Below are 236,784 nucleotides of genomic sequence, written 5' to 3'. Positions count from 1 at the left end.
CACTTCCCAGGGTGCTACAGGGCCGCGTGGGCCCAGCTGGCGTCAGGAGGAAACACCAGGGAGGGCTGGGGGGCGGACGGGCGTGAACGGGGGCCGCCCTCGAGGCCCCCGGCTCCACCTGCCATGTTCACCGGCCTGAACACAATAGCTCGCCTTGCATTTGGTGATTCAGAGACTGTCTATCAAGAACAAGCTCCCCCAGTCTCCAAAAGCCAAGGGTATTCCCAGAAGGGGCATAGCCCCTGAGCCCCCTCCCCCTCCGTCAGCAGGGACCAGCTCCCGTGGCGGTGCGCTGTGCAGCTCTGCATCCGGCCCGCAGGGCAGATCCCGGGACCTCCGCTCTGAGGGAAGGAAGCAGCCCGGGCAGAGGGTCCTGTGGGCAATGAGCCTCGGCAGACCCCACGGGGAGCTCTGGGCCACCAGGCCCCGTTGGGGTCACCGAGTCTTAGCCAGGCCCCAAGCCCTGCGTCCTGCACTGACCGGTCCTTGGATACAGGCAGCATGCCTCCCCGGAAACATCCACTGGGCGGGTGGCGGTTCTTGGGGCTGCAGTTCGGGCCGGGGGTCAGCTGCTGCGGGCTCTGGCACCCAGCCCATGGCACCCTTTGGCCTGAGCAGCTCCTGGGGCTTGGCTCGGCTGGCACATGGGACGCACCTTCCGTCCCCAGACCTGGGCTGGGCTGGGCCCTTCCCGGAGGGAGGGTGTGCAGGGCCAGCTGAGTGCTCAGGACCCTCGGGTGGCCCTGGGCCAGGGAAGGGAGGCCAAGGAACGAAGGGATGGTCTCCAAGGCCACAGCAAGGACCACCGGGGGCTGGTGAGCTCTTGCAGGAGCCCACATGGAGGGCCGGGGGTCCTGGAGCCCCCCCTCCCCGGGGGTCCAGACAGACTGTATCCCAACAGTCTGGATACAGGGGATCCAGACAGCCCCCCTGTATCCAAAGTGCTGCTGTGGGAGAGGTTGCTTTCTGGAAACTTCCAGAGAAAGTGACACTCCTGGCAGAAAAATCGGAAGCCTCAGAATTATTATCGATGCCTTTTTTGTAAACAATGAAGGATGACCCCCGCCACCCCTGGCCCACACCCCCCTCTGCAGGCTGCACGCGGACGCTGCGAACAAGCTCGCTCGCTCGGACTGAGTCATAAAAATGTTAACTGGCAGATCCTTAACAATGGCCCTTTCAAATCATCATCACAAGGGATAAATCTAAAAAAAGATTTCCTTTGCCTTTGACTCATCTTGGCCTAAATATCGTGGGAAATTTCCATGACTCCTTATGTCCGACATACCAAGTGTCCAAAGACTCTCACCCCGCCGTGTATCAGAGACGGCCACCTTCCCCAGGCGAGTCCAGGGCGGTGCGGCCCGGCGTCTGTGGCAGGTCCCTCGGGGGAAGGTCAGGCTGGTGAGGACTCGGGGTTGCGCAGACAACCTCCCCACGCACCGACACCCAGACTGGGTCCTGGTCTGGGGTCCCGCCCTCGCCCGTGCCTGCCCTTAGAAACGTCTGCTGAGAAAATTCTTTTTGTTGGGACACTACCTTTAAAACAAAAAGAAAACCAGCTTTCTTGGGATATAACACACATCCTACACACTTCACCTCTTTGAAGCATACAATTCGATGATTTTGGTGTGTTCACAGATAGTCATCTCCACAGTCCTTTTGAGAACATTTTTGTTACCCAAAAAAGAAATCCGTATCCTTAGTAATCACCCTGCCCTAAGCAACCACTGATCTGCTTTCTGTGCCTCCGTGTCCCCTGCTCTGCACGTCTCCTGGGACGGGAGACATTCTGTGACTTCATCTCTGACCACGGCCAGCCCCCTGCACCCAGAGGACAGACACTGGGTGAGTCCTTGTTTGAGTTCCAAGAACTCAAACCCTGTGAGCTCCGGGGTTCAGGCGTGGGTCCCACTCTGGCCCCGGTGTGTGGGGGGGTCACACGTGGCCCGGAGTGGAGTCTTGGTCCCAAGGAGGCAGGGGACCAGGGGGTACGTGGCCAGGCCTGCCGGGGGCATCCGGACAGCTTCTCCACTCCCGCGGAGGGACCGAGCCTCCCTCGTGTGGGGGTCTGGGGCGGCTTCAGCCGTCTAGCGACCAGAGTGCTGAGGGTGACCGTGTGGAAAGCAGAGCTGACCCGGGGCCTGGACCCATCGCCCAGCTCACTCTATGCACCGGGCTGCCCCACCCCCATTCCGGCCCAGCGGGGCAACTCAGTGTCCTTACCCGAGTCGCCAGCCTGCAGTCATCTGTCCTGGGGGGCGACAGGCCCCAGACGGGGTGTGGCCTCGGGCAGGGCTGGAGGACCCAGCGCCTTTGTCCCGGCCTCAGATCCGCTCAGCTTCCCTGGGCTCTGGGGCTTAGGTCCTCCCAAATGCCCTGAGAAGCCAGGCCAGCCTGACGGGACCAGCTCCAGATATGCCCTCCCACCCTCTCTGCAGGGCGTGTGCCCGCTACAGACTGTCCCCAGTGCAGGGCGTGTCCCCACTGCAGGCCCGTCATGGTGCAACTCCAGGAGGGACAGGCGGGGGGCCTGGCTGCTGGTGCCGAGCTCGCAGGGCTCGTGGGTTCCGCTCAAGCCTCTGGCGGTGGCGGGGTCCCTGGGCTGGGGCTTTGGCACAGCGGCTTCTCTGGGCCCATGTGGCACTCTCGCGCGGCTGTGGCTGAATTTGGGCTTCGCTGCTTTTTCTATTTGGTTCAAAGCAGAGGACGTTTCCGGGCTGAACCACCTTTGGCCCAGCTGGAGGTGTTCATTTTAGGTCTAAAGCTCATCTCAGCGTCCCTGTTCTTTCCTGTGAACTTATCCCAGAATTTCTATGAAGAAGGTTTAAAACCGTGACCCAGTTCCCGTCCGAGAGGGGAGCAGGCACCCCTTGCCCGGCGCCCGGTCTGCTCCCTGTGTTTCTGAACCTCGTGGTCACCACGCGGCTCTCACTGCGGGGCCTGGGAAACGTGGTCCCGGCGCGGTTCTTGTGCGGCTTCCACCCTGACTACTTTGGTTCCAGGGACGTTTTTGGGGCTTTGCTCCTGGAACGGCCACGTGGCGTGAACTCACACGCCGGGGCGTGTAGGAGAGACTGAGAGGCAAAGGCGCTGGCCTCCCGGTCACCTCCACGCAAGTGTCCGAGCTGCTGGCCCTCCACGGGCCCCTGGACGGGAGGCCCTGGGCGGAAGCAAGGGGCGCAGCCCCTGCTGTCCCACCCCTACCGCCCGCCTGCGCAGTGCGTGGTTCGGCAGATGAGGAGGGGCTAGAACGGGGTGGGGGGGTGGGCCGGGCAGACGCGCCCCTGCCCCCGGGGGCTCGCCCTCCAGAGCACAGAGACAGGAACACAGTGAGGAATCGAAGAGGCGACAAAGGTGAGACAGTGAGAGTGCTGGATGCTCAGGAGGGGATGTGACCTGCGTGGGGGTCTGCGTGGCCTTTCTGAAGAAGCAACACTTGAGGGGTGACCTGAAACGTGACACTTCAACGCGGCCTGGGCCGGCCCCCCTCCCTGGGTCTCCAGGCCCACGAATCCCCAGGAGTGGGGTCCCTTAGCACCTCCCTTTGAGATCAAATCAGCACCTTATTCACGTTGCCCTGGAAACGCATCAGCAGGCTGTCACCTGCACGGGGGGTTCACTAGACACATACGAGGTGCCAGGCGTGGGGCTCAGAGGGCGTGTGCATGCGTGTCTGTGTAATCGCGTGTGCCTGCACCCGGAGTTAAGCAGGCCCATGTCACTTGGACGAAGTGTAAACTTTGGTCCCAGCTGGATGGCAAATTTGAACATCCACACGTGATTCTGTGTGAGTGTCTAGCGACCAGGGTCCTGGAACCTTCTAGTAGACTAACCTCCAGGTGGCCCTGACCGGCCCCAGGCTGTGGGGCTGGGCCGGGTGTGCAGCCCGAGAGCGACCCCTCTGTCAGCCCCGAGCAAGGGCTCCAGACTCCCACGTGCCACGTCTCCACTCGGGGTGGGCCTCCTCCGTGGACAGTGAGACATCCTCCGTCCCTAGGGAGGCGAGGTCCCCCGAGGTGCAGCTGTGACGCCCACGAGGCCCCCGGGGGAGAAGGCAGGCGGCCCTGGGTGCCCCGGAGGCCAGGGGAGGCCCCACCCGGCCCACAAGGTGGCCCACGGCAAGTCGCATCCTGAGACCCGGCGTGACCTGTGCCCGATGGCACCACCAGCACCGTTGGAGACGGGAGGGTCTGGTGCTGTCGGGACCTGGGGCTCAGAGAGGTCAAGAATCTGCCTAAAGTCAACCAGCTGGTGAGTATGAGAGCTGGCTCCTCACCCAAGCTGACTCATCCTCGAAGTTCGTGCTTTCTCAGCAAACCCAAATGCTGCCTCAGCTCAGGGGTGAATGGTAGTGGTGGCCAAATTAGAGATGGAGGACGGACGTCTGGTCCACTTCGGGGAGGACGCGAGGCAGACTGGAGGGCGGGGGCGGGACTTGCTTGGAGGGTGTGTCTTGCCTCCCTCCTGGCAGTGGGGGCCCCCCAGGCCTCGCCGACCCTGCCGCCCTCCCGCTAGCCCGCCGGCATCGGCCCAGGGGGAGGCACCCGAAACAGACCGGGTCCGTCAGCCCTCCTGGAGGTGTGCCCAGCGGGGCTGGGAGACCAGGGTCTCCCTCCTTCCCTGGGGGCTCAGGGGACCTGGGACGGTGTCGGCTGGAGCTGCTCGTGTCCACGTTCCCTGGATTCACGGAGGAGGCTCCCTGCGAGGGAGCCACAAGGCCATGGGCAGAGTGAGGGGGAGCCGAGGGTGGGGTGTCCCGAGGACAGCACCTGAGCCAGGTGGCCCAGCGTGTCCACAGCCATCCTTCCTGGAACGAGCTTCTCGTGGATACGGGACGGCCCCTTCCCTTGTGGCTTAAAGTTTGTTTGCATCTCTTTCACTTGGATCCAGGAAAGTCCCTGCAGCTCCGAGGCTAGCCCATGACTCAACACTGAGATCTCGTCAGGAGGGGTGGTGGCCGTGACAACACATGGCTCAGACCTACACTCCGGGAGCATAACTGATGGCCCAGGTGCTGTGACTCTGGGTCCACCTCCTCGTCCACCCAAGGCCACTCTTCCCACGGACAGTTCCCTGTCGGTAACAAGCAGGACATGGGAGGTGGGGAACACCTCCAGTGGGGACTTCAGCTGGAGGACCCCCCACTGGCCTGGCTGTGCCTGTCTTGGACTTGTGCTTCCTCTGAAGGTTAATTGTATGTGTCAGCTTGAGCAGGCTCAGGGGTTCCCAGGCATTGGTCTAATTTATGCTGGGTGTCGCTGTGAGGGTGTTTTTGGATGAGATTAACGTTTTTTGAGAAAAGCAGATTGCACTCCCTCGTGTGGGTGGGCCTCTTCCAATCACTTGAAGTCCCGAATGGAACAAAAAGGATCACCCTCCCGCAAGGAAGGGAGAATTCTTTCTGCTCAACTGGCTTTGAACTGGGGCGTCTGATCTTCCTGGGTCTCAAGCCTGTTGGCCTTCAGATGAGAACCACACCATCGGCTCTCCTGGTCCTCAGGCCTTCGGACAGGGACTGGAACAAAATATCAGTGCTCCTGGGTTTCTGGCCTGCCGGCTCTGCCATAAGTCTTGGGACTTGCTCACCTCTATAATTGTGTGAAACAGCTCCTTATAACAAATCTCTCTCTCTGTCTTTATCTATATGTACATCTGTCTACATATATGTACACACATACACGCACACACACACAAAACCTCTTGGTTCTGCTTCTCTGCAGAACCCTGACTAATGCCCTTCCCAGTCTGCTTCATTCCCCTCTCCCACCGGTGTCAGACCTGCTCTGTGGGCTGACCTCTCTCCCGGTTTTATCCAGCTTTCTTTCCTTCATCCTTCACGGTATTTCCCTCAATGAAACCTCCTGCATGTCTAATTCCATCTTGGCATCTGCTTCTACAAGGAGCAGAGCTAACACAGAGGGTAAATGAGGAAGCAGATGAAACGACTGTCTCCCACCTGAGGGCCCAAGCAGGAGGAAGGAAACTGAAAGGGCCCCGGGGGCTGAAGGGACGTAGGAAGCACGGAGGTGGTGGTGGCCCAGCGTTGGACTCTCTCCAAATTCCCACCAGAGACAGGCAGAGCCATCAGAAAGCACAACCCACGGACACATATGCCACAAATTAGGGGAAAACGATCCCTGTGAGCCTGAAAATACCAGCCCAGGAGGAAGGGTAGGACAGAGCATGCTGGGAGTTACTCCCAATCCCGTGACGACCCCTTACTGAGCTCAGAGGACACCACTTGCCCCTGTTCCCTCCAGGTCCAGGGGTGGAAACATCATCCCTATTTCTGGCACCTGTGAGCCCCCATCCTTGGTCCTTCCCTCATCCCTGCCACCAAAATACCAGCCACGAGAATGCAGGCATCATGTAAGCACGCAGAGAGGGAAGCAATGGGGCAGCTGACACACCTGTGAGCAGGAGAACCCCAAACAGCCCACAGGTCCGCCCTGGAGAACACAGAGCCCCTGGGAAGGGTAGCTGGAGGTGAGAGGAGGTTTGCCAGTTCCAGTAGCAGGTGTGGGCAGGGTGTTGGGACAAGAGAGTCAGGAGCTGCCATGGCCCAGCCGCTGTAACCCTCAGAACTGCCAGGGCTCCCTTCCAGGACAGGGTCACACACTGAGGGGACCTCTGGGGGTGAAAACAACACATTGAGCATCATAGGGACCACGGAGATGAAGGATGAGAAGGTCCAGGTGCAAGCGGGGAAGGAGAACCCCTGTCTGCACGCGACACAGAAGCAAGAGCAGAGAGCTTCGTGAAGTTTAACAAGTTTAAAAACCACTGTTTTCTGAGTCCGTGCAAATCAACTTAACATAAAAGCAAACACTAAAAATTATCAAGGCAATATCCAATATAATGCTATTTTGAGAAGAAATTAAATAAAGAGCACAATGACATTCTTACAGAAAATGAAAGGATACTAGAAAGATATGTCCACAGTACAGATAACATTGAAAACTTCTATTTCAAACAAGTTAAAAGATGTTAAGAAAATTATACATACACGACAGGAAAGAATAACATAAATCAGAATTAGAAAAACTCAGAAGTGAGGTGTCAGAACTCAGGACAGAATTAGAAATAAAAGTAAAGAATTCATGTCAGGAGTGAAGACTAAATGAAAAGGAACATGAGAGTGAATTAGCACAGATAATACCTTAAGAGGAGTAGAAGGTGAAAGAGAGGGGAAAATAAAATGAAAAAGAACAAAAGAAAGGGGTTAAAATTCTTGGGAAGAATCAGACAAAGATTGAAGATGGGCAGAGAAGATCGATAGGAGTTCCTGAAGAAGAAAACCAAAACAAAGCAGCAGAATAAGCATTTACATTCAAAATTTTTTTTCTGGAATAAAAAGAGCACACCATGCGCCCGAGAATATTGCCCCAAATGCCAAAGCCAAGACATGGTCCAGTAAAGCAACTGGAGTTTAAAGGAAAAGAAAGGTCCCTCAGCCATCTCGTCCAAAAGAGCCAGTGACTTATAAGGCAAAGACAATCAGGTTATCATCAGACTTTCCGTAAAACACGATATTTCTTGCCAGGAGAAAATTAGGTAACGTACTTGAGATACTCAAAGGAAGAAAATGTGAGACAAGGGTTTTCATACCCAGCAAAACTGACTTTCAAGTGTTAAACTCTACAAGGAAACTGTTGTCAACATACAAGAACTCAGGAACTACTTCCCCATGAGCCCTTACCAAGCTCCAGATGATCAAAATAACCAGAACAGCACTGGTGATACAAAGACCAATGGTGGGCATTACGAATATCATTACACGGAACTAAGATTAAGAGGGGGTGAAGTAGGAGAGGGCTCAGTATTAATGGTGAGGTCATGCAATTAGAAAACAGGGAACAGCATAGCAAACATTTACAAAAACTCTTCTCAGTAATTATAAGGTGATTGTGGTATTAGGTTTGCTATTGGGTTACTGTTGTATGTACAACTTGGAATAAAGTCAGTTAGTAATTATGGGATATTTCAATACTGTTGAACGTATCATCTTCCGTTTCCTTGAGAACAAAGATCTTCAGTGTGGAAGGAAGGAAGTACAGACCTAATACAGAACTGAAACGACAAAAAATAAACAAAAACCCCAACCTTGTGGTCCTGAGATCCGGCATCTGAAGAGGTTTAGAAACAGTGATCCGCGTGGTAACAAGGAAGCCAGGGGTTCTGGGAGAAACGGCAGATTCCCAAGGTGGGAGAGGAAATACGAAGAAGGGCCTGGGACGTCCAGTCACAGCAGAGTGAGGGTGCCGCTGAGCCCACGAGCATCACGTCAGAAGGACTCGGGGGTCACCTGACTGGGCTCCCGCTGACCAAAGGTGGATCAACCTGACGTTCAAAAGATGTAATCCTTGCAATTGACACACCCCTTCAAATACATTAGTTGATAATGTTTACATGAAACAGAATGATCTGAAACCTGGTTGGTCATCTTGGGAAGATGACATGAACCAATTCATTATCTTGAGAGCTGGTAGATAAAAGGAAAGTATCCAGCATTTCTCCTGTCTTTCCTCTGTGAACTGGACCACGAGGCAACCAAATGGTAGGTGAGGGGAAGTGACTTTTTATAAAAGTGTGTCGACTCAAGACTGAAGGGCAAAGACAGAATCCAAACGTCACCATTTTGCAACCCCCGTGGGTGAGTGGATCTGGGCGTCAGGCCCCACGGCTGTTCATGTCAGGGAAAGGGCGACAGCAGACCTACACGCCTCTGGAGGGACGGTCACCCCCCTCGAGACGTGCCAGAGGGACCGGACCTGCGTCTGACGGAGCCCCTGGATGGGCAAGACTGAACTACGGCATATGCACACTTGGGGCCAAAGCTCCAGAGAAACACGGGGCAGTTGACTGTCAATGTCGGGGAAACCAGTGGCTACTCTGGGGGCTGGGGTTCTGTGTTGGGGGCAGGGCACTTACAGGGGCTTTGGGGGTGGCTGGCCGAGTTCTCCTTCGGCTAGGGCGATGGTTATAAGGATGCTCAGTTTATTCTCACTCAACTTCGTGTCTTCGTGGTGTGGTTTTCTGCATCTGAGCTTTATTTTACCACAGAAAGGTGGACAGAGTAGATGCCGAGTGGGCAGGCATCCCCCCTCTGCGCCCAGGCTTCTGCCTGGTGCAGGCCCAGCCCCCAGACCAAGGCAGGTTTCCTGGGGTGCGAAAGCCTCAGTCTCCGCAGAGACGCCAAGCACCCACCTGCTCACAGATTGACACGCTTGTGTGGGAGACTCTTGACAACTGCAGGGGGAGATCAGAGGCTCGATCATTGTCAAGAACGTCAAGTCGCCCTGCAGAGAAGCAGCGCCAAGCCTGCCCACAGCCAGCCCAGGCCCGGGAGAAGTTTCAGCTGATGGGCCTGGACCAGATGGAGCCACGGGCCTGGCAGGTGCTGGGGGGCTGGGGGGGTGACCAAGGGGAAGCGACTGTCACAGTCCGGAGCGATGGGATCACCAGCGCCACGCCAGTGGGATGGACACGGGGAGGGGGACCCGTGACAAGGGGGCGCAGGCTCTACGGCCCCCCTCACCTCACGAGGGCGGTCTGGGTGGATGGTCAGCCCTAGCTGAATGCGGGACTTAGGGGACTATGGAAAAAGAGTGTAAAACAGGAAAAGGAGCATCATTCTGAAGACGTAGAAGAACCACCACATCTGAAGATGATCTTCTGGAGGAAGAAGAAAACTCTTTGACATTTACTCTAGGTTGGGGGAGGCCCTGCCCCACGCAAAGTGTGGGTGCGTTCCAGACGTGACAAGAGGGGCCGGGGCTCGCGGAGCCGTGCGCGTCAGGGGATGAAGACCCGCAGGCGGCAGAATCGGGGCAGGAGGCTTCACGGGAAAAACCCTTGGTGCACAGGCAGAGAGAAGCACAGAGGGCCAGCGGGGCAGTGGCCGGAGAGCCCGGGACCAGCAGACTCACCCGGGAAGACACTGCGAGTGAATAACAGAAGCCTCAGCAGGCCTTCCACGGGGCGGCAGTCAGTTCAGGGGCAGGACCAGGACAAACTGCACAGCGTCCGCAGCGCAACAGGGGCCGGCGGCCCAGGGGCTCTGCCGGCAGGACGGCCACCTGTCAAGTCCCCTCGGGGAGACGCTGGGCAGCACTGCTGGAACAGGACCCCAGACCCAGTTTGCCTCAAAATGCTGCAAATACCGAGCCACTGCCCGTCAAATATGCAAACACAGCTATTACATTATCCCCAAGGTAGAAAGTAATAATAACGCTTATTACTGATAAAACCAAAGGCATTTATTACATATCCATATACAAAGGACGGAGATAATGATTATGATAAGGTACATAACACTGTCAAGCGTCCTTGAAGACGCGCTTTAGCCAACTGAGAAATGAAGCAGCATGAACCCCATGCCCCCGGATGAGGGTCTGTAGCCGTGTCTGGTGCAGACTCTGCAACCAGAGCAAGGCTGCCCAGTGCCCAGCTGCCAGCCCCTAGCCTGGGCCCAGCTCTGGGAGGTGCGTTTCTGCATATCTTCCCCCCCACCCCGTCCTCACCCCCGGAGTTCAGACCTGTCCCTGCCTGTTGGACAAACCATGTGGCTCAGTGCCAGCACCCCCGTCCCGGCAACAGTGGAACTTTTCATGTGGTTGAGACCCTGGTGGCAGAAGCCCAAACGAGCAGACCGCCCCCTCCTCAAAAGCATGTGTGCGTCAAGAGTGGTGTCCTGCCCTTGCCAAAGGCTGTGAAGGACGCCTTCCTGCGTCATGAAACCTCTCGTGGAAGCATGTATTTATTTTTATTCATAGAGAACAAAAGGCCACAAGTGTTGGTTACCTGACAACGAGCTCCTCCTCATTTTTCCTCCACCTGGGATGACGGATACTTTTATGCTGATCTGGCTTGTGGGATGATCTCAAGGCAGAGCCCCTAAGAAGACCCCAGAGAAGCGCGTGTGGTTGCAGGCACCGAGCAGGGGCTCCAGGGCGCGGCACCTTTCCGAGGCATCCAGTCTTCTGTAATGTGCGTGTATCACCTTTACGACCAGAGAAGAACCTGTTAAACAGTGAATTGTGCCGTCTGTGTACTGTGTCCACTCTTGGGTGACAACACACATCAGCATGAAATACTGCCAGGGCGCTTGGGAGTGTGGGCTGGGCAGTGGGGCCACGGGAGCGTGTTTTCTTCCTTCTGTTTTATGCATGTACCAGACTTTTATAATAAACTCGTATTACTTTTAAAGCAAATCATTTCAATTAAAATATTTAAAACAAGTAGAGGCAAGAGAGACGGCCCCGTTGAAGGAAGCAGTGGCCGGACAGCCATCAGGGGAAATGGCTTCGGCCTCCTCAAACGGAAGGCAGTGCAGCCCTGCACTGGGGGCGTCAGCCTGGCCAGTGGACCCGAGGGGGAGCCTCTGCAACAGGGGTTGAGGCTCAAGCCCTACAGCAGAGCAAGGCCCCCAGCTGTGGCTCTGGCACCTGAGGCTGTGGCACCCAAGGCTGTGGCACCTGAGGCTGAGGCGCCTGAGGCTGTGGCACCTGAGGCTGTGGTAACTGAGGCTGTGGCACCTGAGGCACCTGAGGCTGAGGCACCTGAGGCTGTGGCACCTGAGGCACCTGAGGCTGTGGCACCTGAGGCTGAGGCGCCTGAGGCTGTGGCACCTGAGGCTGTGGTACCTGAGGCTGTGGCACCTGAGGCACCTGAGGCTGTGGCACATGAGGCTGTGGTACCTAAGGCTGTGGCATCTGAGGCTGTGGCACCTGAGGCTGAGGCGCCTGAGGCTGTGGCACCTGAGGCACCTGAGGCTGAGGCGCCTGAGGCTGTGGCACCTGAGGCTGTGGCACCTGAGGCTGAGGCTCCTGAGGCTGTGGCTCCTGAGTCTGTGGCATCTGAGGCTGTGGCATCTGAGGCACCCGAGGCTGTGGCACCTGAGGCTGTGGCACCTGAGGCTGAGGCACCCGAGGCTGTGGCACCTGAGGCTGAGGCACCCGAGGCTGTGGCACCTGAGGCTGCGGCATCTGAGGCACCTGAGGCTGAGGCACCTGAGGCTGTGGCACCTGAGGCTGTGGCACCTGAGGCTGAGGCGCATGAGGCTGTGGCACCTGAGGCTGAGGCACCTGAGGCTGTGGCACCTGAGGCTGAGGCACCTGAGGCTTTGGCATCTGAGGCTGTGGCACCTGAGGCACCTGAGGCTGTGGCACCTGAGGCTGAGGCACCTGAGGCTTTGGCATCTGAGGCTGTGGCACCTGAGGCACCTGAGGCTGTGGCACCTGAGGCTGTGGTATCTGAGGCTGTGGCACCTGAGGCGCCTGAGGCTGTGGCACCTGAGGCTGTGGCGCCTGAGGCTGAGGCGCCTGAGGTTGTGGCACCCGAGGCTGTGGCACCCGAGGCCAGGCCAGCCGTGGTGCCCGCGGCCAGGGTCAGCGGCTAGGCGGCCAGCACAGGCAGGGACAGGCCTCAGGGACACCGGCGGGATGAGTGGGCGGCCTGCGGAGCCAGATGTGGGGACACAGCAGGCAGCAGTGGCGCCTGGGCCTGCGGGGTCGTGTCCTCCCCCAGGCTCAGGGTGGACACGGGCAGGGGAGCAAGGCAGTCTTGAGGGGGGCCCTCCAGGCCTCCCCTTCACAGCAGGCTCAGCCCAACGAGAAGGAGGCCGACGGCGAGGGGCCCCAGGCCCAAGCAAGGCTGGGGGCCAGAGGACGCCAGGCCCGCTGGGACGGGCCGTGCGCCAGCGTGGGTGAGTGGGAGGGGCCGGGTAGCACCAGGCAGGCCTTGTCATCGAGGTTCAGGGGCCAGGACGAGATGGGGCAAGGAGCAGTGCTGGAGCGGCCTGTGTGCCCGCCCGCACAAGGGTGAGCCTGTGGCCGCCCTCCCCAGGTGGGAAGCCCCGCGGGACAGCCGCCTGCAGCTCCCACAGACCTTGGGGGCTGAGCCCTCTCACCCCCAGGCCTCTGCAAGTGGCAGCCACCGTCGGGGTCTCACCACTGGGACCCGGGGTCTCTGGCTGGACGAGGAGAGCTTGGTGCCCTTTCCACGGAGGAGGGCGGGCCCAAGCTGACCACGCCCCTCGAGGGACAGTCCGGGGTGCCCAGGTCCTCGTCTCTGCAGGCCCCAAGGTGCTGAGGGGTGAGCCCTGAGGGGAGGGTTTCACTCGCTTTACAGGGGTGAGCCCAAGGTGCAGCCGTCCTCCCCGGGGCTGCACTGGATGCCCGCCGGTGGCCCCGGGACAGGAAGTAGTGCCACTGCCCCTCCTGAGCGCTGAGGGGCCCTACACGCCTTGTGCCCCCCGCACCCCACCCAGGGCTGCGCCCTCAGCAGAGGCGCCGGAGGACGCGCGAGAGTGGACTGCCGGGAGCCCAGGGCAGCAGGTTAAGGGCGAGGACCCCGTCCTCACATCCTCCTGGGACCCCGTGCAGCACAGCGACACCAAAGCCCCCCGCTAGCACCCTGTGAGCACCAGGGAGCCCCAGACGGCACGCTGGTGGGGTGCCTGGCGGGGTACCTGGGGGGGCCAAGTATCAGGGGAGACATGGGGGGGACGTGGGCACAGGTCACTGCGGGAGACTCTCAACAGGGCAGCAGCAGAGAAGGTGGACCTAAGACCTCTCCTGGACGGAAGCAAGCGTGTCTCAGGGTCCCCGCAGCCAGGACTGGTGAGGAAGGCATAACCCTACACATCACTCAATTGCCCAGCCTGGGCCTGGCCGGAGCTGCGATGCGCCAGGTCTCCTGCCAGGAAGGCGAGGGTCCCTGGGAAGAGAGTTCCCAGGCGGAGCCCAGGTGCCCCGGCCTCGCCTGTCTCCTCCCCGCACCGTGCTGCCCTCTTCTCAGGAGGTGACCTTCCTCCAAGGAAGGGGGGGCGGGGAGACCCCAAGCCTCTCACCACATGATGCTGAGCTCGCTCTTTCCTCCTCCCAGCCCCCTCCCCTGCCCAGCACCTGGAGGCCGGGCGCGAGGGCTGTGAGCTGGTGGAGGTGCTTCCCCAGGGACCGAGCCCCAGCCCCTCCATCCCCCCGTCTGCACGTCCCCTTTGTCCTCTGGCTCCACTGGAGCCTGGGGACCTGGGGAGTTACAAGCTGCCGGGTTCTAACAGGGCAGGAGAGCAGGCTTCTGCCCTCTGTTCCAAGTGAGACTCATCCAGTGGGACCTGCTGGTCACATGCCTGCACCTGGAAGGGACGCCCCATAGGCTTAAGGCCGCCAGGACCCAGCCCTGGCGCGGAGGTGGGCATGTGCTGGGTGGGCCCGGATAAGCTTCCGCAGGCCCCCTGGGACCCGCAGGGGCATCTGTTCTGCCCCCGCTGGGCCCACCTTTGCCGGGCCCTGCTATCGCCACCCTGGGGGTAGAGGGACAACCAGTGGAGGTGGGGGGCACTGAGCAGGGGCGGGGGGCGACACACACACAAGGCCCGGATCTTGGAGGAAATCCAGGACTGTGGCTTCTGCCCACCCTGGGAGCCCTGGGGATGGAGGGCAGGGCCTGGAGCCTCGGACAGAGGAGACCCCAGCCCAGCCCACCCAGCCCCTCCCACTCACAGAGCCGGCACAGGGGTTCGGGGGGCAGAGGAGGGTCCGCTCCACACGGAGGGGGTGGAGGCTGCTGGCTGAGAAAAGCATTGCACAACGTGAGAGCTGCGAGGTCCGTTTTACTTGGGGTGAAAAGAGGCCTACAGCCCAGGAGACAGCCTCTCAGAGAGCTCCGAGAAACTGCTCCCAAGAGGTGGGGGGAGGTCAGTACAGATGTGATTTTGGTGAAGGGGGGGTACATGCAGTGAAGCACCTTTTTTTTGCAGAGGTTTCTGCTAGTCACAAGGAGCAGACATCACCATGGATTTTAGTGCTTTTCTGGATAAAAGAAGATGCTAGAATTGGGCTCATAAAATCTCCTCCTGAAAATATCTAACTCTCTGAAGGCCTGTTCTGCCAGTTTTCCCCAGAGCCCAGAGGGCCTCCTTCCCAATCTCCACCCTGAGCTCCTTTTAGGGGGTGTTGAAAGTCAGCAGCTGCAGCGAGCCACTCATGATTTGATCCTTGTGGAGGCGGATGGAAGGGCCAGTTTGTCGGTGACAAGGCCAAGTGGGTCTGGGCTCCTGCAGCTCCCAGCTCTCCAGCCTCCTCTTCCAGGAAGGCCCACGGAGCGACCCTCACTTGAGGACGCAAGGAGACCCTCTTGGGGTGTGCTCCCACCTCAGGGCCGACCAGACAGGGGGGTCCCAGGGAGCCCGAAGAGGGTGGTGTGAGAAGAACTGGACATCACTGGCCTGGGCTCAGCGTCTCCCCTTAGGGAAAAGCACGTTCTGACCAGGAGTGGGTCGTGCCCTCTGGACGGGCTGGGGGTGCACAGGGCACACCTCCCCGCGACGCTCTCAGCGTTAATCTTGCTGGCTCCGGGCTCCAGGCCTCTGATACAATTCTCTCCGCTGCAAATCCGAGCTTTGCTGAGCTAAATGGGCTTCTTGATTTGATTCTGGAGTCGTCTGCTGACCTCCCAGGCCCCTGGTAACATATTTCGCCATTTCTTGACCAAGTCCAGCCTTTCTGAGGCTGGCGGCTCCATTGTCAGGAGCTCTCACTTCTCCAGAGAGAGAGGAACACGGCCGAGCGTCACCCGGGTCCTGCCGGAGGGACGGGAACCCAAGAGCTCGGGGTGAGGCCCCTCGAGGGCCGCCGTCCACTCCCCTCGGCCAAGGCAGGGAGCCGCCCTCACTGGGGTGAGGCTACCGCGACGGGGTCTCCCCAGGGGTGCCCTCGCTGTCTGGGGCCCTGGGCAGCAGGGCCTTAGCGACTGAATTAGGTGGTCCCAGAGCTGGGGCCTGAGGGGGTAGGGGGAGCAGGTGGATGGCGGCGCCCAGTCTGGAGGAGAGGAAAGCCGTGTGGCCCGGGACCTCGGCACGCCGGGACCCGGGGACACCGGGACAGGTGGGAGGGTCTGGGCGCTGTGCGAGGCAGGGCAGCCCCCCTCTCTGTCCCATGGTCTGCTCTCCCCGAGCCCCCCTCTCAGCAGGTTTCCCTGACACCGTAGGACCACCTCCCCCGTTCCCCCTTGGCTTCCTTCTCCCCTGAGCACTTCATTTCCTGGCCTCCTGGACGGTTGGCTTCCCTCTGAGTCCTTCCCGAGAGGTACGGCTAGGCCCCCATGACACGAGGCCCCTCACGCACCTCCTCCCGTCCCGGCGGGGCCGGCTCTGCGCCAGTCGAGTCCAGCACTGAGCACCGTCCCTAAGCATCTGGAGAGGAACGCTGCCCCCGGCCCTGCGCCCGTGGTCTCTGACACTCCAAGGAAGCCGAGCATCACCTGGGAGCTCGTTAGGAACGCAGAACCTCAGGCCCCTCCAGGACCCCGAATAAGGATCACATTTCAACAAGATCCCATGGGACCCCTGTGCCCGTCGCAGTCCCAGAGGTGCCCGCTTCACCCCTGCCCACGGAGAGCCGTGTCCCACCTCTAGAACGCATGCCTGCGCCACAACCCCAAGCTCACCTCCAGGGCCTGTGTGGGTCCCTCCCCTGGGTCTGTCTCCAGGGGGTGCCCTATGCCTGAGTGGCACCCCAGGCCCCTGGCTGTTTGCAGGAGATGTGGACACGGGGGCTGGGAAGTCCCCACACCGGAGAGTGATGAACAACTCCTAAGGCTTGGACATGTGGTGTGTGAGGTGTGGCCTCAACTGCCCCTTTCCCCGGGCCCCGAAATATTATGGGTGTGCCTGCCGTAGGTGGCCAATAGGCCAGGCCAGGGCCCTGCGTTACGTCTTCATTGCCCCGTCCCCTCATTCATTCCTGTATTCACCAAATACGTCCTGGGTGTCCAGCCCGTGCCGGGCACTGCCCTGGGCTCAGAGTACAGCAGAGAGCGTGGCAGACACACCCAACCCCACAGAGCCACCCTCCTGGAGGAGATGGCAGACAAAGGAAATACACAGGAGGCCCTGGTGTGCTGGACGGTGACACGGCTCTGGAGAAAACGAAGACAGGTGGGGTGGGACGGGAGGTGCCAGGGAACCTTGCTGAGAAGGGGCCGCGCGGAAAGGCCCGAGGGAGGTGACGGAGGCGGCCCCGGCGTCCAGGGAGCAGCGTGTGTCCAGAAGTCAGTTTGCCGGCTCAAAGCTTTATGAATATTCAACTTTACAGGAGATGCCGAGATGCTTCCCAAACAGGCTGTGCCAATGTACGCTCCCATCGATGCTCTGGAAGAGTTCCTTTTGGAACATAGCATTCCAGCACTGGATCTGGTCAGACGTCCTGACTTTTGCTAGCTTGCGTTTCCCGTAGGACGATGAGAAAGGCCCTTCCTCGGCGTGGTCCGGGGTCACTGTGTTTCCCTCTCTGCTCCTTCTCAGCTGTTCATGCCCTTCGCCCATTTTTACGTTGGGCCGTTTGGTTTTTCTTATACATACCTAAGTGTGTGTGTGTATATATATATTGACCATCACTTTTTAAAAATAAACAGTTTACAGGGCGCAGTGTGCTAATGCTAATAATTTGTTTAGGAGTTTTACATCCTTACTTAACAGTGAGACTGGACTAAAATACGCTTCTTGTGCTATTCTCGTATGGTTTTGTTTTAAAAGTTATGCTGGCCTCAGAATAATTGGGGGAGATTTCCCCCTTTGTCTACCCTGAGGAAGTTTGCGTAAGACTGGAAAAGTCATTCCTTGGAAGTTTAGTAGAACGCACCTGTATAATCCCATCAGTGAGTTTTCTTGTAGCAATATTTTCCACTAATGGTTAAATGTCCTTAAACGTCATAGAAATATTTTGTCTTCTCTTTCTTCCTGAATCAATTTTTTAAAGTCATAATTTTCTGGAAATTTGTTCATTTTGAATACGATTTCAAATTGAGTGGTTCACGATATTTTTATCTTTTAAAACTTCTGTGTATGTTAGATGCTTTCCCCTTTTCATTCCTAATGTTGATTTGGCTGTCTGTCTGTCTGTCTCTCTCTCTCTCTTTCTCTCTCGCTTTTGTCTTTCCAGTCACCAACCAGCTTTCATCTTTGATTCTCCCCACTGTGCCTTTCATTTTCCATTTTATTAATTTCTGCTCATATCCGTGCCTTTTCCTCCTCCTTTTATCGGTTTTAGCCTCTTACTCTTTTTCTGATTTACGTTGCATACTTGCCTCTTTTATTTTTTTTTCTTTTCTTCTTTTAAGGCTACACAGCTTCCCCCTGCCCCGCTTTGCAATATGCCACATACAGGTGGTCCCACACACGACATGCACGACACAGAGTATCTTCACCATTATCCAGTTCCAAGTGTTCCTAGTTTCCATTATGCTTTATGCTTTTACCTAGGCATCGTTTGGAAGGGTGTATTTTATTTTCCAAATAAATGTAGATTTTTAAAGATTATTTTTACTGTCTTAAATCATTAAGATTATTTTTTAAATATTGTTTTCAATTCTAACTAATTGTGTTATGGTCAGGAGACACGGGTTATATGGTATCATTTCATGGAAATTGGTTGGTATATTTCGTGTTGTAACGTGCAGTCACTTTTCCTGAGTGTTCCATGTACATTTGAGACAGGAGGATCGCTCTGGGCTCCACGGCTGCCAGACAGCTGGAAGGGTGTCCACGCTCAGTGGTTAATGTAGCTACAAGAATCGTAGATAAAACGCAGCTTGGCAGGCAGGGCTCAGAGCTTTGGAGGGGCACCACCTCCCGTCGCTGCCCGGGGCCCTGGGGGCTCGTCTTGGCTCTGGTCTGGTCTGGACTCCTTCCAGCCCTGCCCAGCCCTCGGGCTCCCCGCAAGCGATCCCAGGGCAGGCATTTCCGTGGGGAGGTTCTCCTTGTTCTCTGCCCCTGCTTGCTCAGGGTGGGGCCCTCATCCTGATTTGGGCAACTGCCTGCCACTGCAGCCCCAGCCCCCCCCACAAGGCTCCACCACTGCCCCTCCCCAGCCCGGGGAGGCCTCTGACCCACTGGCAGGAACCAGCTCCCTGCAGGTGCCGGGGCAGGGCTCTCGCTTCTCAGGGTTGCACGGATGGGGACCGTCTGCGGGGTGAGGCTCTGTGCTCAGGAGGCCCTGGGGCCGCTCTCCCCGGCAGCTTGTCCTGCTTGGATTTTAGCTGGAGGAGTAACTGCTGGTCGAGGCCGAGGGGCCCCCTGCCCTCTGTCTCACCCTGTGCTCCTCTCTCCTCGCGGCCCGCGGGGTGGGGCCCGCCTAGCCTGCATGCGGGCGTGTTGTGAGGTCAGGGCTCTGCACACGCCCGCTTGGCGGCTCTGGTTTCTGACTCCGCTCTCTGGCACCAGGCCCCGGGCCCCTGGGGGAGGGCTGGGGGGGTCAGGGGACAGGCACTGGGGTCAGGCAGTGCTGGGCTCAGGCTCTGACCCAGCCCAGGCCCCAGGGTGGGGGGATCCCACAGCCAACAGGCGGGGGCCTTGGGCTGGGGCTCCCGGAGGCCTGCGTGGACCGGCCGTGGCCTGTGGCTGCGACTGGTGGAGTCTGGGTGGTGGGACCCTCCTGGATCTGTTTCATCGGGCAGCCGGTCAAGGGGTCTGCGGCCGTGTCCGGGTGCCGTTCCAACACCCGAGGCTGGGCCTGTCTCTGGCGCCACACCTGCCGCTGCTGGCCTCCAGGAGGACGTTTCTCAGACCCGTGACGTGACGCACACTCTCCTTCCGTGCCTCCGAGGAGCCCGAGAAATCGCTCAGCGACCCGGGACCAGGTGGCCCTGCCAGGCTCAGAGCCACGCGGCCGGCCTTGCTCCATGGGGCAGGACGCTCGGCAGCGGCGGGGGGAGGCCTGGAGCTGGACCCGCCCTTGCTCCTTCCTCCGGTCTCACCTGCCCGGGCCCAGGACACGGTGGACGCGTGGAGTGGACACAAGTGACGTGGGACTCAGCTTCCCGGGTCCTCCTGGCGGGCAGCACCCCCGTCACTCAGCGCCCCTGGGGCCGGCCCGCTGGAGCCTTCCCAGGAGCCTCTCCTGCTTGGCCTCCCGGTGACGTGGGGACTCAGGAAGGGGCTCTGCTTTGCGTCCAGGCTCCTTGGCTGGGCCCCTTCCCTGCCCGGCCTCAGCTTGTCCCCAGCTCCGCGGCTGTGGATCTGTGGCTCCCGGACCCACCCTTGGGACCCCGGAGGCCAAGGGAGCCCTGAGCAGGTGCGTCTCCACCTGCTAAGGAAGCAGGGACGTCCCCAGGCCCCGGCGGCCACTCCAGTGGGAGGCGTCCTCCGCCCCGGCACACACTCCAGACCTAAAAATAGCCGAGGCCATCTGGACAGCTCGCTGTGCCCGGTGATGGGGGCATCTGGTGGCTTTGCAGGGATTACCAGGCTGGTCGTCAGGGACCTCCGCCCCAGGCTGCCTCTGAGCAAGAGGCAGGTGGATTGGGGTGACCAGGGCCCGCACATTAGTGAACCAGCGCGCCCTGGACATGGACGTGGCCCCTGGCCACACAGCCATCCTGGACAGCCCTGCCCGTCCCTCCAGCATCCTGGGTGTCCACGGGGTTCCCACACCCTCAGGGTGGATCCACCCAGAGGCTTCCAGGAAGCGGGTGGTTCCAACTCCTTTCGGCGCTCAGGGGCTTCTCTTGACCCCTCAGAGGCCTCAGGCTCTGGAAGGGGCAGGGGTCTCCCAGGTCATCTCGGAGGGAGCAGGTCAGCCCACGCTAGCAGGGTGGTGACAGGACACAGGGCACCCTCACCACAGCGCCACCGACAGGCCCCTGCTGTGCGCCAGGCTGAGGGGGTGAGGCCTGAGACCCCCTTCGCCAGGAGGAGAGGGCTCCGGGGGGGCGGGGAGGGGCAGGAGGTGGAGCCCCCGGGCTGGCGGGGCAGAGCAGCCCGCTGCTGGGAGCTTGGATTCTCCCGAAGGCCTCAGAGGGCCCGGCACCAGGTGTTATCAGGAGGGAGGTGGCGGGGTGAGGGTGGGGTGGGGCGCCTGTTAGAGACGGGAGGCTTGGCTGCCAGCGTGAGGGTGGGCGTCCAGGAGGGTCCCCTGTTCCCAGGCGCCTGGGTCACGGCAGGAATCAACCGCAGCCCCCAGCTCCTCCCAGTCGGGGAGGACCCCCACGGCCGTGACCACGTCAGGCAGGCCAGGCTTCTGGAACACGTGGGCGGCCGGCCGGCCAGGCGGTGACAGACGCAAAGGTCGCTGCCGATGAATGCTCTTCCGCCAAAATGCCACGGGGCCGGCAGCCGACCTCTCCCATTTCCACGGCTGTGAACGGCTTATCGATAGCAGTGGGCTCTCACACACCCTGGAGGGCACAGAGCAACTGCAGGACACGCACTCTCTCCGGACACAGGCAGCAGCTGGGCTCCCAGGTCCCAGCCCAGGCACCCACCTGCCTGCGTCCTCTCTGGGACTGGGGTTCCCAGGACACAGCCCACTGGAGGCCGGCTTGGGGGCGCTTCCCCTCCACCCCTGGTCTGTGATGGGTGCAGCCGACCCTGGGGCCGTGGCGCTCAGGACCTCACTGCCAGGGGTCACCAGGATCGGGTTCTCAAGGGGGAGGATGGCCGATGGCTTCCACGTGGGGTGAAGGGCCAGCAGATGGCAGGGCGGCCAGGGGCTGGATGCACCACGCACCCCAGCTTCTACACACGGATGTCTACCTTCACCAGGGCACGGGGCCTCTGGCCTCTCCAGGGTGACAGACAAGAAACACACTCAGGCTGTACACACACACACACTCACACTCACATATGCAAACATACACAAATACACGGGCACACGGACATGCATACCCACAACCACACATACACACGTGCACAAGTGCATTCATATTCACATACACACATGTGTGTTCACACTTGTGCACACATGCATGCCCATGTACAACCCACACGTGTGTGCACACTTATATACACAGGCACCCATGTGCATACACCCAAAACACCCACTTGGGTCCTGTAAAAAAAATCCTCCATCCTGAGAGATAGAGAACATAGCAACCAAGACGAAAATGGAAAACACATTTTACAAAATATTTTCTAATAGAGAAGAGTATATATTTGAAAGTGTCTGCTTTGTACTTTCATTAAAAATCAAGAATAAACGTACTGAGGAAACAAGAGGACAAATGAGAGGTCTCAGTGGAATAAGATACGATTTTTAAAAAGAGAGCAGCTGCCTGAATATCAGGTAGAACGAAAAGTGTTGCTGGACCGAAAGAAAGCAGAAGCGAGATCACAGAGGAATGAAAGCAAACTGGAGAAGTGGAACTCTGCGAAGGAGCTGGCAGAGGAGGTCCTTCCTCCCGCCCAAGGAGACGAAGGGCACAGGGATGGGGACGTCCTGAAACTGGAACGCTCTGTAGTGAGTTTTGAAATCAATCACACATGGAATTAGCCTAAATAATTGTGTTTGGTTGCAAAACAGAATTAAATGTCAAAACAATTCTTAAAAAATAACACAGTAGCGTAAAAATAATAAGTGAAATCATGCACAAAACTATTACAATGTTGGTACACCTCGAAGAAAAGGACAATTTTCTAGGAAAATATGCTTTTCCAAAATTGTCTCACTAGGAAACTTGAAAACTTTAATAGATGAATAACCACGGACTAAACTGAAAGGGTTGCCAAAGAGTTATTCACCTAAGTGGTGCCAGACCAATACAATTTTATGGGTGAATTATTTCATAATTTTAAGGAACAGATATTTTCAATGCCATATATATATATATATACACATGCATATATATGTTATCAACTGATAATTAATGAAATATTAATTTTATACCTCTAATTTAACCTTGATACTAAGACTTAGCAAAGATAGCATTACAAGAAAACCCTTATGATACAATGTCAATTATGAACACAAATATAAGAATTCCGAATAAATTCTTAACAAATTAGATTCAGTCACTATCTTAAATTAACAATACATTGAGTGCATTAATTTTATCCGTTGTAGGCAAGGATGAGTTAAAATCATACAATCTAAATTGTATTAATAATTTAATCATATCAATAGATTAAATTAGAAATATGATAATCTGATTATCAATAGACACCACAAAAGGCATTTGATAATAATTAATATTCATTAACCTTAATTTTTTTAATTTATTTTTTTGGAGTATAGTTGATTTACAATGTTGTGTTAATTTCTGCTGTACAGCAAAGTGATTCAGTTATACATATATATACACGTTATTTTTCATCTTCTTTTCCATTATGGTTTATCATAATTGAATATTGAATATAGTTCAATACAGGATACTGAATATAGCTCCCTGTGCTACACAGTAAGACCTTGTTGTTTATCCATTCTCTATATACTAGTTTGCATCTGCTAATCCCAACCTCCCATTCCACCCCTCCCCCACCCTTTCTCCACCTTGGCAACCACAAGTCTGTTCTCTACATCTGTGGGTCTGTTTCTGTTTCATAGATAAATTCATTCGTGTCATATTTTAGATTCCACATATAAGCGATATCATATACTTGTCTTTCTCTGTCTGACTTACTTCACTTAGTATGATCATCTCTAGTCCATCCATGTTGCTGCAGATGGCATTATTTCCTTCCTTTTTATGGGTGAGTAGTATTCCACCGTATGTATGTAGCACATCATCTTTTTCCATTCCTCTGTCGATGGACATTCATCATCAATCTTAAACGTCAAGCCTGTCTGGGGTTATATAATGCATAACCCTCTCCTCTCCCTGCTCCCCAGGGGTCACTGCCTTCAGCTCTTTTTAGAGATCCCCCCAGGTATTTACCAATCCACTTCTAAACAACATACTTACCTACCGTGGCTTGATTTTTCAGTTTTAGGTGTTCTCTATCAGCTCCCTGGTTTGGAAGATGAAGGTAAATTCTCCCATTGCCTCTGCCCCTACACAGACCCATGAACTTCTCTTCCCCCACTTTTATGGGATTTACCACAATTTTTTATTAAATCAAAATGGATGGTTGTGTTATTAGATTAGGTCAATGCCATTCAGACTCGAGCTATGAAATGTCATTTGATTGTATTCCCTTTGTTATGCAACTTAACATTTTCCTGGAGTTAATCATTTCTTTATTTTTCAGTAGCTTGATTTTTCTGCTTGGGGTTTGCAGGGCCTCTTGAATTCATGGGTTGATGTCTTTCATCAGTTCTGGAAAACTCTAGGTCATTATCTCTTTGCACTTTGCTTCTGCCCCATTCTCTCTCCTCTCTTTCTGGAACTCCAAGTACGTTAGAACTTTTGAGCATGTTCCATGTTTCTCTGTTTTTATTCTCTGTGCTTCAGTTTGGGTATTTTCCATTAACCTGCCCTCCGGTTCACCAATCCTGTGTTCTGCTGTTAAAGCCATTGGTTGACTATTGTAGTTATTAAATGTCCATTGATGTTTTTTTATAATTTAAATCATATTTTAAGACTTCAATTCTCTGGTGAAATTTTCCATTTTTCATCCGCTTATTTATTCATCTTTTCCTCAGTTTTCTGTAATACACTCATCACAGTTATTTTAAAGTCCTTGTCTGCTAGCTCTAGCATCCATCTTCGGGTCCACTTTTATTGTTTACTTTTTCCTCCTAATTGTGGATCCTATTTTCTTGCCCCTTCCATGTTTGGTAATGGTTGGTTACAAGCTTAACACTGTGCATGAAAGAACCGGTGAGATCCAGGTGACATCCCTTCCACTAGACATTACCTTCTAGACAGAGGAGTGAGGGCTGCACTAGTCCGTCCAGGGGAGGATGGAGCTGGGCGGGGCTGACAGCAGTTTGAGTTAGACCCGGTCTGCTCCTTATCTGCCTGCCTAGCAGGTCGGCCCCCTTGGCCCCAGGGCTTCGAGAGGAGAGGTGGCAATCTGGTGACCGCCCTGGGGGAGGGGCTGAGGAGATGCCCCCTGAGGGATGGGACTGCAGAGGTTTCCCTCCGCCTTTGAGAACTCCTCCACCTGCCAGGTGGGGACGTGGGAGGAGAGAGAGGTCAGGGAATTCTTTCCTGACGGGCTCAGCCAGCTTGCTCTGGACTGGCTGTGTCTCTTACCCAGGGGCAGGACCTTGCAGGGTCTCTCTGCAAACTGCTCCCCTGTGGGGCCCTGTGACACTCTCTGTGTAGCTTCAGGCCCAGGATCCCCAGCTCCACGCTCCTGGGCAAGGCGCAGTCCCTCTCTATTGCCGTAAACCCTGCCCACGTCTCTGAGTCACCCCGTTTATTAAGTCTTAGTCAAAGTACCAGACCAAGCACGAGAACTCTGCTACATAGTGAATATTCAACAAACACTGACAGGATAATTGGTTAATTATCTGGAGAGAAAAATAAACTTATATCCCTAGCCAAGTATCCACATAAATTAAATTCCAAGTGGATTAGAGAAGCAAATAAAAAATAAAATCATGATATAAATTAAAAAGGCATATGGAGGTACTGCACCAATTTTAAATTTGATAAGAGCTTTCTAAGTATTAACCCAAAGAAGAATCATGAAAGGAAAATATGGATAAATTTGAGTGCATACAATTCTAACATTTTTATATATACAAATATCTTTGAAAAATTAAATGCCAAGTGACAAATAGGAAAAAATATTTGTAACAGACGAAGATTTCCAAAACTAATAAAAAAGACAAATATCCCAATGGAAAATGGGGAAACACTAGGATAAAACAATTTACATAAAATAATTCAAATGTCTAAAGTGAAAGTACTTAACCTCTCCAGCCATCAGAGAAATTAAATGAAAACTAGGTCCGATTTACCCCTTACCTCGTGGTCCAGCCTTCTCCCTCTCCCTCTTGGGTTAGGGTTAGGGTTAGGGGTTAGGGTTAGGGTTGGGGTGGGGGGGGGGGGGGGCATCACCTAATAGCTTTACTTCCAGAGTGCCTCCTTCTTGCCGGGGGCGGGGGGTGGGGGGCACTTTGACTCTGTTTTGATTCCGGTCCAAACTAAGCCCTGGAATTTTCCTTTTAGAAACGAAAGGTCCGTTAACATATCTGCCTAAACAAATAAGCAGTTTCCCCTGGAGACAAACTTGGCAGCCCCCCCAGTGCAGGAAGGGCTGCTGAAAGTTAAACCACAGAACGCCTTTGCACCCTGCTGCCGACACCCTCTCCATGCCGGGCCCCTGCACATCCCCACCCCCCCCCCCACCTCCCCCACCTGCCTGCCCCAAATGCCCACCCCCTGTCTGGGCCTCTGGGGCCTGCAGGGATCCCAGCCTCCCCAGGCTTGCCCGACTCAAGGGCTTCACTCACTGGCCCTGTCTGCTCCTGCCATGAACCATCTCCTGCCCCAGGGCCTTTGCACTTGCTTTGCCCTCTGCCCAGAACACTCTCCCCAGGTATTCCCACTGCTGCCTCCTTTGTACAATCAGGTCTTTCTAAATGTCCCATCCTCAGCTGGGCCCCCGCCTGTAGCCAGCCCAGCTGGACGGCGGCCCCTGCACTCTCGGCCACACCCGGTTCATCCCTGTTGGTGCCTGGTCTCTCGCAGGTTTGCACGTTGGTTTCCCTGCCAGGGCACGAGCATCATGGTGACAGGGACCGTGTCTACCGCTAAGGCAGGCACAGAACTGGCAATGAGGAGTCCTGGGGACAGGCTAGAAAGACGTGGCTAATGTGGTCACCACGGTCCCTTCGTCTATGGATGTATGAGTGACGTCTGTCTTTGCAGATGTTCCACCGTACTGACAAATCAGCTCCATCACTGGAAGAGGCAGCACATGTTGTTCTTAAGGGAAAGCCAATGCCAGGAGAACCCACTGAGTTTTCATCTTGTGGACACTTAGCAAAAGGAAGGGGCTGGAGGGGGCGGGGAGGAGGGCCCGGTGCTGGGCCTGGGCCACAGAACAGGACCTGGCCGGGCTCCTCTTGGTCAAGGGGCCATAAACACCTCCTGCCCCGGAAGCGTCCTGTTGCCCGGGGCAGGCGGCCAGCGCCAGCTCTGCCAGAGCCTCCCAGCTGTGACGTGGGCCGGTGACAGCCCCACCTGCGCCGGCCACTCCCAGCCGTTGCCCCGGAGGCAGGAGGGGGCCCGGGGCAGGGGCAGCGGAGGGTCCACCGGTCCAGAGAGCCCTGCCCCAGGCTGGTGCCGCTGCTCCTGCCGTGGCCCCTCCTGGTGGCCGGTGGCCAGCGAGTCCGCGTGCGGCCCTCCTGGCCGCCATCCTCCCGCTCCCTCCTCCCTCTCATTTCGGATCCTGTGGGGTTCGGATTTGTTACAATGTTGGCCACAAAGAACCTCAGAGCCTCAACTTGTCTGCGTGGGGTGGGAGGTGGACTTGGGGACCCTGCGGGCTGGCCAGCTCTCAGCCTTGTTCCAGCGGGGGCTCTGATCCCCGGGGCTGCCCCCGTGCCTGAGCCGCCACCAGCCTCTCCGGGCACCTCCCAGGGGGCTGTCACCCCTCTCCCCGCCCTGGGAATCCAGCCCGCAGCCGGGCTGCGCCTCCCAGCCTGGAGCCCACCTTCGGGCAATGCTGCTCTGCTCAGCACGACTGTCTCCCTCAAGAGTCGGCCTGGAAACGGGCGGCCACCCGTCGGGTCACCTTGTGCCGCATGCACTGTGTCTGTTAGCCAGACCGGGGAAGGGGCTGTGTCCTCCCACATGAAGCCCTGAGGGACCTGCAAGCTCCCCGGGGCAGAGGGCAGCCAGGCCCTGGAGCCACACCACCTCCCTTCCCTCCTCCTGCCTTCCAGCCAGGAGGGCGCCCGGGTTGGACCCACACTTCCTGGAGCCCATCCTCGTCCCGCCCGGGCGGCTACGACCAGGACCTGAGCACGGCTGGGGCGGCACGTGTGTCTTCTGGGCCACCGGGAGCCACGGGGATGAGGGTTGTGTAACCACCGCCTGGCTCTCCAGGCAGCGCTTGGGCCTTTTGATTTAATTGCAAGTGTATTTCCAGAAGCAGGATCTGGGGCACTGGGATGAGGGCGGCCGAGGGGAGGGCTGGGATGTGGGGAGGGGGCAGGGCCAGAGTCTCTCCCCACAGTTGCCAATATGCTTCTCCAACCCCGGCCCCCCAGGCCGGCAAGAATGGCCGGAGCAGAGGTCAGCTCGGGCCAGGTGCTCTCGGGGTGCGGTGGTGGCGTGGGTGCGTGGCCTGGCCGGGTGACCCCCCCCATCATCAAAAGCCCCCCTTTCACAGAGCATGCCCTGGGCCCAAAGACAGGAGGCCTGAGCCGCAGACCCCCTCCCCTCTGGGCCAGCCTTTTTTCTTCCAGATTGTTCCTTATTTAGGCAAATGGCCATGAACTAGGGTGCCTTGGTGACCGTGTGCTCTACATGGCCCCAGGGCCTGGATCTCCAGGCCTCATCGAGTTGTCACTCAGGGTGTCACCTGCCATGTGCCCTGCCCTGTCCCTGCCTGCAAGGAGCTGCCAGCTCAGTGGCTGATTCCACACGACCTCAGCCAGCGATGGCCAGATGGGGAGGGTCTTTCTTTCCACCCACACCCTGGGCCGTCACGGCAGTCTTGCGTCCTCAGGCAGGACTGACCCCTCCGGGCCACAGTGTCCCCAAGTGCAAGAGAGTCTGATCAGATGAGACCAGGCGCTGCCCCGGGCCCTGCCCCCACCTGTCCAGGTGTGCTCGGAGGACCAGGGGCCAGCCAGCCCCATGGGACACACAGCAGAGCTTGTGGTCTATCTCCAGGACCACCTGGTGTGGGGTGACACGTGGCCTTGACCCGAGAGTGACGGGTCCGTCAGGAATCGAGCGTTACTCCTGCGTGCCCAGCAGTCTTCCCTCCCTCCCGCGAGAGGGACCCTCTTTCCCGGGGGACCCCCTCCAAGCGGCCCGGACCCCCTCAGCTTTCCCCGTTATGGAGTGGGCCGGTAGCCAGGCCTGGCTCGGGGTGGGGTGGGCCTGGCACTGGGGGAAGCTAGGACAGGCTGCCTCACCGCCCTGGGGCAGATCCCGCCCCGGAGCCCGTGGGCCTGGAGCGGCAGGGGCTTCCCAGAGAGGAGCCTGGTGCGGCCTGTCCTTCGGCTCACAGCCACGGCTTCCCCCCGGGGTTCAGGCGGGCGCTCGGGCTTGCCCATCGGCACACCTTGGGCACCAGCGGGGCGGACCTCCGGCCACTGCTTCTGGAAGGATTTGATATCGGTCATTTCCAGAATGCATCCACGTGGTCTGTACAGGAACTTTGACCTCCTTCACGTGTTTCACACCACGTGGGATGACATGCGGGGCCCCCTAACCCTTTAGCGCCGGGTCCTGGAGGCCTTGGCTAGATCCCTGTGTGACTCCAAGAGGGACTTGGAGACGAGGCCCAGGCGGCACCAGCGAGGGTTCTAGCCCGGCTCACGGCTCACGAAACAGAAAGTGGCCGCTCCGAGCCCGGCGGGAGGCGGCAGCCAGGGAGCCACGAGGGCCGTACCACCTCTGACCTGGCCGGTGGTCCCCGGGCCAGGCCACTGCCCCCCCCATCCCGTGATTGATCTGGAGGCACCAGGCTGTGGGCACCACCTCGCAGGTGAAGGACTGAGGCTCTGAGAGGTCAGTACGGAGCCCGAGCCCCAGCCCGCGAGCAGCTGAGTCCCCGGCCTGCATCTCGGCTCCCTCCTCCCGCCTGGCTTGGGTGTGGCTGCTCGGCCTGCAGGGCATCCTGGAGGCTTCCCAGTCATGGCAGGCACCGCCGTGGATTCCAGCCAGAGAAGAAAACCAGCTGCGCTTGCTGGGAGCCAGGCCTGGCGCTGCCTTTCCCAGCCTCGGGCCAGCACTGAGCGCTGCTCCCAGAGAAGAACGAGCTGCCTCCAAGAGGTCTGGTGCCCTGGGGGAGGGGTACCCTCGCCCACCACAAACCACTCCCTGTCCCATCCCAGCCCTCCTGCTCTCTGGGGGAGGCGGCCCCATGAACCCCAGGCCCCAGGACCCGCCATAGGCTTGTCTGAAGCAGTGAGGCGCACAGATCTGAGACCCAGGGGCCAGCCTGACCACCAGGGGAGGTGACCACCCCTGAGGCCTCAGTTTCCCTTCATCCCAGCCCAGACCCACACCTGCCCTGGGGTCAGCTTTCACCAAGAGCCGCATCTGCTGGGCCAGCCGGGCCTGCACACCTGCGGGCAGGGCAGGCGGGCAGCACGGAGGCTCAGGAATGCTGGAGAGAACGGGCCTTCCCCGAGCCAAGTGTGAGACTCGGGCTGGCTCGGCCCCCTTCTGGAAGCCTGGGCCGGGTCCAGGCTTGGACAGAACAAGCTGGTTTTCATCGAAGCCAGAAAACATGAGGCTCTGGCCCAGTGCGCCGGGCAGCCCTTCCAGGGAGGGTGGGCGGGGCCGGGCGGCCTCCACCGCAGGCTCCCCTCGTCCAGCCGGGGGCTGCCAGGCCTGTCCTGTCCGGGTGCTGGCCCTGGGGGCCAGGTGCGCATCCAGCTGGGTGTCTGCTGGCCTGGCCTCCAGCCCACAAGCCTCCGGGGCCTGTGATGGGAGCGTAGGGGCGCTCTGGCTGCTGGCCCCGGAGGGGGGTGTGGTGTGGGTTCAGGCAGCCTCGGGGTCAAGGCCCCAGACTGCCTGGTTTGAACCCCGAGACGCTGTCTGGGGCTGGGTGGCCTCAGCGAGTGACTCCGCCCTCAGCCCCACTGTCCCATCTGTGATATGGGCCCCAGAGATGCAGGGAGACTGAATTGTGAGGAGGTCAGTGGGGCGGGAAGCTCAGCAGAGGGGGCCCTGCCTCCCTCCTGGGGACAGAGGTGGGCTGGTGACCCTCTGTCGGGACAGCTTCCTCTCCTCTGTGTCAGTCAGGTTTGCAGACAGGGCGAGAGCTCACTTTCTGTCCCGGCTGTACTGGGGGCCGAGGAGGACCCTGCCCTCAGGGATCGCAGAGTCCAGCAGAGGAGAGAGAGCCCCAGGACACAAGTCGGGGGAGTGGGGAGGGGTCTCTGTCGGGGGCACAGGGAAGGGAGCGCCTGAGCAGAGTCGGCCTGGGTCTTTGCACTGGCTCTCACCAGCCCCTTGGTGCACAGGCTGAAGGGGTCCACGGGCTGGTTTACAGGAGAGGAAACAGAGGCCGGAGAGGCAAGTCCTCCGCAAGTCGCTGAACGGCGAGCTGGGCCTGGACCCCAGGCCCCAGGGTGCAGGCGTCCCGGGCTCTGTGTCTGGCAGGCCGGTGGAGGTTCCCCGACGCTGGCACAGCCACGAGGAGCTGAGGGAGTGGCCACCATCAGCACCAACGTCTGAGGAGACGGGATCAGAGGCCCCAGACCCACCACCACAGTGCCGGGAGCTCTGCCCCTGCAGCTGGAGCCCAAACAGACCCCCACCCCACATCTCGGGCTTAGTCCCAGCCCCCCCCAGACTCAAGCCTCCACCATGTGCGCTGGGCACCTGAGCGCCTACGTCAGATCTGAGGTGCCCTGCCAGCCCTGGCCCTGCCTGGCCATCAGGCCCACCAGCCTCCCGGCCCTGCCCTGGTCCTGGCTGGCCCCTCTGCCCAACCTGGCCTGTCCACTGCAGCTGTGCCTGCCCCTCCCACCCCTGCCCTTCAAGAGTAGGCCTGGAGCAGCCCCGAGCCACGGAATAGAGGCGCTGTCCCCCTGGGTCCCAGCTGGGGCACTCAGGGCCCAGCCCTGGACCAGCCTGATGCCCCCTAGCCCACTGTCCTTTCCCACAGCCCCCTGCAGGCAGGCTCTTCTCTCCCAGCCATTTCTGGAAGCTGCTCAGGTCTGTGGAGAGAATGGGGAGGGGCAGGGGAAGGGAGAGAAGGAAGGAAGCAGGAGACAAGGCAGCTGGGCCAGAGCAGAAGCTACAGGCCTCCCCGCTGGGGCTGGGAAGGTGGCTCCGTGGGTTCCCAGAGCCCGTGAAGTCCCACCATCCCTCTGACTAATTTAGAAACGATTAATGAGCCAGCTCCCCCTGGAGAAGGGCTGCCATCTGTCCTGGTTTCAAAGGCTGCCTCCTTATTCCTCGAGGAAAAGCTGTGGGTAACCTGATTTACCCTCGGAAGAAGGCAGCGAGCTCGGTAGGGCAGGCAGGAGCTGGTGGCAGGGCAGGCTGCTGCAGCGGGGTGCTCGCCGGCGGCCCCCCAGCTGCAGACCCCGTCCCAGGGGAGCCCAGCAACGCCGTGAGGAGGACAGCTTGCACTCCAGATCTGGAAGGTGCAGACTCACGTCACCGCGGCCAACGCTCCTGGGTGGACCCCAAGTCTCTGCTCCCGGAACCCCCCACGTGGTTCCCTTCCACAGCGGGAGACAGCGACTCTAAGAGGTCTGAACCGAAAGGCCCACCCCAGCCTGGAGACCTGGCACCATCAGCCCGGCAGCCGGCACCCCACTCCCTGACCCAGTGCCCCCAGAGCATTGTCCTCCCTGAGTCCCGGGGGCCCATATGCAATGCCAGGGCAGGGCCGTCAGCCAGTCAGGGCCTGCTCAGGTGAGCAATGCCCACGCGCCCCACTGATTCACTCATCAGCCTAGTGTCTCGGGCACACGCACGTGAGCAGCCAGGCTGGTGCTGGGGACCCGGAGGAGAGCAGTTCACGCCCCGGGAGGGGCGGGGGCCTGGGAGGAGGAGGGGCCCTGGGGCAGTGGGGAGAGAGAGGCCTGGGGCGCCTTGCGGGGAAAGGGTGGGAGAGGGCTCCAGGGAGGAGGTGAGGCCTGAGCTGGGGAGCACTGGGGTGGGGGGGCATAGGAGACGCAGGAGGGGAAGGGCAGGGGCTTGGCTGGTGCTGGTGAGTGAGGCCCAGAGTCCAGTCCTGGGTGGCCCCCCCAGGTTCCAAGGGCGTGGACAGGCCCAGCCCTCTAGGACTGAACAGACCTGCATGCAGGCTGGACAGGTGCCCAGACAGGTTACCTGTGTGGCAGTCACCTGATGCCCACCTGCCTCCAGCTGCCCCAGGTCGGGGGCTCAGGGCACCCCAGGCATCGCTGTGCTCGCTCTGTCCACCTCTCTGCTCGCCAGCATGGCTGGGACAGGCCCGGAGAGACCCCGCCCCCAACTTGGGCCCTGCTGCAGGCCCACCCTGGCTGCTGTCACCCTGCCCCACGGCCCCCCCTCCTCCTCCCAGGCCGCTGGGTGGCTGCGGCAGTGTCCTGGGGCAGCTCCACTTTGGGGCGACCCTGAATCCTGATGGCTTTCCTGACCCGCAGAGCAAACAGGAGTCCCTCATTATCGCTCAAGAGGCATCTGCTGAAGCCTTTGAACTGGCGCCAGACATACACTGGGGCCCAAACCACTGAGCTGCGGCCTCTGTGACGTGGCGCCTTGTCCCTCTCGTCCTGTGCAGCCCTCCCTCCCCAGGAAACGCCCTGCCCCTGTGCGGTGGAGGGGGTGGAGGGGCCCTGGAAGGGGAGGGGGCCCGGGGGGAGGAGGGGTCTGGGGAGTGGAAGGGGCCTGGGAGGGGAGGGGGCCTGGGAGGGGAGGGGCCCTGGGAGGGGAGGGGCCCTGGGAGGAGGAGGGTCCTGGGAGGAGGAGGAGGCCTGGGAGGAGGAGGATCCTGGGAGGAGGCGGGGCCTGGGAGGAAGAGGGGCCCTGGGAGAGGAGGGGGCCTGGGAGGGGAGGGGGCCCCGAGGATGCCGGAACTCCAGGGTGGGCAGCCCATGCTGATGCCTTGGAAGGAGAGGCAGCAGCGGCAGCTGAGTGGGGTTAGGGTTAGGCTGCAGCCCCTGGAAGGCCCAGCTCACCTGACAAGCAGGTTTAGCCCCAAGCCTGTGCTCCCAGCACCTGGTCCCCCCACGGCCAGTCACCCCGGGGGTGCTGGTCACCCCAGTGATGGCCTGAGTGCGGCACAGGTTGTCCACTCCGAGCCTCAACTGCAGGCACAGGGCCTGGGGCCCGGAAGAGAGACCCTGCGTGGTGGGAAGATAAGGGACCCGGGGCCTGGGTCTTTGTCGCCCACATGGCAGAAGGGAGTCAAGGTTGTAGCTGGAATGAAGGTTGACAGTTGGCCGATTTCAAGATGGGGAGATTGTCCTGCACTGTCCAGGTGGGCCCAGCGTAATCTCAAGGGTCCTCACGGGGGAGGAGGGAGGCAGGAGGGCCAGAGGGTCAGAGAAGGCGACTGGCGGCCTGAAGGTGGAGGAGGGGCCGTGAGCTGAGGGATGCAGGCACCTCTAGAAGCTGGAAAAGGAGGGGAAATGGATTCTCCCCGGATCCACTGGAGGGGAGCAGCCCAGCCCTCACCTGGATTTAGCCCAGGGATACCCACGTCAGACTCTGACCTCCAAGACTGTAAGACCATAAGGTTGCATCTTCTAAGCCACTGAACTCTGGCCTTTTGTTATAGCAGCCACAGAAACTCATACACCCTCCTTGGAACGGAGAGTCCTGCCCAAGAACAGAATGTGGCTTGTGCACACGCACGCACATATACAAATACACACTCACATGCACACATACACACACACACACACAAACGCGGGAAGACCAGGCCCAGCACCGCCCGTGGTCACCACACGTTTGTGGTCAGCCCCAGGTCGTCATCTGGACGGTAAGTCCGTGTGTGGTTCCAGCTCCAGTGAGCAAGGACCGCGGGGTGAGATGCAGTGCCCCCCTCGCCCTGGGCACTCCAGCCCCTGCTCCCTGCCATCCTGGCCTTCAAGCTGGTCACGAACAGCGGACGGTCATCCTGGGAGACACTTGGAGCCCCCGTGGCTTTACAGGAGGGGCCTGTCTGGGGTCACCGTTGCTTGGGGAGCACTGCGGGGGGCAGAGGTAACAGGGTGACCGTCCCCACAGCCCCTCCTGCACTGCCCACCCTGCGGTCAAGCCCTCCAAGGTCAGAGCTGGGAGCCCAGTCACGTGAGGTCAGCGAGGACGAGCCCCACGCCGTCTGACACGGACCGCAGCCCTCAGACCCGCAGCTGAGGGTCCAGACTCGACGTGGGGGCGGGCAGGGAGCGGCATGGCGATGGCAGAGACAAGACGATGGCGGCTCACGCACCCGCCAGCGCGCTGTCACCGCAGCGTCCTCGCCCTCGTGGAGAGAGCTGGCGGGCGCCTCTGCGCTCAGCGACAGGGCGAGTGACACAGGGTACAACTTGAGTGACGTGGGGAAACAAGCAGGAAATCTGCCCTCTTAGGACAGCGTCTGGGAGGAGAGACCCTCTGGGTCGGACACTCATTTTCCTCTTTAAGCTGCCACGTGTCCTGCAGCAGGCCCTGCCGCATTGTAGCCAGAGGGTCTTTGGAGCAAAGATTGAGCTGTGAGCATTGTGAGGAGGGTGGGGTCACGATGGGGCTCATGAGGTCGCAGTGGGGCGCGGGGTGCGGTATGCAGGGCGCCTGCATGCGCGTGGGGGGGCGCCCTCTGCTGGCGGTGGCGGGTGCTGCAGAGGGTGGGCAGGACCGGGCCCCCTCCTCTCGGGCTGCACCCCTGACCCCCTGGAGCAGCCTGGGGGCAGGGTCTGGCTACCCCACCCAGGCTGCCTTCTCCAGCTGTCGCAGGGTGCCACCAGCCCTGCTGGGGACTCGTTCTCACTGTCACAGGAAGGGGGGGGCCGGCTGGGCCTCCCCCTGGAGGGGTTCTCTCCGCATGGACACGGTCAGCTGCTCTCTCGGGAAAGTGCCCTGGCTGCTCCTCTTCCCCCACCCCCTGCCCCGCGCCCCAGCGCCAGCCCACATCAGGGCACGGTTCCCGGGAAATGGGCAGGATTGGACCCACCACGCTGGCTCTGTCCGGTGGGCAGCGGGCGGCCCCTGGACTGAGGTCAAGGTAGCCGCCACATTTGGGGTGAACGGAGCCAGTCTTTGTACTGTGTGGGTTCGAGGAGCTTTTAGCTCTTCTAATAATAGATGGGCCACCAGGGGCCCCCGGGGCTGGGCTCATGTCCTCGTCTGGAAGGCCTCCTTCCCCCTGCTGTGGTGCCGTAATTGCAGGCGTCATATTTTTAGGTCACACTTGACGTCCGAATGTGACTCACCCCGAGGACCCTGTCATCGGCGGCTCACCGGGCTCCAGCCCAGGGTTGAAATGACTACCTTCGGCCCGGCGGTGGCTTCTGTCCACGTCAAGTCCTCCTGCTGGACCCCGGGAGCAGGGAGGCTGCGGTGGGAGCCCAGCCGGGGTTCCGCCCCTCGGTGAGCTCGTTCTCAGGAGCCGGGTCTCATCCAAGGCTGCCTGTCTGCGTGTGTCAGCGCTGGGGCGGGCCCAAGACACCCTTCCACAAGAGAGTAAGCTCTGCACGGGGATGGAGAGACGAGGAGCCCTCAGGCAGGCCTGTCCCCCAGCTCCACCCGAGCCCTGCGGGACCTGCCCCAGACTCTCTGGAGGTGCGGCCTGGACCCTGGGCACCGGCAGCCCTCACCATCCCAGACACGCCTTTGGGGCCACCGTCTTCATCAGCAGGACGTCACGTCTCCCGGAACCTCTGCCCGGCAGGAAGCTCGGTTGCTGGTGACAGGGACTTCCAGAGACCATGGGCCCTGCAGCAGGAAACACTGACCATCAGTGCCTCAGCTCCTGCGAATCTCTCACCTGCGAGCCCTCCCCTTGTCCTGTCCGCCACACTGAGGCACCCAGATCCTTCCCCAGCCCTGATCAAGCCCCCGCCCCTGCATTGAAAGAACCGCCTCTAACCAAACCCCCAGGTCTCGGTCAATTCCGACCTGCGCCCCTCTGCCCAGCCCTGCGGGCCCCACTCCTCCCCGTCTGGCCCTCGACATCCCACCCACTCGTGGTCAGGGTGTTTGGGGACCAAGGGCTCGGCCCTGGGGTCTTCCCGTGTTGGGGCCCCTCCCTGGCCCTGGAGGCCAGGTGTGGCCATCAAGTGAGTTGGGGGCCACAGGACCGCAGGCGGGGGGCTGCAGAGGCCCCCCGAGTCCTCCCTCCTCAGCAGGAAACTTCCCCACCATGCACTGGCCTGGAGCTCTGAGTGCTGAGTGCTCGCTCGCTCTCGGTCCCTCCGTGACAGCCGCGGTCCTGCCCTCGCGTGCGCTTCTGCTGGCGTGGGGTCGCCCGCAAGTCCTCCTCTTCCGGATTTCATCTTTAAGATGTTTCCACTGTGGTCACAGTGGCTGGCCAGCCCTGGCCAGTAGAGAGCCCGACTCTGGTCCCCAGTGGGAGCAAGATGCCCCAGGATGCAAGGCGCTCAGCACACCCCCACCCCCTCCCCCCGACCTTTGCACTGGTAGGACCGCGGTCTTATTTGAAGAGCTGGAACTCCGAGAAAACCCGAGACCTGGGAGCCCAGGGCCTGGGGAAGATTTGGCTTCACCACAGCTCTTGTAATTCTTGGTTATAGGGATGTGGCCATCAGATTTCAAAGACAGCCATTCTAAACTTGGCAGTGGAAACTCTTCAACCAGAATCTGGGGGATCCTGAGGCTTAAGGCAATAGAGCAGGGCTGCTCTGATTAAGGGGTGTAGGGCTGGGGAGGGGGCTCTGGCCCTTGGCTGTCCCTTGCCCTCCTGCCCTGGTCTCTGGGTCCCGTGCGCCGTGCCCTCTGCCCTAGAGAACCTCAGACATGCCTGGGGATGTGTCCTGGGCACCCGCCCTTGCCCCCATCACCCAGCCCTGGAGGCTGGCCGTGGGGAGGGCAACACCGGGGCCTGGGCCAGGGAAGGAAGATGATGGGCCTGGGTCAGCCAGTCTGCCCAGGGCTGGGAGTCAGCGAGACAAACTTATAAGGTCATCTAACAGGGACCTCACATGCCAGCCCAGGCCTTGGACCCACGGAAGCGGTGTTTTAACGTGTGTGCAGTTGGGCCAGTGTGAGCTCAGGGCCCTGGGACACACCTGCGTGTCTCGAGAGCACAATCAGTCACGCCCCAGCCAAGGGTCGACGGGGCACATCCAGAGCTCCCGTCACCTCCCGCTAAAGCTGCGCCGCTGGCGACCCGCAGCTAGACGAGGCCAGCACGTCCCCAGAGCCACTGCCCAGATTCCAGTGGGGCCCGGCCTGGCTGGCAAGGCCGGCATGCAGGCCGGTGCGGAGCTCCCGATAGCTGCCCAAGACAAGAGTCGGGTTTCTGCAGCTGGGGTCTCGAACCACCTGGCCCAAGGACCCTTCCAGTGGGAGACACCCGTCCTGCCCAGGATCAGCTGGGATTCAGTGCAGAAACGGGCAGGAAGTCACAGCCTACCCTAGGTTACTGTGGGTATTGCAAACGTACTGTGCACATTTGGTCTTTTCTGTGACGTGTCGGAGAGCGTGGGCCGCGCGCCAGCTTCCTCGCGTCTGCAAAGTGTATAATGGACTCATCTTCCCAGACAGATGCCGACAATGCTGCAAGAATACTGAGGCTAAAGTTCACAGTGTTCACGCTTGTAACTTAGACCGAAAATTCACGTCTCAGTGGAAAGCTCTGCATTGTGTAGAGGGCGTCTGATCTGACTGTCACCGTCAGCTCAGCTCCACCAAGGGGGCAGATGCGACATTCCATCTCCCCTCCCCGACCCCCGTGCAGAAACCAGGTTTTCCTCTGTTGGTTTCAACATCAGTGACCTTTCGGTACGTCTGTCCTGCCGCTTCTCCCTGGAGTTGCTTAGAACAGCTGCCTGGTTCTCCCTTGATTAATAAGTAAATAACATCTTTCACATGAGCTCATTTTTATATCTGTGGGTCACAATCTTACCTTTCACTGAAAATTATTTTTTAACAAATGTATTAGGTTTCTAGACATTATATATCAGTTACCAAAGTTGTGTTTGTTAATCCACACAACGAACTACTTAAGGAACCAAATATATTAAACTAATAAATGCAGTTTAAAATGTTGGAAGTTTGTAAGTGGGAACAAATTATTCAAAGACCCTGTGACAGTTTCTACACTTATAAATAGACGTGGAGTATGGACTTCAAAAGAGTGGAACGTCTATTGGGAGTTCCCTTGTGGTCCAGTGGTTAGGTCTCCCGTGCCCTTAACACCGAGGGCCTGGGTTCGATCTCTGGTCGGGGAACTAAGATTCTGAAAGCCGCGGCAAGGCCAAAAGAAACCCAAAATCCATCTATAAAAGAGTGGAAGTCTAGGTTTGAAGAGCAGCGGGGCTCAGCCCCCTGCCTGCTGTCCTGGCCCCCAGTCTTGTGCCGGCCCACCCTGGTCCTTGCCCAAGCCTTCCCCACCTGAAGGGCTTCTGCTTCAACTCTGGATGCTCAGACCCAGAAGAAAAGACCTTTCCCTTGAAGTCAACCTACTGTGTGCTTCCTCCCTTGCCTTGATTTAGCAAGGGTTTGTTAGGTAAGTGAACACTATTCAGTTTTTAATCCCTTCCTTTAGGCGGGAGTAACTGTGTCTGCGTCTGCCGGCTTTATAAGCCCTGCCTGGGCCCCTCGCCCCTCCCCGACCGCACCCACCGCAGCAGCTGCGGCCGCTCCGGCCAGGATGCGGAGAAGCGTCGGCAGGTGGCATCGCCGGCCCATGACGATGTTTCACTGCGAACTTAAAGGCACACCGCCAGGGGGCACGAGTCGCGTCCCCCCGCCCCCGCCGCCCGGCCTGAGGCCATGCCCTGGAAGTCCCCGGCGGGGCTGGAGGCCGGTCTGGCTTGAACTGTCCCCAAAGGGCCCCAGTGAGAGAGCAGGGACTCACATGGCTGTGTGGTTTGCAGGGGCTTCACACGTCTGGAGTCTTCCGCACACCTGGGGCTCTGAAGGGGGAAACCGAGGCAGGAGGCCGTTGGTCCTTACCTGGCCCAGGTTCGGCTGCCTGAAGTGTCCAAGCGGAGCCCGGCACTCCAGCCTTCCCCTCCTGCCCAGGATCCCTCTGGCCCTGAGCCCCAGGTGGGCCGTGAGCTCTGGGCAGCTGTGCTTTGGGGCCCAGTCCTAGGCATGCTGGAAACGCTGAGGCCCCACAGGGCTGGAGCCAGCTCCCCACGGATGGAGGGTCAGCTCTCTGTCCTGGAAGCCAGGCCCGATGAGGCCAGGGAACTGGTACAGGGCCCGCTGGGGAAGGTGAGGGACCCGGGCCCGGCCTGGGGCGGCGTGGGTGCCTGAGGGGGCTGCCTGCTTGGTGGCGGCCGTGTCTTCTGCAGTGCGGCCAGGAGAGGGCCCCCATGCCCCTCCATGGCGGTGCGGACCCCCCCCCAGAGAGAGACTGCAGGGCCAGCCTGCTGGGTGCTCAGCTGGCAGCAGAGGGCCCCAGGCTGGGCTGGCCCATCCTGGGAGCCTCCCTCTGGGACTGGAGCCCAGATGGGGGACCAGGCGTCTCTGGTGGCCACTCTGAGCACCCCTCCCCCCCGCCAGGTACAGCACGTGTCTGTGCCAGGAGGGTCTGGGGGCCTGCAGCCTCCTCCCCGCTGCCCCCACATGGGGCTCATGGTTTTCCGTCAATGACTGCAGCTCACCATGCCCCCCGCAGGCCTTGACCCCGCAGCCCATGGGGTCCCTTCACCCCAAGCACACCCGGGGCGAGGTCGGCCCCCCGTTCTCCCAAGGTGGGCCCTCCTCCCTCCCCTCCTCTCCCAGAACTCCTCCTGTCCAGCTGTCCCCTGTCCCAACAACGTGCCCCAAACACAAGCGCCGGGAGGGGCTGCCTCTCTCCCTCTTTCCCGCCACCCCACAAACAGCCTGGAGTCGCACGTGAGTCCAGCCCTCCGCCGGCCACGGGTAGCTTCCCTCCGGACGCTCTCCCGCGAGAATGTTCCTTCTGAGGCACCACGAGCCACTCTGCCTGCCCTGTTGGGCGGGGCTGGCAGGCAGGCGAGGGGGGCCATCACCCGAGCCCGCAGCTCATTTTCAGGGGATGGTGTTTGCCCGGGGTCCCCTCGTCTGCTTCAGGACCAGCCCTGCCTGAGCCTCTTGGACCTCCTGGTCCCCAGACTCAGTTCTTTGTCTCTGAAACCCAGGGCCTCCCAGGACCCGGGGGTCTCTCCCCAGACTCACCTGCAGTCCTAATGCCCACGTGCGCACATGCGTGCACACACGTATGCCACACACACGTCGTACACTCGAACATACACGTGCACGCACATGCTCACATATGCGTCTGGTAACATGGCGTCTGGTGGCTTCCACAGCCGTGGCCTCAGAGAAATCTGGGTCGCAGAACTGGAGGCCCAGGAGGGGCCGGGACAGGGGCACCCCTTTGGCCTGGTAAGGGCGGAGGCCGGGGAGGGTCCCACGCCTGGTTCTGGCTGGGGGACGGCCGAGAGCACGTGCATGAGGGCCCACTCTGCCTCCCAGCCATTGTCTGGGGAGGGGCCAGAGGAGGTGCGGGGGAAGGGGGCTTGGGCAGGGGAGAGGGGCAGGGAGGGACTCCAGGTCCAGGGCGACGTGGGCACAGGGGCCCTTTCAGTGGCTCCCGGGGCGACCCATCCTGGCCCCCACTCTCCCTTCACCAAAGGCATCCCCTGGAAATCCAAGACCCACCCCCTTCCCGGCCATCTCCTGCTCAAGGTCACAGCCTGCCCAGCGGATGTGGACCGTGGGAGCTGCCGTCTGTCTGGCCCACCCACTCAGGAGCTCCCGAGCGGAGGGCGTGGCCTACGGGGAGGGTCCCGGTGCCAGGGTGGGACTTGCCTCCCCAACTCCCTGAGCACTCCTGTCCCAGCCGCAGCACCCTCTGCCGCCTGGGAAGGGCTGTCCTGTGGCTCACTCACCCGCATCCGGCGTGTCGGCTGGGTCAGCACAACTCAGAACTGAATACTTCATGGTGGCACCATAAAGAAGGCACTTATTTAGAAAGATGGTGTGATTATTTTATAGACTGAATCACAGCCACATTTAAAGAGGGGATCCATATTGTGAGGTGATGGCCCACGTCACCCTGGTCCACGCGTCACACACAGGCTGGCGTGGGGGACATCCCACCGTGCAGGCCGTGTCCCCCTGGGGCTGCAGCCCAGCATCCACACCCACGCCACTGCCACCCAGCCCCAGCGTCCTCACCTGACCCCTCCTTCCCCGCCCGTCCTTGCCTGTCCTCACCGTGGCCCAGGTGGGCCCCGTGTCTGGGGCTTCCAGGCCTTGGGCCTTTCAGCAGCTGACCCGGCTCTCCCTGCTGTGCTGAGCGCCAGGAGGCTGGGCTCCTGACGACAGCCAGCCCACGGCCTCCCACCCTCCCTCCATCCCACGGCCTCCCACCCTCCCTCCATCCCACGGCCTCCCACCCTCCCTCCATCCCACGGCCTCCCACCCTCCCTCCATCCCCGCGCTCCTTGCTCCAACTCTCCCTGGATGGAGATGTCTTTTTGTATTTTCACTCTTTCTATAATGAGCAGCTTTTACACTGCCTTATTTCGTTAAAAATTATAATTTATTTAAAAAACAGAAAGTGTAAGACAAAGCCCTAAGTTCCCGGGAGGTTTGAGCCCAGGCGGCTCAGGGCCTTCCCAGCTGGGGCAGGGCTGGAGCAGGCCTGGGGGGCCTTGGGGTGGGGCGCCCCAGAGGGGGCAGTGGGGCAGCTGAGCAGGACACTGGACACTGCGCTGAGTGCCCTCCTGTGCGGAGGTGGCTGCGACTGTGGCCTTGGCGGGGTTTCCCTGCCCCCAGCGCTGAGCCAGCGCTTATGCCGGATCGGAGCTAGGCATCTGACAGGCCGTTTGTTTCCTGCCTCTGCCGGAGCGGGCCACCAGCCTTCTCCCAGAGACGGGGGGGGGGGGGGGGGGGGGAACCACGCCTCGGCTCCTGGGCTCCTGGCCTCCCCGCCGCCGCACAACCCCTGCACCGCCCTCCCCTCCTCCAGGGTCAGGGAGCCTCTCAGAGCCCGTCCTGCCAGGGGCCGGCAGGCCCAGCGTGGATGTCGTCACCCTCGGTCCCTGGGAACTGGTGAGGAGGCGCCCAGAGTGGGGGAGACGTCCTCGGCCCCCTGGGCTCAGCCCAGCCCAGCCTCCCAGCTCAGGCGGCCTGGGCCTCCCCACCTCCGCATTCCTGGCCCCCAGGATCCACCTGTCAGCACAGGCCTCTGGGGTCAGGCAGCCCCACAGAACCGGCTTTTCCAGCCGCCTCGCCGGCTGGCCTCAGCCAAGCCCTGGGGCGCTGGGAGGAGAAAGGCAGGTCTCCTGGTCAGGGGTGGCTGGCTGCGGTCTGTGTGAGAACAAGAAGCCTACGGGTCCCGGGGTGGGGCGGGGGGGGACTGGGACGGGCCAGGAGGGGCCCAGGAGGCACCCAGACCTGGGCTACCTACGCACACACGCGCCCCCCACGCCACGGCCTCCCCCGAGCACCCTCCCCCAGCCGTGCCCAGCCCACCTGGCGCTGCCCAAGGCCCTCCAGCCCCGCCAGGCGGGCCTCCTCCCCCCGGCCCCGGCGCGGGGGGCAGACCCCTGGGCCACATGGGTCACTCTAGGGGCCCCCGCCCCGGAGCACTGCTCCTCTGGCCCTCCTGGGCCTGCAGAGGCAGAGGCCCACCTCCCGGGTCCTCAGGCCCTAGGCCCTGTGGCCCAGCTGGCAGACCCTCAGGACCCTGCCCCCTGACCCCTAGCTGTGACCTTCAGCGCCCAGGGCCCTCAGGAGCCGCCATGCCACGGAGGGCCTGCTGGGGAGGCCCTGGACGCCCAGCCTTGGCCTTCCCACCGCCCCCCTCCCGCCCCAGAGGCCCCTCCTAGTCCTCCCCCTCCTCCTTCCCCCTCCTCCTTCCCCCTCCTCCCCTTGGCCTTCCCTGCCCCCACAGGTCCCTCCTCCCTCTACTCCCCTTCCCCCTCCTCCCTCCCCCAGCTCCTCCCAACACACTTCCTCTGTGTCTCTCCTGTTGTGAGTCAGCAGGGAGCTGCGAGGTTCTCAGCCGGTCAGTCTACGAGCCCTCCCTAGGCCTCCCTGCTTCCGGAAAGCTCTGCACCTGAGACTTCCTCAGCAGCTGACTAAGAGGGGGCCTGCCCACCCCACCTTGACCCAACCAGGTTTCTTCCTGGGGTGGGGGCGGGTTGGAGTAGCCAGCGAGCTGATCTCGGGGTCCCAGCCCTCTTGCCCACCCTCACTCCGCTGCCTGGGCTCCCGAGGCTGACCAGGGCCTGGACCTTGTCACCTCACCCCCAGCCCCCATGCGAAAGTCCCCTCCCGGTGCTCCACTCCCCCTGAGCCCACCAGCTGGGGGCGGGGAGGCGGGAGCCCAGGGGACAGAAGCAGGAGGGGCAGGGGTCGCCGGGCAGTGCCAGGGCCTCAAGCCCGTGAGCAGCGTGCGAGACCCAGCACCCAGCTCGTGCGGGGCACAGGGGCCACGCGGCTGGCCTGGTGCTGCAGGTGCCTCGGACGCCCGTCCCCTCGAGGACAGCCTTGTCCTGGGCGGACCGCCCGTCACAACAGCTCACCAACTAGTGGCTTCCACTTTGGGCCTCTCCAAGGAAACTTCTAGAACGGCCCTTCGTTATGGACACAGCCCCTGCCCACAGACATAACCCCCGACCTTGGACACAGCCGGCCTCTCATCGGGACGGATGCACAGCAGAGAAACATGGACGCAGTCTATGACAGGGCGCCTCCCCCACCGCTGGGGCACCTGGACTCGCCCCTAAACCCCCGGCCCCGCCCACTGTTTCCGAGGACTCTGGGGGCCTTTGGGCACATCTCCATGGGAACAGACCCCAAATCTCAGCTACTTTGTCGCTCAGAGAGCTCTCCCTATGGCTGGTTCCGAGCCTTCATTTTCAAGCCAAAGGCTCCTTCTCGCCTGCTGGGCCTCCCTTTAAACACCTGGCAGAAGCTGTGACATCAGGGTTTTTCTTTACTGTGTCTCAGGTGCCCCTACAAGGGGGCCTGGTATCCTGGGAAAGGAGATGGGGTTGGAGGGTTCATGCTCCCCCCACCCAGGACACCCTAGGCCCCAGCCCTGGTTCTAGCTGAGCCCAGAGGAGAGGGCTGAGGGGGTGAGGCGGGGGCCGAGTGCTCAGACAGGGGTAGGGCCCGTGGGCTGAGATGGAGGAGCAGAGGGTGGGGGGCACCAGGCAGATGCGCAAGGCCCAGGTGGACCCGAGGACGGGAGCTCCAGACAGCACCGGCCCCTCCTGGAGTCTCTGGGCGGGATAACCAGGCCACCATCATGCAGCTCAGAATTGGGAACTTCCAGGCAGAGTTGGCAGCAGTTCACAAATATTCATTTGAAAGTTAAAGTCCCATTAAAGAGCTAACTCACTGCTGATATTTGCAAATGATTTTTGTATTCATACAAAACTACAGCGCCATCATCCCTCCCAGTCTGAGTAAGGGCCGGGGTCCCCTCACCTCGCTGCTCATGTGGACCCGAGGTCAGTGCCAGTGACCTCAGGGAGGAGCACAGTGGGAACAATTGGCCCGGAAGACTGAGGTTGAAAGGGGACACTCCAGCCCGGGCCCTTTGGGTCTTCCAGAGCAACCTTGTAAGAACCACATGCATTTTCTTCCATTTTTTCAGATTTTTCTGGTCCCCTTCCATACTTTTTAAACAATTTTATTGTGGATGTGTCCAACCACACACAAAGTGGAGACAAGGGCCATCAGGTCCAAGCCCAGCCCCTGTTTTTCTGGTGCCAGCTCACTTGCTCTGTAAATACATCCTTCAGTTTCTCTAAAAGGCCCCGAGTTCCCCACTTTTCACTTTCTTTTCCTCTCCTCTGTCACCAGCTCCTCCTGCTCGATGCTGTTGGTAAGAGGAACATTTCAAAAGACCCTAAATGTTCAGCCTTTGGGGGCTGGTTAGACGTCTGGCTATAATACAGTGGTGGCCCATGAACTCACATAGGCTAAAAATGCACACTTACCTACATACACGGGCCTGTGCCTGCACCTAAAGACATTCTGAGAAGACAAGACCAGGTTTAACAGGAGCTGTCTCGGGGTGTGTGGGAAATGTGAGGGGGTTTAGAACATGACTTTTGATGGTCAATGTTTTGTGAGTGTTCTTTAAGAAGCATGGATTGGTTTTGTAATAAGAAAATAAGCTTACAAAATGTGGAACAAGACAAGGATACCCACTCTCACCACTTTTATTCAACATAATACTAGAAGTCCTAGCCAGAGAAATTAGGCAAGAAAAAGAAATAAAAGGCATCCAAATTAGAAAAGAAGTAAAACTGAAACTGTTTGCAGATGACATGGTATTATATATAGACAACCCTAAAGACTCCATCAAATAATTGTTAGAACTAATAAATGAATTCAGTAAAGTTACAGGATATAAAATCAATACATAAAAATCTGTTGGGCTTCCCTGGTGGCGCAGTGGTTGGGAGTCTGCCTGCCAATGCAGGGGACATGGGTTCGAGCCCTGGTCTGGGAAGATCCCACATGCCACGGAGCAACTGGGCCCGTGAGCCACAACTACTGAGCCTGCGCGTCTGGAGCCTGTGCTCTGCAACAAGAGAGGCCGCGGTGGTGAGAGGCCTGCGCACCACGATGAAGAGTGGTCCCCGCTTGCCCCAACTAGAGAAGGCCCTCGCACAGAAACGAAGACTCAATGCAGTCATAAAAATAAATAAATAAATAAATAAAAGAAAAAAAAAAAATCTGTTGGTTTCTATACACTAATAACTATCAGAAAGAGAAATAAAGAAAACAATCTTGTTTATAACTGCATCAGAAAAAATAAAATATCTAGGAATAAATTTCACCAAGGAGGTGAAAGACCTTTATATTGAAAACTATAAGACATTAATGAAAGAAATTGAAAAAGACACAAATAAGTGAAGAGATCTACTATGTTCATGGATTGGAAGAATTAATATTGTTAAAATGTCCGTACTACCCAAAGCAGTCTACAGATTCAGTGCCATCCCTATCAAAATCCCAATGGCATTTTTCAAAGAAATTAGAACAAAGAAATCCTAAAATTTGTGTGGAACCACAAAGAACCCCAAATAGCCAAAGAAATCCTGAGGAAAAAAAGAACAAAAGCTGGAAGAATCATGCTCCCTGACTTCAGACTGTACTACAAAGCTACAGTAACCAAAACAGCATAGTACTGGCACAAAAACAGGTACATAGACCAGTGGAAGAGAATAGAGAGCCCAGAAATAAACCCACACATATCTGGTCCATTAATTTACAACAAAGGAGCCAAGAATATACAATGGGGAAAGGACAGTCTCTTCAATAAACGGTGTTGGGAAAACTGGACAGCCACAAGCCAAAGCATGAGACTAGATCACTATCTTAGGCCACACACAAAAATTAACTCAAAATAGATTAAAGACTTGAATGTAAACCCTGAAGCCATAAATCTCCTAGAAGAAAACTTAGGCAGTATGCTTCCTGACATAGGTCTTGGCGATAATTTTTTAAATTTGAAACCAAAAGCAAAAGCAACAAAAGTAAAAATAACCAAGTGGGATTACATCGAACTAAAAAGCCTCTGCACAGCAAAGGAAACCATCAACAGAATGAAAAGGCAACCTACTGAATGAAAGAAAATATTTGTAAATCATATCTGATAAGGGGTTAATATCCAAAAAACATAAAGAACTCACACAGTTCAATAGCAAAACAAACAAACAAACAAAAAACAATTGACTAAAAAGTGGGCAGAAGAACTGAAAAGACATTTTTTCCAAAGAAGACATGCAGATGGCCAACAGGCACATGAAAAGATGCTCAACATCACTACTCATCAGGGAAGTCAAATCAAAACCACAGTGAGATACCACCTCACACCTGTTAGAAAGGTATCATCAAAAAGACAAGAAATAAGTATCGGTGAGGATGTGGAGAAAAGCGACCCCTCCTACACTGTTGGTGGGAATGTAAATTGGTGCAGCCACTGTGGAAAACAGTATGGAGGTTCCTCAAAAAATTAAAAATGGAACTACCATGTGATCCCACAATTCCACTTCTGGGTATTTGTCCAAACAAAACACTTAACTCAAAAACCGTATCTGGGGACTTCCCTGGGGTGGTGCAGTGGTTAAGTATCCGCCTGCCAGTGCAGGGGACACGGGTTCAATCCCTGGTCCAGGAAGTTCCCACATGCCGCGGAACAACTAAGCCCGTGCGCCACAACTACTGAGACTGCACTCTGGAGTCTGAGAGCCACAGCTACTGAGCCCACGTGCCACAACTACTGAAGCCCGCACGCCTAGAGCCCATGCTCCGCAACAAAAGAAGCCACCACAATGAGAAGCCCATGCACCACAACGAAGAGTAGTCCCCGCTCGCCGCAACTTGAGAAAGCCCGCATGCAGCAACAAAGACCCAACGCAGCCAAAAACAAATTAATTAATTAATTAATTTTTAAAAAAGTACCTGCACCACCCCCATGTTCATGGCAGCATCATTTTTATTTACAACAGCAAGATATGGAAACAAACTTAGTGTCCACCAATAGACGAATGGATAAAGAAGATGTGGTATATACATACAATGGAGTATTATTCAGATTAAAAAAAAGAAGAAAATCTTGCCATTTATGACCACATGGATGGACTTTGAGGGCATTATGCTAAGTGAAATAAGTCAGACAGAAAAAGACAAATACTATATGATTTCACTTATATGTGGAATTAAAAAACAAGAACAAAGAACAAGCTCATAGATACAGAGAACAGATTGGAGGTTGCCAGAGGTGGGGCAGGATGGGGGCATGGGAGAAATGGGTGAAGGGGATCAAAGATTTAAAAAAAGAACAAATTTTAGTTAAAAAAATAAAATTAAAAGACACCTCTTAGGTTGAAGGCCACTGGCAGAAAGAAACTTCCTCTTTGATGAAGTCACTCAGCCCCTCCAAGGGGACTTCCAGCTCCTTTCCCAGGAGCAACTATTGCTAAAGATATTCTTTAAGGATCAGTTGGGCATGAATATATAGATTTGCATTGTCTACAGAATAGAAATGAAAGTTTCTGCTAGATTTAAAAATATTATACAAGAAATATAGTTGATCAAGACATACTTCCTTTCCTGAAGGAGAAAATAATAACACAATAAAAAAATAATAACAAGAGCAATACCAATAACAACCCAGAGGAGCTGTTCTGAGCTCTTCCCAAATATTAATTCATTTTATTCTAAAAACTAAATACCCTAAAAAGAAGAAAAAAATTTTTAAATAAGCTTTAAAAATATGGGATCAGGAGAACTAGAGTTTTTCGCCAGTTTCATTTTCAACTGTGTTTCTGCCTTCAAGTTTTGCAATAGTTTCATGATCTTCTTAATTGTTCACACGCATGTTTTCAATCACCACTTCACATTTCCTAGAATTCATTCTTTTGGCATGTGCTGTTTATGGCCTACTGTGATGTATTTATCTGATCCCCTGCTGTTGGACATTTATCTGCTTCAGCTTTTCACTGGGAAGTGAGGTAAGCCCCAAGAACCACAGGGACCACCTCCTACACACTAGAATGGCTAGAATTAAAAAGACGTAACAACCAGTGCTGGAGGAGGTGGCGTCATCAGAACCCTCATTCATTCCTGCTGGGACGGCAAAAAGGTGCAGCCACTTTAGGAGACAGCCTGACAGTTCCTCAAAAGGTCAAACACAGAGTTAGCATGTGACCCAGCAATTCCGCTCCTGGGTTATGCCCAAGAGAAGGGAAAACCTATATCCACACTGAAACTTGGACACAAATGTTCAGGGCAGTGTTAGTCATACGAGCCAAAAGGTGAAAGAAGCTACGTGTCCATCAGTGGATGAAGATTAACAAAATGTGGTCCATCCACACAGCAGAGCACCACTCAGCTATCAAAGGAGTGAATTAGTGACACACTGCAACACAGATGACCCTTGAAAGCATCACGCCAAATGAAAGAAACCAGACGCAGAAGTCCACATATTATATGATTCCATTAATGTGAAAAGTCCAGAAAATGGGAATCTATAGAGACAGAGAGCAGGTGAGCGGCTACCAGCAGCTGGGAGTGGCGGGGGGCGCAGGGGGTGGCGGCTACAGGATACGGAGTTTCTCTTTGACGTGATGAAACTCCTCCAACGTGGACCATGGTGATGGTTGCACAGTATGCAGCATCTGTGGACACACTGAAACCACTGACTGTACTTTTTAAACGGGAGAATTGTATGGTATGTGAGTTATATCTCAATAAAGCTTTTTCTTTTTTTTTTGGCCGAGCCACGTGTTTTGTGGGATCTTTGTTCCCCAACCAGGGATCGAACCCACGTTCCCTGCAGTGGAAGCAGAGTCTTAACCACTGGACCACCAGGGAAGTCCTCAATAAAGCTATTTTTAAAGAGAATAAAAATAGGGCAGCCCCAAATTTCTGAAAACAGTACAAAGGAACTTGAAGGTACATAAAAGTCACCTTGCTGTGCCCCAGAGTGACCTGCTGCCGGTGAGTTTCTGCTCCTGACTGGGGCCTCCAGTGGCCCCCGGCTCGTGCCCACAGCAGGCTTCACCCTGCCGGGCCCCCCAGTCCTGGTCCCGTCTGTTCCTCAGGGTCTCACTGCCAGATCGTCTGGGGGGCTTGGGTGGTGGGTGGTGGGGGGTGGTGGTCACCCCATGCAGCCCCACCCTGGGCTGCACTGTCAGAGGGGTGAGACCCACGCCAAGGCACCATGGGCATCCATGGGAGAAGCCTGAGGCCTGGCGGCGCCCCGTCACTGCACTCCCACTCCAGAGACAGAGGATGGGGGAGCAGGCGGGGCCCGGAAGGACAGGTGTTTGGTCTGGGGGGTGAGACCACGGATTTCAATATCCTTTCTAATGAACTGATGTTTATCTATTATTTCTACACCAGGCACAGATCAACTTAAATGTTACAAAAAGGAAAGGAGAAGTCATGGTCCAACACTTGTCCACCATTTATTTAAAGTTTTGTGTCAAATTTTCCCTTGAGATATTTCCTTTTAGACCATCTATATTTCTGTAAAGGGCTGCTTGGCTTTATCTACCAAGAGCCTTAAAATTGTCCTCGGGCTTGGATCCCGTAATTCACCCAGGAGACTCTCCCAGGGGGCGTGGCCTCTTCAGACAAGGGCAGACCTGCTCAGCAGGGGTGGTTTGTAAGCGCAAAAGCACGGCATCAAGTGGCATATCCGAAAGTCAGGAACAGTGAATTTGTTACATAGGCCCCACACAGTCCATTAAAATCTTGTTGATTTTGAACAAATTTTAATGCAAGAGAAAAGGTGTATGAAATGACGTTGTGAATAGAATTACTTCATACTGCTCTGTGTGTGTATCTGTGTGTATGTACCTGTGTGTGTATCTGCGTATATGTATGTATCTAATGTGTGCATGTATGCACGTATCTGTGCATGTATTTGTGTGTACGTGTGTATGTATGTGTCTGTGTGTGCATGTATGTATGTGTGTATGTATCTCTCTGTGTGTAACCATGTATGCATGTATCTGCGTGTATGTGTATGTGTGTCTCTCTGTGTATATGTATGTATCTATGAGTGTGCATGTGTCTGTGTGTGCACATGTGTGTATTTATGTGTGTGCACGTGCATGCATATCCCTCCAAAAGAAATATACCAAAGAGCCAACTGTGATTATCTCTGTTGGGTGTGATTATGGGTAATTTTAATTTTGTTCTTTAAAATGTTTTCACATTTTCTTAATAATGTATAATGAGCAGCTGTAATTTTTATAATCAGAACAGAACAAGAAGAGGGCACAAAAGGCTGGCCAGTAGGATAGGTCTGAGCAGGGTGGGGGACCTGCATCTCCAGGAAAAGAGGGTGCATTTTGCCTGCATTTGTGGGTTCAAGGAAGAGGCGACTGATAAGGGACCCTCTCCCTGACGCGCCCCGGCCTCCATAAGGCCAACCCGCCGGCACAGTGAGGGCCGGGGTCATGGCCGAACCTGGGAGGATGGGACGTGGATGGGATCCTGGCCTTGAGAGCCAAGACCACATGAGTGTTTCCAAACTGGAGTCCAGGCTGGGCTGAAGGGGTCAGCGGGCTGACTGGGGGTCATGTTTCTTCTGCTCTCTGCACTCAGTGGGGCCCTGGACACGTGGCCTGGATGCGCGGGAGGTGGGGTGCACCAGAGGTCTCCGGCAGCATCCGTGCTCCCCTGGGGTGTCCAGCGAGACCGAAACGCCAGAGAGCCCCCGGGGGGAGCGAGCAGCTTCCGCGTCCGACGCGCCAGCTAAACGCAGGGCTCTGTCGGGTGAAGGGCCCTCCCCCATCCCCACTTCCCTGTGAGCGAGCGCCAGGGATCCTCGGCTGGAGCTGTGTCCAGTGAATGCCGGAGGGCCTGGAGACCACTAGGAAAGCGCTGGGGAACGCGTGAGGCGGCGGGATTGAGAGCGTCACCCAGAGATCCTTGGAAACAAGGGTCCCTGACGGGCCCTGGTGGCTGGACTTGGTGGAGACTGTCCCCAGGCCTGGACACAGCAGTGGGCTCTGTCCTGTTGGCAGAGGCTTGGCGGTCCCTGTGTTTATGGCTATGACAGTGGCTTCAAAAAGGTCCCAGCTGCACCCATTGGTCCAGCCCCTGCCTGCAGCACGGGCCCTCGCACTGAGAAGACCCTTAGTGGGAACGCGGTCCAGCCCCTCCCCAGAGTGCCAGGAGCCCCTTCCCGGGAGAGAGAGCTGGAGCAGGCAGGGCTGGGTGGAGTGCAGGGTGGACGAGGCCAGGCTGGACCCTCACACGGCACACAGGGTGCCCCGTGCCCACCTGTCCTGAGGCTCCCATCGAGGGTGGACGGGATTGGCAACTTAAAAAATCAAAGTTAAAGCAAAGTGATATTTGAATTTCTGATCAACAATAAATCATTTCAGTGTAAACCTGGCTCATTCATTGTTTATCCGAAATTCAAATTTAACTGAGAATCCTGTATTTCATCTGACATTCCTCCCCCCTTGCCCCCCTCCCTGCCCTCCACTCCCACCCAACACTGAGCCTTGCAGTCTCTTGACCCCAAGCTGCAGCCCCGATGAACCAGATCCAGGATGGAGAAGGACCAGGGGACCCAGGGCGGTGGCAGCCTAGAGGGGTGGGCTGGGGGCATCTGTGGGTTCTGCGCAGTGTCACAGCCGGGAATGCCCCGCCCCCCGCATCACTGCTGGGCTCCCGGGCTGGTCAGGATTCTCCGGAGAGACAGAACCAGTGAGGGGGGTGCGCGCGTGTGGGCGAGGGTGGGGGGGTGCCTGGAGGGAGAGATTTATTTTAAGGGACTGGCTCACACATTGCAGGCGCAGCAAGTCTGAAGTCTGCAGGGCAGGCCGGCAGTAGGCAGACCCATGGAAGGGTTCACGTCTGGAGGCAGAATTCCCTCCTCCTAAGGGGAATTTCAGGCTTTTTCTCTTATGTTCTGCAACTGATTGGATGAGGCCCACCACAGGTTGGAGGGTGTGAAATAACAGAAGAAATCAACATTGGCCTGTCCCCAGACCCTGACGCAGCCCTCCTTAATCTAAACATTGGCCTGTCCCCAGACCCTGATGCAGCCCTCCTTAATCCCTTGGGATTTCCTGGGTGACAGGAGCATCTTTCACTCTAATGAGGTGACTCTGGGTGGCCTCCTGGATGGGGGCTGGTGACCAGAAAGACCAAGACATGGTTAGGAGCTGGAACTTTCACGGCACCCCACCACCCTCCGGGAAATGGGGAGGGGCTGGAGATGAACTTAATGACCGATCACTCTGATGTGATTGTTGCCGAGACCAAGCTCACTCTCCTGGCCCGCACAACAGGCCAATGAATCAGGAGGCGAGGTGCTGAGACAAGGAGTACGACTTTATTCAGAAAGCCAGCAGACCGAGAAGATGGCAGACTAGTGTCTCTGAAAAACCATCTTATGGGCTTTGGATGCCAGTTTCTTTTATAGCACAGAGAGGGGGAGGAGATGAGGAAGTAAAGTAAAAAGGCCATAAGATTTGCAAATGTCCCCTGGAATGGCCAGCCTCAGGGAGGGGATGTGTTAATTTCTTCTTTCTTGTAGGCATCCACAGGTGGACGGGGTCAGGAGGTACAAAGGCACTTCAGTTTAACATTCAGGCAGAGGAGCGGGGTTCCCTGAGGCAGGCCATTATGTATGATTATAATAACAAAGGCAACGAAAAGCAAAGGTTAAAGTTAAAGAAACAGACCGAACCTGGATGCCGAGTTAGCTCTTCCCTGTCACAGGAGGAAGCCACCGTAAAAATCTCTGAAGTGCGGGGTAGAGACAGTCCAGGTGGGTGAACACATCCAAGTACTGGGAGGATGACACACCCCAGCTCCACGGGGACAGAAGCTCCTGCACCTGGGACACTCCCAGACCTCCCCCTAAGTGCCTCTTCATCTGGTTGTTCATCCTTTATGACTTGATAAACTGGTGGACGTAAGTAAGCACTTCCCTGAGTTCTTCCAGCTAGTCTAGCAAATGATTAAATCGTGGGAGGGTGTCAAGGGAACCCCTGATTTGTAGCCAAGTGGGCAGAAATTGTGGGTAACCTGGGGACCTACTACTTGTGACTGGGGCTGAATTGGGGGACAGTTGTGGGACCGAGCCCTTACCCTCTGGGGTCTGAGCTAACTGGTCGGTGTCTGAATTGAATCGAATAGCAGGACACCCAGATGGTGTGGGGAAGACCCACAGGTCTGACGTCCGAAATATTCTGTGGGTGAGAGAAGGAGAAGCAGGGGCTGTGTTTCCTGGAGGACACGCTTTTCCTCAGAGTCCCCGGATTGCAGACGTTACACCTTCACAGCCACACCTGGGCTGCTGTTTCGCTACACAGCTGGCGCCGTGGCCCAGCCCAGCAGACACGTGAAATTCACCATCACAGCAACCGAGGCCCTGCCCTGGCTCCAGCGGAGCCATGGCGTCCAGCCCTGACCTCGAGCACAGCTGGGGACCTGCAGTGGAGCTGGGAAGGACCAGGGCCCCGTCCCAATTTGCTCACAGCACCCACGGACTGGGCCCTCCACCCACCCGCCCGCCCCACCCCCAGAGAAGCCCCCTCCCCTCTCCCAGCCTCTCTGGGGCCAGGGTCTTGCAGGCCAGCCGCCACCTGGCTTTGTGGCTCTGCCATGCCCGACCCGGTGTCCAAGGTGGCTGCATTAATTTGAACAAAGCCCAGCAACGCTGCCACCCCGCCCCGTCAAAGCACAGGTTGTGCTGTGGCTTCTGGAGCCCAAGAGGACTCCGTGCTAAATTAGACTCGAGAACAATTACATAATGAAGCGCACCTCGCTCTCTTCCCCCAGCCAGAGCGCACGGTGAATCCAGCCTGACAGTCTCCCCTGTCGCAGAAAGGCTTTCAGCAGGAGGACTGATCTCCCTGCTCCGTGAGGCCGGGGTGGGAGGGGCCGGCAGACCGTGCACCCCGGCCAGCCCCTCCCCCACCCCAGGCCGCTCTGGCGCTGGGCCCGGGGCAGGGACGAAGGCTCCGCAAAGCAATGGCGGCCACGGTGATCATTCATTCCCGTCAGCTGCAGGCTGACGTCCTGCTTGTCCTTATCCAATATTAGCTCAAAGGGGGGAACGTGCTTTTTCAAAATGTTAACTGTAAATCCTGCATGTCTAATTCTTTCAGTTACAGTTCTTTCTAAGGCAGACAGATTCCAATTAGCAGAGGGGGAAATCTATATATTGGGCCCCTCAGGGACTGGGCCACATCGTGGGGAGCAGAGCGGGCGCGGGGCAGGGCCGGGTGGGAAGAGGGGCTGCCTGATGGACCGCTCACTGGCGCGTCCTCTCTGCCGGCCCTCTGCCCTCCTTGTCACTCTCCACCCCGCAGCCCCCTCTTCCCGGGGGGTGCACACGGGGTGGTGGCCACACTGCTGCTGTACAAAGGGCCTCCCTGGGGCCACCGTGTCTGTACTTTCAATACAGGGGACCCCTCAGAGCACCCCAGCCCTGGCCTCAGGGGGCTGCTCCCTGTCCTTGGGGTCAGGGCCCTTTGGGGGTCTCTGCTGGCAGGGGCTGGGCCTGGCAGGTCCTGAGCCCTTCCCGATCCGGCCTCCCTGCTCTGCGCCCACCCCCATGCCTGGAGGATGGGTGCCTTGCTGGGCTGCTTCTCCTGGAACGTGGCGTGGGGAGCAGAGGCCCCGGCCACAGGGTGGCCCAAAGCCCCCATGTACTTAATGTGCTTTAGTGCCACCGGAGTTTGGGCTCACCCCACTCCTCACTACCACGTGCACCCAGGCAGACCTCAGGATAGGGCATGACGGGGCACCCAGGGTTGCCTGCTTTCACTCCTGGGCTGGGGGTGAGCCCCCCTCACCTGTCCCACACTGTTCGCCCCCAAAAAACCCCCAGGTTCTGCCACAGCCCACACTGCAGACCTGCCTGGGACAGCTCCCAGCCCCCAGCCCCGCAGGCCCAGGCTGGCGCTCCTCCAGGGCCTGCAGCAGGCTCCCCGGTTCCCAGGGCCTCGGCCTCGCTCACCTCCTTGGCCCTGCTGTGCCCTCCACCAGCACCCCCTATACACACGTCCTCGTGTGGGCCCCGTGTCTGGGCAGGACCGAGAGGGCGCCCTGCACCAGGCCGTGCAAACTCTGTCCGGAAAGCTCCTCCCTCCTCCAGCGCCAGCCTCAGCAAGCTAACTCCCATTCTTGCTTCAGCGTCAGCCTGAAGACGGCCTCCTCCAGGAAGTCCCCCTGATTTCCCCAGGGGGCTGGATTCTTCTTCACGTCACAGTCGCCCTCACAGGTCACGTCCTCAAAGAAAACGCATCTGGGGCTGAGCGCCAGGGAGCCAGCCACTGCTCTGCATCCACTTTGGTCTCCTGGGGCCTGGATCCCCACAGGGGCTGGAGGAACAACTGAACAAACGAATGAATGAGGTGCAGGCCCTGAGGGTGCTTGGAGCCACCCGGTTCCATGGCAGCCTGACACTGTGCCTTGCCTTGGGCCCCACAGCCCCCGAGGAGGGGCAATGGGCTCCCGACGAGGAGATTCTGGCCCCTCTGCTGGGGCCACAGCGGTAGGCAGGCTGGGCACCACTGAAACTCTGTGGACAGTCCCGGTGCTGGAAAGGGCCGCCAGGGGCAGCTGTGCCCCAGCTGGCAGGCCCTGAGGATGACTCTGTCCTTGGTGCCTCCCAGCAGCCGGGTCCCCCAGGCCCTGCACCTCAGGTCACCCGCCTGAGCATGTGGCCTCGCAACAGCAGGGGCAGGTGAGGGGTCACCGAAGCCCAGGGTCTCCCCACCGGCCCCGCACACCCGCCGACCGCAGAGTGGGTGGCACCACGGTGTCAACAGGCCTGTGGCCCTCAGGGGATGGTCACGCCTGCATCTCCTCCTCCCTGCGTCCTGGGCTCGCTGATCTTGTGCACCGTGTGTGGCCCAGAAATTCACACACAGATGGAGGGGAGGTGGGGGCCTGGCAGGAGCGCGCCCTGGTCTCCACTGTGTCCTGAGGGCCCCTGCCCTGCAAGCCGCCCCACCCACGGCTCAGCCCATGCCCTCATGGTGACCCAGAGCACGCCTGGTCTCAAGGTCTAAGAGCCGGGGAGACCTCCAGACATGACCAAGTCCACGGGACGCGAAGGGTGGGCTCGCCCTGTCCTCAGGGGGAGGAGGGCCACCAGCAGGCCCAGGGAGGCTGTGCAGGGACACGGAGGGGCCGGCAGGAAGCTGCAGGCGGTGGGCTTTGACGACCCCGCAGTTCTGAGGCACCGTCCACTTCCTGCTGAGAGCGAGCGGCCCGGCCTCACCCGGCCGCCCAGGCCTGCCCCCCTCCGCGGGTCACTCCTCCCTCTGGGCCAGGCCCGGGCGGCCCCGCTTGTTTGCCAACGGCAGCGTCCGGAAGGCCCCAGGCCTCTGCCGGGCAGGCGAGGGAGGGGAGCAGCCCTGCCAGCTGACACGGCAAGCTCGGTGCTGGTGGGTGAGGCTGCTGAACCCCAGGCACGAGGAGAAGCGCCCACGACACACACACACCCGCACCAGACACCCCCAAGAGACCCAGACAGAGAGCCAGGACGCTCAGACGGACGCCCCACAGAGACCTGCCACGGCACAGGCTCGCACAAGACACCCCCAAACAGACCCCCACACAGACACGCACGCACTGGGACACGCCTTCCCGCCCGGGTGTCCCCTGCCTGCACCAGCCGCAGCCCTGCCCACACCCCAACAGGCAGGCAGCCCAGCGGCGGGCTGCGGTTTCCTAGGAAACGCGGTCACTGTCACGGCATCGGCATCACAGAGTCCCAAGGGCCTCCAGCATGTGCCAGACGAGCCCCCCAGAGCCTACCTGGAACTCAGGCTACAAGTGGGCGCCGGCCAGAGGCCGATGAGGTGCCTAGTGGGCGGAAGGGGCCCCAGGGGCTGGGGACAGGCCCTGAGATCACGGTGGGGAGGCCAAGCCCAGCCCCCCAGAGGCCCGTGAGCCCAAGGCTCTGCCCACCCAGGTCCTGAAGTGGGAGGAAAGGACCCTCTCCTCCACCCACCACCCCGCCGCCTCCTCCAGCCAGGCCGGCCCCAGTACCCAGGGGCAGAAGCCCTTCCTGAGATGCCTGCTTTCCTGGAGACAAAAGCACTGCTGAGAGAAGGGGGCCAGGGAGAAGCGGGCCTGGAGTCCTGTTGCCCGGGTGAAGGGGTGGGACCCCTCCCCTGGGGGCCTTGCCAGCTCAGGACACCTGCTGGCTGGCAGGTGGGACCAAGTATGCCAGGGCCTGCCTTTGGGGCCGTGACGGGCAGGGCAGGGACATCAGGAGGGGCAGGTGGGTGCTCAGAATGGCCGGCCGTGGAAAGCCCTGTGGACCCCTGGCCTTCCCCCGGAGAGTCTCCAGCACACCCCGCCCACAGGCTCAGAGCCAGACGCCACGTGGAGGGGGCGGCAGACACCCCAGAGGGGACCGTGAGTCTGGCTGAGGCCCTGGGGCACAGATCAACATGCAAGTGGCAGCCTGGCGGCCGGGGCCCTGGACAAGCTGCCCTGGCGCCCCACTCCCACAGCAGGAGGGAGACTCGGGCACGCCCCCTGCCTTGGTAACCCAGTCAGTCCTGCCTGGGCCTCCAGGGGAGGGAGGCGCTGTCGTGGGACCAATGAGGCAGGGGGACAGGGCACCTGTCGTGAGTGCAGGTCTCAGCCACCTGAGCTCTGGGATCCCGGGATGGGAAAGGCATCTGAGGGCCTGGAGGAACGAGGTCAAAACGAGTGGGGCAGAAAACAGGAGGAAGGGCTGGGCGGGGGCGGGAGAGCAGGAGGCCACACGGCGCTACTCTGGGCTGGGCAGGGGGTGCGGAGGGGGAGAGACCCCGAGCACCTGCTCACCGAGGGCTGACGCTGCCCATGGGGCCACCGAGCCGACAGGGCTGCGCCGCCGAGCCTCTGGTCCTTCGAGCCCAGCGGCCTTTTCCCAGCAGCCGTGAAGGCATCGCCGTCCTGGCCTCCGAGGCTGCACGTCCATCCCCACAGCACCGGTGGCCCAGGCCCAGCCCACGCCTGTTCATGGTGGCACAGCGCCGTTCACCCCGCTGCCCTGCGCACCAGGGGGAGTCACGGGGCCCGGGGGGACGGGTGGTGAGGGGACGGCGGGGTGCCGGCTGCTTGCTGGACCCCTGGGAGCGGCACGGTGGTCGCCCTGCAGCCTCTCCCGGCTCAGGCAGCAGCTCTCCGGTCCCGGGAAGACACTGACATGCAACCCTCCTGCCTGCGGTGTGGACGGGCGCTAATTACACTCCCTCCTGCAAAGCCTGATCAACTTCTCCTAATTAACCCGTTTTCTGTCAACGTGAGATCATTGAATTCGCTCAGAGCCGTCTGTGCAAACAGAGAAATCTGAGACCCACTTGGCTACTTGTCATGAGGGAGATTCCAAAAGCAACATAGATTTGGTTTTGAAAACACATTTTCTGTTCCCATTGGCCCGTGTTCTCCCGGTTCACCAGCTTCTGAAGTTTTTTCTAGAGCAGGGACCCTCGGTTCAGGGGCCGGTGAACGTGGACAGGACAAACGGCGTCTTAGCCTCGCTGAGCTCAACCGAAACTGAGCGTTTCCCTCCCCAGGAGCGTCCACGGTGCCTGGCGCTCACCTGCACCAGGAAGCACAGGGCTCCACGCTCACCACGACCCCAGCCTGGGCGGCCTCAGCAGCTGGGCTTCCTCACCCAGATCAGCAGGGAGCCCACGCGGCTGCTGTGTTAATATTTTGATAATTATTTTAAAAATAACTGCTTCCAAAAATAAATAAATAAATAAATAAAAAATAACTGCTTCCTTTGAAATCCTATGTGTCTTTACTCATTGAAAACATTAATAAATGGTGGCAGACGGGATTTTAGGGCAGTGAAATGATTCCGTGTGCTACTGTAACGGTGGGTACTGTCATGCGCATTTGTCAAACACGTGGAGTGTAGGACTCAAAGAGTGAACCCTAATGTGAACCTTGGGCTTGATTAATAATAATGTATCAATGTTGGCTCATCAACTGCAACAAATGTATCCCACTGGTGCCAGGTGTGAGTAATAAGGGATGTACAGTGAGGGGGATGGGAAGGCTCCGTACCATCTGCCCAATTTTTCTGGGAACTTAAAACTGCTCTAAAATATAAAGTCTTGTATTTTATTTTATTTTTTTTTTTGGCCGCATCACGTGGCTTGTAGGATCTTAGTTCCCCGACCAGGGATTGAACCTGTGCCCTCGGCAGTGAGAGCGTGCAGTCCTAAACACTGGACTGCCAGGGAATGCCCTAAAGTCTATCAATTTTTAAAAGTTTATTAAATATGAAAAAATTATCCCCAGGCTACCAAAGGGGGCCCCTTAGAGCCCTGCAGGACCTGGGAACAGTGGCCCAGGCTCAGGCCAGCCCCTCAACAGCCAGTCTCCCCATTGGTGAATGGAGCAGGGCGTCCAGGAACCACCGCAGACCAGGGCTCCACTGCTAGTGATGGCCACAGACAGCGGGCACCTCAGCAGTGGCCTGAAAGGAAGGAACGATCACATTGAAAGTGCAATTCTGTTTTGATGCAACTCACACACGTGCACACACGCCCAGGCACACAGCCTCCCTCTAGGGCTTGCCCAGTGGGGTCCATTCCCAGCTTTGCAGATGGATCTAAATACCTCTGCAGGGTTTTCCGTTCTGAAGGCACACGTGGTTTAATCTCAGCCAGTACATGCAGAGCAATTAAACCAAAAAGCTCATTTCTGAAAAGAGATAAAGTATTTGAGTACCTGCATCAATGTGCAACATCTGCCTAATGTTCTAGACATTTCCCTGGTGGGTGAAACAATGTCCACTCCCAGTAAATACTAACCCAACCACAAATACCTGAAGAAAGTGAGACATTTTCTTGCCAAAGATCAACCATGTTATCTCTTTAGATACATAGTTCTGGCAGGAATTTTTCCTGTTTTAAAATCTCAGAGCCAAATTCAAATCAAGCTAAACATAGTCTACTTTAGAGCTAACGTGTTTGAAGTTGGGACCTAACACGTGAAATATGTCAGGGGAAAATGCACAATATGTGACCCAGAAAGAAAGGGTTCCTCCAGGACTGAGCCCAGAGTGATGGCTGTCTGTAGGAAAGGTCTCTGGTTAGCGGAGCCTCACCGCGTGGAATGCCCGCACGGCACATTTACAGTCCTTGTGCTACGTTGAGAAAGCAGGGCTGCGCTCCCCTTCCTGCAGAAACCAAGCCGCCACATGAGACCCTGGGCCAGGGGTGCACCCATGTCCCAGCAAACACACACGCCAGGTCCCTGAGGGTTTTATGACCCCACCCCGGAAATGCCTATGCGGACACGGACAGGCCATCCACGCAGGGGGCTCGCCAGGAAAGCAGTGCTGTGGTCCACGCGCCGGTTGCAAGAAGAATTTCCAGACACGAAGTATTTTAGATGAGAGTGAGTTTATTGAGAACAAGGAGCAGAGTTAGTGAGGGGCGCTGCGAATCCAGCGGGCAGACTTCCTGATGGACCAGGGAGAGCCGACTTCCTGATGGACCAGGGAGAGCCGGCCCCCTTTGTGGGCTAGTGGTCAACTTTTATAGCCTCAAGACAAAGAAAATTCCTGCTGGCAGGATGGCATTAGGTGATTGGTCAAGATACTACAAGGTTACTACATGGTGATTATTTTATATGGAGTGGGGGGTTGTCCGGTTTAGGTTAGGAGAGCCCATGGCAACAGTTGCTATGGGGGCTTGGTTAATTCCAGAGTTTTTGTCCTGTGTCCTTGATGTAGGGCTCCACAGCAGGTGCAACAAAAAGCCAATCAAGGGAAGGCGATGCCTGTGGGGTGGACCCAGCCTGCGCCTGTAGGGTCATCCCTGCTGGGCCTGGGCACCTCCGGGGCCCCGTCGCCAAACGCCAGGCCAGGGGGGCCTGGGACTGGCTGCGGGAGGGGACCTCACCGCCTTGCCCCTCTCCTCCCGAGCACCAGTGGGACGAGCTGTGATGGCCAGGAGGCCCCTACTCAGCACAGGGCAGCTGCTGGTCGGGGACCGTCCGGAAGGGCTGGCGCATCTGCAGCAAGGCGGACGACGGGAAGGCATCTCTGGACTGGACAGTGTGCCAGGAGCCAGGTGACGGAGGACCAGTCAGGCCTGTGCCCCTCCTCTCCGGAGCCCACCCTACGACTGCCCTCTCTGCAGCCACTCGGGTGGGGTGGGACACGGAACCCTGGGCGTGGGGGGAGGCCGGGGAGGCAGCTGGGCCACAGGCCAGGAGCCTGCGTCTCAGACGAAACCAGGGAGCAGGGTCTCAGCAAGTCACCTGAGACAGTGAATCCCAGGAGGTAAGGACCCCGTGTACCCAGGTGAGATGAAAACATGTCACCCGAGACTGCACGGGGTATTCACAGCAGCCACAAGGCAGATAACCCAAGTGTCCACGACAGAAAAGGGGGCAAACAAAACTTGGCTCATCCGAGCCAGGGAACGCTATTCCCCACGACGGAGGGGAGCCCTGACGCAGGCGGCAGTGTGGGCACTGCAAACACTGAGCTCCGGCGGGGAAGCCGGGCGCCGAGTCCACGCACCACGAGACCCGCTTGTGTGAACATCCAAGCTGGGCGACTCCCCGGGGACGGGACTCGGACGTGAGGCCTCGGGGGCTGGGCCGGGCTCAGGCAGTGGCTGAAGACAGTGACGGAAGGCTCTGGAACCGACTGTGGTGACGGCGGTACAATCTGTGAACGCCCTGAAACCCGCTGAATCGCACCCTGTGATGGGTGGTCTGATGGGATGAGAGCGGTGTCTCTGTCAATCTGGCTCTGGAATGACCAGGTGCCTCTGGCCTGGGGAGACGAGATGGACTGAAGGGCTTCCTGACCCCGGTTCCTGTCATGAGTCCTCGCCCTAAAAACACGACGGAATTCCTTAGGGCCATTCTCTCCATGACAAATGGCTATTAGGAGCTTTGTGCTTGAACCTGCCTCCAGACTAGGGACCCAAAGGCTGGGTGACTGTCATTGCGGTTGGCCCTAACACAGCCCCTTCCCGCCTGCGTGAGGAGCTCCCGTCCGCCCGCAGGGGCCTGTGCCGGGCGATCCCCCATGCTGCTCCCACCGGAAACCCGGGGGGGCAGGAGCAAGGGGGAGGAGGGGCTGACGCAGCCGGTGGGGACCGGCAAGGCTTTCTCCCCAAAGCAGGCGGCCCCCCCAACCCTCCTCCTGTGGGCGCATGGGCCCCACCCCTCCAGGCCCCGTGCAGGACCAGCACCGGGGCCCCAGCAGCCCGGCCACGGCTCAGCTCCGCCTGAACCCCAGCCTGCCCTCCCCCACCCCCGTGCTGCCACACTCATCTGCAACCCCACCCCCTTCGCAGGACTCCTTCCTGGACCCCATCCTCGGGCCTCCCCCACCCCACTCACCCCTCCCCAGTGCCCGGCAGGTCGGGTCCAGGTCCATTCACCGTCCTCCCAGGTCCCTCAAGACCCCCGGCACCCGCTTTTCCTCCTGCCGCCTTCCTGGCTGTTCCCTGAGGCCCAGCTCACACCCCACCCCGTCCAGGGTGCCTCCTCGTGTCCACACCCCCCAAATCCACATGGTGACGTATAATCCCCAACACGACGGTATTTGGAGAGGAGCCCTAGGTGGTAATTCAGTTTCGATGAGGTCATGAGGGTGAGACACCCACAATAGGGACAGTGTCCTCCCCAGGGGAGGCCAGGCTCTCTCAGTCATCAGAAGGCGCCATCTGTGCACCAGGAGGGGCCCCTCACCAGGCACTGGATCAGCCGGCACCCTGACCTTGGACTTCTGCCTTCCACCCCGGGAGAAATAAGTGTCTTTAGTACTTCGTAACGCAGCCTGAGCTGACCAGAACTTCCCACCCCACCTCATCCTCCCCATCCCACCCCATCCCCACCCCCACCCCCATCCCCCATCCCCACCCCACCCCCATCCCCTATCCCCATCGCCCATCCCCACCGCCATCCCCACCCCCATCCCCACCTGCACCCCCAGGAGGGGCAGGTCCACTTGCTCAGGCCTCAGCCTCAGTTTCCTGAAGAATGAGGATTCTGACCCCCACCCCAGCTTCGGGCTCCCCGGGCCGCACCCCCAGGCTTGGGGTCCCTGGGCCCCTGCCCTCAGCCACACCAGGAAGGAAGGCACATCCCCTTGCTCTGCCTCCCTCTATGCCCAGCCAGTCCATAAAAGTACAGGGTCAAGGGCACTGGCCGCCCAGCCCGAGGCCTCTGATCTCCGAGGTGAAAGGCAACCCTGACGTCAGGCGGAGCTAAAAATAACTCAGCCAGCACTGCCAGGGTGCTCCGAGGGCGGGGCAGGAAGGGAGGCCCTGGTAACCATGTAACTGACGGGATGCAGGCCCAGCAAGGCCGCACCGGAGCGTCCGCTGACGTGCCTCCAGCCCGAGAAGGTGGGCGAGGGGCTGTGGGCAGCCCACCCCAGCCCCAGCCCCTGCCTCCCACTGGGTGCTGGTCGGCTCCCTTGGGGTTCTGGGGGTGCAGGAAGAGCACAAGCCACTTAGCTTTTCCCCAGCAGGCGATGGCCACTCTCAGGCCGGGACGGGGCCCCCACCGGCCAGCAGGGCGGCCACGTCCCACCTGGTTTCCGCCTCCTCACCTCCTCCACCCGCATCCCTTACCTCGGCCTGACGACTGCCAGGGCAGAGGCTGGCTCCCTCCTCTGCGGGAGGCTCTGGGTGCCGGCCCCAGCCTCAGACCACTGACAGCTCCCGCTCAGCGGTGGAGATGCCCGCTGGACACGCCCCAGGCCCAAGGCAGGAAGGGGGAGACTGGGCAGGGGAGTCAGGCAGAGCTTCCTGGGTGGCTTGAGGCCAGGAACGCAGGGAAGGATCTGGTAATGCCCAGAAGAGTCACGCAGGGAGAAATACGCAGAAGACCCACGGGGGTGGGAGACTGCAGGGGATTTTTCTTTTCTTTTCTGTCTTTCTTTATTTTACTAATGTTCTACCCCCAACAGGGATTATTTTATAATCAGAGAAAAAAAACTTGGAGAAAAGGGAAGGTACCAACCGGGTTCCTGGTACAGCAGGGGGGCCACACCACCGGTGGCAGGGCCTTTAAACCCTGCAGACAGGGCTCGGGGACCAGCTGGGATGCCCCAGCCCCAGTGTCCCCAGCTGTGAGATGTGGGCACCGTGGCGACTTGCAGGCCCACGGTGAGGGCCCTGTAAATGTTTGCTCTGCCCCTCACCGCCCCCCCTCCCCCAAGAGCAGCCTAGCAGGTGGCATGTGGGGTTCCCATACTGTGTGCTTTATGGGGAGTGGAGACCAGAGGCACAGTGGGGAGGGGGGATCGGGGACTGAGGGGCTGCAGAAGCTGGTCATCCTGGGGCCAACAGCCCCACCCACGACCCCTGCTGCATAGCACCTGGCCCCCACCTGGAAGCCCAGGCCTCCCTGGGGTCCAGGCCCATGCCTAGAATCACACTGCCTGGTACAGGCAGGTCGCACACCCCACGGAGTTCCAAGAGCTGAAGAAGACGTTGACCTCCCTGTTGGGCGGCAGGGTGAGCAGGGGCTGCCCCCCCAGAGGACAAGTCCCGGACCCCTTCAGCCTCACCCTGGCCTGGCAGTGCGGTCTCGGGGCCTTGGTGCCCCCATCTGAACAACGGGATAGCGGTGGTCCTCCCAGCCCCAGGCTTCCATGGAAACTAAAAGAGTGGTGCTGGTGTGGGAGACCAGAGGGGACCTGCCAGGCTTCATGCCCTCTGGCCAGCTGCTCAGCAGCTCCTCCATCTGGGGGCTTCCTTTCTATCCCAGGGGAAGCCCCTCCAGCCCCTAGACCCACCTCCACCACCTCCTTGGGCCGCCACCCAATCGGAGCCCCTCCACCCGATGGCTCCTTCTAGATGGACACCGCAAGTCCAAAAGTAAGCCGTCACCCCAGGGTGTCGGGGGGAGCCAGGCCACCATGGGCCGTGTCCTGTGTCCCTCTACCTTCCTTCTCCTTGATGTGGGTTCAGCCTGGAAGTGGCCACGCTAAGGAGACCGTGGACTCCAGACCTAGGACCCCACGTGGGCCCTATCCCCGCAGTGCGTGCCTCCTTGGCTGCTCTGGCTTCTGAAGACCGTGGATCGGGGGTCGGGGGCTCGGGCCTCCGGGACGGAGCAGACTGGCCGAAGTGGGCCACCTGGCTGGAGGACCTCGAACGGGCAGTGAGAGGGAGGAGGGTGTTCTCCTCCCGCACTGGCCACGCCAGCCCCTGCCCCCCGCCGCAGCTGGGAGGGGGTGCGAGACCCCATCCCCTGGAGGAACGGGGGGAGGGTGACAGAAAGCCAGTCACGTGCCCTGCACACTTGTCGCCTTCCAGCCTGCTGTCCTCCACCGGCCAGCCTGCTCCACAGCAAAGGTGAGGACAGCTGGCCAAGGGGCGGGGGTCAGGCGGCCAGCCCCATGGGGAGCAGGGTCGTGTGACCGGGTGGGCGAGCGCTTGCTGGGTGCCTGCAGGGACCTGTGGGGCTGGAGGCTGGAAGGCCACGGGGGGCGGGGCGAGGGCTCCCCACGGGCTCCACACGGGGCCCACCCCGGTCCCCGGAAGGCTAAGGGGTCAGAACCCTCCCCACAGGGACACGAGGGAGGCCCGGCCGGCTCTGTTCTCGGAGCAGACGAGCTCCCGTAGGGAGACCTGTGGGAAGCTGGGACCCACAGTCAGGAGGGCCCCAGACGGCTCCCTCGGCTCCGCTGACAGCCCGGCCTCCCTGCCCTTCCCCTCCTGAGCACACCGGCCCCTCCTGCCTGGGACGTGCTTGTGGGGTCCCTCTGTTGAGAGGACCCCTCCCCAGCCCCTTCCAGAATGGCAGGGGCCTTCCTGCTCCACTGAGCTTTTCCCACCCCGCCCCCCCCCAAGGTGCCCACTCCCCTGGAGGCCCACTCCCTTCCTACAGCCACTGTGCCCAGCCTCTGGGGGGGGCGGCCAGTGGGGGTAAGGAGCTGAGGGTCAGACATCACCGTGGCATCCCAGATATCACCAGGGGCCAGCCATCAACCCAGATCTGGGGGCCAGCTCTTGGTGAGGGTCCTACCTCCTGGGTCCTGAGAAGAATGAGGGTCACACAGAAGGGCGTGGTGAGATGCAATGAAATCAAACTGGCAAGAAAACATGATCAATTTGCTGCTTAAAGAAACAGTCACAAAGACTGAAGAAAAAAAAAAAGGCTGCCTTCCCTTTCAATTAGAACTTCTGTCTGTCCCAGGGGACAGTGCACCCCAGCTGGCAGGGGTGTGTAAAGACCTGGGGCAGGAATGGCCAGGACTTGGCTCCCCTTTAGCCCCTCCGGCCTAGCCGCCCTCCTGAAGGCTTCAGTGGGGGCAGCCCCATCCTGGGTTCCCCGGGTGTCTGAGCAGTGGGTGGCTGGAGGGGAGCCTTGGGGCCATGGCATGGAGAGGCCCCCCAGCCCAGGGCAGGAGAGTGCCCAGAGCAGGACCAGGCGGCATCAGGTCATCAGGAGCAGGGTGGTCAAGGGACCGGGGAGCCTGCAGGCCTGAGGGTCATATCAGGGCCGGGCCCAGCTGGACCATAGAGGGCGCTGGCCTGGGATGGTCCAGGGATGAGTCCAGGGCAAGGGACTGCCTGTGTCTCCTGTAGAGGCGGTCCCCCGTCTGTCTGTGGAGCTCCAAAGCCCCATGTGCTGGTGGCCATCCTCGCACTTGACCTTGGGGCTGGTCCTGCTGCGCTGGCCTGCAGGGAGGGGCTGGGAGACCCGGGCTGGGAGAGCCAGGCCGGTAGTCAGGAGTGAACGTGCCCAGGGCAGGCTGCCATCTCGGGGGACCGGGGTCCAGATCACTCTGAGACATGCGTTTCTCCACGGAGCAGTGCCTCGCTTACAGAGAACACCCTGTCTCTCTCTGCGTCGGCACTTCCTCCCCAAGTCCAGGCCTCATCCCAGGGCAGCCGCGTCTCCCTCAAGGTGGGCATGGCAGCCCCTGGCCCCCAAGGGAGCCGTCTAGGACCAAGGCCGCAGAGCGGGGCTTGAGGTGGGGAACAGCTCTGGGCAACCGCGGGCGCAGAGGGTCTGGACGGCCCCTCTGGCCTGCACACGGAGGCCAGGCTGCCCTGCCCCAAGTCAGGGCCTTGGCTCTGCTGGACCCTCAGGGCAGGGGCATAAGGGGGCTCCCTGGGTTGGGGAGGGCAGGCGAAGGATTGCACCCCCTCTCTGCCCTCCTGGACTCATGCAAGGTTGCCCCTGCCTCCTCTGGGGGGGGTCTCAGGGTGGGAGGGCCTGGACCAGAAGAGCTCCTCCTAGGGGGTTTATTCTGGTAAGATTCTGTTTGAGAAAAGGGCTCTGATGCTCCAAACGTTTGAAAATCACCGTCTTCCCGCTACCGGCACCCAAGAGTCAGGCCCAGAACCCCAGGCCCCACGGGGAGGGGAGTCCCACCCCTCTTCCATCCTGGAGAGGACCTCCGGCCTGGCCAGGAGCAGGTCCTGCTGGGTGCGGGGACACCCCGAATGTTCTAGTAAAGCCAGGAACAGGCAGAGGCACCACCGTCCCCTCTGGGATGTCCCTCGGCTCTGAAGGAGCCGACCAGGAAACCAGGGGGTCGAGGTTTCACAGGGAGAAACCAGAGCAAAACTCTCCACCTCCTGAGACGTCGTCCTGCCTGGGAAAGTCGTGCCAGCTAGAAAGCCCTGAGGGGGGCCGGACGAGGTGCGGCAGCAGCCAGAACAACGACCCGGCCCACGGGCAAGGAGGACTGCAAGCGACCCGTCCCCAAAGCCGCACTGTCCACGCGATAAGCGCTGCCCCAGGGTCCCCCAGCACCACAGATGCGCCCGAGCCAGGGTGACTTCCTTGCACACCTCTTTGTTCTCTTACATTTAAACCAAGAGCAGAACTCATTTTCTTTACCTTTCTTTTTGCTTTTTGGTCTTCAGAGTGACACAAAGGGGTACGGAACGCCCTCTTACAAAGAACAGGCGAGGTTTTTATCCTTCTCACGTTGAAGTCTGACTGCATCACCCCCGCACGGGACAGGGGGACAGGGCAGCCCTGGGGCTGGTGCGGGGAGCCCAGCGGGACCTACGCTCTGGACGAACACGGAGGGGGACGGGGATGGGGAGGCGGCCGGTTGTCAAGCGCACAGAGACCCCGTGCGCCCGGGGCTGGGTTGTCCCGAAGCCAGCAGGGAGGTGAGGTGGCCCTGCTCCCCTGGGCGCCCTGACCCTGGAGGCCACCCTTGCCGCTGGGCTCTGGCTCTTCACAAACCAGAAAAGCTAAAGTCTGCGTCGGGGGAATAAATACATTTGGCCAAGAGGAGTCGCAGTGCTCCGGGGGTCTGTCCTCGTGGCCAGACGCACCTGCTGCCCCCGGAGGCCTTGAACCAGGCTGACCCCGCGGGCCGGGTCTCTGCGCGCAGCCGGCCAGAAGGCTTGCAGGGTCCTGGGACGGAGCGGGGGTGCAGAGGACACCCCTGAAGTCAGGAGCTGCAGGGGAATAGCCATGCCCTCATTGTCTGTGACCTGGGGGGAAGCAGAAAGGGACACAGGTTACCTCAGGGTCCAGTGCCGGGGGGCAGGCCTCTTGGAGTCCAAGCACCAGGCCAGGGCGCCCACCCAGCTCTTCTGAGCCTCTCCCTCAGGCTCTGTGGTCCCTCAGCTTCACCCAGCCCTCACCATCTTGGGAGTCCCGCCTCCTTTGGTGCCCCTGCCCCTCTCCTGGGGCAGGTGTCTGACCCCTGCATCCCCCCGTGCCCACCCTACCTACCAGGGGCCCTGAACTGCCCGGGGAAGGTGCAGGATCCTCAGTGGCCCAGGGACCCAGACCACAGGCTTGTCCTGCAGCCCCGCAGCCTTGGGCCAGGCACACAGGGGCTGAAGGCAGGCCAGCTGTTCTGGGTCCTGCCGGCTGTGAGTGACTGGGGGTTTGGGGTGGGGGGGCTGATGGCTGTGCACATGCCCCAGGCTCAAGGCTCAGAAGGCCCCAGTGTGAGGAGTGATTGACACTCCTGGAGCCCCGCCCCCAGCCACGAGCCCCGCCCCCCACCAGATGCACCCTCCTGGCTTAAAGAGACCCCCTTGGGGTCAGGGGTGGGCGGGGGTGGGGCAGAGGGCAGACCCTGGACAAGAAAGTCCTCTCCCAGGTTGACGGGGAGCCCAGGCTTCAGCGCTGCTTCCTGACTTGTCCCCGCCTCCCATCTGACCACCAGGTGGTCATCCTCGAGCAGGGACAGCGGACCTCGGACAGCGGACCTCGCAGCCCAGCGTCTCAGGGCCAACCCCTCCCTAAAGAAGGCAGTGGGATCTCAAGGAGGGGCGTCTCCCCAAGTCCCGCAAGCCAGGGGGAAAGTGTTCCCCACACCGCAGCTCTGCCGTCACAGGAGGCTCTGGGAAGGAGGGAGCCTGGAAGGAGGGGGAGGGAGAGGCCAGGTGCCTAGAGTCCAGCGAGAACAGGCAGAGCACACGGGGGCTGCCGGCCACAAAGCCGGCTGCTCTCCCCCCCGCAGGGGAGGTGTACCCGAACCCATGAGGCGCTCCTACACAGGAGAAGGGAGAGATGCCGGCCGGGGCCTGGCCCAGCCCCGAGAGCGGGCGTCTGCTTCTGCAGTCTTGGAAGCCGTGAGCGGCTGTGACAAGACCCCGAATGCCCTGAGACTGCCACGCCAGCCACGTGGAGGGCCCGGGCGTACATGCGTGCTTGTGCGAGGGGAGGTGCCGGCCACCCCGGCCGAGGCCTCGGGCAGGCGAGGAGTCCCGCAGACACTCCAGCCCGGCCAACGCCACTGGCCGGGAGCGCACACAATCATGAGAAATAACCAAGCAGAGTTGTCTGAAGTCACTGTGTTTTGGGGAAGTTTGTTCACAGAGTGATCATAAACTGAGACAAATACCCTACGTGTCTGAAGGCACTGAGAGGTTTCGATTTCTCTCAGAGACCTGGGAACCAATAACTGATTATATACAAACAACCCCAAATGAGGCAAATTCAACTCTGCAGAGAACAGATCTGAAGAAAAACAAAATATATTCATGATTATCTACATGGATAAGCTACAATTTTTTTTTTAAGATTTCTTCTTTGATGTCGACCATTTTTAAAGTCTTTATTGAATTTGTTACAATAGTGCTTCTTTTTTTTTATGTTTTGGTTTTTTTTTTTTCTGGCCACATGGCACGTGGGATCTTAGCTCCCCGACCACGGATCGAACCTGCATTGGAAGGTGAAGTCTTAACCGCTGGACCACCAGGGAAGCCCCTAAGCTGCAATTTTTAATATCAACACTGAATCTTGATTTAGCCAGAAATCATGTTTGTGTGTTCGTGTGGCAGGAAAAGGGGGTGTTATGAGGTTGCAAAATCTTCCTTTTCCACAGGGAAAAAAGTCCATAAAGAAGGCTTCAGCTGAGAAATCACGAAAGAAGAAACAGCAAGATAAGTGTAGGAATGTGCAGAGAAATCCTTTCGTTACACATTTCATGTTACTAGTGGGCTTTCAAACCATGAGCATATGTAACACTGCTACAAATAAAAATTCAGTGGAAAGATATCGTGTTCAGGAACATCTTACTATAATGTGAAATAGGAACCAAAGCCTTTTTCCACTTATCTTTAAAATATAGAATCCAGGAGATGCATCTGCGCAGAGAAATGCAAACGCCTTCCACCATCCCTGAGGCTGCCTGTGAGCCCTGAGCCCTGCGTCAGCAGAAGGGCTGGCAAAGCCTCAGGGCAGACAAGCCTCTCCTGTCACCATCGCTGCCCAGGTCTGAAAGCAGTGACCCCGCGGCCTAGTGGCCCGGTTGGCAGGTGGGGAAGGGGAGCCGCCGTCCTGCTCCTTATCCAAAGCGCCCAGGATTCCAACGACCAGGAAAGAAACACCAGCAGTGACCACAGCAAACTGGACCGCACACTCGCCCCAGCCGCAGCCGGTCGTCGGGCTCCAACCTGTCATCCCCCTCCCCCAGGGCTCCAAGGAAAGCTCCCGGCCAGGAGCCCAACTTGGGGTGTGCCGGAGGGACCCCTCTCCGGCCATCCCCCCCGCCCCGTGCTTGCCGATCGCCTCGGAGCTCGGTCACGGCCCCCAGGCTGGTCCAAAGAAGCAGCTCAGCATCGGATGGAGAGGGCTGGGGGCTCCAGAGCCATCTCCAGAGGGATGCAAGGCATGTGGCCCGGGCAGGAACCTGAGCAAACACGGGAAAGACCTCTAAGTCCTGAGTGTAGCGCGAAGGCCCCGCTAAGGAAACTCGTCCACCCAGGGCGGCGGGCTCCCAGTCTCGGGGCACCCCTGAGAGCGGGAGCCTCTGGGCATGACGTCCACTAAGCCACACCTGGACCCGGGGCCCAGAGCCCTAAGCCAGGGCCGAGAACCCTCCCCAACCTGGGGCCTAGAACCCTCCCTAACCCAGGACCCGGGGCCCAGCACCCGCAGCCGGGTCTGTCTTGCCCATCAGTGCCTGAGACAGGCCGCCCACTCCGGGAGCACCCTGGGCTGGGCAGACGGTCGGCTCCAGGAAAGGCTCTGCAGTGTCTGCCAGCAGCAGGTTTCCGGGGACACTGCCCTTGGCAAAGAAAAAGGCGGAAACCATAAAACAAAATCCTGGACCTTGTTCTCGAATTCCCAACCGCCTCCTGCCCAAACTGTCTGAGCTGCCAAATACCCCCTCCACATGCCAGTCCTGGGGACAGGCCCTCCCTGACGCTGGTGGTCTCCCCTCTGCAGGTGCCCCAGGACAGAGCGGACACCAGGCAGCGTCCTCACCGCCTGTGGTGGCTGCCGGGCCCTCCCACCCCCGAGTCCCCAGCGACCAGAGGCCCCAGGAGAGGCAAGGAGGGGCGGTGGGGGGCACGGAGAGGACGCGGACGCGGGACAGCAGCGATGACCGAAGCCCTGGTGGTCAGGCAGAAGCCCCGAGGCAGAGGCCCCAGGGGGATGGGTCCCGGCCTGGGGCAGCCAGCGGGCCGGCTCTCGGAAGCCCTCAGGCTGGCCTGGGCCTCTGTGAGGACAGCAGGGGTTCTCCTAACTCTGGGGACAAACCCGGACTTTCCCTGTACTTTCTTCTTGATTGATCAGCCAGGGAAATGCCCCCGAGACTAAGACAGGCCCTCTGCCTGGGACGCACCGGCCCCTCTTTAATAATGGGACATTCCCTCTGGGCGGGGTGGTCCCCGTCCCTTCACCGCGACAGCCTGAGCTGCCCCTCAGAGCACCCCGGCCCTGCTGTCCCCCACCCCACCTAGAAACTGCGGGAAGGGCACAGACCACGGCAAGAGGCTGCTGGTGGTCCTCTAGAGAGAAGCGCATTTTTCTTCCCAGGAGGAAGACACCTACTGGCTAGGAACCAACTCCACTGCCCAGCAAGGCTTCCTCACCCCTTTCGCCCCAGTGCCACTCAGCCCAGTCCTGGCCCGGAGGCCCCTCCTGCCCTCACATCCCTGGAGGTGGCGCTCCCTCTAGCCTGGGTCCTGGAAGGGCCCCGCAACGCCCCAGCATCCCCCGCCTCCCGTGGCCAGCACCCCAGGGATCAGGTCCGCCCCAGCCCTGACCGGAAGGGGCAGGCCATGCGGTCCCACAGCTGCCCGGGGGCCCAGGCGTCTGAGGGGGGAGCCACGACGCCGGAGGCCCCTCGAACTGGGAGGCGAACGCCACGTGCACCGAACGTGGCTCCCCCGGCGGCCCCCACCACTTCCTGCCTGCTGGGAGCAGGTTAACCGGGAAGCTTCCAGGCACCAGGGCACCCAACGGGAGGGCGCCTCCGGCACGGGGACACGCCGATGCACCTCGTGAGCAACACCTGAGCCGGGTCTCCCCACGAGGGTGCCGTGGGGCAGAGGCCACACCACCCTGGGCTCCCAGCAGTACATCCCAACCTGGGGTCTCCAGCCCAGACACAGGGAGGGGAAGGGGACAGTTCCCAGGAGCGCCAGCTCCTCCGGGATGGAGCGCTGGAAAGCTGTTGTTGACGTCATTTCCCCAGGATACGCAGAGGGTTGACACGTGGCCCACCTCCTGGTCCAGAGGCCCAGGAGGCCCCTTCTCCCAGCCAGCGCTGCCCCCTCCATCCAGATCTGCTGTGTAGACCAGGTGTGGACACCTCCAGCTCAGGGTTCTTAACCCAGAGACATGATGGGGCAGATGCCAACCCGCCCGGAGCCACACCATCCTCCCAGGCCCCTTCCTCCACGGCTGGGGAGCGTCTCCCCTCGCCCGAGGTGCTGAGGGCGTGGGGGGAGGCACGCGTCAGGCATCCGGCTCTGCCTCTCCAGGGCCAGGGGCTGCCAGATGCACAGGGGAGAGCCTGGCCTGGGAGCAAACCCTGACTGTGCCTCCCTGGGGACCGGTCTCCCCACCTGTGGGACAGGGCGCCACGGGCCCCCTCCTGGCGATGCAGCCCAGCGTGCAGAGTGCCATGAACCTGGCGCAGGGCAGGGCGGGGGAGGGCCGCGCGCAGGCCGGGCCCCCATGTGCGTTACCGTGTGCCAGGCAGCGCGTGGGTCTGGGTGTGCAGGAACTTACTTCCTCGAAGGGGAGACCCCAAACAGAACAGCAAAGAACGAAGGAGTGGGTTGTGAAGGAGCCGTGACAAACAAAGATGCAGGGATGGAGGATCCCAAGCTCTGGGGGTTCCTTGGGGTCACGGCCGTACATGGGGTGCTCAGGAGAGAGCCCCTGAGGAGGTGGCCACCGGGCACAGAGTGGGTGGGCACTGCAGCTCTGCCACACGGAGCCGAGAGCTGGGGAGGGGCGCCCTGCGTGTCTGCTTCCGTTGCAAACACAAGGACAGGCGAACACGGCAGAAAGGAGGCCTGCAGGAGGAGGTCAGCACGGAGGGGCCGGGACGATGGTCAGGCTGACTTGGGACCCTTGGGAATGTGCACGGAATCGAAATGTAAAGGAATCTCTACAGATGGAACGAAAAAAGGAACTCAGTGACCCTAACGGTGCCTGCGGTCATGACAACCACGGAGGGGTGTTGATAACTCTGAAACAGGAATTTGACGTGTCCCCCGAAGGGCCAGAGCCCAGGGACAAAAGGCCTGCAAGCAAAGCTTGGTGTAGGCCCACGGGCAAGCTGGCGGCATCACTGTCTGAAACGATTACATACGTGATGTAGTCTACATATATTAAATATTTGACATATATTAACTTTTGCACGTAAAATTATTGTGCTAATATCGCTAAGAACCAAGATCTTCAGTATAAGGGGATAAAGATGCAAATATGAAAGTTGAAGAAGTCAAAAATCTGAATTAGAAAAATCAGTGTGAAGTCATGATTTCTTTTCTCCTGAAAGAAATTCCAAGGTCTGTTAACTGCAAAGCCTAAGAAACCACCTGGAAACAGTGTGACCCCAGCAGCCGGCACCCCTCGCGCCCAGGCAGGATAGCGGCTGGATACCAGTCCCCTTGAGGGGACCCGGGACTCCTCGGGAAACGGCTGACCCTGGGTCTGGGCCAGAAATGCCCACGGTGACCCAGAATCCCGAGTCCTGGCAGAAAGCAAGGCCGCTGCCAGAGACCGCTGTGGTCGTCAGGTGGCCCGATGAGCCCATGGCCAGCAATGGGACGATCTGGGCGTCAAAGAGGACATTCGCCTGGACTGAGGGCAGTCCACCATGTTTACGACAGACGCGTTGGGTCACGCCGCAAGGTGCTGGAACCGACTCAGACGCTCGTCCGTCTGTTCTGTAAGACCGCATCTAAAGGTGACCAAAGTGTTACTGCAGGATGGCTAAGGAGCTGATCAGGTCACCAGGACAGAAGGGCCTCCCGACGGGCAGCTGAGGGACCACCGTCCCGTGGAGGGGTCGCACCCCAATCCCATGGCGCAGGAGCGCAGAGCTCGGGCCCCTCCCCGTGTGCTCCGGGACCTCCGACCTTGGCGTAGGTGCTCCGTCCAGCGGGGAAGAAGCAGGACAGGAACAGGGCCGAGTATTTGGAGCTGGCGGTGGGGACCCCTGGCAAAGAGTGGTTAAGGCATCTCACCAGTGGGGGGGGCAGCACTGGGCCCGGCAGGCCCAGCCCAGGGGGCCCGCAGCCCCTCCCCCAGGCTGGGAGAAGTCCCGCCCCCGCTAGGGACCCCAGCAGAGCGACTGCACACACCGGGCCTGTGTCCCGGCGCACCCACCTGGGGAGGCCGCGGGGAGGGGGCGGGGCCTGAGCCACTGCAGCAGCCTTGGAATTACAGGCCTTAGTTTCCTCTGGAACAAAATAATTACAACCTTCACAGAGGACCTGAGCTCCCTGAAAGCAACGCGGAAGTCAGCTGAGAAGCAGAAGTACATCTTTATTTAGCACGGGAAGAGAGAAAAGCCCGTTTGGGGCATTCGCCTCGAGGATACCGTTCTAGGAGAGGCACAGGAGGGCAGCGGCCCCTGGAGACAGGATCTGGACGCCTCCGCTTGGGGACCGGACGCCGAGTCAGCACTCCGGGGCGGGGCGGGGCGGGTGGCCGCCAGCAGCCGGGCGGCACGGGACCCGGCTGGCTTCCCGCGGATGTCTCTATTTCCCGGGAGAGTCACCTTGTGAAGCCGAAAGCGGCCCTGGTGCCGCCGCCGGCCCGTGTGCACGGCCTCCCCGCACGTGCTGTGCACGGACCACACGGGCCCGCTGAGTGGGCGGAGGACGCAGTGGGCGAGTGGGGCCCCAGCCCTGGAACCCGGGACGTCACCTTCCGTGGGACAGGTGCGGCCAGTGTGATGGAGTGAGGGCTTTGAGACGAGCAGATCAGGCTGGGCCAAGCAGGTGGCCCGTGAACGCCTCACAGCGTCCTCACGGAGGGAGGCGGGGGGACGCATCACAGCAGAGAGGCCCCCGCCACCACGCAGGCAGAGGCTGGGTGACGCGGCCACGGGCCCGGGAGCGCCCAAGCCCCCAGGAGCTGGAAGAGGCAGGAAGGACCCTCCCCTGGAGCCTCGGAGGGAGCACAGCCCTGCCGGCACCTTGACTTCGGGCTTCTGGCCTCCAGAACCGGAGGAAGAGATTTCTGTTGTTTCCAACTGCCCAGCGTGAGGTCATTTGTACCAGCGCCACAGGAAGCTCATAGAGGACGAGGCTCACCCCAAGGGTGCCCTGCACTCAGGGAAACCAAAAAAGCCAGCGCTCGGAGCTACCCGCGAAGTGAGCCCTGAAAGTTCCCTGCTGGCCAGCAGCCCGGCCGCTCAGGCAGGAAGGGAAGGGGCCAGGGCCCCTGCGGTTCCACGGGAGGTTGGGCCCCAGCCCTGGACCCTCCCAGCTCACACGGGGCCTGTTAATTTCCCACTGGGCTGAGAGGCTGGAACATTGGGTGGCATTCTGAGCTGTCACGGCTCCCAGGACACCGGGGCACCCGTCCCCGCACCTCCCAGGCCCTCGGGGTGCACTCCCAGTGACCGTGCACCCGGTAACGGACGGCTCCATCACCGCCTGCCCTCACCGGGGTGGTGCCCGCGGGCTCGGCGAGACCCCAGCCCATCCATGCTCACCCACGGCCTCGTCCTCACCCACGTCATCCCATGAATCCATCACTCGGCCCCAAGGCTCCTCTGAGGCTGGACCCCGAGACTCCTCCCAGCCGAGACCCAGGCGTTCAGATGCCGGCAACCGGAGTACCTCCTCCACGGCCGGCGAGGGGCATGGCGGTCCCCGAGTTCTGGGAGCGCCCAGCAGCCCAGCCCGTCCCCTGGACCTCTGCCCCCTGCTCCCCGTGGCTCTCTGACGCCCCATCCTGGTTTGAGCCTCCATCCTCTGGCACATCCTTCCAGCCTCCGGGCCCCTACCACACTGCTGTCCCAGAGCACAGGACCATCCACCTTCTGCTTGAAATTCTCCCATGGCACCCCTACTCTGAGAATAAGGCGACAGCTGGGGCCTCAGGCCACCAGGCCCACACTGGGCCTCTCCCCACCCCTAAGGACATGCCCAGCTTCCTTCTGCCACGGGCCCCAGCACATGCTGCTCCTTTTGCATCCTCAGATGCTCATCCCCACCCTATTAGCTCATGATTAGCTCACTGTTCTAATCTCAGCTATATGTCACCTCCTCCAGGAAGCCTTCCCAGATGCCCAGTCCAAATCAGCTTCCTCACCAGACACTCTGCTGGGAGGCCCTTGTCCCCTCTCAGCACATTCCTGTGCGTGATTATGCACGAATCTGGGGACTGTGAGTCACAGCCCTCTCCCCAGCCCCCCAGACAAGGGTCTCGGTGACTGTGCACACTTCTGTCCCCCATCCAGCAGAGCATTCAGTCCCTGGTAGGCCGACCCCTTGGTGGGTGGGTGGGTGGGTGGGGAGAGAAGAAGCACGTAACCGGGTCTGAGAGGAAGAGGCCCTGGGGTCACACCACCCCCGGGAGGAGTCGCTGTCACCTGTCAGGTTGGGGGGCCAGCCCTGCACTCAGGGCATCCCTGTCCCACCTGCAGGACCCTCGCCCCCCTGACCAGTGGGCAGCAGGAGTTGCCCAGCCCATCCAGTCAGGAGCACAACCCCGGCCCCACCCCGGGGGGACATGGGAGGACCCCCGGGGGGACACGGGAGGACCCCTGGGAAAGCAGAGCCAGAAAGCCGGCTGCAGACAAGTCCCCTCACTCAGCCCCTACCCGGGAGACAGACGGGGAAATGAGGCTCAGAGTCGCCAGCCTGCTGGGGCCAGGGCAGGGTGCGGAGCCCTCGGGAGATGCGCCCCGCTGGGGCACATGAGCACCCTGGGGGCGGTGCCTGCTCAGAGCCTCTGTGCCCAGCCAGGCCCCGCTGGCCTCTCCCCAGCTCCCTGGCCGCAAGGCCCCAGGCTGGCTCGGCGACTCTCACAACGTCCTCCTAGCCTCCAGCAGCCCTGCAAAGGGGGCAGGGTCTCTCGGGGAAGAGGTGCTGGGCACACGTCCCTGGAAGGGGCCCAGCCCCACATCTGCTGAGACTCTCCTGACACACCTGCGGGCAGCACAGACACCCCAAATCCCAAGGAGCTCCTGGCACCGCCTCAGCCGTCCTCAGGTGGCCGCAGGGTCAGCTGGGCCAGGCCGGGGTGGCCGGTGGGTGGGGCCTGGAGGACCACCTTCCCCAGCAGGCCTCCCGGCCGAGCTCCAGGCCCCTGTTGCCAGCCTCCCAGCCCTCCCATGGGGGGCCCGGGGGGCCCACGCCCGCCGGGAGGGCCCTCCTCCTCTCAGGACGCGCCCGGGCGCTGGTGACCCTGGCCCCTACCTCAGCACCACGACGGGGCACTGCCACCAGCATCTCACACAAGCTCTGCCGGGACCCTCCTCCTGCACCAGCCCCGCAGCCCTCAGCTTGCCTGGGGAAGCCCACCGTCCCCGGTGAGGGCAGTTCCCAGCTTCTCCTTCAAGGAGCAGCCTGGACGGCTGCCCCCCAGACACTTGACACCTGAAAGCAAACTTGTCCACCAGGAGACCGCAGACCCCACCTGAGCGCGAGACCCCGGCTTGCTGACGCCAGCAGATCAGCCACCTGGCTGGCACAAACCTCAGCTCAGTCTTTAAGCCTCAAAAAACAAAACCCAAAAGTCCATCAGCCAAAACCACTTGGTGCCTTGGCGCCGAGAGGATCCAGGCCGCCCCGCCACGCTCCCAAAGCTCCACACCCTGCGGGGGCGGGGGGCACAGGCCCCCACAGCAGGCAAACCCGTCTGGCGAGATTCCTCCTCTGCTTCCTGATACGCAGAGCCCTGAACCCACGGGGCTGTCTCTGCCCACAGCAGGGGCACGTGGGCGAGCTGCCCGACACCAGGCCAAAGACGGGCTGGGCCCTGTGAGCAGAGAGGCGGGGCCGGGAGCAGAAGGGCACAGAGAGAGGCAGGGCCCCCCGGGTGGTCCCCAGGCCAGCAGGACGCGGCTGCAGCCAGGGGTACCCCTAAGCCTGGCCACAGCAGGGAGATGCCCCAGGAAGCCCGATGCCAGGGCATCTGGACTTTCTCTGGACCGCTGCCCCTCAGGTGAGCTGGCCGCCCTCACCTGAGACCCTAGCTGCCTGGATGCCACCAGGTCGGCGCCACGCCCCAACACGAAGGCCAGAACTGATGGGGGATGTGCCTGGTCCCCAACAGGAGAAGTTCGTGCCCAGAATCCGGGGAGCCATGCAGGAGGTGACGTGGGAAGCAGGTGGGGGAGGGGTGGGGACAAGGCCTCAGGAGCCCCGGCAGGGACCCCGGCCCAGACGTGCCCCTCATCACTGCTTCTTCAATCCCAGGACCCCGCTGCGCCCGGCACAGCAGGGAGCGGGCACCAGCACTCCACAAAGCCCCTCCCCAGCCACATGAGCTGGCCCTGCCCAGCCCTGAAAACTCGCGTCACCCGAGAAACTGGCACAGACAGGTGGGTGAGCAGGACAGCCAGGCCAGACAAGGTCACCTGAGGGTCCGGAGACGAAGGCAGAGGCCCAGCTCGTCCTCTGGGCCAGCCCCCGTGCCATGCCGGTTGCTTCTGTGGGCGTGGGCATGAGGCCACGGAGCCAGGAAGACCACTGCCGCCACGGGCTGCCCCTCACAGGGGACCCTGTCATGTCCCCTCCGGTCCACCCAGGCAGCCTGGAGCCTCGGGGGACCATGGCCCGCCCGGGACCAACCAGGGGAGGACAGAGAGGGCAGTCAGAACTGGGAAGAGTGACCACCAGCGCCAGAGACTGCTGGACACACCCCACTGCCCAGGGACCAGAGCTGGTGGCAGCCACCAGATGAGAACACGCCCACATCTCCCTGCATCTCGGGGCCCAGGGCAAGCTCACGGCAGACGCCCTCAGCCCCTCGGCCGTTTCCTGACACCCCACGAGGTGACCGGACATGCCACACAGTGATGCCCCGCCCCACCTGGTGACACGGCAACAGCACAAGGTGATGCTTCCAACCCCTGGTGGTGACACCCCCCAGCCCCACAGAGGCTCCATAAGGCCTGTGGCTGGAGGTCCTCCAAAGGTCTCCTGGGGGCAGAGACGGAGAGCGAGGCACTGGCCCAGGGACAGATCCCAGAGCACCGGCCCCGCCACCAGGAGCCTGGAGCCCCCGGCACCAATGTCCAGGACCCACGTGCCGGCTGACGGAGGGGAGCCCCCATTGGCAGCAGAAGAGCAGTGCTGGGCCACAGGCGCTACCTCCGAGGGCAGGCAGCTCAGTGACATTCCTCCTTCCGGCAAAGTCAGACCCCTGGACGCACCTGCAAGCAGGAGGTGGGGGAGGGGGGGAGGGGGGGGAGGGAGGCCCCGGCTGCAGCCCGGGAAGAGTGGGTAAGAGAGGAAGCCCCTTCCTGCGCTCACCACCGCCCCATCAGTCAAAGCCGCCATCTTTAAAACCCTCTCCTTTCTCCAAAGGGAAATGAAAGAGCAAGGAGACCTTTTACGGTCCTTTGCAAGACGACCACAAAACACAAACTAGCTCTGTTCTCTGAACAGGTGGCCGACGACTCGCCTGCTTTTAAAGCACCTCTTCTGTGAATCGAAAAGCTGGACAATGTTGCCAGCAAGCGGGGCGATCGTCCAGGCGGCCCCCTTCGGAGCAGCGGGCCAGATGGCCAGGGGCGTTTGCGTCCCCCTGGCTCACCGAGGCCCAGGGTGGAGGGACAGCCCAGACGCAGACACAGGCTCGGGACGGCCGGAGAGAGGCCGCCCTCCATGCACACACTCACCTGGTCAGAACCCGAGTTACGTTTCAAACTGGGTTAAGAGCTCCCTTATTTCCGGGGCCACGTGTTGGGCGGCATTGGCAGCCTCTGTTATAGCTTTCCGATACATCCCCTTCTTCTTACGGTTAAATCTCAGTTTGAAAAATTCAGAGAAAGGGGAGAGTTTTGAAATAGACAAGAACGATGTAGTTGGAGAACCAAACCATGAGACTTTCGCTTCTTGCCAGGAGGGCTCCCCGTCCTCCTTCTGGCTAAGACTGATGTCCAGGACACGTGCTGGCCACCAAGGAAAACCATGAACCTTACCCCACACGATGTCCCCTACGGCCACGGTCCTTCCGTCCTCGGTAACGCACTTGGAGACGCTCTGCGTGTGCAGCCTGACCGTCAGCGGTGGGACCGTCGGCCGCGCATCCTTGGACGAGGCCGGCACAGACACACCGTCGCCGGACGAGAGGTCACACATATCTGGTGACGTCACTTCTGAGCTGGACGATTTGGACTCGTCCAGGCTGTCGCTGCTCCACACCGACACGCTGGCACAGCCAGTTCTCCAGGGGCAGGCGGCGAGAAAAGCCAGGCCGTCACTCCCGTGTTCACCTCGGGGACACCCCTTGCAGTCGTCGTCCTCGCCGGAACTTCCAGAAGACGAGTCCGCCAGCCCGGAGTGGGCAGAGCCGTCAGCCAGGGGCGCGGGCGAGCCAGCCCGGGGGCCGCGACCACAGCCCTTGAGCTCTTCCACCAGCTCGGCCCTGTAGACGGGCTCCTGCTCGCCAGCCCCCGGGCGGTGGGGCTTCAGGCGGATCTTGGGGGGCGGCGGGGCAGCGCTGGGGGGCAGGGGCCGCGTCAGCTTCAGCTTGGGGATGGAGGCGGGGGCCCCGGCGGGTGGCCTGTCCCTGGGCACCTCGGGGTCCGGGCCTCCAGGCGGGGCTTGCGGGGGGCAGAAGGGCTCCAGTGAGCCGTGCACGCGGGAGGGGATCTCCACCACCTCGCCAGTGCCCTGGGGCGTGCTGTAGGAGATCTTGATGACCGGACTCCGGGGGACCCGGGCCCGCGCCTCCTGCCGCCTCTCCCTCTTGCTCCTCTTGGCGGTGGCGTCGCCTCCACCGTCGGGGTCCTCAGGCTTCCGGGGTTCCCTGCGCGGCCGGGGGGTGGCCGGGGGGCCGGGGCTGGCCTCCGGGGGGCTCAGGGTGCTCTTGCACTTCTCACAGAGCACCTGGCGGGGCCGCAGGCGGATGGGGCTCAGGGCCAGGTGGCCAGGGTCGCGGTTGCGGGACAGGCGCCTGCGTGTCCTCTTGATGCCCCGGGGGGGCGGCTGCGGCACCCACTGCCGGTACGTGTTCCTCAGCCAGAGCGGGGGAGGGAAGGGGGCGCCTTCAAAATAGGGCGGGAACGGGGGCAGGCTTCCGGCGGGCAGCGGGGGCGGCTCGGGGCTGGCGGTCTCAGGGGCCTGGTCCCCACTGGGAGGTGGCGGGGGGTCTGTCCCCAGCTGCATCGCCTCTGTGTCCCCCTCCGTGGGGGCCGGCCCGTGGCAGCCGTTGACAGGCGGGTCCTGGGCCTGGGGCGGCGGAGCCGACGGGGGCAGGCCGAAGAGGCCGGACCTGGCGGTGGGGAGACAGAAGGGGACAGTCAGGACAGGGAGGGCCCCGCCGCAAGCAGACCCCGCTCCCGGAGGGCCCAGCGGCATCTCCGGGCTTTAACAGAGGCAAGCACCCCAGCACGTGCCCCGGGGGCGTCCCAGCTGCGGGCTGCGCTCTCTGAAGTCACGCGACCAGCGAGCAGCATGGAGACCGTCGGCCCGACAGGCGCTGAGCATCCACAGCTCACTTCGCGGCAACAGGGGGGACGCGGGCTCGAAGCTGGAGGCCCCCCAGGACCCGGTGCGGGCCTGGGGCCCAGGAAGCCTGGGGACGGGCCTGACCTGGCCTGCGGGGGGCCGGCTGCCGTGTGGCCAGCGGCCCTCGCTCACAGGCCTCACCCACTCAGGCCCCTCCTCCCTGAGGGAAGCACTCCCAGAGGGAAGACCCCACGTGTGTCCCTGGGAGGACCCCCAGTCCCAGGACAGCCCATAGGACCGGGGTCCCGGGTGCCGGACGTGTGTCTGGGGGTGGGGGCCACTCGTGGCCAGGCCCAGCAAGGACAGGGGTCAGCCACCAAACCAGAGCCCCGGGCCTGGGAGTCAGCCCGCTCCCTCCTGAATGCTGAGTTGGGCCCACCTGTTCCCACGGCTCTCAGGTGAGGGTGTCACTCAGGCCGCCCCTGCCCACCACGACCTGGAAGGACCACCCCTCCTGCCAGCACCCCCGGCCCCTTCCCTGAGGACCTCCAGCTCCAGGACAGAGTGGGCCAGGCGGCACCGATAAGGCCATGTGACCCATGGGAAGGGGCCAGAGAAAGCAGGAGGCCCCCCTCCCGCGAGGACCCACAGCTGAGCCTGAGCGTGGGGCCGGCACCTCCGGGGCCCCCCAGCCGGGACTCTCTCCCCGGGAAGCTCGGGGCCAGCAGCCTCCACTCAGGTGTCCCGGCATCAAATGGCTTGGGAGTAGCGCCCTTCTAGAGCCAATGACCGTCACCCCCAGGCCCCGCGCTGGGAATGTCGGGGAGTCACATCTGATCAGCAAACTGCTCTCGGAGCCACAGGAAAGCACACTGCTCCAAGTAAGGAAAGCCAAGCCCAAACAGGCTACACCTTCCTTTGGTGGTGACACACATAACTTTAAACACGTGCGATTTAATTTGTAAGACTGCTTTAGCTAAAAGCTGTTAGTTTTCACTTTTAAGCACAGAACAGACTTTGAGCCAAGTTAAGAGAAACGAGGATTAGAATATTGTACCTCAGTGTCTCCCTCCCTTGTGTAATTCAATCAGAGTAGAAAAGATAAGTGAGCTTTGCTGTTTCTCAAAGAAGTCATTTCTCAAAAATGACTTCTGCATCTACAGGGTCCAGCAAACCAGGGCCACGGCCACCTGCCCTCTGCTTGGCCATGGAGGATGCAGCTCATTCAGACGGCTGACCTGTGACCTGTGACCTGTGACCATGACTGAGGGAGAAGAGGGGAGGGGGAGGGGTACAGAAAGAGAGAGAGAGAGAGATGGCAGTAGGGCCAGCCTGGGGGGGAGCGTCCAGCCACGGGCCAGCGGTAGGGGACTTGGCCCCCTGTGAGGTGGGATTCTGCGCTGGGTGGGGGGCAGCCCTTGCGATCCCTCCCCTCCCCCCTCCTCCCCTCCCCCCCTCCCCATCACCCGTGGGCATGTGGCTCTTCAAGGGCCCCTCTCCCTGGAAGGACCAAGCCGTTCCCACCCGACTCGCACCCACTGCGGCCCCCGCGGCCACAGGCCCCCACGTCCCAGCCGACCAATGGCGACAACAAGAACCACGGACCACGTCTGTCAGCGGAGGCCGCATGCGGGGTGTGTCTCACGGCTCCTGCAGTCACCACGGGAAGCAGGCGTGTATGATTTCCACACCAGGATGGGCGGAGACTTTCAGGGGTGGGAAAGGGGGCCCCAGGATCATGCCCTGACTGTCGGCCGCCCTCTCACCAGCCCCGGGTTGGGCACTGGGCACAGAGGCTCCACACCCCACGGCCCCCAGGCCAAGTCAGCCACCAGGTTTTGTAAGTCAGGTGTGACTGGCACACAGCCGCGCCCACTGCCCGCGCAGGGCCCCTGCGGCACTGCTGAGCACCTGTGACAGACACCGCATGGCCACCAGCCCTTCACGGAAAAAGTCTGCCTGTGTCCAGGTGTGGGCGACAAGCCCCCACCCAGGGGCGTGACAGGCTGGTGTGTCACCAAACCTCACCCAAGTCCCAGGCATCAGAGTGGGCCCTGGACCCCACACCTGGCTCATTCCCTTCAACAAGCCCCTCGTGGGCATTCAGAACAGGCTGAGAATTTGGCAAACTAAACCCAGGCACATGCATGCAAGCGTGCATCCACACACATGTGCACACACATGCCCCAGGGGGCCCACACACCAGGCTAGATCCACACATCTGGGGCTGGAGGGTTGCTCCCAAGGCCTCCCCAAAACCCACTTCCTGCCCACCATTCACAGGCACCCAGGCCATGAACTGGGGGCTCACTCCGACACCCCCCTCTCATCTGAACCCCGCCCCACCTTCCCAGGCCCCTGGGCTGTCACCCCGCTGGGACTCAGCCCGTATCCCCTCCTTGGGCTCTGCTCCTCACCCCCCAGTAGCCCGCCTGTGCTGGTGCAGAGCCCCTCCTGCCAGCTGGGGCCCGGGGACCCCAGGAGCAGGACCCCTGGGCAGCCCCTTTCCCGTCATCCCCCACCCCCCAACCCAGCTGCCTTCCAGGACCCTCCTAGGCTTGGACTGTGCCCTCGGCCAGCTGGCCCGGGGGGCTCTGCAGTCTTCTCGGCCACCTCTCTGCACACACAGGCTGGGGACAGGTGGCCCCGAAGACTCTGCAGCTGTGGCCCATTCAGGGAGCTTTTGCCCCACTGATCACACACAACCCTCAGGGGGTCTCTGCATGTTCAGGACGGCCAGAGACCCAGGCCCTGACCTGAGCCACAGCACTAAGCTGTGGGCCCCTGGGTGGGCTGGGCCTGCACCCACCAGACACAGACAGGGTCTGGCAGTCGACACCGCCCTACCCAGGCAGATCAAACTGGGAGGCGGCCTCGGCTGTGAGCAGTGCCCTGGTATGCATGCCCCCTCTGCCCACGGGGCTGTGGGCTGCAGCCTAGAGGGGGAGGTTCCTTGCAGACGGCCCGGTGGAATGGCACCGCGGCTGCCACGGCGGGCCCCGTGACTCGGACACTTCCTTCCCAGAGCTGCCGCCCTGCCCAGGCCACACCCACGCCTGCCGGTGGGTAAACAGGGCCAGCGGGACCCTGGCTGCCGGGCTGCAGACCAGAGCAGGTCCTCTGTCTACAGCCCCGTGAGGCGCCGTCATCACCATTCCCATTTCTCGGATGGGACAGTGAAGCTGAGGGAGACCAGGGAGACCAGCGGGTCGGGGGACAGGCGGGGTCCGTGCTCGTGCCCCAGCTCTGCTGCCTCTGGGCGCGGGGATGGCACCAGCCAAGGCCACTCTCTCTGGGAAGGACCTCAGCAACGTGTCCGCCGAGGGGTGCCTGCTGGACCTCCAGGCACAAGGCGTGGCCCGACTGCGGCCTGTGGGTTGACCACGGGGCCAGGCCCCTCGGAGAAGCTGGGCTGTGCCCACGTGGGCCTACACCCAGGGACAGAGGCCCTGGCCGGCCTGGCAGAGCCCCACACGTGATACTGCAGGGCCCTGGCAGGCAGAGGGCTGGGGTGGCCCTGGAGCCAGAGAGATGGCCTGCCAGGTCCAGGGCGAGGGACCCAGATGCCCGCACTGTCCTGTCCTCTGTGGTGCGGAAGGTCTGGACTCACGGGGCCCCGCAGGGGTGACTCAGGGGCGGAGCCAGGGCCTGGCCCAGCCTCGACAGGGAGCGCAAGGCCAGCCAACGTGCCCACGCAGAAACCCGAGGGGCCCTGCGCAAACCTCAGCACCGCGTCCTTGGGGAGCTAGGGGAGTGGCAGGTGGCCTGCGCTTTGAGGAGAGGCTGGGGAGACCGAGCCCGGGCGAGGAGTTCGCACAGGGAGCTTCAGCCAGGAGGCTTACAGGGATCAGACCCCAAAGCAGAGCAGTTCTGCCCCCAAGGGAACAGGAGACAGAGTCCCCAGGGTCACCCACCGCTCTGCCCAGGTGAGGGCACGGTCACCGGCATGGACACAGGGACCCAGAGAGAAGCGGCCTGGCCTGCAGTCCTCGGTGGGACACCAGTGGCCAAGCCTCAGATCCCACACGTCCCTGGGGCTCGTCTGTGCCTCCAGCCTAGCGCCCCTCCGAGAGCAGCGGGCCTGGGGGGGCCCATGGTTAGGAGGCGCCCTGCCGCCTGCCAGAGCTCGCGCCTCCCCACCCCCGCTCCATGCTGCACCCACCCCCGCCCTCCCAGCTCGGCAGGCCTGGAGCCCAAGCATCTCTGGTGCCCACTGGCAGCCTCTGGCCCCGGCCAGGTCCCCATCTGCCCTGGACCTTCCTTCTTCATCCTCCCACGGGGAAAGGCCACCCCGGTGTCTTGTAAAGAGGTGAGAAGACGTGGCTCCGGAACAGAAACATCCCGGGGGCCAAAGCCCAGGGCCAGGTGCCTAGGGCAGCCTCCCGCAGCAGGTACCTTGTGGGCAGAGCCTGCAGTCAGTCCCAAGACAGGCCTGGGTCCCGAGGCGAGGCCCACCCTGCGGCTGGCCGGGCTGTACGCCCCAGCGTTGGTTTAGAAAATACACGGTGGCCGTTTCTCTCTCCCAAAGCCCTGCCGACAGACGGCCGCAGGGCTGGAGCCCCGAGCGAGGGGAGGGGCAGGTGGGTGTCAGGCTGCCGTGCGGAGGTCCACCTCTGCTCAGGGAGCTGCGGAAAGCAGGATGACACGGGGAGTTGCAGCCTGGACGCCAGAGTGGCCCCTCATCCAGGGCCACACGTGGGACCCTGCCCCTCCCCCGTGGCTATCAACCTAGGGTCTCCGCCACAGCTGGCCCCCAGAGTCCTGGACCAAAGGCTGAAGAACCATCAGCATCATTCCAGTAAGACTCAGGTGACTGCGTCCCTCTTCCCAGGAGCACAAGGCCAGGCCCCCAGCCCACGCCCCCCACCCCCTCCGTGGAGCAGCTCCAGAGACCAGCCATGCTGGCCAGGTCCAAAGCAGAGCATGGAGTGAGGCACCTGCCCACTGGCTGCAGGTCATACCACCCTGTGATGCACTGGGCACTCTCAGTCCCTCCAGCTCCCCAAGGGCAGGGAGGACGAGCCCAGTGGGGCCTGGACAGGTGTGTCCGGGATGGGGCAGGGGCGCTCTCCTGCCCAGGGACGGGCCGTGGCTGGGATTCTTGGCCAGCTGAGTCTCCAGAAGCCTGGGTCCCAAGCCCCCCGGGCGGGTGTGGGTCCCAAAGGCCCGTACCCAACCTTTGCAGTAGAGGGGCCCCTAAGTCTTGTGTGATAACGACACCCTGGGTGACTCACGCTGGGGAAGTTTACGAAACGCGCACTTAGAGGTCAAGGCCGGAGGCTTCGGATTGGCCAGGCCGGACAGGCAGCTGGCCCTCACGCCCACTGACCGGGAGACCATCCCTTCAGCACTCGGAGACTTTGCTGTCTTTGGGCCACCCCACCTGAGGTCCTCAACCAGAGGTCCACCCCCAAATCACCCACAAGAGGCCTCCCCCCTGCACCCCAGCCTGGAGAGTGGAGCTGTGGGGTCAGGGCAGGCCGGGGCCATCTGCATCGTTATGTGTCAGACGAACACCGTCCACCGGAGATACTGGAGGACCGTGCACCACAGCAGTTATGCCAGGGACTTAAGGCCACTTCCCAGCACACAGTAGGTGCTCAATGAATGAATGTGGATGCAGGAGCCACAGGCACTCAGAGCAGCCAAGGGTCTTGCTTCAGATCACACAGCAGCCTGTCAGCAGGTTCAAAGCTCGGCACTGGCCCGGCGGCTCTGAGCGCCTGCTGGGACCTCGGCCTGGCCTCCGTGAACAGACAGACGTTCAGCCCAGAGCTCCCAGAGCACCAAGGGAGGGGTGTTGTCGCCCCAGTGCCCCCAAATTAACACTGGTTGCTGGGCACCGCTGCAGGAGAGGACCCAGGGGCCCGCGTGAACCGCCCCTCCCGGGGGACCCCTCTGTTCTCCTAGGCCCCCGGGGTCTGCCCACGAGCTCGAGAAGTGCTGACACGTGGCAGTGACTGGTCTGCTACCGACTGGGGCACCGCGGGCACACCGGCCTGCTGCCCTGGGACCCACAGGCCCCAGGAGGTGGGCAGGCGCCTGCAATCTGAGCCCCCAGCTGCTCTGCCCGCCTGTCAGTGCCCACACCCGGGATGGGGCCTCACTGACCGGCCCTGCCACCGTGACGTATGGGGTAGGGGGAGTGGGCCCTGAGGAGAAACCGGCCCCCGGGGAGGCAGGTCGGTGCTGCGGACCCCCGAGGCCTGAGGCCGGGCCCCTCTGCCAGAAACACCCAGGCCAGGTCGTAAGCTGCCTCTGGACCCTGTCCGACAAGCCGGCTGTAAACATGAGCGTTGCAACTCATAATATCATGGTAGAAAACTGGGATCAGGATGAAACCGGAGGTGACCCGCAGAGGGGAGGTGGGGTGGGCAGGGACAGGGGCAGCTTCGGGGCCAAGCCTCAGACACCGGAGGGGTTGGGAGAGGCCAGGTCTCTCCTCAGGGTCTCTTCAGGGACCGGGGGCGGGCGGGGGGAGCCCACTCAAGTCAGAAAGGAGAGCTGCTGGGCAGAGCTGTGCCCACCGAGGCCCAGCGCCCAGTTCTGTGGGCGGCTCCGGTTACAGCCTTATGTGGCCACGGCAGGGTTGCCGCCCACACGTCCTACAGCTGCCACTTCCCATGCTGGGATCCCAGCAGAGCCTGCTTCCTTCCACGAGGGGGTGGGGAAGCGGGTGGGGCGGTGCAGATCTCCACAGCAGGTTAGCCACGGGCTGTAGGGACGGGAGCCCTGCCTGGAGGCAGAGACCAAGGGCGGGGGGCCGGCAGCCTCTACAGACACCCCCAGCCTCCCTTGCCCTGAGTCAGGGAGCCCAGAAAACGAGAGTGGGGGGACCTCTCCTGCCAGGGCCCCTCTCAGGGAGGAAAGGCCAGGCAGGGCTGTGCAGGCAGCGCTGGGGTGCAGCCCTGCACAGACCCAGGAGCAGAGGCAGGACTAGGCCGGTGGAGGAAGTGGTGGCCACTGGTGGCAGAGGACCCTCAGCCACCCCAGGGGACAGGCTTGGCGGCTTCCAAGCGGCTATGCTACAGCCCCGGAGGGTCACTAGGTCCCACCGAGCGCCCTCTGCAGTAGCCAGCGCAGAGCAGGGCGACAGTCACCTGGGAGGCCATATGTTAAATCACATGACTTGCACATAAATGGCTCTGGCACATCTAATGAGGAGATAATGCCAGCAGAGTGGCCGTTGAAAGGTGATGGTCCTCCTACCACACCCCCGCCGCCGGCACAAAATCTGGCCTCCACTGAGGGAAAAAGTTGGGCCTTTGCAAAGGGGAGCCGTTTACTGCTCCTGGTTCAAAATAAGGCCCAGCCTGAGCCTCAAGACATTAGTGCCTGATTAATGCCTAATCATTTATCTGCGCGACAGCTCACTACCATGTGACACTGTATCCAGGAGACTCTTTCCCGCTGCAGGGATCCCTGCAGCCGGCACACAGGTGCCTCTCAGGATGGATTTGCCCCCACGCCTGCCCAGGGACCCTTCCAGCAGAGAATCCCGGCTCCCGAAAGGAGCTCAGCACAGCTCTGAAACTTGTATCTTTTCATTCCTGTTCTGCCGAGAGCTCCTCAACCCGAAACAGTGTTTTTAAATCCCGCCGCTGGACACAACTGCTCGCTAGCAATCCTAACCACCTCAGCCCCGACTGCTCCTGGCGGGGGGCATTACATTACACACCGCCCCCCCCTTGGGAGTAACTGACAGGGCAAGCGCGGCAGCGCATCTGAACCCACTGCCCCCACCCCGGCGGATGAAAATTCTGAAGACAGCCGAATTCAACAGTGAGTCTGAACAAAGAAAAGTGCGTTAATTATGGCAGACGTGCGGAGTTCGGAGCCGGGCGGCGCGGCGGTGGGCGCGGGGTCTCGGGCTCCACGCGCCGCGCCCAGGGTCCGGGTCGGCGCCCACCGCCGTTCCCGCCCGGCTGCGCGGTCCCCTGCCCGAAAAGTCGCGACGACTTTGAGAACCACTTTTCCCCCCCGAGTGGCGGCCGCGCTCGCGCACCCCGAACCCGGGGCTGGAGAAACCGAAAGCGGGCGCCGGCGCCACGCTGCCCCGCCCCGGAGCAGTCCCGGCCCTGGGCCAGCGCGCGCGCTGGGGGGGGGGGGGGGGGCGGGGGGTGTCCCGAGGGGATTCCGGGGGCGTCCCGGGGCCCGCGCCCCCGCCCCCGCTCACTTTTTCGTGCAGTCCAGCAGGATCCCGGCGAAGCTGCGCTCGCCGCAGCTCACGGTGACCAGCAGCGCGCCGTTGACGACCTGCTCCACCCGCACGGGCAGCCGGCAGCCGGCCCGCGGCTCCATGCTCCGCGTCCCGGCCCGGCCCCCGCCCCGCGCCGGGTCAGCCCCGCGCGTGACGCCGCCCGCCGGCCGCCTGACGTCACAAAGCTCCGCTCGGGGCGGCCTCCGCGAGCGGGCCGGGGGCGCCGGGAGGGGCGCGCGGGGCACCCGCGCCCACAGACGCGCGCCGGGCCGTGCGGCCTCCACACTCGGCGTGGAGACGCACTGCGGAGCCCCACCGAACGGGCAGGATGGGGCAGGATGGGGCAGGGCCGCGCTCCACCCCCGGCGACGCTGGCCGCGAGCGCCAGCGGAGAGGACCTGAGAGCCGGCGCCTGGAGAACTGCCCCGGCCCCGGCTCCAGGGACCCCTCCTCTCCAGCCGGGGGTCCACCTGGGGCGCCTGCCCCTCCCGGCTCCAGGGTGTCTTCCCCTCTCCTCGCCCCGGCCCCCCCCTCCCTTCCCGTGTCCCCGGGTTCCCCGCCTCCGGGTCTGGCGCCCGGGTGGCCACCCGGGTACTGCGGGGAGGAAGTCCCGGCGGCGAGAGCAGGAAGCCCAGCGGGGCCGGGCCGCGGAGACGCGGGGCGCCGAGGGGACACCGGCGGGCCCGCCGCAGCGGCCCAGTCTCGACCTCGCCGCCTGGGGGGGCACTTGACGACCCCCCGTGTGCTCGGCACCTCGCTGGGTGACGAGAGGGCGCGCACTCGGCTCCGGGCTACCCGCAGCGGGGTTAGGGAGGGTGATCAGTCCACAAGTCTAGGTCGCGTGACCCCGGGGAGCCGGGGAAACGTTGGGTTCCGTGCGACCCCTGGTGCGGCCGGAGGGGCCAGGGCGCCACGCGGCCAGTTCACAATGGAAAGGATGGCCTTCCTCGTCGAGCGAGACAGGGGCTCCCCGGCGCACGCAGCCGGGCCGCTGATGGGGGGAGTGGGAGGTGGAGGGGACAAGCGGACGCCGGACCCCCGCCCGGGTCCCGCTCCCACGCGCCTTCAAGCCCAGTACCAGCTCTCGACTTTCCTGAGCACTTGCGCGTCCCGCACGCGGCTCGGGACCCCGCGGGCCGCCCCCAGGGCCCAGCCTGTTGCAGTGACCTTGCCCCGAGCGCGTCCCGGCCCGGTCCCCTGAGCCGGGCTCGCTGCGCTCGGCTGGGCACCGGAGACCAGCAGGCGGTCGGTTGTCCTGACGACCCGTCCGCCGCCGCCGGCCGGCCCCGCCCCTCCGAGCCGTCCAGGGCCCGCCCGGCTCGGACCTGCGCCGGGGCCGCAACCCCCGGCGCCGCCGCGGACAGCGGGGCCGCCGCGGCGCCGCTCGGCCTCGCCCTCCGGCGGCCGCGCCGCGCGGGGAGCCGGCTGAGAGGAGCCCAGGCGGAGCCAGGCGCCCGCGGAGACCTCGCAGGGCTCCACCGCCCAGCATTGTACAGGGCTGGGGATCAAGGCCCCATGAGCCAGAGTCCGGCCCCAAGCAGCCCCCGGGGAGGCCTGAGAGCAGAGCGAGCGCCTGTGCCCTGCAAGGCCTGGGTTCCAGCAGACACCAGACCTCCCTTGCGGAGAGAGGGACCCCACCAGGAGGCCTCGGCCACCTGACACCTCTCCAGGGTCAGCCCAGCCGCTCCCTCCCTGTGGCTGCCGGACCCCAGGGGGCCTGACTGCTGTCTGCGCCCCAGGCCTTTGCAGCCTCCTCTCTCCAGAGCTGGGCGGGGCTGACTTTGGAGCAGAAAGGCCAGGCAACAGGCACCGCTGCAGGCACTGGGAGGGGGACTGGCCAGAGGCTGCCCACCCGCTCAGCACAGGCGCCAGCGTGCCGGAGGTGCCTGCTGGGCGGCGCCCTTCCTGGGCACTGGGGACACACAGCACCGGGGAGCGGGGATTCGGGTCAGCTCGGAGCTGGTGGGGGCACTACGCGTGGGCCGTGTCAGTGTGTGCCCCGGGGACTGTGTGCAGGTGTGGGTGTCCAGAAAGAGGGCCCAGGGCGGCGATGCTTGGGCCAGCAGGCATCCACCAGAGGGAGAAGGGGCCCCACGAGGCTGCTTGGGCAGCACAAGTCTGGTGGCTTGTTGGCAGGGCTGGAGAGGTGGGTGTGGGAGTGCACAGAAGGGGGCCCTCCGAGAGGTGCCGGGGTTGAGGTGAGGAAGGGGGCTTCCGGGGAACTCCCAGGTATCAGCAGGAGTTGCAGTTTGCGGTGGGAGGACAGATACACCTGAGGACACGCTGGGCTTGCGGGGGCGGGGATGCAGCAGTGGGTGTGTGCTGTGGGCGGGGTTGGGGCTCGAGGACCACCCTGCAGCTCCCACGGCGGGGGCAGCGGCACCGAGCTGAGAGGGGAGACTGCTAGTGAGAAGGGCGGCCCGCCCTGCTTTCTCTCAGCCTGGGCCCCAACCTGCCCTGTGCCTGGTACTTTTTAAGGGAGCATGGAAGCCATTTTTAAAGCCCTTTCTCCACGAGGGAGGATATCGAAAGACGAGTCAGCTGACCGGAGATTGATTTGCATCTCAAAGGGTATCTGTTCAGGACCTCACCGGGCAGACCTGCCCACTCCCAGCCCAGCCCCACCCACTTGCTCCCTGCGGGCTTCCCCGCCTCCTTTCTGGTTTCTGGAAGGCCCGGGGAACTTCCAGACACCCAGACTAAGTTGCAGATTCCTTCAGAGGGGCCTAATCAGCCCAGGGATCCTGGGTCCTGACCCCCACATGCCGCCTCCTCCTTCCTGACCCGGTGTCCCCTCCTCCAGGCCCCCTCCGGGGCCAGCCCTGTGCCGGCAGTTCAGCGAGGCCGGCAGATCCTGGAGAGAACAGCCCCAGACAGGTAGGGCCCCGGCAGCTGCCCACTGAGAGCTGCCCCCGACTGAGGGAAAACTCGGCCAGGAGCCTCTGCCTAGGTCTCCGGACTTTGGCCCTAAAGCCTTCGTTCCCTGGCTGCAGGCACACAGCCACTGCCGGGCCTACCGGGGCTGGCTAGTCTGGCCAGATGGGCAGGGTGGTGGCATGGAGGGGGCACAGGAGGCCGTCCAGCGCCGCACTAGGGTGGAGTCGGGTGGCCACGAGCTGGCAGGAGGGCAGCAGAGGTGCTCTGGGCAGTGGCTGCTCGTGTCCACCTCCCCCGGAGGTCCTGTGCTGGTTCTTGGAGGAGCCCCAGGATTCACCCCACGGCAGCCTGGCCCTCACTCCCAGACTCCCTGGCGGCCCCCCAGTCTCTCAGGGTGACTCATCCACACCCCAGCTCAGCGTCCCTCCTACTGCCTTCACCCACGGGAGAGCCCGTGAGCCGTGCCCGGCACCGCGGGACATAATTTTGCCTTTGTCATCCTCTGTCTCTCCCATGAGGTGGGAGACTCCCAGAGGCCTCCCTGTGACCGGAAGGAACGTTGTCACCGTCACCAGCCTGTTCTGGGTTTGCCCGGCCAGGTGGCTGGTGCCCTCCCCCCACCCCTTCCCCGGGCCTGCTCCCACTTCCTTTACTGGAGCTCTCCTCGGCGGCCCGGCAGGGGTGTCTCTTGCAGCTCAGGCCAGCTATCCCAAAGCCAGGTGCTTCTGAGATGGAACCGAGAGTGCCTGGTCACAGGGGAACCGCAGGCCAGAGCCATGGGTCAGAAACCACGGTTTCTCCAGAGCCAGTGCCCAGAGCGCAAGGATGTGAGAGCCGGGGTGGGCCCCGGTGCTCGGCCCAGGCCACCTCATGGCGCATCTCAGGCCCGGCTGCTGCTGGGAGGGAGAAGAGTGGGGCCCGGATGAGGGCGTTGATTTCACTAAGCACCGGGCAATGAGTCTGTAAGAATTCGCTGCTCGTCCTCCTCCCCATTGCCACTGTCACCACCATCATCACCACCACCATCACCATCATCACCACCATCATCACCGTCACCAACCATCACCACCATCACCATCATCACCATCACCACCATCATCATCACCATCGTCACCACCGTCACCACCACCACCAGCACCACCATCATCACCATCACCAACAATCACCATCATCACCACCATCATCACCATCGTCACCACCGTCACCACCACCACCATCGTCACCACCGTCACCACCACCACCGGCACAGTTCTCCCCTGTAGCTGGGCTGTCTTCCGTGCAGCATCTGCCCCCCACTGGTACTGAGCCTGGGCCAGTGGAGACGCTGAACGGCCCTGGTAGGGGGTCTCGTGCCTCCTAGAGAGCTTTCCCATAACTCCACCTGCCCCGTAACCTGTGCCCTCCTGTGTCCTTGCCCAAGTGCCAGCTGAGGCCTGGAGGATTCAGTGCCCCAGGTCCCCCTGACCCTAACCCAGCCCAGGACTGGCGACACGGGGAGCCCAGGGCTGGGGGGCTCAGGGCTGGGGGTGGGGCAGCTCTTTACCCCCAGGGTTTGGGAAGGCCCAGAGTCGTTTCCTACTTGCTTGCCGCACCCCCCCACCCCCCCGCCCCGGGAAGAAATGGAGGCTGATGGTTGTATGCTGGGGCGGGAGCTTCTCCTCTGAACCCTGCTCTCCTTGTGCCTCAGGCTGCCAGGAGCCCACCATCAGCCGTCCTTGGCCCGAAGAGAACACTGCAGTGGGACATGCAGGCTGGAAACACATGGCAACACGCAGCCCTGAGCCCCGCGAGGTCTGCTCCTTCCCTCCTGAGCATTGGGCTCCCTGCCCCATGGGGATGGCACAGACACCGAGGGGGCAGAGGGGGTGACGCACTGCCGGTGCCTGAGGACACACCGCTACCCCCCTTCAGCCCAGCAAGAGGGCCCCCCGCCCCCGCCAACAGGCAAGGCATCCCCGGGCCAGGACGTGTGTCCGTGTGGGGTCCGCACCCCACCTCAGGACCACCTGCGGTCACCTGGGACTCCACCTCCACCCACAGGGCCCAGGGCCCATGTCCCAGCCACACCTCTGTGCTGCATCCTTCTGCGACATGGACAGGCCATAGGGGTCACTCCCCCGGGCTGGCTGGTGGCTGGTGCGTGGCGATTGGACGGCGCAGCCGTGGGCTTGACCGTCCACAGGCAGCTTGTGCGAAGCGACGGGGCCGCAGCCACGGACGGGGCCGGACCCTCCTGTCCTGATACTCGTTTTGGGCCCAGGACTCAGGAATCCAAGCTCACGGACCAGGTACCGGTCGGGGCGCAGGGGTCTGGTGGGAGTGGGAGGACGCCCTGTGGGGCTGTGGCCGCACCCCGGCCGGCGGCAGGTCGGCTGCTGGGCCCTGCCGGGCTGCGTCCTGGCCAAGGCGCCACCTGCAGGCGAACGTGGCTCACAGCACGAGGCCGCCGGGCTGCTGACTCCAGGACCAGGTCCCGGGCGGGGCGCCCGCCGTTACTGCCTGCGGTCCACACGTCTCCAGGCCAGCCCCCGCCCTCCCAGCACGGTCCCTGCCACCCAGGGTTTCCGCCTTTACCTGGGGGGGGGGGGCGGCTCTTCCTCCCTCCCCCCGCCCAAGGCTGTCTGGCAGGAGAGAGGTCCCAGGAGCACCCATGTGGGCAGTCAGGCATGGCAGGGGTGACTTAGCGGTTAAGGAAGGAGAAGACAAAGCAGGAGAGGGGAGACGGAGTGGAGACAGCTGACCCGTGACGGGGACGGAGGCCGTCCCCCACCCGGACACCCCAATTCCACCCGGGACAGAGCAGGCCCCCACCCCACATACTCTGAATCCACTGGGGGAGCAGGGCCACCCCCCGCCAGCGGCCCAAGCGCCTTCCGAGCAGGGGTCCAGGTGGGTCCCCCGAGCAAGCTCAGAACAAGTGCGGTGAGCGATCGTGCCAGAATCGGGTCGTGTAGAATGAGGACGTTACCCAACAGCCTGTTTGCGGGAGCGGCAGTGAATAAATAAACAGATGAACGGCTTGAGGAGGGGAAGGGGGTCCGAGGGAGGTGGCCTCCGCCCTGGGCTCCCACCCTCAGATGGGGGCTGACCTCCAGGGACAGCGGGCTTTGGGTTCCCCAGGACCCCCCGGGGCGAGAAATCGGTGTTGGGGACACCAGGCCGGGATCTGGGGGCCTGGTCCAACCCTGCCTCTCTCCAACCAAGAGGCCCAGAGGAGCCGAGAAGGCTGCCGGAGCCCACACCTGAGGCCGGGAAGCACGGCGGGGGCGGCAGCAGCTGGTGCAGGAGGGCCTGGACCCAGAGCGCTGGCCCCAAAGGTGTGGGCCCCGACCTGACCCCGTGTCAGGGGGCCAGCATCCCAGGAGACTGACCGACTCAGGGAGCCCGTGCCAGCGAGACCACCGGAGGAGGGGCCAAGCCCAGTGCCCTCCACCAGACTTCCAGAGCTGAAAAGCGAACACTCTCCCAGCGGAATTTCCGTCAGTGAGCTGATGGGGAGGACAGTCACGCTGAGATGCAGAGAGTAAACGTGGAAGATATTTCAGGAAGAAACGTCTCTGAGCAGCGAGCATAGAGAAGGAAGTATCAGCTGGGGACAGAGTCAGGAGGGCCGACCAATGAGCAGAAGGGTCCGGAGACAGAAGGGGACAGGAGAAGGGGGGCGGGCCTTCCGGGAAGAGAAGCTTCCCGGCGCCCGCCAGGCCGGGCGGGGGTCCCTGGCTTCCGGGCAGGGCTGGTGATGGGGCCCCCCGTGAAGACGGACAGACGCGGGACCCGTGGACCGGGCTCTGCCTCTGGAGAGTGGAGGCTGGAGGTCCGCTCGGCGCACTGGTGTCCACTCCGGAGGCGGCCCCCACGGCCACTGCCCGCCCAGGGCGGAGGATGGGCTCGGAGGGGACGCGACCACCTTCCCCACAGAATCAGAGCAGGTGTGAGGCAGGGAGAACCCAACAACCGGGAACCCGAACAGGGACCTCGAGGCAAAGCAGACACGGCGCGGAGCCACGGGGCCCATCTGGACATCTGGGCGGCTACGTGGACGTCAGCCCAGCTGTGGACGCGGCACTGACACGCCACGTAGAGGCCCTCTCGCAGCGGTCCCTCCTGGGGGGACACCCACAGGAGCAGCAGAAGGGAGCGCGGGGTCTCGGCACAGCCGAGGGGCGGGGGGTGCGGCCCGCTGCTCGATGAGTTTGGGCGGCCCTGCATGTTTCCTTCCCTTCCCTCTCTGCTGCCCCGGATAAAATTTTAAAAATAATTTAAAATTTTTTTTTTAATTTGCTTACTTTATCAGAGAACAGCAAAGGAAGAATAAAAGAGCAAAAATATGAGACTCATAAAACAAATAGCAAGATGGGAGACTTAAAATCAACCATATGAATGTAAGGGAACTAAACACCCTAATTAAAAGACAAAGATTGTCAGGCTAGAGAAAGGAAGGAAGACCCAAGTATATGATATTTACATAAGGCGTACTTTACACATAAAAACACAGAAAGATTGAAGTAAAAGGATGGAAGATGTATCAGTAAACGCTAACTGGAACAGTGGTGGTATGCCTATATTAACATCAGACAAAACAGACCTTAAAGGCAAGAAGTATGGAACAAGAGATAAAGAAATATTTCCTATTGATAAAAAGGTTAATTCAACAGGAAGACACAACAACCCTAAATGTGTAGGCATCTAATAACAGTTCGGAACCACATACAGCAGCCGCTGACACAGCTAAAGGGAGACATACATGAGGCCACAACCATGGCTGGAAATGGTATCCAGCTGAGAGGACAAGATGAACCGACCTGGAGGATGCAGATCTGAGCAACACGGTCAATCAGCCTGACGGGACACACAGCGCTACATCCAACAGCACTACATCCAAGTAGATTCTTGTCAAGTCACACGGAACGTTTCCCAGAGGCAGTCGTACGGCAGCCATGAAGCAAGTCTTCACACATTTCCCAGGACCGGACTCACAGGGAACCAGACCCCCAGCCCAGTGAGCCTTCAGGCAGCACGGCCCTACCCATGGCCCGACTGAACCAGAAATGCCAGCCGAGCCGCTCCCAATCCTGACCCTCAGAAGCTGGGAGAGACAACAAATATTTATTATTATTACACAATGTTAATATAATAATATATACTAATACATAATATAATTATTTATAATTCTTTATTGTTACTTATCTACTTCTCCAGCTGCTTTGTTCTGGAGTAACTTGTTAACGCAGCAACAGGTAACTAACACATCTTCTAGCTTCCTGAGTTGGGAGCCCAGGGTATGGATTTTACATATTTCTTCCTTTCTGACATATGCATTTGAAAGTGGTGAAGTTCCCTCTAAGCACTGATTAAACCCAAAGAAAACAGAAAAGAAGGGGAAGAACAGGAATTGATGATACAGAAAACACAACAGAAACTCGACAAAGCCAACCGTGGTTGTTCGAAAAGATTAACAAAATTGATGAATCCCTAGCAAGATTAAGGAAAACGGAACAACATCAGTAATGAGAAAGGGAACGTTGTTACAGGTCCTAAGTGACTGAGAAAATAGGAGGACATTATGAAGAAGTTTATGCTGATAAACCTGACAACTTGAATGAAATGGAAAAACTCATTGAAAAACATGTCTACCAAAGAAGTTGACACAAAAAAGAAATAGAAAATCTGAATTATTCTACATCTGTTAAGGAAATCGAATCAAAGATCTTTTCAAGATCAGGCCCTTATTTCACATCTAATCAGACATTCGGCACAAGAGACCAAGTCGGGCCGACTCTGGGTGAGAGCCCGGGGGCCTGGGACGGGGCCTGGCGGTGCTGCAGGGCCAGGGGAGGGGCAGCGCCCAGGGATGGGGAGCGGCACCCCCGGGGCGGGAGGAGGGCACTCCTGCCTCCCCAGCAAAGACGGTCCCACGGGACCTCGGACCCCACTGCAGTCAGTCGTGAAAGCTTGATCCCCGCCGTGAGCAGGGTCAGGGGGCACAGGTGCCGACACCACGTTCTGCCAGCCGACGGGCTGCAAACGGACGCCACGCGGCGGTCACCGTATTCTCCTCTTAATGCAGCTCAGACCTCCTGCAGCCTCAGAATAGGCAGCGCAGATGGGGACCCGTAAACCTCACGCCCCACACAGGGGCGACCCCTGGGAAGGCAGCGAGCCGCCGGCCTGTTTTCCAGGTGAGAACATGCTCAGTCCGCACCAGTGATACTCTGTCATTAGTATCTGCAAACTTTTTCAGGTTCTTAATACTTCGTGTTAAAAAATATATTCTGAGGCTGTGACAAAGTCGGGCCAAGCGAAAGGCTTCCAGGGAGAGCTGTACATTGATGGTTTCTGTTCAAGGTCGACCTCGGTTTTAGTTTCATTACTTCATCCTGCAGCCTCCTGGCCTTGGGGAGAAAGGAAGGGGTCAGGTTAGCCTGGCCACAGGGCTGGGGATGGCACCGGGTGACGGGCGGTACCTGTCCCCTGGGCCCAGAGCCGCCCTCCCGAGGGGGAGCCCCCCCAGCATGCCTCACCCCATCTTCTCACCCCGATCCATCACCTGGGCCAGAAAACGGTGAGATGGAGAACGAGGGGGACCAGGTGGCCAGAGCGAAAGGAGTGGGCCCTCCCGCCAGTCCGAGGGCAGGTGTGTCTCTGCGCGGGGGCCTCCCTTCCTCCCCATCCCCCCGGGGGGCCGTGTCCTCCGCACTCCCCTCCCTCCCCTCGCCGCCCCCTCAGCTCTGTCTCCCTGGGGCATAACCTGGATCCCCACCTCCAGCCCAGGCACGCCTGAGACCCCTACACCGCCTCATCCCCCAAGGTAGACCTGCCACAATCTTGGGTTAAACTGACATCAGAGCTTGTGTCGTGAGGCCCAGGGAAGCCTCTGCTGCTGGCCCGCTGAGTAGCCACTGCTTCCGGTTTCCTTCCTGCAGAGATGTGTACTCTCTGTGAGCTGACTGCTCCTTTAAAAACATCCACTTAGCTCTCCACGCCCGTCCTGTCCTGGGGTCGTCCAAGCAGTACAAGTCCTCAGTATCCTCCCCTGAGCTGGGGATCAGGCCCTGGACCCGCCTGGCCCCCCTGCAGACCCTCGGGCTGGGCTCCTCCTCCGGGGTCTCTTCCTCGTCTTGGGAGGACACGCCCGCTCTTCCCGCTCCAGAGGGAAAGGAAGGGACATCCCCGAGTCCCCGCGCGGCGCCTGGCCCAGCCTCTGCACGTGCCCTGTCCCTCCCTGGGGGCTCCAGGACCTCAGAGCCTGTTTGGGATGGTCTGGGCCCGCGGCCGCCTGGCAGCCTGGAAACAGCCTGCTTCCTGAAGCTCCCTGGGTTTTCCATGAGTTTCTAGAGCATCTCGGAGGTCAGGCCTCTCCGGTCGACCCTAGGGTCTGACTCATCTCTGCTTTCCATCCCTCCTTTTGTCTTTGTTTTACTTCCTGGGGGATTTGCTCGACCTCATCTGTTGATTTAGGCTTTTTAATTTTTAGGGATTTTGGCTGTATTTTTCACTTAACTCCGAGTTCTCAGCTACCTGAGTGCCCACTTTTGTAGCAGCTTGTTTCCATCACTGCCCAGAGGACTTCAATTCGTCTGCACGTTTCCAGTCGGCCGTTTTGGCCCCTCCCTCGAGCGCCCAGCGTCCCGGCTCCCACCCACTCAAGGAGTAGGCACTGAAACGCCGTACCCACTGGGCCGCGGCCCTGCTGGTCAGTCAGGATGGGGGCAGGGGGGCCCACGAGCCAGGGTTCTGAGGGTACTTGTCTCTGCCAGTTTTCTTCGGAGGCCCCTTCCCGCTCTCAACGGGGGAGAGCAGGCGCCCGGCCTGATCCTCATGGCTCTTGCGCTCAGGAAGGCATCGCGTGGTGCCTGCCTTCCGCGGGGCTCCTCCTTGCTCAACCTCTGAGAGGCCACCCCCCGCGCGTCCTGCTGGGTGGGCAGGGGAGCTGAGCAGGGTGGTGAGGGCGCTGCGGACCTTCCACCCTCAGCCTCTCCAGTCCTGAGTCTGTGGGCCCCGTGGAACCAGCCATCTCGCTTCCTGCCAGCCTCCTTCCCAGAGGCCCTCGTGTCACACCAGCAGGTGGCTTTCTTCCTCCAGAACCAAGCTGGCCTGTGAATGGTTAGGTTACAGGCTCAGCGGCTGGAACAAAGGCCAGACGGGGAGGCTGAACCAGGTGTGGCGGTTTATCTGAGGGCCGCTGTCAGCGTGGGGACGTTACTCTGCCCCTCACTCCACACTCTCAACCTCAGGGTCTGGGATGGCTGCCCCAGCTCCCACCATCGCCTGTGCATTCCAGCACGGGGAGGGGAGGACAAGCTCAGGAAGTTCATACACACGTCTATGTCTGTTCTCGTCCTGTTGGCCAGACCGTAGTCACAGGCCGTCGCGTATGTTGCAAGGGGTGTTGGGAAACGTGGCCTCTAGCAGGCGGCCCGTGCTCTGTTCGTGATTATGGGAGGAGCTGGCCTCTCCTCTCCCTTTCCTTTGCGCTGAGGAGCTGCATCGCTTTGCTCCTCTCCTGTTGTCTGGTGGGGCCGCAGGGCGGACTGGAGATTTAACCCACGAGAAAAGGGGCCACGCGCACCTGGAGGGAGAGCCTGCCGGGCATCAACTGGCCCTCTCACCGGATGCAGACATCCTGGCCTTCCAACCTGATGCGAGCTCCTGGCCGAGGGGCCCACCTTCTCCCACTGGTGGTGCATCATACGCTGCTGAGACTGTCTCGTGAACCGTGTGCGTGGCTCTCAGGCACCCACACTTCACACGGGACTTTATTTCTGTAGTTTTCACCCCCCGCCAGAGGGGACATTTGCTACAACTGATGAGCCCAGGCTGACACATCACCACCCAAGCCCACAGTTGGCCTTAGGGTTCACTCCTAGTGTTGTACATTCCGTGGGTTTGCACAAATGTGTAATGACACGTCTCTGTCCTCACAGTGTCATACAGAGTCGTTTCACTGCCCTAAGCACCCTCTGTGCTCCACCTGTTCATCCCTCCCTCCCCCCAACCCCTGGCAACCACTGGTCTCTTTACTGTCTCCATAGTTCTGCCTTTCCCAGAATGTCATAGAGTTGGAATCATACAGTAGGCAGCCTTTTCAGTAGGCAGCGTTTTCAGAAGCCTCATATAATGCTTCTTTCACTTTGTAATAAGCATTTAAAGTTTCTCCCTGTCTTTCATGGCCTCTTAGCTCACTTCTTTGTACGCTGAATAATATTCCATTGTCTGGATGGACCACAGTTTATCAATCCATTCACCTACGGAAGGACATCTTGGTTGCTTCCAAGTTTTGGCAGTTATGAATAAAGCTGCTACAAACATTTGTGTGCAGGTTTCTGTGCGGACATGAGTTTTCAACTCCCGTGGGTAAATACTAAGGAGCACCACTGCTGGACTGTATGCTAAGAGTACACTTAATTTTGTAAGAAACCGTCACACTGTCTCCAAGGTGGCTGCACTGTTCTGCGTTCCCGCCGGTGGTGAATGAGAGTCCCTGCTTCTCCTCAGTCTCACGGGCACCTGGTGCTGTCAGTGTCTGCATTACAGCCATTCTAACAGGTGTGCCGTGCTAGCTCCTTGTTGCTTTAATTTGCATTTCCTAATGAAGTATTTTGTTCAGCATTTTTTCATAAGCATATTTAACATCTATGTATCTTCTCTGGCAAGGTGTCTGTTCAGATCTGTGGCCCATTATTTAATTGGGTTGTTTGCTTTCTTATTGTTGAGTTTTTAAGAGTTCTTTGCATATTTTGGACAACAGTGCTTTATCAGATATGTCTTTCACAAATATTTCCTCCAAGTCTGTGGCTGTCTTATTCTTGACAGTGTCCTGCACGGAACAGAATTTTTAAATTTTAACGAAGTCCAACTTAGCAGTTTTTTCTTTCATGCCTTGATGTTCTGCGTAAAAAGGCGTCACCAACTCAAGGTCATCTAGGTTTTCTCCTATGTTGTCTTCTAGGAGCTTTATATTTTTGCATTTTACATTTAGGTCTGTGACCCATTTTTTACAGCTTTATTGAGGTATAATTTATATACAAAAACTGTGCATATTCAATGTACACAGTCTGGTAAGAGTGATCCACTTTTAGTTAATATTTGTGAAGGGTATAAGGTCTGTGTCTAGATTCATTTTTCTGCATGTGGATGTCCGGGTGGCCCAGCACCAGCTGTTGAAAACACTCTCTTTGCTCTGTTTTATTACCTTTGCTCGTGTGTCAAAGATCAGTTGACTGTATTTGTGTGGGTCCATTTCTGGGCTCTCTCTTCTGTTCCACTGATATATTCGTCTCTTCTTTCACCAGCACCACACTGTCTTGATAACTGTAACTTTATAGAAAGTCTTTTTATTTTATTTTATTTATTTATTTATTTTATTTTTGGCTGCATTGGGTCTTCGTTGCTGCAAGTGGGCTTTCTCTAGTTGTGGCGAGCGGGGGCTACTCTTCGTGTGGTGCACGGGTTTCTCATTGCGGTGGCTTCTCCTGTTGCGTAGCACAGGCTCTAGGTGCACGGGCTTCAGCAGTTGTGGGTCGTGGGCTCTAGAGCGCGGGCTCAGTAGTTGTGGCTCACGGGCTTAGTTGCTCCGCGGCATGTGGGATCTTCCCGGACCAGGGCTTGAACCCGTGTCCCCTACATTGGGAGTGCGGAGTCTTAACCACTGCGCCACCAGGGAAGTCCCTATAGAAAGTCTTGAAGTTGAGCAGTGTCAGTCCTCTTTGTTCTTCTGACTTGTGTTGGCTATTTTGGGTCTTTTGCCTCTCCACATAAACTTTAGAATCAGTTTGTCAATATCCACAAAAATAACTTGCTGGGATTTTGACTGGGATTAAGTTGAATCTATGGATCAAGTTGGGAAGAACTGACATCTTGACAATACTGAGTCTTCCTATCCATGAACATGGACCATCTCTCCATTTATTTATTCTTCTTTAGTTTCCTTCATCAGAGTTTTGTAGTTTCCCTCATATAGATTTTGTGCACATTTTATTAGATTTATACCTAGCACCATTTTTTGGGTGCTAATATAAGTGGTATTGTGTTTTTAATCTTAAATTCCACTTGTTCATTGCTGGTATATGGTAAGCAATGGACTTTTATATATTAACCTTGTATCCTGCAACCTTGTTATAATTGTTTACTAGTTCCAGGAACTTTCGGGGTCAATTCTTTGGGATTTTGTACACAGACAATCATGCCACCTAAGAACAAAGATGCTGAGGAGAAACAGTGAGAGGGGACACCCCTGCCTTGTTACTGACCTTGGGGGAAAGCGTCTAGTTTCTCACCATTAAGGATGATGTTAGTGTAGAGTCTCTGTGGATGTCCTTTAACAAGATGAGGAAGCTCCCCTCTATTCCCAGTTTGCTGAGAGTTTTTTCAATCATGAATGGGTGTTAGATTTTGTCAAAGGCTTTTTTTTTTTGCATCTACTGATACAATCATATGATTTTTCTTCTTTAGCCTGTGGATGTGATGCATCATGTCAACTGACTTTCAGATGCTGAACCAGCCTTGCATGTCTGGGATACATTCCACTTGGTCGTTCGTAATTCTTTTTATACGTGGTTGGATTTGACTTGCTCGTATTTTGTTGAGGGTTTTTGCATCTTTGTTCATGAGAGAGACTGGTTTGTAGTTTTCCTTTCATGTAATGCCCTTGCTTTTGGTACTGGGGCGATGCTGGCTTCATAGAATGAGTTACAAAGTATTTCTTCTGCTTCTATCCACTGGAAGGGAGTTGATACAATTTCTTCCTTAAATGTTTGGAAGACTTCACCAGTGAACCCACTGGAAAACTTATTATTGATTCAATTTCGCTAATATGTATCAGTCTATTCATATTGTCTGTTTCTTCTCCTGTGACTTTTGGCTGATGGTGTCTTTCAAGGAATTGACTCATTTCATATAGGTTATGAAATCTGTGAGCACAGAGTTGTTCCCAACACCAAACGGACTTTGGAGTCTCTAATCTGAGGCACTGCGATGAGACACAGCTGTTCAGAAGCCCTAAGAGGTAGGGTTTGGGGTGTCCAAGAATGAGGTTACTCCCGTCAATGACAGATCTGGAGAGAATAAAGGTTCCTCTGAAGGCAGGTGAATTCCTCAGGGCTGGGAAGGAAAAGGGTCTGAGAAGAGGGGCAGAGTCTGAGCAGGGTGGGGTCTCTACGAAGCGCCCCAGCCCCTGCCTGTGTTCCTTCCCTCCCCCTCACCCCTGTGGGCCCCAAGAGAGGGGACAACAGTGACAGAGCCCTCGGTGGGTGGTGGTGGATGCTGCTGGCCCTCGGGCAGCAGAGCCGGGAGGGGGGCTCCGGGCCACGGCGCTGGGGTGAGACACGCGGCTCGGAACAGGCCCACGGGCTGGGGCCTGGGTGCTGGGAGGACAGACAGGTGTTCCTGCGGTCGTGAGGGCGAGCGCCCGCGGGCAGCGGGGGCAGCTGACGGGGACGCGCGGAGGCCTGGGTGCTCGCGGGGAGGACGGGGGGTGGGCTGACTACACGCTGGGCGGGGCAGGAAGGTGTCTCCTCCGTCTCCATTTCACGTCAACCCACGTGGCTGGGTTAGCCCCAGGCGCAGACCTGTGATGCTTCCCCGATTTCCAGGAGTGAGGGAGGAATGAGCCCTCTGCCATCCACAGGTCACAGCATGATGACCTTCCCCCAGGCCCTCAAACCAGAGCTGGTGCCCGTGGTGGGAGCAGTGCCAGGGCCCAGGGCAGGCGGGTCCCCCCACCCCGAGCCCCCCGGTTCACTTCAGCTCTGGCCTCTGAGCCCGTGGAGGTGCCTCCCCGCGGTGGGCCTGGTGCAGACGGGGGCGGCGGGAAGGCGGGGAGGGCAGCGTGGAGCCCCCTCGGTCATTCCCGGGGCGGACGCTGGGTCGGCAGGAGGCTGAGGGCACAGCGCCCGGCGTCAGGGCAGTGTCAGCACAGGAGGACGAGGGCTCGCCAGGACCCTGAGCAGCCGCTGTCCTGGGGGGCGGCGTTCTAGGGGTTGAGTGGACGCGGCGGGAGTGAGAGCTGAAAAGTGGCGGCATTGCGGCTCTCCCGCTCTTTGGCCCTGAGTGTACCTGGACCTGCAGGAGGGGCCCAGGGCATGCCGGGGGGTGAGGTGGGGGGGCGCGGAAGAGATGCATCTGCAGGGGGAGGTCGGAGGGCGCCGCGTCCAGCAGAACAGAATCAGACCCGGTACCAACCTCATTTCCTGACTTGATTGCAATGATTTCTCTTTGCTTTGTTTCAGTTTCCCAGGCGAATGCATCGGTATTTTCTCATTACCTATCAGGTCAGTGGCAAAGGGAATCTTGGACGCCACCTGGAAATGCAGCGAGACGGTTTCAGGAATCCGGGAATACACAGCCGCTAATACCAAGACGGCTTCGGGTGCAGCACACTCGTGCCCCACACGCTGGGGTCCCCGACCCTTGGCCTGGGCTGACCGGCGGTGCAGGGTGAGGCCAGAGCGCAGGACACGGGGCAGGTGGACGGCTGCTCAGCGGCCCGGGGGTGCCAGTGCAACAGACAGAAACACACTCTCCAGGGGCCCCGCGCCTCTCGTACAGCCCTGTGTTAAATCACTAAGTCAAGCTAACACACGAGGGCTCACACCTGACTAATAAAGTGGGGAAAGCAGAAAAAGCCTCGCTGTCGGAAAACCTGAATGACACAACAAACTGACACCAACAAACTGAAAACGTGCAAGAAGTAACTCAGTGCTGGCTTTTCTGCTACAGAAAGACCGCTGCGACTCCGAGTGAGAAGGAGGGCCTCCTGCACGCATGTGGGCACAGCTGGAGCTTAGGTGTGTCCCGCTAACTAGCCCCCTACCCCCATGCCCGGCGCCCAAGGCCAGGCAAGCTCCGATGCTCTCAGGGACCCTGCGAGCTCCAGAGGGCTACCGTCCAGCACCTCCTGCAGGATGCTTTCTCTCCCCAGCAGCTGCCACGGGTTTTACTGGGCGGAGGGGCCGTGTCCAGGGGCAGAGGAAGACAGGGTAGTTCTGTCGTGGTTCTGGAAACTCTCCATAAGAATTCACAGGCCACCTCAATTTATTTTGAAAACAACAAATTCCTTAAAACTTCTAGGTTGCAGCATTACACAAAATATGTTTAAATAGCGCTACAAATGCTAGCAAATTCCTCATTTCTAGGGCCTGCGGAAGTCACACGTGGATTTCTGGTCAGCTGGACCTGGTGTGTCTCATCTGGATTTGCTCATCCACCTCCTCAAAGTGGCCCTTCTCCGTCTCCCGCCCGATTCCCCTTTCCCTGTTCTCTGTCCACCAGGTTTGCCTTTCCAGAACCTTCCTTTCCCCTCCTCCCTCCTTGGGCCACGACTGGATGTCTGGTTGGAGCCCTCCTGCGCCCTGACCTCCTCGGCTCCCACCCAGAGGCCCACCGCCCTGGGCTCCCACGCCAGGCCCCGTGCTGCCGAGGGTGCCCGACACCCTGCTGCCGGGGGTATGTCCTCACTGCTCTGCTGGGGTGCCCGGGGCTTCCTGAGAACCTGTGACCTCTGCCACGCCCCACCCCAGCCATCCCGTGGCAGCCTTGTCCTGCCCCGGGGCCCTGGTACGATTCTGCCTTCAGCGCCAGAAACTGGGGGCTGTGCGCCCATGTAACAAGGACGTGAGTGGAAACACACCAGGGCCCTCGACCAGTGCTGCCCGCTGCTGCCCCCGCCCCCGAATGGACCAGTCTGAGAACCAGACCGAGCCTGCCCTCCTCAGGAAGCTTTAGACCTGTGCTTGTACGTCTGTGTGTGGGTCAGGGCAGCACAGTTGCTGTAGGGACAGGGCGAGTGCGGGGCTGGGGAGAGGCTGGGGGGCGGGTCCGGGGGAGGCGAGGGGGTATCAGTGCAGGGCTTATCTGTCAGGTCACCTCTAAGCGGGTTACCAGGGCGGGACCTGTCCGCCTGCGTCGTCAGCTCCACCCCAGCACCTGTTTGACTCTTAGAAGGACCTAGCGCCAGGGAAGGCTGGGAGGGAGGAGGGAGGATGGAGGGGGGCGGATGGGCGGGGGAGGGGGGGCAGGGACCACGTCGGACCTTCCCTCTGCTCTTCTCCCCCCGCGATGCTGCCAGGCTGCAGACGCAGCAGAACTGACACTATCTGCTGGCAGCCTGGGAGCTGGTGCCCGCCTGGGAGCTGGCGCCCGCCTGGGAGCTGGCAGCCTGTCATTAACCGGGGTTCCCCAACACAGGGAGAAGAGCTAGTGCTGAAGCCACTAGGTGTACTTCTTAAAGGCAGACATTTAATTTTATCTTTAAAACCATTAAAAAAGTATATGATTTGGACTGAAAGCCCAGCCGTATTGTACTGTTATCACAAAGTACAGAGGAGGAAGGACCTTGCACCCCGAGGAGCAGGCAAGGAGGACGGGGCCGTGTTCGTGGCTGTGAGCGTGGCGCGACCCCGAGTTGTTTGTTTTTTGTTTTTTTTTTTTTACTTTTTGGCTGTGCTCTGTGGCACGTGGGACCTTAGTTCCCTGACCAGGGATAGAACCCGGGCCCCCTACACTGGAAGTGCAGAGTCTAAACCACTGGACGGCCAGGGAAGTCCCTTGACCCCGCGTTTTATATGTTGAGTGTCAAGCAGACGAGGGATATTCTTCAGGCCAATAAAATGGATTCAGAGGTCACTGGCACAGCTGCCGGGTTTAGAGCATCGTGAAAAATGAAAATGCAACGCTTTTTAAAAAGTGGGCGATGAGTCAGGAAGCTCAGGCCCCCTGCCCACGCGGGAGGCATCTTCCCTTCCCTTCCTCCTTTCAGGCTCCGGGGGGCAGGACGTGGGCGACCCCACAGAGCGCATGGGTGCAGCCGGAACGCGGGAGGGCCTAGCACGGCTGGGGGACAGAGGCTGCGGTGGGCATGCAGATGATGCTGAAATCCACAAACCCACATCTTTGTACGGACAGGCCTGTGATCTGACTGCTTTATTTCTGCGAGGTGGGACACCAGAAGTCTTCCAAGAAATCAGTATTTTTAACTTTACTAGACATTTTGCAAGCAGCTGGCGCCCTGGCAGCAGCAGTGGCCGGGAGCCTGCTGCCCGAGGCCTCCGCTCTGCCCGCCGCTTCCCGAGCGCTGTTTACACCCGGAGCTCCGAGCAGCCATGCTTCTTTTCTGAATTTACCGCCACTGGGGCTTCCTCACCTGTGAACTGCCTGTCCTACCCTTTGCCCGTTTCTCTACTGCATTCTTTAATTTAAAAAATCTACTTGTGGTTTTTCTTTACATTTTAGATATTAATCTTTTGTTACAAACATATGTCACAAATATTTCCCCCTATCTTTTGACTTTAATTATAGTATTTTAGGCCATATAAAATATTTAAGTTTTATGAAGTAAGTATTTCCTGCTGTGAGTTTCGGAGCTTCTAAATTTCCTATCTAACTTAGGGGGTGTTGTGCTACTCCAGGTTATACAGACATTCGTCAATGTCCATGCTGTAAAACATAGTGACCACCTTTCTCTGTAATATTCAAAACACACACAACGGGATAAGCTGCTTCTTGCACAGTATCACAGAAGTCGTTTCTAGCTGGAGTGACCGACATACAAAAGACAGTTCGCGCTGGTAACGCCATGCCCATGGGCACCACAGCCACGTGGCAGAAGCAACTCACGCGTTTGTGGACGGACGGACGGAGGAGCAAAATGTGCCCATCCACACGATGGACTATCACTCAGCCTTATAAAGGAAGGAAGTTTCGACACAGGCTACGATACAGATGAACCTTGAAGATGCTATGCTCAGTGAAATGAGCCGGTCACAAAGGGACAAATGCCGTGTGGTTCCACTCACAGGAGGTCCCTACAGGAGCCAAACACACAGACAGAAAGTAGAGGGCGGGGCCGGGGGAGGGGGGTGAGGACTCGGTGGTTAACAGGGACAGAGTTTCCGTTTGGGAAGATGAGAAAGTTCTGGAGACAGATGTGGTGATGGTTACACAGTGGGAACGTCCTAAATGCCTCTGAACTGTACATTTAACGACGGTCAAGATGGTACGTTTGATCATATGTTACGCATATTTAAGCACGAGTGACCTGCAGCAGCTCCCCGTCCGACAGCCACCACGGTCATAACGATGCTTAAATACAACCCTGGAGGGGGGAGGGGGGAGAAGGTGCACCAGTCTGCCCGGAGGAGAGGCCTGGACGCCAGGACAGGGCCGCCTCGGGGAGCTCGGGCACAGAGAGGACCGGACAGGCCTCGGGACGGCCCTCCGGGCGAGGACACACAGCCTCTCCCTGGACCTGGGAGCAAGGTGGTCAGGGGCGTCCCCAGGAGGGCGCGCGCGCGCGCAGCTCCCCCAGAGGAGGGCGAGGGGCAGCGACGCTCCCCCCACGAGGCCGGCCGGCCTGAAGCCCACGGAGGAGGAGTGCGGGGCGGCTGGTGGGGGACGGGGCCTGAGTGCCACAGGGAAGCTCCCGGGAGGCCGGGAGTGGCACCGGGGCTGCAGAAGGGCGGCTGGGGGAGGCCGGGGGACAGGGAGGACGGGCCCGGGCCAGTGCGGGGCGCTGGGAGGCCCACTGCTGGCCTGCTTTCGGCAGGGAGGTCACTGCTGGCTGAGTGACAGAGGCCGGCGAGCGGTCAGGCTTTGCGGAGCAGGCAGCCTCCTTCACCTGTGAACCCGGACTCCGGCAGCCGCGCCACCCCTCGGGGCTGAACGGGCTGCCCTCCCCAGACGTACCAGGTTCCTCCGTGGGGTCGGGAGGTGGCTGAGCCCTCCCTCCTCCTCTTCATCCTCTGGGCCAGCTCCCTCCACTCCTGCAGTGCTCGCTTGTCTCTGGAGGACACAGCGGAACACGAATGTTGTTAAAGGCAGCTTTGTGCGCAGCTTACAAAGATTTCTTTTTTTTTTTTTTTTTAATTTTTTTTGATGTGGTCTAAAAAAAGACCATTTTAAAAGTCTTTACTGAATTTGTTACAATATCGCTTCTGTTTTATGTTTTGGTGTTTTGGCCGCGAGGCATGTGGGATCTTAGCTCCCCGACCAGGGATCGAACCCGCACCCCCAGCACTGGAAGGTGAGTCTTTACCACTGGACCGCCAGGAAGGTCCCTACAAGGATTTCTACTGTCACTTTTAAAGCTTCACACAAAAGCCCTTCACTCCTGGCCCCGTGGCCGGACACACGGGCATCCTGGGGGCTCTGAAACGCACGTCTGGGCAGAGCTCCCTGGGCGGGGACAAGCCAGGCCCCGCCCCGCCCCTGCCCAGTGAGGCACTAGGACACTTTTCAGGGAAGGCCCGGTCGGGGCCACGGCCACGAGCTCCGCGGCAAAGGCTTCAGGCATTCACTGGTCTGCACGTGGCCCGGGGATGCTGACCGGTCCACTTCCTCTCAGACGCCCGAGCCTCACCTAGGAGCGTGAGCCCTGTCTCTCCAGCCCCGTCACCCGCGGCGTCACTGTGCTGTTGGCTGCGTCTCGCCCGCTGCACCGCGAACCGCCCACAGCAACGCCCAGGGGACTCGCTGCCCACGCGGGCACAGAGGCACCGCAACACTGGGGAGCCTCTGAGCTGAACAGAACCCACCCCTGCCCGGGCTGCGGCGACGGCGACGGGGGCGGGACGGGGCCAGGGCTTCACCCGCCACGCGCTCAGCTTCTGGACGCTGCCTCTCCAGCCTGGGTTTCCACCTGCCTGTCTGACCCCACTCCTGGATCTTCCACGGATTCCCACGGTCAGCGCCCTCCCATCCCACCTGCACATCTGGCCCTCGGTCTCCCCTCTCAGCAGAGCCCTCCATCGTGGGCCCAGACCCTGGCCACCATCCCAGACTCGCCCTGGCCTCTCCCGCTGCCTGCGTCGGGGGCCCTTTGGTCCCCAGGGTCACCGCAGCTGGGCCCTCCTGGGCTCTGGCCGCTGCCCTGCGAGGGCCTCTGTCCTATCTCCACGATGAGGCAGGATCTCGGTGCCGGCAGAATCTGGCTACGTGCTCCCCCGGCTCCAGGCCCGAGGGAGGGCCAGGCACCCCCTCTGCACCCCTGCAGAGCCCGCCTCGCCCACGAGGCTGCTTCCCGAGCCCCCAACCCAAGCTGGTGCTCCCACATGGAACCGTGACTATGCGACGTCAGGGGCGGTGCTCCTGGGTGCAGGGGACCTGGCTTTGTCTCTGCCACCTCTTGGGAAATGGGCTGGAAGGTCCCTTAAGAGGTACAGGGCAGCGTTCTCAGGAGCCGCAGGAGCACAGGTAGCCAGGAAGTGTGACGTGCTCCACGGGGCTGTGCGGAGACTAAGCCACTGGACGGGGTCCCCACGCTGTTGCCAAGGAGGCCACCAAACGTGGTCTCGGGGCCCCCGGCACAGAAACCAGGGAGAGAGCTGTTGCTTGCCCTTTGATTCAAGAGCCGCCCTCAGCGAAGGCGGGCGGCACCCTGGGCACTGGGGAGCCCGACCTGGGGGGAGGGGCACGTCCCTCCTGGCCTCCCGAGGTCCCCAGCCAGGCGCCCAACCGAGCCAGGACGGCGGGCGCCTGGTGAGGACGGCGGCTGCGGGGGCAGCTGAGCCTCGGAGACAGAGGTGCTTAGCAAGGCGGTGGGGGGCCGGTGCTGAGCCTCCACAGCCAGGCAGCAGCGGGACCTGCCTGGATGCAGGGCAGAGGGCCGTCGGGATGCACAGTGAGGGGCCGCTCCCGCCCTGCAGCCTGGACTCCCGCAGAGGGACGCTCTGGGGAGACTCTGGGGCGTGGCCCGCGACCACCACGGCCCCGGGGGCCCAGGCCATGCAGTCACATCTGAGCCTTGCTGTCAGTTGGCTGCGCCCCTGCCGTCAGGATGCCAGCCCCAGGGCAGGGACACCGTGTGCCCTGACCAGGTCTGAGGGCCTAACGTCACCCAGCCTCTCCCTGAAGGACATGAAACCCGACTTGAAAAGCACGTCTGGTGTCGGGACCACCACGCTGGCCCATTAGAACACGTGCTCTGCGAACCGTCTGCATCCGCAGGGCCCTGAGAGAAAACACTCAGGCGGGTGATTTCAGGAGGGTTTATTCACAAGGCGGAGCAGGGGCCCTGCTAGGAGGACGGGCTGCGGCCACCCCGGGGCCCTGGGGTGAGGGACCGAGGGGCCGCTGGCACCCAGGAACGGGAGCGGCGGGCGGGGCAGAGGGCCCCTGCCCTCCCTCCCCGCTTCTCTCTGACCTCCCGCCGGAGCTCCCCCTGGCCAAACCCAACCAGAAGGTGCAGGGCGCCGTCCAAGCCAGCTGGCCTCGCGGGCCCAGAGCGCGGTGGAGACAGGCAGTTGGCGGGGCTGGAGGACAGAGGGGACAGAGGAGACAGTGAGGACAGGGCCCGAGCTGGCCCCTCGCTGAGGCCGACTGAGCCAGCAGCAGCCCCGCGGGGCAGAGGCAGGAGCGCAGCCCCGAGACGGGCACGTTATTTTTTTTTTTTTTTTTTTGGCACGTTATTTTTAAGCCACTTTCCTTAAACAAGACCTGTAGGCTGGGTGATGGACAGGAGAGGACGGGTAAAGGAAGAGCAAGGAACCAGAGGAGGGACCGGGGCCGACGGGGTGGCGAACGTGCGGGCCTGCGCCCGGCCCGGCCACACGCCCCGCGAGGAGCAGCAGGACAGCGGCCAGGCGAGGCCAGGGCCGCCCCCCTGCCCCCACCTCACCTCCTGCGCTGCTCCAGCTGGGCCTGCTTCTCCCGCAGCTCCCGGAGGGCCAGGCCCCGGCTCTCTTCCGGCAGGCCGGTGCGGCCCAGGGCCTGCTGCCGTGGGGCCAGCTCGGGCAGGACGCTCTTGAAGGAGGGCGTCCTCGTCCTACGATGATACCAGGTCGTCAGCCGAGCACCGCAATGAACCCCATGACGGCCCCGAGGGTGAGTGCAGGGCCGCGGGCTGGCTGCACGGAGATGCCCCGACGGTCACGGACAGCCGCCACCCCCAGAATCCACGACGTAGGCGGGGTCGGCCGTCAGGGCCTCCACCCCGCTCCCCAGGCCGGGCCATGGCTGGACCTACACCTGGGACCAGTGAAACCGCGCCATGCTGGGAAAAGGCTCGCGCTGACTTGGACGAGGTACCAACTTGGTTCCGGGGGTCTGTGGGCTGGGGAGACCTGCCCTACCTGCCTCCAGCCCTCCCAGGGCTACGGCCAGGTAATCACACTTGAACAAGGTTTTACTCTGAAAAATTTTCAAACCTACAGAACAGGTGAAACAACAGTGCAGTAGCCACGTGCACACCTTTCACGTGGATCAAAGCTCTTTACTCTGTTTTCCAGTAGTGCCCAAGGGCAGCCTTCTCGGACAGGCCCTTCCTCACTGTCCCGCCACAGACTTTTGCCACAGACACGCGGGGCGCGTGTTCACGCCGTCCGCAGGGCCACAGACCAGAGTGGCCGCTAACCATGGTCTGTGCCCTGGACGTGACGTCACCGCCCTTGCCGACGTATGAGCTGTCTTCCCCAACGTCACTGGGTCACGTTCTCTCTGCATATTCACACATCCACACACGTGTGCACACCACACACCCACACACAGGATTTGAGTTTTTCTCTCGTGTAACCTCTTCCTCTGAGCCTGTTTTCTGGGTAACTTTAACCTAAACCAGGCCTGGCATCTGCCGTGTAACAAACGATGGCGACGTGGACACACGTCCACCTGATGTCTTAACAGAGAATCACAAAATGATATTACAGCCGTGCAGAGATCAAGAGAGTACACCTTTGCTTTCAACTTCTACCTGAAGACAGGCCTCGGGCGGGGTCGCCGCGTCTCCTTGTCGCGCAGCACCGCCTTGAGGGCCGGGGGCAGCTCCACCGGCAGGCGCTGGCTCTCAGGAACCTCCGCGGGCTCACTCCCCACGATCTCCTGCCTCAGCTTCCAAAAGCGCCTGATCTCCTCCTCGCTCGGCCAGTCCTCCGGAGGCTCGGTGGACCTTCTGCGCTCACGCAGGTCTAGGTTTTCCACAGGTGGGAAAAAGCCTGCCTTTTCTGTTAACACGGTTCCCTTTGCCTCCTGAGAATGAATGGCTTCTTTGTCAGGCACACGCTCTTCGGATGAATCCAACAGGGGATGCGGCAGCTCACTCACGGTCCTCTTTTTAACTGGGGAAACCGACAGCGAATAAAAGGCCGCTTTAGTAGACTGCACCTCCGCGCCCGAGGCGCGTGCAAGCCTGGAGCCCCGCTCCCTGCGCAGAAGGCTGGGTGGGGGGTGGCCCCTGTGCCCCAGGCCCTCACACTGCACGTAAATCCATATAAATGAAGATATTTGCCCCGTCCAGACCTTCTGGTATCTGCTTCTAATTGATGTTCAGCCCACACACCTGTATTTTTTACTGCAATGCTTTTGCTGTCTTTTAAACACTTTGATCTCTAGGAAAGTTACGTGAGAGAAAATTGGCCCACAACGTATTCATCCACAATTTATGCCAGATCCCTCATCGGGCGTTAGGGCCACAGCTTCCCACAGACAGGTGTCACCTGGCCTCACAAGGCCTCCTTTCCCGTGACGTGCAGGGACCCAGACGTGCTGACATCCAGGTGGCCTGGGCCTGGAGCTGGGCTGAGGGTGTGAGGGTGTGGGGCTTGCCCACGAAGCCTGGCCTCAGCCCTGGGGCGCGCTCTCCAGACCCAGCAGCCCCTTGTGTTCTTAAACACATTGAAACAGCCTTGTCCTGTCCAAGTTACCTTCTTGTACAGTGTGAATTCATTTTCAGCCTTTCAGCCTAATTTATTTAGCTATTTTCTACCTTTTTTTCTAGTCGATTATGTATCTATTGTACTTGAACCAATATAGCCCTCCTTGTATAAATACATATAGAAACTACAATTGGGGTTGAAAGACAATGGGTTTTAATTACACAATAAAATTTTAAATTCTAAAAAATACGTTCAGTGTCAGTGGTTTACAACTCTGTTTCCTGAAGCGAAAACTTTTCTCTCATATTCTTAGGAGAGTGTGGAATCTGAACAGGTGAACCAGGTGAACACCTGGATGTCACGTGCTGGCATGACTGCAACTGCCTCACGGGACCCCTGGCCCAGGTCTCCTCCCAAGGGACCCCCGAGGGCGGCCGAGCAGGACACGTGGTGTCTGCACCAGGCGCAGCACACGCGAGTCCAGGACGGCGAAGTCCTGACCGCTACATGCTGGGGATCAGTGTTTTTAAAGAAAAACAGTGCACAAAATGGGCAAAGATATGCTCTAAAAAATCCTAAGGAGTGACTAGAAATGAACATATTTGTCCAATTTGCTTGTGGACGATCAACTTAGAGCCAGAGACAAACTGGACCCATCGTGACACCAAACAGACGGAGGGTGAATGCCAGCAAAGATAGCTTTTAAAGTCAAGCAAAACGGCAAAACACAAAAACTGTAAATGGGGACTTCCCTGGTGGCGCAGTGGTTAGGAATCCGCCTGCCAGTGCAGGGGACATGGGTTTGAGTCCTGGTCCTGGAAGATCCCACATGCCACGGAGCAACTAAGCCCACGTGCCACAACTACTGAAGCCCACGTGCCTAGAGCCCACGTTCCACAACAAGAGAAGCCATTGCACCACCATGAAGAGCAGCCCCCGCTCGCCACAACTAGAGAAAGCCCACGTGCAGCAACGAAGACCCAATGCAGCCAAAAATAAGTAATAAGTAAATAAATAAATTTATAAAAACAAAAACAAACAAACTGCTGAAAATTAAACAAAAAGAGAAAATTTTTAAAGCAGCAAGGGAAAAAAGATGTATTACTTCTAAGGGAAAACCAGTAAGACTGCTGACTTTTCCACAGACGATGGAGTCCACAAGACAATAAAGATATTTCTAAAGCAGTCACGATGCTTAAAGTCTAGGAGCCTATACAGTCTGCTAAAACCACCTTCAAAAATGAAGGGAAAATAAAGATGACCTTTTAAAATCCTGAAATAATTCATTACAATAAGACTCAGTATAACACAAAAGACAGATCTTCAGGCCAACACAGTCATTCCAGATGGAAGCACGAAACCTCAAGAAGAAATGAAGAGCACCAGAAGGGCGACCATGTGAGAAAACATAAATAAGACAGTTTAAAGAGTCTCTACTGGATCCACTACACATATAAAAGCAAAATTCACGAAAACAGCAGCACAAAAGGCAGGAAGGAGGCAATGGAGCTAACCGTTCACTGGAGAACGAACAGAAACGAACACACGACAGCTGTCCACATCCACATGGACAAACCTGAAAGACATCGTGCTGAGCCCCCAGACGCCAGGTCACCAAGAATACACAGGGATGATGCAACTTAGAAAACATTTGAAAGGAAGGCCCTTTACACATGTATTGTGTAGGGATAGTAAGTGGTAAAGCTTTCAAGGAAAGCAGTGACGGATGAACAAAAATCACGCCGGCCGGGGGAAGGGGGGCAGGTGGACTCAGGAGCACACCTGGGGCCACAAGGGCCTGATGCTGATCTTCCTTGAGCGTCAGGTACAGGGCTCCGCGTTTGCATTGTTCGTACACTGTGTTCACATATAGGACACACGTTATAGCAGTAACGTGTAGAGCTTTATACACATTATAACGTGTATAACGTGTATAGCTCTTGCGATGGGATCCGTGTTATCTCAGGGGCCAGAAGGATGGTGTAGAAGGGATTTAAAGCATCGGCTGGCCTTCCCTGCTGGGTCGGGCCTGTATTTCCATTACAGGTCTGGTAACTGCAGAAGGCCGCATTTAAAACCACCTTTTATTTTGTTGTTTTAGCACTTACCCAGCTCCACAGGTAACATTTTGATAGGATTTCTTTCTAAAAGCAAAGTTTTCAAATGCCTTTAAAACAAAACAAAAAATATGTAATTTAAAAAGCAGAAAATCAAATGACCATCAAATTTCTTCATCTGTCTTCTCTTTAAGGGGGCGGCTTCAACGCAGACGTGCACACGTTCACCCCACGCTCTGCCCCCACCAGCAAATAGACTCCACGTCTCAGCATCTGGTCAGGCTCTCGGCCTCAGCACCGCGGACGCTCGGGACCAGGCAGTTCTTTGTTGGGGGGACCATCCCAAGGCCGGTGGGTGTTTAGCGGCATCCTGGCCTCACCCCACCAGATGCCCCCTCCCCAAGCTGTGACAACCACAAGGTCTCCAGATGATGCCCATGTCCACTGCGGCACGATCGCCCTGGCTGAGAACAGTCACAGAAAGATGTCCAGGAGACAGAGTATCCGCTCTGCTTAGAGATGAATAATTCGCACACTAAGGCCTCTTTGAAGTCTCAAAGCCAGGAAACATGGTGAAGGGGTGTTTCTCCCAGTATTTGACCAGGGATCTCTTCTGTCACTTAATAGCTATTAATATCCCTTACAAGGTTTAGCAAAAGACATATCATAGATAGGTAGAAGATGTCCAATGAAAATTTACTAATTGAATGACGATGGACGGATAAATAGTTCACATTAAGCTCTATCTTGCCCCTTTTGTTCGGCTGCTTTTGTTTCTCCACATTTCATCAGGGCTCCATCGTTATTAACGATCATTTTCTCTTTCTCGGTTGCTTTCAGGGATCACCAGCTAAAATCTGGTGTAAAAAGACTTCAAATGCCCTGGCTCATTCAGTGTTTCAGCCGAAGGGTGTGATGGCCCTTTCTCCTGGGCGTCCAGGCAAAGGCAGGACGCCCGTCCCCTCCCCTGCTCCACCCAGGCTTCACGGAGAGACTGAGGAATCCTTGGGGCCGAGGCACTATTTAATCGCTAGGGACAGTCTGGCGCCCCGCACACCTGCCCTGCAGCAGACACAGCCGCGGTCTCACGGGGGTGGACCTCACAGCCCCGGGAGGGACAGAGAAGCCCCGCCTGCCTTCTCTATCGCTGGGCGTGCGCTCCATGCCCTGCGCAGCCCTGGGAGACCAATGCGGAGCAGAGTGGCCTGGAATGCAGGCCAGCCTGTACCCACATCCTCAGCTTTCCTTTCCCAAAAAACGTTCCTCAGACAGACAGCCCCCTGCAGACCCCATCAGCAAATGATGCTCTGGCCAGAGGGAGGGGCGGTCTCGCGTCTCATTTTCCGTGGAAGGTGAAAAAATTAAAATTCAACATCACACTGACCAGAGTCCCCAAGATGTGAAAGGAGAAAATACAGTTTCACAGACACAGAATTGAGAGCTCTAGTAAGTATTCATTTAAACTAAGTTTAACTTTTTGACTGGCACCCCAAAGGAAAATCGGATTACCTGAGGATTAGACAATTCTCTTTCCTTTTACTGTCTTGGATTTTCCTATTATTTAAAGTTTTTAAAAAGTAAACTTGGGGAATTAAACTTTCCTTGGTAAACACAAAGGCAAATTAGTTAAACATTGTTACTTCAACTTACTGGTTTTGGTTCACTCCCCTTTTAATTTTGCTAATACAAAAATAGCCAAGGAGAACAGAGTTTGCTTTTCTAAGATTCTTCAACAGGATGTGCAGGCCGCCACGTACCCTGGACCTTCCAACACACCTTTCTCAAAGCCAAGGATGTTCGAGCCCACTTGTTTGTCTATTTGTTTGTTTGTTTTGGGGGGGGGGCATGTTAGCCAACTATGAACCTGAAAGTGTACAGGGGATTTTTCCACCTTATATAATAATACATTAAAATATTCTTGTGCACACTTTTAAGTGATAAATTCACAAATACTATCAGTAAACCACTGATTATTTCATTTCACTGACTTTCAACTGAACGCCACACATTTATGTACTGGACTGGAGTTGCTTGCCTAAGCATATATACTGATGTACCTTTTTAAACCTTCTCTCCCTGCTAGCAAGCTTACACATCTAAGACACTGAGTGGGGGAGAACAGGAACACTGGCATTGTTTTAATTAGGCTTTCTGGAAAGCTTAAGGCTTTCAATAAGCCCATAATTACTTAAAATTTCTAATGAATGTTTCAGCTCTTTAGCAAGCTGATCTAATTTTAATGATATAACTGGTTATAAATCACATGCAAAATTATATCTTAGACAACATTAAGCAGCTGGCTTTGACTGGCAAAATCAAAGAATTCCAAAACTTGAGACCACGTATTTATTTTAGAATAAAGAATAGTGCTTATGAGCACAAGCCCTAGTTTATTTTTATCCTTTGAGGAGCAATTACTCTCCAGAACTGAGTGCCATTTTGCTAAGACAGCCATGGACCAGAAGCATGAAACTGCCCTCGACACATCAGCCCAGGACCCCGGGAAGAGCGGAGCCTCCCCAAGCCTCCCTGACACACACTCAGAGACGCCTGGGGCCGCCCGGGTCACGCCGGCGGGGACCAGGTGGAAGCAGAGAAGGCACAGCTGCCTGTCACACTGCCGCTGGCGGACGCGCTGGCTGGAGCTGCGGACACTGCTCTAGGCAACCAGGGGCCGACCCAGTGGGTCCAGGAAGGCCCGGGAGCTCCGGGGGTGTCCCCACCCTGCCAGAGACACCCGCTTGTCAACAGAAACTAGCTGCTTCCCTGCTGAGCCTGTAAAGGCACGGATGGCGCACGGGGATTTTCTCTTACTGTTACATGGACAAAATACTCACTTCTTTAAACATACTTTTAAAGCCAGTGAGCAGTAGTTCAGGCAAGTGAAGGGCCTCTGCGCCTCTACTCTGCCATTTCACGGGGGCTGCAATGACTCTAGCAGGAAGGGGGTCACCCCTGGACCCCTCTGTTCCTCCCACGCCGTCCATCCCACCTGAATCCCCCAGCTCTCCTGCGTGGACGGCTGCAGCGGCCTAACTGGCCACGCTGCGGCACGCTCACTCCTCCTTTCAGAGTGATCTTAAAGCCCCGTCCCTCCCTTCAAACCATCTGTGACTTCCTGTCTCTTTCGTGATGAAAGTCAAACTAGCGATCGCGCCTACCAGCTCTGGTCGACTGCCTCTGCAGGCACCTCCTGCCCCTTCCCTCCTCCGTTCCACTACACGGCCTCCCTGCCGCCCCTCCCGTCCCCAAGGACACGGCCACCTCATGGCCCTTGCACGTGCTTTTCCCTCTGCCCAGCATGCACTAATGTTAAAGGCGTGTCTGAAATTCACGTCGTGAGGTTTCCTAAGGGTTAAGAAGCTGGCATGGAAGCACTGGGCACTGAGGCACAGGGGCCAGGAGAGCGCAGTGGCCTCACGCTGCACGTGGCTCCAGGACTGGGGGGTGCCGGCTGACCTGGGGCTGCTGGGAGGGGCGGGTGAAGGGGGTAGCAGCTTGGCCCCAGTTCTAGAAGTGGGAGTACTAGGAGACGCCCGGCATCGGAGCGGCAGGAATGTGGCTGGATGGCACAGAGCTTGCTTTGGGTTTTCCGATTTTCCCAAAAAGGAAGAATGACTCATTATTTACCAGGAACCAGCGCAGTTACGCATGGGCCCTTGGGAGCAAAGCCGCTGGTTTAATTCACGGACAGTATTTCTGACCCTTCAGGCAGCTTCACGTGAGGGAGTCAGAGATGGAACCGGCTGCAAAAGCCGCGTGGACCATCCAGCAGAGGCGCTGTGGTGCCAGCGTGCTCTGCGGTGCTACGTGTCCTAAACTATAACCATACAGGTGCGTTTGGTACCTGCAGCCACCGCACCTCCGAGCCGGCTTTGGAAACCCCATTACACGCTTCTGCTCCAAAGTCGACATTCAGTGGGGTGGGGTGTGGCTAGGCAGCCAAAGAACAGGCCCTCGGGCATTTTAAGGAGATGACGATGACCTCCTAACCTGGGAAAAGAAACATGCAACTCACTTGTGACAGCCGATCCCAGAAGGAAGCGCTGTGATCCTATTAGAGCGGAGGTCCAGCCAGGTGAGGTTTGGCAGTCACTGAAAGAAGTCTTTAGGAATCGTGCAGAGGGCGTTTTGCTGAAGGTGCAACTGCTTCCAGGGGGAGAAAAAAAAGAATGTTTTTGTCAACCAACTAAATTTTAAAACATGACACATCCTCAAAGCATTTCCACTAGTGACTGCAATCATACATACCAAGTTAAAAGAAAACCCACAACATTTACCCTTAAGTCGTTTAAACAGGAGACACAAGCGTCAGAAAAACGAGGCCAGGCCTCACCGCGCAGCTGCTAGAGTGGCTTCCCGGCCTGGAGACGCGGCGTCTCGCCCGGCTGGCAGTTCAGACGCCACCACTGTGCACATCACACCTCTCCCATCAACTATCCTTTAACATCTAACTTCATCCCCAAGTGTGTCTGAATCCTATTCTCCTTCCCGGGCCCACGCTGCCCAGAGAACGAGGGTGGGAGCCACGTCCGGGCCTTGGTTCTCATGCAAGGAGACACTGAAAAGGAAACTAAAGGACACACACACTGAGTTAGCTCTGGCGTCCTCTGTGGTAGCAACGGCCGCACAAAAACAGCCAGTAACCATCAGGTCAGGAAGTCTGATACATCACCCAGTGGGCCCTTAGGTCGGATCGTAAATAAGACAGGACAGTAGGGAAGGGGAGAGGACAAAGCCCACGCACACTGACCCTCGCCCCGCGATACGTACAAGTACGATTTTACAGTCACAGTGTGGCAGGATTGTGGGTGACACAGAAATCTCTTCTCTAATGCTGTTGATACACGTTGCATAGATTCACATGATCACATATACTATACACACGTATGTATTTCTGCGTCTCTATTTACCAGGGCAGCAGAGTGTAGACGTTAAGGGCACTGGCCTGGAAGCCAGGCTGCCTGGGTTCAAATCTAGGTTTTGAAAACCTATGAGCTGTGTGACCTAAAGCAAGTTCCCGAACCTCTCTGTGCTCCAGCGGCCTGGCCTGTACCAGGTGCAGCAAGCGAGCAGCGCCTGGCACACGGGAGCGCAGGTAAGCACCAGCCAGCACGACTGCGTTGCTCTGTGAAAGCCCACGGAGCACGGCGCGCGGCACCAGCAGGCTGCTCCTTCCCCACCAGTTTCTCAGCTCCCGGCTCTGCTGCCAACACCACCTTCCAAGTCCCTTCAAGTTTATGGCGGAAACTTGAGAAACACTGGCTAGAAACCACACTCCACAAATATGCTGAAAACACAATCCCTAAGCAGCTAAGGCGCGGCACCATCGCTCCCTGCTGGCGGCGGGTGCAGCCTCTGGGGAGTGAGTGGCGACTGGACACAGCGTGTGGACGCCTTCGCGCCGGGCCACTCTTGGCCCGGCCGCCAGGTCAGCTTTAGGCTCTTGCTCTCTCGGGCTCAGCGCTGAAGCCGCAGATCCTGGTAAACACCAGAAAAGGAAATCTCAGAAAGACAAGCTAGCATTCGCCTTCGCCCCATAGGGGCCGGTTTGAGTGCATCGCACGAGCCCATCCTCCCTCCTCGGTTCTGTGAGGCCGTGTGAAGATGGGGGTCTGTGTTCCCTGATCATAAGGGTCTCTGGAGGTGATGATGGTGGCTCTAGAGAGTGTTGCGACGGCTGCAAAGTGCACCCGTAACCCCTAAAAGTCCACGACTCTGAGTGGTCACCTCACTCAGTGATCTGTTGCCATGGTAGTAAAATGTATATTGACGTCTCCGTTTTCTGAGAAGCATAAATAGTTATAAAGTTTCTTCATTAAGCCTGAAGAAGGCTCTGGAATTTCCTCCTTCTTTCTTTATGCATGACACTGTTGGGTTCCTTGTTCAGAGCTGAGAGCGTTTGCTTCATTAAAAGTGGTGCCTTACCAGTAATTACCAGTGATGACCCAGTAATCACTCATGGAGGTCAGTGCTAAGGAAAGAGACCGCAAGACCAGTGCTTGCCTGATGGGAAAAACAGGGTGTGTAACACAACTGGGGTTAACAAACTAAGCAGCTACTTAAAATCTACGTACACGGCTTTTGTAAAAGCACTCAAAACCGTCAATCAACAGGGTAACAGTGCAATGCGTGGGTGTGTGTACCATGTTGAGGACACTGTGCCTTATATGCTTATCATTTAATTCTCCTAATAACCCATAAATAGATTCTCATTCCCATCTTCCAGGTGAGGACAAAATGAGGCTTAAGGAAATTGCGTGACTGCTGGGCAGTGAGAGAACTGCTGGTGAGGGCCCCTAACCATCGCCCCTCAAGGCTGTGTGATGGAACCTTGTTCTAGAAATCGCGGGAGGAGACAGACCCACTAGATCTCAAGCAGGCAAGGGCCGGACCTGGTGAAGGCACCAGGCACCAGGTAGAGTCAAGCCTGTGACATCTGCAAAGCTGTGGGTGACAGTTTTTACTGCACTTATTTTAGGGGTGTTGTGTTTTGATTAAGAGACCAAGGGTGTTTTCGGCAAGTTCCCGCCCCCCCCCAACCCAGGAGAGGACATCAGAGTCTTCATCATCTGTGACATCAGAGGACATCAGAGCAGTGCACAAAACCCCAAGTTAACCCTCCTCTATCTCATTCTCGAATTTCTCTCTAAAAGAAAACTGCAGGTAAGAAGAGCCTTCAATCACGTCTATGTGGCACATATGTACCATGCCCCAGAGGCGCCCCACTCACTCTGAGGTTGAGAACTTTAAAGATCTCTCCTAAATGGTGAAGACCACTTTGACTCAAGTCTAAAATTGCTGAAGAAGAGAGGATGACCGCCTTGACACCCTCGTGAGCGTCTCTGGAGGGGGATGCAGGCTTGCTCCTAGCCTGACCAGCGCCGCAGGGAACCTTGCAGGAGCTGCTTCCCTCCATCCGTCACCGGGGACCACCGCTCATCCTCCCAGGTCTGGAGTCACCTGCAGACAGGGAGAGGAGATACAGCCAACACCTAGGTACACGGGCACACTCTCACTGGCTAGGTCATGGCAGATTTGTGCTGGCTTACAAAGCCAGTGTTTCTAATAATCAGTATCATAAACTTGACTTTTGTAAAACAAACTGGACCGCAAGAAGGTTCAGATTAAAATGTTCTGCTCCTCCCTTTGCACCATGGAGTCCCAAGATTTAACTTTTAATTCCTGGAAAATGCAATGGCTATTTTAGGGATGAAAACAAGTCAGAAGATTTCAAAGCGCACAAGCTAATGTATCCCTTCCCTAAATGCAGTGGAGCTCCTAAGTTCGCACTTTCTTATTTGCCCCGTGGTTCTGTGGCATTTCCATTAGTGTTCCACTCCACGGGGAATCCTGACAGCTCAGATTACCGCTTTGACTCAGCGATCAGCGATGGGTCTGGCTAGCAACCAAATTAGGCGGGGTGGGGGTGTGGGTGTGGGGGGGAACCGGTCAAACGAGAACATTGAATTTTACTTGTTCAACAATAGTTTTGCTCGACACAAAGTTTAAGAACTGTATTTCACCAGAACCTCATTCGGTGAGGCACACGTCCGTGTTTAATTCCCAATTTATCCGGCAATAACAACCAACACTGGAATGTTTCAGGGCTCAGAAGCCTTCGCACATTGATACAAAACTCTCGACAGCCAACACCTGGGAAACGTGTGTGCGTCTACCTCCCTCCATTTTAGGGGTGGGGAACGCGAGGAACTGCCCAAAGGTCAAGCAATTAACGAGTGGGGGGCGAACCCACCGCAGACGGCCTGCGCTCCCTGGAGGCCCTGGGCCTCCCCTGGGGTCCTTTTCTGTGAATCAGGGGGAGAGAAGCTTCAACCTCCCGCAAACCTCTGAACAGGGAGAAGGCCTCAGAACCGAGAGCCAAACCACAGGGCCTAAAAGCGGGCGGGGCGGGCTCCGTGGGGTCGGGGAGGCGGCTCCGGGTCCCGGCGCCCTCCCCGGTTTCTCCACCGCGCCCGGCCGCCCTCGGGGCCCCGCAGCTCCGCGCCCCGCAAGCCCGCGGTGCCCCCAGACTCTCGGGATGCGCCCCCGCTCCCGGCCCGCCCCTCGCCCCTCGTCCCTCGTCCCCCATCACCCGGTGCCCCAGCCTCTCTCGAGGTGCCCCCGACCCCGACCCCGGGCCCGCAGCCCCACCTCACTCTCGGCGCCCGCCAGCCCACCCGCACGCCCGCACGCCCCGGGCGCCGAGTGCTGCAGCCCAACAGTGGAAGGTGCCGGCCCCACGCGGTCGCTATGGAGATGCCCAGGCTTACGGGGGCCCGCAGGCGCCAAGCCGCGCGGAAGGCGCGCAGTCGCGGGGCGCGCGATGCGTCTGGTGCGCCTGCGCACGCGGCACTCATCCAGACTCCAGCGGTCCGCCCGGAGCCGCAGTGCTGGCCCGCCGCCCGCGACTTCCTCTGCCGGGCAGTCGGTGACACACACAGAGGTGGAGCGTTCCGGACAAAGGGGACATGTGTGCCGAAGCCCGGAGTGTCGTGATGCGCGAGCGCGGGCTTCTGCGGAGCGGGCGGCGGGGCACCTGCCGCTGGGCTCTTCGGGGGAGCGCAGCTTACACACGGGAAGGCTCGCATTTCAAGTTGACCATCCGGCGTCAAGAACTTGAAAGTCCTTCCCGTTTTATACCTTCGCGTCTGCAGCAGGCAGACCTACGTCCTCTTGGGGTCACAGGATGGCTGTCCCGGTTGCAGTCGTCACTCGGACGCCCATCACCCGGGGAGGAGAAGGAAGCCCCGCAGTAACTGCCTCTGAGATCTGGCCGGAATCGCTTTGGCTACCTAGACGAATCAGCAGAAAAGAAATGAGACCACCACCAGGGCTCGGACCAATCAGGATTTCTCTGTGGGTCTGGACCCCCCCCCCCACTCCCCACTTCTCAAGCACTCAGGTAGAGGGTCTGCACACCTCTTATCAGTCAGGCGGCGAGCCACTAGAGGATGACGTCATTAAGGGATTTGACCTTTGCCATTGCGGAGGCTGGTTGGACAATCTCTGAAGGCTGCTGCCCTCCGCCTGATGCTGCAGCTTGAAGTGTGCAGGGCAGGTATTCGGGAAGGGAAGGTGGAGGTAAAGGGGGGACCAGCGAGCCCAGGCTGGAACGCGGGAGGATGGATGGATCACGTGGCACCGATGGTCACAGAACTACACACACGCCCAGCCCAGGAGTTGGAGAAGCTAAAAGACTCGGGGAGACAGACTAGCTGCACGCCTGCCCCCCACCAGTGAGGTGAGCTGGCAGAGAAAGGACATTGTGTGCGAGCTGCAGCCACACCTGGGCCCCTGCCCTGGCCGTCCAAGTATAAAATCATTACAGCTGCTACCTCACTGCTCCCCCTTACCCCCCAAATCTCATGCACAATGCTTCTTGGGGCCGAGTTAGGAAACCTGCAGAAAAGAGAATTCTGGAGAAGTAGTTCAGCCTAGCCACACTGACACATCACAAAGCCACCACAATACCTGAAAACAAATGGAGGTACTGTTAGAAGTGAGGAACGGGGTGGCTGGTCGCTGAGCAGGCAACCAGAAGTGTCAGCTACAAGAGCCACTGAAGAGTTTCACACTGATTTTGACATAAGGCCCACCTTGTTGTAAAATGATCACTTTGGATTTTTGCTATGGTCATGGCAGGTGATGCCATTCAGAACAACCCTTCCATGACCAAGGGAGTGAGGGATATTTTCTGCATGTATGCTGTATGTCGATACTAGAGTTTATTCTATACACGTTCTTAGAAGAAAATATGGGTGAATTTTATTTTGTTCTTAGGCTAAGAAAGGATTTCTTAAACAGGATATAAAAGCACTAACCATAAAAACAGATGTTGATAAATTCACTACATTAAAAGTACTCTTGTTTATCTAAAAGATACCATAAGGAAAATTAAAAGTTGAGCCCCAAATGAGAGAAGATATTGGCAATTCTCATATCCAATAAAGATTAGTATCCACAATATATAATCCAATGAGGATTAATATGCAGAATACATAAAGAACTCCTATAATTCAATTTTAAAAAGATTGAGGCAATAGTTACATTTAGATTAATAGGCAAGAGATATGAATCAACAACTCCCAGTAGAGAAAAAAAATGGCCAATAAAGATATAAAAAGATGCTCCACTTTACCAGCTAGCAGGGAAATCCAGTTTCATCTGAAATGAGATACTGTTTTACCCTTGCTCAGTTGGCAAAAATGAAGAAGTCTGGGAACCCCTGTGTTCATGCCCGTAGCTCATTCTTCTGTCAGGGTGTCCATCGGAACTTGGGGCATCTGGGAGAGCACCCTGCTCTCCTGTCGGGCTGGATTCCCACGTGCAGTGACCCCCACCGTTCCCCTCTGGAGACTCAGACACAGAGTTGCATCAGGACACGCGGGCAGAGACATTCACAGCCGCCTCACTCATTTTAGCAAAACCTGGGAAGGACCCCAAAGGCCAAGAAAGAGAAAGCCATGAAATGAACGAACAATAGCTACTCACAACAACAAGAATGAATCTTAGAAACAGCTTTTGACAGAAAAAGCAAATTCCAGGAGACTTCATAGAGTATGAAATGCTTTTCATACAAGCAAAACTAAATGATAAGCTGCAAATGTGAATGATAAGATTCTAAAACAAAAAATCAAGAGACGAGTTCTCTCTCAAAAAATCAAGAGACAGGAAAATCATATTTTCCTGTGACAAATATGAGCTGGGGGAAGCAGGAGATGGGGTGCACCTGGTGGGTGTTATGGGCTGAACTGTGTCCCTCAAATCCAATCCCTGACCCCCAGCACCTCAGAATGTGACTTATTTGGAGGTAGGGTCTTTAAAGAGGTGACTAATGTTGAATGGGGTCATTGAGTGGCCCTTATCCAGTGTGACTGGTGTCTTTATAAGAAGAGGAAATTAGGACACAGACACACAGAGGGATGACCTCGGGAGGACACAGGGAGAAGACGGCTGTCTGCAACCAAGGAGAGAGGCCTCAGGAGAAACCAGTCCTGCTGACTCCTTGATGTCAGACTGCCAGCCTCAGACCGTGAGAAAATAAATTTCTGTTATTTAACTGCCTGGTCTGCAGGTTTTGTTACCAGAGCCCCAGGAACTAATGCAGTGGAGGTCCGAGGACAGGTGGTCCCTCAGTCCAGGCCGGGGCAGAGGGTGGGGTTGCTGGTGGGTTGGGTGGCCGCTAAGGGCTATTTCATTGTTACACTTCAGAACATTTATACTTTTTTTAAGGTTTTTTTTTTTTTTTCTACCCGCGCGGCTTGCGGGACCTTAGTTCCCTGACCAGGGATCGAACCCAGGCCCTCGGCAGTGAACGCTCATAGTCCTAACCACTGGACCGCCAGGGAGTTCCCAGAACGTTTATATTTTGCGCGTGTCCCTTTGTCTGCATCCTGCTACACAGCGAAAGAAGGGTTGCAGTCGGGGCGGGCGCAGCACCAAGCGTCTGCTGCCCGTCTACTGGGTGTGCGGGTCCTAAAGCCCATTCCTGCTCAAGCCTGGGCCTGGGGGTCGTTCTCGGATGTCAACAGGGCCGTTCCCACGCTCCAGCTGGGAACTTGGGCAGCTACTTGCCTCCCAGGCCTTCTTTCCTTCATCTGTGAAGTGGGATGGTCACGAGAGGTGTTTTGTAGGGTGGCTTATACCCGGAGTCTCACCCAGACCTGATTTAATGGTGGGACTCGGGACTTCTGAGCTGATAATATTTAGATGAGATTTTGGACTTAGAGTTGAAGCTCTAACGGTGAGACTTCTGGGGATGCTGGGATGTGGTGAATGTATTCTGCACATGGAATGGGCTTAGATTTTGGGGGACCAGACGGTGGACTGTAGTGGGTTTAGTGGTGGCCCCCCAAAAGATATGTCCACCCAGAACCTGTGAATGTGACCTTACTTGGAAAGAGGGTAATTAAGTTAAAGAAATCAAGAAGGTATCATCCTGCATTAAGGTGAGTCCTAAATCCTGTGACAAATGTCCTGATAAAGGAGAAAAGGGGAGAACACGCAGATGAAAAGACGATGTGACGATGGAGGCAGAGCTTGGGGCGATGCCTCTGCAGGCCGAGCGATGCCAAGGACTTCCTGGAGCCGCGAGAAGCCGGGAGAGACGTCTCAGGACCTCCAGAAGGGACCACCCCTGCTGACACCTCGATTGCAGACTTCTGGCCTCCAGAACGGGGAGAAAACACACTTCTGTTGTTTTCACCCACAAGTCTGTGGTCCTTTGTCACAGCAGTCCTGGGAACTGACACACTAGGAGCCTCATGGAGTTAAGCGGCGAGTTTGTGCTTCAGTCCTGGTACCATGACAACAGAGAGGAAGGATTCCTTCCCAGCGGCCATGGGGCTCCTCTTCTCCACTGTGCATTTTCCTCTCCCCATTCACACTCTCTGGAGTCATCGGAAGCCAGGCAGCCCCATGACCTCGAGAATCAATACCATCACCAAGCAACCCAGCCACCCAGCACTTGGTTCCCCACGTCCTTGCTTCCACATGTACTTTGTCCCATGTCCCACCAGGGCTAAGTCGGATGGCACCACAGCCAGGGATGACCTGGTTTTCCATTTCTTGCTGGGAAGGGGACTCATGGTTTCCCCGAATAAGTGAGCAACTCAGGATCGTAATCCCATTTGAGCTTGTTTCCTGTTTCCTGGGGCCAGTTCTGGTATGTTTCCCAGCAGGAAACAGCACATTCAAATTGGGCAATCTGAGGGGAGTTTAAAAACAGGACTATTTACAAAGGTGCAGGCAGCGTGTTAATTTCAGAATGATGCTATTGGACAAAGTACACATGAAGACTGGAGACTCTGCCAACGATCACACCCTCTCAGGAAGCTTGGCTTTTTGGATGAATTATGGGCTGACGCACGTTTGTGCTTGGGTTTCAGGGCTTGAGCCTTGAATACAAATCAGACCCCTGCTGTTCTGCACATGCCCTGTCTAAGCGGGCACTCGCTGTCCCCCAGAGACACTGGCCGCTTTCTGCCCTCGCACACACTCATTTCAATCTCAGGGACAGTGTCATCACAGCTCCTGGGCCCCAGGCCTTCACAAGGTCACTTGCTCGGACCCCTGCCGACCGCCCCAGCTGCAGCAGTCCTGTGATCACGCACTGCCCACGATCCTGTGTGGGCGCTCCCATATGCTGGGTGTTGTGGACACGTTTATCTGGTTACTGAGTCACTGACAGTCCCCTGTCACTGGCACAGGACGGAGAAGGCCCTGTCCTCACCCTGCTGAAGTTCCTGATCATTGTGGGCACCCCTGGGCACAGGGACACTTTGCTGGCCTCACTGCCCACTCCCCGTTCACAGGTAAGTCCCTCCCAGGCCCCTAGAACTTCACAGTGGCCCTCGGTGGAGTGCGGCAGCCTGGTCTGCCCTCGGGTGAGGCAGCTCCTGACCTTTGCTCTGTCTCCTGCCCGCTCTGCACCCCTTGCTCTCAGCCTGCCTGGGGCGACACCCTGCCTCGGTGCCCCCCCGTCTTCAGAAACATTCCTTCACTCGCTGCTGCCCCGGAAGGATGGCTACAGAGCCCCTCCTCTGTGCCGGCGCTGAGCTGGGTGCCTTCAACACGCTGACCGGGAGAGGGCAATGGTAGGGGGGGAGCCATGTTCCGAGAGCGGCTGCAGCTCAGGATAAGGAGGCTGACTCCAGCCTGGGAGCCCAGAACCCAGGGAACCTGCCTCCCTGGAGTTTAACTCAAGACTGGATGCGCGGCAGGTGGTCGTCGGCCAGGTTATGCTGCGGTAAATGCACCTCCCAAATCTCGAGGGCTTCCCACAGTGGCTGATTCCTCCCTTGTTCTGTGCATCCACTGCTGGTTGGAAGGTGGTCCCCAAGTGATGGGGACTCCCTCTTAGCCAAGGGGGCATGTATGGCCAGTCTGAACACTGGTTCCTAAAGTGTGGCTCAGAAATGACGCAGATCACCTTTGCTCACATTTCATTGGTCAAGCAGGCCACAATGGTCAAGGGGCTCCACCGAATTTCAAAGGTGGGGTTGAGGACAAGCGTAGTTCTACCTCGGGCAGGAGACGGGAAGCGGGAACAGCCAAGACTGAGTGCCACAACCTGGGGTGGGGGGCCGAGCCAGGTGAGGGGCTGCGAGGGCAGGACAGAGCCCAGGGTGGTTGAAAGATGTCCACGGAGGGACGGGCGGTGGCGGGAGAGACCCGCAGGGCCTGGTGCCTTGGCCTGCAAGCCGGGTGGGTGGTCCTCCGTCATGGCGGGGCAGCAGTGGGTGGTCCTCTGTCATGGTGGGGCAGGGGTGGGTGGTCCTCTGTCATGGAGGGGCAGCGGAAGGCCCTTTCAGGACTTCCTGGGGGAGGAAGGAACCGCCAGCTCTGCGGGCAGAACCTAAGGAGGCAAAGGCTTCCAAAACTCTAAGTAAGACAACGCATAACAAAACAATTCTTCAGTGAAAAAGTATTAGGCGCAGGGAGCTGGGCGGTACTGAGAGTCTTCTCCTGGGTCGTTGGCTGTGCAGAGCGCTTTATCCGCGAGGTCCCTCCTGGCCAATCGAATGTGGGGAGGCGCATCGAGGTCAAATCTCGCCTCGGACCCCCCCACCCATACGCTGCACAAGGTCCCCGGGCGGCCTGAGGCGCGGACCATCGCCAAGGGGTTCCGCTCGGGAACCGTGCCGGGCGGACTACACTGAGAGCCGGACTGGAGACCCAACCAAGGGTACCCCGAGAGCGCAGGCGCGTGTGCCCAGCGTCGCCGTGACCCCGGGCGCGCCCGTGCGTGCGTGTGCGCGCGCGCTCGTTATCAGGCTCTGGGCCGGCCGACCGGAAGGGGGCTTGCGCACCGGGCCCGCCCCCGCCCCGCCACCTCCCTCCCTCGGCGGTGCAGCCGCATGGGGGGATCGGCGCCGGACCCGGGACCGCGGGGCTGCGCGTCCTGACACCGACCCGGCCTCGGCCCCCGCACAGCCGTTTCCCGCCGCCCCATCCCGGGTCCCGTGCGTGGTCTCGCCAAGGGCAGAGCCGCAGGATGAGATTTAAGGCTCCCCCGGGTCGGGCGGCAGCAGTCCGCAAGCCACCTTTGTTCACAAAGGCCAAGGGGGCCCCCGCCTTCTCTTCTGTCTCTGCCGCCGCGTCGCTGTGCGCTGCAACGGCCCCTACTAAGGCGGGCGGCGGGTACCCGTAGCCGCTCGCCGCACCCCGCTCCGGCTCCGCCCCGTCTCCGCCCCCGGCGCTCACTCCGCCCGGACTCCTTCCCGCCGGCCCCGCCCCGGCCCCGCCCCCGCGCGCTAGCGTTCGGCGGAGCCGCCCGGGCAGCCAGGACCCGCGAACGCCGAGCTTGGGGCGCAAGGCGAGCGCTGCCAGTCGCTCCAGCTCCTGCTCCCCGCCCGGCGGGCGGGCCATGTCCCGGGCTCTGGCCGCGGCGCGCAGTCCGGCCCGGCCATGAGGAGCGGCGCCGAGCGCAGGGGTAGCAGCGCCGCGGCGCCCCCCAGCTCGCCGCCCCCCGGCCGCGCGCGCCCCGCCGGCCCCGACGCGCCCCCCGCCCCGCCGCCGCCCGCCGCCGGCCAGCCCCGGGCCAGGGACACGGGCGATGGCCGCGCGCAGCCGCGCCCCCTGTTTCCGTGGAGCAAGTGGAAGAAGAGGATGGGCTCGTCCATGTCGGCGGCCACCGCGCGGAGGCCGGTGTTTGACGACAAGGAGGACGGTGAGAACGGCCGCGGCGGAGACTCCGGGCCGCTCGCGGGGACAGCGTTGGGACCCGCGCCGTCTGGGGACTCGGCGCGCTCTCGCAGCGGGGCCGCGGCGGGAGGATTTCCGCGGGTCGGGGCACCAAGGCCTCCCGGTGGGAAGGCGTCAGGGGCGTCTCGGTTTCCGAGGAAACTCGCGAACGGTGCTTGCCGTGCCCACGCGTGTCTTCCGTGTCCAGTGGCGGCGCGACGGGCGGAGTAGGCCGGCCGGCCCTGCGGGGTGAGGGTCTGCGGTCGGTAGGCGCGAAGGCCCCCGCAGTAGCGAGGGCGCTGTGTTTGCATTTTCCTTTCCTGCGAGGTGTGAGCGCTCGGTTGTTACTCTGCACCTGAGGTGTGCCGAGTTTGCGAAGGGAGATGCCTGCCCCACAGGTGGCGCGGGGGCCCGGCCCTCGGAGCTCTCAGTGTAGGTGACGGCGCCGCGTGGCTGCCGGCGTGCCCACGTTTGCACTCAGATGTGCGGTGGAGGCTTGCCTTTGTGCAAAGACCTGCCCTTTTGGGAACTAGTTTGCCTTCAGGTCCCCCTGCAGGTAAAGCTAGTGACCCGGAGGTGGGCGCTGGTGGAAAGCAGGAAAGGCCCGCAGGCACGCCTCCTGGAGCCCTGCTGGGCACCGGCCCTTTCACTTAGCACCCTCGGGAAAGGTGGCTGTGCAGTGTCCGCCCCTGAGGCACTGTGATACTTTCACAGGCAGACATACAGCTCTTCTCTGCAGATGTCATGCAGATAAGTTAAATGCTACAAGATGACACATTTGATGTTTTTTTGACATTTTCTTAAAATAGTCGAAATATGCATTTTTCATTTGTAGGCAGCCTGCAGAAGTAGGATGGATCTTTTATAATTTTAGAGCACAGCTCAGCGAAAGAGCCCAAGCTATTTATTTCTGGTAAATAATTTAAGCATTATAGGAAATTACAATAATACGCCCTCAGGCCAGTGTTGGAGAATGTGCAGGCCACGTGGGCAGTCCTCACAGACAGCGATACGGGGGGCCTGTTGCTCGGGGGGGTGGGGGGGGCCTGGGCTCGGATGAGCCTGGCCCCGGTCATCGGGGAGGGGCATGGAGCCTGGACTTGCTGGAGGGGCATTCAGGACCAGCCACGCCCACTCAGTGTGTTCTGGGGAGACCTGTCTTCGTGTTCTGAACTTTGGAACACAGCTCACTGCTGGGAGTGTTTCATACGTTATATGTTTTTGTTTTTAGAGTAAATATTCAAAGTGGAGAAAGCCCAGAGTGAATTAGGAACTAATCAGGAAGCAGATTTGCACCTAGCTTCTGGCCGCACGATGAGAAAACGTCTGAGAAATACATCAGATGTCTGATTTCAGTACTTGCTGGTGTCAGCTGAGAGCTGGCCACTCTTTCATGTCTTAGCATTATGCTCCCCAAGGCAGGTGATGTAGAAAGAGAGAAATTGAGGTAGCACAGTGGCTGCCTTCAGCTTTGAAAGGTAGAATTTTTCTACCTGTTCACAGTGTGTTATGTCTCAGAATCCAAGGATCGTTAAAGAGGGACCAAGAGCACAGAATCCATTTATGCTGCTCGCAATCTGATTTGAGAATTATTTAACATGACCCCCTTCTCCCCACCCCGTCCCCATTTGCCTGAAGCAGGACGGCAGAGGTGCCAGGCTTCGGCTACAGGTGCTCGCTCTTTAGCACATGTGCCCATCAATCACCTGCTCATCCCGGGGCATGGTGGCCACATCTCCAAACTGAACACAGCACGAGACTTACCTGGGTTTTGTTTGGTAAGATTAGGATGCCAAGCCTGGCCCTGGTCCAATGGCCGTGGATGTGATCCGGGTGGGCGGCCACTTTGTTCCACTTTTATTCCATGTTTTCACGTTATCGTCAGGGCGCACAGGACTTGGGAATCACAGTACGTGTTTGCAGAGAGAATGTTGTGCAGCTCTTGGCCTGAAGGCTGTGGGTTTATTTAGGCAGAAGGAGTGGGATTTGGAAAGGCGGAAGGCCAGTCTTTCAAGAGGGGAAAGGCTGCACCCCACCTTTCTTTCAGGGTGTGAAGTCGTCCCCCCAGACAGGGTCCCACACTTCCTCGGCCCCGTGCAGGGTGAGCTGAAAGAGGTGACGGTGCTGTGCTGAGGACGTGCATTTACTGGGACTGCACGGTTGCCATGGCGATGTGAGACCTTCTGATGAATTTTTTAGATTAAAATACCCAATTAATATATCAGATTTGGTATGCAGAGAAAAGGAAAAGAGAAAATAAGAGCGCAGTTTAACAGAGTGCCAGGTAGATTCCAACTAAAAAACGGAGTTATGACACATAGGATCTTAAATGTCCCCTTCCCTGTTAACCCTGAGGTGCCTGGGCCACTGTCCTTATTTGGCAGGTGTTGGGTGCGTGTTCAGAATTCTCTGGGCTTCCTCCTCACACCAGAACCAAGGGGCCCCTTTCCTCTTCCCGAAACCCCATGCCTCCTCCCGTGCGACCCCTCTCGGGCTTCAGGAGCAGTTGATTTAGGGGTTGACCTTGCTCGGGACCTGCCCCAGTGCTGCGGGGTGCTGGGCAGGGCCCTTCATTCCTCTCGTCTGGGTGTCCCCACGAGGGTGCTGAGCGGGGTTCCATCACTATCTGCCGAGCAGCTCGGTAACCGGTAACCGGGGGGCACCCGCCCTTCTCAGCAGTCTGGCTAGTCTCAAACCTAACATGGTATTAGCTTGCTAGTGGGGGGCAACTAATCACCGAGAAGGTTTGCCTTTGCCCAGACAACTGGAAATAAGGGGGCCCTCGAGGGCTGGAACGCCTGGCCTGGGTGTGTTGGGTGGGGTGGGCAGTAAGGTGGGACACGGGGCTACCAGAGTCTCGTAACCTTTTTCAAAATTTATAAAACCTTTGTTTTTTTAATTATAGAAGCATTAAAGGGTATAAATTTGTGAAAGAGTTTAAGACTTTGCTAAAATTGTCCTATACAGGAAAAGGAAGACATCAGTAATTTCAGCACTGAGACCTATTAGCGTACTCTGCCCCAGCCTTCTTCTAGGAATGTTCTCACACATCAGCCATGTAGAAACAGTCTTTATGTCTTTGATACGGAAATGGGATCATACTCTGTATACGGTTTTGTCTTAACCTGCGTTTTTTACTTAGCAGCGTGTCATGACTGTCTTATAGATCTACAGCATCCTTTGTTGGCTAAATTTACAATAGTGGTTCTCAACCCTGTGAACTAGACTCAAAGGATGCTCTTAAAAACTGTGGATGCCTCCCCTGGAAATTCAGGTTGAATTTGTTGGGGTGGAGTTGGGGGGCGCTGGAGCTCAGGCACCAGTACATAAACCGTTTACCAGTGAGCCTCCTTGTATGTTCATCTTTGTACACTTGACATTATTTCCTTAGGATAACTTCCTAGGAATGACATCGACGGGTCAGAAGAGTGTGCACGTAGAGTGGCTTGGTGCCGCTGGCCAGCTCCCTTGGAGATGGGCAGTCCCGGCACAAGACGTGGCTGTCCTGGACGGTTGTTACATGGTGGTGACCTAATGGATGTGGCTGCTGCAGGTGCGGGGTACCCAGACGAAGGAGGAGGTGGGGAGACCAGTAGCAGACAAGGAAACATGAGTAAATACAGTGAGCGGCAGGAGGGGCCAGAGGAGAGAGGAAGAGGGAGGCCTGTGTCCGGTGTGGCTGGCCGGGAGGGAGATCCTGTTTGCCGGTTCTCGGAGCGCACGGAAGTCCTCTTTCTCCGATCCTCACCACCTTTGGGTGTTAGTGGGGTCTATTTTTGGACCGTCTGAAAGGTAGAAAGATTGTATTAGTGCTCCGAGTCTCTTTGGTTACCAGTGAGGTTGGTAATGTTTTTCTTTCCATGTTTGGGGCGTTTGTGCTCTTCTTTCCTGAATTGCCAGCTCTTACCCCTGACCTGTGCTTCCTGTTGGGATGTTTGCTGCCCAGTTTCTTTTCACGGTTCCCAGTATATAATGGCATGCCCCGGAGCAGTCATTTATCTTTCTCTGTTGCTAGTTTTTTTCCGTGTGGGCGTGCTTAGTTTTTGTGTGGTCAGATTCATCAAGATCTTCCTTTCTGGCAGTTTCCGGCCTTGGTGCCCTGTTACACCAAGCACAAGTGATACTCATTCAACTTACAAACCTGCACCTGCACTTTCTTCTAGTACTTCTGTGGTTTCACTTTTCATGTTGCAAATTTGGTCAGTTTGGACTCACGCTGGCCACAGTGAGAACGGTTTCCTCCCGTGGGCCCTGCTCTTGCTTAGTTTGGGCGCGTTCACTGCCTGTTTCGGTCGAATTGTGAACGAGGTCTTTGCAGCCATCACGTTCCACCCTGGTTAGTGCTGGTATGAAGGAAAGCTTAACTTGGAAAAATACCCGTCCCGCGTGTGGTTGCTGTGCTAAGCCTCCCGTTAGTCCTCATGGCGTTTGAGTTGATTTTCCCAGGCTTCCTGGGTGGTCGGTCGTGTCACCTGCCAACAAGGACTCGGTGACTTCACGGTGCTTACGCCCACTCTTCCCCATCGTGTGCCCAGGGCTTGCGGGCAGCGGAGAGCGGTGCTGAGCGCACGGGGGGCTGACCCGATCGTGCTGATGGGGCCGTGGTTCCAAAGTGACAGTCTAGCCCTGTTTACTGAGTCTTTGTACAGTGGTGCGTGGACCTGGGTTTTAATAGGTGTCTCTTCCCTTCCCTCCTGACCCTGGGAAGAGGGGGTGGCTGGCGATGGGGGTGGCAGCTCTCTGTGTGGCCCAGGTTCGGGCTGATGGCAGTTCACACCCCGTCCCCTGCAACGCGGGGGCCTTGGTGGCCAGCAGCCTGGTGGCTGCAGACCCTGGGTTCCTTTACCAGCTGGCAGCAACGGTGCAGAGGCCCCCGGTGCAGGGGTGGGCATTTGGGTTCAAGGTGGGGAGGAGGCGTGTGGTCCCGGCTGGCCTTGCACCCCTGCTCCTGGATTCCCTGGGTTCCCACATGCAGTGCCAGGTGTCCCGGCGGGGCCGTTGGGTGGCGCTGAGTTTGCTGTGTTCCTGTGGCTGACGAGGCTGGTCTGGGATGGACTTGGGACCCACTGTCATACTTTTTTATGTAACAAATGTCAGCTCTGCACGTCTATCCATCTGGCTGTGTGTTTTAAAATGCTAAAAATAAGTTGATTTTCTTTTAAAAATTTAACCACCCATCCTTCCAGTTGAGAAGTAATGCAAGGATGCATTGGAGGTAAGTTTTGTTCAGGGCTTCTCTTTGAGGATGGAGCCTCCCAAGGCCCCAAGATGGTCTGAGGGAGGCAAAGCCACGGACAAGCAGTTATTCGGAACAGGGTCGGGGCAGCTCACAGTAGCTCCCAAACTGTCAGGGGCCCCCAGTGCCCTGGGGACCTTGTGACAATGCAGATTCTGATTCAGCGGGTCTCGGGGTGGGGCCTCGGGGTCTGCGTTCCCATCCGGCCCCAGACGGTGCCAGCGTGCTGGACACGGAGAGGACACACACTGGGTGGGAGGGCTTAGCGAGGACCCAGCAGGTGGATGGTGGAGTGGGAGTGGGAACCCACGGGGCGTGGTCCCCAAGGCACTGGCCCGATGCACAGAGAGCAACAGGGGGCCGCCTGCCCTGGCGCTCCGCTGGGCCATGGCAATGGTACTGGCGATGGATGGGAGGTTCCAAAGCTACTGCTCGCCCTTCGTCTGGAGACGGGCTGGCTCTTCCTGCAGAGGCATCTCGTTTAGTTTTGTTCTTACTTCTGTGTCATTCTTTTTCTCTGGCGTAGCCTGCTACACATGTACCCAAAACATCAGTAGCATTTTGTATCCTGCATTTTCAGCTGACGCTACAGCCTGAACTTCTTCCTTTGCGATGACTAGGACTCAGTAATGTCCTCTGATTCTAACCCAGATGAGGCAGCGGACGCGCTACCAGAGGCAGGTGGCCCGGGCTGTGTAGACACCCCCCTTCTGGTCGCTGTGTCCTCTTGTCCTGGCTGCACTGAGAGTCCAGCCCCATGCCCAGGATGTGCCATGGGGTGTCCCCTGTTCTAGGCCACCCCAGGCGGGATCTTCCTAGGGGGTGCCCGGCCAGCCCTGTGGGCCCCCACGAGCCCAGTGGTCCCTGTGTTCAGGGTCTGTGCTCTGTGGCGCTGGTCCCGATTCCCGTCAGTAGGAAGCTCAGAACCAGATTTGGTGTTCGTTCACCTTAGTATGGGACCAGGCCTTCTACCTGGTGTCATTTTTCCTTCCCAATCAGATTCTTCCTCCTCATTTGAAAAAGACGTAGAATTTTGGGTTTCTTCCTACCTGCCTCACTCTGCTATCTCTGTATAACTCTAGGTAGAAATAAGGCTTTGGTAACCAGTGTTTCTACGGGCCGGTGAGGGTCCGGTGAGTGCTGAGCCTGGCTGTTCCCGCAAGCTGTGTGCACGCCCCCTCCAGCCCTGCTCCTGTCCCCCGGGTCGGGTCAACACGCCGTCCACGATGGCTCCTCTCTGGGGCCTCCTTCCCGCCTGGGAGGTGGGCGCACGCTGACCAGTGCCCTGCAGAACACACTGGGCTCCCCTCTCTTCCCCAGACACTGGCTGGGGCCAGCGTGCTGAATGATTTTAATGCTCAGAATTGGAGACAAAAAAAAAAAAAATTGGAGACAATTTGGGAGAAGCTACAATTAATAAAATTATTGTTATTTTTAAAAACTGGGAAGCCTGCTTCATCAAAAACTTTTTTTTTTTTTTTTTTAAATGAAAGCTTCTTTCTTTCTTTCTTTCTTTTTTTATTTTTGGCAGTGTTGGGTCTTCGTTTCTGTGCGAGGGCTTTCTCTCTAGTTGCGGCGAGCGGGGGCCACTCTTCATCGCGGTGCGCGGGCCTCTCACTCTCGCGGCCTCTCTTGTTGCGGAGCACAGGCTCCAGACGCGCAGGCTCAGTAGTTGTGGCTCACGGGCCCAGTTGCTCCGCGGCACGTGGGATCTTACCAGACCAGGGCTCGAACCCGTGTCCCCTGCATTTGCAGGCAGATTCTCAACCACTGTGCCACCAGGGAAGCCCCCAAAATTATTTTGCCCGTTGACTTGAAATCTATTATCTAAAAACCAAGGCAGCTGACCGAGATCAGTGTGGCTCCATCCAGCCCCACATGGGTCATTTGTCCCCACCCTCCGCATCCCCAGGTGTGACACGGGAGCCTGCGGTGGCCTCCAGCACGCGGCCCGCGCAGGCATGGCCCCAGTCGGCGCTGTGCAGACCCGGCTTGTTGTTCTTTAAGTCGTGAAGCCAAGGAGATGATGTGGGTGAGAGTCAGCGTCGCCCCCAGTTTATTAAAAATAGGAGCTGAGCACATTCAGATTGCTGGTGTTTAAACGCTGACTTGGCAGGTCTCTGCCCTCACATCGCGGCTCTTCCTTCACATGCACCAGGCGGGGCTTGCCACTGAAGCCAGAGACGGGCAGCTTTGCGCTCGTGTGTCTGTGAGTCTGTTAGGCCTGGCAGGACGCTCAGCCTTCTCGGGCACCAGGCACCCCCCCACCCCGCCCCGAGCAGGGTCCGAGGTGCTCAGTGCCGTCCTCCCGGGCCCTGCATCGGACTCGAGCCCGTTTCCGGAGCGCCCGGGTCCTGGGAGCCAGGAGCGGGGTCTTGGTCCCGGTTGCTCAGACCGGGCACTGTTTTATTATTTATTGCTGGTAATAAAAACCCCCCAAACTTAGTGACTTAGTAACGACCATTTTTATCATTTCTCAAGATTCTGTGACCTGGGAATCTGGACGGGGCCCAGTGGGGGTGGGTCCCCCGCTCCACGTGCCACCTGCGGAGCCAGAACATGCTTGGTGACTTCCCGTTCACGGTGCCTTGTGACGGCTCAGAGGCCTCAGGCTGGTGGAAGCCTCCGCGGGAGTCGTGTCCCGGGGGTGGGGGGGGTGTTCCTGGGGGGAGGGGTGTCCTTGGGGGGCTGTCCCTGGGGTCTCAGTTCCCGCTGGCGGCTGCCGGATCAGTTATCTATGACCGCTTAACACATTGTCCCAGAACGTAGCGGCGTAAAGCGACACACATCACGTCCTTGTTTTGGGAGTTGGTAACCCTCGGGGGTGGCTCAGATCCCGGGCCCGTGCTGCACTGTTCCAGGAGCCCCCTGTGGCTGTCCCGGGGTCATGTTTGTTTGCATTGTCCCCGATTCTTTCCTTTTTTCTTTTTCTCCGTGCCAGGGTCCTCTTGTGTTTCTGAAATCATATTTTAGCTCCTCAGGCAGAAAGGATAATTTGCAAAGTTAGCGCGGGACTGAGAGAGGATAAAAGGAGGAAGATGAGACAGAAAGGAGGGAAGATGCAGAGAAAAGGGGGGGTAAAACAATCACGCGCTGAAGAAAGGATTGGGCCCCAGCGTCCATGGGCTTGTGCATGGGCTGGCGCGGCCCTGCCCCGTGGCAGATCTGCCCGGTGCTGCGGGCAGTGGCAGCGGAGACGGAGCAGCGGGTGGGCAGCGTGGGGTGCGTGGCTGCCGCCCGGGCGTCTGGGGACGAAGCGGAGAAGGGAGGCCTGGGCGCTGTGCCCCGTGCAACTAGAGTCGGGCGGTGGACCCTCAGCTGTGTGGACCCCGAGGCTCCCTTCCCAGAGCCCACAGCACTTGGAATGTGCTGAAAGGAAGGGGCTTAGCCGACAAGGAGCCCCCGGAGCTGGGCCTGGTGCAGACCCTGTGCTGGTGCCGGGGGTGTGAACCATCAGAGCAGGAAGTGGTGGGAGGGACCGAGAATTTGGGGTCAACTCCTGCTGTCCCAGGCTGCCCCCCGACGACCTCAGCCCCCCCCCCCCCACTGCCCTGGGCTCCTCTCCAGGGTCACTGACCTTAAGGGAATCAGCGGGCGTGAGCCTGCGGCTACTGCATCCTCACCGTGGCCGCGCACCCGTGGATCCCCTCCTGTCCGGTGAGCAGGCATCATTATTAATAGTGTCTCCTTTCGCTCTTAGACGTGTCCCAGTTTGGATGATAGATTATACGGCTGCCCATCTAGCTGCCAGACACTGTTGCCAGATGATCCTTTTTTCCTTTATAGCTTTTTATTATATAACGGAAAGGGACAAGAAAAATATTAAGACTTTCAGTGTCTTATGTAATCTCACGACTATTATAACAACCATTTGCACTTTTTCGTATCGCCTTCCAATCCGTACTTGAATACATACAAAATATCTATTACTTTTAAAAAACTTTTTTAAAGTAAACTTTGTTTAGAACATTTTAGCTTTACAGAAAAGTTGTGAAGGTGGTACAGAGGGTTCTTATATATCCCACGCTAGTTTTCCCTAACGTTAATATTGTGCCTTTGTCATAACTAGGGAACCAGTGGTGAGACATAGTTCTACTAGTCAGGGTTCTCTAGACAAACAGACCAATAGAATAATAGTGTGTGTGTGTGTGTGTGTGCATGTGTGTGTGTGCGTGTGTGTGTGTGTACACACACATGCTTACATACATGTATTTAAGGAGATTTATTAAGAGGAATTGGCTCAGGCAGCTATGGAGCCAAGAAGTCTCACAACCTGCCGTGTGCGAGCTGGAGCCCCGGGGGAGCCTGTGCAGTGATTCAGGGCGAGTCTGAAGGCCTGAGACCCCGGGGAGCCGATGGTGTGGTCCCAGCCTGAGGGCAGGAGAGGATGAGACCAGGGGTCCCTGCTCAGCAGGGCGGCAGGAGAGGGGGGCCTCCCTCCTTCCTCCGCCTTCTGTTTTGTTGAGGCCTCAGGGCCCTGGTTGACGCCCACCCACAGCTGGGAGGGCCACCTACCCTACTGGGTCCCGGGTTCAACTGCTAATCTCATCCGGAAACTCCCTTACAGACACACCCAGAACACTTTAATCTGGGTGCCCAGGGCCAGTCAAGGTGACATGTGAAATCTCTCAGTAACTGAAGTCGTAGTTTATTCAGGTTTGACTTGTTTTTACTAAATATCCTTTTTCTGTTCTAGGATCCCACCCAGAATCCCACATGACATTTAGTTGTCCCTCTTTAGGCTCCTGTAAGCTGTGACAGTTTCTCAGACTTTCCTTCTTTTTTTTTTTATTAATTAATTTTTTATTTTTGGCTGCGTTGGGTCTTCGTTTCTGTGCGAGGGCTTTCTCTAGTTGCGGCGAGTGGGGGCCACTCTTCATCGCAGTGCGCGGGCCTCTCACTATCGCGGTTTCTCTTGTTGTGGCTCACGGGCTCTAGAGCGCAGGCTCAGTAGTTGTGGCGCACAGGCTTAGTTGCTCTGCGGCATGTGGGATCTTCCCAGACCAGGGCTCGAACCCGTGTCCCCTGCATTGGCAGGTGGATTCTTAACCACTGCGCCACCAGGGAAGCCCTGACTTTCCTTCTTTTGATGACCTTGACAGTTTTGAGAATAACTGGTCGGGTATTTTGCAGAATATCCTTCAGCTGGGATTTGTGAGGTTTTTCTCATGGTTAGACTTGGGTTATGGGTCTTTGGGAGGAAAACCACAGGAAAAGTGCCCTTCTCGTCACGTCCTGTCAAGGTATGTACTCTCAGCACGACTTAGTGCTGCTGCTGCTGACCTTGATCACCTGGCCGAGGTCCTGTCTGTCAGGGGTCTCCGCTGTCAGGTTACTCTCTCCACCGCCCCCCCCCCCATCCACACTGTCCTGTCTGTCAGGGGTTTCCGCTGTCAGGTTACTCTCTCCACCGCCCCCCCCCCCCCATCCACACTGTCCTGTCTGTCAGGGGTCTCCACTGTCAGGTTACTCGCCCCCCCTCCCCACCCCTGTGCACACTGTGCTCTTTGGAAGGAAGTTACACTGCACTGCCCACACTTAAAGGGTGGGGGGGGGTTAAGGTCCACCTCCTTTAGAGGAAGGTAGTTACATAAAATTATTTGGAATTCTTCTGCACAGAAGATTTGTGTATTCTTCCCATTTACTTTGTTATTCAGTCATTCATTTGAACCCATATGGACTCATGGATATTTGTTTTATACTTTGCATTATGATCCAATACCATTGTGTTTTGTTTGTTTATTTTTTGCTCAAATTGTCCAGCTTTAGCCATTGGAAGCTCTTCAGTTGGCTCCTGTGTCCCTTTGGCCTGCTGTCCTCACTGTTTTCTGCCTTTGCTTCTCTCTGAGCACTTCCTTACTTTCTGCGATTAGAAGATGCTCTAGGCTCATCATGTATATTCCCTGACCCAACCGTAGAATCAGCCAGTTCTCCAAGGAGCCCTGGTCCTTCTACTGGGGAAGGTGTTAGAAACCAAGATCTGGGTGCCAGGTGTGCTCACCGTTACTGGGAGATAATGATCTTTTCTATGTAAAATAGATAGCTAGTGGGAAGCAGCTGCATAGCACAGGGAGATCAGCTCGGTGCTTTGTGACCACCTAGAGGGGTGGGATAGGGAGGATGGGAGGGAGATGCAAGAGGGAGGAGATATGGGGATATATGTATATGTATAGCTGATTCACTTTGTTATAAAGCAGAAACTAACACACCATTGTAAAGCAGTTATACTCCAATAAAGATGTTAAAAAAAAAAAAAAGCACAGAGCTGATCACACTGCTCCCTGGTGCAAGGCTCTGGTGTCTGCCATCACTGCATTCATTTAACTGAATGTACCTACTGTGCACCTACTCTGTACGCTGCAGGCGGGAGGGAGTGTGAATTGATACAGCCACTTGGGAAACTGCGTGGTGCACCGTTTCTGGGAGAGAACACAGCCCTGACGTCCAGGAGCTAGCCTGGACCTCGCCGCTGGCCCTGGCATTCTCCTGCTGCACGTAAACGATTTCATAGAGCCCCCGCAACAGACCCCTCTGACCGTGGTGGGTCAAGACAAACACAAGACCCCTCCGTAATCCTTCTGGAACACAGGCAGAAACATGACGATTGTCCAGGCCCAGATGACCACACTCCCTGTGTCCTGGCCGCTGCTTTGCCAGTTGCAGCTCTTGCTTCACTCCTTCTCAGCCTCTGTAGTGGGGTTAAGATGCCCAATCATAAAGTCACGCAGCCTCCAGACAGTGTGGGGCCGTGCTGCTTGAACCCTCCTGAAGGTCACTGACACGAGCCCAAACCCTGACTCTCGCTGAGATGCCCGTTCTCCCTGTTGCACGGACAGTACATGGCTGTGTGCAGCCTTAAGCTGTCTCTGCTGGTCTTTGGCTGGAGGCATGGACACCTGCAGCCCAGGATTGCATTCCTAGGTGGGACCCATCCAAACGTGTACATCCGTGCGCCCAAAGACGCACACACGGGAGTCCACACGGCACTACGTGTGGTAGCCAGAAGCTGGAACCGGACCAAGCGTCCACCGACGTTACTCGGACGAGTGAATCCTCGGGTCTTCTTTCGGTGCATCCTCTGTACCGTGAGAGTGAAGGCCTCATGGCCGCACCCCACACGGTGCACCTCTTAACCTGCTGCCGAGGGAGCGAGGGTCCCCGCTGCTGACTCCGTTTGTGTGACAAGCACAGAAGCCGCCGAGGTGCTGGTCTGTGCCACAAGATGTCAAGCCCATGTCCCCCTGGGGGGGGGGCACCAGGGTTCCCCATTGTTTGAGCTGAACGCTTGTCAGATGTGCACTTTTTCTGCGTGTTTGTTAATACTCTCATCAAAAGTTTATAAGAATATTTTAAAAACCCCACTAGTGTCCAGCCTCCCACCCGGCAGTTCTGGGGCTGGGGAAGAGCTGTCCAAGGTACCGGCTCTGGGCGGGAGGAGAGAAGCCTGCAGGTCAGGCCCCTGGGACTCCAGGGCTGAGCTTGAGCTGTGCACTGGGCCGAGTGCACGTTTCGTAACTGTTGACTCGTCACATCACAGGCTCCCGAGGGTGGACAGGAGTGAACCATGTGTTTTGGTGTCCCCAGGGTAGAGACGAATGCCAGGCGTGCAGAAGACATTCGATGTGTGGCTGGGGAGAGAACAAACAACCTGCTTCACGCTTCCCGTATTGAGAAAGCTTTGCTTGATGCTGTGGCCTGATTCCTTTGCTCCCCATTTTCAGCAAAACTCTTTGACAGCACTTTTGTTCTCTCAGGTGCCGGTCCTGCCCTGCGATGCTCCCCTGAGCCTACAGGAGCCAGGATTTGTCCCCATGGCCTCACAGCCCTAGTGAGGGTCCCCTGCATGGGGCGAAGTCTGACGCCCGGTTCTCAGCTCTCTTGTCCTGGACCCATGGCAGAGCTTGACCCTCTGGGCCCCTCCCAGCTTCCCTGTCTTCCCGCAGCTTCCAGGACGCCCACTGCCCTGCTGTTCTTTCTCGGCCCCTCTTAGGACCCTTCTCCCCTCCCCGCCACGGTGACGCTGGAGCACCTGGGGCTCCTGCCCGCTCCCTCCTTTTCTGCTGCGCTCACGCGGACAGTCTCACAGTTTCAAATATCATCCATATGCCGGCGACTCCCGGTTTTATCTCCAGCCCGGACCTGCTTCACACGTTTCAGACTGTTCTGTCCAGTCTCTGGCTCGTATGTCACAGATATCTCCTTGAACACATTCACACCTGCACCCCTGCAGTCTCCTGACTCGCTGACCTCATCCTTCCAAGTGCCCCTAGACCCATCCGTGAGCCCTCTTCCACTTGGCAGCCCCTCCCCGCCCTTCAAGTCACCTTGGCTCTACCTTCCAGAGCATGGGCTGCCTGTGTCCCTCCCTCCCACAGGCCCCAGGCACCCCGTCCCCCCCCTCCACCTGCACCCAGCACGCAGGTCCCCACCCCTCCTCCTGCACCCAGCACCCTGGTCCCCACCCCTCCTCCTGCACCCGGCTCCCTGGTCCCTGCCCCTCCACCTGCACCCAGCACCCTGGTCCCCGCCCCTCCGTGTGTGCCTCTGCTCTCTGCAGGGCAGTGTGTCCCAAGGGGCATCCCCTCGTTCTCTGCTAGGAGGCCGGAGTGATGCTCTCTACTGGGCATCCACCACGCCAATGGCCCACCTAGCACCCAGGGGTGGCTCTCCATGTGGCATCTGCCCACAGCTCCTGCCCAGAGCATCGCATGGCCCGCTCTCCCCAGAGGCCAGGAGAGCAGCCGGCCAAGTGTTTTGGCAGCAGGGTGGGGCAGTGATTTGGCCAGAGCACGGACCACCATGTCTCCTTCAAGCCTTTGCACGTCCTTCTCCCAGGAGACCCACTTTACAATTGTGCCTGGGGACCCACCGGGCCCCTGCCAGGCCCCTGTCCTGCTTTGCTTCCTGGGCACTTACCCTGGCAACTGTGTACTGCATAGCCTGTGACATCTGCGTTCATCTCAGCCTCTGGCCCCAGAGCGAACATCCCACGAGGTGGGGTTTTACCTCCTAGGTTCCTTCCTGTATCTCACGTGACTCGACATCACCTGGGTAGGGCGGGCACCGAGTGAACACGGGGTGAGGGGGGCTGTATGCCCATGACTCTCCTGAAGGGCCTGCTTCGGGGCAAGCAGTAAGACATCTCAGAGGGAGGCCTTCCAGGGCCCTCACTCCCCCCGGACAGCACGACCACTCTGCTGAATTAAGGCCCAGGGCACACTGTTCCTTCAACTGTGCTTTCTGTGTTAGGTGGCAAGGGCCCTGGCCTTGGGGGGCCAGGCAGAGGGCGACCCCACCTCCCTGGGCAGCAGGAGCCGATGTCCCTTTGGACAGTCAGACCTGGGCTTCTGTCCTTGCTGACTCTGTTTCCCCTTCTCTGACGGACGTGCTTTCTGTTCTGGGCTGTTGGAACATTTAGGTCAGGCCCGCGGGTCACTCGGAGAAACAGGCCCAGAAAGCTTGGCGTTCGGACAAGTCGCAGAGCAGCATCTGCAGGGCCAGGGCGGTGCCCGGGCCGTTTGAAGGGGGCACCGATGTGATGGAGGGGTTTCGGCAGCTGCGGGCGCCGCTGCCCCGAGTTAGGCTGGAAGCTCTTGCACGTGGGCTGCTTATGAAACACACGTCTGACTGGAGCCGAGTCTGGTCGATGGGCTGCCCGCATGCAGGGCCGGGGCGGCCTCCCTCCGCAGAGGGTCCTGGGGCTGGCAGTGCCTGGCTGTGCCCGCAGGACCCCCGGACGTCCACAGGCCTGAGAGTGGAGGCTGCCCTGTGCTGCATGGAGCGGGGCTGCTTCCAACCCGGGCAGAGGCAGCAGTGCTGGCGTCGGGCCCGATCGCCCCGGGGGGCAGGGCCGTGCTGTGCACGGGTTGGGGGGGGCGCGGGGGGGCTGTCAGCAGCTGACTCTGATGCAGGAGCACACCCCGCTCCGTGCTCCTGACAACTCATCATGCCTCCAGGCATTGCCACGTGTCCCCTGGGGGTGACACCGCCCCCAGCAGTGAGAACACGGCGCTTCGCTTTTCTGTGGCTGCAGCTGGGCACTGCATGGAGGCTGTAGCTGCCGGGCTGGGGCGGGCGGTGTCGCTCCCGAGAGCCTTTGGGAGTCCCTGCCCCTGGCCAGGCTTCTGGGGCCAGAAAGGTGCAGACGGGGCAGAAGAGGCTCTGAGAAGCATTGGCCTCCGTGGATGTCAGCCCCAGGCCAGGCCCCAGGTCCCCCAGTGTCCCCTGCACCAGGCGCCACAGCCTGGCCTCGCGTGACTCATTTTGCCAACTCCAGCGCCTGCTTTGGGGGGCTCCAGGGTTGAGAACTCTAAGGGCACCTGGGCTCTGCCTGGGGTTCTGGGGTTAACATGGGTGTACGTGTGAGCGCCAGCATGTGTGTGAATGTGTGTGCCTGGGGGGGTGCACACCGAGGCCGGGCTCACATGGTGCTGCCCTGGCCTCCCGCCTTCGTGGACCCCTTGTCCCCGTGAAGGTGCAGGTGCAGTGGTGGCGCTGGCCTTCCCGGGGCGGGGGTGGGGGGGGGGCAGCCCTCGTGGGCTGCTGCTGCCGATGTTCTGTTTCCTTGCCGTCTTGAAGGAGTGGCTGGAGTCGTCGAGGCCCTGGGAGGTTCCGTCTCTGAAGGACCCCATGGTCTCTTGCAGGGGAAGCCCTGGACGTGGGGCGAGGCCCAGGGTTTGGGTGGGGAGGCAAGGCTGGCGACTGACCCCGTGTGGGGCTCTGCCTCCTGCCCCCTTCTCTGCTGGGATGGCGGGGGCGTGGAGACCCACTCCCTCCCACTGGAGCGTCCAGTCTGCAGGAGCTGCAGGTTAGGAATGGCCGTCTCATGCACACAGGCAGGCCTGGAGCCCGCACGGGCTGTGTCTACTAGCTCTGAGGCCGGAGGCTCTGTGCCGAGCTGCAGGGAAGGTCAGAGCCACAGGCGGCAGGTTGCAGAGCTGTACATCGGGCTGGGAGGCAAGGTTTGTTCAGCACAGCTTAATTTGGGGCTTATCACTTCCAAGGGCAGGGACTTGTCCTGCCCACCCTCCCCCAGGGATGACACACGTCTTCGGGCCCCGTGTATGCAGCCTTGGAGTGAGAGCACTGTGGGCTGAGAGGGCCAAGGGGGCAGTGGTCACCTGGAGCTAGGTGGGGTGGGTCTGGCCTTGGACCTACGGGGCTGTGTCCAGTGGAATCTCAAGAAGCCTTTACAAAACGAACTCAAGTTGCTTTTAATTTAAAAAAAAAAAGCAATGCTCCAGAGGACGCAGGTTCACTCATGTGCAGATGTGTTAATTGAAAGGTTCAGAAGGTTTGTTAATTACACTTCCATCAGCAGTTCCTTCTCTCCCAAGTGCACTCACTTTCCATCTTGTCAACGAACAAATGATGCGCTCCCGCAGGACAGGCGTCAAAGGGAGTGAGGTGGGGGCAGTTCTGAGATGGGTTGTGCCTCTGCCCCTGGGCCTCCTGGTGTTGGGGGCCTGGGGTGGGTGGCCCTGGGTGGGTGACCCTGGATGGATGTCCTGGATGGGGTGGTCCTGGTGTGCTGGTCCCGGGTGGGGCGGCCCTGGGTGGGTGGCCCTGGTATGGGACCCAGGCCAGTGCAGAGACACCTTCTCTAGGGGTTTTTCTCCACTTCTGGAAGAGGCACGGTGGCGGGGCTGCCTTGTGTTCACTCTGGACTCCACGGGGCCTGGCACCTAAGAAGCTCTCAATAAATGCTTGTTGGATTTAACTAAACTGCACAGAAAGAGACAATGGAGGAGTCAACGTGGGTGTGCTTAGACCAGCCCCAGCTGGGGGCATTGTGACCGACGGGTGTCGCCATCTCCTCCAGGGACTGTTATGGAGCATGCCGGGGGCAGACGCGGCCCAGCCCTGCTCTCCTTTCTGGATGGGTCCTGGGGGTGCTCATGGGGTCTGGGGTAAAGGCATCTGCTAGCCAGAGGGTGTCTAGCTGGTACTGCAGAGGCTCTGCAGGATCTGTCCAGCAGGTGTGGCCACATCGGTTGCTGTGGAGGACTATACAGTTATCCAAAAATTATGCCTCTTATGTTGGCAGATGAGGGGCATTTCCAAACGTGATGAACAAAATAAACAAAAGAGAAAGTTTGGTCTTAGGAATATCTGCATTTCCCTGATGACTAAGGCTGTAGATGACTCTTTCATTTGCTGATTGGCCCTTTGTGCAGTTATTGTGTGAAGTGACTGTTCAAGTCTCTCACCCATTTTGTCTTGTGTGTGTGTCATTAATATCGAGTTGTAAGAGTTCTTTAAACATTCTGGATTCAAGTCCTTGGATGGATGTGTTTTGATTAGTGCCTGTTTTGATTAGTCATTTCTGTGTCTTGTCTAGGAAATCCTTGTTTACCCTAACGTCAAGTTTGGATCTAGGATAACTTTCAAATTAATTTTTGTGTGGAGTGTGAGGCAGGGGAGTTCATTTTTCCCTGTGTGGATACCCAGTTATTTCAGCACCATTCTTTGAAGAGACTTTTCTTTCTTTGCTGGATTACTTCGGCAACTTTGTCAAAAGTCAGTTGATCTACATATATAAGTTTATTTCTGGAGTCTCTTTTTGTCTTTCCTTATACTGATGACACACCATCTTTGTTATTGTAGCTTTATAGTAAATCTTGAAATGAGGTAGCGTACATCATCCAACCTTGTTCAGTTTCCACATTTATTTTGGCAATTCTAGATCCTTTGTATTTTCTTACAAAGTTTGAATCAGCTTGCCCATTTCTACGAAAATGTCTGCAGATATTTTGATTGGGATTGTATTAAATCTACAAATCAGTTTTAGGGAGGATGGACATCTTAGTGATACTGAGTCTTCAATCCATGAACATGGTATGTCTCTCCATTTATTTAGGTCTGCTTTAGTTTCTCTCAGCAATCGGTTGCAGTTTTCAGTAAACAGGTCTTGTACATCTTTTATTAAATGTATTGCCCAGTATTTTATGTTTATTTGATGCTGTTATAAGTGGCATTATTTTTATAGTTTTGTTCTTAGATTTTTTCGTTGCTGGTGCATAGAAATAGAGTTAGTTTTAAAAATCAGTTTTATTGAAGTGTAATTAACATAAAACAAAATTAATCAATTCTAAGGATGTGATTCAATGAGTTTTGACAGATGTATATAGTCGTATAACCACCACTGCGGTCAAGTGTGGAGTCTCTCTACCACCCCAGGAAGTTTCCCTGTATCCCTTGACAGCCAATCTAGTCATGTGCTGGGAGGTGGGAACCAGTGCTGCATTTCGTATCACTCCCTTTCAGTTCTTAACGGTGATTCTGGAAAAGGAGACGTTTTTAATTTTGGTGAAGTCCAGTTTTTCATCAGTTTCTTCCTTTATGGTTTGTTCCTTTTGTGTCCTTTCTAGGAAATATTTACCTAACTCATGGTCATAAAGATTTTTTTCCCTTTGTTCTAGAACTTCTATGGGTTTTTTTTAGCTGTTAATTTTGTTTATGCTCCATTTCAAGTTGATTTTTGTATTGATAGGAAGTAAGGGCCAAGGTTCTGTCTCTTCTTTCCTCCCCCCATTCCTCCCTCCCTCCCTCCCTCCCTCCTCCTCCCCATTTCCTCTCCTTTCCCTCTTTCCCCCTCTTCCTCTTCCTTCTGCTTTGCCATATGATGTCTGTTTGATCCAGAACCACTTGTTGAAATGACCATCCTTTCCCCCATTGAAGTTCCTTGGCATCTTTCTTGAGAGTCAGTTGAACTTATAATCGTGGGCCTATTTCTGGACTCTATTCTGTTCAATTGATCTCTCTCTACCTTTACACCAATACCACACTGTATTGATTATTGTAGCTTTAAAATAGGTCTTGAAAGCTGATATGTTTGCCCTCCAACTTTGTTCTTTTTCCAAATTGTTTTGACTATCCTAGATTCTTTGCCTTTCTATGTATATTTTAGAATCAGTTTGTCAATTCCTAAAATAAGCTGGCTGAGATATTGATTGGGATTGCATGAAACTGTTGGTCAGTTAAAAAAGAATGGACCTCTTAACATTTTGAGTTTTCCAGTCCATGAACATGGCATGCCATGCATTTATTCTGGTCTTTGATTTCTGTCAGCATGGCTTCATAGTTTCCAGTGTGCAGGGACTGCACATATTTTAACTTATCCCTACATATTTTACGTTTTTAAAAAATAAGTTGTCGCATATTGACTGTATCCTAAAACCCTGCTGAACACGCCTATTCTAGTGTCTTATTTTTAGATTTCCTAGGGTTTTCTATGTCACTTGTGAATAAAAGACAGATGTATTTCTTCCTTTTTACAACTTTATGCCTTTTCATCCTGTCTAGACATCCAACACAAGGTTGAAGAGAGGTGGTGGGAGCAGACATCCTTGCCTTTTTCCTGATCTTAGGGAGAAAGTGTTCAGTATTTCACAATTAAGTACGATGTCAGGGACTTCCCCGGTGGCGCAGTGGTTAAGAATCCGCCTGCCAATGCAGGGGACACGGGTTCGAGCCCTGGTCCGGGAAGATCCCACATGCTGTGGAGCAACTGGGCCTGTGCGCCACAACTACTGAGCCTGCACTCTAGAGGCCGTGAGCCACAACTACTGAGCCCGTGCGCCACAACTACTAAGCCTGCGCTCTAGAGCCCGCGTGCCACAGCTACTGAAACCCGCACACCTAGAGCCCATGCTCCACAACAAGAGAAGCCACCGCAATGAGAAGCCTGCGCACCGCAACAAAGTGTGGCCCCCGCTTGCTGTAACTAGAGAAAGCCCACATGCAGCAACAAAGACCCAAAAATAAAAAAAAATTAAAATTAAAAAAAAAAGTATGATGTCAGCTGAGCTTTTTCAAAGATTCCCTTATCAGATTGAGGAAGTGTCCTTCTTTTCGTAGTGTGCTGAGTTTTTTGTTTTTAAGTCATTAATGGTTGTTGAATTTTGCCAAATGCTTTTTCTGTATCTGTGGAGATAACCTCCTTTATTCTGCCAATGTGTTAAACTGCACTGGTTGACTTTGGAACAGTATTCCAGTCTCACATTGTTAGGGTCATGTTTAGATATTGCTGAATTCCATTCGCTAATATTTCATGATTTTTACATTTATACTCACTAGGGATATTGGTCTAGATTTTCTTTTCTCGTGATGTCCTTGTCTGGTTTTGGTATCAGGTTTATGCCAGCCTCATAAAAGGGGTTGGAGGTGTTCCCTCCTCCTCTGTTTCCTGAAAAAGTTTGTGTGAGGTTGGTGTTATTTCTCTGTTAAATGTTTGCTAAATGTCACCAGTGAAGCCATTTGAGCCTGGAATTTTCTTTGTGGGAAGGTTTTAATGACGAATTCGATTTCTTTGATAGATATGGGGTATTCAGAGTTTCCATTTCTTCTCGTGTTGGTTTTGGTAATTTGTGTCTTTCAAGGAATGGAATTTATCCCATTCATCCAAGTTGTTGTGTTTGTTGGCATAAAGTGGTGATTTTTCTTTCAGTGTCTGTAGTGATGCCTCAGTTTTACTCCTGATGTCAGTGTTTCATGTTTTCTCTCTTTTTCTGTCTATCAGTGACAAAGAGGAATGATGAAATCTATAGCTCTGTTGGTGAGTTTGTTTCCTCCTTTCGTTCTGTTGGTTTTGCTTCATATATTTGGTCTGATTTTGGCTGCATACACATTTGCTACTGCTGTGTCCTTTGGATGACTTGAACCTTTTATCCCTAAGAAATGTCTGATAATGTTCCTTGGCTTAAAGTCTCCTTTGATGTTAATGTGGCTTCCTGCTTCTTTAGTTGGTGCTTGTGTGAGCAACCGTTTTCCACCCTTAACCTCTCACCTCTGTACATTTAAGTGGGAAGTGGTATCTTTATAAATAGCACATGGTTGACTCTTGCTTTTTAAAATCCAGCCTGAAAATGCCTGCTTTTTAATTGGAATGTTAATCCATTTACTTGAACATAATTGTCCATACATCTAAGGCTACAATCTTGCCATTTTTTCTACTTTTCCATTTGTTATCCCCATCGATTGTTTATCTTCAGTCTCCCATGTTAGAACATAGACCCCTTGAGGGGAGGGGATTGTTCCTTGAGTACATACACTGAATCCCCCTGTCTGTGGGATGGGTGGTCCCGGTGCTGCAGCCCTCGGGCTGTTTATGTGCATGGAAGAGAGAGGCCGCGTGGTCAGCAGTGTCTGTGCGGGGTGCCCGCACTGTCCTGTGGCCCCACCTCCAGCCACGCCTCCTCACCCGCATGGCTGATGTCCGTGCCTCTCCTTGTAGCCCAGCGAGCCCCTGGCTAGGTGTGCGGTCTGGGTGGTCTCAGGCCTCTTTAACGCCATATCCTGGCGTCCGTGAGATGCCTCCCTTCCCTCGGCCAGTGGGGACCCGAGGCTGCAGATGCCCAGAAAGTCCGCAGCAGCGAGTTCCAGAATCTGGAGAAACTGCGACAAAGGAGGGCATGTCTGCACCAGACAGCTGCTGGTCCTGAGCTGCTGGCTCCCGTCGGGAGGGGCGCACCCTCTGCTCCTTTGGCGCCTGTGGCCGTGGTGGTGGCTGGGGGCAGGGGCTGGGCAGGGCCTGCTGGATGCCTCAGGGAGAAGCGGGCGCCATCTGGGACCGTGGGGAGGAGAGGTGGGCGGCGACAGCTGGCCGTGTCCACGCCGTCATCGCCGCGGCGGAGCCAGGCTGCATGCTGTCACCGAGCCCTCGGCTCCCTGTCCCTGGGGCGCTGGGTCATCTCCATGACAGCCTCCGTCTGCACCGTCCTCTCCCTGCAGAGGCCTGGGCTCGCAGCAGACGCCGGGGCTCGGAAAGCCGGCGGGCCCTCCGGGCTTCTCCGGCTGGTAGGGGGAACGGTGCCCCCCACCTACTCCAGGTAGCAGGCTGCCCCCTCGCCTGCCTCCTCGGCGCCCGAGGAGTATGGGCGGCTGCTTCCAGAGGAGGCCGGACGCTCAGAACACGTGCCAGGAGCTCCCGCCTTCCTTCCGCGTGGCCCCGGGCCGGCCCAGCACGATGCTCCCTTCCCTTTGGTCGTCTCTGCCCGTTTTGGGCCCCAGGGGAAGGGCGTCCGGGCTGCTGGGCCACACGTCCAGGAAAGCCCGCCGGGGCACCAGCTCAGCCTCGGATCCTTGGAAGCTTTGAGCCTCAGTGACATTTCCCGTTCCAGTAACCCCTTCACCCGCCAGCCCTGCCCTGCTCCGCTCCACGTCCGGGGCCCAAAGCTGCTCCGCGTGGAGTGAAAGGGGGGCCTTTCCAGGGCTGCTTCGCACGGTTCGCAGATGCTGAGACGAGCAGGCCCCGCCCTGGGTCTGAGGCCTCTGCTGAGGGCCGCTTGTGCCCGGTCCGGCCCCCACCCCTTCCCACCCCACGTGGCCCCCACCTGCGCTCCCGGACCTCACCCTTCTCTCCCCTGGGCGCCTGCACCGGCTTTCCTGCGTGGTGGGTGTCTGTGCTGATGGTGGCCCATTGTGGGGGGGGGGCAGAGGATGTGAGCACCCTGGACCCAGAGAACTCAGAGCAGGGCCAGCCTCCTCAGCCTCAGCCTCCAAGGGGTGGGCTCAGGGCCTGGAAGTGGACCAGCCAGGCTGTCATTTACTCGTCCCGTGCCTCCTCCCGGGGACACTGCACCTTCCCTCTGGCGACAGATAGGGGCAGCAGAATCCCCTCCTCCGGCTGAGTTCCCTCGAGCAGTGGCAACTGGCGGTCAGGACATTTAACTGGTGGCCCCTGGGCTCATCGCAGGTTAACCGAGTGATCAGAATGCCCTTCGCTGCATCTTCCTATCGGTCCTTGCCTTTACTATGTTTCTCTCAAGCGGGGGGGCATCAGTGTGCTCCTTAGTACGTTAACCTCCCCCCACCACGAGCCTGAGGCCATCAGGTCCCCAGGCACAGGTACCCACTGGGTCACTGCCCCCTTCGCCCGCCATGGAGCTGTCTCTGAGAGGCCGCTGCGCTCCATCTGGGGGCGACGGTTCCTGACACCTGCAGAAGGCGACCCAGGAGCCTTTTCGGTCGCAGCTGGCACTTTGGCTCCGCCGGGGGACACGCGGCCTGGGGAGGGGGTGGCACTAGTCCGCTTGTTCTCAGCAGTGGCGGTGGGTGGTTCTTTGGAGCCCTCGCGGGGGCAGCAGTCACAGGCGCCTCTGAGGTTGGGCTCCGGGTGTTTGCAGCCCGGCCAGGCTCTGTGTGAGCACAGCGTTGGGGTGCAGTTCAGCGCCTCTCCCCCGTCTGCCCTCCCGCTGAGTGGTGCCGTGTGTGCCTGATGGGGCGCGAGGATGGCGTGGGCCGCAGAGCACGGCCCCTCCCCTGCACGTGGGACGGTGGTCTCACGCCTTCCCTTCCCTGCTTAGACGGTGCCTTTGGGGGCTGGGCCGGGACAACCGCGTGGGCAAGGGGAGTCCCATCTGATGCTCAGCTTCTCCTGCTGAGGCCTGAGGGTCCTGTGGTCCCTGAGCCCACCCTGTAGGGCCCCAGCCCAGTATGGTGGCCTGTGAAAACCTCTTGACCAGCTGCAGAGTGGACACACCTCTGTCTGTGTAGCCATTTTCTCGGAGGAAGATTTTAATTTCCTAAGACAATGTTTCCAGTGCTTTCCAGACTGGGTTCCAGGAGTATATGCTTGGGCTGCGTGAGAGTATATTGTTTTTTAAAAAAAGGTCGTTCAGGGAGCTTCCCTGGTGGCGCAGTGGTTAAGAATTCGCCTGCCAATGCAGGGAACACGGGTTCGAGCCCTGGTCCGGGAAGATCCCATGTGCCGCGGAGCAGCTAAGCCCGTGCGCCACAACTACTGAGCCTGCGCTCTAGAGCCCGTGAGCCACAGCTACTGAGCCTGCGTGCCACAACTGCTGAGCCCGCGTGCCGCAACTACTGAAGCCCGTGTGCCTAGAGCCTGTGCTCCGCAACAAGAGAAGCCGCCGCAATGAGAAGCCCACGCACCGCAACAAATAGTAGCCCCCGCTCACTGCAACTAGAGAAAGCCCACGCACAACAACGAGGACCCAACATGGCCAAAAATAAATAGATAAAAAATTTTTTAAAATTAAAAAAAGGCTGTTCATACTGAGCATGAGAAACATGGGTCCAGGCCCCTTAAGACGTGCGTTGGCAGATGGTAGGGGAGGTCTAGTGAAGTAAGTAGGAATAGCTTGGTCCTCCTCTATCTCATTTAAAAGGCGCTTTAAAAACAAATAAACAGCAGTATAAAGAAGAAAACAGAAAATAGCCCATACTCTCACGCCCTGATAATCCCTATTGGCATGAAAAAGCAATTCACATGCAAGTTTCAGACATTAAAACTGCCTGAGGATAGAAAATGGAGAGTGAAGACCTGTGTCATACACACACGTGTGGGCCTCTTGCTCCAGAATTACGAATAAATTCACTCATTTTTCCCTAGAACGCTTTTGGATTCACTGTGTGTGTGTGTGTGTGTGTGTGTGTGTGTGAGAATCCTGAGGGGTCACAGGCCAGCAGGTAATTCAGGCCCTCGGTTCTCCGTCCAGCGGAGGCCGCTGGGGGCCAGGCTGGCTCTCCAGGTCTGAGGCCTCCCCACAAGAAGAAACCTGCGAGTGTCGCAGGAGAGGCAGGCCGCCGATGGTCCTGCAGGTCCAGAGGCCCAGGGCTGTCCCAGCAAACCCCCAGCCTGCCACCTCCCTGCCCGCGGCCAGCGTGGGGCTGGACCCCAGTCCCGTGGCGGTCGCTGTGCCTTCCTCCGGAAGCGGGGTCGGCTCTGGCTCTCCCCTCAGAAGCTTTTGGGGAGCTTCTTGTTGTCCTGGCCACCCTCATCCCTGCGTCATGTGGTTTTTGTATCCTGGCCAAGGCGCTCATCCTGGAAACCACAGACTCGAGCACCCACGAGGATGCAGGCTCCCGGCTCTGCTCGGCTCTTTGACTCTTATTTTTGGCATAGAAGAGAACAGAAGTCTATGCCCCGTCTCAAAATAGTGTCTTTCCTTAATTCTATTCAGTTTGGCCAAAAATAGACCCATCCCTTTTCCAGGATGATAATCCAGCCTGTTGAGCTGGAAGGGGGAGGGGGGAGCCAGCATCGCGGCCGTTTGGGGCTTGGCCGCGGGGGCTTGTGAGCCTTGCCTGGGTCACCCAGGACACCAGCCCCGGAGCAGAGCCACGTGTGCCTTCGTACGTGGTGGGTGTCCTCCTGGCATTCTTAGACGGCACAGGGAAACCCATTTAAACCCCTGGGAGCCAGCTCAGGGCGGAGGCCCTGACCCCGTCCTGTGCCGGGAGGGCGGGGGAGGCCCACGCCTGCAGGACCGTGGGCACCGGCAAGCCGATCCCAAGCTACTCGGCTTTGTGGCGTCTCGTGCCTCTCTTTAAAAATCACCTTCTTGTATCTTTCCTCGGACATCTTTTTTGCTGCTCTTTTTGTGCTGCTTTCTGGCTGCACATCCACCTTCTGATTTTCTGTGGGTTGGAGAAATTGGCGACCAAAAAGTCGCTCATCAGAAACTGGCGTCCAGCCTCGGGGTGAAGGTCGGGGTGAGACCGGGCGAGGCCGCGGGGCGGGGGCGCGCTGTCGTGCGGGTGTGCCGGCTCTTCTCGGCCGCACACAAGTCCCTGCCCCACCTTACGGAACTCTGTCTTCACTGCTGCCCGTCCGCAGAGAGGCCACAGCCCCAAAGGGGAGCCTGTATTTCCTGGAGAGATGGGATCTCCCTGTAAACTCTCCTCTCCCCACCAGGGTTAGAGCATCTTTGCTTCCTCACAGAGATGCCAGGGGAGGAAGGAGCAGGGGAGGGACAAAACGGGGCCCCTGGGGAGATTTTGGTTGGAGGCTGATGTGTCTCTAACGGGAGGGGTCGTCCGAGGGTCTCCTGACCCCAGAGAAGGCACAGGAGGTCCGTCCGACTTGGAGTCTGGGCGTGGTGAGGAGCTCAGGGTCACGCTGGACGCCGGCCACGGGGTGGTTTGCTGGAGCCGTGACATCGTGTTGTGGGGAAGACGTGGGGAAACGAGTCGGAAGTAGAAGACGGACTCGAGACTCTGATGCTTCTGGAGAAACCGCGGGCCTCCGACTATCCCCGTGCTGGGATCCTGACAAAGCGACCGCTTCTCATCACCTGTTCCTGGCGCCCAGTCTAGACTCTTCAGGGCCAGGCCAGGCTGTGACCCCCAAAGGGCGTGCACGCGGGGGTGGAACCCGCCCCGAGGCGGCTGGGCAGCATCTGGGACAGGGCCCACTGGGCCTGGGCTCCCGCGGCACCTCCAGGAAGCCATGTGGTTTGTGCGGTCATGGCCGTCCTTGGTCCTAGGAGCCAGGACACGTGCAGCAGGACCCTGTGGTGTGCCCTCGGGGCTGGGGGCCCACGGCCGATTTCTTAGGGTCCCTGCGGTGGCTGTCACCTCTGGTTTGCCTTCCTCCGAGGTGCGGCTGTCTCCGCTCCCACAGCAGGGATGCCCTCGGGGCAGTGGACGGGCACGTGACCCAGCCCTGCCGTGCTGGTCCTGATCGGCAGTGGGCCTGAGGTTGGGAGGCCCCATCTACTATCAGGCTCTGCCCTTGGGGCGTCTACGGGCCCTTCCTGCATGGCCACGCACTCGGTCTGCCTTTGCCCGGGTTTTATTCTGCAGACGGGCCAGTGCTTGCAGGATTGAGATGGCCCGAGGGCTGGGTGGGCTCATCTGGGCAAGGGGCAGGGGACGCTCCGTGGCCAGGCTCCACGAGGTCCCCAGCCTTGGGTAAGTGTCCGTCAGGTGGCGTGGCCTCCACAGGCTGGTAAAAGGCTTTGTCATCACTCATCTCCTGCAAAACAAGCAACCGTGCAGCTTGTTAATCCTAAGTATCCACTTTCCATCGAAAGCATATGCAAATTTCTTTTCCAAGAAAAGGTCTGAAATAAAACCGTGCACTTACCGGTGAGGTGGAATTTAAAATAGCAAGTTTTCATTCACAATGCTGGGTGTGGAACCGGCGTTTGACTAAGACTCCAGCTGCCCTGGTGTGGGTGAGATGAGCCTGCCTCGGGGCTGTCATTTGCCCCCCAGGCCGGCAGGGCCCCCACCACGCGCACCCGGCCCCCGGCTCACGGGAGTCATCCCGCCGCTGAGTCCCAGCCGGGTCGGTGTCACAGCCCCCAGGTGGCCACACGCAGGGGTGGACCAGTTGTTATGGGGGGGGATCCAGCTCTGGGACTGCGGGGCCTTAGCCCACCAGGCAGAAGCCTGCCTCCGTGTCTGCCCTCCTCCGGCCGCCCTGGAGAGCTCTGGTCCGCCTTTTCCTGCCCCGTCCCGTCCTGCCCTGTCCCGTGCGAAGGCCCCTCAGGGTCACAGACCCGTGGCAACTCTCTCCTTGACTCCGGCCTGAACGCTTCATCTTGCAAACGGTTGGATTCCCTGTGTGTTTCCAGAATCCCACGGATCTTAAAAAACAAGTAACCAAAGCCCAGCATCTGGTCAGGCAGGAGTCCACCTCGGAGGGAAAAGCCCCATTGGCCGGGGGCCGGGGTCAGCGCAGGGGGCGGCCTTGTGGTTCGTCTTTCACTCACGCACTTGTTCACTCGTTCTTTCGTTCAACAAGCCTCTGTGGGTGCAGAGGACCGGGCTTGGTGCTGCAGAGGTGCTTTGCTGAGTCCCTCAGGTGGCACCGCAGTCACCGCAACGTGCGCCTGCCGGGGACTCGGAGCCGGAACCTCAGAGCACCTTCTGGGACAAATAACTTCCTCTTCTGACTGGAGGCTGCCCTCTGGCTGAGGCCCTTTAGTGAACATAGAAAAGCACCGTCAAAGCCCCACTGATGTGTTTGAGAGCTGTTAGGAGGCTGAGTGGATAGGAACTGGTTGTTGGTGAGGCTTTGGTGAATGTGTAGGATATTAACCAATAATACATGCCCAGGGCGTGTGAGCTAAGGGGGACCCGGGGCCGCCCCACCTCTGCATGCCGAGGCGAGGTGCTCCCAGGTAGATGGGCAGCCTGGAGCCTGGCAGCTCTCGATGTGTACGCTGGCACCCGGGAGTGAGACCGTCCCCTCTCGTCAGCTCAGCGAGGGCCTTTGTGCCTCTGGGGATGAACCCATCCATCTGCCAGCCTGAGGCCCAGCAGGCGCAGGGAGGAGGCTGGGGGAGGTGGCGCTCTTAGCAGGGCAGTGGGGGTGATAAATGGCTGCGAGGCCCCATACTCGCCTCGACAGCTTTCTCCCCAGCACCCCCGCCTCCCCGCAGCGGCCGGGAAGATCTGGCTCAGCCGGCACAATCTGCTTGCTGCATCTCTTCCCGCAGCTTGGGCACTGCCGGGATCCCAGTGCAGCGGGCAGTTTCCAGCAGGATGTGGCTGTCGGACCTGGGGCTGGCGCTCAATACAGCCACTCGAAGAGGGCTTGTGCAGGTCTCTGTGCCCCAGGACTGTGCACGCACACACATCAGACACGCAGGTGCACACAGGAACACGCGCACAGGGAGCTGCGCGCACAGGGAGCTGCACCCACAGGTACACACGTGCACGTGCACCCACTGACACATGCTCACCGGCACGGGCACACACGTGAGTGCACACGTGCACACAGGGACACGCGCACTGAGAGCTGCACCCACAGGTACACACGTGCACGTGCACCCACCGACACATGCTCACCGGCACAGGCACACACGTGAGTGCACACGTGCACACGGACACACGCACTGAGAGCTGCACCCACAGGTACACACGCGCACACAGGTGTGATCTGAGTGCACCACTGGGCTCCAGCGTAAAAGGGAATTCTGTGCTGGGCCAACTTCTCCCATTTTGGCCAGGTTTCAAGGGACCCCAAAAGGAGACCAGCGCCCTGCACCCAGCACCCTGCTTCTAAAGGGGGTTGGGTCCCTGGTTCAGCTGTTCGCTCTGCCCAGGGCATACGCGTCACCAGCCAGAGAAGCCACGGAGCGGGGGAGCGCCGGGTAGGCCTGGGGCTGGCCTGGAGAGTCCCAACTGTGCGACCTTCTGTGGGCATAGGCTCTGGGGCGGGGAGGGGAGAGAGGGCAGTGGGCCTGTGTGGGCCCAGGCTGGTGCTGATGGGCTGTGCGGGGTCGCCCAGGTTGCCTTGCTGAAGCGGTCTCAGACTTCGCCCGCTTCTGTGTGGGCTAGACGGCCAGCTGAGCTTACTCCGTGGCAGCAGGCGTGGGGGAGGGCATTTGGCCCAGCAGACCCCCGCCCCCCCCCCCCCCCCCCGCCCTAGCTGCCGCCCTGGCTGGGCTGCCCACTCCCGGTGTGCATCGGTGAGTGGCAGAGGCAGCCGCTGCAGCCCCTCTCGGCCTGTGCTCACAGCTCCCCCTCCCCGTCAATCCCAGGCCCCCGGGCTGGCTGCTCACACAACGTGATGCTCGTGTGGTCTGTGCTCCTGGGAGCCCCTTCGCACCGTCTGAGCCCACTCTGAATACCCCTGCCCCGAAAGCGCTTCTAGCCGACTCCCCGCCCGCACCATGAAGTCGCCCCCCCACCCCCCGCCTCCGCACCACGACCTCTGCCCCTATCCTGACCCTGACATGGGGGTTCTGATCCTGACTGCTCTCCTCGGTGGCCCTGTGACTGTGGGCAGGTGGCCCAACCTCTCTGCCTGCGCTCAGATAGTGAAGGACTCTTTCCTGTAATACAATAAATTGGGTACCCAAAACTCCCCCTCTACAAAATATTCATAATATGTATTTGTGTATTTCCACTGAGGTATAATTACGGTGAAGTGCACAGAGCTGAAGTGTCCAGCTGATGGGTTTTTACACGTGTGTCCACCTGTGTAACCAAGACCCCAGTCCAGATACGACCATTTCCGCAGTCCTGGAGCCTTCCGTCCTGCTCTGCTGCAGGCAGCACACCTCCGCCCCCCAGGCACACGCTGGTGGTTTCCGTCACTACGGGTTAGTTTTGCCTGCCCTTGAACTTACGTAGTCAGAGTCATACGCAGCGTGCTCTTTTAAATCTGGCTTCTTTCATTCAGTGCAGTGTTTTGGGGATTCATCCATCTTGTTATGTGTCAGTAGTTTGTTCTTTTCTTAAAAGAAAATTGCGAGTACTGTCCTATATTGTACGAATATAACTCAATTTCCTTATCCACTCTCCTGCAGATGGGTATTTGGGTTGTTTCCAGGGTGTGGCCATTATGAATAAGGTTGCAGAGAACGTTCCCGTGTAGACATCTGTTTGGTTTCTCTTGGGTAAATATCTAGGAACGGAATTGCTTGGTAGCACAGTCAGTGTACGTTTAACTTTGTAAGAACCTGCCAACGAGTTTTCCAAAGTGACGTGCTGTGCTCCACGCCCAGCAGAGCGTGTGGGGTTGGCTGTTCCGCATCCGGGTGGCCCCCTGGTGCATAAGTCCGTCACGGGCTGTTCCGGCGGGAAGCGGTGGTACCCTTTCGGGGGTGGGGGGGGTAATTTCCATTGCCTGGTGTCTAATGACGTTATGTGTCCTTTTCTGCGCTTGTTGGCCTTTTGTACATCCTCCTCGGTGAATTGTCTATCCACGTATTTGCCCATTTTTGAATTGCGTGTTTGTCATTGTATTACTGATTTGCAAGTGTTCTTTATATAATCTGGTTACAAGTCCTTTGTTGCAAATGTGTTGCAACTACTTCTCCTAGGTTGGACTTTTCATTTCCTTCATGGTGACTTTTAAAGAACACACATTTTAAATCTTGATGCAGCAAAACCTATCAACTTTTTTATTTTATGGTTGGTGTTTTGGGCATTATGTCTAAGAAATCTTTGCCTGTCTTTAGGTTGCAAAAATATTATCCTAGTTTTTTTTTCTAGGAGTTTATACTTTCAACTTCTGTGTTTATGTCTGTAGTCCATCTAGAATAATTTGGGGGCATGGTGTGAGGTGCGGTCAAGGTTAATGTTGTTCCTGATGGCTACCTGGTGGTTCTGGTTCCATTTGCTGAAGGCGGACATTGCCCGTAAACCTGCTCTAGTGCTTTTGTCAGAAACCAGTTGGCCGTGTATGGTGCCAGGCAGTTTCTGAACAACCCGTCTGTCCTTTGCTCCGTGTGTCTGTCCTCACACCGGCACCAGAGTCTTAAGTCTTGAAATCAGATAGCGTGAGTCCTCTAACTTTGCTCTCCTTTTTTTTAAAGGATTATTTTGGCTATTCTAGGTCCTTTACATTTCCATATAAATTTTAGTATTTGCCTTCTAGTTTCTACAAAAAAAGCCTGCTAGGGGTTTGACTGAAATTGCATGGATTCTACAGATAAGTCTGGGGAGAAGTGACCTCTTCAGTGTTCATGGTTCCAACCCAGGGCTAAGGGGCATTTCTCCACTGATTTAGGTCTTCTTTGATTTCCCTTAACAGTGTTTTGTAATGTTATACGTATGAGTCTTGCACACTTTTCTCACACAGATATATTATTCCTATGTATTTGATGCTTTTGGTGCTATTGTAAGTGGAATTTTTAAAATCTCAGGGGTTTGTTGCTATATATTTGAAATCCAGTACATTTTTGTGTAAACCTTGTATCCTGTGACTTTGCTTAATTCACTTATTAGTTCTAGAAGGGGTTTGTAGATTCTTTAAGATTTTCTCTGTGGACAGCTATGTCATCTGTGAATCAAAACATTTTGACTTCTTCCTTTCCAGTTTTTTTTAAACTTCTTTTCTTTCTATCACTGGCTGGGCCAGAACTGTGTTAAAAAAAGTGGTGAGAGTGGCCAGCCTTGCCCTGCTCCCCATCTTTGGGGGAAGGTGTTCATTATGTCACCATTAATTACGGTTTTAGCTGCTGACTTTTTGCAGACACCCTTTCTTTCAGTGGAGAAGTGCTGTTCTGTTCTAGTTTGCTGAGCGTCTTCATAATGAATGGCTGTGCATTTTGTCAAATGCTGTTGTACAGGATATTTTAACAGCTTTACTGAAGCATAACTGACTCATAGTGAACTGCATTTTCTGCATCTATAGAGGTGATCGTATGAGTTTCTATCTCTATTCTCTTAGTGTAGTGACTCAAAGGCTTGGATTTTCAAAGTCAAACCAACCTTGTATTCCTGGCATAAACCTCACTCAGTCACGACAGATTCTATTTTTCATATATTGCTGCTAATTTGCTGATATTCTGTTAAGGAATTTTGCATTTGTGCTCATGAGGAATATTGGTGTGTAAGTTTCTTTTCTTGTAATGTCCTTATCAGGTTTTGATATCAGGAAAATGCTGGTCTCACAAAATGAGTTAGGAAGTACTCATTTTCTCTGTTTTCTGAATTAGTTTGTGTAAGATTGATATATTGTTTCTTCCCTAAAAATCTGATGGACTTCATTGCTGAAGCCACTGGGCTGGAGTTCTTTTTCATACAATGGTTTTCAACTATGAATGCATTATTTTAAAAAACAGTTATAAGGCTGTTCAGATTGTGTATTTAGTTTTGTATTAGTTTGGTAAATTATGTATTTCAAGGAATTTTCCCATTTCATCTACATTGTATAATTTGATGACATAAAGTTGTTCATGATATTTCTTTATTATCCCCTTAAATGCCTGTAGGATCTGTAATGACATCCTCTTTCTAAAATCCTTCCAAGGGTTTCATGGATTTTATGAATCTTATAAAAACAGCCTTTGGCTTTGTTGATGTTCTTGTGTTGTTTTTCTCTATTTAACTGATCTCCATTCTTTATTAGTTTCTTCCTTCTTCTTTATATACTTTGCTCTTCTTTTGCTGTCTTCTGGTTTTCTAATTTAAGTACTTAGAGCTGTGAATTTCCCTCGTTGCACCACTTTGGCTACATCCTACACGTTTTGATATGTTTTGTTTTCAAACATGCGTGCACCTAACAAAATAGCCTCAAAATATATGAAGTACCTGCAGAGAAGAATGGATAAATCCAACATTGTAGTGGGAGATTTCAGTATATCTCTATTATTTTTAGGTTGAGGAAACGCAGTAATAAAAGATCACAATTAACTGTGAATACAACAGTAGACATTCGTAGATTCTGTATCTAATAACTGGAAAATATGTATTTTTCTAAAAACAAACAAGGAATGTCTATAAAGTATGCCTATAAAATGTAACTTTGTATGAATGAACTCTTAGTCTTACGTGCCTGGCTTCTTTCTCTCAGTGTGTCACGTTGGGGGTAGGGTGTGAGATCCACCAGAGCTGTTGGCTGCCATTGGAGTCCGTTCACTCCCTTTCTGTCTGGAATTCTTTGTGTGAATAGATCACACGTTGCTGGTGCGTTGTGCTGATGTTGGGCATCTTGGGTGCTCTCCAGTTTTTGACCGTACTGCTGACCCCTTGTGCATGTCTTTTGGTGAACATACGTGTGCGTCTCTGGGCGAGGATTGGCTGGGCCATAGGATCTTTTTTTTTTTTTAAATTTATTTATTTTTGGCTGTGTTGGATCTTTCTTGCTGCGCACAGGCTTTCTTTTCTCTAGTTGCGGAGAGCGGGGGCCACTCTTTGTTGTGGTGCGCGGGCTTCTCATCGCGGTGGCTCCTCTTGTTGCGGAGCACGGGCTCTAGGGCGTGTGGGCTTCAGTAGTTGTGGCACACGGGCTCTGTAGTTGTGGCTCGCGGGCTCTAGAGCGCAGGCTCAGTAGTTGTGGCGCACGAGCTTAGTTGCTCCGCAGCATGTGGGATCTTCCCAGACCAGGGGTCGAACCCGTGTCCCCTGCATTGGCAGGCGGATACTTAACCACTGCGCCACCAGGGAAGTCCCTGGGCCATAGGATCTTATCCACTCAACTTTACCAGCTATTGGCCAACAGTTTTTGAAGTAATTGCACAGTTTCACTCCCATTAGCAATGTTGGTCACACCCTTGCCAGCCTCTGCTTTGTCGGCCTCTGTAGTTTCAGGCTCTCTGGTGGGTGGGGTGGAGTCCCACCGTGCTTTAGCTCCACATCCCTAGTGGCTAAAGCATGGAGCTCCCTTTCCTGTTGGCTAGGCTGGGCATTAGGATATTCTCTTTCACGAGCTGCCTATTCAAGATCTTTACTGGTTTTCTATTGTTTTAGTCTTTCTCTTATTGATTTGTGGGAGCTCTTTATATATTCTGGATATTGTGGACATATGTATGGCAGGTACCTTCTCCCCCTCAAATGTAGGCCTCTGCTCTCCTAACGGTGACCTGGGACGAGCTGCTCCTGACTGTGGTGACAGTTTGAGGCATGTGCACATGTCAGACGGATCAGTCCTGCACCTCAGGGGTTGAGTTGACTGTGTGTCAGTTATGCCTCAGGAAAGCCCTTAAAATACCTTGTATGACAGCAACAACTAACCAAAGACGTGCAACGTCTGTGTAGAGAAATGGGGCCCTAAATAAGTGAAGGATATAAATACCGGAAAGATGTCAGTTCTCTCCAAGTCGATGTACAGCCTCGGTGAATTCCAAAGAACTTGACAGATTAATTGAAAACATTTGAGGAAGAACAAGGGCCCCTGGAGAAGAGTGGACCTCTGGGCGGTGGATGTCAGCAGTCATTGCCAAGTGGACGCTAAGAGCGTGCCCTCAGGGCGTCAGCTCAGGATGGACAGCAGGCCAGAGGGGGCGTGCAGAGCCAGCCACACCGGGCACAGGTGGCCCGGCTAAGTCAGACGCAGCCTGGCCTCGGGGATCCTAACTCAAGGGCCTTCCGTGAGAAGAGGACACGGCCCGAGAGATGGGATGTCCGGGGGTGGGGGGTAACCGGCCTTGATGGTCTCGCCCCCCCCATCTCAGCTTCGCTGTCCTCGCTCCAGCCTTGGCTCCGACGGGCTCCCCAGGGTGTGGTGACGGCCCCACCCGCTCCTCCAGCCTTCTCCACCCGCCACCCTGCATCCAGAAGTGCGGCTCCAGTCTGACAGGCCAGGCCCAGGCAGCGTGGGACGGGGGGGGCAGCCGGTCCCCGGGGAGCTGGGCCGAGGCGGGAGGCGGCCTGCGCCGGCTGGAGGGCGGCTGACTTCGCAGAGCTCGCTCCTTCCGGGCTGTCGTGTCAGCTCCCCCATCTTTCCAGACAGAACCCGCTGCTCTGCTGCAGCGACGGGCCGAGGAAACGGGTCGCTGCCTCCAACGCGTTTTTGAAACTAGGCTGAATATAAATAAAATACAGATTTGTTTGGTGGATGAGGCTGGGATTTTTATGAACTTAGCATCATTTAACGTCAGAACAAAGCTGCCTTAGCTACACACGTGACTTCTTTACCTCTTCCATCGAGAAAGAATGGGGTTAAGGGCGGTCCTGCTCCCGAGTCCCACCCAGGGCTATCACTTTGAGCAGGAAATGCAGGTATATCCCACGCAGACCTGACTCGGTCGTGAGTCACCTGTTAAATAACGCTAATTTTTTTTTCACTGAGGTGAAATCCACATAAAATTCGCCATTTTAAAGTGAACAGCTCGGCAGCTGTCGGTGCGTCTCCAGGGCTGTGCAGCCACTACTCTGTCTAGGTCCAGGACGTTGTCACGGCCCGGGGAGGACACCCGCGTGGTCAGGGTCATGCCCTCTCCCTGGCGGCCGCCGTCCACTTCCGTCTCTGGTTTGCCTGTTCTGGACACTCCGTGCGCGTGAATCCTGCACCGTGGTGTTCGGGGTTGGCTGCTCTCACTCAGCGTATGTCCTCAAGGTTTGTCCGAACCCCGACGGGTGTCAGAGCTGCACCCCTTTTATGGCTGAATAATACCCTGTTGTGTGGACCTCCCACGTCGCCTTTATCCATTACGAGCTGATGGGCACTGGGGTCATCGGGAGCGGGGGGGGTGGGGGTGGGTCCCTGCTCCCTCTGTTCCCGCCCTCACTCCGCCTGCTTCCTTGGGCTCCATGTCCACAGTCCTCGGCCGCGTCTGTGTCTGTGGGTCCAGCACCGCCTCGGAGCCCCCATGCGCTTCCTCGACATCCTCCCCTGTTTACTGTCTTATCCCACTGTGGACCCCGCTGGAACTTTCCAGCAGGCCCCCATCCCGGTGCTCCCCTCACTGGGTGTCGCGTGTACCTGTGTGGGGTTGATGCGCTGGAACAGAACAAGCGCCAGGACCCTGGGCCTGCCTCCTTCTTCCCACGTCAGGGGCTTCCAGGGCGCTGCAGGTGCGGGGTGGACGGTCCTGCACCTCCGTGTGGATCGGACGGGCTGGGGGAGCCGGGCAGGGAGCTTGTGTACGATTTCCCCTCCAGAAGCCTTGGGCCCCTTCTGTTTCTGTGTCCTCTCCACGGAGCCTGGTCGTGCAGGAAACGCCTGTGTCTGTCTGGTTCCACGGTGGCCCGGCTCCAGCCTGGGTTGCAGGGCGAGTGTTGGTCGCAGGGGGCAGGGGGGACAGGGGCAGGTTACTTCCCAGGGGGATTGTCTAGGACCGCCCAGCCGCACATTGGGGCCCTCGGTGTGACGCATGGGCGCCGGGCTGGCCTGCTGGCTCCGGGGAAGCAGTGACCGTGGCTCAGGGTGTGCTCGAGCCCCCTGAGGTCCATGGAAGGGGTGGCAGCCAGTCTGACTGCCGTCCCACCCCCACAGGGACAACGGAAGGGACGAGGGCCCAACCTGAGCTTCCTGGTGGGATCCAGAGGGACGGTCCAGTGGCAGGGGGTCTGGAAGGAGAAGGGGCCCAGCCAGTCCTCTGGGCGTCCTGGCTCTGGGCCTTGGCCATGTAGGCAGCCCACGGGCGCTGCTGTGATGTGTGGAGCAAACTTGGACGGGGCCTTGTCTCCCCCGCCTCCCTCCCTGTATAATGATGTGCGTCATCCCGCGATTAAAAGGGTGCCACGTGGCCGCCGTGGCCGGGTGAGCCGTGCAGAGGGCAGGGCCTCGCCTCCGGAGTGCGCGGCCCACCCGAGCTGGGTGCCCCGTGTGCGGAGCAGAGCTTGTGCCGTGCCGGCACCTGATGGCACTGCGTCAGCGTGAGCCTCAGCGGACCTGCGCCTTGAGTGACGTGGTCCCCCAGGCGAGGGCTGGGGAGCAGGCACCGGGGACTGACTGGCCAGCAGGGGTTCTGGCTTCCTGAAAGGGGTCCGGGCCGGCCCTGGTGCTGGGCCCTGTCCCACACGCAGCACGCGGGACTTCTCGCTCTGGAAGGGCTCGGCCCCCTCGGGTCGTGGTGCGGGAACCTGTGTGTGGCGGGGCTGGGGCCTGGGTGGTGTGGTTCTCCTGCGCACGGGATGGGATGGGCCAAGGGGCAGAGATGGGCCGTCTGCCCTCCCCAGGGGGTCAGCCTCGCTGACGCCACGGCCGGTCTTCTGAGCCGGCCGCCTGCTGGCAGCTGCGCTGTCCCAACCCCAGCTGACCTTTCCTTCTCAGGTGGGCCTTTGGTGTGTCTCTCTCCAGCTCAGCAGGCGGGGTCCGGCCGAGGCTGCTGACGGCCAGTCTCCGAGTCTGGTGGCACGAGGAGTGGGACCACTTCCGGGGATGGGGGTGGGGATGGCCCTGACGCAGGAGCTCTTGCCTTGTGGCCCCCTCTTTCCTAGCACCGGGGCTTTGCCTGTACTTTTTCTTTCCTGAATTAAACTTAATGCCATTTGTGTTGTGATGTGTGTGGCTCTGGGCCTCGGTGATGTGTGTGCCCCGCCCTGTCCAGAAACAGGAAACCATGGCAATGGTCGAGGCCGCACGGTGGGGCAGGATTAGTAGCTTACCAGCCGCCACGTGAAGGCTGATGGATCCATTAAGGCGGGTGTAAACCTGTCTCCTCCACTGAAGTCAGCTGCCCAGCAGGGGCCCCGTCCCCGACGGTCTGAGGTGAGCGTTTTGCAGCGGAGGCTCTGACTTCCTGTGTGCGTCCCCAGACGGTCGCTTACATCCCAGGCCCGACAGAGGGGAGGGTGTGCAGGGCTGGTGCTCCCACCTGGCCAGGGCATCCCGGGAGGCCTCAGGGGAAGGCGCTCAGGTGGGGGAAGGACGATCTCCCAGCCCGCGGTCTGGGGGCCCCACTTGGAGAAGAGGGGGGTAAAAGCAGCATTTAGTCCAAGCAGTGCTGCAGGTGGCACAGCCCGAAGCCCCAGGGTGTGGGAGCCTTTGGGGGCCTGGAACTCGGGTGGATGAGGGGCCCCGCCAGGCCTGGGCACAGGTCAGTTTCTGCACACACAGCCATGCATGCATGTGTGTGTAAATGTGCAAACACAAGTGCACGTGCGCACGTGCACACACACGCACACACACACCTTCTCAGTCAGGCAGCACGTGGCGCCCCTACCCTGGCACCTCGGGCACCCGATTGCTCATGGATCCCTGGAGTCCCCCCTCGCCCCCCCAAAAAACAGAAAACAACAAGTGCTGGTGAGGAGGTGGAGGAACAGCGTAACGGTTCCTCAAAAAAACCTGAATTGCCCTATGATGCAGCAGTTCCTCTTCTGGGTATTTATCCAGAGGAACTGAAAGCAGGTCTCAAAGAGACATTTGCACCCTCACGTTCACAGCAGCTAACACATGGAAGCAGCTTGGTGCCCGGCACGGATGGGGGGATAAACAAACCACGGACTCTCCATGCCGTGGAGTATCGTTCAGCCTCGAAAAGGAAGCAAATTCTGACGCGCGTTGTGACGTGGCTGAGCCCGGAGGACCTTGTGCGCAGTGAAATAAGCCGGACACAAAAGGACGGGTACTGTGGGATTCCACTCACATGAGGGTCCCTACAGCTGTCAAATCCACAGGGACAGAAAGTAGATGGTGGGTGCCAGGCTCTGGGCCTACGCCCCCTCTTCCAGGCACTGCTGCTTGGTGGCACCCGGGGACCTCGGTGCCCCCTTGCTTCAGTCTCTGGCCGTCAGGTTCCACCCCTTCTTCGGAGGCCCCTCTGCCCTGCCTCTCTGGGGAAGGCGGCAGTGGCTTGGCAGGGCTGTGGTCGGGAGCCCAGAGGCTGCAGACAGGCAGACGGAAGGATGGATGGAAAGATGGGACTTTTGCCAGCCCCTGTGCCGAGCCAAGCGTCTCCCACCAAGTGTTGGCCTCGACTTCTAACCAGGGCCCTTCCCCGTATCCCTACAGATCCGGACCCTCTCCTTATCCCCTCCAGGAGCCAGGCTCCCTGTGTGTGGCCCAGGGCCCCTCTGTGCGCAGCTGGTGCTGCCCCGGGACACAGGGTCTGCTCTGACCACGTGCTCCCGGCCGGGCCCCGCTCTCGGGGGTTGGGGGCTGGGCTGCTGCTGACACAGGCCCCCAGGGAGCTGCTTGTTCCCAGAGGGGCTGCCCTGCTCTGTCCCTCTCCTGGTGGTCTGCGCCCGGGGCCTGATTCTCTGCCTGGCGAATCCCATTACTGTGCGCCCAGTATTGGCCCCCAGCAGCCGGGAGGCACACACCCCAAATTCGGGCCTCACGTGTGCTGGAGCCTCCCAGCAGTGCTGAGGAGGGAGGGGCGCCCAGAGTGGGGGGTCAGCGTGCCTGGCACGGGCAGACCTGCCTCGGGGTTCGGGGTTCGGGGCTCGGCTGCTCCCCGGGGCTGTTTCTCCCCCATCCCTGCCCCCACACGACACCTGAGCCGGGATGCCTCCTCCCAGCGCCCGGCCCTCGGGGCACTCCTGTCTTGTCTGCACGTCTGGACTGGGAGGCCCCGGGCAGGTTCCTGGCTGGTGCGGGGGCCCCGTGGCCTTGGGGTCCTGGAGGTCTGTCCTGCTGGTGGTACGGGGGGGCTGGGGGTGAACACCTGGGGACGGTGGGAGACAGCCAGCAGCGGACCTCAGGCAGCAGCCTGGGGGGAGGCATGGCTGCCCCCGCCCCGGCAGGTGGAGGGGCTGTCTGTCCCGGGAAACCTCCCCGCAGGTCCTGGTGGAGCTGGGCCGGGCCGGCCAGAGACGCTTTATTGATCTGGCTGTTGCCGTCTCACTAATTTATGAAAGTTTCCGGTGCTGTCTGGGGATGTTGGTATCAAACGCTGGAACATGATTCCAGACGATCTGAGATGGACGGAATCCAGGATAAACAGAGGGAGCACTAAGGGTGTTTTATGGGCGGGAGTTTTTCTGGACGCAGCCGTGGGTGGGGGGGAGGGTCTCCCACAGAACCCCCCGGGCAGGGCTGACACAGCATTTGCAGCCTGCTGGTCTCCGGCCCAGCCACGCAGGGCCCCCTGGGTTCCCAGCCGTCCCTGGGCACCAGAAGCCAGATTGTTCCAGAACCCAGGGCCCCCAGAGGCCTCTGCTGTCTCTTGGCCGCTGCTACATCCTGGCCGCGCTTCTCAGAAAGGACAGGGCGAGGGCGTCGCTCCCGCCCTCAGGCCGGGCATTGTGCTGGGAAGGGCCCGCGGTGGTGGAAGGTACAGGGCTGCTCTGGGCGCCCCCGACGTGCTGGGGGGACACAGACGGGCAGGAGGCACGGGGCGGGCAGTGCGCCCTTCGAGGGGCCTGCAGAGGCTTCCTGGAGAAGGGCCTGAAGGGAGCAGGGTGGCCAGGCCAGAGTGGGTGCAGGCGTGTCTCGGAGGGAGGGAAGGGCCGGCCCCTGCAGGGGAGGGGTGCTGAGAAGCTGCCCCACCCTCCCCTCCCCTGCCGAGGGGCGGAGCCAGGACGGATGCCAGGGCCACGGGAGGAGGGCTCAGGCACAGAGGCCTGTCCCCTGTCCACGGGATCTGCTGCTTGTCCTGACTGGGGCAGGACAGTGGAGAGTGGCTGGGGGTGCCTGACGGGTCCCCCCACGCTAGTGGGCAGCGCACGTGATGCTCGGCCGTTGCCAGGTGCCCAGGAACGGCCTCGAGGTTGCCCGCCCCACTTCTCGGGAGTCTAGAGGCCAGGCCGGAGCAAACACCCTATTCCCCTCTCCCCGAGTTTCACCCTCCCGCCCGGGGTTCTCGAGACGTCCCCGGGGGCCAAGGAAACCCCTGGTCGCAGGGTCCCACGCAGGGTCGAGCCGGCAGGTGGAGAACTCTATCCGTCTCTTCTGTGGTCCCTCACTGGGGTCTGCTGGACGCTCGGGGAACACCCACCCTCGTCGCCTGGTTGCTCTGAGAAGTAAACACGATGATGACCCTGGGGCCTCCGCAGAGGGCCCCCTCCTGGCCCGCTGCTCTCGGCCTGCTGGGTCTCGGTCCCTGCAGGCCTGCGGCCTTGGAGGACAAGTGGTGGTGAGCAGGTCAAGGCCTCGGCGTGTCTCTGAAGTGACCGTCCGCTGACCGGCTCCCCTGTGTGTGCAGGTGTCCGTGTACACAGGAGGGCTGGCCGGGCGCCCCAGGAGGCAGGGTGGGCCTGTGCCGGCCTCTGCGGGCCGGGCGAGAGCTGCACTGTGGCCGTACAGCTCTGCAGGGACAGGGATGATTTTCTTGGAGGGTTTTTCGGGTCATAGGATGTATGACAAAATCCAATCAACTTCTGCATGAATTTCCACAACGTGTGCATTACAGCTTTGCACATAATCCCCACTTTTGGTGTGGGGATCTCTCGAGGGTTGGAATGCTCTGAGGGCGGGCTGGGAAGGGGCAGGCCTGGTCCGGGTTCTGGTCCCAGCCCGGGCCCGGGGCTGCCCTCTGGCCGAGGCTTCTCCGCACGCCGTCTCAGGCCCCGAGACGTTAGGACGTGGGGGTGAGGGGTCCGGGAGCAGGGCTGCCGCTCCGGGCCTGTGGGGAGCGTCCACCCCGGGCTCCTGCGTCCTGCCCGGTAACCATAGCGATGACTCACGACTCCGCAGCCCATCTGTTTTCACTCTCCAGGGCCCAGCTTCTCTCTTGCCTTCCTCGTTGGGGGCAGCTTTCTGTCTGTTTTAAGAAAAGCCCTGGCTTATGAAAGGACGGCCTTCCGCGCCTGGAATCTGAGCAGGACCCAGTGCTTCCCCACGATGGCTTGTTGGGAGGGGCCCTCTGCCCATGGGGGTGGGCGCCGACCCGACTGCTGGACCCTGACGGTGGTCAGTGCCAGGGCGTCCCTCTCCTTGGATGGGAAAGAAGGCTGGGCCAGGCGCACGTGAAGAGCAGATAGTTTTCTTTTTAGGGAAAGAGTGTTCAGACGTTACCTTGCCTTTTCTCCTGGGATCCTGTGGTCACTGCACAAGAGCCAGCATTTGGCTTTCTCTGCTGCTTCGCTCAGGTGCTCGGGGAGCAGCGGCCCCCTCTTCTCCCTCCACCCCCTTTGCCCGTGAGCCTGTGGCCTGTCCCCTCCCAGCCATTGGCAGGACCGCTGGTGCAGCTGCCCGTGACAGTGCCAGGGCTCCTGTGTCTGGACAGCAAAGGGAGAGCGAGTGGGAAGCCTGGGACGATCTGTTAGTCGCCCTGGAAACAGAGCCATCAGGCTGTTGACCGTGCTTCTGGAAAAGAGCTCCTTGACTTTTCCCTGGGGGTGGTGGTCTCCTGGGGAAGCCCTGAGATTGGATGAGAAACAGCCAATCTGGGAACACGGTGGAAGACTCCTCGGGGGGACAGAGCTCTGTCTGGGCTCCTGGGTTTAGCGCTGAGACAGGTGGTGAGGAAAGCAGCTCGTGACCACTGGGCTCAGGCCCGTGACCCTGACCCAAGCCAGGGCCCGCCGAGAGGACCTGGGGGGGCTCCCCCAAGGCCGTGGGCAGGGCAGGGGGCTGGTGTTGGCGCCTCAACCCTTGTAAAATAGGATGAAAACCTCCCTCCACTCATGCTGTCGGCTGGGTCAAGATGACCTATTTTCATAGCAACGGCTGTGCTTCCGCTGGCCAACTCTGCAAATAAAAGCCTTCCTTGAAGAGTAAACATTCTCAAAACCCTTGTTTTAAAATATTTATCCGCCCCATGCAGACACGTTTCCTTCGTGCAGGGCTTAGGCTCCCGGCAGGGGCGTGTCGGGTCAGAATTACCTTTTCCTTTTCCCTGCGTTATGACCCAGGGGGTGTCGGACACAGGGGAGGGTGTGCTGCCGCGTCCCGCAGCAGCGTCAATCATGTTGGAGTCTTGGTGGACCGTTACTCGGTCCCCGGGGCCCCAGCCCCTCCCTGGGTCGCCGACAGCGGGGGTGGAGCTTTGCCTGGCAGTGGCTCTGACCCCTATGCAGTGGCCGGGGAGCTGGGAGGAAAGTGGACGAGCACAGTGTCCCCCGACCCCCCTCTGCCCTGGGACCCCTGCCCCCGTGCACACGCACACGTCCCCGTGTTCCTCGGGGCTCTGGCAGCCCAGCCCCCTCCTCTCGTTGGTGAGATGCGCCCGGATTCAGTGTTGGGGGAACTTGACACACTTTATCAGTGACCCCCGCAGACGTCTGGGTGCCACGTTTGCAGTGCCACTCTCACTACATCCTACTAATTACAGTATCGCGGTCGGCAAACCCGTCCACCACTGGTTTGACAGATCTCGGTCAGTGGGTTTCCTTTGTTCCTGCCTCCTTCGAAGGCCCAGACAAGAGCCGGAGGCGGGGCTGAAAGCATGGGCACTGGGCCGGGGGGTGGGGCATTCGTGGGAGGTGCTGGTCCTCCCCGGCGTGCATCCAGAGCGCAGTGTGTGGCCAAAAGCAGGCGTGGGGTGGGGAAGGGGCCCAGAGCAGCAGGGGGTCTCAGGTTCCGCTCGGAGGGCTGTGGGGCGGGGTCTCGGGAGGGGGTGTGAGCCACTGTGTGCAGTGGGCACTGCCAGGCGCTCCCTGCCCCAGCAGGTGGGCGGGGGTAGACTGGGCGTGGGCATCAGGGTGGAGCAGTGGTCCTTGGGTCCCCTGAGCAGCCCCCAGTCACTGGAGGGCAGAGTGACCCTGGTTAGCCAGGTGGGCTTGAGGCTCACCTGGAGGGGTCCAGGCCGGCCACGCCTCCGGGCAGGGTCACTGGTGCTGGGGCCGCCACCCTCTGGCATGTTCCTTGCTCGTGGCTTCTGGTCTGATGTCATGTGCACCCTGCCCAGCCCTGGGCCTGCCCGGGGACCCGGCCACACTGCTCTCGAGATGCCTGGCAGCCACGCCTGAGGTCTTGTCCCACCGGCGTCTTCCCTGACCGCCCGCTGCACTGTCTGCGTCTTGCGGCCGCCCTGCCGGTGTCTTAGGAAGTGGGGATACTTGTGTCAAAAACATAGGGCCGGCACCGAGGGCCGCCCAGCGCAGACCGCAGGCCGGGCTCCCCGCAGCGCTCGGCTCCCCCCGCGGCCTGGCTCGGCGCCCTCAGCCTCCCAGCGTCTCTTGGGAGGAGAGGAGCCATCCGTTCAACCCCTGTTTAAGCTCCCTCTACAGGGGGGGACGTGGGCTTCCTTGTGCTCTGACCTCTTAATGCAGCTTCGTTCCCATCTTTCCTGTCCTGAAAGAGTGAAAGTCTGGCGTTTGTGCTTTTCTCTAAAAATGGTGATTTTCTTGCTAAGCACCCTGCTAACTCACGGGCCTGGGGCGCCCATGCTCGGGGCTCTGCTGGGGCCGTGTGTGCGGTGGGGGGGCCTGGGGCACAGCAAGCTGCCCCGCAGGGAAGGCGTAACTTCTGCGCCCGGGCCCGCTGGACTGGACCTCCTGCCCCCAAGGCTCCAGGCCGCCGTGCACAGCAGGACGGCCCCCGCAGGCCCTCCGGTGGTTCCTGGGCTGGGCCTGGGAGACGGCCCTCGTCCTCAGCTGTGTGGGAGCAACCGAGGCTGTGCTGACCTTGGGCACGTGGGCGTGCGGGCCTCCTGTGCTTCTGACAAGGGAGGAAGGAGCCCAGGGGCCTCCAGGCGGCAACAAGCCGGGCCTTGGAGGAGACTGGGCAGGGGGGGTGGGGGTGGGGGTCCGGGGGGGTCCCTGGGCCCTGAGCCCTGAGCCACCCAGCAGAGCCTGTCTCCCCGCTGCCCACGAGGGCCTCCTCAGACCCCGCGGTCACATGGGTGCCAGTGGCAGAGGCCAGTCCCAGGTTGGCACGGGGACACTGTCCCTACAAGGACCGGGGCCACCCCGCCATCCACCTCTCTGGGAGTGGGAGCTTGTGCCGGGGTTACCTGGTCAGCCCGGCTGTGCTAGTGCAGGTTGACAAGTACGCGGCTTAGAGGGACCCCTGCGGTGTCCACCAGCACGTGGCCCTGCCACTGCTCACACGGGGCAGTGTCCTCCTGCTGTGCCGGTCTCGGCGCCTTTGTCACCTCTGGGTGCCAGGCTCCATCCCCAGACGGGAGGGGTGAGCCTCACTGGCGGGTGAAGACGCGCAGCTCCGGAGGAGGTGCTGTGCTGGGGTCTCGTGCTGGGCCCCCTCCTCCCTCACTTTCGCCCCACCCCACACGCACATGCACACGCACACGCACGCACGCACATGCATACACACGCACACACGTGCGCACATGCACATGCATACACACGCGCTCACATGCGCACACACGCACACGTGTGCACATGCACACACGCGCGCACGTGCACATGCGCACACACGCACACGCACATAGGCACCGCTGGAGACCGGCTTTCCCGTACCGTCTGGCAGAGACGTCGGCAGCGACTGCTGCAGGCAGCAGGGCCTCTGGGGTTCCTCTGACAGCCTGAGCAGTCCTAGCGCACGGGGCAGTCGCGGAGTGTATTTAGGTTTTCCCTGGGGAACGAGGCGGCACTGTAATAAGATAGCAGAACGGACAAGCCTCTCTGACTGTGTCGGGTGCAGCGGGGAGCACAGAGCCGCGTGGATGGAGGCCACGGTGCCCGAGTATCGGAGCGGCTTCGGGAGGCAAGCTCTGGGCTGGGTGGGCGCTGGGGACAGGGAGGCGGGGGCAGCCTGGGGCGGCCTCTTCACGGACTGTGCCCCCAGGTCTGTGCCCCATGGACCCGTGTGTCTCGGGCCTCCCACACCTGGTCACCACCCTAGACACCTGGCGGGTCACAGACCTGGGGGCACATGGACCTGGGGGCACAGACCTGGGGGAGACCTGGGGGATAGAGACTGGGGGGCCCAGACCTGGGGGCAGAGACCTGGGGGGCACATGGACCTGGGGGGCACAGACTGGGGGACACAGACCTTGTGGGGCACAGACCTTGTGGGCCACAGAGCTGGGGGATAGAGACCTGGGGGCATAGACCCAGGGGGTAGAGACCTGGGGGGCACAGACTGGGGGCACACACCTGGGGGGTAGAGACCTGGGGGCACAGACCTGGGGGCGCACAGACCTGGGGTCCCACAGGCCAGGCTGGCCCGGGCCTGGATAGAGACCCGATCCCCAGAGCAGTATGAGGGGAAACCTGCGTGGACGTCGTGAACCCCCGTGGCGTGTGTGCAGAGAGAGCGTCAGGTTGGAAACAGAGGTGGGAGCCCCGGAAAGCTGTCCACGCCCCCTCCCCTCCGCGGGGCTTCACGCTGACAGGCTGGTGTGCACTGCGGGAGCGTCCTTCAGCAGGGCTGTGGCAGTTAGAAGAGCTGCAGTTTCCCCGGGGTGGGGCTCACTGTCTGATTCTGTGAAGAAAGTCGGTAGAAATAAGGTGTCGAGTGGTTTTGCTCAGGCTGTGAATGGCCCCACTATCCATCCCGGGGCCCTTGCAGGCTCCCCTCACGTTGGTCCAGAGATGCCCGCAGGGCACAGCCCCGCCGAGACTCAGAGAGTGGGCCACTTATTTATGGGTCTTTGTGGGTTGGGGGCCGCTTTCACTGGGGGCTGCGGGGTGCCTGGGGCTGAGCTGAGCTGCCCTGTCTGATCGTGTCCTGTCTGTGGGCGGTGCGGCCTGGCCTCACCCCACAGTGAGCCCGGCAAGAGGGGCTGCACGGCCCGCAGGAACCCCCTCTGCCTCTGCTCAGGCCCGCCCTGCAGCGCCAGGCCCTGGGGGAGGTGGGCCGCCGAAGGGCTGCAGGGGCGCCCTGCAGTGTGGGAGGCTCCCCGCAGCGTAGGGGCACTCGGGGACTGCTCCAGCCGGGAGCTGTGGCGGGCACAGGGCCTTTCTGCCACCTCACCTGGCATCCCTCTGTTCTCTCTGCAGTGAACTTGGACCACTTCCAGATTCTCCGTGCCATTGGGAAGGGCAGCTTCGGCAAGGTAAGGCCAGCGGGCAGGGGGCCAAGGCTGGACAGCGGTGTGAGCGAGGCCGGCCCCAGCTGGGTCTGTGGGTGGAGGGTGTGGGTGTGCTTCCTGCCGAGCAGGCCGGTGACGCTGGGGCCGCGGGGTGGACTGTTGGCCGAGCTCCCCGCTGCTAGGGTTTCTTAGCCCAGGTCTTTGGGGGTCTTGTAGCTCAGCCAGGAGCTGAGGGTGCAGATGGCGTGGCCCCTGGGCTCTTCCAGGGCTCAGACCCTGACACCCTCACTCTCCATACCAAGGCCCATGTGCAGCAGAACAGCTTTCCTTAGGGACAGAGCCGGCTCGAGGTCTGAGAGGGAAGCGTTTTTTTATTTTTTTTATTTTTTTTTTTATGGCTGTGTTGGGTCTTGGTTTCTGTGCGAGGGCTTTCTCTAGTTGCGGCAAGCGGGGGCCACTCTTCATCGCGGTGCGCGGGCCTCTCACTGTCGCGGCCTCTCTTGTTGCGGAGCACAGGCTCCAGACACGCAGGCTCACGGGCCCAGTTGCTCCGTGGCATGCGGGATCCTCACAGACCAGGGCTCGAACCCGTGTCCCCTGCATTGGCAGGCAGATTCTCAACCACTGCGCCACCAGGGAAGCCCGGGAAGCGTTTTATATAGAAGCCGCTCGTGGTGTAGCTGATGCCCGGTGTCTGGAGCCGCCGTGACGCTCGGACACCATTGCTGCAGCTGGAGCCCAGAGGCCAGGCTTCACCTGTGCCCGCTCCTCCAGGTCAGGCAGGGGCAGGACCCATGGTGGGCGGCCGCGCTGCACTTCTCCAGAGAGACCCCCGGAGCCCATTCTCCACTTTGCTTCAGTTTCTCTCGGCCAGATCCGACTTCCTGATTGTCGCCTTGTCCTGCCTAGAGATGGGGGGTAATTACAACTCAAAGAGGCCTAACGAGCGCTCTGCAAAGGTTAAAATTAGCTCCCGGGACTCTGCCTTGCCAGGCCTGTTGTAGTGAATCACTTCTGAATGGACAGTTTCTTTTCAGCTCAGAGGCCTTGGCAGATGAGGCCTTTGCTCCCCTAGGCCCCACACAGATGTCTGGACGCCGTCTGTGTAAGCCCTGTAAGCCTTTTAAAGGGATTGCTGTGCTGCCACAGCAGACTACCAGGGTATTTGAATGCTGTTAATTATCTCCATCTCATTGTATCACAGTGAGTGCTGCCTTAGGTTACCAGGCCTGGGGTAATTATAGCCAGAGCAAATTAGCCCCTTTGCACAAATCCATTGAAATGCTGTGTGCATTAGGGAGAGAGTATTTTTAACATCTCTCGGAGTCAGGAGATGACTGAGGGACCTGGGCCTTTTGTTGATTGTGCAAAGATGGTCGATCCAAAGATGAAGTCCTTGGTTGGTGAGCTTGTCAGACGCTGGTGGCGCCTGAGACAGTCTCCGCCACCTGGCTTCTCCCACGGGAGCACCAGCGTGTGAGAGGCGAGGGGGGCAGGCAGGGTGGGGCTTAGGGGAAGGTGCCCCCCCCCCCCCCCGCCGGGGGAGAGGACACCAGCCGAGACTGGGTTTGGGAGGGATGGCTTATCCAGGGAGACATGGGTGTCATCCAGATGACTGGGAAATGGGCCGGGGAGGGAGGCTGGGAACTCTTGCGGCAAAGACTGACTGGGATGGGCGGCGCATTGCCCTGTCCCCACCCCCATCGCCCCCCAGGCTGGGCCCCCTGCACCCCTGCGAGGGGCTCGTCCTCCCCTCAGGTGCACAGCTGGGCAGCCCGCCCGACCCGCAGTGTCTGCAGACCCCAGGATTCTGGCTCCTCCGACCGTTCTTGGCTCTGAAAATCCAGCTGGCCACAGGGTCCCAGGAATGGGGCTCTTCAGAGTGGGGTGACAGGAGGAAGTGTGGGGTACTGCCAGGGTTTTATCTTCAGACGCAAGTTACGGTGTAATTGGAGGGCTGCTTCCTGCTCCGTAATTAGGCATCCAGGGGTCTCCGGGCTGCGGTTGCCGGTGCCGGGTGCCGGGTATGTGTCTGGAGTGTGGGCTCTGGTCCTTCGCTGCTCTCGGTGGCTGGGCGGTGACCCCATGAGGAGAGGGAGGATTTGGAGCCGGCTCCAGCGTGCACGGCGGGGCCGCGTGTGCACCTATTTACAGGTGGCCTTATTTCAGAGGGTGTGCACCGGCTCAGCCGTGCCCGGACGCCCAGTGAAGACTGGCTTTACGAACTGCTGGGGAGCCCCTCTCGGCCAAGTGGGTGTGAATGTTCAGCGGCCCACCGACGCCCCCCCCCGCACCCCCATGCACGGAGGCACAGTGGTTGGTGTGTGTGACGTGACCCGTCTGCCCCCAGCAAGGTGGCCATTGACCTCGTGGTTGCTCCACCCTTCAGGGCAGTGGCTCCTGGAGATGCATTATCCAGATTTGCTGTATCTGGTCCTTGGATACAAGACTGGATATTGTGTTTGGTTTTGTTTCCAATTTTTTATGGTGGTAAATTACACAGCACACGAAAGGCAAAGACCTGAACCATGTTTAACTGCACAGCTCAGTGGCATTAAGTACATCCCCACCGTCGTGCGGCCGTCGCCCCGCCATCTCCAGCCTGTGACACTGAAACCCTGCCCCCAGTCAACAACCCCCAGCCCCTCCCAAGTCCCCAGTTCTTGGAGAAATCGTATCCCAGGGTAGAGAGCTTTGTTCTCCAAGGCAGAGCGGAAGCTGGCGGCGGTCCGGCCCAGCAGCCACGAGTGGGGAGAACACACCCCCACTAGCCTGGGGGTGGACAGGGCTCTGTCCGTGGGCCTTCTGGGGCGTCGTGGCCACCTGACCCCGCGAGGAGGCTGGGACCGTCCTCAGAGCAGAGAGGCCGGGCCGAGTGACGCTGCTGACAGGACACTTCCGGCCCGCCCCCGTGCCCGTGCCCGCGCCCGTGCCCGTGCCCACGCAGCGCTGGCAGCTGGGAGGCTTCCCACGGCCCGTGTCCGTGCAGATGTGAGCCCCCAGCGGCGGGCCTCCTTGGGGGAGGGGCAGGTCAGCACCACAGGTGTAGTGGGGCTGTGGACCTCCATGGCGATGCCCGTGGCAGCCCTCGGCCAGGCATTGTGTGTCGTACCCGGAATCTCAGACTGCAGGTGACACGCTTAATTCAAGAGAGCTGAAAGGGGTGACAGATAAGAGCTAATGTCACCAGGGTGGGGAAGGGCAGGGGTGGGGAAGGCCCCCGAGGCGGCTGAGCTGGGCTGGGCTCCTGCCAGGGCTCATGGTCTCTGCCCACCCGGGCCCTCTCTCACCGGCTCAGCTCTGGATGACCTCCGAGCTCCACGGCCAGAGAGACAAGGGCTGCTGTCCTCCTGCCCTGGCCTGAGATGGCCCAGGGCAGCCCTCTGATTGGCTGGTGTGACCACGTGCTCCTGCCCTGCCCCACTCACTGTAGGCGGGGCGTGGGCTACAGGGATCCACAGCCATCGGTTACAAGCAGAAGGTGGGCAGGGGCCCCGGGGCGCTGCAGTTGGTCCCTGTGAGCTGGGCAGTCCCTACTTTGCCCTCACTGCCCCTGCCTGCCCAGAGCATTGGCTGGCGTAGCTGGGTCTTTTCCCAGCAGAAGCAGCGGCTGGCGGGGGTCGAAGACAGGGTTCATTCACAGGGGTGCGTGGAGTGGGGAGCCTGGCAGGTGGGGCCTCGGGCTCAGACCTTTGCCTTTGGGGGCCCTTCCCAGCCAGCCTCTCCTCCTCCCCTTTCCCTTCCTCCCCACCCCCGACCCCGCTCCCTGCCCCCTTCTCTACTTCCCAGCCTGGCCTGGCCTACTTCTCTCTCTGCCCCAGGCTCGAGGCTGCGCTGGGGAACCTCAGACCGGCCCCTGGGTCAGTGTTGGGGGCACCAGCCCCGTGGACCAAGCTGTAGGTCCCAGACCGCCACCTCTGCCACCTCCAGCGCACAGCCTGCCTACCCGCTGGGGCTGGCCTGTGGGGTCCTGCCTGCCTCTGCCCCATGTTCCGGGTCTGGCTCATTAAGAACCAAACTCCCAGAGGCCCGTTCCTCTGGAATTGCTCATGGCTTAGTCTCTGCTCAGTTCATGAGCACCCGGGCGGTTCCAGCCACAGGACTGAAGGGTCCTGTGGTTGGGGGGGCCCTCATGAGCATCCTGTGTTGGGGCGTCTCCTGCCCCACCCCAAGGCAGGCCCTCCTTGCTGCCCTAGAAACTTCCTTGAAAGGAACCCACCCTCAGGGTGAGGCAAGGCTGCCCTGCACTGTTACATCCACAAAGGCCGCCCTCAAATTTCTTTCTTCCACACGCGCCCCTGCCCCCTCCTTCCAGCTGTGGGTCCACCGGGGTTGAGGCCCCACCCCGTTCACAGCCCCTGCTCCCCTTCAATCCTTGGCTCTGAGAAGCCCCTAGCCCTGGGCCCTGAGATGACATGGACACAGCTCTCATGAAGCTCAGCGGCCCCTCGGCGCGCAGTGAGTGCCCAGCGGGGCCTGGAGCAGAGTCCTGGGCTTCCCCGGGGCCACGTGGGGACTGTGCACGGGGAACGGGCCCCCCTGGGAGGAGGGCAGGGCCACCTCCCCGCCCCTGACTCCAGCTGTGGCCTCACCGCCTGCCCTGGGGCCCAACCTATGAGCTGTGGCACCCTTGCTTTGCCCTTTCCTGGGGCCACCCTGGGGTGTGCGTCCCCCTCCTTGGCACCTGTCTCCCCAGCTGCGGCCCAGGTGAGCCTGACGTGTGGCTGCCCTCTGGGCCCCTCTGCTCGGGGCTGCCCTGCCCTCCACGTGCATGGCCTCGGGTCCCTGGCACCCGGGACTTATGGGGCCCCTGCTGGGGAGGGGGCCTGGGGAGCAAGGCTCTGCCTCCTTGTCTGGGGCCGTCGAAGGAACTGGAAGGTCCCAGGCAGTCCTTCAGGCTCCCCCGGCCTCCAGCTGCCCAGCCCGGGGCCTGTACTCAGCGGCTCCTGGGAATCAGGGTGCTTTTCAGGTGTGACGGGCATGAGCTCCCCGCCTCAGCTTGGGTCTCCCTAAGTTCTGTCCAGCTGGACGATATGGCTGCAGTTTATTCCAAGGCAGATCGTTTCGGTGGAATAATTAAGACTTGGAGAAAATCGGCCTATTTTTCTGTGGGTGTTGGTGATGGCCTAGCCCTCAAGCGCCGCGACCCACCCACCCCCCCCGTACCCCCCCCCCGTGTGTGTGTGTGTGTGTGTGCGCGCGTGTGTAAGTGTGTGTGTGTGCGCGCGCGTGTGCAGTGGGGCCTCCCCGCCAGCACTGCCAGCCAGGTTTGATTTGCATCCAGGAAACTGAATTCCAGCTCCGTGCTGCGCTATCACAGGATTACTGCGGGGCCTGTCGATGGGCGTTTGCTCCGAGCCCCCGACCCTCGTGGTCAGTGGTGTTTGCAGCCCAGTGCAGGGTCGCAGCCCCCCGGGCCCCTCTGGGACAGGCTCTGTTGAGGGGGCTCGCACGTGTGAACAGCGTGGCGGCAGCTTCCAGGACCACGCTGACCCCTGGGGCTGGGCCCCGCTCTGCTGTGTAAGTGGGCAGTGTCCCATGGCCCTTCTCTGGCCACGCAGCTCCTCCCGAAAGCCTGGACTCTCCCTAGGGCTCTGGTTACCTGAGGACACGGAAGGTGTGTTTCTACTTTTAGAGCAAACGCCTGTGGCTTCCCCACCTTTTTCCCGGCGGTGGGGCGGTGGGCTAGAGGTAAGAATCAAATATCCCGTCTCTCCAGATGGAACTTGCCCAGGAGCTACTCTAAGGACACCTGTGCCTCCTCGCTGCCCGCCCACCCTCCCCCATCTTCCCTCTCCTCCCCCTCCCTCCTTCCTTTCCTGCCAGCCTGGCCTCCCTCCTCCTCTGGCCCCCAGGCCCCATGCATCCTCCCTGGGTTCCCGGGAGGCCGTCGCGTCTGCCCGTGTCCACCCGGAGCTTTGTCTCACACTGGCCTTCGTTTACAACGATCGTTACTACTTTTACACTCAGAACAAAGAAAATATTCTGTTTTGGAAAAGAACTTCACTCCCTCTGGAATTTAACATTTTTCAGTCGGCAAGCTCGGCTGCTCTGTCCATCCGTCCGTCTGTCTGTCCTCAGGGGGCACTGCTGCCTGTCCTTTGCCCTCTGCGGCCTCTGCCCTGACTCAGGGACTCCATTTTGTTCTAACCCCCAGGCCTTCAGCGCGTCAGCGGCTGCCCGGCTCACGATCCTCCAAGACGTCCGCTGCTCTCGTGTATTTATTTTTCCAATTGAGCTTTCAAATAAATTTCGTCAAGATCAAAAAATAAGCTCACTGAAATTTGAGTAGGAATTGCATTTTAGGATTAAATGGGAGGAAAGTTGGTATCTTACCCCCTGGGGATCCTTCACATTTTGCCGTGTTTAGTATATATTTTTCTTATAGTTGTTTTATGTTCAGCTGTTATGTATTATCTTTTCTGTTACTGTGAATATGTTTTATTTTACAACTTTATTTCCGGTTTATTGGAAACGGTGGCTTCTGTCCCCCGGCCCGCTGCACGCCCCTCCACCCCCATTGCCCTCTGCCTGCCCTCAGCTGCTGAGGGCAGGGGCGGTGCTGGGTGCGGGATGTGGGTGGTCCCAGGTGTGGGCGGAGGGTGGTGGCCTGGCTTTGCCAGCTTGTGGATGATCCCTGCCAGGAATAGTGAGGCCCCCTCCTGCCTTAACCAGGGGCGTTTGGGGCTAAATGTGCTCCGAGCTGAGGGCGATGTGCTCCCATGATGCTGTCCGTGGGGCAGAGGTGGGTCTCCACTCTCGACTGGGGTCTGCAGAGCCCCCTAACAGTGGGCAGCCGGCCAGACCAGGCAGCATCAGGAAGTGAGTGTCGAGACATCTGATGGGCACAGCCCTGCAGGAGGAAAGGCTGGCTCCTGGGAGCGGGGGCGGGGCATCCCTTGGCAAGTCCCAGAGGCCCTGGCCCTGGATGCGGAGCTCTGCACAGTGGGCGGGACTTGGCGTTTGAGCAGGGGCGTCCAGGGCTCCGTCCTGCATTCCAGCCCCTCTGGCTCCCGGCGTCTTTTCTTGACTCTGGGTGGGGTCCTGCCCTCACTGGCCAGGCCTCCTCTCACCCACTGCTCTGCATACCCCACACCCCACGGCGCCCCTTTTTCCTCTCTCTGCATCTGCACAAAGGCTGGGCTGGAACTGACACAGGGGCTGCTTCTGGGGTGCCTGCCACAGTCAATGTTGGGGTAGGACGGCCTGGCCACCCTCTGCCCTCCCCCAGCCCAGGCCTGTCAGGAGGCCGTGGCTTCTGAGTCAGGACACTCGCTGTGAAATAAGGCAGGGATGGGGGCTATTCTCCAGCTGTGAGGCCCAGGGACCCTTTTCTGGTCGCCTGGGCCCAACCTGGGGGTGAGATGCTCATCCCTGGCCTCTTGCTCCTGCAGAAGGAGGGCTGGTTGGGTGATTATTTGGGGAGGGAAGGAAAGCACCAACCTCAGGGGATGAAGTGGCCAGAGCCCAGGCCCATGGCTTTGTGTTTCTCCAGTTTGTGGGGAAAGAAGTAAGATGATCCCAGCCATCCGAGGAGTCTCCTGCCCCCAGACCCTCGGGTGGACCTGGGGGATGGGGTGGGTGGGAGAGCAAGAGAGTGGTTGCAGGGAGGACAAGTACAGTCCTGGGGGCCCTCGGCCTTGCCTCTTTCCCTGGACCCTGTTCTCAGGGTACCCCAGTGATGCCACCTTGCCCAGCCTCCCCCCGCTGCCATCTGAGTGAGAAGCCTTTGCTTGCGATTGCTATGGCAACACCTCGGCGGGTGGCACACGATCAGCCCTCCTGAGCGCTGCTGTGACATCTTGCTGAGTTAACCCAGGAGGAGCTGCCTGGGGTTCCGTGCATCCCTTACGGCGGAAACGCTGTGGGGAGAGGGCAGCTGCGGCCGAGAGCGTGGAGGTGTCGGGTTCTGGGATTCGAACCTGGCTGTCGACAGCCACCGCCGGGGCTGCTGGGGACAGCTTTGCCTGCAGCCCGTCCTCAGCCCTGTGATCTCTGGTATTTACACTGGCGGCGAGTGCTGCGCTCTGGCCCTTGCCATCACCGTCCAGCTCCCTGACCAGGCTCGAAGCCCCTTCTCCTGAGATGTCCAGGCGCCGATCTGGACTCTGGATCTCAGAAACCTGTGCCTGCGTGCTGTGCCCCGGATGTTCGGCCCAGGCTCCACGTTCCCATCACACCCTCGACTGCGACCACACAGGTGGTCTCGGGGGGCCGTGGGCAGCATCGTTGAAGGCAAGCCGGCCTGCCGCCCACCCCCTCTGCCCGCCCCTGCCCACTGCCCACGCAGGGCAGGGCCAGTCCATGGCTGCAGCCCAAGCAGATGTCATGGATTTGTCCGCATTTTCAGAAAGCCCCGCCCCCAGACCTTCGAGCAGTGGTGTTTCTTGACTCCATTAGTTGGGACATACATTGGCTTGATATTAACTTTTTTAAAAAATTAGAGTAAAATACACATAACATAAAATTTACCACCTTTACCACTTTTAAGCATACAGTTCAGTGGCATTAGGTACATTCACATTGGTGTACAACCATCATCATCATCATCTCGGGAACTTTCTCATCGCCCCAAACAGAAACTCTGTCCCCATTAAACACTAACTCCCTACCCCCTCCCTGAGCCCCTGGTAACCTCAAATCTACTTTTCTATCTCTATGAATCTGGCTAATCTATGTATCTTACATAAGTGGAATCACACATTTTCACTGGCTTAACTCATTTAGCTTGATGTCCTCAAGGTTCATCCATGTTGTAACCTGTGTCAGAATCTCCTTCCTTTAGAGGCCGAATAGCATTCTATTACGTGGATGGACCACATTTTGCTTCTCTGCTCATCCATTGATGGACACTTGGATTCTTTCCACCTTTAGGTGAGTGTGAATCAGGCTGCTGTGAACCCGGGTGTACAAACATCTGCTTGGGTCCCTGCTTTCAATTCTCCTGGGTGCATACCCAGCGGTGGAATTGCTTGATCATATGGTGCCTTGTGATATTTTAATAGTAGAGCTTTAATTTCTGTTTAGATCTCTGTTTATTGGCCTATTCAGGATTTCAGCTTCTTTTATGCTCAATTTGGATAATTTTCTACGTTGCTCGGTTTTGTTCAGGTTTCTATTGTTTTCTCTAGCTGTGACTGTGAGACGGGGGTGGGGGTGATGCCCTCGGTTGGGATAGGGTCTTCTCCGCCGAGGCTCAGATGCAGGCGCCGGGTCTGGAGAACGTTTCCTGGACTGAGTTGACAAAATGTCCCCGTGGGACCAAAGGCCCAGGTCAGCCTGCCTGAGACCTCAGGGGGGTGGAGGCCTGGGTGTGCAATTAATGTTATGTTTTTACTTTGCTCTCATTTTTTAGAGATTACCTTTTATGTTAAATTTAATGATTATATAAGATACTTGCATGATGTCGGGTTAAAATCTATAAGACAAAATATAGCCTCGACTGCTGTTCCTTCTGTCCTGTTTCCGCCTTCCTCCTATGAATATCCCTTTTTTTTTTTTTGACATCTTTATTGGAGTATAATTGCTTTACAATGGTGTGTTAGTTTCTGCTTTATAACAAAGTGAATCAGCTATACATATACATATGTCCCCATATCTCTTCCCTCTTGCGTCTCCCTCCCTCCCTGAATATCCCTTTTGAAAAAGCTTGGTTTATATTTCCATTGGTTTATTTTTACTCTATTCACATGACCTGCTTCTTAAATGCCCAGTAGCCTGCTGTTCACACGCTCTCTACACTTTGCTTTTGACTTGACGGTGTTTCTGGAAGTCATGCTCTTCGTTCAGAACCACCCCAGCCCCTGCCCTTTGTAGCCGCACAACCTGCCACGGGGTGGGCGTGCTGACGAGCTCCCACGGCTGCAGCAACACAAACGCATCACCTGACAGTCGTGGAGTCAGAAGTCTAAGACGGGTCAGCCCTGGGCTAGAGTCACAGTGGGGCAGGGCGGGGCCCTCCTGCAGGTTCGGGGGAGCACCTATGTCCCGCCTTTTCCAGCTTCCGGAGGCGCCACGTTCCCGGGCTTGTGGCCCTGCGTTCCTGAGAGCTCTGCTCCTTTGTCACCTCTTCTCTGACCTCCCCCCCGCCACCTCCTCTGTCCCTTCGAAGGGCCCGGTGGTTACTCTGGGCCCACCTGGATCATCCAGAGAACCCCTACATCTCAACATCCTTCACGTACCCCCATCGGCAGGGTCCCTTAGCCACATGAGGTGTCACGTTCGCAGGGTCCAGGGGTTGGGACATGGGCATGTAGGCGCCCGTTGTCCTGCGACCACATGTGTTCCTGGTGAGTGTTAGGCTGCTTCCTAGCTTTGCGACCACAGGCGGGGCCGCGGGTATCATGCCTCACGCATGACCCAGCGCGTCTTCCGGTTGGTTCCTAGAAGCGGGCTGCGTGGGATGCAGGATGGATGCACGTGTGATGCTGCCAGACACGCCAGCCATCCGTGGGGCTCGCGCGCCCCTGGGCCCCTGCCCGGGGCTGCTGCCAGGGCTGGGCCTCCACCAGCCTGACAGGCGAGAAATGGCATCTTGCATTTCTTTTATGACAAGCAAGGTTGAGCATCTTTTTAAAATGTTAGAAGACCATTTTCACATGCTTTGCCCCTTTTTCTTTTGGGCTGATGGTCTTTTTTATTTTTAAAGCCTCATTATATATTAGTGATATTAACCTTTTATTTCTAAATGAGTTGCAAATATTTTCCCAGTTTATTATTTGTCTTTCAACTTTGTTTATGTGGGTTTTTTCCACGTAAAACATTTTTACTTGTATGTAGTCGTGTTTGTCAGTCTTCTTCCTTGTTGCTTTCAGATTTGGGGCCACAGGGAGGCGTCCCCCCTTCTAGCTATAGAGGACCCCATCCTGTTTCCTTCATCATGTCTGTGTTTCCTTAATCATGTTAAACCTATTATGCATTTGGAATTTATTCTGGCTTATAGTGTCACGAATGGATCACATTACATCTTTTCTTTATCTAGCTGTTCAGTTATCCCAACGCCATTTTTTCGTAAAAAGTCTCTTTTCTCTATAAATTTGAGACGCCGCCTTTGTTATGTACTAAGTATCCTTATGAAGTTGGGTCTGTTTCTGGATTTTCTCTCCTGCCCCTTGGCCTGCCTGCCTGTTCCGCTGTAGGACCGCACGTTATCACAGAAGGTTTATATAACACGCTCTAATACCTGATGGGACTCACGTCCCTGCTTTGCTCTTCTTTTAAAGTTTTCTTCTGGGTTATTTTTACTTGATTGTCTTTCCCTATGAATTATGTGACCCACTTGTCAGCTCCAGGGAAAAAAAAATCTGCCAAACGTGTAAACAGCGTTCAATTAAAATGAAAATTACCCCGCCATTTGTCACCAACTATTCCAGGCCTTGGAGGCAGCGCTGCGGCCAGTGGCATGTCACACGGAAAGCCTGGGGCTGCCCTGGTGCCCTGGGATCTGCAGACTTTATTCCTTTTCACGCTTAGATCTAATTCCATTTCCTCTTTGTCTGTTTGAAGTCGATTATGGGAGGACGCAGCTCAGAAGCCGAGACCAATTCCGTTTGAGGAAATGGTTTCGTGGGACCAGTGCTCTCAGCCTTGGAGGCTGCTCGTGAAACGCCAGAGGCTTTCCGGCCCTTCCTGCGACCACGCTGCTCTGTGTGAGCTGCGGCCGGGGCCCCTCTGCACCAAACCCCAGTGCTTTAAACGGCCGCTGATTGGAGCCTCTCCCGTCGGGGCCTCTGCGGAGCCCGCAGGCGCCGGGCCCACTCAGCCTCTTCCAGCTGGGCCGCTGGGGGCCTAAAGCCCTTTTCAGCTGCCCCGCCAGAGAGCGTTCGGGTGCCACTGACTCTAAGGGGAAGCCCAGCACCGGCTCAAACAAATGTGGGTGTGCCCGGCGGCCGTGGGCCTCCCCGGGCTGGTCTCGGCCGCCTGGGGCCGCGCTGGTGCCCGCCGGCCTGGGTGGGCCAGGCTGGTGAAGGAGCTCAGGGCTTGGGCTGCACTGGGGCCGCTTGGACGGGGAGGAGGGAGGGTGCCTGGGGGATGCCAGTGGGAGCCGGGCGGGCCAGTGCCCGCAGGCCTGGTCACGGACATTGGGAGGAAGCAGGATGTTCTCACGGCCGTGACAAAGCAGCACAACGGGGCGGCCTCCGACGACAGAGGTGTGTTCTCCCGTGGTCTGGAATGGAGGTGCCCGCGGGCTGGTCCCTCCTGGGGCTGGAGGGGAGGCCGGGTTTCCCCTCTCCTCCCCTAGGGTTTTCAGCCGGACCTGAGAATTAAAGTGACGTAAGGCAGAGGAACAGGAGAAAAGCATACACTTTTAATGTAAGTTCACGTTAAAAAGCATACACATTGTTTAACGTAAGTTTTGGGTGACGCCGGAGCCCTCGTATGGAAACAAAGACCCAGAGAAGAGGCAAAGCCTGAATGTTTCTGTGCTGGGTCGGACAAAGCGGCGACGTGGAAAGGTAACTAGAGTCCGTGGGAGGCCGAAGGAGGAGAAAAAATGCTTCAGCAAGGCCTGCTTGCGCAGAATTCTCTCGGCCTGGACTTCCCGTCCTGAGGATAAGATCATCCACGTGGGGTGATTCCCTGGTTGCAGAGAGAAGGGGGGGGGGGGCAGGTGCCCTCTTGCCCTGCTGCTTTGTGAGGGTCTTTGGCTGGAGGCGATCGTGGCCAGAGTGCACCTTTCAGGGTGTGTCCCACCGCCCTGATTCCCCCCAACACCCCCCGTCGGGAAGAGTCACAGCTGTGAACTGCTCCATGTCTCAGTGAGCCAGTTTCTCAGTCCTGAGAACAGCTCGGTTTAGTTAAGCAGTCGTGTCTCATCTTAGGAGGCGGTGTTGGAGGGCCTTCCCGCCGAAGTGAGGCCTTTGCGTGGTCTGAGCAATCAGCGTTTAATGGGAGGTACTTCTGTGGAAACAAAGGAAAAGCCAGCTGTCCAGCCGGGTCTGAGTCCAGAGGGTGGTCAGCTGGGGGCACTTCCAGGAGGGTGGTCTCTGTGCCTCCCTGGATGGGGGGGCAAGGGCAGGTGGTGGCAGTTCCGCTGCTTTTCCTGGGCCGCAGTTGGCCCGTGGCCATGGCGTCGGGTGAGCTCTGAGCAGCCCCCAGCCAGCACCATGGGGATGGTCCACGTGTAACCTGTGTGATTTCTCTGAAGTTTATACTAAGTCATCAAGCTTCAGCTTGTAGGGGAAGCTTTCATTTTTCGTGATTCCAGGTCAGAAATGTAGGAGAGAAATTGGAAATGTTAATTGCTGACAAAGAGACATGGCCGTTCGACACCCCACAGGGTGTGCTGTGCTTTTACTGAAACAGAGTTCTCTCCCTACAATCACCCCCATTCTTAATGGAGATAATTGAAGATTAATTTGTTTGCAAAATCAGTCTGGTTTCATTAAACTTGGCCTGATTATTGATATCAGTGCAGCAAGAGCAGATTGAACATGTAGGTCTTTTAAGTCTGCTTTGCTGGAACTTTTATAAGGAATTCCAGATTAGACTTTTAAAAGCCTCTCGAGGCAAAGAAGCCAAGCCAGCAACTTGTCACCAGACTGTACCTTCAGTACCCATGAATTTGGGTGCATTCCTCTCTTCTCGATGTCCCCAAAACATCCTGAGATCCCTGGACCTGCTAAGAAGTGACCTTTACTCACTTGTAAGGTCATGAGCCCCGTAAGCCAGACACTAGGCCATAACTTCACGGGGCTTTACAAGCATTGCTCCATAAGGTCGACCTTAGTCTGTGGTCAAACCTGATTCGAGTGTCTGGTATTTTCGCTGTAAACATCTTTGTCCCAAGCAGTTTCCCTGCCCATCTAATTGGCTGTAAAAGATAAAATAACTGGCTGACAGTTTGGTTTGACAGTTGGATTTCAATGCCGTAAAAGCCAGATTGCAAACTACACTTGAAAATACATGTCAGTCGGCAAATTCTTCGTGGGCACAGCCATCCCTCCCACCTATCAAAACCAAAAGTTTCCCAAACTACAGCAAATATAAAAGAGGTGGCTAGTAATTCACGACAGTCTTGGAGAGCATTAATTATCAATTCTGTAGCTAATTTAGATACAACGTCTCACGCCATCTTTCCCAAATGTATCAGGCAATGTTGGAAGTTGGCAGAAAAAGAAGACTCAGGCTCCTCCTATTCCCTGGAAAGAAATGGTTACGTGATTCCTGATGAGTATACGTTTCTTGAAAATGGTGAAACCTTTTTGCTGTTTGATGGTGGAGAACATGATGTAGACAGAATTTTGGTATTTGGCACAGGATCTGGCGGAGATGATTTGGAGAAATACAAGGGCTGAGCGTGTGATGGAAAGTTTCCGTGTAGCCCAGATGTGTACTGCTAGTTACGTACATTCCATATATCGATACAAAACAGTAGCCTCCCTTGTCTGTTCACTTTACTTCCAGGGAAATCCAGAGAGAAAGCAGATTTTTTTATATCGTAAAGAATTTACATCCAACATTAAATCTTGAATCCTTAATGGTTGGTCGACTTTTAAGAAAGGAAGTTTCATTGCTTTTTCTAAGCTATACCCAAATACAACTATAATCATGAATCTACACACATGTTAAATGTATTCAAATATTTTTTGCATTTTTATTTTTTACAATAAAATCCTTAAAATTTTTTGCTATTAATTTTCATGTTTCATTGTCTTATTTATTTATTTATTTATTTATTTATGGCTGTGTTGGGTCTTCGTTTCTGTGCGAGGGCTTTCTCTAGTTGTGGCAAGTGGGGGCCACTCTTCATCGCGGTGCGCGGGCCTCTCACCATCGCGGCCTCTCTTGTTGCGGAGCACAGGCTCCAGACGCGCAGGCTCAGCAATTGTGGCTCACGGGCCCAGCCGCTCCGTGGCATGTGGGATCTTCCCAGACCAGGGCTCGAACCCGTGTCCCCTGCATTGGCAGGCAGACTCTCAACCCCTGCGCCACCAGGGAAGCCCTCATTAAGTCTTTTTAAATGTCTCTCTTTGTTTTATTTTTATTATTTTATCTTTTATGGCAAAATCGTATTATGGCCAATTAGTTGTCTCTGCTTGCAGCAAAGATTCTTATGGTAAAAATACCTAGAACCACTTGATTCCACGTACCTCGTTTTAAAATATGATATTCCAGCGGAAGTCTGGTAACGTAACCAATGTTTTAAATTAAATCCTGTTACAAGGAGAAACATATTCTATTGACCCTATATGTAAATAACTATATTGTCATGAAAACAGGACATTTAATAAGAGTTTCTGAATTTTGGAGGGATCAGGTTGGGAGAAAAGATAAATGTCTCAATTCTGTTTACAAAGGTATAATTTTTCAGATTGCCGTAAGCTATTGGCTTAAAGAGAAAGAGAAAAATACTTTCTTAAGCCTGGAAAACAAAACATTAAAAAACTAACAATGCTTCAAACAGAAAGTCATAAAAATGATAATCATCTTCATGAGTTCATTTAGTCCCATGTAATTAATTCTTGTTTTCCTTGATCTTGGATTAGTAGTTTTATGAACCCATCAGTTTTTCCACTAGATTTTAGAAAGGCTCATCTGGTTCAGTGGTATGGTTTTAGTTACCAGAAACCTGTATTCCAGGGTCCTTGTCAGAGTTCTTTCCATGAACTTTTTAAAGATGAAGCACTTTTGTCTGAAGTTCATTGTAAAAGCTTTCAGGAAAGCATCAGAGTAAAACAGTAACTATCTGTAAATGACTAAAGATTGAAAAATAGCCATGGTCGAAGATCTGATGAGTTTATTGCAGAAATGATGCAATTGACATGGACATTTGGTTATTTCTGTGGCATATAGTATTTTAAGATAATAATTGGAATTATGACTGATTATATAGAGAGTGAGGACATTGAAAAATTTCTAACCATTTTGTGTAACTTTGGAAACACTTATATATAAGTAACATATACCCATACAAATATAATCTAGAGAAGATTTATCACCAGTTTTAATTTGACAATATTTCCCATGTAATTTAACATATCAAATATGCCTAATTAGTTTAATATCTCTGTTTTTATAAGGTAAGATAATAAATCTTTTGAAATTCTCCAGGGGCCCTCTTGAAAATCCCAAACTTAGTTCAAGGTCGAAAAGACTTTATTTTGAATTTGATTTTGGGAAGTTTGTAAAAAATGTCAAAAAGTTGAAAACACGATTAAATAAGATTGCAGGTCACTATGAAACAATATTTAGCCATTGAACCTAAGTGACAAAGTTTTTTTTTTTTACATCTTTATTGGAGTATGATTGCTTTACAATGTTGTGTTAGTTTCTGAAGTGACAAAGATTTTGAAGGCAAATATAGGAAGTCACATACTTGAGGAAAAAGAAAATTTAGTTCTTTTGATATTGAGAAGAGTCAGTTTTTCTAAATAATCAAAGACCTGATAAAGGCAACACGAAGCACAGGAAATTGGTTAAGACACAGAATCTTTGTTTTCTAGGCAGGTTACTCAAAAGGTAAAGAAAAACCTTTTATGACCTCTTTTTTATGAATACACTCTTTGTTCATCCTATGGGAAGATTAAATTAAAAAGAAGACACAGAATGTCATGTCTAGTCCTAGGACTATAAAAATAAGCACTTGTATAAATTAAGTATCTCTAAAACTCTCAGAAATACAGAAACTAATCCAAATGTTTTTCAAGTTCATGTGATCTGGGATAATCTTTGGTAAATAAAAGTTAAGTCTTTAAATGGCTACCTATTTTAATGTGACTCTAAACCAGTGAGCCTTTTCATGGCTTAAAACCAATCAGCCTTTGTGACTTAACCATGGACACAGAGGCGTCCCCGAAGAGGGCACAAAAGATGCAGCCCTCACCAAGATCCAGAGCTTCTCCCAAGGTCAGCCCAGAAGAGCAAAGACCGCCGTGTCACAGGTGGTCACAGACAACTCAGCCTCTCCCGAGCCGAGCGCCCTCTGAGCTGTGCTGCTGGACAGGCTACGCGGAGATGTCGCAGCACAGACAGGGCAGTCTGGGGGGAGCTGGCAAAGGCTCGTATGGCTCTGAATGACAAGTGACACGCAAGAGACAGGACAGCAGTGACCACTCCTGGGCACTGTACGTCCATGGATGACCCACGGACTCCCAACACCACGCCCCCCAGAGTCACGTTCGCAGACCAGCTCTCACAAGTGTCTCCCTCCCGCCAGTCTGCATTCGGAAGGGAAGAGCCAGGAGACATCTCTACCACCCCCCCCCCACCCCCAAGGGGCTCTGCCAGAGATCCCGCAGCTCTTGTCAGCTCTCCCAGGACCCCCTCTGCTTATCTTCATTTTGAAAATTTCGACTGGCTTTCAAACAATAATGTTAAAAGTGATCTAGAAGGGACTTCCCTGGTGGCGCAGTGGTTAAAAATCCGCCTGCCAATGCAGGGGACACGGGTTTGAGCCCTGGTCTGGGAAGATCCCACATGCCGCGGAGCAGCTAAGCCCATGCGCCACGACTACTGAGACCGCGCACCACAACTACTGAAGCCCATGTGCCTAGAGCCCGTGCTCTGCAACAAGAGAAGCCACTGCAATGAGAAGCTCACGCACCGCAATGAAGAGTAGCCCCAGCTCGCCGCAACTAGAGAAAGCCTGTGCGCAGCAACGAAGACCCAACGCAGCCAAAAAATAAAGTTAAGTAAATAAATAAATCTTAAAAAAGTGACCTAGAAAATGCAGAAAGTTCAGGAAAAGATCACTGTCCTGAGGCCGTCTTCACTGACATCGGCAGCACCCTTGCTGGGCTTCTTCCTGTCCTTCCTGCATGGCAGCCCCACGCAGCTGCAGTGGGCTTCCGCTCTGGGGGCCGGTGTGGCCCTCGGCACATGGGCCCTTCCTGTCCTGGCGGGCCCAGCTTTCCCCCACCAGGCAGGGCCGGGTGATGCTGAGGCCAAGACCAGCTCCGACAGCCTCCTCTGGCTCCAGAAACCTCAGGCCACGGATGGCCCACCCTTCTGCCGTCGGGCCACCTGGTGGGCACGTTGGGGATTTCCATTTCCAGAATTTCACTGCATCTGGAAAATCGGGCCAAGTGGCTCGGTTGTGGTGCCTTGAGTTCCTCTTGGTGATGAAGGTGCTGCCCGGCTGCACCACAGCCCGCGGGAGGCTGGCGCTGTCCTCCCTGAGGCAGCGTCCACTAGAGCGAGTGGCATTGCGCTGGCTGGTCTGTGTGATCAGAGCCGGCTGGCAGCTGGAGCTACATCTAATAGTATTCCGGGACGTGCTGTTTCTACATCAGTGCTCTCTGGGAGGGAGCCATTGGCCTTGCATCTCAGCAGTGGCAGAATTTTACTTGTGTTTCTGGCCGATGTCTGCATAACAGGCCCATTTTCTTGCCCAGGTTGGCAGCCTACAAAGGTAGCACCCATCAGCCCGGTCTCCCAGCTCCAGGCCAAGGGTGGGAAGGAGGCGGAAGTTTCACACTTGAAAGGGCTCGAGGGCCTTTCCCTGCAGCTGGGGTAGGTAGGGGTGTTCTTCCTGCTGAGTGATGGAATCATGAGGAGCTTGGGGGCAGCCCCAGGGGCAGGCACTGGCCTTCAGAGCTCCCAAGGGACTCAGCCAGGCTGACAGCCACGGAATGTGCCCCACGGCATGTGCAGAAGTTCAGGGGTTCTTCTCCCGTGACCTCGGCCAGCAGCCCCCGTGGGGCAGCCCACCTGCCCCTCTGGGGCCCTGCCGGCCACTTCCTTCTCGGCCCCTGGCTGGGGGGTAGTGGAGGAGAAGTCTAGTGCCTCACCCCAACCCTGCCACAGGCTCAGAAGTCCTGAGAAGGCATTTGGAGAGCAGATGTGACAGGCTTTTAACTGGTATAATTGCACTTTATCAAACATAGTTACGTAGCCGCCCAGGACCGGGTCTCTGTCTCCCCTTCGTCAGTCTGCATTTCTGGGTGACATTCTCAGGCCAGGGCCGGGCACATGGAGACGCATGAAAGCACATTAAGTCAAGCCCGTGCTGTCCCCGGGCAGCTTGGAAGGTTCTGGGTGTGCGTCCCCAACGCCCAGGGCAGCCAGCTGGGGAGAGCACTCTGGCCATCCCAGGGCAACTTTGGGGCCGTTTTGCTGAAATGAGAGGAAAGATTCAGAAAGGCTCACTGTCCTAAAATGTGTGGCCTTTAGGGGCCTTGCAGTGTGGCCACCTGCCCTGGCATGCCAGCAGGGCCTGGCGTACTCAGTGACAGGTTGCCCGTTACTGCCCAGAGCAGCCCTGGCAGCTTGGAAAGCAGTGTTCCATGGCAGTGACACCGACCCTCGTCCGGGTCCCTCAGGGCACCCGGAGGGCTGAGTGGCTACATTTGTTTCCTGGGGCTGCTGTAACGAGTGACCACACACTGGGTGGCTTAAGACAGCACACATTTATTCTTATTGTTCTGAAGGCCAGAGCCCTGGCCTCAGTCTAACTGGGCTAGGATCAAGGGGCCCGCAGGGCCGTGCTCCCTCGGAGGCTGGAGGGGAGAGTCCGTCCTTTGCCTCCCCCCTCTTCCCAGAGCTGCAGCCCCTCCAGGTGTCACGTTTCCTTCTGCGTGGCCTGGATTGTGTCCCCAGATCCACGCTGCAGTCCAGCCAGCCCCCAGGGTGATGGTGTTTGTGATGGCTGGATGAGGTCGTGAGGGAGGGGCCCCTGTGACGGGAGTGGAGTCCTTGTAAGAACAAGAGGCCAGAGCTGGCTCACTCTCTACACGATGTCACCGCGCAAGGCCACGCAAGGACACGGTGAGAGGCGCCACCTGCAAGCCAGGAAGCACCCTGACCTTGGACGTCCAGCCTCCAGGGAATACATGAGAGAAACACCTGTTGTTTGAGTTGCGCAGCCTGTGGCGTTTTGTTGTGGCACCAGAGCCAAGCAAGACCCTCTTCTGTCTCCGCTCCGCGCCCGCCGCCCCCGCGAGGACCCTGTGATTACGATTAGGGCTGCCTGGACCTGCCAGGACCGTCTCCCGCCTCGACATCACCAGCTTAACCACACCTGCAGAGTCCTTTTTGCAGGTGACGTCACATGCTCACAAGGTCTGGAGACAAGGATGTGGACATCCGTGGGGGCCATCGTTTAGCTGGTCACAGCAGGGAACACGGCCCTAGGTGGACTCGTGCACACAAGGCCCGGACTTGACCTTGACCACGACCAGTTGGCAGAAGCCTCTTACCCATCGTCCTCACTGACTCCTCACAAGCTCGCGAGCCAGATGGAGAAACAGAGGGTCAGCCAAGTTCAGAGGCCACCGGCCAGCCAGTCGGAGTGGACAGGCCTGAGGGGAGGGACAGGCCCGGGAGGCAGGGCCCTCCGGCCGGGGAGAGAAGCTGGGGGGGACATCAGAGCTGCCCTTGCCCACCCACAGTTCGGGGCTCCCTTCTGCACACGCCCCATTGCCGGCGGGGCCGCGTGGTTTCACAGTGTCGAGACCAGATGGGCGTCGTTGGAGGCCTGAAGCGATGTGGGTCTCAGGCCAGCGCCCCAGCCCCACCCCTCCGGTCCCCGGGGTGGGGTCTTCCTGGGGCGTCGGCCCAGGTGACGCAGCTTCAGGCAGGGCTTCATGGGCGTCTGGGTGGCTGTCGCAGCCCCTGGTGGGGTTTGTGCCCCTGGGTTCGAGGTGGGGCAGTGTGGGCTCGGGGTGTGCAGAGCTCAGTTGTGAAACATGCCCCCTCTGTGCCCGCGGGCGTCACCTGTGAGCTCTGCCTCTTGGGGCTCCTGACGCGGCCTGTGAGCGGCACGGGGGTGAGCGTGGAATCACCTCGAAACCGCAGCTGTGCCCGTGAGGGTCACTGTACCGGGGAGACGTGGGTGTGCAGGACTCAGGCTGCCTCACCACGTGGGTGCGCCTGGGCCTCGGGCGTCTGCCACCAGATGGCGCCACGATGACGCTGCAGGAACGAAAGCCAGGGAGGGGCGCGGCGTGCCCTGCCCCCAGCCCCAGCGTGGCTGCTCTATTTGCCCGAGCGCAGGTCTGGCTTCTGCCTACATGGGTGTGTCATCTCTACTCTGTTTGCGTTAAATAATGTAGCTTGACCTTTTTCCCTTGGCATTTTTAAAATTGTCACACGTCATTAAAAGTATTTATAAATATTATTCCAGGGGCTGTGTGATATTTCATTGCACTTACTTGCCTGTGTCTATAAAGATGTTGGATGTTAAGGTGGTTTGAAAGTGTGTTACACAGTTTGTTCACCTGTGAAGGACATCTTTGGAAAAGTCACTGCGTTTCTAAGATGCGTTCCTGTGTGAGGGACGTGGGTTTCACCAAAGGGTTGGATCCAGCAGGTTTGGCCCAAGATCTGGTGCCCGTTGAGATGTCTGATCAGTGCCAGGCCACCTGCCTTTGGGTGAGGCATCTGGGACAGTCCCCCACCCATCTGGAGCTCCAGAATTTTCCACTTCCTGCAGGTCCCTGGCTGTCACTCCTTGAAGATCTGGAGACTGAAGGCTGTGGGAAATGGCTTGGGGTTATCTGTCTTGCGGGGATGGTCTCTCCACTTGAATGGGGGGCGTGGCACTGGTTCTGCGGCCCAGTATTTTGTACGTTGACCCTGGTTTCCTTTGTCCGGGTTCTGACTGATGCTCCTTGGCCACGAGGGACCCCATGCCGAGTTTCTCCTTGTTCTGTGCTTCTCATTCCCCTCTGCATCCTGGTCTCTCTGCAAGCAGTTAGCCCTGTGTTGGCGGTGTCAATGCTGCTTACTGACATTGCAGCTTGCTGCGCAGAGGGTTGGGGTTTGAGCTGTGCAAGGGCCCCACCATCTGGGAGCGTCCCTGTTGCGATGGGGACGGTGGCCTGTGCTTGGTGGGAACAGCAGCTCTTGCTTCTGGGCTCCCTGGGCGCAGGGCGCCAGGCGGGGGGTCCTCTCGTTCATGCCCCATCAACCCTCCGAGCCAGTCACTGCCCCAAGCCCTGGGAAGGGGGAGCCCAGGTCTCGGCTGGTGAGGGGCACGGGCACCACGTGGGCCTAGCCACCCCCGGCCTCTGTGCTCTCAGGCCGGGTCCCCCCAGCTTCAGTCTGCACAGGAGACTTGTCCCGCCAAGGACAAGTGAAATCCGGTCATTTCAGTGTCGTTAGGCCGCGGTACCCATCCCGGCAGCGGTGCTGATGTGCTCTCTGCCCCCAGGTGTGCATAGTGCAGAAGCGGGACACGGAGAAGATGTACGCAATGAAGTACATGAACAAGCAGCAGTGCATTGAGCGGGATGAAGTCCGCAACGTGTTCCGGGAGCTGGAGATCCTGCAGGAGATCGAGCACATCTTCCTGGTGAACCTCTGGTGAGCTGGCGGGGTGGAGCCCTTCTCCTGCCCTGGGCGCCCTCCCCCTCCCCCCTCCCTTCTCTCCCCCCTCACCTCCCAGTGCCCCAGGGCCAGCACCGTCCAGGTGTCCACACCCACACACACGCACACACACATGGCACTAACGCAGGGCTTCCTGGCCTGCAGGGATGCCTGTGACACACGCAGTTTCTGGCACTGAAGTCAGGGAGGGGGAGTTTTAGCACCTAACTCTGAGTTTCCTCCACAAACTGGGCACCAAGACCAGCTGGGGGGTGGGGGAGCCTGCAGTGAGATCAACCCCTTCCGCTCTCCCTGCGAGCCCCTAGAATGAGAACAGTGTGGCTTCTGGTGGGAAGAGAGAGGAACATGACATGAAAAATTAATTCTTTGTAACTTTACTCTTGAGAGAGCCAGTTGATTATCTGAGAGCTCACAGAAGAGATTACAAAGTGGACGGAGGTCCTTAAACCGTTGTTTTCCTACTGCCACCATCTTCATCATCTCATCACTGTCTTCTTCTTTATCACGTTCATCCCCATCACCATCCTCAACATCACCACCGTCATCACCATCACCACCATCACCACCACCATCTTCACCATAATCACCACCACCACCATCACCAATATCACCATCACCACCGTCATCACCATCGCCATGACCACCATCACCATCATCACCATCATCACCAACACCATCATCACCATCTTCACCATCATCACCACCGCCATCACCATCATCACGATCACCACCACCATCACCATCATCATCACCATCACCATCACCACCATCACCATCACCACCATCACCATTGTCATCACCACCGTCACCACCACCACCATCTTCACCATCATCATCACCACCATCGCCACCACCACCATCTTCACCATCATCACCATCACTATCACCATCATCACTATCACTGCCATCACCATCACCATCGCCATCACCGCCATCACCATTATCATCACCATCACCACCACCATCACCGCCATCACCATCATCACGATCACCACCACCATCACCGCCATCACCATCATCATCACCATCTTCACCATCATCACCATCATCACCAACACCATCATCATCTTCACCATCATCATCACCATCAACATCACCACCGTCACCACCATCACCGCCACCACCATCATCACCACCATCACCTCCATCACCATCATCACCACCACCATCATCACCGCCATCACCATCATCACCACCACTCTCATCACCACCACCACCACCATCACCACCACCACCACCACCACCACAGTCACCACAGCTGCCGGCTGTTAGAAGCTGGTCCCTTGCCCAGCCCTACATGAGCATTTCTCCTCACTGTCTCAATTTCTTCTTTTAACAACCCTCCAAGGCAGATATCTTTATCCCCTTTTTGGAGAAGAGGAAACCAGGGCAGCAGGAAAATGGCCCAGAGACAGTGCTGTGTTCCACTCTCCATCAGTCAGTCATGGGCATCTCTGTCCCAGCTGGGCACCTCCCATGGGGACAGGCCTCTCTGTCTTTCCCGAGGGCTCTGGCTCCAGGTGGCTCCTGAGCAGGGGTGGAGTCAGCACCTTGGGCAGGGCCCCTCTCCTGGGAGTGCCTGGTGGGGGGTGGCCTTGGGGCCAGGCCCTTATGGGGGGACTCGTCAGGTGTGGCAGGAGCTGTGACGCTGGCCCCCCAGCCGTGCGCCTGCCAGGTCCTCCCACGGTGCCCACAGGTACTCCTTCCAGGACGAGGAGGACATGTTCATGGTGGTGGACCTGCTGCCGGGGGGAGACCTGCGCTACCACCTGCAGCAGAACGTGCAGTTCTCCGAGGACACCGTGCGGCTGTACGTCTGTGAAATGGCCCTGGCCCTCGACTACCTGCGCAGTCAGCACATCATCCACAGGTGTGTGCACACCTGACGGGGCGGGGGGCCTGCGGGTGCCGCCCTCCAGCGGGACCCGGATGGGCTCCTGCGTGCTCTGCCCTGCCCTGACCCGCAGACCTGCCCCCAGGTGTGGCACTGGGCCCGTCAGTGCCTGGCTCCGAGGCCAGCCCCATGGCTGCACATATGATGGCCACCTGGGGTGGGTCCTGTCTGAGCAGCCCCAGCTGAGGCCGGGCACAGAGGGCTGGTGGCCTTCATGGGGTGGGGAGGGGGGCTTCACCTGGTCTGTTCAACTGCAGGATCCCTGCCTCCGCCCAGCAGGTGCCCTTGTGCCCATCTGCCATGTCCTTGGCAAATTCAAACTAATTTTAACATTCAAACTAATTTTAACATCTGAAGGCAGATGAAATGAGGAAGATAAAGCTGCATCCACAGGACAAAACACAAAATCCCATGTGGTATAAAGTGAAGTAGACATGATTTCTGCGTTTCTGCCTGTGGGATTCTGTCATCTGGTCATGGTGCAGGCACCGAACATTTACTGAGTGCCGAGAGGCTGGGAAGGCAAGGCCTGAGGCCAGCTGGTGGAGCCACAGACCCCCAGCTGACAATTCTGCGCAGCCCCGGGGCTCTGGGAGAGGGCCCCGCCTCGGGGATCCAGGCGAGGGGGTTCTGCTTTCACCCTCTGGGGGCTTCGGTGCCCCTCGGCGTCCAGTGCTGGGCATTCTCCCCGCCGTCCGGCCTCAGGAGGTGAAGGGCTGGGTTCACCCAGCTCTGCCAGGGTGCTGCCGGGTGGGGAGGGGGTCTTAGGACCCGGCTCGTGGGAACCCCCAGCCCTGCCGGGATCTTTGGACTCATCTCCCTGCTTCCTGCTCTTTCTACAGAGACGTGAAGCCCGATAACATCCTCCTGGATGAGCGAGGTGAGCCCGGGCGTGTGAGCCCGAAGCCGCGAGGGTGTGCGCCCCTGCCCGCAGGACACGTCCCCTCGGGACAGGCATGCTGTCCTCTCTCTTCACAGGACACGCGCACCTGACCGACTTCAACATCGCCACCATCATAAAGGATGGCGAGAGGGCGACCGCGCTGGCCGGGACCAAGCCGTACATGGGTGAGCCTCGCCCCTCCCGGCCCGCGCCCCCCCGCCCGCTGGCCGGCCGGTCTCCTCCCCTGGCCTGTGGCTGGCGCGGTCGGGTCACTAGCCTACAGGCACGGCCTCAGGGGAGTCAGGCTGCTAAGAACAGCCAGGCTTGATCCGTGCAGAAGAATCTGAGTGATGGGCGTGTGTTGTGGGTCTGATAATGAGACAGCCCACCGTCCTCATCAGGCTGTGGGGCCTGGACTTGAACCAGGCGGTCAGTGGGGAAGGATGGACGGACTGACCACTGAGGGCAGCTTCCTAGTCCGGCTCTGGCGGCAGCCTGGTCTCTGGGCCTGCGATCACGGGCCCTGCGGTCACCGGGGCTGGGGTCACGGGCCCTGCGGTCAGGGATGCTCAGCCGCTCCTTCCCTCCCTGGAAAGCTCCGGAGATCTTCCAGTCTTTTGTGAGCGGTGGGACCGGCTACTCCTTCGAGGTGGACTGGTGGTCGGTGGGGGTGATGGCCTACGAACTGCTGCGTGGATGGGTACGGAGCTCCTGCGGCCCGCGGGCTCAGTCCCCAGACCCCGAGCTAGCTGCGTCCCCCCGGGGTGGCCCCAGCTCCCAAAGGGGTGAGGCTGCCCCCGCCCCCAGGTGCTCAGGGCGGTCCGTGCTCTCCGTCAGCGAGGCTGCACGCTGGAGGGGGCTGGGGGCAGGCAGAGAACCCTCCAGCAGGGCTGCCCCCTCAGGACTTCCCGTGAGGCTCGTGTGCGGGTGGGCCCCTGTGCTCTCCCCGCAGCTGCCACGGCCCGGCCAGCGCCGGAGCCCCGGAGGCTGGGGGCCTCGTCAGGTCGCCACCTGCCCTTGCCACCTCCTCGTCGGGGCCTCCGAGGCACTGTGCCCTGGAGAAGGCCCTAAGCAAGGCAGCCCCCTCTGCCCTCTGCAGCTGGCCCACCAGGCCCAGGCCCCCTGGGGGTGCTCTGCGTCCTTCCCAGCCCATTGGCAGCCTCTCGGGTCGCCTCCCCGGCTGCACTGCAGGCTGGGCCTCCTGGGCTCTCCCCTGGGCCTGCACCGGGGGCTGGGGGCAGGTAGGGCGCGCCTCGGGTGGCCCTGGGTTCGGGGAGGCGCCTGCCGCAGCTCTGCCTCTGCTGCCCAGAGGCCCTACGACATCCACTCGGGCAACGCCGCGGAGTCCCTGGTGCAGCTGTTCAGCACCGTGAGCGTCCAGTATGTGCCCACCTGGTCCAAGGAGATGGTGGCCCTGCTGCGGAAGGTGAGCCCCTCCCGGCCCTGCCTGGAGTGCAGGCCCGGCTGGACACGTGGGGCTCGACGGGCATCCTGTCCCGAGGGTGGGCAGCCTGGAGGCCCTGGTCCGGGGAAGGCATCTGGTTCGTGCCTTCCGCGTCTTGTGTCCCTCTGCGGCCGCGCTTCCAGCCTGGCCCGGCCACCGGCTCCTTGTCCTGCTGTACGAGCTCGGCCCATGTGAGCACCGGTGCAGCTGAATTTAATCCTCGCGACCTGGTTGCGCCTCACAGATGCCCAGACTCAGGGCAGGTCACCCCATCGTGTGTGTTGGCGGGAGGGTGTGCGGGGCTGGGTGCCGGGGCCGCCCTGCTCTGGTCCCCTCCGCCCCGGTCCTCCTGCTGGAGGTGGACAGCCACTGGCCTGGCCAGCCCCCCACGGGGAGCAAGCAGAGAAAACCCCACCTGGAGAGCCGCCCCTCAAGCACACTGCTGCGTCGAAGCTGGGTCAGGACGGGTGAGGGAGGGCGTGCTGGACATTGGTGGCCCGGCCCACCCCCAGCTCCTGTCTCCCGGCCCCGGGGTCCTGCTGGGCAGGTCCTGGCCCCTGCCCGGAGACCTCTGGCCCTGGAAGTGTAGCCAAGCAGCTAGAGGCCCTCCCCCAGCCCCCGAGAGGGGCTCTTAACACAGCCTTCGCCCCGCGCAGCTGTGCCCACGCCAGCCAGCTGGCTCACAAGGTGGGACCTCGGCCGCCAGAGGCCCAGGTGGGGAGCGAGGAGAAGTCTGGGGAGGCCTGGGACTGGGCCTCTGGTGTTTCCCCCGGGCAAGGCGATGGGGAGGCCTGGGACTGGGCCTCTGGTGTTTCCCCCGGACAGGGCGATGGGGAGGCCTTGGACTGGGCCTCTGGTGTTTCCCCCGGGCAAGGCGATGGGGAGGCCTGGGACTGGGCCTCTGGTGTTTCCCCCGGGCAAGGCGAGGGCTGTGACGCTGGCCATGCGCGCACGGCTGCCCTGGGGCCTCCTGGGGCCGTGACGGTCGTCATCCTGTCGGGCTCCAAGCGGGAGGGCAGCTAGCCAGGCTGCAGCCGCTGCCTCTGATGGGCCCAGGGAGACCTGCACCGGGGCCAGTGAGTGCCGGGCAGACCTGGGCCCCCGGCTGACCGGGGCCTTGTTCCAGCTGCTCACCGTGAGCCCCAGGCACCGCGTGTCCAGCCTGCGGGACGTGCAGGCGGCCCCCGCGCTGGCCGACGTGCCGTGGACCGAGCTGAGTGAGAAGAAGGTGGAGCCTGGCTTCGTGCCCAATGTAAGCCCGCAGGCCCGGGGTGGACGGGGCGGGCGAGGGTGTCCGCGTGCCGGGCTCAGCGCCGTCCTCCACAGAAAGGCCGCCTGCACTGCGACCCCACCTTCGAGCTGGAGGAGATGATCCTGGAGTCGCGGCCGCTGCACAAGAAGAAGAAGCGTCTGGCCAAGAACAGGTCGCGGGACAGCAGCAGGGACAGCTCCCAGTCGGTGAGCGCGGGGCCCCGGCGCCCAGCCCGGCCGCTGCTGCTGGCCCTGTGCTCCCTCCTCCGCAGGGGGGGCTCCGGCCGTCGCGGTGTGCGGGTGCCTCCTGCCTCACCCAGCTCTGGCGTGGCTGCGTAGGGCCAGGCTCTGCCCCCGCGGTCACGGGGCCATCTGTGCACGTGCGTGTGCGTGTGCGCGTGCTTATGTGCATGTGTGTGCGCGCATACGCGTGAATGTGTGCGTGTGTGCGCGCATGTGCATGCGTGTGTGCACGTAGCCTGCATGTGTGCGTGCGTGCATGCACGTACGTGTGAGTGCATGTGCGCGTGTGTGCACTTGTGCGTATGCATGTGTGTGTGTGCACATGCGTGTGGGTGTCTCTGCCTCTTCGCACGAGGACACCAGTGACACTGGGTAGGACGCGTAGTGCAGGGTGACCTGCCCTTTACTTGACTGGTGGCATCTGCAGGGACGCCGTTTCACATTCCGAGGAAATGGGGCCAGGACCCCACCCTGGGGGACATGGTTCAACCTGTCACAGCCCCTGTCCTGCCCTAGGTCAGCTGCTCTTGGAAGTGGGGGGCGTTCCCGGGGAGCAGGGGATCCAGCCTGGACCCGTCCCTGGGGTACGGCCGGTGTTCACAACTAGGGCTGCGGGTGTGGGTGGTGGTGGTCACAGTGGGGACACTGTATGTGCTCGGCAGTCCCCCAGCCCCCGGGCCCGGCCGAGCCTGTGGGGACGCCCTGGGATGCAGCCTCTCACACCTGGGGGGCCCTGTGCTGCCCCCGGCCTGGGTCCTGGTCAGAGAGATGGGCGTCAGCCTCTTCTCCCTGCGGTGAGGGGCCAGGATGGGGTCTTCCCTGGAAGCCTCCATTTCTCAGTGAGAAGGTGGGTGGGCTCCCATCCCCTCCCCTGATGGCAGCCCCTGGCGCCGGCAGGGGCACTGCAGGTGTGGAGCTGTGCTTGATTTCCTGTTGGTCTGGCTTTGTTCTTGCTATCAGGGTGGGAGTGATGGCTTCGAGTTCTTTAGATGGAAGAGTTGAAGTTACATTCCTTATTTCTGTTTTTTATTATTGATCAATAAGAGTTATTTATTTACATATTCTGCACACAAGTGCCTTAGAGAGACGATTTGTAAAGATTTTCTTCTAGTCTGTGGGTTTTCTTTCTTTTTTTAAAAAAATAAATTAATTAATTAATTTATTGACTTTTGGCTGCACTGGGTCTTCGTTGCTTCGCGTGGGCTTTCTCTAGTTGGGGCGAGCAGGGGCTACTCTTCGTTGCGGTGCGTGGGCTTCTCATTGCGGTGGCTTCTCGTTGCGGAGCACGGGCTGTAGGTGTGTGGGTTTCAGGAGTTGTGGCACGTGGGCTTGGTAGTTGTGGCACACGGGCTTAGTTGCTCCACGGCATGTGGGATCTTCCCAGACCAGGGCTCGAACCTGTGTCCCCTGCAGTGGCAGGCGGATTCTTAACCACCGCGCCACCAGGGAAGTCCTGTGGGTTTTCTTTCTTCTGGTTGGCACCATCTGCAGCGGAAGTCTGGTTTTGATAAAGTCCCACGTATCTGTTTCTTCTTTGTTCATTCATGCTTTTGGTGTCATTTCTAAGAAACCATTGCCTCACCTAAGATCACAAAGAGGTACTCCTGTGTTTTCTTCTAAGTGTTTTACAGTTTCTTCTCTTACATTTTGGGTCTAGGATCCACTTCGAGTTAGTTGTACGGATAGTGCCAGGTAGGGGTCCAACCTGATTCTTTTGCATGTGCACATGCAGTCGTCCAAGTGCTGTTTGTTGAAAGAGCTATTCTTTCTTTCACTGAATTGCTTGGCATCATTTTTAAAAATTAACTGACTGTGGACGTAGGGGTTTATTTATGGACTTGCGGTTCTAGCCCACTGAGCTGTGTGTCTGTCCTGCTGGTGCCACACTGACTTGACAATGAGAGCTCTCTGGTGAGTTTTGAGGTCAGGAAGTAAGTGTGAGTCCTCCAACCTGTTCTTTTCCAAGACAGTTCGGCTACTCTGGGTCCCTTGCATTTCCAGGGCATTCTGAGGGGTTTGGGAATTACATCTAAGTTGCTCAGCAGGTCATTTGTGACAAAGTTAGGGATTGGTGCCTGGTCCCCATGCCCAGGCCCCTTGTCACTCCCCACCTTGGGTGACACCTGGGGTCAGACGCTGTGTGTATCAGCGTTGATAGGGCCCGTGGATGTCTACCCCGAGGACGTGTGCACGGATTGACTCAGGCAGGACGCCCGGGACAACCACTCATGCAGTCGGGGTGGGGGGGGCAGCAAGTCTGGGTTTCAGGCAGAGTCCTCGGAGAGCAGCCTGGCCTTCAGGGACCTGAGTGCGGGTTACGCTCTGGGGAAGCGCGGCCTTTCCTGCGCCTGCACCCAGCAGTTGTCAGCGAAAGGCCCCAGAGGGATAGACATTTCCGCGGCCTCCCGACTCTGTGCGGCAAAGGGTCCAAAAGCCCACAGCAGGTCGCTGGACCACACGCATGCGCCATCGCAAGGAAAGGTGCCAGAGCCGGACGGGGTGCGCAGCGAAGCCACAGCTCCCTGCCGACAGCACAGCCCGTGGCTCGGGAAGGAGGGGTCCCCGGGGCACGTCACTATCCACACCGTCCACCTCTAACGCTGCCCAGACCCTCCGAGTGGCTCCTTGGGCAGGAGCGTCTCTTGTCCTTGGAAAACCTGGGTGAGATGAACCGCAGCCCCTCCCCCCGCCAGCCCCCAGGCCACGGACAGCATCTCTCCATCCCCCATCCCCACTCTAGCGCCTCCTCACCCTCAGATGGCACCTCTTTTGGTCTGTATGCATCAGGGGCTCACCTCCTGGCATGACCTCGGCCCTCGCCCCTGAGTGGCCTGAGCTTCCGGTCCAGAACTGGCTCTGGCCGGAGTTTGTGCACCTGTCCGTTTATCATCAGCACTGAGCCAGGTTTGATGGACCCGTTGTAAGTTGAAAATATCATAAGTCAATATGCATTTACGATCCCTCACCTACCAAACATCATAGCTTAGTCCGGCCTGCCTCATACGTGCTTAGAACACTCTGGGCAAAATCATCTAACACAGAGTCTATTTTATAATAAAGTGTTGACTGTCTCATGTAAATGATCAAATGCTGTACTGAAAGTGAAAAGCAGAATGGCTGTCTGGGTCCAGAATGGTTGTTCACCCTCGTGGTCGTGGGGCTGAGCGGGAGCTGCAGCCACTGCCCAGCATCACAGGGGAGGATCGGACCCCATATCGCTAGCCCGGGAAAAGATCAAAGTTCAGAATTTGAAGCACGGTTTCTACTATCTGCATATCACTTTCACACCACTGTAAAGTCAAAAAGTCGTTTGCCAAACCATCATAACTGGGGACTGGCTTTATAGTGTGTTAGTCCTAGGTGAATGCAAAATACCAACCCTCTTTGCTGATGGGATCGGAAAGGATGCGTGTGTCCAGTCAGTGGCTGCACGCCACATATACCAGCAGCTGTGTCATCTGTTCTGGTAAAGAGTCCACTTCAGGCTCAGCAGTGGCGCTCGGGCCACCACTAGGTTAAATCTGTCCCAGTTTCCCTCTCCTGCCACGAGCCGTCTGATCTTTGCAGGGCCAGGCTCGTGAATTAAATGGGAAAACAATGGAAGCAGCATCCTTGGATGCCCACAGATAAAGGCAAAGACTCAAAAGTCCCTCACATGGCACTTGTCACTGCTGTCCACTCTGGATGTGGGTTTGTTTTTTATGTCTTATCTCGGCTGGTTTGTTGAGAGGGGGTAGAGTTTCAGGAGCTTTCACTGGGCTTTTCCATGATAATAGCTGTTACTCCACAGGTCAAGGTACTAATCTGAGAATTCTGCCAGATGCCAAATACATCGGTCTTGGTTATGCATGCAGCAGCTAGGGGGCAATAGCCACTGGGCGGGCTAAGATGGACGTGGGCCAAGTGTCAGCTCAGACCCTGTCTCCAACAGACCTCTAAACGGCTGGGCACTTCCCCTCTCCCGTGTGCAGACACGAGGGAAGTGGTCATAGATGCCTTTGGGAAGGGCTCAGGGTATGGCTGCCGTGTACGCTTGCTATGAATTAGCCTGGGCCTTCCCTACAGGGAACCTGCCCCTCCTTCAGTCCACGGGTCTAGGTCTGAGAACCGAATTCGATCTGGAAATGAGAAGAATTGTGACTTTCCGTCAAGGTGGCCGACGTCGGCTTTCTGCTCCTGCACCCCTGATCTTACTGTGCATGTGTGTGTGTGTGCGTGCGTGTGTGCGCGCACGCACGTGTGTGTGCGCGTGCGAGCACCGGCTGTCCGTCTCTGACCCCTGCGAGCGCCGTGATCTGTCGGACACCATCCACCTCCCTGGGGGTCGGGGTGCCCTGCATGCCACTCTAACCCAGAGGCCTGTTGCAGCAGCCCCACCCCACTCAGTGCGGCTGAGGAGGCGAGGTTACGGCTTCCACTGTTCTGGGTCCCGTCATCACCTCCGCTGGGGGCGCAGTCCTGGAGCAGAACCTCCTGAACAAGACAGACGCCACTGAGCTTCCCAGGGCACCGTGTCCCCCCGCAGCTCATTCCTTGTCATCTGGCTGGAAGGAGTGTCCTGCGGGCCCTCCAGAAGAACACGGTCATCTGATGGGTCCGTGGGTCTTTATTCTTGAGTCTGTTGACGCACTCCAGCTGCCCAGTCCTCGGAGACGTTGACGCGCCCGCCACCCCCCGGCATTCTCCCGAGGCCGTTCTGCACCTGCCGGACTCTTCACCTGGGCCATCAGTTTTTCCATGTTTCCACGTTGCAGTGTATTAGGACCCACACACGCCAGGGGCTCTTGCCAGGGAATCAGACCCAAGTTGTGGAAGGGCAGACTCTCCCTTGTCCAGCCACACAGCCCCACCCCAGGCCCCTCCCAGGCCCGTCCTGCCGGTCCGTTGAGTAGCACCTTCCTTACCAGCGGGTTGAGCGCCTGCGCAGTTGCGAGGGGTGCACGTGACGAGGAGGGCAGGCGGGGCAGGGCTTGAGCGGGCGAGTGGTGTTCCGCCTGCTGTGGTCGCAGCTCTGCGTCGTCCGCAGGAGTTGGGGTAGGGGTGTCACTCTGCTCCAGCGGGGAGAGGCCCTCCCGCGGGCCCGGGAGTGCAGGGGCGTAGGGTTGACGTGCCCACGCACATCCCCTCGGGCGGCCCCTCCCACGTCCCAGAGGCCCACTCCTTCCCTATCAGGGCCGCACATTTGATGCAGGAAGCGTCAAGGCTGTGAGTCCAGCGTTCTCTGAAGTTCCGCTGCTCGGGCATCTCAGCCTGGTCTCCAGCTACCTGTCGGGGCCGCGGGACGGGGCGTCTCCACACTGTGGCTTGGGCCGCCGCTTGGCCGCCCTGAGTCTGTGGCTCGCACACCCACGGGGCCAGGCGTGACCACCCAGACCCGCAGTCCCGGTGCGTCCCCTCCACCTGCACCCTCTCCCGACACACCTGAGGCGAGGGTCTTAGCGGTCGGGGCCTCACGCCCGCCAGGGACCTTCAACACTCCTTGCATCTGGCCAGGGCAGGACCCAGCTCCAGAACCCCATCCTGAGAGTCTGCCTCTCGGGACAGCTCCTGCCGGTGACCTTCTTAGTCAGGTTCCCCGGAGTCAGACCCCCAGATGGGATTTGTGCACCAGGGTCAAGTGACCGGGAGGACCTGGTGCGGGGGGAGGGAGGGGAGGGCGCTGAGCCCGGTGTGGCTTCCGGCCGAGTCTGGCTCTGCACACACTGCAACCACCCTGAGACAGGGGGCCGGGCGTCCTTCTGTCTCTGGCTAAGGGTCACCTGGAGGTGCAAACTCCCATGCCCCCTGGCTGCCTAAGCAGCCCAAAGGCAGGCTCCTCAGAGAGGAGGAGGCCATGAGGAGGAGCGGACCAGGGGCGCCCAGGAGCTCACCTGAGGGATGCGAGGGGGCCTGGCGGGCTCCACCGCGCTCACTTTTGTGTCTGTCTGACTCACAGGAGAATGACCGTCTTCAGGACTGCCTCGACGCCATCCAGCAAGACTTCGTGATTTTCAACAGAGAAAAGTGAGTGTGCGCGTTGCGGGCCAGTAACGGGACAGAAAGGACTTTGGGGAACTGGTGGGCCTCGGTTTCCTTGGCCACTGCAGCCGCGTGGCATCAGCGGGGCTGGGAAGCCTGACCCCTGCGCTCCTCGGGGACTCTGAGTGGTGGCCCTGGGGGAGAGGGTGGGAGGTCCCTGTTCAGGCTTCTGGGGGAAGGGCTCGTTGGCCACCTTCAGCCAATGGCCAGAATCTCCTGGGCAGACACTGGGTGGACTGCCCAGCTGAGGGCGGAGGACTTCCTGGGCGGCCCCTGCAGTCACATCGACTCCCACCCCTCACTCGGTTATTCAGGGACTGTGGGACAGAAAGGGCGGAGCTGGCTGGCAGGGAGATACGATAGGCCACAAACAGACACCCAAGACACCTGCCACAGTGGAGGGAGGCGGCCCAGTGCTGTGGGGCCCGAGAGGAGGAGGAGTGGGATGAGGGGCAGAGGACTTCCTGGAGGAGGAGGCTCTGAGCTCTGGCCTGGAAAGTGAGCAGGATTAGCTGGTGCTCTGTCCTGCCTCAGTGACCAGGACGACGTGTGGACACTGGCTTAGGACAGTGGCCATCATCCTGGAGGTCAAGGCCTGGGTAGTAATGGGACCCAGCCAGGCACTTTGTTCCAGAACTGCTGACCCGCAGAACTTGTGCTTAAAACTAGGTCTCCTTTTAGTTTCTGGCTGGAAATAGGCTGAGACTCACCAGCCCTGCCGCTCTGAGACCGAGGGCCACGAACGGCCAGACAGAGGGTGCTGGGCTGGAACGCCCCGTGTGCCCGCACACCCTGTTGAGCCAGTGTGGCTGGAGGAGCTTCTGCCCAGGCAGAGATGCCCAGCATGTGTCCGTGTTCCTGCGGGACCCACTCCAGGAGTCCCTGGAAAGGCCCTGGGCCAGCGAGCAGCTGCCGGTGAGGCCGCATAAAGGCCCTCCCTGTGTCTCCCCCCAGGCTGAAGAGGAGCCAGGACCCCACGAGCGAGCCCCTGCCTGCACCTGAGCCTGGGGAGGGCGCGGAGGCCTTGGCGGACAGCGAGGGGGCGCGTTCGGCCCTGCACGTTTGCGGCACCATCTGCCCCTCGGCCGGGAGCAGCTAGGTGGCCCCTGCCCACGGCGTCAGCTCAGGTCACGCCGGAGACTCGGGGCGTCCAGAGGGACCTGGCGGCGGGCAGAGGCCCAGCATCGACTTTCCCACAGAGCGGCCCGGCGGGTCCAGGCCCAGGCCCAGGCCGGCGGCTCCCGCTGCGCCCCGGCTGGAATTTCCCTGGACAGTCCGAATGCCGAGGATGCCCTCCAGCTCTCGGTAGCACGTGGTGACGAGAGGCTGTCGGTGTGGCCGAGAGCAGTGGGCGTGGAGGGCGGGGGCCACCTGGGCGATGGCGGAGGGAAGCACGTGGCCCGCACGCGGGCTCTCCTGGTGGCCCCCCCCGACGGGCCGCGTGGTGGGACGGGCGCCCTGGTCTCCTGCCACCTGCTGTACATAGCCCGCCTCGCCTGGCCCTGCCGCCTGGAGCCAGGGGGCGGCCCAGGGGCTGCTCGGCTCTTGTCCATCAAGGGGGGAAGGGTGTGGGCGTGAAGAGTGTTTTATAGAGATAGACTGTTCTGGTAATTTCTGCTGTGTTCCTGTATAGTTTCCACCTCTGAGAAAAACAACATGAGAACCACTTGGTGCCTGCTGCGTTACAGAGAACGTTCGTCTGGGAGTCAGGGCGGTTCCTGCTGGGGCAGGGCCTCCCCGGAGCCCCGGTCCTCGGCCTTGGGGTGGATGCCCGTCTCCTGCCCCAGACGCCTTAAGGCTGCTGCAGGGTTGAGGGGCAGGTGGTGCCTGTCAGAGGGCAGGGGCACCTGGGGCAGAACCGCGAAAGCGACAAGGACCGGAGCACCCACAGATTGGAACAGCTCACGGCCCCCGCTCACCCAGGTGCAGGGAGTTAGGGTCAGCAGCGCAGCACGGCGAGCCCACACAGGGCACCTGGGCCCAGGGAGCCAAGGTCCAGAGGTGGGCGGTACTGCAGGATGCCCTGTGGTGGAGACCTGGTGATGTCAGAGGCAGGAACTGGGCAGGGGGTAGGTTTGGGGTTTTGTATAAACCCACATTTTATATGGGTTTTTGTGTACATCTAAGTGTGCGTTTTTGAGGCCCAAGGGGACAGCATGCCTATCTCCTGAGTCGGTGGCAAGGATGTGGGTGTGGTCACCTGTCCCCCCGATCACCCTGGCTCCCTCTGGGGGAGGGGGACACTGGTGCCGTGAACACTGGCCGCAGTGGAGCCCCGGGAATCCAGCAGCTCTGAGGCCACACTGACCAAACAAATCTGAGCCAGAGGGAGCCCCCGGGAATGCTGCAGGACCACCAGGATGGACCACCTCCGGGGGCTGCCCTGCTCCAGCACAGCACATGGAAGGCCTGGATTCAAAGATGGGGCTGGTCATGTTCCCCCGGGGAACATGACCAAAGTGGATGCCTGGGCAGGGCCCAGAGTGCCTGGCCATGTGAGGGGTAGGGGGCTACCCCTGCCCCTTCCTGGTGCTTTTGGGGTGAAGACCCCTCCTGGGAGCGTCCCACACCTGGGGGACAGAACTGGCGCCGTTTTTATGAGAAAGAGGCTGAGGCCAGGAGGCCAACCTAGCAGTTCCATCTTATAGAAAGTTCTGGTGCAGCTCAGTCCATGGGTCTGGATCAGAACCCTGGGCTGCTCTGCCTTAAGGGGGCAGAATGTAGGCTACACCTCCCCCCACCGCCGCCCGCTGGAGGTGTGAGCTCATCGTGCTGTTCCTGGCGGGTCCCCAGGCGTCACGCTACCCCCAACCTTCTGCTGGGCTGGCTTGGGCCCATGAAGTAGAATGTAGGTGGGGGTCCTCCCAACCACCCCTCTCCCTCTGAATGTCTGGCTCTCTCTGACCTGCAGGCCTGGGGCCCCTTCCCTGAGAGGAAGAGCGCCTCCCTATGGCTTGGCCCCAGCCCTGCCCATGCCCGGAGGCCAAGCACGGCTGGCCCCGCAGGTGGTCTTGAGGTCCAGCCTCGCCGGCAGCTCGAAGCCAGGCCAGGGGGCTGCCGGGTATGCCCCAGCATCCCAAGCGTGGACCCCCAGGGGACGGCGCAGGGGTAGAGAAGTCGGGGCTCTCCACACGCCGGCGGCTTCCAGCCCAGATGCCTTTAATCGACTTGATTCACGTGGACCGGGGCACAGTGCCGCTGGGCTGTGGGTGGCAGGCAGGTTCCTGGCTACAGGTGTCCTCACCACACAAAACTTCTGCTCTAATAAACTACTGCAATGCACACTTAGTAGTAAACGGGAAGCATCTTAGCTAAAGGATCCTAAAATTCCCTGGACATGGGCTCTACGAAAGCGGAGGCTTGGTCCTTGGAAAAGTGTACAGACGAATCTGCACAAGTCCTGCCGGGAGCTGCCCTACACTGTGTTCCCGGTGGGTCCCTGAAGTCACAGCAGCTCTGGGCAGGGCCGAGGTGCTCCTCCCTGCGCTAAGGCCCACAGGGGCGGGCTGCACCTCTGCCCGTGGGAGCAGGGGGCAGAGCTGGGGGCTCCGCAGGGCAGTGGTTCCTGATAGGGACGAGGGCAAAACACCCCCAGCCTTTCGTCCTGGCCCGGCTGCCCTGGGCATCCTAGGAGGCCCCTGTCTTCCTGAGGCACCTGGCACCCGGGCTCAGGGCCACCTGAACTGTCCCCGCCACCATGTCCGGCCTCCTTGCCCTGGCAGTGAAACCTCCCCAAATTCAGCCTCTCCCGCGGGTGCTCCTCGTAACAGGACCTGGGACCCCGAGAGGAGAGTTTCTGGGGAGGGGAAGGTAAGGCCAAGCACCTTTCAAAATAGGTTCAACGAAGGGAAGGGAACAGAGGGGAGTGGCGGCTGCCTACAGGCACGCCCGCCGCTGGCACAAGCAGCTCCTAGGACAGGGATGTGATGTTGGAGCGGCCGCCAGGTGGTGCCATGATCTTCTGAGCCGTGCGCCTGGCGACGTGGTCATCGGCCTGAGAGCCTGTGGGGAAGCCAGGAGTGGAAGTGGCGCTGGGGAGGGGACGCAAACATGCCACACCCGCGAGATGCGGAGCCACAGCCCCACACTGCAGGCCCCCCACGCTCCCTGACGGTCTTGGCGGGTCAGCCAGGCCACCGGTCAGGCACTCCCACCACTGAGGCCTCAGATGAGCAGGCAAGTGAGGCCAGGTGTGCGTGCGGCCAGAGACTGGAGGTCAAGGTTGACCCTCTGGGAGTCCGGTCCAGAGGAGCAAAGGCTGGGCCAGTCCTGCTCGCCCCTCCCGTGGGTCTTGCCCTGCACCGACCCCCGTGATGGGAGAAGGCTGTCTTTAGCCTTTAGGACGATGCTGGATTCCAAAGGGGACCTGCCCCTGGCCCTACATCCCCAGGAGGCAGGCAGGGACCACCATCACCTCCCCAGCAGGGAGGCTGAGACAGGATGTCAGGGGCTGGGTTGGCCCCTGTCCAAGGGCTAGGAAGAGAGAAGGAGGGTCTGCAGGGAGAGCCTGGGGCTCAGGGCTTCTCTTAGAAGCCTAGCACGCTGGGAGCACAGCTGAGACCCTGACCAGAGGCCTGAGCCTAGTGGCTGCACACAGGGCCCCCAGAGCCCTTGAAGCCCCCAGGCCCCATCCTTAGGCACCTCACATACGTGCCTCTGCGTTATGGGGCAGTGAGGGGCTGGAGGCTGGACTCCCACGTGGTCCTCGGGTCCCCCAGAGGCTGGGCTCAACTCACCAGACAGACTGAACCCCGACTGGTGCAGGTTGCGAACGGGTGGGACTGAGATCTTCCCCGGGCAGGACACGCGGGGCTGCACACCGCCCCCTGGCTTGGTGGGCACCAGCACCTCGTGGGCCAGCCCGTCGTAGAGGCCTCGGGGCACGCCGTGGATCTCTGCCAGCTGTGGGCCGAGAGGCTGGCATGAGGGGGCGCTGCATGGGCCCCGGGCTCGAGGGCAGGGGGCTCCCCGCCAACAGGGGTGACTCCCCGCGAGTGTGGACACATACCTCCCTCCCCCGAGGCTGGGCAGCAGTGCCCCGAGCTGGAGGAGCAGCTCGGACAGGGGTGGCCTGCGGAGGCGTCTCCTTTTGGAATCAGAAACTGGTCCCAATATGGTCGCCGCTTCCTCAGTACCCGCCGTACTGTGGCCCCCCACGCAGCCCCCGCTGTGTTCCCGAGGAAGCCCTGAGGTGGTGGCCCTGGGTCCTGCCCTCCCTGAAAATGGCCCCCAGAGGCAGAGGCCCTTCCCTGTAGCCACCATGATGGACCAACAGTCCGAGGGTTGAGGCAAACCCTTCAGCTGTGCTTGTTTGCAGCTGGCACCTGCCTGAGGATTTGTGGTTTACACATGACTGTGAGGCTGAGCCCAGCCCCAGGGGCCTCTGACCAGATCCTGCCCTGCAGGGGTCACAGTGGGGCAGGGGCGCAGGGCAGGAGCGATTGTGGGGTGTGGAGTTCTGCAGATTCGGGTCTGCATCCAGCCCCTGCCCCCATCACCCCGGGTGTGCAATGGGGAGCCGTCCCCTCTCCCTGCTCCGTGCCGCGGCTGTACATGGGGCTGGCCTGCCACCTCACAGAGCTGCCCCGTGGCCAGTGCCCAGGGGTGCCCCGGACCTCACCCCAAGGGGTGCGATGCCCAGCCCTCCGCCCTGGGCCCTGCCTCTCGACCCCGCTCGAACCCTGCGGGAGGAGGGGGTGGCGTGCCCAGGTCAGATGTGGGCGGCAGCCGTGGTGCGGGCCCTGCAGCCTGAGACAGCAGTGTCTGCGAGTTAGGGCAGCCTCCACTCTCCTTTCCTGGGAAGGAGACCAGCACCTGCCCCCTAGCCCAGCCCGAAAGCCATCCCTCCTCACTACGGGCTCAGACAACGTCTTTAGTCTAGAAAACTGGAAACAGGGCTGGGATAAAGCAAACCAGAGGGTACAATAACCACGTGTGCAGGTGTGTGTGTGTGTGTGTGTGTGTGTGTGTGTGTGTGTGTGTGTGTGTGTGTGTGTGTGTGTGTGTGTGTGTGTGTGTGTGTGTGTTGTGTGCGCCTGTGCGCATGCGTGAACCAGAGGGTACAATAACCACGTGTGCAGGTGTGTGTGTGTGTTGTGTGGGCCTGTGCGCATGCGTGAACCACCTGCGCGTGCAGCGCGGGGCCTGGGTGGACACCTGGTGCATCCGCCAGACTCGGCGGGCAGCTGGCCAAGCCCGCATGGGAAGACGAGGGCTCACAACTTCTAAGTTCATGGATGCCGTGTAAACCACGTGTTCTCCTTCCTTAATTTATTAACATCCACGTCTGTTCCCGGGGAAATCCTGGGCGGGCTCTGCTAGCCTTAGTGGCAGTGTACCTGGGGGGTGGCTACGAGGGATTTTTTTTGCTTCACACCCACGCATTCTACAGCGACATGGGCTGCCTGGAAACTAACGCGGGCAAAGCACCGCTAAGAAGCGCCCGGAGCAGTGGGGCCGCTGTGCTTTCCTGACAGTGGCCGTGGGCAGGGCTGACCCGGAGGAGGCCCGAGAGCTCATGCCCACCCGCCTGCCTGGCTCAGGCCTTACCCTGTTGCGAGCCTTTATCCTCTTGTAGACGAAGTCGGGGAAGGTCTTCCGTGGAATAAAGCGACCAGTCCCGGGGGTGACGAACAGGGCCCCGTCCTCCAGCACGACCCTGCCCTGACTTATGACCACCACGGGGGCTCCTCGGCACTCGACGCCTTCGAAAATGTTGTACTCCACGTTCTGGGGAGAACAGCCAGGGGCTGCTCAGTGTCCTGACCCAGGACCCCCAACGGGGGGCGCCCACTCGGCCGGGCCGGGATTCAGAAGGCAGTGGCCGCTGTGCCCTGCACCCCTGCTCCTGCCCATCCCCCCAGGAAGGCTGCGGGGCTCCCCAGCCCCCCGACCCTGACCCCGACGTGGGACCAGGCTTCTCTCACCAGGTTGTGGCTCTGGGCAGAGATGATTTTCGTGGCCTTGGGGTTCCATATGACCAGGTCAGCGTCAGCACCTACGGCCACCCGCCCCTTCCTTGGGTAAAAATTGAAGATTTTGGCTGCGTTTGTACTGGTCACAGCAACAAACTCATTCTCGTCCATCTTCCCTGAGGCCTGAGAAGTAAGAAGGTGGGGGTGAGTCGGGGGGGGCGCCCTTCCTGACCGCAGGCGGGGTCTGGTCTCGGGGCTCTTGTGTGGAGGTGGCCCCTGTCCCCTAGGCTGCGGGTCGTGTGCCTCAGTCGTGCCTGCAGGTCTGGTCCTTCCTGGGCACCAAGCTGGTCTCCATGCTCACTTTGTGGGCAAATGGATGCTGATGTTTCCACAATAATGTCTGTGTCCCCAAAGGACGCAACCGTCCCCCTGGGGTGGCCAGGAGCCTGGGGTCAGGGCCCCAGCTCAGGGAAGGTCTCAGGACCGGGGCTGGGGGCATGGGGGCAGAGGCCGTGGGCAGGGCCCTCCAAGCGAGATGGATGTCTGAGGAAATCTCAGGCCTCCTAGGGAGACGTTGTGGAGCGTAATTCCACCAGGGCAGGGACCCCGCTCTCCCTGGGTCGTGTGCATTAGGACCAGAAGCAAATGTCTAGGGAGCCCTGGATGGCAAGGCTGGGGGGACGACACCCGGGGGCCCACGAGCCCCAACCTCTGCTCTGGTGAATTTACTGCTCAAGAGGCTTCCCTTTCTGATAAACAGGCAGCGTTCTGAGAGGAGGACCCTGCGTCCCCCCTTCTGCACCCACCACGCATTTCTCCCAGACCACGGACATGCGCTCCTCGACGCCGTTGGTGCCCTCAGGGATGAGTGTGAAGTTGTCCCTGCCGACGGCCTTCTGGGCAGTGGTGAAGGTGCAGTGGGCACTGCCGGTCACCTGGAGGTCCCCGCTGGGGAAAGCCGGAGTCAGAGCCCAGAGGGGCCTGTCCTTCCTGAGCCGCCAAAGGCCCAGCTGGCTCCACCTCTACCCAGCTGCTCGGCCCACGGGGGGGTGGGGGAGAGGTTGTCGGAGAGGACAGAGCTGGGGCCTCGGGGCGCAGGTGGGAGGGCAAGGAGCCCGGTGCAGACTCTCCGGACGCAAGAGGCCTGGAGCTGCCGGCGGGCACAGGGCAGGCTGGGGCGAGGGGCACACAGGCAGCTCCCTACCTGGCCAGCAGGGAGGCGAGGTGGTCCACGGTGCTGGGGTCCGGGCTGAGGGGCGGTGACGTGACGAAGGCCGCGGCCTTGGCCCAGTTCTTGCTCCAGTAGTGGGAGCCGTCGGTGCCCAGGCCGGCGGTGATGGGCTCCCCGACCACGACCACCCCTGCGGGGAGGCCGTGAGGGGCACTGCCAGCCCCCATGTCCCCAGACCCGGGCAGGGCCTGGGAATGCCCCCCTGACCTGGACTTCATCGTGGGGTGGGTCTGGCCCCGCGGTCCCAGGGCTGACGCGCAACTGCCCCTTGATCTCCCAAGCCTGGGCAGTTCTTCCCCTGCTCCAGGGGCGCCCGGCCCAGGCCACCTGGGGCTCCCCAAGTGGGTCCTCTCTGTCCCCGCTGCCTCACACCCCGGCTGGGACCACAGGCTGCAGTGACACACCGGCAGCTGACTGTCCACCCCGCCTGGCCACAGCCTCTGTGCAAGGACCTGGCTCCGTCACCGACCCCCTGCCTCCTCCAGGACCTGGGCTTCCAGGGCCAGAGGGCATCCAGCCCTCGGGACCCGCACCCCAGCTCCTGGACGCAGGACGTGCCCAGCGGACAGTAACGTGGGCCCCCAGGGTCAGCTGGGCCAGGCTCCCTTACGTGACATGACGATCTACTCTCATGCACCATTCACACCACACACACCACACACACACAGACACATGCCACACACATCACACACACTGACACGCACATACCGACACACAAAGAGCACAGCTCTGACACTCACTTCTGTGCAAACAGGGCCACTAGGCCTCAGTTTTGCTTCAAGGCCCCCCGATGCTCCACTGCTGTTTGGACAAGAGGGGAGACGCAGGCCACCCACCCCACACAAGGACCAGGTGCCCACACCTCCCGCTGGCCACAGCCCTGGTGCCCCCGCACTAGAGGCCACCCCACCATGAAGAGGCTGGCAGGGCGGCCGCTGCATCTCCGTCGGGTCTGCCCGCGCTGAGCCTCAGTCCAGCTGGCCCAGCCCCAGGAGGCCGAGGACGTGAGCGACCCCCACAGAGACCCGGTCCGGGGCCGCCACTCACCTCTACGCTTGGCTTGGGCAATCACATCGGCCGCAGCCTTGCTCATCACCTTGGTGACGTACAGGGGACAGTTGGCCTGCTTGGCAACGGTGACAGCACGGTACACGGCCTCAGCCTCCACCTGGGGATGCGGGCAGTCGGGCCACACAAGAACACTGGGGCCTCCTGACCGGTATGGGCGTGAGATGCCCCCGGACCACCCATGGATCCCGGGCCCAGAGGGAGCACCCCGGGCGGGTGAGGACCCCAGCCTGGGGCTCGGTGCCCAGAATCTGGGCCGACCCATGCAGACCCCAGGGCTGACCACGCCACCTTCTTGGCCTCGCATAAAGGCCTCAGGGTGACCAGTGGTAGGAGGGGACGTGAGCCTTGATTCACGCCTCCAGACGAGGACAGCGGGATCACAGCCCTGGCGGGACCACGGGGCCAGCCCCAACCCCCATGAAGGCCCAGTCAGGGGGGCGTGCCCGGCAGGCTCACACCTACCTCCTCTGGGTGGCTGAGCACGTGGCCCTCGGGGCCGGTGATGCCGAGTGCCAGCAGCCGCTTCTGCTCCTAGACACACACCACGTTCCAGCCTGGACACAGCCCAGAGCACCCCGGCCCTGAGACGGCCCCTGCTCCGCGAGATGAGCCCCGACCCCCGACCTCTCACGTGACCCCTGCTCGCGAGATGAGCCCCGTCCCCCGACCTCTCACGTGACCCCTGCTCGCAAGATGAGCCCCGGCCCCCGACCTCTCACGTGAGCCCTGTTCCCCGAGATGAGCCCAGACTTCCAGGCCCCTGAGGATCACCAACCACAGAGAGCTCAGAATGGAGTAGCGGGCTGACCCGAAGCGGAGCGACTCCAGCTCCCCAAACTACAGATGAGGGAACGGGGCTTGCAGAGGGGAAGGACTCGCCCAAGGTCGCAGCCCCCCTAAGTGAGGGGATAAGACCCCACAGCCTTGCCTGCCGTGCTGTTTCCCCAGTGGGCGCATGTCGAGGGTGTGCGCGTCGGCGTGTGCGCGTCAGAGAGTGCGCGTCGGGGGCGTGCACGTCAGGGAGTGCGCGTCGGGGTGTGTGCATGCGGGGTGTGCACGGCGGCTCTGCGTGGTCGGGGATGGGGCTTCTTCTTGGGCAAGCTCACTCATCCTACAGGTCTGAGCCACAGCACCCTCTGGTGTAAACGAGCTTCGGCGTGGAGAATGGGGGAGAAGCAGAATCCCACCGACCCCCTAACAAGCCTCCCCGGCACTCGCAGCCCACCGTCCTGAATGCTAAGCATGACCCACGACGTCTCCCGCCTGGGCCTGGCCTCGAACCCTGGAAGCACATACAGCACCCGATGCCCGGAACCCCACATGCCCCCACAAAAAGTGGGCAGGGGTCACCCCGCCAGCCCCGCCCACACCTCGTCCACGATGTCCCCGTTCTCTGCGTGCACTTGGGCCACGGCTCCCAGGTCCCGGATGACACTGAAGATCTCGTACATCTGGGGAGAGGCACATGGGCTGCGTGGGGCTGTGTGTCTCCCGTCCACAGCAGCCTGAGACATCTGCTTGCCCCCCCGCTCGGCACGTGGCCTTACCTGGCCGTCCGTGCACTGGCACCTGTCCTTGTACGCCATGAAGACCAGGAAGGAGTTCACACCTGGGGGGAGGCAGGAGGGGTGGATGCCAGGAGCCTCCACTGCTCCCCGAGCTCCAGGGGCCCCACCAGCCGGCCTGGTGGCTCTCAGGGACCGGCCCCACACTCTCCAGAGCTGGGACGGGGACAGAGTCACCCCGGCGCCTCCTGCTTCTCGAGCTCTGGGGTCAGGAACCGATTGTTCCCCAGTGGCAAAGCCAGGTGAGAACCCGCACCCCGCCCCCTAACCCCCCATGGACCCCGGGAGCCCCGTGTCCCCCGGACGGAAGGGAGCCGTGAGCTGCAGTCTCGCTGCCTGAGCTCTGCCCGGGCTGCACCGGAGCCGCTCCCGCACTGGGCGCCGGGGTGGCCCTCACGTTGGCCACCTAGCCTGCGGGGCCTCGGTGGCGCCTGCCAGGCACCGCTCAGGGCTCCTCAGCCCGCTCAGGCTCTCAGGAAAAGCAGAAGGAACAGGACCGGCTGCCCGCGGTGTCAGGGCCCCATCAGGCCAGGGTCAAGCTCTCCTGTGCTGTGTGGACGCGGGATCAGCTGGGGACTCACCTGACCCCCACCATCCAAACCAGTGGCGCGGCCCCTCCCTCCTCCCTGTCATCTCGCTGGGTCGAAAGTGTGAACTTGAGGAGCAAAGGCACGTGGGGGAAACTGTCACCCAGTGCCACACGAGCCGACCCCCCCAGGTGACAACCTGCCCCAGGGCGCCTGGTGGAGGCTACTGGTCAGCATGCAGGCCCGTCCCTGTACGCCACCCAGCGGGCCAGGACCGACACTCTGCTGGGAGCAGACCCCTGGGCAGCGCCGCCCCGGCAGGAGGGTGGTGGCGGCAGGTGCCCGGTTTCTGCCTCTGCTCGGAGCTGCAAGGCCGCAGGCCTCCCGACCCCGTTAAGGAACAACCGGGGGGGCGGAGCCACTGCCTGGAATGAGGTGCAGAGGCTGAGAGCCCCCTGCCCACCCCCAGGCTGGGGGTCCTAAATGCCCAAGGCTACTGGTGTGAGGACCGTCGCTCTTTGGGAAACGGCCTCGACGAACCTCTCTGCCTCCCTCGGATGTACAGTGGGGCGGGGGGCAGCGTCTCCTGAGGGGAGGGCCCTGTGGCCTCCAGGGCCCGGCCAGGGGTCTGCAGCCAGCACCCCTCGTCCCAGCCCCGCCAGCTACTCTCCCGGCTGTGTGCTAGGACCACCCTCGAAGCCAGTCACCGGAGCTCAGTTACGACGTCCACCTAACTTGTCAAATCCTCTATAAACTTTGATGTGGTTTCAGCTTCAGGACTTTTGATTAAAAAAAAAATTAAGCCTTATCTGTAAACCGTCCTGTTTCAGCTGAGGCGGCAGGTTTTATTTTATTTTTATTTCTTTTGGCAGTAGGTTTTAAGGCCTCTCCTTCTAAAGGCTCCTAAGATGCTAAGAAAGCTTATAGGGCTTACCCTTCATCCAGGGCCGAGAACAAGGGGACCGAGGTGACAGCTGTGGCTGCTGTGTCCTCTGTTTTTTTAAGTCTTTATTGAATTTTCTTACAATACTGCTCCTGTTTTATGTTTTGGTTTTTTGACCGCGAGGCATGTGGGATCTTAGCTCCCATCTAGGGATCGAACCCGCACCCCCGGCACTGGAAGGTGAAGTCTTAACCACTGGACCTCCAGGGAGGTCCCTGCTGTGTCCTCTTGTGAGGACAACAGCTACGGGATGCGTCCCCAGACTCGGACACAGGTGACCTCTCAGCCTAGCAGATCTTCGAATGGCCCTTGCCCAACTCTCTCCCAGCTCGCGGCCGCCTGCCCCGGGGTCAGGTGCACACAGCGTCCACCCGCGGCCAGGGGAGCCCAGGCCCTGAGGCTGCCCTTCCGCCCGGCCGGGCCGCCCGCTCACCCTTGTCCTTCACCAGGGCCTCCAGCTCCTCCCTGGTGCTCTCGTGCCAGCGGGGGACGTCCACGTGCAGGGAGTAGTCGCAGCAGGCGCCGCGGTCCGCTCTCTCCCGCCACTGCTCGTAGGCCGCCAGCAGGCTCACACCCGTGTCGGGGAACACGTGGTCCACTGTGGGGACAGCGCGGTCAGCGGAGCCCCCCACCCGCGCCACTGGAACCACCTGGGCCTCCGAGGAAGAGCGGCTCCGTGTTCCCAGGAAACCAGGAAGCACGTCTGAGAAAAGCAGAGAAGAGGCCTCGTACCCAACGCCAGGCTGAGGCTGCTGGGAACCTGCCCGCCGGTTCTGTCCAAAGAGGCATCTCCCGCCCCTTGTCCCCAGCCTCTCTCTGAGCAGAGGGAGGGCCTCACTCTCCAGTGGACACACCACAGGGAGCCCGGTGGCAGTTGAGGCCTCCACCCCCTGCACAGGCCTGGCCTGAGTGAGGTGCCCCTGGAGGGGCAGGGGTGGCGCCACTGTCCTTGGTGCTGGACCCGCAAGCCTGCCCACAGCAGCGCACGGGGCTGGCTTCCCTCCTGCCTCACTGGCCGCACACACCTCGAGCAGCGCACCCACCCCACCCCCCGGGGAAACTGGGAACGCACATGGGCACTGCACCGTCACCCCACCCTGCCGGCAAGCCCACGTCCAAGGTCCAAACCCCACTCACAGCCTCTGCCAGGTGCAGGGAGAGAGCTGGGAGTGGGGTGGCCAGGGGGAAGGCACACCTGCCCCGGGGTTACAGGCAGATGCCGTGCCTTCCTCCAGCACGCCCTCACGTGGGCCCCTCTGCTTCCGGCAGCTCAGGTCGCGAACCCAGGGCCCCACCCCGCAGGCCGCTCACAGCTTCAGCCTGGAGCTGCAGGCCGCTCTGCCTAGGCCAGCCGGGGCCTGCAGCATCTCTGTCCTCTCAGCCGGTCTGATGCCTCAGCACCGGCAGGAGCAGGTGACATAACCACGAAGGCGCCTGCTCAGCCCGGGCCACCAATGACAAGCAGGACCAAGGGCCTGAAATCACAACTCTCCTTAATCAGACTAAAAGGTGGACCATTGTTGGGTTTTTCTTTCCACGTCGTAGTTCAGTAAACCACACCAGGCCAGGATTTTGCAACATCTAAATGTCACTTGTGAAGTAGCCCAGGGTCCCCAGAGCAGCCTTTCCCGGTGGCAGCAGTGGCAGCGCTCACATGTGCCAGACACAGCAAAGCAACGACGTGCACCCCCTTGCTCCACCCTCCACCCTCTTCCCCCTGCCTGACAGATCGGGGAACTGAGGCGCCTAAAAGTGAGTTGCGCTGCCTTAAGTCACAGCCAGGATGTGGTGCAGCCGGGGCTGGACTGGGCCTGTTAGGCCAGGTCTAACCCCTAGTGGACGTGTCTGTGCTCGGGCCTGCGGAGCTGATGGCGCTCAAGGCCACGGGAGGAGGGCTGCACGCCGGTGCCTCTTCCTGGCCCCTGCGCTGGCCACGAGCGTGGTTGCGGTGGGCAAGCGAATTCACCTCACAGGCTGTTAACTGGGGTGTCTCCGCCCAGCTGAGAGGGTTGTACAAGGAGAGCACGAGCTGAGGCTCACCAGGATGGTGCTCGTGCCTGGCACAGCGTCGGCACTAAAGAAACGGTACCTCTGGGGCTTGTTGATAGGGTAATAGCATTTTTCATCATCCTTTTCCTAAAACACAGCCTCCGTCTTTAGCTCTTTTGACATGGGCAGGGAGTTTCTGCAAACCAAGCCTCAGAGGGTGTGAGGTTCAGGGGCAAATGTGTCTGACATTTCAGGCAACACGACCCCTGCACTTGGGTTTTCCAAACCTGGTCCTTAGCCAGCTGCTAGCTTCCCAGGAAATGATAAATTACTGGGCACACATCCCTGTGCTCCTGTGGAAATCCCAGGAGCGCTCCAGAGCTGGCCAAGGCAGCACGGCTCAGGAGGAGGGGCAGGGTTAAAGACAGGCACTCAAGGATTTCTTAGAATGAGATGTAATAGAGGGAAAGAGGCCCGAGAAAAACACCGTCAGGGAAAGCTCTTCCTGCGACATGCAAACCTGCCAGAGGACCACAGCCTGGGACGGATGCTCCCCACAGGAGACACTCACGTATCATGGTGGTCCCTCCTGCCAGGGCGGCCTTGGTCCCCTGGCAGAAGTCATCGGCCGGGGTCATGCCCAGGACGGGCATCTGCAGCCTTGTGTGGACGTCGACTCCGCCGGGCAGGACCATTAGGCCGTGGGCGTCAATCGTTTTGATGCCCCCAGGGACGATGAGGTTTTCTCCGATTTGTCTGAAAGCAACAGAGATTTCGCTGGTTGGGAAGAGGCCCGAGCAAACGTGAACGGGCTCCTTGGCGATGCTGCAGAGATGGGACTCTTGCCCTTGGGCTCTTGTCCCTGAGGAAAAGGGCAATACGGCCAAGACTTAACTGGACCAGCCCACACTCTGGGGCTCAGGACCGTCAACACGGAGGAGCCAACCCTGCGCTGGTCACTTAGGTGTCCACTCGCTGCTTACTGACCAGAGGCTGGAGCTGCTTTTTTTGTTTTGTTTTGTTCCTGCCGCGTGGCATGTGGGAACTTAGTTCCCGACCAGGGATCGAACCCGCACCCCCTGCATTGGGAGCATGGAGTCTTAACCACTGGACCACCAGGGAAGTCCTTGGAGCTCCTTGACAGGCACAAGCAGACAAGCTAATAGGTGTGGTCGGTAAGCATTTACAAACACCTGCTTTGAGCCCCACACCATACTGTAGCTGTGTTAATAAAGAAACGAGGAAGCCATTGGCCTGCTCTCTGAGGCTTCCCTGAGGGCTCGGGTTGGGCAAAAGCTATTTCCAGGGAACGAGCTTTTGGAAAAGAAAGAACCATTCACACGGATCTCGCCCAAAAGTAAACTTCTGGATAGTGTGTGATCGACGTGTGACCATGAAGACATCTGAGGTAGAAACTCACTTTATCAAACCGTCCTCCACATACAGGTCAGCGTAAAAGGACTGGTCATCGTTCACGATCCTCCCGCCTCTGACCAGAAGGCGGTCACTCTATCAGAGACAAAGAAATGGGTAAGTTTCCTCCAAACTAAGTGACTCAACAGTATCCTGAGCACAAGCTTTACCCTGGAATTATGATGGAAACATTCAGGCACAATTTGTGTGCATGAAATCCAGCACAAAGCCTGCATGGTTTATCCCACACACACACCGAGGGCGGGCAGAGGGTGCCCCGAGACGGTGGCCCTTGGGGGCAGCTGCCTACGGGCCCCGCACACGACCTGCAGCCACAGGTCAGGCAGTCTGGCCTCGCCAAAGGCACAGGGTGTACGACCAGCTAGCTCCCCGCTTCACCACGGCAAAGCCGAGGCGGTGCGAGCCGCAGTGCAGTGAACCACGTGTATATCTGCACACCCGCTGCCTAATTTGTAAAGCCCAGGCCGAGGCGGGAGGTGGACCACGTCTCACACGCCCCTGCTGGCCTGGAAGGTCTGCCCTCCTCGTCCACCCACAGAGGCGGCTCCGGCTGACAGCTGGGGCGGGCTCCTTCCAGAATCTCTGTGCCCTGAGGCAGTGCCGGCAGGCAGGGGCCCTACCCCTGGGGAGGGAGACAGACATCACACACACGGCGGTCACAGCTGGTGACAGACGCAAGAGCACAATGCAGGTGACGTGACAGGGTGATAGGAGACAGGACTGGCTGCCTCAGGGACCGAGAAGGGCCTGTTGGAGGAGCTAAAACTGGAGGTGACTCAAGCTCAGGCCAGGGCGCAGCCCATGCAAAGGCCCTGAGGCAGGAAAGAGTCTGGTTGATGCAGGAGAGGAAACGAGGCGGGATGGGGGGGTGGGCGGAGTGGGAGGTGGGTAGGGGTGGGGCATGCTGGGCTTGGGGAGTCAGTGGGCCGCCACCTGGGAGGCCTTAAGCTGGGGTTTAAATGATCATACAGAGATCACATTAGCCTGTTGTAGAAAGCAGCCCGCGGTGTTCAAGGATGGAAACAGGGCCATCGCTGGAGTGGGGTCTGATGTGGTCTGGGTGAGATGCGGGGCCCCGGGCCAGCATTTTGGGGCGGATGAGAGATGGACTCCAGAGAGACTGGGAGTTGGGGAGAAGGAGCTGCTGACGGAGAGGCCATGGGGGTGCAGGGCCAGGAAGACATCGGGGTGCCTGCAGGTTCTGGTGCTGCCTGGGGGTAGCCCAAGGGGGTGAACAAAGTGGCAGCAAGTTCGGCCAGCTCTTCGGGGCACCCCACAGCACAGAGCTGGGCCGCCATAAGTCCACTTCTGATGGTCGGGAAGGAGGGAGTGAGGCAAAGGGGGAGCCAGTAATGGAGCTGTGCATGATGTCAGGGGTGATGGTCTGACCTCAGTGGAGAAAAACGGAGAGAAACACAAAGGAGGAGCAAACAGCTGAGTGCAGAATGGAGTGGGCGAGAACCCAGCCCTGCAGCACTTTCCCTCCGTGACCTTGCTGGAGCCTCCCACTCTCTGGGACTTGACCAGGCCGGAGTGACAGCTGTTTCACAGGGGGTCTGGGACCTGGCCCAGGGCTCATGGGTGCCCACCCAGAGGCCAGGCCAGGGCTCCAGGCCGGGGCTTCTGGCTCTTCGCACATCATCGGCCTGATGCCAAGAGAGAACTGACGTGTGTGGCGCACTCAGCAGAACCCTGAACAGTCTGCTGAGAGGATAAATAATTCATCGCTTATGAGCCTTATCACATCGTTCTCTGTTCTTATTAACATCTAACAGTTCGGGCTGAATTCTCAGATTTCTATTGACTAAAGGTAAAACCACCACCGCACAGTCTACAAAAGGGTGGCCAACTGTGCCACAAGCCAAACACGGCCCTCGACCTGTCCCTGTGCAGCCCTGAGCTGAGCGTGGTTTGCACCTTATGCTGGGTGAAAGACATCATAAGAAGACTTTCAAGACTCATAAAAGTTACATGAGATTCACGTTTCAATGTCCAAGCTCAGCTTTTACTGGAGCAGTCACACCCAGGATCGCTCTCTTGCAGGGCTGAGTAGCTGCACCAGAAACAGTGTGGCCCTCGAAGCTGAAAATACCTACTGTGTGACCCACTGCCAACTCCTGGTCTACCACATGGCCCGGCCCCAGCTGCCTGGGCCTCTCCCTTCTGGGTTCTGCAGAGGCTCACTGCCCGGTCCCCTGGGCCCTAGACCCAGCCCTGACAGGTCACATCACAAGGACCCACCTTGCCCAGCTTCTGAGCCAGTGTTCAGACCCTCCTGCCTCCCCCTGCAGCGCCCCCACTCCAACAGCCCCAACTCCAGCCCCAGTGGACCAACGCGTTCTCTAAGAAGCCCAAGAAGAGGAAGAGGAAGGCTTTGGGCAGGAAGAGACTGTGGCCTGGGTGCCCTGCTCAATCTCCCAGCCTCCAATGCTCAGATTTCTGGACTCAGATTCTGGGAGTCTTCCTGGGCTTGGAACCAAGAGGGAAATGCAGCAGGCTGAGGTGCCATGCTCCTCAGGATGAGGGTAGAAGTTACCCTAAACCAGTCACCTTGAGTCTGAGCTGCCCAGAGAGGGGATCAGCCCCCCTCCCGGCCCTGGCTGGCTCCTGCATCAGGTCTCACCCTCTCCTGTATGCGAGGGGTGGGGCGGGCTTCTTCCTCCCTGAGTATCTCAGGAAGTCAACTGGCCACCCCATGGGTCACCCCACCGCCTCCAGCTGGATCTGAATCCGCGGGTTCCCAGGCACCGTCCAGCTGGCGCCCAGACGCCCGCCTCCCTCCCTCCGTCCTTCCCTCCCTCCCTCCCTCCTCCCCTCCTCTGGGCTCCTGGCCGCATGGAGGGGGCGGCTTTGTTTCCTGGCAGCGCGGGGTGGACAGTGGGACCTCCCGCACCAGTGCGTGTGCTGTTAGAGGGTCTCCTCCCCGGAGCTGAGCTGCCTGATGCCCGCACAGTGACTAGCGAGCTATCTTCTCTCCCCCCTGCCCGCCCCCCGGGGGCTCCGAACCCCGGCTCCATGGAGGGGCTCGGGTCGCCAAGGGCTCCGGGCCGGTTTGAGTTTCTTTGTCTCGGACAAAGAGCTCCCGGTGGTGCGGCGGCGGCGTGGGCGCGGGGTGGAGGGGCGCGGGGCGGGGATGGCATCTGTGTGCCCCGAGGCCGGAGGCCGGACCGGCGGTGTCAACAAAGGGCCGCGCCGACGGCCCACTCCGAATCGGAGCTCCCAGAGAGGCGCGGACGCACGGGGGCGGGGAGGGGGGGGAGGAGGCAGGCGCATCTGCGCTTGCGGAGCAGGCCTCCCCCCGGCCCCGAGCCCTCCCCGGGAGCAGAGGAGGGCCTGGGCCTATGCGCCGGCTCCGTAAGGGGGTCCGGCGCTGCGCTCGCGGGGACCCCGGGCTGCGCGGGAAGGAGCGCGCCGGCACAGGGGCAAGCGCGGGGGCTGGACACGGAGGGAAGGGGGCCCGGCGCAGGGCCGGGAGCGTCCTCCCCGGGGCCCGGAGGCCAGGTCCCGCCCCGGGCAGTGGGCAGGAGGCGCGGAGCGGAGCTCACCGTGATCCGGGGGATGCTCTTCTTGCCCTGGAAGGACATCCTGCTTCTCCGGCTGCGCCGCCGTCTCCTTCGGCCGGCGCGGCCCGGTTCGGGCGGGGCGGTCCTGGGGGGGGGGTCTCCGGCGGCGGACGCACGAGCTAGGCCTCGACAGGGGGCACGCGCAGAGCCCAGGCGTGCGCGTGGGGGCGCCGGGCGTCCGAGTGGGAGCGCGCCGGGCCGCGCGGCTCCGCCCCCGGCCCCGCCCCCGGCCCGCCGCTGCTGCTCTGCTTTCAAGCCCCGCCCCGGCCGGGCTCGGTGACTGTACCCCCAACCCCGGCCCTAGGCGCGAGCTGAGGCCGCGGACGGGCCCCCGCGAGGACCGAGAGGCGAACTTGTGCAGGGTGGGCAGGAGGAGAGGGTTGCGACCGGTCCCGGCCAGTGTGTGTGCAGAGTCTGCACCCGGGATGCAGAGTGAGAGGGTTCCGGCAATGTCCTGCCAGGACCCGCTGCCCCCCTGGCCAGCCGAGGGCCCGCCACCAGCTCCCTGATGACCCGAGGCGCCCGGGGCCGCGGGGATTGAATCCAATCTCAAGTCCAGGCTCAGGCTGGACTCCGTCCGGAAAGATGTTTCAGGCGAAAGCCGGGCTCCTTGGAGTATTGCCCGGGCAGGGATCGGAACGCCAGGCCACGCGCTGGCCCTGGGACCGGACAGTGGAGACACCTCATTGTGAGGCTGCCCCAGGGCCAGCCCCGCGAAGCTTGATGTCAGGTGGGAGGCTGGAGAGACACAGAAGGGATAGAAAGAGACCGAGAGAGACACACAGAGAAAGAGCTACCCAGGGCCCAGGACGGACCCGAGAGGCAGACCAGGGCAGGAGAGGCCAGGCCTCCGGCGGGTTCTGAGGAGGGGGTCGCGCAGGATAGGGAAGTCCAGGCTCAGACACGGCCAGTCAGGGAGAAGTTCCTGCCGCGAGCCCTCGCGTCCCCTTGGAGGAGCTGGGGGCTGGTGGAAGAGGGTGAGCCCCTGCACTGCGCCCCAGCGGCCTCCGGCGTGGACGTGTGGCGTCTCAGGGAGTCCAGGGCCCGCGTCCCCCTCTCACTGGCCCCGATGCCCGCGCCTCTGCACTGCGGCCACTACCTGCTGTGGGCCGCGGGCCTGGGCCACGCTGGGCCTCTCTGGGAGACTTGCGGCAGCCTCTGGGCCGTCTCCGCCTGACTCGCCGCGTCCCTCCTGGTCGCCGCTTGGCCCGCCGTGGGGCTCTCCTGCTCGCGGACCCTGGTGTACGCCTCCCCGCGCGTCCAGCTGCAGCGTCTTCGTCTCAAAGGCGTCCTCCAGGCAGCCGAAGACTCCGCGGAGCTTGGGCCGGCCCGGGCCTGCCTGTGCCCCGCGTCCCCGGGCACGCGGGCAGAGCCTCTGCTGGCTCCTGCGGCCGCCGGCGAGGGGCGGCGGGTCCTGGAGCCTCCTGTGGCGGGGTCTGCAAGTTCGCGTGGATTGGGCGGAGCCGGGCCTGGCGCTCCCCCCCCCCCCCCGCCCCCGCATCCTCCCAGCCCTCCCCCCACCCCTCAGCCCGGCCTGGCGTCCGCTCGGAGCCGGCGCTGTCCACGCAGGGAGTGCTGAACGCGCCGGATCTGGGCCGAGGGCGCGCGTTCTGTCCCAGCGAAGCTCTGCAGCTCGCCCCCCCGGGGCAAACCGGGGTTCCGACCTCCCGCTCAACCCGCAGAAGGGCAGGCGGGGAGCACGCACGGAAGAAACCACAGTTTTCCGGAACTCCAGCCACATTTCCAGGCCCTGTGGGCGGTCTCACGTCAGGGAAGGACGCTCTGACTCTGAAACATTTGGCGAGTCGGGAGGGCCAGGGCGGGGGAGGGGGGGAGGGAATGCGCCCACGGGAGCTGCTCCTGACTGCCCTTGAAAACAAGTTCAGGGCTTCCCTGCTGGCGCAGTGGTTAAGAATCCGCCTGCCAATGCAGGGGACAGGGGTTCGGGCAGGGGAACAGGGGACATGTGGTCTGGGAAGATCCCACATGCCGCGGAGCAGCTAAGCCCATGCGCTGAGCCTGTGCTCTAGAGCCCGTGTGCCACAACTACTGA

At 59.0% G+C, this 236,784-nt stretch overlaps 4 protein-coding genes and 1 long non-coding RNA gene across 7 annotated transcripts; 2 read left to right on the top strand and 3 right to left on the bottom strand.

The window, feature by feature from the left end:
• Positions 1-66,719: 66,719 nt before the first annotated feature.
• Positions 66,720-92,687, bottom strand: PWWP2B (PWWP domain containing 2B). Of its 3 annotated transcripts, none has more exons than XM_068548798.1 (3): positions 92,587-92,687; positions 81,446-83,043; positions 66,720-69,368 (listed from the first exon to the last, which is right to left on the bottom strand). In XM_068548798.1, the coding sequence occupies exon 2, from the start codon at positions 82,935-82,937 to the stop codon at positions 81,462-81,464; it is 1,476 nt and encodes a 491-aa protein (XP_068404899.1). In that variant the 5' UTR covers positions 82,938-83,043; positions 92,587-92,687; the 3' UTR covers positions 66,720-69,368; positions 81,446-81,461. The 3 variants fall into 3 exon arrangements, with proteins under 3 accessions (XP_068404899.1, XP_068404898.1, XP_068404901.1); XM_068548797.1 differs by lacking the exon at positions 92,587-92,687 and adding an exon at positions 91,396-91,535; XM_068548800.1 differs by lacking the exon at positions 92,587-92,687 and adding an exon at positions 91,396-91,535 and having other exon boundaries at positions 81,749-83,043.
• Positions 92,688-100,132: 7,445 nt separating this feature from the next.
• On the top strand, positions 100,133-109,070 carry LOC137767557 (uncharacterized). Its single transcript, XR_011074543.1, has 3 exons — positions 100,133-100,475; positions 107,523-107,730; positions 108,429-109,070. It is a non-coding gene; the product is annotated as an uncharacterized lncRNA (long non-coding RNA).
• LRRC27 (leucine rich repeat containing 27) lies at positions 106,314-127,201 on the bottom strand. Its single transcript, XM_068548796.1, is given in 10 exon segments — positions 106,314-106,395; positions 107,476-107,594; positions 111,976-112,010; positions 112,013-112,071; positions 114,905-115,051; positions 115,976-116,339; positions 118,985-119,043; positions 122,952-123,082; positions 125,667-125,896; positions 127,088-127,201. Coding segments are annotated over 9 exon segments (1,158 nt in total). The 5' UTR covers positions 125,853-125,896; positions 127,088-127,201; the 3' UTR covers positions 106,314-106,337.
• Positions 127,202-134,344: 7,143 nt separating this feature from the next.
• Positions 134,345-217,149, top strand: STK32C (serine/threonine kinase 32C). The gene is made up of 12 exons (XM_068549110.1): positions 134,345-134,606; positions 181,461-181,516; positions 203,586-203,737; positions 205,458-205,631; positions 206,498-206,535; positions 206,634-206,723; positions 207,135-207,238; positions 207,848-207,964; positions 209,109-209,234; positions 209,309-209,440; positions 215,412-215,479; positions 216,449-217,149. Exons 1-12 carry the CDS (start codon positions 134,345-134,347, stop codon positions 216,591-216,593), a joined length of 1,464 nt encoding a protein of 487 aa, XP_068405211.1. The 3' UTR covers positions 216,594-217,149.
• Positions 217,150-219,358: 2,209 nt separating this feature from the next.
• On the bottom strand, positions 219,359-234,752 carry DPYSL4 (dihydropyrimidinase like 4). The gene is made up of 14 exons (XM_068549109.1): positions 234,714-234,752; positions 231,155-231,243; positions 230,306-230,490; positions 228,179-228,343; positions 226,258-226,319; positions 226,081-226,161; positions 225,173-225,241; positions 224,687-224,807; positions 223,613-223,769; positions 223,215-223,356; positions 222,421-222,591; positions 222,044-222,223; positions 220,231-220,396; positions 219,359-219,496 (listed from the first exon to the last, which is right to left on the bottom strand). Exons 1-14 carry the CDS (start codon positions 234,750-234,752, stop codon positions 219,405-219,407), a joined length of 1,719 nt encoding a protein of 572 aa, XP_068405210.1. The 3' UTR covers positions 219,359-219,404.
• Positions 234,753-236,784: the final 2,032 nt, after the last annotated feature.

Source organism: Eschrichtius robustus, chromosome 7 (assembly GCF_028021215.1).
Source record: "Eschrichtius robustus isolate mEscRob2 chromosome 7, mEscRob2.pri, whole genome shotgun sequence".
Taxonomy (NCBI): Eukaryota; Metazoa; Chordata; class Mammalia; order Artiodactyla; family Eschrichtiidae; genus Eschrichtius; species Eschrichtius robustus.
The sequence above is the reverse complement of the archived record's forward strand: the minus strand, read 5'-3'. Positions and strand labels throughout refer to the sequence as shown.

Coding starts and splice junctions, on each gene's coding strand:
- STK32C (XM_068549110.1), top strand. CDS start 134,345: ATGAGGAGCGGCGCCGAGCGCAGGGGTAGCAGCGCCGCGGCGCCCCCC. Junction 134,607..181,460: donor GTTTGACGACAAGGAGGACG/GTGAGAACGGCC, acceptor TTCTCTCTGCAG/TGAACTTGGACCACTTCCAG. Junction 181,517..203,585: donor GGAAGGGCAGCTTCGGCAAG/GTAAGGCCAGCG, acceptor CTCTGCCCCCAG/GTGTGCATAGTGCAGAAGCG.
- DPYSL4 (XM_068549109.1), bottom strand. CDS start 234,752: ATGTCCTTCCAGGGCAAGAAGAGCATCCCCCGGATCACG. Junction 222,592..223,214: donor TGGTCTGGGAGAAATGCGTG/GTGGGTGCAGAA, acceptor CTTACTTCTCAG/GCCTCAGGGAAGATGGACGA. Junction 220,397..222,043: donor GGATAAAGGCTCGCAACAGG/GTAAGGCCTGAG, acceptor CTCGGCCCACAG/CTGGCAGAGATCCACGGCGT.
- PWWP2B (XM_068548797.1), bottom strand. CDS start 91,520: ATGGAGCCGCGGGCCGGCTGCCGGCTGCCCGTGCGGGTGGAGCAGGTC. Junction 83,044..91,395: donor CTGCTGGACTGCACGAAAAA/GTGAGCGGGGGC, acceptor CCCCACCGCCAG/GTCCGGCCTCTTCGGCCTGC.